The sequence below is a fragment of the Pteropus medius genome, unplaced genomic scaffold (genome assembly GCF_902729225.1).
Source record: "Pteropus medius unplaced genomic scaffold, Ma_sr-lr_union100, whole genome shotgun sequence".
In the NCBI taxonomy this organism is placed as follows: domain Eukaryota; kingdom Metazoa; phylum Chordata; class Mammalia; order Chiroptera; family Pteropodidae; genus Pteropus; species Pteropus medius.
In genome coordinates, this window is record NW_024351729.1 from 14749858 (window position 1) to 15025804 (window position 275947).

At 39.8% G+C, this 275947-nt stretch overlaps 3 protein-coding genes and 1 pseudogene across 7 annotated transcripts; 1 reads left to right on the plus strand and 3 right to left on the minus strand.

Moving 5' to 3' along the window:
* Positions 1–4367: 4367 nt before the first annotated feature.
* Positions 4368–11070, minus strand: FZD5 (frizzled class receptor 5). The gene is made up of 2 exons (XM_039844586.1): positions 10845–11070; positions 4368–10558 (listed from the first exon to the last, which is right to left on the minus strand). The coding sequence occupies exon 2, from the start codon at positions 10296–10298 to the stop codon at positions 8538–8540; it is 1761 nt and encodes a 586-aa protein (XP_039700520.1). The 5' UTR covers positions 10299–10558; positions 10845–11070; the 3' UTR covers positions 4368–8537.
* Positions 11071–54932: 43862 nt separating this feature from the next.
* On the minus strand, positions 54933–223726 carry PLEKHM3 (pleckstrin homology domain containing M3). 5 transcript variants are annotated; one of them, XM_039844590.1, is made up of 9 exons: positions 223570–223726; positions 196543–197425; positions 195168–195200; positions 178635–179570; positions 151623–151768; positions 141694–141887; positions 125852–125915; positions 84705–84862; positions 54933–61306 (listed from the first exon to the last, which is right to left on the minus strand). In XM_039844590.1, the coding sequence occupies exons 2-9, from the start codon at positions 197156–197158 to the stop codon at positions 61129–61131; spliced, it is 2325 nt and encodes a 774-aa protein (XP_039700524.1). In that variant the 5' UTR covers positions 197159–197425; positions 223570–223726; the 3' UTR covers positions 54933–61128. The 5 variants fall into 5 exon arrangements, with proteins under 5 accessions (XP_039700524.1, XP_039700525.1, XP_039700526.1 ...); XM_039844591.1 differs by lacking the exon at positions 223570–223726 and adding an exon at positions 201365–201551; XM_039844592.1 differs by lacking the exon at positions 195168–195200 and having other exon boundaries at positions 223570–223723.
* A 44626-nt stretch (positions 223727–268352) lies between these two features.
* On the minus strand, positions 268353–270710 carry LOC120587421 (gamma-crystallin E). Its single transcript, XM_039844151.1, has 3 exons — positions 270644–270710; positions 270304–270546; positions 268353–268625 (listed from the first exon to the last, which is right to left on the minus strand). The coding sequence occupies exons 1-3, from the start codon at positions 270650–270652 to the stop codon at positions 268353–268355; spliced, it is 525 nt and encodes a 174-aa protein (XP_039700085.1). The 5' UTR covers positions 270653–270710.
* Positions 270711–272005: 1295 nt separating this feature from the next.
* LOC120587886 (uncharacterized) lies at positions 272006–272124 on the plus strand (annotated as a pseudogene).
* The last annotated feature ends 3823 nt before the right edge of the window (positions 272125–275947 follow it).

Sequence of the window (275947 nt, forward strand, 5' to 3'; positions counted from 1 at the left end):
TAGACTCTAATAGTTGTGCTGTGTTTTCATGCACCTTATTTTACTACCTAAGGCCAAATCTTATGTTGTAAATTGCTGATTAGGATAAATGACCTGATATAGTTAAGGAGGAAAAAAAAAAAGTCACTAAGATAGTTTGCATCCCCATAGTAATATTGCTAGTAAGCAGAATGCTGACATATAAGTGGTTAAAGGTTAAAGAAAAAATTTGGAGAAGGGGCACTGGACATGACTCTTCTCAAGAACAAGTTTAAGTAGAATCACTAATCACTGCTTTTTCCCCTTTGGTTTTAATTCTAGAAGACAATATGGCCATTTTGATAAATGGGAAATTGAGTCAACTTGGGGTAAGAATAAACATTACTGAAAGCAAGTAGGTTCTCTGACATGGGGCATGGAAACTAGTTACTAGTAGGGTGGTAACTGGCAGTTTTCTCAGGGTTTTATACCTGGGAAAGATTCCTAAACTAATAACACTATAAAAAAAAAAATCTGACTACCAAAAATATCTGACTATGACTCAAATTTATTCTTACTTTTTTTCCTATTGGAATGCTGATCTCAATGAAATTTTAACTCTGGTCTGTTATAAACTGAACTTGTAAAAAGTCTTCATTACAAGGAAAAGACAAAGGTATGAAATAGGTTTGAACCAAATGAAATTATTTTTGTATGTCAAAAATGATTGCCTACCAGCAATTTCACATGATTCATCCTAAGATGACAACTTAGGGCCCAATTTTCCTGGTTAAAGAGAAATTTCTTCCATGCTGTATCAGATTCCAACTGGCCCTTGCACATTTACTCTTAATGTGTCCCGTATGCCCCCACACGTTGAAATCCAGCAGCACCGAATCCTGGTTTTATAACAGCTCATGGTTAATTTCTTGGTTTAGTTTTCCTATGTCTATAAATATACTATTCCTTGATTTTTTGTAAAAAGTGCCGAAGCCACTATTTACCGGAAAAGAATTCAGTCTGTATTCAGGTTGCGCAGTGTTTTTGGAAATGTTTAGCTACGGCATGTAGGTTAGCTAAAATCTTTCATCACCCAAGCCTTCCCTCTCACCACATCTAAAATGACTAGACTGTTCCCTCACCCAGACTCTGCATTCTTGAGTACAGAGCTACTCGGAAAAGCACTTGACAGCTGGCAGAGAAATCTCCCAGGTAAGTGTTAGTTTCAATGCAGAATCTGTAGCTTATACCCAGCATCTATCAACAAGTTAAGGATTAGATTACCTAAAGCCTTAGCCACTTACTGACCCAGTCCTGACACTGTGCCAGCAAGCAATACAAAAGATCTCAGAGCCCGTCAGCCTGTTCCCCCCAGTGCACAGGAGCTATCTGTTTGGTTTCTGAGGCAATTCTACTCAACTATTTTAAATGGGTTTGGCAGATAAGAGAACATGTAATGTGAAATGAATTTTAAGAATACCACTTTGTGGTCCAGGATCTCTCGGGTGCAGAAAGAACTAGGAAAGTGAAATAGTTAAGACATTAAGAGGAATCCAAAGTCACATGAAAAAAGTTTAACAATCTTTAAAAAAGAAACAAGTTAGATGTTTACTGTAACTGCTATGAAGGGAGCTAATTGATTTGATTAGAGAAATTCAGTGATAGCATCAGAACCTAAGGTCCTCAAGAAGATATCAATAGTATTTACTTCAAGACCTCAAACGAGTCTGCTAATATTTTCTTAAAACATCTATTCATCTTACCCTTCTCAAGTCTACTAACCTTTACTTTCAGCCCATCTCCCCCACTCTCTGAATGGTAGCCCTTTTATCTCCTCACTGTGGGAAATGACTTCCAAAAGCAGAGTTCGGTGTTTTGTCCACCTTCCACTGCTGTTTAGGGCTCTCCCTCAGCAAGGTCACCTCAGCCTTCACCTTCTGACCTGCTAGTGTCCACTGGGGCAATGCTTGATGTTGGTTATTACTATGACCCATTTTCAAAGTAGTATCACCAGGTTCCAAGAAATAAAGGTTTCATATGGCTCACAGGTTAACTGGCCCCTTATAATCTCTTTTAATCCCCTCTTTGAGCCCCGCCCCCACCATGTTCCCCAAAGCAGCTGTTCCCAACTTACTGCACTTGCTGCCTCCCCTGACCTGCCCACAGCCTAGATGTATCTCCTTAGTCTAGGCAGCACCCCCACATTCCAAACTCCAAAACTCATTCCATCTAGCATTAGGAATAGATCTCACTCCTTAAGGTGGCCCCTGTAATCTAACGGAGGGGATGCCATGCCAATTCTAAAATCAACCAGCTAGAGCCAGCCCCTCCACCATCTATGCCCTTCTGCTTCAAAAGTACATTCATCTCCCCAATGAGGGGATAGAACAATTCGACTTTGCTCGGTCCTTTACATGTCCTAGTGTTTCTCAAGATGTCCCCAGACTACCTGCCTCTCATCAGTTGAAACTGCCTATGGAAAATGAAGCTTCTCTAAATGTAATGTAGAATCTTGGATTGGATCCTGGAACAGATAAAGAACAGTGGTGGGAAACCTGGTGAGATCCAAATGAAGTCTGGAGTTAACAATAATGTCCCAAGGTTGACTTGTTAAGTTTTGAAAAATGTACTATGATAATATGTTAACATTAGGGAAACATGGGTAAGAAAGGGGTAAACGGGAACTCTGAATTATCTTTGCAACTTTTTGTAAACCTAACAAGAAAAAAAAAATAGCAAGCGGCAGTTTCTCGGGCCTCAGACCTACTGAATCTCAGTTCCTGGAGCTGAAGCCTAGGACTCTGCATTTTAATAGCCCCAAATGAATCTTATACAGACTAAAATTTGAAAACCTAGTCTTTCCATTCCTTTTCCATTCCATGCCTGAACAGCTGCTTCCTCCATGCTTTACCTTAACCTTGCCGTAATTCTTTAGAGCCCCTGAACCCTAAGATATACTATTAATACCCCCCTTTTACAGATGAGACAACTGAAGTACTAATAGCTTAAGTAATATGTCCAGAATCACACAGCCATTACATGGTGGACCTGGGGTTTGAATCCCCAGTCAGTCTAGCTCCCAAGTCTATGCACATAACCATTCTACTGCCTCTCAATCATGTTTCCGTCTGTGACAAACTAGAGTTCTTTAATTAAATCACTAAAAGAAGCATCATTACCAATAATACTCAGGGCCCACCTTCTAAGTCCCAACAGTCCCTTTGCTTTAGCCTGTGACCTTCCCCTTTCCTCTCTTTTCCTTTGGTGGGAAATGAGCAATGAGAAAGCACTGGGAAGATGTGCCAACTAGAGTCCCGTACAGGTAAGATATAGATGCTCTTCTATTAGGATCCAGTTCAACTCCTATATTCTCCATTCTTCTCCCAACTGCCCTGACTTATGAACCCGTCTAATCATGTTCCTAGCACTCGCTCTGACGCTGAATCACACTCTCATATTGTAATTCCCCTCTTGCTGGTTTTATCTCATCTCCCCCCGAACAAGGTGGTAAGCTCCTAAATTACCTTCTCCCATATACTTACGTCTCAGAGCACTGCTGGAGAATGGACATACCAAGCACTAGGTGAGGTGGTAGTTGGTAAACTGGCAGCTAGTCTGCATTTTGCCGAAGCAGTAGCCAGTAAGAAAGTACTCCAATGACAGTATCTCAGGTTTACTAAGCATCTTTCCAGATTATCAGGGAAATGCCAACTCTACATCAATTTATATCCTCTTATTTGGGCTTCCTGATTGGTATTTATAGCTTAGTATCAAGTTGTAGATCTAACTGGTGAATGAGAAACAGTTTGGGAGTTCCTGCTCCCCAACCAGACACACAGAACAACAGCACCAACATCTACCCAGACAGGTGCAGTACAGAGTATAAAACATAACACAGTTTCAGGCTATGCCTCTGTTTTTATGTGTGCCCCCCCTTCATTTCTTCAAGTGAATCATGAAACAGTAACAGGACCAGCAAGAGAAACCTATGAAGTATATTCAAATAAAGCAAGTTTTCATTAGTTGTTTCTGGTGACTGGAATTTGCTTGATTTTCTTATTAATAAAAACATTACCATTTCTATATTAAGTACATCTGAGAAATTTGATTATGAAGTTAGAATCCACATATCTCCTCAGATACTCTTAAAAGGCAGTGTCTCCATAAAAGTATGAGGAGAAAAAGACTTGTACAGCATCTTTTTATTTTCTTTACCATTGCTTTAATGCACTTTAAAATTTATCTACATTAATTGGGAACAAAGAAACAAAAATAGACATTTCTTTGTTTTTCATAAATAACTACTCTCCATATTTGATAAAAATCTCAAACCATTTTACCTCCCGCAAATATAATACATACAAAATTTTTCTGATATAAGGTCAGCAAATTAAGTATCATGAGACTAACATAACCACATACACAGCTGTTCTACTGACTTCCAGGAACGAAACAAAAAAACTTCTCAAGATGCTCTGGGTTTCCATTTGTTAGTGCTATGGATTCAGAATTATAATCATCTGCCAGTAATAATTTATAGATTCAAGTTGATTGTCTACAAATAAAATATCGCTGGCTCAGGTTCGTGAGTTCTGCATTTGACATGACAGTGAAGATACTGCATGGGATAGGCACTATACATATATGGAAATCATAAAAAGTGTTAAATGCCCTGGACTCCAACTACTGACTCGGTATGTGCCTCATTTGGCTCAGTAATAAATTCACCTGCACCAAACCCGTATCAAAAGTCACTAAAATCTCTCATATATATAATATATATTATGTATATACACATCCACAACACATACATACTATACATACACTTTGTAACATTAAGTAATATTGTTTTAAAATGATGTACCACAGACATTATCCCGGTTGAAATAAATCCTGTAATTGTCATCAAGCTGCTAGAAGCTTTGAGTTCCGAGTCGGGTTACTTAGTGACTTACCTCCCGTCTACCCCTCACCCTGCTTTAATGTCATGGTAGCTTTTTCTTTCAGAACCACCCTCCCCAACTCAGGTGTATTTCTTTCCCAGAATCACTTGATTGGACTTTGGAGGCAAGAAAGGGCATGCAGAGGGAGCAGGCAATTCTCAGCCACTGTACCTCACACCTGCCTAGATTTGTGATGTGCTCTGTCCTGTCTGCCACATTCGGTGTTAGAAAGCAGTTATTCAAAGCTTTGTCCCTCCTGCCCCCCTTGGTCTTTCTATAGAGCACAAAAGTGAAAGAAGCCTCTTTAGCAGGGGTAGCAGTTCATTAAAATATACAACTACATTTCCTAGCTCTGGGGGTCCCATTCTGTACTTGAGAGTGCAGGTCACGAATGCTGTTATTAAGGTTCGGTGTGGGATCCATGAGGTTTTCTCCCGGCAGCCGATGTCAGGATCAGTGCAGCCCTGGCCCAGGAGGAAACAGCCTAATGAATACCAACTTGGAAACAGTGCTGTCGGCACGTTATTTAAGCTTGTACATGCACACAATTATAGGGTAACACACACACCGCGCACACACACACACACACACACACACACACACAGGCCGTCATTAGAAGTGGTCATGTGAAAATATGACAAAGGTCTGCAAGGATAAACCAATAAGGCACCAAGAACAATTATTTTCAGCCAATTTGGACAACTTCAAAATGTGGAGGGAATATAAATAAAAAGACTTCCTAAAATCATGTTGACTGATTCACTGAGAGGTCACATTAGTTCCTTTAGACAATCTTCTAAATATCCACCCCTAATCTATGGAGTAAGACATTGCTTAAAATTGAACTGTGAAAGGAACAGCCCGGAAGCTGCACATGCGAGACTAAACTGAGCCCTAAATCCTCTCCAACTTCACAAAGCTGGCTGTGAAGAGGTTGCTCAACCACCCACCACCTTTCATTTTACAACTATTTTCACGTGTACGTACTGTTTGTATAATAAAAATGCAAATCAGGGGGGACAGAGTATGTGGGATGGAAACAGGGGGTGACCATGAATAGCTCTGGCTTCTCTCCCTTGGGCAGGGGGTGGGGTGATGGTTATATGACTAGGGAAGCAGGTGGGCATTATCCTTGAGGAAAGGGAGAGAGAGCAGGGGTGAGAACAGAGACTGAAAACAAAGAAGCAGCTCTGAAAGTAGACCCCCCAAAACATCACCTATGTTGCCTCTCCTTTGCTTAGTATTCTTTGTGTTAACTGTCTTCATCTGAATTGGTCTTTTTTAGGTTTGGCATGTGGCCAGAATGAAAAAATAATTATTTAAAATGAAGAATTAAGTCACTTTCATCCATTCATCCCACAACTTTTAGATACACTGTGTACCACGAAGAAAAAGATGGCACGGGGACAATCCAAATTAGGCACAATGACTAAAGGAAGAACACTCTATGTACGTTTGGAATGAGGGAAGAGGTCAAGGTGATCAGAAAAAGTCCTCATTTGAAAAATAGGAGAGGAACTGGCCCTCAGACAGGGGAATTATTTCAAGGTTCTAAGAAGAATCTTCTTAGTAACTAGAGGAATCAGATGTGTAAAAAGTTCTCTAGGCTATGTATACTAGGTTTGTCACACGCACTGAAATTTTAATTTTGATTCAGGGGATACATGTGTAAGAGCAGTGCATTTTTATAAATGTGAACAGTTTTTGAGAGTCCTTAAAACTATACTAAGCTTCTTCCCACAGCAAAATATTTAAATGCATTATGGGAGCTATACGTGTGTTTACTTAATACTCGTGAAGTAAAAATTGACCTGGGCTTAAATCTTTCTTTTCCAACTTTGGTATAAATGAAGCATAAATGCCTAGACATGTTTTCCTAGGGAGGCGTTCTCAAATTTTAATTGCTTTTGCCATTTTAGCTTCCTAAATTTAGTCCTACTCAACCCTGGTCATTGGTATTTTGCTGGCCATAGCACTGTCACCCTCTTCCCCAGTAATGGCTTCACACTCTTCATGAATGGTTAAACAGATTAGGAAAGCAAACAGAATTTTCTAATAGTAAAGAAACCTCTGTGTGTGTGTCTCTGTGTGTGTGTGTGTGTGTGTGTGTGTGTGTATTTATCAATATATAGGCTTTCATATATGAATGCTTAAACAGATTAGAAAAGCAAACAGAATTTTCTAACAGCAACATGTGTGTACGTGTGCGAGCCCACTCATCAATATACAGGCTTTCTCAGAAAAAGAGGAAAAGAAAAATACACGGAGGTGAGGCTGGAAGAAACAGCTTTCCTCCAACGACAGCAGTTAACAGATCCATATTTTAAAAGCTTATGCAAATGTGTTCTGGGTCTTATTTTGTTTTCAGAGGCCTCAGAAAGCAATGTCTTGCCGCTTTTGGAATATCTGGCTACACACTCGTCCAAAGTCCAGGGACACTTATTTTCCCTCATTGCTGCCAATGTTTGTTCACAGGTAGCCAACCAGCCTCCCTCCGCCCCCGCCCCCCTTCCAGCTCCTCATTCAAGGGTGGGTGTGGCTTCTAATCACAGCTCTCCAGAAGAGGAGGAATAAGAAAAGCAAAAAGACTGTTTAACATGATAAAGGAGGTGGGATGGGGGTGGAGCAGGTAAATGTTGGAAATTTACTTAATTACTGGAGGTATATTCAGTTTAGTCCTTAATCTACAAAGCAAGCCCCTTTAGCAAGTATCACTAAGTACTTCCAGAAGGAGTGGGTTTACTTTTACCAAAATTATAAGTTGTTTTGTAAAAAAAAAAAAAATGGGTTCACTAAAGCTTAAGTACCACTCACTCCTCTAGCACAGAGCTCCCACCTTATTAGTCTAGATTTCAATATTAACCAATTTTCATCATTTAGGTTCTCGCTATTCCAAACATTTAAACTTGGACCCTATAATGCAGTCTCTAACTTATTCAAAACGCTGGCACTGTTAAGAGTGATTACCAAAAGCTCGCTAAACAAAGCTAAAATGAACACAAAATCACTAAACACTCCCCAATCTGGTCACTTTTGGGAGGCCCTAACCACATTATGCTCCCCACTCCTTGGTATGACTAGGAGTTTCCCCTCACTTAGCACTACAAGCAGGGACAGGGAGCTCACCTTAAAACATTTTGGACAAGTTAAGCCATGGAAGGAGAAACAAGCTGAAAAAGCACACCCATCAACTTCCCAGTCATAGCAACCCAAACTTTCACTGTTCACATTTTTTTTTAAAGACACAAGTATAGGAAATATATTTTTCCAATTGAGACCACACAGTTCAAAGAAACCTGAACCAAGTGGAACTTCATTATAATGCCAACCTTAGGATTGTAAAGCCCCCAAAGCAAAGGTCAATTTTGTTGCCAAAATGCAACAAAGTTAAAAATTAAGAAAAATACATATAAATTAAAAACAGGGTTTCCCTAAAGAAGACAGTAAGAAACGCAAAATAGGATACACGTGAGACAGCTAGCAACTCCCCAGAAAGGGCCCTTTTCCCCACTCTCCAAGTTGCCCCAGGAGGGGGCATCAGCACCATGAAGGTAAACGGAAGTGACCTTGGCAGAGCTACCAAACAAAACAACCCCCCCTCCCTCACTCGTGGCCCCGTCCCTCTGCTGCGGCCTCCTACACGTGCGACAAGGACACCTGCTTGTGGTAAGCGGCTGCAGCAGGGCCCGGCGGCCCAGTCCTGCCCGTGAGCGCTGCGCTCGCCTCGGCATAGTCCCCAGCAGCCGTGGCACCACCGCTCTTATGGCCTCGTCGCCGGCGGCAGCAGCAGCGGCTGGTGAAGCGCCGCCACGACTCCACAGTCTTGCCGGACCAAATCCAGACGCCCGACGTGATGCCTACCACGAGGCACATGAAGTACTTGAGCATGAGCACCCAGTACTCGGGCTTGGCGCGCGGCTGGCCGGCGTCGGGGCCCGGGCACGCGCAGGTGAGCGCAGCCTCCCAGCTCTCGCGATAGTGCTGCTCGTACAGGTAGCAGGCCACCACGATGCTGGCCGGCACCGTGTAGAGCAGCGTGAAGATGCCGATGCGGATCATGAGCTTCTCCAGCTTGTCTGTCTTGGTGCCGCCCTGCTTTATGACGCTACGGATGCGGAAGAGCGACACGAAGCCTGCCAGGAGGAAGAGTGTGCCCACTAGCAGGTAGAGCACCAGAGGACCCAGCACAAAGCCGCGCAGTGAGTTCAGGTTCTGGTTGCCCACGTAGCAGATGCCAGCCACTGGATCCCCATCCACGGAGCTCAGTGCCAGCGCGGTGATGGACTTGACACTGGGGATGAGCCATGCAGCCAAGTGGAAGTACTGCGCATAGCCGGCGATGGCCTCATTGCCCCACTTCATGCCAGCTGCCAAGAACCAGGTGAGCGACAGGATGACCCACCAGATGGAGCTGGCCATGCCGAAAAAGTAGACCAGTAGGAAGACAACAGTGCACAGCGCAGGGCCCGTGGTCTCGTAGTGAATGTGGCTGTGCTCTCGGCTACAGGCGACGCTGGCATGGCCCACGACCAGGCGCACCAGGAAGCCCAGCGATACGCACAAGTAGCAGGCTGAAAGGAAGATGATGGGGCGCTCGGGGTAGCGGAAACGTTCCATGTCTATTAGGAAGGTGGCCACAGTGGTGGAGGTGGAGATGAAGCACAGCACAGACCACAGGCCGATCCAGAAGGTGGCGAACGTGCGCTCGTCGGGGCTGAAGGAGGGCTGGTAGCAGGGAACCGCGCAGTTGGGTACCTGGCCCGTCCGCACCTTGTTGTAGAGCGGGTGCGACTCCTTCAGGATGGGCACGAAGGGTTCGCGGCACTTGCACACCGACGGCCCTCCAGCGGCGCACTCGCCCCCTGAGGATGGCCCCCCTGGTGGGCCTGGGAGGGTAGCCTTGGTAGGGAAGGGCCTCGGGGGCGCCGTGGTGGCCTCGCTGCGGTTGTAATCCATGCACAGGACCTCGGCGTCGCGGCCCAGTACTGGGAGGCGGTCACAGCTCATGCGCTCCGGCCAGGCGAAGCCATACTGGCGCATGAGCGGCGAGCAGCCGGCCTTGGCGCGCTCGCACACGGAGCGGCAAGGAGGCAGAGGCTTGTGATAGTCGGGCAGGCAGATGGGCGTGTACATGGAGCACAGGAAGAAGCGCAGGTCCGGAGAGCAGTGGATCTCCACCAGTGGCCAGAACTGGTGCACCTCCAAGCCCGCCTCGTCCTGCGTGTCGTGGTTGAACTGGTTGGGCATGTGCGTCAGGTTGTAGCCGATGCCGCGGCACATGGGTACCGTGATTTCCTGGCACACTGGGGCCTTGGAGGCGGCCGCCGCCCGGCCCGCCAGCTGCGCCAGGAGCAGCAGCAGCAGCGAGGGCGGCGCAGACGGGTCAGACCGAGCCATAGCCCCCTCCCTCCCCTCGCCTCCCGCGGCCCACGCGGGGCCGACGCAGGCAGGGGAAACCGGGGCCGGGGCTTCCCTCTCCGCCGACTTCTGTGTGGCGCCGGAGCTGGCAACCTGTTGGTTTCTTTTTCTCTTCAAGAAATCCACCCAAAGCTAAACTGTTTCGGGAAGGCGCTGCTTCCCTCCGCAGGCAGCGCTCAGCTCTTCGCCGGATAGGACTGGGGAGAAGCAGTTAGGGCTCCGATTCCAGGGAAAGTACTCTTTAAAAAAGAAGATGGGGAAGAAGAAAAATTGCAACCACTCTCAATTAGAGGGGCGTCAACGGCTCAGTCCCTGCAAGCGGTCTCCAAACCTAACCTCTCTCGCTTCTCTCCTCTCCACCTCCAGAAACCAAACTACAGACTCCACGCCCCGCCCCGCCTCCCTTTCCGCTGGGCCCTCCAGGTTGGACCCCGGAGTCAGAGCGCACAGTGCCCCCCTCCCTCCCATAAAAGGATAGAGGGCCAGGGAGAAGAACTGGGAGAAGGGGAAGGCGCGGGATCTCACCTACGCGGATCCCCAGAGAAGCAGATAGTCCGCAGCCAGCCTGGGTCCTCCGTCCCTGGGATACTCTACTCAGAAACGCGACTCAGAGCCAAGCTGGCACCGGGAAAGTTTGGCGATAAGCTGGGTATCCGAGGCGGCGGCACATGGCAGCAGGTGGGGGCGTCTCAGAGAGGGAGTCGCCCCCTGAACACGGTCGCCGCAGGTCGGTCACTCGCCTTCTCCTCCTCCGGGGCCCCCCGCATGATCCGGGCGGGGCAGGGCAGGGGCAGGCCGTGCGTTTCACCGGGGTCCAAGAGCCAGACGAAGAGCGAGCGCGCCTGCAGCACCTAGGCGAGAGGAAGGCAGTATGCGGCGGCCGGAGGACCCAGCAGTCTCACAGTACGGTGAACAGCCGGCGCTGGCCCCGCCGGGACTGCATGGTGCGCGCCCGCCGCCGCGTCCCGCCCGCCGCTCGCCTCCTCCCCTGCAGGGGGCTCCTCGCTCCAGCGGACTCCTGGGGGCGGGGGCGGCGCTCTTGGGACGCGCCTGGCTCAGCTCCTCCCCCGCGCGCTCGCACCCTTTCGCCCACCTCCAGCTGGCACTGAGCGGCCCTCCGCGGCGGTGGCGACGGCGGAGGAGTCACGGCCGCAGGCTGACTGGCCTCTCCTGCTCCGCCCGGTCACCTGCTTCTAAAGCCCGCCGGGAGGCTCCGCCCCGGGCCCGCCCCCTCGCGCTGGGGCTCGGTTGGTGGGCTGCCCCGCCACGCTCTCCACGCGTCCCCGCCCACTGCCCCACGGGCTTGGCCTCTCCTCCCCGCGCCCTCCGGCCCCGCCCAGAGCGGGCAGCCGAGGAATGTGGGCCAATCGCGGACCGAAAAGCGACGGGGGCGGGGAGAATGGTAATCACCTTCTTGAGACCCGGGGCGGGAAACCCTAGCTAGAAATCTCAAGTTCTCTGCTGGCGCCCGCGGGTACGGGGCTCACTTTCCTGTAATGTTTTAGCTTATGAACCTTTGATTCTAGGTCCCCAGTTCTCTTCTCTGCTGCTAAGCATCCTTACAGAGTCCAGCGCTTGTTTAAAAAAACTGCTCAAAGAATCATTCTTAGCCGTGGCACCTGTCTCCGCTCTGCTGTGCTGGTACCAGGAGAGCTCAAGTAGGGAGAAGAGCGAATGCTTATAGAGCCCCTACTGTGTGCCTGACAGCGCGTGAATCGTTTACATCTTAATACAAGATCTCAGATATTTGCAACAATATTATGAGGTAGGTACACTTTACAGGTGAAGAAACAGAGGTTTATAAACTTGACCAACGTAACCGAGCTAATAACAGACCTAGACCTTCTTGTTCCCTGGGGTATTCCGAGCGCCTGACACACAGTAGGCTTTCAAATGGTAAACCCAGAATTCGAACCTAAGTAATTGGGCCGTGGCATCTGCAATTTTAACCACTCCCAACATGTATGTCCCCGCTTCAACCTTTACTTTTGCATGTCGTAACAAAATTTTATGGTTGTGACAAGAAAGTGATTTTCTGTCTTTGGCAGACTCGAGAAATATTAGTCCTTTATCAGTCGATGTTTAAAATGCCAGGCAGTTCCCCGCAGAGAGAAGCAATGCTAGTTCCCGGCTCTGTAATGGGCAGTGCGCCGGGCCCCCTGGGGGCTGCCGGCTGCTTAGCCGTGCACCCCCACGATTCCCGGGGCCAGAAGTCGGGGCTCACTGAGCAGCCGCCGCCTGCGGGAAGCCCTGCTGAGCGCTTTAACTGCAGGGACACACAGTGGCGCTCCCAGATGGGTTTTTATGCTGCACGTTTTAAATGTCCTAAAAATTCCTCTTTTCTACGTGTTCTAATTAGGTTAGAGGACTGAGGTGTATAGCATACTTGAAATTCATTCACACTCTTACAAAGAGGGTTCGCATTGTTTCTCGCCCCTCCATGCCTGCCTTCTGGAAAGAAGGCGAAAAAAGGCTGGAGGGTCAGGGGACTTGGAGGACTCAGGACTGAACCCATGGAGTGAGATAGGCCGCGGTTATTGCCGTTATTATGTCCTGGATCCCATTTGTACAGATAGGGAGACTAAATGACAAAACAGCCCTCTCCCTCTCCCTTGTCAACAAGGTTTTGTGGGAAATAATGAAGAATATGTGTATTAATCCTAACCTCAGAGTTAAAAGGAATAATAATAGCTTCACAAACATCAGAACTATTAATAATTATGTTTTAATTGTACATTATTACATCTTTCATTCCCTGGAATTCTACAGGTGTTCATATTTTATCTCTTGTTTTTTTGGAAATACTTGGCACTCTGGGTGGGCACACTTCCCAGGGTTGAAAGTAGTGGCAGTTGAAAAGCCATGGAATAGAAGTCAAAAAGAAAGGGAAATCCTCAGTGGAAAGTATGTGCAGATCGTGAACATGCCAGGGGAGGGCTGTCTCATTCTGTGCCCTTTATGTGACGGGTATATTATTGGGGATGGACAAGTGTTGGCTAATAATAAAAATTATTTGAAGTTGGAGAATGTTAATCACTCCCGCTGGAATTTAGTCAAAATACTTGTGTTATTACACCTGGTTCTGACTCAGACAACATTATCTGCTGGTCTGTAAACCTCTCTCTTAATCAATAACGAAATATTATTTTTGCTTAGAGATCTCTAATAATAGTAATAACAGCAGAAAACTTTGCCAAAAGAGACTTATTTTGCATTGTATAGCTTTTTGTATCATTCGAATTTTTGCTTTTTTACATATAGTACTTCAAATTTAAAGGCAGTTTAAAATATGCTGACTGTTTAACATGTATTAGGCAGGGTACTAAATAATTCATTTACATTATTAGTTCATTTAATCTTCAAAACAATCATATAAAACTGGCACCATAATGATTCATTCGATGTTACTTTTTAGTCATTGGATAGAAGAGAAATCAAAATTTTTTCGTGAGTCATAATTTATTATTCAACAAACTAAAAAACACCAAATTATTTTTAAGATGCATTTTTAAGCACCTAAAACATTGCCAAACATTGTAGTGTATCAATTTACTCATATAGCCTTCCATGTAGCCATCTATCCATCTATTCATCCAATAAACAGCAAATTTCTGAGTTGAAGACACTACTGCTATATTAAGCATGTTTATTCAAAGCCAAACTCATGAAAATCGGCTTACATTATTGTCCCAGGTGTGTTTATTAATTGATGAAAATACAGACAATAATGCTAACCATTCCATCTAGTAAGCACGTGACATTCCAAAAGTTTCGAAGTATTGGTTTTAGATTCTGTCACTGGAGATTAGTTATAGCATTTTAAATCTCACTAGACTTGTGTTGATTATGCATGGATTATTGTGCTGAGGCACTTGAGAGTCCAATGCTATAGGAATGAATGGACAGTAGTCTTTGTATTCTCTTTAAGATCTTGATAATCAAGCCTACACTAGTATGCTGCACATAGATGCCTTCAATAAATAGTCATGAAATAAATGGATGAATGAATGACAACTGAGATTAACTTTTTAAACTTTAGCAGCTGGCATTGGATCCTTGAATACAGCTTACCTTACCTTATGAGCTATATCTGAGGTTGACCATACTCTGTTAAATGCAGCATGAGTCCAAACCTCATCTCTGCTTTTATTAGCTGTGCCACCTTTGACAAGTCACCTAACAGCTCCAGGTCCTCTTTCTTTGTCTATAAAATGGAGTTACAAATAGTTATCAACCTCATAGAGTTGTACTGAGGGGTAAATGAATTTACATGGTAAAGGGCTTAGAGCCATGTCTAGCACTTAGTAGGTCTATATGAGTCTTAGTTATTATTATTAATTTCTACTATGGTTCATTCTATTTTTCTGTTTTTCCAATCTTGTATATTTACTTTTGTATATTACTTTAATAAAAAAAACTGTTACTTTTTTTTAGATGTACTTTATGTCCAAGCACACTCCCAGCTGTCGCCAGCTATCTCTAGCATTTAGATATTAACTCAATTTGATGCTAAGCAGGGATCATTTCACTTGCCCCCGATCAAAATGCATACACCTGACATCAGCAACCAGCCTACGAGTGTGCACAGTGCTGGCACAGGATAGACACCCACGAGCCAACATGAATCCCTCACAGGTATTTCCAGACTAGCTCCTTACATGTCCTAGAGCATCTCTGATTACTCCTCATTGAATCAGACACCTCTAGACAAGAAATCAAGACACTAACCAGAGGATTAACATGATGAGTCATTTGTCCAGGTTCGTAATGAGAATGTCTTGTTCACATTAGAAGTGGAATCATTCAACTATAATCTTTAGTCCTCTCTCTTCCCCCACTGTGACAGAGATTATAGAAAAGTAAAAGCTTCTTTCTTTTCCCCCAGAGCTAATGGAAGTACTCATCTTTCCCACAATGAGCAGTAGCTCTCAGCTGCACATTACAGTCACCTAGGGAGCTTTAAGAAACACTAGTGTTTCTGATCGAGGGACCCAGATATTGTTTTTGGTTTTGTTTGGTTGGTTGGTTTTGGTGCTGCTTTGATTTTAACTCTCTGGGTGATTCTGATTTTCAGCTAGTGTCGAGAAACACTGACATAGATGGTTTTGTTATTTCCTCAGTACAAGCTGCAAACTTAGGCCTGGCTGGATCTTCTCTGCAAAAAGCGTTAATCACATCAGTATGCAAAATGGAACATCTCAGGAGAAGATATTAGGGAAGCGCCTTCCTGTCTAATTCCATGGGAGTTGAGAGTGAAGGAAAAATTATGTAAAGCAATAGAATTGTGGTATACTGATGATACAGCTAACAACAGTGATGGCCATGATAACAGTAGTTGATGGGAATGGAGCATTTCCAATATGCACGCACTGTGCTAGGCGTGTTGAATATATACTCTCTTTTACCCCCAAGAATCTCGTAAGTTTGGTGTTATTATCCCCATTTTACAGATGAAGAGACTGAGGTTCAGACAAGTTAAGTAACTTGTTACCCAAGGTTATGCACCTTCTGACTTGGGTTTTCCTGACTCTAAAACCTATGCTCGTTGTAGTCCCAACACTAGAGGGTAAATCTTGAGATAAACAACTTCCTTTGTTCCTTAGCATCCCTTTCCTGAAGACCAGGTTGAATCATCAATTCTAGAGTGGCCTCTTGTGTGGGGAAGCTAACGTGTAGGAAAGCTGAGGGCTCTGGATTCATCTAGAATCCAATATAAGTCTAGAGCCAATTTGTTCTTTGGCCTTTGCAGAACAGGCATGAGGTGGGAGACACCCCTTAGGCCAGATTTCTGGACCTTCCTGTTACCTTGGCAGAGGAAGCTTTGGTTCAGTAAATATTGATGTTGTGCATACTGTGAGCCAAGCACTGGTGCCAGGGGTGCAAACATGATGAGGCATGGACTTAACAGGCAAGGCATGGTGGGAGTACAGAGGAGGCACCTAGCCCAACCTAGTGTCAGGGAAGACTCAAGCTGTGTTTGGAAGGCTGAATATGAGTTAGGTGATCTATCACTCAGGGTTTAATATAGGAAGCAGAAACCACTCTAGGTATTTCAAGCAGAGAAAGATTTAATACTGAGAATCAAGCAGGGCTTATAAAATTGTTAGAAGGGCTGGCCCCCCAGAAGTCATGAGCCTATGCCTGGACTGTTGAGTTCAAGGGCCTTTGCAGAGCAGGCATGAGGTGGGACATCCCTTAGGCCAGATTTTAGAACAAAGGAGCTTTGTTTCAGAAGTCAGGATGGGGCTGCCGCTGCAACGGCTCTTCGTATCTACGAAACTGGTGACTAGACACTGAGACAGGACACTGAGGCCCAAAACGTTAAATGTCTGTTGAAATTACTTCTCAAACCTTGCTTGCCAGCAGCAACCACAGCAGAATGATGCCTTCTCTTTGCATCAGCCTGCCAAATCTCACAGGATTGCAACCGGTTGAATGAACTTATTTCAGATCCAGACCCTAGCTGCAAGGGAGTCGGACAAATGTAGTTTTGCAGTTTCCAATCTCTCCAACTAGATTACTAGAAGAAAAGATTTGAGGTCTGCAGAGGCAATCCTCAGTATCCACTACAGGTGAGAAAACTGAGGACTTCCTAGACAGAGGAATCAGCACAAGTAAAAGATAAAAGGTCCCAAAAGAATACAGTACAAGTGACGGACAGCTGGGCATGAGTAGGCTATCAGGGAGTAACAGAAATATCTGGATCAAGGTTTTTACCTAAATGTATACTCTGTCTAATCAATGTATTTTTTTAAATTAATTAGATTCATATACAGACTCTACACATCACATTTTTTCATTGATATAGTACTGGATTTATTCAACAAATAATGCAGAAGGAGAAAGGAAAGGAACAAAATCCAAAAACAACAACAACAACAACAAAAAACCACACGCAAAAGAAAATAGACAAAAGTGCTAGGTGGTATTCATCCACAAAGAAAACAGAAGAAACCTTAGCCTTCTTCAAGCTAATGTTGTGAACTGTTGATTACTTACCCAAGAGTCATATCCCCTTTCTCCTTCTGCACGGAAACCCTGGTTTTCTGTTTTGTTTGTTTTGTTTGTTTGCAAATCTACCATTTTCTGCAAAGCCACGGGCTTCAGGTGAGGCAGGAGTTCCAGTCCAAATCCCAAGAAATAACATGTGACTGCTCCATCTGATCGTATTGCTCCCCTTCTTATCAATATTTAGGTCACACATGTGCACAGGACACAGTTCTGGACAATAAGGGAGTGGGCCAATGTGAGGTAAGTCTTATGGGAAAGATCTTATTTGAAAGGAGAAACAGTTTTCTTTCCTACTGGGTATTGTTTTGTCTGCATGTGATGCCAACCACCGTGGGTGCCATCTTGCAACCACAAAAGACCTAAGCTGACACCGAGGAAGGATGGCATTGAGGCTGCCTGACCTGCCTGCCTCCAGACTTCTTCTTATTTGATACAATACACTGCTTATTTTTAAACCAGTTGAGTCAATGTTTTCTGTCACTTGCAACCAAAAACATCATAACTACTGTGCAATCTGTGCACTTAAGATGAAGATATGCCCACTTAAACTTAGCTAATGAAAGTCTCTGGAGGAGATTTAAAGACAAAAATTTATTCCTCCCTTTTCACCAGGAAAACTTATTCATCCTCTAAATTGTTTAAGACCCACTTAAATGTCACTTCTCGTCAAACTGAGTTATTTGTTACTACCTGTACTCCAACAGTTCTTCCACCACTCCTCTTCACTCATCCACTCTTTCAACAAATATTTATTGGGTACCAATTGTGAGTTTGCTAATATTTTAGACACAGGGAACTAGATGCATGGAGATTCCAGTCTAGTGGGAAGACAGAAAATAAATTTAAAAAATTGTAATGTGATGACTCTTATCAAAGGAAAAAGAAAGAATTCTTAGGGAAGCATTTAAAAAGCGGGGAGATAACTACCTTGAAACATGTTTTATTGTTATGTGATTATTTGTTTTTTCCACTAGATCGTGTGCGTGTGCAGTCTCGCATTCCCCCACCCCTTCCTCCGGATATTGTATTTTACAAAGATGGCTGCAAAAACTCCTCTCACTTCCCTTGTTCTGCAGCATGACCTTGTCATTCCCCATGGAGGAAAGAAAGTAGGATGTCCTAAGTCCCTTCCCCTTGAATCTCAATGAGCTTGTGATGGTTTTGATGCTATGGTATTCCACAGAGATGTCACAAAAGGCCATGTGATGCTATGGGACTTTTACAGAGATGTCACAAAAGGCCATGCAGCTTCCATCTGAGTCTTTTGGAACACATGTTTTCTTGAAATGTTCCTTCCAAACTGCTGATCCACAGCATCTATGAGCACAATAAAATGCCTGTTGGTTTACATGGGTTTGGAGTGGTTTGTTACACGGTAGCATTGACTAGAACACCCCCAAATCTGACTTCCTGTAAAATCTTAGATGACCAAGTAGAAAATTTTCTTTCTTTTTATCTGACCCAGTTGGTGATCAACTTACGCATTGAAGCTTCAGAACTTTCATCCATCTTACTTTCATCCTATTGAGTCTTGCTGTTGATGATATGCATGTGAAATGTCTAATCTTTTAAAACACAAATCTTCACCATTGATCTTAATATCCTGCTGCAGTGAGTTCCCCAGGTCAATTGTGTGTAGTGGGGAAAAAAGTACCTCCTTTTATCCATTTTAAACATGGTTCCTTTTCATCTCATCTTGTCCTCTTGTTCTTCCCCAAGTAAAGTGATTTCCATTTTGTGGGTACCTAGACACAGAGAACTGAATTGAAACAATAATCTTCCTTTGAGCTGGTTACCCAGAAGGCCCCGGGCTTGCTGGGACATGGAGCAGTGGATTTTACCTGGTGACTTAAAGGTGGTGGAACACTGTATTCTAATTAGTCATAAGTTCGGTTCCAAACTTTTAAAAGAAATCATCTCTAAACTCTGTAAGAGGCAATGGGTATCTTCTTGTGGTGCTGGTAAATGGAGCACAGTATAGTGGGAAAACATTGGCTAGTTCATGGACAATCTGGATTCAAGTCTCATCTTGTGAGCCAGCTGTGTGCCCTTGGGCACAACACTTAACTTCTCTGGACTTCATTTTCCTCAACTATAGAATAAGAAGCTTTGACCAAGAGGTCCTGTGGTACCCTTTTGCCTTGAACATTCTATAAATTCTGTGTATTTGCCAGTCATTTTCAAATATCTACTATATAAATTCATGGGAAGAAATAGTTTGTATTCTAAAGCAGGGGTCCCCGATCCCTAGGCTGCAGACCAGTACTGGTCCATGGCCTACTAGGAACCGGGCCACACAGCAGGAGGTCAATGAATGTCAGGCAGATGAGTGAAACTTCATCTGTATTTGCAGCCACTTCCCAGCGCTAGCATCACCGCTTCAGCTCTACCTCAGATCATCAGGCATTAGATTCTCATAAGAGCACCAGTCCCTGGTGCCAAAAAGGTTGGGGACCACTGTTCTAAAGAGTGTCTTTAGCTCAAAAGTGGGTCTGGAGAGAAAACCTTTCCCCTAACAAAAAAAATCCTCTAGTTTTTAGAAAACAAATGTTATCTTGTTCCAAAAACAGAACCCAAACTAGGCATTAATTACCCCAAATATATTCCTGCTACAACTGTTAAGTGACAGTTCTTGCAGCCCTAGTCCTTGCTGTTTGGGGGTGCATTCCTAGTTCTCCCTTCAGTCTTGCTTCCATGCACGAGCCTATCAATTCCCACAGATTTATTGCCGAACATTGGTGCTGGGACAGCTTCATGCCAAGTGATGAGAATTGGTGGGGTGACAGCTTCTGCTGCATGGCCACCATGAGGAGGAAAAAGTATTGTCCCAGTGAGTAATGCAGTAGGAACTATTCAGATGGATCTCAGTCTGAGATGCCTTCCCAACCCTTTTTCCCCATGCAGAAGAAAAATGCAGTCACTATTTGGGGTTTAGGGAAAGCATTCACCCTCACTCAGCCTGGACTCATTACATTTATTTTCTGGTCTACTAAATATTTCTCCAACAGTTGTGATTCTTAGAACTTCGTGGACTCTTAACTCACTTCTTAAGCATTGCATACTATTTTCTCCTACTGAATTTTTATTTTCCAATCTCAAGTGAGAGACATGCTTCCCATGTCTGATTTTAAAATTCACTACAGAATCACAACTATTGAAGACCTATCATGCATTGGAAGGATGGATTCCTTTTCACTGGTGGGTTGACAAATTGTCAATAGCAACAAGTAGCATGACAAGGTCCTGTTCAAAAGAACTTATTTGCAAGGCTAAGAAAACCCTTGAAGTCCATATAATTCATGGAGGATATAAAATCTTAGACAAAATTTTAGGCAATAAGTGGGAGACTAGCAGCAGTGAAAGTAATAAAATAGTATATCTGGTGCCTAGAAGAGCTTTTCTGAAAATATGTATTCTAAAGAAGAACCCTCCCCCTATCATATATAATCACACATATATATTTCCTCCTCCTCATAATTACAAGAACGTTTTGATATTTTTGTTCAGGCTTTCAGGAAAGGCTTGAAAACGTCACAGCAACACTTATAACAAATAATACTCTCAGTTGTACCAATAGGAAAACTAAAGATCAAATCGTTATTTGGTTATTATTTGGTTATTTGGTGAAAACAAGATTAAACATGTCACCAGTGTGGTTTGTTTCTTAGAGTGGTGCTAACCTCACTAGGCTGCCTTCGTATGCTTAGTGAAGAAGAATCTTGGTTGTAGCTACAAAGTGGAACCCAGTATACCAAACACCACACCTGTTCCCCCTTCTGCTGTTTTTACTCACACTCTAGCTAGGGGAAGACTTTGAAGCCCTGTTGGCTTCAAAACCCTTCTGCCTATACTGGCTGTGCTGTATCATTGCTTGTTGCCCAAAGGCATTCTGAAAAGATAGTTTACTGCTTAAGTGCTTCATGAACTGGTCAAGCAATGAGTTACATTTCTTTTTTTTTTTAATTCATAAACTTGGTTTTTTAGAACAGTTTTAGGTTTTCAGAAAATGAAGCAGGTAGTACAGAGGGTTCCCATACATCCCCTCCTTCTCTCACTCACAGTTTCCCCTACTATTAACCTATTACATTAATGTAGTACATTTGTTATAATGGATGATATATATTATAATATATTAACATAAATATATTATCATTAATAAAAGTCTATAGTTTACATTCAGATTCACTCTTTCTGTTGTACAGTTCTATGGGTTTGGACAAATACTGTCATGTATCCACTATTACTATGTCATACAGAGTAGTTTAACTGCCCTAAAAATCTCCTGTGCTTTGCTTAATCATCCCTTTCCCAACTCCCACTCCACCCCCTGGCAATCACTGATCTTTTTATTGTATAGCTGTGCCTTTTCCAGAATGTTCTATAGTTGAAATGATACAACTATGTAGTCTTTCAGACTGGCTTCTTTCACTTAGCAATGTGCAATTAAGTTTCTTTCGTGTCTTTTTTGGCTTGATAGCACATTTCTTTCTTTCTTTCTTTTTTTAATATACTTTATTTTTTTGGTAGTACAGTTTTAAGTACATAGCAGAAAATACAGAATTCCCATGTGCCGCCTGCCCCCACACATGCACAGCCTTCCCTATTATCAGCATCCCACATCTGAATGGCACATTTGTTACAATAAATGAACCTATACTGATACATCATTATCACTCAAAGACTATAACTTACATTAGGATTCACTCTTGGTATTGCATATTCTATGGGTTTTGACAAATGTATAAGGACATGTATCCATCATTATAGTATCATATGGAAGTTTCACTGTCCTAAAAATCCTCTGTGCTCCACCTATTCATCCTTTCTTCCCCTCAATCCCTGGGAACCACTGATCTTTTTACTGTCTCTATAGTTTTGCCTTTTTCCAGAATGTCATATAATTGGAATTAGACAGTAGGTAGATTTTTTCGGATTGGTTTCTTGCACTCAGTAATACACATTTTATGGTTCCTCCAAGTCTTTTCATGGCTTGATAGCTCATTTCTTTTTAGCAATAAATGATGTTCCATTGTCTGTATATACCACAGTTTATTTATTCATTCACCTGCTGAAGGACATCTTGGCTGCTTTCAAGTTTTGGCAATTATAAATGAAACTGCTATAAACATTAGTGGGCAGGTTTTTGTGTGGATTTAAGTTTTCAGCTCCTTTGGGTAAATACCAAGGAGTGTGATTGCTGGATTGCATAGTAAGAGTATGTTTAGTTTTGTAAGAAACTGCCAGACTGTCTTCCAAAGTGGTGGTACCATTTAGCATCCCCACCAGCAGTGAATGAGAGTTCCTATTGCTCCGCATCCTTGCCAATATTTGGCGTTGTCAGTGTCTGGATTTTGGCCATTCTAAGAGACCTGCAGTGAGATCTTTTTTATTGCTGAGTTGTAAGAGTTCTTTCTATATCTGGATATAGGCTTTTATCAGTTATGTATTTTACAAATATTTTCTCCAACTCTGCGGCTTGTCTTATTCTCTAACACTGTCTTTCACGGAGTAAACATTTAATTTTAATGAAGTCCAACTCACCAATTTTTATACCATGCATCATGTTTTTGGTGTTGTATCTAAACAGGTGTTTAAATGTCTGGGAAACAAGCCTTGAAGAGATCACTGAACTCCAGAAAGCAGCTTGGAAAATCCTGGGGAAATGTCATGAGGGGTATTTTTAGCATTCGAAGGGGGCTGCTGGTTCTGTGTCAGCCCAAACCATGAGCACCAAATACCTCCAGACCTTTCCCATCTGTCCATCACTGCCCTTGTACTGACCGTGCCATTGCTTACATCTTTCAGCGTGGACTCCACCAGTTTGAACTTTGTGAGAAGAAAAGGTTTAGATTTAGTTTTTGGATGTGTCATTGCTCCTTAATCCTCGATAATTTATTTATTAAATAAGTGACTTTTCTGAGACTAGCAAAATATTCAAGTCTAACAAAATTATTCAACCAATCCAATCTTTCTAACACAGAAGCAGAAATAAACAACTCTAGTTTGCTTTTTAAAGATGATAAGTTATACACACACACACACACACACACGCACGCACATGTATACATACATATATATACATATATATATATTTAAAAGTTCTTTGACTATAACATAAGAAATTTCAAATCGACAATGACATTTGTAAGAAAGAGTAAAACAAAAACAAGTTTAACTGTTTCTGGAAATGTAGGTGATAGCAATTCCCCAGGTACCCTTGTTATACTATAGACTCAGCTCTTTTTTATAAAGCAAGTTTTGTAATTGTCACTTACAGGATTTACCTTCTTGATCTCATACTGCCATGGCTGGCTTGTTTGTAACTATATCGTAGAAGGTCTGACAGCCCATATTATGCTAAAGTTATTTTTTAATCTACCTCATTGTGGGCTCTTTTAAGGCAGGGATCAATGGTTTTTACTACTCAATCCAGAATCTTCTATGTAGCAAGACTCAATAAGTTGTTGAGTTAATGTGTACAATCTGCATTCAATAACTGTTACTGAGCGCTCAACTATAGTTTTGAGGAGCCACATTTATAAAAAGAATATAGGGAAATGAAGAGGGTTCAGGGAAACCATCCAAAATTCCCAAAATGCTGAAGTATAGGACAACGGAGGAAAAAGAGCATATTTATGATTTTGAAGCGTATGAAGGAATTACATTGAGCAGGATTGTTCTTCATCTTCCCAAAGATTAAGAGAAGAGGGAAATGTAGGTACAATTGAAGAAATAAAATAAAGATTTGGGAAGCACATAAGGAAGAACTTTTTGACTTTAGGATTCTTGGAATCTTAGCAGAGGTAAGTAGAATTTGCAGACAAAAGAAACTTTGGTTTTCTCTTAAAGGATGCAAAGCTAGGTTGACTTAGCTAAGCTCTACCAAAGAGAAAACACTCAAATGCTGAAGATAGTGGCAGCCAGCCACATGGTGGCCAGTTTCCCATCCACTTTCCCTTGGGTCAAATTAATGTGTAACGAGGAAGCCATTGATAGCAAGAGAAACTCAGATCAGTGCCTCTTATTGGTTCAGTGCAAGAGAGTGAGTGGCAGGGGCAATCACAGTGAAAGTGTTAAAATACTACGTAGCCTCTCTGTTGGAAATCAGAGGCAAAGAGAAAATGCCTTTTTTTTTTTTTTATGGAGAGCAAGGCATCCTCTTGCAAATTTGCAACATCTTATAATAACAGCTCATTTATGGAGCCCTTGTTATATGGGAAGGGACTTCCACCCGAAGAGGTAAGGCAGAGTCCTCGTGTGAGCGCCAATTAAGAGATAAGGAAGTAGCAGATCTGTGAGGTTACCTCCATGGCTAGCCAAAAGTCTTAGCCAGTGAGTGAGTGAGCCAAACATTGAACCCAGATTTCTATCCAAGTCCACAGCTCTTGCCTCCACAATCCTGCCCAATGATCTTTGGACTTGAGACCTGTCTAAACAAATCCCAGGTCAATCCAATGACACCTGGCTGCCCCAAGGGGCTTTCTGCAATTGTCTTGAATGCCCATTCCAAGATCTGGGCCCACTGAGGCCAGAAGAACCTGTGCAGCTGTTTTCAACCTTGGCTGCACATTGCAATCACCTGGGAAGCTTTACAAAAATGTTGCCACTAGGGTCCCACCCCTAAAGATTTTTATTTAATTAGTTTTCAGTGCAATTTCAACACAGATTTGTGTTTAACTTTTTATTGAAGTGTATTATACATGTAGAAGCATGCACGTGGCTGTAAGTCTACATTGCAATGAACTTTCACAAACTGAAGGTACTTGTGTAACCACCACTCAGCTCAGGAATCAGAATGTCATGAGCACCCCAGAAGCACCATTATGCTCTCTTCTAGTCTCTGCTCCTCCCCAGCTCACCCCACCGCCCAACCACTATCCTGACTCTTGAGAGCATACATAGTTTGGGCATAGAGATTTTTTAAGCTTCCCAAATGATTCTAATGTGTATCCACCATTGAGAACAATTATCTTACCGACTGCAGGTATGCAAGTAGGGTGAACGACAGCAAATGCATAGATATAGGTAAACCAATAAGAATAAACCCAAGCCGTATTTATGCCTCATCCCTGGCTGCCGTCTCCTACGTTGCCTATGTATGTCTTATTTCACAATAGCAGTCAACAGGAAGAAAGTTTTTTTTAAAACAACAACAAGATATTTTATTTATAAACAACTTTTCTCAGCATTCACCTTATCAACCTGCCATCCTGAGGGTTGCCAAAATCACATTTGCAGATAATAAATAAACTTATGGAGTGCTGTCTATGTACTGAGTCCCTTACTAAATGCTTTATCCATATCTCATTCAATTCTTATAACACCCAATAATAATAGTATCTCTTATTTCCCCACTTTACAGATGAGGAACCCTACGCATAAAGAGATGAAATAACTTGCCCGAGGGCACACAGTTTGCAACTGGCAAAGTTAACCTGCAAAGATTCTTCTTGCTGCCCCTCCACTATGGTTTTTAAGTATCTATGTCAACGGACCTCTGCTATTAAATACCTGGACAAAGATTAATGCCACACCGATTTCAATGTACAGTAGAATGAGCTGGGAGGGTAGTAGAGAAGAATCACAGAATTACCTATGTGTGCTAGAATGGGCTTTGGTGATCATGTAGTTTTACTTCCTTCTTTCATAGATGAGGAAACGGGCCAAGAAAAAAATTTAGATGCCTTAACAAGCTGAATGAGAGAAAATTAAAGTCCAAACCCTGGGAGAGGTAAAGCCTTCCTTGGGCAGGATGGGGACTTGACCTCTAACCCTCAGAGGTACAGGTTTGTGGCTTTATTAGTACAACTTGTGACGAGTGATGCTACTATTATTATTTAACATTCATAGCATACTCGCACGTGCATATTGTTATTTGTATAATTATAAGAGTCTCTACAGTGAACTTTTAATTTAAACAAAGTAGAGAACTGATCGTCATAAAGCCATCTGAACTGGAAACTGGATCCTCTCAGGTTTCCCTGAATTTGTTCGGTTGTTTGGATTTCGTGTCATATGTGATCAGCCTCCTAGCATATTTATTCTGGCAACGGAAGGGGTGGGGTGTGAGAGAGATCTCTTGGAGACGTTTTCATCGAAAACTTGGTGTTACACGTGTAAGTCTTATTTCTCAGCACTTTCAGAGAGCAAAGCAAATCTCAGAAAATGTGATGCTTATTGCTTTTCCGTTTTTCCGCTCTAAGATGACTTCGGAGTTTTTTGGTATTGTTCGTTTTTTCCCGTTTTTAGATCTCTCCCCGACCTCTCATCACCGCCGGTGTCTATCTATCCTTCCAGTCTTCTACATCCTTTGTTCAGTTCCCTAGTTGTTTGGTATGAAACTCCCTTCAAGCCAGAGTGTTGGGTATGTTGCTCTCTAAATTTTTTTTTTTTTCAGAGTAATTTTCCCAATATAAATTATACCCTCAATTACTTTTCTCTCGCTGGAGCAGTGAATCACATTCTAAGAAGCCGTTAGGGCGGAGACAGCTGGATACAGAGCCGGGGGAGGTTGAGCCAGTGCCGGCTTGTCACCCTCGTTCTCTGTTCACCCTGCTGCAGCAGCCGAGTGCAGCCTTGTGCTGAAGTTACCAGCAACGAAGGGTCTTCAGTGCCCATTCCTCTACACCATGTGCTCTGGACACCGATGTGAAGGAGAGACTGTGCTTTAAAGTGCTGGCCTGTGCTTGGAGGCAAGAAGAAAAATTAGCTTAATCTAAGTTGGCTTGATATTCGAAAACTAGGTAGATTGCATAAGTGCCCCCAGTCTTCATCTCTCCCTGTATTACTTCCCTCTGCCATGTGACTTTACAGTTTTCTGATCAACAGATAAACCACTGATTGTGACCACGTCGCCTACTTTGGCCAACAAAGTTAGCAGATGTGATACAAGCGGAGGCTTGGAAGCGTGCTTGCATCACTGGACTCGTTCTCTTGCATCTTTACTATTTCTACAAGAAGAGCACGCCTGGGCTGGCCCACTTGTTCCAGGATGGGAATGAGAAATATGTGGGGCAGAGCTGCCCCAAGGAAGCTGCCCCAGACCAGACCAGCCCAGCTCAGCCTAGAACAGAACCGTCCAGCTGACCCAGAGATGCATGAACACACCTAGCCAAGAGCCGCAGGTCTGCTAGCCAACCTTCACATGAGCTGCAGGTGCAGTGTCTGGAGTGGGAAGTGATTGTTGTTTTATGCCTCTGAATTTTGAGGTGGTTTGCTCCCTAGCAATTGCAATGAGGTCATGCCCTCTGAAACTATTATGATGCCTAGATGAACAACTATAAACAAAAGCACTTTGCAAATGTAAAACTGTGGGGAGTAAGCATAAGGGATTGGACCATTGAACAAGCTCTGAACCTGGAACCTAAAGACCTGAGTTCAAGTCCCCAATCACCCTATAAACTTGTGCAGGTGATTTAAATTTTCTGGGTCTTATAAAATCACAGAGCTGGCTTGCTGACTCAAAACCATGAGGGCTTGAGAGGATGTTAGAAAATTAATATGGGTCCTAGGACTTCATTGGTAGAGAATTAAGAAAAGAGATGGGGATGGCAGGAGAGAGGTCAGAGAATATTTTATCTGAGTATAAATAAAATGTGATACCCATAAAAGAGGTACGTGGAGTGAGAAATTGGGTGATTTTGAAGAATATGTTTGATCTAAGGCTGAGAGGTAGACTTGGAGGCCACATATAAAATAAAGTCTCCTTTCTTTAGAGACCTGAAAGTATGGGATACGTGAATAAGGGAGGAGAAAAGCCTTGAAAACGGCTTATAGAAGGCACCTTTCTGAGATCTCTTCGCTTGGAATAAAGCAAAGTTGGGGACAATTATAAAGTCTCTGGTCAGATGAAGAGCTAGTAGTTCAAACTGGCAGTTCGATATATTTGTAAGAACTCTCCCTTGGCAATCTTTAACTGTTCTTGATTGTGTATTACTTGACTTTAGACAAGTCATCTATCGTATGGACAAGTAGATGAAATATGTTTCATTCATTCATTATGTCTTGAACAGGCTACGTTCCTGGAACTGCTCTAGACCCTGGGGATGAAACAGTAATCAGACGTGGTTTCTGAGCTGGCTACCTACTCAGGCAGGGGGATTTTTCATACATTGTCATTCATGTCAAAATATATACTACTAGATCCTTTTTCAGAGGCAAAGATTATAGCTCAGGGAGGTTAAGTGGCTTGTCCAAAGTCACACAGCTTGTAAGAGAAAGTTAAAAAATAATGCCTTTTGGTGCTAGAGTCTGTCTTGTTTCTACTGAACTATGCTGTATCCTCTTGTTCATCGTTTGATTTTATTTACAAAAATGTAATTTTTGTACTGTTTTTAGGAGTACAGTAGAGTTAGGTGCTTAACTTTTTGTTGTTGTTCCATAGAGAAGCATGTGATTTATAAATCAAAGGATCAAGTTCTCAGTTTCTAGGACTTTGGAAGTAGGTTTCTCTATTGAATAAGGACAAAGCTTATATGTACAAAAATAAGGTAATGTGTTAATCAAGTATGGTCTTCTCAATGGAATACTTTGAAAACATTAAATATAATCACTATTAGACTTTATAGGTGAGAGTGAAGTTGTCACAGCTCCTCGAGGATGGCAATCTGAAAATATAATTCAAAACTACAAATGAACATGCCTTTTGTTCTAACAATTTTAGCTTAAGGAACTTATCCTACAGAAATATTCTAAATATTCTACAATTGTACAAAATTATTCAGAGCAGCATTCCCCCTGCTCCCAGCAATTTATTAGTAATAACCTAACTGGCCATCAATAAGGAACAGCTAAATAAGTTATGATACTTCCTTAGGATGGAATAACATGCAGCCGTGAAGAAGGAAGGGGAGACAAAGGAAGAGGAACAGGAGGAGATTCCTTATGTGTTCACCAGGATGTCTTTTTAAGAGACGATGGTATGATAATGCCCATGGGAGAAGGACAGATGGAGTCTCTGGGACTCTAGAAAAAAATCACCATACTTCTTGGGTCAGAAGTAGGGAGTTTCCTCTTAATCTGTGCCGACATTTGTTGACTATGCATTATATGGAAGGTGCTCAGGTACATTTTATAGAATGTATAAAATGAGGAGTTTCCTCTCGCCTACTACAATCTAGTTGAGGTTGTACCTGATCTTTACATATAAAGATAACAATCAAACCCATCACATTATCAGGGAGTGAATGTGGAATCAACCTTATGTTGGGATGAGGAAAAAGTTGGAGCTTGAGGGGATCAGAAGTCTTCAGAAGAATTTCACTTGGGTTAGGGAAGGATTTGGGTAGAATGAAGGGCTTGTGGGAGCCAGGCAGAACCTGCCAGGCAGGACGCTCTCTCGGCAGAGCCAGAATCTAGAATGAGCAAGGTGAATTGTGGGCAAAGAGAACTACTTTGTCTGGAGACGGGGAGACGAGCTTAGAGAGCAGCTCAGTGATAAGAGCAGAGTGGTAGGTTGGGGCAATGCCGAGGAGGACCTGGGACGCCAAGATAAAGATCTGGAATTTTGTTCAGGTATTTGAACCAGGGGCAACATGCACAAAACAGTCATTAGGGGAATGTAATCTGGCCACCCCATGCCAAGCGGTTAGTAGCAGAGGAGGTCTGAAGTTAGGAGACTCTTGGAGACCTGAACAGGAGTCTGGGAGCAAGGAGAAGAGGCCCGAGCTAGGTCGGTAGCTGAAAAAGTAGAAGAGAGGCAGACACGAAGGTGTTATTCTTTGACTTTTTGACATTTTGACATTTCCCTGACAAGTCATAATTACTGTAATAGTTATTATCTTGGGTTTCACAGGTGTATAACACTATTGATTGTGCAAGTACATGAGGGTCAAAGACACCTTTGTTTGGTTGTGTCTGTGGTTGTTTGTCTGCAGACTGTTACAGGTTGAAAACTGGTATAAAACTTGTCTTCCCAGAGCTGCACCTAACATGCTGTTGTGTCCACGGAGAAATCATAAATGTAAACCCACTTCCAGAAAGCAAAGACTAAAGGTAAAAGTGGCTCTTAAAAGTTATTCTTCTAGCATCGATCAGAACTTTAATTGTTGCTTTCATTTAAAAAGGGGGTTACCAAAATAATAAATACGGGTTGTTTTAAACCTGTTATAAAAGTAAGTAGATTATGAGTGCCACCACATAGAGAGATCTATGCTCTATTAAGTGATAAGAGCAAGTCTCCTAACAATATCATCATGTACCGTTTCTGCTAAAAGCGTTACATATGTTTTAGGTACGAAGTCTGAGAGGCCACCCTCCAGCTGGGGCACAGGGATGTGGAGAAGGAGGGTGCAAATGGGAAAGTTACTTTTTGCTTCTGAATTTTTATAATATTTTATGAGCTAGTTAATGCTTATCAAGAAGAAATTCTTAAAGGCATTTAATGTATTCCAGAGAAGGATTGTCCCCACAGAACTTTCCTCAGCTCAAGCTTTTTATGGGAAAATAGACAAAAATGCTAGTTAGGGAAATAGAAGGAAAGAGAGGCAGGGAGAGTGGTAGGAAAAGTCTTCCTTGATTCGACAGGCTTCTCAGGCTGTAGAACCTAGTATGGCTAAGAGCTGAGACTTGTCTCATTGGGCAGGATACTCATGTCTCTAGGCTTCAGTTTCCTAACGTGTAACATGAAGATATTGTGATAAAATGAAATAAGGTCTATAAATCATGACTTTGCACACGGTGACCAACACTTAGTAGGCCTTCAGTAATTACTGGCTATGATTATTATTGTCTATCTGATATTCTAAACTTCTAACAATTTACCTTGTACTTTTCCTTGGTCCTCTAATTATTTACTTGCTTGATCCCCTATTACAATGTGCACCCCTTAAGGCAGAATTATAAGTTCGTTCAATGGCTGATAAAAACAATACATTCTTATCCCCATGAAAAAGAAAAAAAATCTGCCTTCATCTCGACCCCTCAAGATAACCATTGTCGATGGTGGTTTCTATAGATCCCTCTAGAACAGGAGTTGGGGCTACATGAAGGCAGGGCATTTACTATCCTGCCCTTTATAAAAACAGGCTTTAGCTCATTTTGGCTGGCTCCTGTTCTAGAACAGCACATGCTGTTTAATAGAAATATATGTGAACCACATGCGTAACTTTGCATTTTCTCGTAGCCATACTAAAAAAAAAAAAGTTTTATAAAAGGGAAATCAATTTCAATAATGTTTTCTTTAACCTGATATATCCAAAATGTCATTTTGGAAGACATATGTAATCAAAATATATAATTATTGAAATATTTTACATTCTCATTTTCATGCTAAGTCTTCAAAATTTGCCATGAATTTCATGCTTACAGTACATCTCAGTTTGGACTAGCCACATTTCAAGTGTTCAGTAGTGGCTGGTGGCTACCATGTCGAACAGCTTAGCTGTAGAATCTAGATAGTCTTTGTATGCATATAGTTACATAAATGTTTTAAAACAAAAGTAGTACAATACACATGCTTTTTTCACTAAATAATCTTTCTTGGAGATATTTCCCTATCCTCCCATAAAGATCAGCCCTTTTCTGGACAGCGATAGTATTCTATCTATTGTTTAGATGTATTATTATCTATTTTATTAGTTTCCTATTGGTGGGCATTTGTATTGTTCCTAATTTTGAATTGTTATTTAAAATAGTTAAGGGATTGTCCTTTTACATATAAGTCTTTGCACCTGTGGGGGTCTATATTTAGAATAAATTCTTGGGAGTTGAATTGCTGAGTCAAAGGCTGTGAAGACATTTAACTTTTTAATAACGATTGTCAAGCTGGAGAGCTGCAATTCTATCTTGTTTTTCTTTGTATCTCTAGCATGTTTGCTTTCAGTGGATAATTGTTAAATGAATAGATAGATAAAAATCTCTCACCATTGAGAGAGAGAGGGAGAGGGAGAAATAATATGGAATTAAGTAGGAACAGTTAACCGTGTACTGAGATACAAGTTGAAACACCGTGGGTTGGTATAGTGAAAGGTGTTTGTTTAATGTTCAGTTAAACGACTCTGAGCTCAGCCCTCTTTCAATTCCTATCCATCTCAGAAAGTCTCCGGGCCTTGGGTCTCAGGTTGCGGCATTTTGTGTTAAACTGGGATATTTTCTCTGCCTTTGAAGGCCAGCTGAGAGCCCAAGTCTTCCCTGTGGCGGTCAGGACAGAGTTTCCAGTTAAGAGTAGGGGGTGATGGTGGGGTGGTTAAAGGTGCTGCTTCCTCCCAGGGGGAACCCCCGCTCTTCAGGGGTCAGACAGGCTCCGGGATTCTGGAGTCCCCTCCGTGGGGTGTCTCTGACACCAAACCTGCTGCCCTTTTGGAATGAGAGGATACGTCCTCCTTCAGTCACACGGCCTGTCACCATCATGCCAAAGGGTCCGTTCTCCAATGGCCAAGTACACAGATAGAAAATCTGACTATAAGAACCTGAATTGATCTCCAGATCGTCCCTGTCCCTCCTCCTGCTGAGAATTCTCCTCTGGCCTGTCTCACAAACTGGCAGCCGCGGCCACACTCGCAGCCCTGCTTTCCCCTTGCAGGCCACAGCCTGAGCCTCTCAGCAGGCTCCCACCCACCAGCCGCCCTCACTCGCTCTTCCCCATCTCTTCCAAACCTGCCAGCCTCCACCACTGACTTGATCCTCAAGCCTGCTCTTCCTCTAGCCCCCTGCCCCAGGCGGGGCCTGGCTTTTTCTTTCCCTGGGGTGCTTGGGCAGAGTGCTTGGCACGTAGTCGACACTTAATAGATGTTAGTTGAGTCAAAGGACAAAATAATCACCAGGCTTTTTAGTTTGCCATCCAAACTTCCATATTGAATAACTCCCTGGACAAGTATTGATCAAGTGCCAACTACATGCCAGGCACCGTGTCAGGTAAACAGGATAGACAGAGTTCCTATGTTCATGGAGCTCATGATCCCAGATCCTTTTCTGATCATATCTAATTCGTCCTGGCTCCCCAAACACTCGTGGATCATTCTGTACTTTTATTCACTCATATATTTATTTGAGTACCTATCATGTGCCAGCATTATGCTATACATATAGTCTCTAATTTAGTCCTCACAAGAGGACTAAAGGAAGATGTTCCTAGTTCCATGTTACACATTGGGAAAGTAGGATTAAGTAACTCGCTCAAAGCCACACGTGCGCAGGAGTGACTGGGGCCAGGATTCTCGCATCGGCAGGCCTCGCTCAGTGTCTACACCCTCGCATCACGTCCTGACAAGGAAACATTTGACCCTTCAGGAATGAAGGAAGACATTCTAGACCAGGTAAACACCTAGAGCCCAGTGCGAAGTGTGCGTGTGTGTGTGTGCGTGCGTGCGCTCGCGCGCGCGCGCGCGCACGTGTGTGTGTGTGTGGTTGAGAGGCTGTTCCATTTGGCTGGGGAACTAATAAGTAGGATAGTGAGAGAGAAGATTGGGAAAGATTGGAAGCAGCTGATTGCAGAGTTTCTTGAACTGCTTTTCTCTATTATCCCTAAACCTTTGTCTTCAGTACCTCTTACTGTAACTTCTGTTTTAGCCATTTTACATGTGTATCTGAATGGAAGCTCCCTGAAGTCCCTGGGTGTGAAGTGACTCATCCAGGCCACTGTGGCTCATGATGAGCTAGGACTCGAACCTAAAGAACCTGGGCTTACGTTCCCGGTTACACTGATGTTTACGTTTTGAAATAAAAGTCAGTGGTGCTGTTGCTCCGCGGGTGCTGTAACTTGCGCGGGGACTCTGCAGCCTTCAAAAAGGAGCAGCAACGGCTTTACAATTCAGGCCTTTGCTTTATATTCAAGCCCAGAGTCTGCACTTCCCTCCCGCTCCTACGCTTCTCCCAGCTGCCAAACAATCTCCCTCCCAAGGCCGCGCCTTCGGGAGCAAGGAAAGAAAAACAGGAGTAAGTCATTTCGATAAAATAAGAGCTAATAGATCCAGGCAAAATTATTGTAATCAGAACCACAGACACTCTGCTGGCCAGGAGGGGAAAATTCCGTAAAATAATAACGCTCACATTCTCCTTTTTCTCCCCACTTTGAGTGGTGTACTTTTCTGCCCTGACGATATTTAAAATCTTGCCAGAGGCAGGAACACAGAGGGAAAATATTCCTGCCTATAAACAAGAGGAAAGTTTCATGGAAGGGACGTAGAATTTTGAGACTTATATTGGAATTGGCAGCAGGAAAATCTAACGCTCTGGAAATAATGATTCCAGCATTAGGTCACTTGGGCAATGCGGCCATCCTGCGTGGCTTCAAAAATGTTGCCTCAGCGTCTTTCCTCCTCAACTTGAGGCCACAAGAAGGATGGTTCATTCATTTATTCAATATTCAAAGGGTTCTTACTATTTACAGGGAATTTGAAGAGATGTAAACTGAAAACACAGCTCTCCGGACCCCTGGGAGGTCGCTGTGCAGTAGAGACAACAATGTACACGCAGGAGCCACCGTGGGGCTACACAGGTGGCGACTGGTGACTCCCAGGGACCCTCTCAAGGCCTCTGCTGTGCTGCTGTCTGCCGGAGTCTAGGGAAGAAGTCTCGCTGGCAAAGCTCCCCTCTACAAGTGCCGAAAGTCATCCCGTGCCTTCCAGATCTTTCACGTGGCAAGGTACTCCCACCAGCACCCTAGTCCACCCCGCCAGAGAATTTAGATATTACCAGCACGTTAAGTCTGGGCCTGGATCCTCTGCCCTGTGGGACTGTGAAGGAAGGAAGAACAGGTGTAGAAGACAAGAAATTGACCTTGGTAAACTGCGAGCTGGAGACTACACAGGGCAAACTTTCTGGGTCTAGATTAGTCACTTATTCATTATTCCCTAGCCACATCCAGAAAGCCATCTTTTCCTTGCTTATGCTCAATGATGGGGATACTGAGCGTGTTTTCTTGCCTCAAAGTCAAGATGAGAGATCTGATAATGACCCACCCACATTCTTGGTGTGTCCACCTGCAAACATCTGCCCCTATCTTCCACCTCCCTACCATTATAGGCATACCTTGGACACAGTGCCGGCGTGGTTCCAAACCACAATAAAGCAAATATCGCAACAGAGCCACACATCTTTTGGTTTCCTGATGTATAAAAAAGTTATGGTTACACTATACTGTAGCATATTAAGTGTACAATAGCATTATATCTAAACAAACAATGTTTAGATATAAAACTAACTTAATTAAGAATATTTGATTGCTAAAAAATAACCATCATCCGAGTCTGTTGGAAAAATGGCGTGGATAGACATGCTCTACACAGCGTTCCCATAAACCTTCAAACTATAAAAAAACAGTATCTGCAAGGCGCAGTAAAGCAAGGTATGCTAATATTGCTCCTCTTTTCCAGATGAGGAATCTGGACCCTGAGGGGTCGATTTACCCAAAGACAGAGAGCCAGTTTGCGGAGAAGCCTGGGCTGGCTGGGGTCACCCAAATTATGGTCCCTGCCATCTTCTGCTCTAAAATGCTGCCTCCTCCTTGATCCAGCTTTAATTTTTTCCCTTCTAGTTCTCTTTGCCTCAATTTCATCCTGGCAGTGGATCATGAAGCCCTCAGTAAGAATGTAGAAAACAGTTAACTTTAATCCTTCAATTCCACTTCTAGATATTTATCTGAGAGAAAACATATGTCCTCAAAAAAGGCTTGGACATGATTTTTTTTTTTCCATCTTTATTCATAATATTTGAAAACGAATAACAGCCCAGGCGTCTATTGACAGATGACTACACAAACTGGTAAGTCCGTGCAACAGAATATTCCTCATCGATAAAAAGGAACAAATTACGGATAAAGGTGACAACATGGATGAATCTCACTGATGTTATGCTGAGTGAAAGAAGCCAGACACAAGAGTACGTACTGTATGGTTTCGCTTATACGAAGTTCTAGAACAGGCAAAACTAGAAATCAGATTAGTGTTTGCTTGCAGGGGCTGCAAGGATGAGGGGTGGAAAGGTTGCAGGGGAGGAGAGAATTAAGTGGGATGGGGCATGAGGGAACATTTTGGGGTGATGAAAATGTTCCCTATCTTGATAGGGGTGGGGATTACAGGGTATACGCATTTGTTAGAACCGCTCAATCTGTATACTTAACATCTGTCCTCTTCGGTATTGGAAGTTATATCTAAATTTTAAAAATAGAAAAAAAAAAAAGGGTAGTATACGACTACTGCAAAACTTTATACAGAAGTAATGAAGTGAGGAAAAAATTACTTTCCCGCATTCAAATTTCACATCTCTGTGCTAACTGCTATTTATTTCATGCAATAACCTTCCAGAGACTCTTTCTGGGCATATACTTTCACATAAATGGGCTCATGCTGTCCACGCTGTCCACTGGGCTGGAACCTGTCCCATGATGACACATAGAGCTAAGAGAAGGCTTTCCATGAGATAAGCAACCTGATTGAAAGGGCCATTTCCGAGTGTCAACCATTTTCTATTTTCGTGTTGAATATTGTTTTTCCACGTTAGACTGCTCAGAAAGATTTTGTGGATGCTACTAAGAGGTAAAAGAATGTTCTGGTGACATACTTTCTAATTGGTTTTTCTTTTAAGGGAGCCATACCCTCTACCTACCTCATCCCAGATTTCTTCTCATTCCTGCTTCTCTTCTTGACACATAAAGTGATGCTGTTTAATCCCCAGTTGTCTTTTTTCCATTCCAACTGTGAAAAACACCTTCGTGGGCTTGAGCCCTCCTGAGGTGTGTGGAGAAAGTGCTGACCTCTCATAGGCTAGATGAATAGTTCCCCAGAATGAGGACCCCATCTTAAAGTGTAAACACTCCAAGACATTCTCTATAATACTCGTAATATCTATTAATGAGAAAATACATGAAAAGGAAAAGCTACTCTTAATGAAATGTAATGTCTTTAATTGGATTTGTATTTTATTAACTAGGACAGTATCTACATGCATTAAAATATTATGAAAATAATAACAGCAACTACTATTTATTGTGTACACATTATATGCCAAGTATTTTGCTAAGGGGTCTACACATATTATCTATGATTTGCCCCACAACCCTACAGGGTACAAACCTTTATTATCCCCATTGTATAGATGAGGAAACTGAGGCTCCAAGAGGTTAAGTGACTTGCCCAAGCTCACACAGGTGGGAAGCGATGGCCTGAGAATTCAAAGTCTGACAGTTGTGAAAGATTTAATGCCACTTGATCCTGCCTCTCTTATTCTGTGGACAATATTTGGCATGCCTATGAATTCTCCAGTCCCTAGCTTAAACTCAGGGCCTCCTAGGAATCTGAGACCACCAGGAGGGAGTCACAGGCTCTTTGGGGAACGAGCATAGGTGCTAACAGTCTAGAGATGAGCTTCAACTTGATCACCAGCACAGGACCCTCCTGCATCCAGCCTCATTCTTATAGCATCTCTCAGCCCCCTGAGCTCCTGGTGCTTCAGTTTGCCTCTGTCTTGTCTGGCTTGTTCACACGTTCCCAGAGGCTGGAAGGGTTAACAGTTGAGAACCTGTTTGCAGACCATTAGAAACAATAATCACCTTGCCCAGCAACCTGATCTACCTCAAAAGAAGGGTCTTGATTTTAGCAAACAGTTTAAGTGGCCTCTGTGTAAAGTGGAGGGGTGGAGCAGGCCTGATTGCATTTCTCCCAGGCAGTTGGAATTTGTGTGGTAATCAAGCCAGGCCCAAGGGCCAATTCCTGGGCCTAGGGGTGCTGAGCTCACACCCGTCTGGCTGTTTCTTTCCCTGGAATCCTGAAACCAGCTTCCCCTGTAGGCGGAGATCTGATACATCCCCTACATCTCTGCTGTCCCTTCTCAGCCAAGGGGTGCTAGTAAAAATATTATGAAATGCTTGCTGTCCACTTCACCAAGTACATTCACCGAACCTTTACCATGTGCTCCAGTGCACAGTCTTCCTTCATCCTCAACACTCAGCATTATTGCTATTATGCCTCCCACTTCACAGGTGAGAAAGCTGAGACTCAGACCGCTGTGTGCAGAGGCCAGTGCCGATTGTAAAACTTCCAGGAATTTGGCAAGCCAGTGGTCGAACACGACCATTATTAAAACTTAAATTACATAAACTTATAATTAAACTATATTAGAAACAAAGGTAATAGATACTCAAAAGCCGTCACTTCCTAATGATTTAACGACTGTTCGCTAGTGTCTGTGCTTCAGAGGTTATTTATGTCGGTCGTGTCTGTGGGGTGAAAATGCTGTTTCATCCAGGTGCTACCGCACTTGTCTTCCCAGCTCTGCATCGTGTGGCATTATGTCGGCAGTCAGTCTGAAATCTGCTGTGGTGGGAGTATTTACACCACAGAAATTGACAAATGTGCAAATCAGGGGTTGTGTCCCCCCACTCCCCTCCACAAAGAGCTGGCTGTTAAACATTTGCCAGCACCCCTGTGCTGAGGAAGGTTAACTCACCTGACAAGGTCACAAGGCTGGTGGTGGAGCCAAGCCTGCCGCTGGGCTCTAGAGAGCTTGTCACTATGCTCTTCTACCTTTCAAAATAATAAAGATTCATCAGCAAGTTAATTGCAAGGAAATAAGAGAGTCGAAAGAGAGTTAAAGATTAAAAGAGACTTGAAGACATATTATGCAGTCGCAAAATATACACCTTATCTGGAATTTGTTTAAAATAAACAAACTAAAAAAATTACATTTATGAGACATTTGGACATTTAAGCACTTACTAGATATTTGATGATATTAATGAACCATCATTTTTTAGGCATGATAATAGTAGTATCTTTTAGATCACTATTTCAGATGAGAAGATATGATGACTGAGATTGGCTTTAATAACAATACCGGAAAGAAAACAAGTGGATATAGAGATCAGCGGCTCTCAGAGTGTGGTTGCCTGACCAGCAGCACCAGCATCACCTGGGAACTTGAAAATACAAATTCTCGTGTCCCAACTCAGACCTAAGGAATCAGAAGTTCTGAGGGAAGGACTCATCAATCTGTTTTAACAAGCCTTCCAGGTGAATCTCATATACACTCAAGTTTGAGAAACTAGAGGTTTAGGTGAAACAAGATTCACCATGCATCCATTGTCGAGGCTGAGTAATAAGTGCCTGGGTGTGGGGCTTCATAGGTATGTTTGAAATTCCCTATAACAAACAGTTAAAAAAAAATAATTATGCCCACTGGAAGAAAGGAGTATCGGTGTGGGTGGGGAGGGGTCATAGCTGGACAGCCTCTGGATCTAAAGCGAAATAAATGGATTTTTGAATGTCATTCACAAGTCTGGTATTGGTGCATGTGTCTTTATTGTTTCTTGAGTGAAAAATCCAGGCTAATGGCTGCATTAGCAAAACTTTAACAGGCAGCTCTTCCCCCTCCCCGCCAACTCCAACTCCTCAGGTTTCTCTGATTAACTTTATTCCTTCATTTGAGGCCCTAGTTTTAATAAGGTTTGATCCTGGAACCTCAAATCTCTGGGAGAAGCAACTATTTTAATTTTCAACTTCTAGTGAGACTTTAAAATAACCACCCACTAGACCTGCTTTATCAGCTTCAGACGTGACACAATTAATTAACTTTACGAAGCCTCTTGCCACACAAGCTGCTTAACTTCTAGCCCATTGTAGTTCTGGTTTACTTAGCAGATATGGCCTAAGAGCCTGTAACTGTTTACCTCCCTCTGGAGGGGCCGTCCTGGGCAGACGAATTCATTAGTTGGTGTTTGTAGAGCGGCAGGAAACCAAAAACCCAGTGGGTAAGTTTTTATTTTTATTTATTTTTTTTTTGTTTAAAAGGCACTGAAAAAGGGACCCTTTGTCTTGGCCTGAACTCATATCCAAGTTTTGTTCTGTCCTGTGGTTGTCAGTTTGCTTCCCTCTACGTGCCCCAGCCTCTTTTCTCTTGCCCATTTTTTCTCTCTCATTTCTGCTGTTCCTCCCAACTGGAAAACTCTTTGGATTTTGGCCTGGAGGATGGAAAAGGTCTGTCTGCCCGTGAGATGGGATATTTAAGGATTTTTAGTCTTTTTAGTTTAAATGCCAAACTCTTTGAAGACCTCTGCTTTCCTAGTGTTCTCTCACCCTCTTCAAGAGGCTGTCTTTCCTTTTTTCCTTTCTTCCTCAATTACCTCCCCTCTCTTCTCTCTTAAAAACAGTCCTGTTGAGACCTTGTCAAGAAATGGCAAGGACATTTTTTCTAGAAACTGTACTTTCCAAAACTCTGGAGAAGGGAGAAGAAAAGTTATCATTCTCTTGTAGAGAAAGAAGGGAAAGCAGAGTAGGGAAGGGGCATTTTGTGGGTTTTGGGGCAGAGGACATTTGAACTGTCTCATCTTTTTCAAGCAGTACTCCTAGAACAGGATTTCTTAAGTGCCCTGTGGCCCGCAGATTTGGGGGCCACACTCCAACCCAAACGAATCCAATTTCTGGGGATTGGACTCTAGGATTCTGTGTTTTTAACACGCTCCGCAGATCATTTGGATGCCCACTGAGGTTTGAGAACCATGGGTCTAGTGGGTAAGGCCCCAGGGTCCTATTTACCAAATGCCTCCCACACGCCAGGTACTGCGCAAGGAGGAGAAATAGCTCTGACTTTGGTTTTTGAAAGGCCTAACTTCAGGTATCCTTTTAAGGAAATAAGACTTTATTACTTTATATTAATGGTATTTATTGGGTGTTTAGTGTATACCAGATGTTTTAGAACCCTTACCCTGCCCCTCCCTCACCTAAATCTATATTCTTGTTATACCGTGTTGCAGATGAGGAAACTGAGGCTTGGAAAGGTTAAACAGTTTGCCTACATCACAACAGTAAAACGTGGTGTCATGGTACTTCTGGCTCGAGGCTGAGCTGTTGCCTCTCAGCCTCTCACAGTCGGGCTGTGGTGGTCATGTTTTCCACACCGAAACCTGAAACTCATGATCTTACAGGTATGCTTTTATTTTGACAGACAGAGATTCACAGTATTTGCAATCTGATTGGTTTCTTTATTCCCTGGGCCTGTATTAGCCTGTTTTTCACTTTAGGATGTTTTCAAAGTCAGATACGGCAGCCTTGGGCCTAGTTTGCCCGCCCCACTGGACAGGAGACCCCAGGCTTCCTCCTGGTTTTTTATGGATCTATTTTTAAATTATTCAACAATAAAGGTAAATCAGAAGTATTAATTTACCCCTCATTCTCCTCCTCAGAAGTGGCTTTTGTGACCAGTTTGGGTGTTTTCTTGGAGACATTTCTTTACGCTTTTACATATACAATTTTTTTTCTTAACATAAAAAATTATTTTATTAATCAACCTTTTTCACATAATGATATATCTTAGACCTCTTTCTGTGTCTACCTTGGCTTTTTTCCCTTGCATTTTTAAGAGTAAAGGCTTACTGAAGACGTTCATTGATGAAAGGGGAAAGAAGAAGAATATTTCTTAAGCATAACTAAACATAAAAGAAGAATGATAGTTTGATAGTTATTTTGGAGTCCAAGTTTGGAAATACTTTTTTTTTTTTATTGTGGTAACATAACATAAACTTAAGCATTTTAACTATTGTTAAGTATATAGTTCAGTGAGATTAAGTACATTATTATGCAACCATCGCCACCATTCATTTCCAGAACTTTTTCATTTTCATTTTCCCCAACTGAACTCTGCACCCATTAAACACCAACTCCCCATTCCTTCCTCCCGCAGCCCCTGGCAACCACTATTCTACTTTCTGTCTCTATGAATTTCACTCCTCTAGCTATTTCATATACATGGAATCATATAGTATTTGTCCTCTTATGTCTGGCTTATTTCAGTTAGCATAATGTCTTCAGAGTTCATTCACATTGTACCATGTATCAGAATTTCTTTCTTTTTAAAGGATGAATAATAGTTTATTGTATGTATATGTCACATTTTGTTTATCTGTTCATCTGTTGATAGATACTCGAGTTGTTTCCACCTTTTGACTTTTGCGAATAATGCTGCTATGAACATGGGTGTCCACATCTGAGTCCTGCTTTCAGTTCTTTTGATATATACTCAGGAGTGGAATTGCTGGATCATATGGTAATTCTATGTTAACGTGTTCTTTTTAACTACATAATATTCCATTGTACCTTTCATGTGTTTATTGGCAATTTAAGTTCTTTTTTCTGTGAATTGCTCATTGTCAGGTATGATTTTTAATGGGATCTGAGACAGTCTTTATATAGTCTAGACAGTCTTTCTTTTATGTACAGGGCCAATTATACACATTTAAAGTAAGTTTCTACATCATTTCAGATCCTAGTGCCCGTCATGATCTTTTTGATTATTTAAAGAATATTTATTGATGAGAATTTTTATTATAAAAATAGAGCACACACCCAAGTAGCCACCTGTGTGCAGCACAGTGCCTGCCTCATGGTGCTTCATAAACGTTTACTGACGAACTTTTGGACAGCATGTTGTTTCATCAGTGTTTCCTTTCTAGGACTTGCTGGGATGGGTTGAATCCAGAAACTAATTAAATTCTTCATGATACTTCATAGCACAATTTTCCCTAAGTTTAACCTGTTCTACCAGTCTCAGAGAAAAAAAAAAAAATTACGCCAAATTGCTATGAAAATAATAGATAATTTAAGTTTCTGCTATTTGAAAAGCACTATAGTGAAACTGTACTGCAACAGGCTTCGTCAAAATGAAAATAGTTAGTAATTAAATAACCTGTAGATTAGAAAAGAAAAGCGTGTAAAAGAAACTGATTCTTAACTCAGTCTTCCTACTTCCTACTTCATCTCCAGGAAAGAAAACATCAATACTAAGCCTACCACTTATTGGCTTAATATGTACCAAATAATTTGCTGAATGTTGTACATCTGTTCTTTAATCTTATTTAATCTTCATAATTATCCTGCAAGGCAACCGTTCTCATCCCCATTTCACAGATGTAGAGGGCCTAGGAAGGCTGAATCACTTGCTGAAGGTCACACAGCTCATGGTAAATAGTAGAGTTGTCCCTTTGGTGGCAGGCGCTGAAATCTTGACGATTATCGTATTCTTTATCTGCGGCATCAGGGTTACTTGGTTACTAACAGAAACCAAAGCGCAGGTGACTCTGCCTGTGTACCTAGTGGGAGAGAAACAGGAAGGAGGTCGTGTGATTTTGCTCTGTGCCCCATGTTTGGGTGTGGGGACACAGGTTGTAGTGACTGTGTGTCCTTGAACCTTAGAGTTCCATGGCTTCGCTGGCCAAGTCCCTCCTCCTCCCAGGATTGCTTCTCTGAGGTGCTGCCCGTTCCTGAGTCTGGAGGAGCGATGGCTCCAGTTTGTCCTCCTTGGGAGATGGCTCTGCTCATCTCAGTGATGCTGCCTCCTGACTGTAGCCCACAGGGATCTGTGGGAGTTTGTAACTCACGGCTGAATATCGACTTCTGTTAGTTCTTGTATTGCTCCTTGTTCCTTGTGTCACCAGACAAATAGTGACGCCTCTGGGGCCAAAGGTCTGGGTTACGTTTTTTGTATACAACTCTTAAATACAAGCTCTAGACCCAAATACTGACTGATAAAGTATATTTATAGCACACAACCATTTCAGAGTGTCTGTAACCTTAGAGTTGGCTGAGAATAATTAGTGTGAACAACTGCTCTTACAGAGGAGAAGAAGAGTTAAGAGGGACCCTTCAAAGTGAATTTTATGATTCTGGAAAGAATGCTGCGTACATGTTTTTAAACGTAATCAGCAGAACCTGAAGAAAAAACACCCCAGTTTCAGCTATCATTTCCCTTGTTCTCATCCTAACTTCTCAGTCTTAGATGTAGCTGATTTTCTAGAATTTCCTGCTATCGGGGCCTGTGAAATCAAGGAGTGCCCCTAGGGAACCTGGAGGCGGTGACAGGGTGGTGGCCGTGGGGGCGGTGAAGGTGAGGAAGACACCCACATTTTACTTGAGGGCCTGAAAATTAATTTGTCCTTTTGATGATAATTTAAAATAGCATTTGGAATTATAATTTAAATCCTAAAGGGTTTTTTTTTTCCTCATTTCTGCAAGTTTGTGAATCATTTTAAGTACAAAGGGGCCGAGGGGCTCCCACTTCTATGATTTGCATGCGGTGTCCTGATTCTCGGCGTCTAGATTTGTTGCGATTTCTACTCACCTAGCTGCTCTCATCTTTGAAATCGTCCCCAGATGATCCATTGTCACCTGTATCAGTTACAGAAGTCCTCACTGAAAGAAACAATGCACCTTGAAAACAGGATCTTCTGCCTCTCTCTCTGCTTTCCTCGGTGTCTTTAACAACCCAGTGTCTGGGTGACCCTCCACTGGTGTCCTGTCCAAATGGTCCTGGCCTCGAAGGCCCTGTGGAGAGCTGTAAGTAACGTTGATAGGAGTCCTTCATCAACGCGGAGGAAAGGAATGTAGGCCGTTCTTATCGCCCTTGTCACCATAATAGAAACACTTGACTCCAACAGGTATTTCCCTCCCAGGTGTGGAAGACTTTCTTTCTTTTTTTTTTTTCCTCATTTCACAGGCGTCTAGATTTGTTGCGACCAAGTATGTCTATACCAGGGAGCCCCAAACTGTGGTTGTTAGCAGAATGTGTAGAGAGAGATTGTTGGTTTCAATCAAGGAAGACAGAAAAGACTGTTTTCTTCTTCACTGAAAATCTTTCTCCTCAGGAGGTGCTCAAAGGCTTGTGATTTGCACAGAAGTCTTTCTGAAGCAGCAAAAGGCTTGTGAGCAGACTTGCTCCCTGGCCCATGGCAGGGATCGGTAATCATGGAAGGCTGAGCTGTCCCTTTGGGAGCTTCTGGCCACATGGGGCTATGTAAATTTAAATTAATTAAAATAAAATTAAATTAAATATTCAGTTACTCAGTTGCATTAGCTACGTTTCTAGTGCTCATTAGCACATGTGGCCAGCAGCTTCTGTACAGGATACTTCTTTCACTGCAGGAAATTCTATTGAACAGTGTTACTTTAAGGCTCACCAGTTAACAGAAACCACTTTACTGGTTCTAGACAGCGGTGACCTGCACCATGGCCCTAAGGGACCGAGTTGAGGCTAGAGTGAGGATATAGAGTTACAATAAATCTGCACACATAGCATGGGTATGGTCATTAGAGTGAAAATGTAATGAGACTTTCAATAAACATTTATTTCTTAAATATAGCACTTGATTCAATGTTACTCAGACAAGCCTTAGAAATCTGGTACTGTGCAAGACAATTTTTGCTGTGCTGGAGTTTATAACCTATAAGTTGAGGCAGGAAATAAATAATAAGCGGTGATAAGTTGAACATTAGACATTTGCAAAGGAGCGATACATTATTTGGACAGGAAAGATTCTCAGAGAAGGGGATGTGTAAGCAAAGTTTTGATGGATGATGAGAATCTTAGCAAATAGACAAGTATAACGCTCAAAATAGAAGGAATTACGAAATGCTTTGGAAAACTGAGAAGTTTGGAGTTAGAGGAATGTGAAATGGCAGGAGGGAGAAAGGCAGGACCAGTCACCACATTTTGGGGTCCCATGACATCAAGCATGGGGCCCTGTGCAAACGCACAGCTTGCATGCCCACAAGGCCATCCTGGCGAGGAAGTTGAGAGAAAGATAGGACCGTGTTATCAAGGGCTTTTCGGTCACACTTTGGAGTTTGGACTGTGTCTTGAAGGAGACTGAGAGACATGAGAGATTTTTAAGCTGGGGTGAGGCAAGATCAAGCTTTCATTTGGCAAAGACCATGTTACCAGCAGCACTGAAGGGCTTGGCAGGAAGGCTGGGTACGAAGCGACTGAAATGGCTTGGTGAGAGAGGACCAATGAGGACAGAGGTGACAGTGGGACAGAGAGGACAGAGGACAGGAGAGTAGGTGGTGAACAGGACACTGATTGGACAGTGCACGTGGGGTGAGGGCTGGATGTGAACTCTGGGACTCACAGTCTTCAGGCTCAAAGTCTCACTTGCTACGCCGGCCGGGCTGTCCCCCACTGAGATCTCTGCTGCGTCCTTCTTTGCAGGTTGTGGAGTCTTTGGGTTCCCATCACCCCTCCTCGAGCAAAAGGCTGAGGGTGGAGGGAAGGAGGGAGGTGCTGACCCCTTGCCAAGAACCTTCCAGGACCTACCTTACTGTTTTCCTGACCCGACTCTGGAATCAAGTCAGTCCCCTCCTCTCCTCGGGTCTTAGGAACACGGCCCCAGAGGAAGTCAGTCATCATAGTTTCAATATGCCGCCCTCGATCTGCATTTCCTGACTTGGGTATTTGTGACATTCCATAGGCCATTTTCAGAGGGTTTCATTTTTCATTTCCTGACTGAATCAGGACGTGCCCTTCTTTTGGGGGGTGGTGTTGGGGTATGGGAGCCAGTGTGTGACGAGGCATTCACCAAGAGCACGGAGCAATCCCACAGCGCAGCTGGGAGAGAGAAAATAAAAAAGGACCACCACGAGGGCACCTCCTGTGGCCCTCCTGAAGCAGACAGCAGGGAAGGACGCCAGTGTGTGTTCGGTGCCAGCACTGGGGGTGCCCGGAGTACCTCCTCTTCATAGGATGTCTCTTCCAAGGACATCTCCTTATGAAGGGGAGCACAGTGACAGCCCCCTCCCCTTTACACACCAACACAGGAACACTGTGCGCCTCACCCAAGTCTAGAGACTTGCCCATTGTCACTGGCTGATGGGATGTGGATTAGAACTCCAGTCTTCACATTCCTGGACCCCACCCTACCCCCATTCCCAGATTCCTTTGCTTATACTTCACAGTGAGACAGTCCTGAGTGAATTCTGACTCTCTTGTGTCTGAAATGGGGCAATTTTATTTAAACATTGCATGAAATTATGTCTCCATTAACTTATTTCTTAAAAAAAAAAAAGGAGTCTCATCTGAGCCAGAGAGGAAGGGAAAGGAGAGGCATGTTTAATGTATTTGAAGGGAAATAAAAAACACAAGTAACAAAGTGAAGTAGGTACGAGCTATGAACTGGCTGTACCTGGCTATGTTGTTACAAGAAAAATTTTAAAGGCAGCAGCACATGAATATCCTTGTTTGGTGGCAAGCCTGACTTGGGGAGCCTTTGCACTTTCTTGAAACTGGAGAGAGTGGTGGGGGCCAGGCGGGAGGAGAAAGAGAATGAACTTGGACATCCAGGAGACCAGCCTAACTTCAGGGTGGCTTCTTTGCCCAGAGCACTTTCCTATGCTGAGAGCTCGAACAAGCAGGGAACTTATCCTGGTCGGTCGTATTAGGGGTCAGTGAGGAGGAAGAGGGAGGAAAAACACCAGCCCAAGAGCTAGCTGACAGATGCTCTGAATGAATACCAGTTCAGAAGCCAAGGCTTTTTCAGGTCTGTCTCATGTTTAAACTGGAATATTAATTTTACAAGCAGAAAAAGTTCTCCTGGACATAAAAGTTTTGCTGACAGAAAAAATCCACAACCCGTGGGCTCTGGATGAAAGGGCTGGGCCTCTAGGGGCATCTTCCGGGCTGCAAAAAGGGCTAGGCTGCTCGAAAGGTACTTGAAACAAACAAAACAGTGACTCTAAAACGCACCCATATGTCACGTCCTTACAGAAAAATACCCTCTGTAATTAGTTACAAGCTTTAGAGAATAAAATCCAATTTACCTGTCAAAGAAAAAGGCTGAACGCCCCCCATCCCAGACTCTTGGGGGGTGGGGGATGTGGCTGGCAGGCTCCTTCCCTCCCCACCTTTCTCCTCCCATCTCCTTTATGTGCGAAGACTGGAAAAAAAAATAGAGAAGTTGGAAAAATCCTCTAAAGACACACAGTGTTCCAAGCACAATCAGACCACTAATTACTGTTAAGCTCGAGCCCCTTTTTGTGTTCTGAGGGGGGCGTCAGTATGTAGCAACCACTTGGGCCTTTTCATGAATTCGGGCGAACTCCTGAATAGCAGATTTTTTTTCTCTTCTTTTCAACATTTGCCGCCTGCCTTTCTTTTCCTTCATCTTTATCTTCACCTTCTCTTTCTTTCTTTCTTTCTTTCTTTCTTTTTTTTTTTTTTGCATGTGCTTTTTTTCTTTCTCTCTCCTTTTATTTCCCCCCTTTTTTCTTCTCTGATAGCATTTTTCTTCTGGTGTAGTGTTTTAAGTCTCTAAATGAAACTTGACTGCCCCCACGGCCGGCTGGAGAAGCACAAAGGCCTCCCATTCCACTGGCTACAGTAACGCCATTGTGTGTCCTAACAATGCACTAATTGGTGGTGACAATTGTGGAGTTGGGAGGAAGAGGGAGGCCTGCTCTTTTCCAATCAACGGGCCACGGAAATAAAAGGAGAGGAGGAGGAGGAGGATGGGAGGCCCAGGTTCCTGATGGAGAGAGGGGGATAGATCCACAGAGGGGGTGCAGTAGTGGGATGTGTGCTGGGCTTTCTAAATTAATAAAAACGAAGGAAAAATCATTATTTTGGGGAAAAAATATGAACTCTGCTGCAGAGAACTTCAGGGTCCTGGAGGGGGAGATGGGAGGGAGCTAAGGTGAGGTGTGGGTGAGCGCCCCTCCAGGACCCAACATTCTGTGTTTCTGCAAACGATGGGAAAGTCAGAGAGGCCGGCAGCAGAGGCTCTGAAGGAAACTCCCATCAAGATGGCTGAAAGGCAGGTGCTGAGTTGGTCCATGATGAATCCCCGTTTCAACCACATTTCTCTATGAGGAGGGAGGAAGCCAGAAAAAGGCTTAGCCACTTGTGTGGTGTATTGGCCCTTCAGAAGGTCCAGGAGCCACAGAAGGTGATTCTGACCTTTAAAATAGTCTTAAAGCGAACCTGGGCAGGATGGTGAACATGAACAACATGGTAGCCAGATAATGCTGCCGGGGCTTTTAGGGCCACTGGGGAATCCCCAAGACCCTCCAGAACATCACCTGGAAATGCAGGGGCCTCAGAGCCACCTGGATCCAGTCTGTACTCCTCTTTACAGGGAATGACCCACCTTCCCAGATCAATTTCAAATATGTCTGCTCCCCAGAAGCTTTTCCTGGCCAAGTGGGAGTGACCCACACCCTCCTCAGGCTCTCCCTCTGCGCCCTGAAAATAACAAGACCTGATGGCTACTCCTTTCCTTCTGCGGGCCAGGCCTGGTACTAAGGGCCTTGTACACGTTATTTTACTAAAACCTCACAACAGCCCCATAACCTGATCAGTATTATTATCTCCACAGAGAGGGCAAATGGGGAAATTGAGGTCTCTTAACTTCTCTAAAAGATTAACTTGCCCAAGATCACCCAGCATGAGGGTGGGGGTGGGGTGGGGGTGTAGGGTGGGGAGCCAGGAATCTAACAGGGCTGGTTAACGTGGCCCTATTTGCTTCCCCGCTCTCTTCTGCCTGTTCTTTCTGCATTCCTGCGGGGCGGGAGCTGTGCTTTGGTCATCTTTGCATCTCTAGCACCTTACAGAGTATTTAGTATACCGGAGGCCTCCAAACCCCGTGTGCAGACTGAAGGGGGAGGCAGGGAGGGCTGCATTATTGGCAGTCGTCTTCTAGGTCCTTGTGGGCCCCAGACTGCAGCCAGCATCCGAATCTCCTGGGGTGGGGAGGGAGGAGGAGTTTTTAAAACAGATCCCTGGTCCTTCCCCACCAGGTTCAGGTGGTACCCGAGAATGTGCCTTTCTAACACATGTCCAGCTGATGCTGCTGGTCCAGGGACCACAGCTGAGAAGGGCTGCACTAGCATAATGTTCACCTGGCAGCAAGGAGCTCCACCCCTTCCATTGTCTCTGTCTTTTTGTGGCCTGAGATCAGAAGTTGTATTTGGGAGAAATTAAAGTTGAAAAGTTCTGACCATAATGATAGATAATTGTTAGGCTCCCGCCTGCATTAAATAACAATCTTAGTCAAACGGTCATTTATATCTGATTTAAAAAAACCCAAAATACACAGATGATCAGCAGTATGCCCAACTAACCACACTGCAAACAATGACATTTTCTAGATAATACCTGGTCAGTCTTTTATTTGGGAGAGCTCATGGAGAGCTCTTCTCTCTCGCAGATTTTTGTGCCTTTTAATTTTAATTCATGACTATCTTAGAGTTTAAGGTGAAATAACCCAAAGAAAGAACTGAATGAAGAGCACTTGAATTCTAAAGTCTTTTTGGTGAGGGCATCTCGAGGGCATAGGTGAGGAACATCTCAGGGCGTAGGCTCAGGAACCTGGTGCCAGGGAACTGACTTTGCACCCTGAGGGCAACTGCTGTTTCTGAAAATAAAGCCTTCTCTCTACTCAGGTCTCTAAGAACTGAACGTGTTTCTATGAGCAAGTCATTTTAGTCAGGCAGGTGTTCACCCTTGGATAGGTCACTATTATCAGGCTAGGGATGCAGCCGGCTCCTGAAGAAGAAAGTACCTCTTCACAGTTAAACTTTCCTCTTAGCCTTGGTACAGCTTTCTGAATACGGAGGCCAGAAACGTGCACCCCGGCTGGGCTCACACTTGGATGTTCACACTGCAGTGTCTGTTGGGCGCATAGGTCGGGATGAGATTGCAAATGTATAGCAATGGGGGAGAAATTGTCGTGAGAAAGTGCATGGGAAAGTTATCGTGTCAGAAGCCAACTCTCAAAGAGAGAAGCCATTTGTTGCACAGTTGATAGAATTTAAGCAATAAAACCAGGTCTTTGGAGGAACAGAGTTCAGGGTAGTTTTGAGGGAGCAGGAACTAATGGACAATGCTGCCCAGACATTGCACTCCAACGTGTGTGCTCCCCTCAAGATCCAAATTCCCGCTGGCCTAGCTTGGGCTGTGGGTCCCAAGAGGAAGAAGACTTTGATTGACAGCCCCCAGGAATACCTGGAATGAGGGGTACTATCCTCTGAAGGAAAAGGGAGACATCTGTACCGTAAGCGGGGAAGAGAAGCTGGGGAGGCACCATATGGCCCTTTACAATTTACCAAGCCTCATATTCTTATTTTTATTTTACAAAAGCCTCACTATTTGAACAAACAAACAAAAAGGCTATTTTTAAGACAATCAGGTAAATGTGATTTGGAACTGAGCATTAGATGATAACAAGGAATTCTTGTTAACTTTGTTAGGTAGGTAATGGCATTATGACTACGTAGAAAAAAATAAGATCTTTTTTAGATGCGTGCTAAAGCATGAGGGCATAAAATGTTATTATGTCTGGGATTTACTTTGTGATTTTTTTTTAAAATTGGAAAAAAAAAATGAGTAACAAGAGTAGGTGGAACCAACCAGGAAAAAATCTAATAATCCTCATTAGAAACACCCTGTGGTGGGCCATATGAGCTGCCCGGGTGCCGGGGGGACTGGTTCGGAGGCAATCTGGGCAGGGCTGACTATCTGTCGGACCACATGTTGACACATGTTCACTACAGGCACTGGCACTTGGCAAGGCCTATGAGCCGGTGCCTGCCCTCTGCCTTGCCCCTCTTACCTGGTGTGGAATTGAGTGTGCATGAGTGGGATTTACCTCCTGAGACGTCTGTTGTCAGGCATCTCCTCTGGGCACTGGGACTACTGATGGCTGCTTCTTAGGCAGAGTGAGAAAGCCATTTGGGGAGATTGACCCAGTTTAGAATTCAAATTTACTTCTCTGCCTGTGCAATTGGAATTTATTTCCTCTGCAAAAGGCTTGAATTGCAGAGCAAAATACCTCCGGCTGGGCTTGGGCATGTGTGCGGTGATCCTAATGGAGAAGGCTTCTGGTTTATTTTCATAACAGCGTGCACCTTGTGGTGTCCTCAGAACCTGACATTATTAAGAGCATGTCATCACAATACAGCATGGAAGCTAAGGCAATTTGGATGTCCTCGGGCCCAAAATTAATATGTGCTTTGTATAGTCTTGTAATTTGGATGGCAATTTTCCATAACACAGTGAGAGATGTTCCTTTCTATGTTTGAGATAATTTAGCCCAATATTCATTTGAAAAAATTACTGTGCTAATAGCAGCTCTTCAGCTTCAGAACAACAGACCATCCTGGGAGAACATGGAAGTCGCTGAAAGTGATTCTCATATCAGTCTGTCTGGGAGTGTCTGGACAAAAGCTGGAGGAATTTTCCGCAGACCAACAGCTGCCTGAGGTTGTATGGCAGGATCCAAAATATCATATGAACTCTAGCTAATTTGATTAAAACCAATAGCTCTTAGTGGAGGAATATGAAATAAAGGTGGAGAAGTAGTGAATTTCCCTATTGTCCAGGTAAATTGCAAGTCAGTTCACATAAATCGAAATTTCTGTATGCTCAGCTATGGGAACAATTTGTTCTTCCTGCTAGACTTCCCTGCCCAGGGTATGAAGAAATGGATACAAATAGGAGAGAAGTAACTATATCTTGGGTGTGTTTTGCCTCCGGCTTCCTGGGTACTATGTACCAGGGGCCTTTGTTCTAGTGGGGGAGGAATCTTTTACCCCGATCAGCACCCAATACAATAATAAAAATAAATTTAAAACATTTTTTTTCCTAATCAGCAATGTAGTTTCTAATGATGCTGCTTTAGAACACCTTGTAGGTAGACCCAAGTTCATTTCTTGTTGCTTTCCTGTCCTTACGACTACTAGCTTCTTATGGTGATTTTGAATAAATTCTTCACTGCTGTGGGTGTTCCCATACATGGTAAGCATTGTAGGCATGGAGGAGATCGCATCCTTTCTAAGACTCTGAACCCTCTGAAAAAGTGTTCCATCGATGAGAACACATGTCATCATTACGGTTACTGACTTTTTAAAGGGAGCTGAGGGTGAGAACTGCCCTATATTCCCATTCACCTATAACTGGCAGGTGAAGTTGAAAATCATCAGTTCAATAGGTGCCTGGGTTTGGAATGACTGGTTCGTTTTAAAGTCTAGTTCTTTTACTGAACCAAGGCAAATCTGGACACAGCTCAAAATTTCCTGAATTTCACAGGCCTTTCTGGGCAAGAAGCACCTAGTGATTTTCCATTTTAAATACCACTCTCCAGAGTGATGAGGTTCATGTTCATTGATTGGGCCTGAACTAGGAGCGGACTCTCATATGCATGCATTTGAGGACGACTGCAGCATAACCAGGAGGAATTAAAAAAAAGAGAGAGTACAAGGCTTCCTTTGTAGGCCAGCTTAGTCACCTGTGGCCAGGAGCTGGCCACTTCCATTCACCAGGCTGTCTGGCAGTGGTATATGTTGGATAAATAGACACTAACCACACCCTAGAAGAAAATAAAGGGTAAGGTTTTATGGAAACGATTGCAGTCCATGAACAGCAAGTTCCAAAGTACTGTTCTGAGTCTGCTGGGAAGAAGGGAGGCAACAGCTGTTAGCTGGAGGGCAACCAGAGCCATTCAGTCCCTCCACATCCTTTGACATCCTTCCCACTGTGGGCCACCAGTTTGCCAAGCAAATGTTTATTTCAGGGCAACTTGCTTCATTTAGTCTAGTGGTTCTTAACTTTCAGAACGCATGGGAATCACCCAGAGAGCTTTTAAGAAATACAAATACTCAGGCCCCATTCAGAGAGATTCTGATTCAATTGTCTGTGATGGGGTCCTGACATTTTGCTTTTGTTTTTGTGTTTCTAATGTGGGAACCACTGATTCAAGCCACCATCTTGAGCCACCATCAAAGGATAGGTGGCGGATTGGGGAATAATTAAGGGAGATTCAAATCACCATCTCCTGAGGGTGTGGAGAGATGAGCGTGAGGGTGTCTCTTTCTTGCCTTCTGAAAGCATCTTTGCATATCTTCTCTTTGATAATGTCAAAAATTCCTGGAGTTATCCAGCCACTCCAATTTACTACAACTGGGGCGAGTCTGTCCTGTGATTTGGATGAATCCGGGCTCTGACTACATTGTGTGTCTAGTTTGGTTCAGTGAAACATTAACTCATTGCTTTTTACCATGGATTGTGGCAGGTTTCTTGTGAGGATGAAGTCCAGTTGTTCTTGGGCAGCTTGGGCGTGAGCCCCAGTTGGTTTCCGGAAGGTGGGGGAGGGGAGGCTAGGCATGAACTTGTTTAGGTGTGTCTTGGGGAGCGAGGCTCAGGGTTCACCTTCACCTTTGGTAAATGTTTAACCAGAAGCACCTTTTCTAGTATTTTCAATGCCTTTCTTTGAGAAAGTGAGTTCAAATGGTGCTTTTGAAAGGTTCCACATGGACATTCGTTGCACCCCATGACCTTTGTGATGGAAGGGTGAGGGCCAGCCCAGGCAAGGAAGTACGGATATTTCCAATCATTTCTCAACTCCCTGACGGCTATTTCTCATTTAAACACCTAATTTTGACTTTTCACTCTTTGTTCCCAAAATAAGGTCTGCAGGAATGACCAGCACCCTTGCTTAGTGGCCTCCTGCCTGGCATTTGTCCATCTAATTTGGAAAGCACAGAGGCGAGATGAAACCAGGGCAAGAAGGCTTGGTAGGAGGACATTCTGTGCATCGGCTTTGGCAGGTTTCTCTCAGAACTAAAAGAAATCATGCCCTGATTTGGCAAATAAAGCCCATAACACTACATCTGCGTTAAAAGAACGTTATGCTATATTTTTCATAAACTATAGGTAGGGCCGAGAATATTGTAGGTTGACGAATTTAGAAAAACACAAAATCTATCTGTAAAACTAACATTAAAAAGGTATTTTAAAGTCCTAGTAGCTCACATTCAATAAAGCTCAAAATTTGAATGAACCTCCACGGCTGTTCTCGCAGGGGCTTTTACCGCTCCTGCAAAAACAGTGTTTTACTGAAGTTATGAGAAGGGAAGGTACTTTCTGCATTGTTTATTGAGGGAGAGATAACTTTACACATTAGGAACTGGTGCACTTAAATTACAGGACAGATGACCATAAAAACTAGGGGTCTTGTCAACAACACAACTTCATTTTATATTATTACAGTTACTGATATTTAAACAATGATGTAAACAAAAATAGCACTAAGTTATGCCAAACAGAAACATCGCATAGATAAGTTAGCACGTTAGCTATTCCTAATAGCTCAACACAGAGTGATAGAATAGCCCAAACTCCAAATTTTAGTTCTTTTGTGCATGAGCAGGAATAAGGGAAAAGGACACTGATCTGACCCCAGAACGAAGAACAGTCGTGCAGAGAGGTATTCTGCGTCGTGACGTTCAATACTTTTCATTTGCGACCTAAGCATTTTCCCTCTTTTTACTGTTCCTTGAAGACAGATTTCTTTTTTTCTTAAATTTCCTATAGTCGGCTCCTGGCCATTCACAATAAAATTCGAATAGGTGGCCAATATCAGAGCCTAGGCCTCCAGCAGTGGAAGTCTAATTTAATAGCTCAGTGGACTACCTACACCACACACAAACATTTTTATTATAATTTATCCAAGAGGTTTCCCACTTCCCACTTCGAAAACAGGTGACAAAATAAAAAGAAAATCTCTATACAGTAAAGGAAAAAGGAATTCTTAAGTTTGTGTAATTTCTTCACCTGAAAGAGGCTAAGTTTACTGACTTTACAGATTCAAAGCTGGATAACTGGTTTAATTTCTCTACCCATTAGCCTTGATGACATCATGACATTCCCCTGAGTTTGGTTAATGAAAGTAAGCAAGCAAGCAAACAAAAAGAGTGATTTAAAAAAACAGCATAAAACAAAGTTAAAACAGTTTGTGGTTTGTATCTCTTGTATTTCCTGGTAAAAGTGTCAATGGAGCTAAGAAGCCAATGTTTCTACCATTCTACTTTAACAATGTGTTTCCCACAGGAATCCTTTTACTCATGAGGTTAAGGCACCAGGTTAAACGAAGGTGAAAGGTCTGACATACGTATGGCATATGCAGGCTCCGCATGATCTGTATAAAGAGTAGCCAGCAGGGAAGAAGCCAAGTGATCCATGTTTAGGCGAAGGGTCCTGCAGGCTTCGAGTGGGTCAGATGGACTAGACTAGAAGCACTAGGCAGTACTATAAGGCACTCCTACGAGGAGAAGAAACAAATGGGGTGGTGCACATGGAGAAGGAGCCACAGGCCCCAGGTGTCCACCAGCCGGGTTACTAGCCATGAGGCCTGGATCTGGGCCAGGGCTCAGGACTAGGGGCCAGGAAGGTCCAGGGATGGGGAGGGAGGCTGGTCTGCAGCTCTACAGCCAGTAGGAGAGAAGCTTCACTGTGCCAAGAGTTGCTATAGGCGCCTGAATCTTCCACCTGAGAAGACTGGCCTCACTCCAGACCTTTCTGACAAGATGGCTTCTCTTTCCACACAGAGGAACTAAAGCAGAACAGCAGCTGTCTCTTCAATCAGGTTAGCGGGAGCTTAACAATGCCTTCCATCACCCCAGAGGCCACTTTATGAGGAAAGTGCCACATAACGTGATCAGTTGGAACCCATTTTAAATAAAATCCCTGACAACTACAGGTGTGCTTAGGATGGTATTCTACACATTTGACTTTTACCTAGAGTTTAACAATGACCTGGATGTTACCTGCTAAGGTAAAAATCTCACTAAAACACACTAAACTCCACTAAAATCCTCTAAAGAAAAACTATCAAGTTAGAGATTTTTGAATACAGTGGAATTAGAATTATCTACCAATAAGAAGGCTGCTAGATACTGGGACTTAACTGTCAAAACACTATCCCACGTGATAAAAGTCAACATTTGTCCATTTAGATTAACTGAGCAGGGCTTATTCACCCATCTCGGGGTTCCACCTAGAGCAGTCAGTTCTGCTAGACTCAGGGTGAGAAGAATGGTACAAGGCACACAACACACGAAGCTCCCAATGCCCGCTGTCAACAAGTACCAAGAAAAGACAAGCAGAGTACCTCCGACTCCGTTCCTGTCAGGGAGGGAGGTGTTCGTTTCTTTCAGTCTTGCCCCACACTCTCTACTTTTCCACATTATCTTAGAGTAAGAAAAATATTGAGACAGAAGACTCACGAAATAAAGAGGAAAATGGCATGCATCTCCCTTTACCGGGAGAAGTAAAAATATGAAATAAATTAATCTTTGTGTCGACTCCAGGCAAATCAGGAGGTGAAGATTTACTTCATAATCCAGTTATTTCAATAAAGTGTGACAGCTCGGTGGAGATGAATAATTCTGCCCCAAACATAGGAACGGCAGCATCGGCTTTACCCTAAATCAGGAGCAGAATGCATCTCGGCTTCCTCAGATGATGCTCTCTTTGCAGAAAGTGTTCAGTGTGGCATCACACTGTCCCCCCCCCCAACCCCCAACAGTAATTTGCATATGGCCTTTTCTAGGCAATGGGCAAAGAACAAACCCATAGTGTTGGAACCCAAGCCTTTTCGAAGAGGTGCGGGGAGAAATTATCCAGTGCCAGAAGTCAGTGTGTACACACACAGAGGCAAAATGGAGGCCAGACCCCATCCTAGGGAACACCCTCCATCTTAGCAAAGGCGACCTGCGACAGGTACAGTGATACGAACACCTTGGTTCTCACTGTAGCCGGAAGGAAATCACAGCACAGTCTCTTTGCAGGAGTCTGAAGGATACCGCTCAAGAGGTTGGAAGCCACAAATCCCAAGTGCTAGCAATATTCCATTTTTGGTGGAGGCCTCGTCTAGAACAATCAAAGAGAGATTACCCTCTCAGCTAATCAAATATTAAAGCTCCTAAAAAGATTAGCTTTTAGCACTACAGACACAAAAATCGTTATGCTACAGTCCCCTGAAAAGGCAGTGAAGCAAAGGTGGAAGATGAGCATGTACAGGGTTTTCATATAAAGAGGCTTTCAAATTTGGGAAAAAGCAGCCCTGGAAAGAACACGACTCGCATTCCAGTTGACTGCGTTTTAAGTGTTCTGTGGCCTTCCTACAGTGGTACAAACTGAGATCTATTTTAGGAACTGGCTTCCTTACTGCAGGGTTAGGTGCCAACATTTCGCCAGGGCTGGGCTGTCTCACGCACGGGTTTCTGGCACTGCGAGGAGGGAGTTCCTCAAGCCATATACCAGGGAATGGGCCTTTCGAGTGAAAAGAGGTCCCCTGAGCTGGCTGCCAGCTCTAGGAGATTAATTGGACATTTTCTCATGTGCTTTATATATAAGATACTTAATATGGGATGAAAAACAGAACATGAGGGAAAGCAGGTATTAGCTGGGACTTACGGTGGTGGTAAAAAAAATCCACAGATTTGCTTTTGTCTCAACAGTTTCTAAGCAGTGGAACAATTACCTAACTGTGCACCAAATAATTTGTTAGGGTTGAAAACAGTAAGGGCGTTCATGTGCTCTAAGGCATTCTGGGCTGAAAACAGCAATTTTGAATGTTCATGGCAGACCCAGCTCCGAAGCCAGCTCTGCTCTGTCCTATCAGATTTTGGTGGTGGTGGCAGAGAGTGTCATGTAGGTTTGCAGCCGGCACCAACCAGGCTGTCAGGGATGCACAGAAAGGAGAGAAAACAGAAGCCGCTGGGATACAGTTTCGGTTCTGGGTAGCTGATGATGATGGCACATCTATTTTTTTTCCATTTGAAAATAAGCAAAAAACGATGTGAGTAGAAAGTTCTCCTTAGAAGTTCACAGGGACTGCCAATGTTTAGCAGGGCCCTCTACATGGACACTGGTGACAACAAAGGCCTTTAGAACAGGGATCAGAATTTTACCCTGACTCTCGGCAGGTCTGACCCTGGGTGCCCGTGCAGTGAGACAGGAAATTTTGTACACAGCAGACATGCTAGGAGGGGAGGACATGGCCTTGCACTCAGGTCTCCAAATGCAGTGTGCCGGGGATGGCCTCACTGACAGTTGGAATAACACGTACATTAATTATAGCGAAGGCAGAAGCAAGCTGCAGTGACAGGGAGTGGGAGGTGAGGGAAAAGGCACTTTGCCATTGGAGCACATCTGTTTTATAATAAGCAGGTCTATAATTCTCTTGTGAAAGATCTTGTTCTGCTATCTTCGAGGCTGAAAAATATAAATACTGTATTTCACTAAGGGGAGGAGGAAAGAGGAGATGATCGAATTTGTTTGCCTGTTTGCCAAGTGCTTGTTTGAGATTTTCCACTCTTTTTCTTTTGTGTACAACATTCTCTATAACTGAGCAGGGAGGGGAGGTGTGTGTGTGTGTGGGGGGGCGGGTAGCTTGTCAATCTGTTTTTCCAAGAGTAAAGGCACCGTAAAGCGTCTTGTGAATGGGGTCTTGGACTCTTAAGTAGTTTTCATGCCTTGGTTACAGCTACTGTATAATCAGAACATGAATGCATGCTCGGTGCTGAACCAGTAAATGGAAATGTGTGGTCTGGGGCCAAAGGAACTGGCAGGGGTTGAGAGGTGAAACGCTTATACCTAACAGTCTGCAAAAAAAGTCAGTCTAAAATGTCACGTCTCTAAACGGACAGAAGGATCACGAATGGTGTCTGGAGGGAGCAAGGCATCGGGGAAAAGAGCAGCAGGGCTGAATGTACCACGGAGTCTGTGAGCCACGGATTCTCCAGATCCAAATAGCAGCGAAAGTACTAAACCACGAAGGCTTTGGAGACATCTGCTCAGTGGAAACACACTGAATCTTCTCGTACAGTCTACTGAGTATTGTTTCAATATAAACTAACTTTTCTGTTCTAGAAAGAGTTAAGGTGGAAGGAATGGGAGCCATGACTTTTGGTGCCACCTTACCTGCTATTTCCATCATAGCGATCTCTTAAAAGGGCACTGCAGTGGGAACATACTACCCTGCCATATGGCTAAGCAATTTGTTTTATTTCTTATTCCTATGATATTATTTTAGCACTTTTTGTTTTACTTTAAGGTGGCAATTATATATGTGTCTATATGTTTATTTAAATAATATTAGATTTAATTCGTTAATTGTATTTGTAAGTTTGTTACTTTCCTAATAGCCTAACGTTGGTATTTTGATTTTTTAAAATGATTAAAAAAACATGAAAGTAGAAGTGGTTAAATTGACAAAAGTCAAAATGAAAGTACAATGAAGAACAATGAGAAATAAAGTATTTAAAGTGAATAGGCAGGAGTTGCCTACACGAGATTCTGTGAAAAGAAATGAAGACCATCTCTTGGAATGTATGCACGGCATATCTACCAGTCTGCAAACCCATGTATTTAAAACAATCCTAGGAAATTTCCTCAGGCCAGCACCATTAAAAAAATCACAAATATTACCCATGAAAACCCTGGCACACTGCTCATAAGAGAGCCACGTTTACGACCTGGCAAATATGGTGGGGTGTTGCATCATTAGGCGGAATTGGGAGTTGTACCAGCAGACAGAGTGAAAACATGCAGAAGTTGGTGGCAGAGGTCCTTCTTAAGAAAAAAACTTTTCTGAGATTAACTTCAAAATCGGAATTAGCTCTCCCGGTAAATCAGGGTGCCTGCTTTCTGTCAGAGGCAGCTTGCTCTCCTGATTTCCAAGCCATTTGGCTCAGTTTAGGGGATCCCACCTTTGCAGAAGAAATTGAGGTGAGAGAGCCAGGGACACTGGGTCCTGGAAGGATCCAAAAGTCATTCCTGTATTTTGAAGATTTTCTTATGAAACAGACGGTGATGGGTGCTTGCCTCAGTTACCTCATCCTCTGTGAAGGCTAAAAATAAATAACACAAAAATAACCCAAAGTATTGTTGTTCTGTTGGAAGTGCTTCCTCCTGTGTCCTGTGTAATAAAGTGGCTCCTGAGAGCCAAAAAAAGGAAAAAGTCTGAACCGTAAAGTAATTATGTGTAAACCACGTTTTGCTTGGGAGCAAGCAGCTGAAATTCATGGCTAAGTGTAATTCAGCTACTGGTAGTTTTTTGAGCCACAGAGGCTCCATGGACCTTTGAGACATTGACTTACAGGGAACATACGTACAGGTAGGTGTGTGTACATGTATATAAATATATATCTATATCTAGCTGAAGATGAGACATACTCTTCTTCCAAAGGAGTCTAACTGGCTAGTTAGGAAGCCACTGGGGCTGATGGATCATTGAGAGGTCAATCCTGGGCCTTGGGCCCCGGCTGAGTCAGGTGTTCTGGTAGGAAAGCTCAAACATGTTGCAAGCCTCCTCCAGGCTCTCGTCCACGTTCAGCCTCCGCCAGAAAGACTTCTGCTTCTTTTGCAGCTCTCGGCGGACACACCTCGGGCAGGGGACAGACTTTTCTTTGCACTCAGAATGGAAAACGGCTCCACAACTTTCACACCTGTAAAAGCCAGGGATATGATGAGCAAGGTTGAAATGAGCAAGACCAAACGTCTGAAGTCCAGCGGCCTCTGTATAGCTCTGGACGCGACATTTTATTTCGGCGGCCCTGCCGCTGGGAAGAGAAATGACTCATAGAAATGAGCTCTTCGCTTTTCCAATTGTTCAAGGGTGAATTTCAGTTGAAAAATTTCCCTTTTTTTTTTCCTGATTAGAACTAGCTGGGGAAGAGGCTTTTGGCTTACCGGTGGAATGGAGCCAGCAGTCAACTAGCAACTCCGTGATCTTGGTGACTACGGACAGAGCTCTAGAAGCTCTGTGTTAGTTTCCTCTCCATGGAGAAAGAAGGGCATTAGTAACTGGAGGGTGAAGTGACAGCAAGTGAGAGTGAAGGGTCTCCCCAACTGAAAATGCTCGGAATACCAGCGACAACCCAGCGTTACGGCTATGAAAACTCAGCTTTCCACCTCAGTTAACATGAGCTAAGTGGTTCCATTAACTCCCTGCCTTTATCTGACAGTACGGAAAGGTAAATGACACATTTTCATTTGCTGATGCTCTCCTGTGGCCTATTGTTCTTCTGAGTTTTTAAAAAATTAGAACCCCTCTCCCACTCTTTAAAGTTTACCTTTATAAAATAAGTGGGAACAGTAAGGCATAAGAGAATGAGGAAGATTTTATATATATATTAAACAACACACAGATATCATAATTTATAAGAGGAGACATTCCAGGTGGATGACTCGTTTGTAGTTTGGCTTGGTGGAAGCCTGTACAGGAGTCTAAACAGCCTGTTTTTACTGCAAAGTCTTTAATAATGAGTAACTGACAAGCACGACTGTAGCTGCTTCAGTGGGTGGCTTGCCAATGTGGATTACTTTCTCATCCTTCCACATACGAGCGACAAGCAACTATTACCTCGTCCCTGGAGTCCAAGGAATTGGGCCCAGGTGATTTTGTTCAACCAGCAACGTCCAGGGAAGGGCCAGCACCAGACCTAGTACAAAGGGTACTTTTTTGTAGCTATGGCTACAAGGGATCCAGTCCTCAGGGCGCAGCTTTACGTTTCCTTTGCTTTTCCTATAGTATCCTGAGTTTTGCTTCTGGGTCTAGGATGGTCTTTGGAGCATCATTCCCTAGCCTGCCACTGACTTATCCCCGGTACCATTCAGGATTCAGAAGGTTTGGTGAAAGGAGGACCTTCCCACCCACCTAGTACCCAGGAAGGAAAGCAGTGACTTGGAGGGAGAGAAGCTGGGAAGGCGCATGGCTGAATCTTTCAGCTGAGAGATGGAGACAGACGCTTCACCACACCCAGCAGTCTCTACCCCCAGCTCAGCTCTCTGGGCGGAGTAAAACATGATGCTTAGGAGGGCAAGCAAAGAGTGAGATGGCTGACTTCACATCCCACCTTTCAACCAGTTTCTGACTAATATGACTGTTATGAACTGACCTGTGTCCCCCACTTCCCCAATTCCCATGTCGAAGCCCTAACATTGTATTTGCAGACAGGATCTTTAGGAAGTAATTAAGGTTAAAGGAAGTCATAAAGGTGGGCCCTGATCTGATAGGATTAGTGTCCTTATAGAAGGGACAACTGAGAGTTCAGAGGAAAGGACTACAGCAAGGTGGCCATCTGTAAGCCGGGAAGAGAGCTCTCACCAGAAACCAAGCCCTGCTGGACCTGGATCTGGGACTTCCAGACTCCAGAACCATGAGAAGTAAATACCTGTTGTTGAGCCGCCCAGTCTGTGGTATTTTGCATGACGGCCTGTGCTGACTAAGGCAATGACCTTGCACAAGTTACTTCACCTCTCCGAGCTTCAGTTTCCATGACCACGTACCTCACAGAGGTCTTGTGAGGCTCAAATGAGATAGCAAATAAAGTATTTAGCACAGTTTCTGGCACATAGTAAGTTTTTAATAATACGGCTAAGACCACTCCTTCCCACGCAAGCAGCTGCCTGCTGCCTTTCTGTGAGTCTTCGTTTCAACCTGACTTCACCTATGACACCACAGTGACCTGAGGACTTCTCGACCAACCTCCTGATTTCATAGATAAGAAAACTGAGATTCCAAGAGGGCTGGTGATTATTTCCTGAGGACAGTGAGCTGAAGACAGAGTTGACTAGAACCCAGGACTTCTGGCAGCCCGGCCAAGGCTCTTGCCGAGACTTGGGCATCTGAGAGGGGGCAGTGCGCCCACTGGGCAGGGAAGTGCGGGGCATTGAGTCAGGGTGCTTATGTTCGAATCAGAAATCTTTCTTTGAGTGATCTTGGGCAAGGTATTTCCTTTCTTGGTGCTCTGGTTTCCCCATTTGTAAAAGACTGCTCACAGTGACCTCCTTGCTACTGGAGTCTGGGAGAATAAAGCGGCTAATGTATGAGGGAGGGCTGTTCAAATGGCAATGCTCTTAGGAGCAGCTGAGTATGACACCACCTCTCATGGCGACTCTAGCACCTATCTTCTTGACACTGCGCTCTACTGGCCAGGGCACTTGACGTGCTGGGTCATCTCTAGCATCTCTGCCTCCAGCCCCTCTCGCCTTCCACTGGGGATGAAGGTCAGGCAGGCAGAGCTTTGCCTAGTGCCTCTCTTGTCTGGGCCGGCTCCTCCCCAGTGACAGTGGCTTTGTCCCCACTGGGTCATACCTCTGTAACCTCCTATCACTGAAGTGACACTAATGGTAGCTTTATCAAATAAATTTCCTCCTTCCTGCCCCCTTTGCCCTGCTGAGTTAGCCAGTGATTTATACACCTAGGGATGTTGCCTTAGGGCAGTGATTGATAAGGAGAAAACTGCTGGGTTCCTTCAGTGCCACTCCCTTATCTCTGCTGATACCAGCCCCCCACCCCCACCCTGTGGTAGAGGCTGAGTCTTATCAAATATTTCTGGTGCAACAAATACCCACGGGGTGATGGAGGGACCAAGTACACCTGCTCTTTCTAGCCAAAGGTCAGTAACTGAAAAAAAAAGTCTGAGATAAAAAATTAATGATTTCAAAATAGAACCGAGTCCTATTTTCTAACAATTTGTAACCCAGCAGGCATCTTTTGAACTATATAATGGCTGGACTGATCAATGACCTTCCTAAATTCAGAGACTCTATTGTTAATTTTCTCCCTGATTTTCTTCTTGAAAAGAAAAGAATAAGGGCAGGAAAACAAAGGAGGAAGAGAAACTGTTCTCTTACATAAATTTTACAGAGCTCTGTAATAAAAATGTAATTTACAGGAAAAATAAAGTATTTCATTAAAAAATGCAATATAGAGAATAAGGTTTATTAAAAAAGACCTTTTACTTAAAAAGTCACTGGCTCCTTAGGATTTACTGAATGTCCTGACTATTTTTAAAATATGATTTGACAAACATAACTTTTTAGGAACATGTCTTTTATATAAGGCAAATCTACTAGTGTAATCATCTGTGCAGAAAATTGCAACAGATAATGAAAGAGAAATGGCTTTCGGTGTTCCTGAGTGATGAATCAAAGAAAAGCCAGCACTTCGTTTCTGAGTCATCCAGTCCCAGCCATTAGCAGTCTCCTTGCTTTTGGTCGTTGCTGCACAGCACGGAGAATAAGGAACTGTGTCCTCTCTCTCCAGTGTCACAGAGAATGTGACTGCAGGGAGACGTATTGGCTGTGGTCCCAGTGGTTCTCAACTGGGAAGACCCTTCTCCTGGAGGCGGCGGGGGGACATCTGGACATTTGGCGGTGCCGGGAGACATTGTTGGTTGTCACAAACGGGGTGGGGAGGGGATGGAGGAGAGGTGTTACTAGCCTCCAGTGGGTAGAGGCCAGAACCACTGATCTAATCTACCTGGAGAAGGCAACACAGGGTACCCAGGGTAAACAGTGCTGCCTCAGGCTTATATGCATGCTAACCAATAAGGGCCAGCATAATATACTTATTTATTTATATTACTTTCACAAATATATATTTTAATACATCATTTGATCAAAATAGCTGAAACTCACTAGCATTAACTATCGTGGTTTCTAAAAATAATTTAGAACATCATTTAAGAGTCAATACCTATGACATAATTCTGTGCATTGCTCAGTAACTCTTCACTTTCTATCGACCCACTCTGATTTTTCAACCTTCCCCAAGAGCCATCTTGAAGACTGGCCCTCAGTCGCATTTATTTACTCTTTGGCCCAGAACCTCTGGGCTGTTTCTTTGTGGCATCTTTCGCTTCTTCATGCCCTGTCTAGGCCACCTAGCAAATCAAAACCAAACACTTTTGTATTTGCTTCCTAAAATAAATCGCTTTTATGTAACTGAAGCAGTTAAGCTTCAGCAACTACTGCATTGAAAACAAGATCAGAAAATATCGAGGCCACTTACTGCAGAGAGGAGAGCTGGGCTAGAGTGAGGAACTCCAGATTCTTGGCCCAGGTTGACCCTAGTGTCACTGGGATCTTGGGTAAGTTACTTCATCTCTGGCCCTCATTCTCCACATAAGTAAAAGAGAAGGTTGGATTAGATGGCATCTAAGGTTCCTTCCAACTTGTAGATTTTGTGCAGGAGGGAAAAAGGCTGCTCTGGGTTTTACCCTCCTTTTTCCAAATTTCCTTGCTAGCGCCTCTTGGGAAAGCCTCAAACTGACAAGCTGGGATTGGATGAGATGAGCCTTAATGCGAAAAGCATCACTTTAAATTTTATTTACTTGCGTTGATTAATCAAAAGCTATGAAACAATTTATATGATTAGTACGTGTAGGTCTGAGAATCAGGAATTTGGCCAAAAGGAGCTGACTCTGCCCCTACGTCATAAAATCAACTGGATATTAAGGATTGCTCTCTAAGCCCCCTACTACCCTCATCAGCACCCCCTCTCTTCAAGGGAACAAAAAAGAACCGTTAAATGTCATAGGGCTTTTGTTTGGGTTGCGGGGTGGGGAAGCTGGCTAGAGGTAGCAGTCGTTTACCACCCTACATGGAAGTATTTCTGTGATTTAACCACTGGAATGAGCCCTGGATGCACCATAGGATGTGGGATGAGAAAGGAAGAACTTGAGTTCTGCTTTGGTGGAAGCTCTATTGGGTAAATGCCATTAATCATTCATGTGCGCCCTGGCAAACTGGTCTCCTTTCTCGGGATAGGGGCAGGGGAACGTTTCTACCATTTGGGGGCAACACAGATCTCATCCTATATCTTAGTAAAGGCATCATGAAACGAGACTCTATACATCTTATGAACAGTCTTTGACCTAAAAATTAGCTTACCTTCTGACCTATGGCAAGCAAGTGAGAAGTTTATAACCCAGAAATCTAAGTCAATTGCCAAGAGATCAAACAGGCACAATATTCTTATTAGAGCTATCAAAACCAAGAAAACCGACCTGCTACAACGAACAGAACTAAATATGTGCAGGGGAAAAAGGTTTGCTTCTCAAATATTATGGCAAAGAAGCAAGAATTCCTGGCTGCAGACAGTTTCCTGTTCTGGAATGCTGATGATGTGAGACCAATTAGAGACAGGCTCGATGGCTTTGTCTGTGTCCCTCCAGATCCTAGCTGCGCACATGGAGGTCACAGGAAACTGCTAAAGGCCCCTGCCCCAAGTTGAGGTCACTGCAATACTTCTGCTCTTGATGTTGATGCTGAGTCCTTCTCCTGCTGCATTTTTATTTTTGGCTCAGGCAATGACCTCAGATATTTCACTAGGATTCAAATTCAGGTTTGAGTTTGGCTGGATCTCTGACAAGTGAAAAGACAGGCCCACAGCTTCGGCTGATTTCTACACGGCGGAGCCCACAAGGAATAGGGTAGGGTGAAGAAATAAGTGCACATTATTAGACATGAGAGTGTGGTTTGGTGTATAGCTACTATGTAAGGCACCCCATAGGACCACTAGCTATTATTGGTTTTTCCAAGAAACCAAGATGATTATTTAAATCTCTTGGCTAAGGGAGGTTGTTATTGGGGCCTGGTATTTGAATGTTTTGGGATGATGTTTTCTTCTGTTACCGTGTAAGTCAATGAACATAAGTAAACAACTTAAAATTTGCTTAAGTAGGAAATCAGCCAACATCACATATGGTGGCATATGCCTGCATGTGTGCATATGTGCTGTGTATGTACTTACATACGTATGCATGCTGTTTGGAAGAATACACAGAACGTGTTACTAAATATTCTAAGGTAAAATGAATTCAATATGATTTAAACAAACAATATGATCCAACAGATTCATACTATTGGAGGGAATAGTAGCATTCAAATAAAGAAAGGTTAACACCCAATTTCAGTAAGAAACTGATTATGGTAGGTGTTGATGGCTGAGGACAGTCCAAGTTTCACAGCTGCCCTGGAGCACCCACCACCTCCAGCCAAGCTTTGTGCCAGAATGACCAGAAATTCATGCTATCCATACTTTCTAGATGCCCCTCTATTCTGCAGCAGGAGAAGCAGGGCAGATGGGGAAATGCTGGATTCCAGAACTATCGTGGCTCCTTGTAGAGCAAGAGATGGACTACAGTTAGGCCTATCTCATTTGGGATTGTTTATGGTATTCTTTTTTCTTTTTTTCTTTTTTCTTTTCGGCTGAGGATAGGGAGGTGGGGGCTAAAAAGGTATCCGTATGGTTTAACTGGAATTGTATGAGACTGGAAGAGATCCAGCTCCTTTGGCCAAATGTCTGGCAGATTAAGGCGTATATGTGCTAGCTTGTAAAGCTATTCCAATGGTTCTGAATGGTAAATGCAACTACAGTAAGATCAGAATTAGACATTTAAATTAGGCAGCATCTGTATGGCCCTTTGCCCCTGTTTTTACATAAATTATCTTTAGAATAGTTCTCTGAGCTAGGTACTATTTGTTTTTTCTATTTTTAATAAGTCAGTAAGTAGATAAAATGAAATGAAATAATAAAATAACTGGTGGCCTATCTGGTCCCAGAACTGGTAGTGAGTAATCAATTTTGGACTTGATTTCAGTCTTCTGACTTTCAATCTGGCCCTTTTCTCCGGTTACTAGCCACATGCTACTTTAAGTTATTCAAAACATCCCCCAAATACCTGCTAAGACTCAAATCTGGGAAGAACAATTGGTATGTCCTGCAATGATCTTTTTATTTACTTCTTAATCCCCAGAGTTAATTAAGGAAGGCTTTTCCCCTGATTGCACCCCACAAAGCATTTGGCTTTCACAGGTCTTGCACTTTTAGTTTGTAAACCAGGCTCAGCTAATACCTTTGACAAAAGCTTTACTTAAAATCTTGGCTTTGAAATAGAATGTAAACAAGGGTTAATTAATTCATTTGTTAATTTTGCTACCCTACTGGAGACAGTAACTCCCTGTTAGCTTTTGTGCAAATAATTAATAAATGCTTCTTGCTGATTTGTGGATGGTGATAGAACTCCATAATATTCTATGTAGCTGTATAAACCATAAGAGGTATGACCTGAATTGAAATAGTTTTGGGGGATAGGGAAAAACTGATATTTCTGACACTTTTCAGTTTTTTTTTTAATGGTTCACCTGGCAGGTAATATGATTCTTAACTAACAAATGTCCATCTCTTTTTGGAGTTACTTTAGGAAAATCTTATTTGAGAAATTAAAGGAACTGCAGGAGGATTTTAAAATTTTCTACAGTTTCTAGAAAAAGCTAGAATATATTATAATTGTAGCCATAGAGAACCACAAATAAGAGCAATGGCTTTCTGTAAGAATTTCTAAGGTAGATCAAAACACCTAAGAGCCCAAGAGATGTTTAGAAATGTCTTTCTACATTCAAAACAAAGAAAGTGAATATAAGACTATTATTAGGCTAATGCAGATTAAAAAACAATAATCTTGAATATCTTGGCTTATATATGGATTCCATTGATTACTAGTCTACCTTTTTTTATGTAAAACTGAAAAATGTAACTGCCAAGTTTTTAAGTGAGCTTCTTTAAAAGAAAATTATTTATAAGAATGGTAGGTATCTATGATTCTGAATAGGATTTACTTTTATTTAACATATTACATTTCAGTTCCTCAAAGTACTAAGATGATGGAGTAAGATACAAAATAAAAAACTTTTTCAAGCATGGGTACATTAGAAAAATGCAAACAAACTCAGAAGGTAAACCGAATCTAATTTTATGAGCAGCATGATTAGTTGCTTAGGAATAAGTTAGTGTTGTAAATTTAGAAGGAGAAAGGCATTTAAATAAAAGGCATTTGTCTCCTCTCACCAATACGATTCTCTTAACAAGACGGTATTACATAATTTTCTAATATTCAACGTGTTCTAAGCCAGTGGCTCTCTAAGTGTGGTCCCTGGACTAGCCAAACCAGCATCAATAGGGAATTTTTTAGAAATGTAAATTATTGGGTCCCAATCCAGACTTGCTGAATCATAAACTCTAGGGTGGGGCCCAGCAATCTGTGTTTTAACAAGCCCTCCAGAGACTTTCATGAACATAAAAGTTTGAAAATAATTTTTCTAGGCCAATCGTTTATTTCCAAAGACAGCAGGGCTAATATTAGACAGAGCTGTTCTAAATATTTAAAACAAAAATCTGGACTTTGCAAAATGAAATTCGGAAGTGATATTAACTAATATTTTCATGTAGGGCTTTACATTTCATATTTATTATTTTCTCAAAGCTCGTAGGTGAATCTCATTTAATTACAAGTAACATGTAGTAGTTCACATATTTATTGGTCATTTGCATGATTTTTCAATAAATTAGTTTATGTCCTTGCCTGTTTCCTATTGACTTTTACTTACTGACTTTTAAAGATTTTTTTATATTCAGGAAATTATATTTTGTCACATGTGTTGAAAATATTTCTTCTGTTTACATTTGTCTATACCTATAGAATTTTAAGCATTTAACATTTTTTATGTTTTTAAAAACATTTTGCTTCCATGGCTTCTGGGTTTGTGTCTAACTTAGACCTTCCCCACTTTAAGATTATAAAAATATTCATCCATCTTTTCTTCTAGTACTTTATGGATTTATTTTTTTTTAAATCAAAATATTTGATCCATCTGGAATTTATGTAAGGAGCATGGTGAAATCTGTGCATTACTTTTTCCAGCATTACTTTTCTTTTACAAATGGCTCTCTAGTTCCCAGTTCCTTTTATGGAATGATCCATATTTTGTTTTACTAATTTTGCTGTACCACCTTTGTCATGTGCTAAATGCCCATATTTCTTGAATCTGTTTCTATGCTTTCTGAAATTGTGTTCCGTCGGTCTGTCTGTTCCTATGCCAGCACTACATTGTGTACTTTATAATACATTTTTATATCTGGTAAAAAGTTTCCTTTCGTATAAACAACTTCAGAGGTCAAATTCTATATTGAATATAATAGGAAAGTTTACCGCTACCCATCTTTATGTTAAATGAAAAAAATTTGTAATGTATATAATCAATCAGCTAATTAAAATTTTATATTATAACTTTATTTATAAGGTGTATTTAAAATGAGATGTACTTGTATAAACATCTCAGGTGGTCAAGGACTAATCTTGGCTTTAGATATTTGACTTTTCGAGCATCTTAGTTTTTTTTTCATCTTTACATAGTGCTAAAGGTACTGTACAAACTTGGTAGGTTAAACTAATAGTCTGTTTATATGTTTATAAAATTAGGAAACATGATTCAATTGTTCAATAATGTATAAACATTTAGTGATTAAAGTTACCCTACTTTGCATGAACTAAGTGTTTATTATCTTGGAAAAATAAAGCAATGATGCTTAAAATGTGGTATATATTAACCAGATTTTAAGGGAGAATGGGAAAAGACGACGTGAATGACAATGCATGTTTTAGCAACCCCTTTCATTTAGTGAGAACATCCTTTGGAACTTTTGCTTCCACTCTGAATATTAGTAAAAGTTGGATGGAATTGATAATCACAGTAATAAAAATAGTTATGCTACATACACAAGCAGTAAACAGACATGTAAGACACCTGGAAGTCACAGAAAATTTTCTTTCTTTCAGCATTATGTATAGTTATAAGATGGGAATATAAGTGTAAAAAGCTGGATGGTAGTATATATCACAAAGGAAACTCCAAGGCATTAACACATCTGGTTAGCAATGTGTGGTGCTAACTAATAACTAAGCCTTTTCTCTTTCATTGTCTCTAGGTGGTGACCTAGGCAAGAGCTCTGGACCCCTCAGTGAGAAAAACTGAGGCAAGAAATTTTCAGGTGGAGCGAGGCGTGGAGAAGAAGGGTTAAGTATTGTTCTTAGGTACTTTCTAAGTATTAAGGTTACTCTGATTAGGTCTTTCTCTTTTAAATAGTTTACCTTAAGTATGCTCTCAGAGAAGCCAGAGAAAGGGAAAAGGCGTCTTTCTTCTTGCTGCTTTGACATTCACGTGATTTCTGTTCCTAAATCCCTGGGCTAGTGCCTCTTTCAGGCATTGCGTGAAAACTATCCCTCCTCAGGCTACCTCAGGCCTCACTTCCCCCACCAATCCACCCTCTCCTGCTCTTCCACTCATCTTCTCGACTACTGCCAATGAAATCTTGTCTCTTTTCATTTTCGATTATGAAATTTTCTTCATCATTGATGTAAGCTGCTTCCTGGCTAAGCCTCTTAATTTAAATTTTCTTTCTCTTTGTCATCGAGGATTCTTTTTCTAGGAAAAAAGTGTTAACGCCCCTCTTAGAGAAAGGCTTTAAGATCCTTCAACCTCTCAAATCTCAGTGCCAAGCTAGATCTCTCAGTATAAGTTAAATCGGTTCAAGTTAGTGGCTTCCAATGTTTCCAGTGCAGACTTGGGAACCATCAACCACCAAGAGAGAAGTAGCTGAGCTTGTCAAGGGTAGGTAGTGAGTCTTTTGCCCTCTTAGGATGGTTTGTGGGTCCCTGGAATTTCAGGCTAGTGCTCTGACAAGAGAATGAGGCAGAAAGGGTATTGCACTGGGATTCGACAGCCCAAATCTTCCACTAGCTATGGCTGCGGAGTTAGGTGGGGATGCTGGCCTTGATGCGGGGGAGGAGGGTTAAGGGGTGGAGGCGTGGGTGTTGTAGGGGATGACAGTGATAGGAGGAAGATTATTAAATTCCCCCTGACTCTATAATTCAGTCCGAATGGCAGCTTGTTTACAGAATGTGAACATCTATGTGCTGGGCCTTTATCTCTATTTTAAGTGTTTTGAAGGCATCTAGAACTGAACAGATGATTATTAACGGTAGCCATAGATAGCATATGCAGATGTTTCCTGATGCAGCATCGAGTGGTTTCATCGGGTGTTTTAATATTCAAAATACTTAAGGGGTTTAGTAAAGATATGATAACGTTCATTAGATTCTAAAATAAAACCAAAAAGGATTTTTAAAAAACAACTTTAACAAGATATTACTATTTGTATTCCCATGATTGGTTGGATGAAAAAAGCCTCAGAATATCATAAACATAAGCTGACAAAACCAAGATACTATTGTACCTTTTGTAATTCTAAAGCATAAAACAGTTCATTTCAGAACATACTGCTCAGTCTGAAAGTCAACATTTTTTGTATGGAAAGGTAAACAGTCCTTCTCTTCCCTATCGTGTATCTAGGTTACTTATTTACAGTCCCATAGGGAAGGGAAAAGCACACAATGAAAAATGACCCAAAAGATGTTCTGAAAATTAAATTATCTGAGTAGCTTAACAAAGCTCATATTTCTGACATTAAACTCTCTGTTGGGCCAGTAAAACACATCTGTCCCTATAATATCGAGCTATCACTCCATAAAGTCACATATTATGGTAATGTCTACATTAGAGTAGACAATTTCCCTGGAATTGGTTTAAAAGCTATTTAAAATAAAATATGTTAAGTACAGATTTGAAAAACTAAAAAAAGGGAAAACTCTTCATTTATTCATAAATTATTTATCGATTATTTACTGTACACTGTTTTAGATGCAGAATATGGAGCAAAACAGAAGAAGCCCATTTCCTTATTCCAGTTCCTTATGTTATTTCAAAATGGTGGACTGAATCACAATTTGAATTTATATCTTAATCCCTTTGGGTAAATTCTAGCAAAATCAGTCAACTTTACTGAAAATACCATGATAAACTATCAAAAAGACTGATACAAAATGCTAAGCTATGAAGCTAAAGTAAAGCTCTCACTTCTTTTGTCAATAAGAGCTTAAAACAGTGCCATATGCCTGGTATGTAGATAGGAGGTGGGTGGCTTGTCAAAGGTCCACATAGCAAATTATTGGCAGTTAGGAATGTCATGTAGACTTTTTTATTCCTAGGCCAGTGATCTTTCTGTGGACGAGCCTGCTTCTACTTATTAAATGGATCTTAAAGATTTTAGAGCCGATTAAACTTTTTTCCCTCTGTAAAAGTATCCATTAATAAAAGTTTATAGATTAAATGTAACTATTTTCCTGAATCCAATATGATGTGACAAAAAAGCTGGATAAATATGTATACAATCTCAATTTTATGAAAAAATACGTATGCACATATATGTTGGAGAAATTTTCTTCATACTTTTATGTGCTTTTCATATTCTATAATGAATATCAATTAATTTTACAGTTAAAAAGTTAAAATACGAGTTAAACATTGATGAACATTTCCCCCTCCAATCGACAAAAAATTAGGTTGTCTAAAATGTTTAGAGATTAGATGATTAAAACATTATTAACCAGACACCCAACTAGAAGCTTGGTAAGAAATATGTCTAAGTGGAGATGACAGCCACCTATTCAAATGACCAAATGGCTTCCAAAAACAATGGTGGTCGTACCAGCTAGTATTGTGTTTATAAATGCACAGTATTTATCAAGAGGTTTAATGGCATAAGGGGTCAGGTCAGCCCTAAGAGTTTCACGAAAGTCTTGTCTGTGTTAGATGTGCTGAGACATTTTGACATGTGAATATAGAAGCCACCAGGCCAAGGTGAAATGTTATTTACCAAGTTACTCTTTGACCAAAATTTAAAAGCCAAAGAAACTAGCACTGTGCTGGAGTATTTTTTCCCATTTTAATTTTTATTATTATTATTTTTTGACATTCAATATTATTTTATATTAGTTTCAGATATATAGAATAGTAGTTAGACATTTATATGATTTATGAAGTGATCCCTCTGATTAGTCTAGTACCCACCTAGCACTATGCACAGTTATTACAATTATTATCGACTATATTTCCTATGCTTTACTTCACACCTTGTGACTATTTTGTAACTACCAATTTGTATTTCTTAATCCCTTTACCTTTTTCACCCAGCCCTCCAAACTGCCTCCTATGGGGCAATCATCGGTTCGTTCTCCGTATCTATGAGTCTGTTTCCGATTTATTTATTTTGTGCTTGAGTTTTTATCAAGGAAAACCTTCATCAACACAAACACATTTAAGAGCAGGCAGTCAGTCATACAGCCTAAGATTAGAATTCCATCTGGGTAAGTCACCACCCTTGCTTCAGCCACTCACAAAATCTGTGAGCTCTCTGGGCTTCAGGTTTTCTGTCCCCAAAATGTCTAGATGCTCTCCACGGTGTCTTGTGTCTCTGCTAGTTTACGATTCTAGAACACAGGCAGGAAGGAGTCTTGTCCTCCACCATCAGTGTTAGAAGACCATGGAGAAAGTTTGTCAAAATGCTCCTCTTTAATAACAGAGAGGAAAGAACAAGCAGATAGAAACTAATGGCTCTTCCACAAAGGTACCTATGAAGAGGAGCCCAACTTTCCTCTAGCTGTTTTGAGGATCCCATACCTCATTACAACACTGAGTGGCTGCTTCCCAAGAAAAGCCACAGAAAAGGAAATATCATTAAAAAAGTGTATATGCATTGGGGGAAGCTGTTCCCTCCCTTAAGCCAAACCTAGCCAAGGCTGTTGTTCTCTATTGTTGGACAGGATGTAACAGGATTGCCAAGCGCTGCCTACAAACCTGCTAATTAGGTGCACTGACAGTGTTTGTTTTGGAACCATTCCCTAACAAAGGAATGTGTCAGGCTGATTAGTGAGAAAAGGGTATGTAATGTATGTGTATTCTAGTCCAGATGAGGGCATAATCCAGGTATTTGGTCTGTTTGTGCAAGGACTCACAAAAAACTGAAGGCTGAACAAATAGGAAGCCCAAGACCAGCTTCTGGGCAGTGCCTCTCTCTCTTCCTCTGGAGTTGTGTTATACTTCCCCCACCCCCACCAAAAAAAACTCCTGCCTAAACACGAAACTCTCTTTCAAAAAATGACAAATTATAATTGGATCCTCAGAAAAATGCAAGAGCACTTGTAAGGTAGCTGACAAAACTGGGGGTTGATGATTTTCTAGGCACATTAATAGGTGACAACTTTGGGCAAAGCCATCTCTACATTTACTTTCCATAGACACATCAAAGGACATTAGGGCAACAGAAGACAGCTTTTAAGGGATTGTTCAAGTTGTGCTGATAAGCTGTGCATCTTAGCATCCTCTATGGGAAGAAGTAATTCTATATTTTATTATAAATCAGTTTCTCTTTTTAAACAAATCTTTATAAGGGTTGACTACAATTAGCTATTGGAAGCTTCATGAAGCTTAAAGAAGGGTGGAAGGTACCAAGGCGAAAAAACAAAGTCCATGCCCTAACAAGTTTAGGCCCTCAGGGGCAGAGTGGTATGGATTACGATGAAATGCAAAATGACAAAGACCAATTGAAAAGGTCAAGTGTGTTGGGAGGAGTCTCCAAGTTCTTCAGTACAAATTGGACATTTCTGGAGTTTGGCCAGATGGATGAAAACAATGGGCTTGACTAAGTTCTATGGGAGGCCTTCTTTCTCTGTAAGCTAACCTTACAAAATAGATTTTAAAAATAAAAAAGAGGATAAGCCCTGTTAGAAACTCACTCGCTGTGAACTCTTCCATGAGGCCAATGTTTGTTCTCACTAGATAGATGTAGGAAATGTTCTTGAAATGCGTGCAGATCAGATTTGGTGTCAGAGAATGTTAACTCAAGTGGTAAGAGTTTGGTGTTGATGAGTTCAAGGACTCGTGTGCAATCGTTATTTCTTGGAGTAGAGGAGGGAGTGGTCAACTACTATACACAAAGAAAAACTGGCAAGTAATGCTCAGTCTGCTTCTCCAAACCCCAGTGGTTTAAACACATAACCCTCTTAGGAGAGTAAACACTGAGCTGCAGATGCCCTCCTAACACAGGAAGAACACCTCCTTGGGTGTTGAATATTGTGGACCTGGACAGGCTGATGCTCATGCCAGAGAAATACTGTAAATAGTAGATCAGTTGCTTCAACCTTGTATATAAAGCTGTAGTGTTACTTCAGACTTTTACTATGCTCCTCTATCTTTGCAAGCATTTCCCCCCAGTTTTATTGAGATAAAAATGACATATAACATTGCATTAGTATCGGATATACAACATGATGATTTGATATATGTATATATTGCAAAATGATTACCACAATAAGTTTAGTTAACATCCATCACCTCATGCAGTTAGAAATTACTTTTTAATGATAAGTACTTTTAAGATCTACTCCCTTAGCAACTTTCAAATACATGGTACAGTGTTATCTTTAGTCACTATGCTATACGTTATATCCCCAGAACTTACTTATCTTACAACTGGAAGTTTGTATCTTTTGACCAACTACACCCATTTTACCCATCCTTCTACCCCCCACCTCTGGCAACCACCAATCTGTTCTCTGTATCTGAGTTTGAGAGATCATACAGATCTGTCTTTCTCTGTCTGATTTACTTTGCTTAGTGAACGTATGTTAAATTTTCTTAATTAATCAGTTTATTTAAAAAACTCTGTCAGTGTTTGTAATGACTATTCATAATATACTTGGGAGAGCAGAACCAAAAAATAAATATTTATGGAATGCCTACTATATGAAATACACCAAATTCAGTGTTAGGTATAATCTTCTTTTAGTATATCCACAACTAAATACAGCCAGAAATGGCATAGGAGTCATGAAGTTTTGAAGTATGTTTTCCATATTGGAAAACCTGTGGGGATGATTTGTATGTTACATGAAAAAAATCAACAGAGCCAAATGGATCAGACAGAAAGGATGGAATTGATTTATGTTAGCTGGTATATTTTATAAGTCCCATGTTAAAATGCATTCTGAGTGTTTTTAGGATGAAATATTTATGTACTTGGGATCTGGAAGCATTTCAAGATTCAAGAGTGACATCTTCACAGAAATGTATGAAGCAGGATGGTCTCCTTAGCAGCATTATGTCTTTAGTAACAAGAGAAGATTAGTGATCTGTAAAGATGTCAAAAAGACAGCTGGACAGGAGGCAATTCAAGAATTTTTTTTTTTTTTTTAAATTAATCTAAGTCCTAGGTCATTTATATGAGTTTTTTTTTTTTTTTTTGCTTTTTATATTGTTTTCTCTTAACTCTTTGAGAAGTGTCTGTAGTCTAATCTTCTGATTCGAAATTCTGAAAAGTTAGAGAGAGACCTGATTTCTTATTTTGAATCAAGGAGGGGTACGTTTCCATTTCTATTTCTTTCTGGTGTGGAATTTTATCATAGTGTTAACAGAATGTTTCTCTCTCCTAAAGCTGGGCTGTCTCGTTTTAGTGCTCTCGGAAGTAAATGCTGGATTAGGCTTAAGTAAAGCAATTTTGTGACTCTGGATCTTCTCATTGTATTTAAAACCTTGAGATTTGGATTTTAGTGTTTTCCTATTTAAATTACACAGAGGTGTGTCTTTAATTTGTATCTGAGATGAAAGACTATCTCAAGGTAAAACTGAGAATGGAGGGGAGGGTGTAGGGTGCAACAAATGGGTTTGCCAAGTAAGCCTGATGAAGGCAGCTCCTGGTGTCCCACGGGCACCCCTTTGCCAACCTGACCCGCCCAGCGATGCGCACAGGTGGAAGCTCCGCTGTCATCTCCTTCCCTATCCCCTTTACAACAGCTCTCCCCACCCCAATCGAACTCTCGCTCAGGGCTCTAAGTGTAAGAACTATCACGGTGGCAAATAGAGGGAAAATTCAAAATAACAGTCTTAGGGGAAGTTTCTTTAGTGACAGAGGTGCACAATTTTTTCACATTTCTTTAAGGGGTACGCTGCAAAAATGGTTTGAAGACTACAGGTACAGAAGAAACTGATGTATGATGAAAAAAGCCTGGATTTTGGAGTTAGATATATTTGGGTTCAAGCTCTGGCCTTATCTCTTGGGCCAAGGTAACTGCCTTCTCTGAACCTGGGTTTCTTTGTTATTAAAATGAAGGCAACGACATTTCTTCAGAGGACTGGCATCCGAATTAAATGATAAGATATGTAAATTGCTAGTTTAGTACTAGTAAATGTTCCAGCCATTCCTTCTACAATCCCAGAACATTCTCTTGGTTTGCCAGAGATGGTATTATAAAAATTAGTACTAGGGCTATATTTTTAAATTACACATTCATGAAGTTTCCTCCTGCAGAAAAATTAATTTAATAAGGAAAAGAAAGTCTGAAGAATTGAACAATGTTTGATACATGGTCATCATCAAATAAGCATGTTAAAACTGAGTATATAATACTGAAATACATAAATCAGTGCCTTAGACTTCGATGTAGAGCTCTCTGATAGTTTTAGAAATTGAGGAACTTCTTTTCAGCTATAATGTACATCACTCCTATGAATAATACCCCTTCTTGGAGCTTCAGGTTCACACCTTCTACCTTGGCACAACTTTAGCACAACTGCCCACTGGCTCCACGAGCATCTCTCTTACTAGAGACTGTGAACTGTTTGTGAGCAAGGAGCATGCCATGTTCACTGTGTCTCCATAAACCTAGCCTGATGTACAAATGTAGAATATTCAATGTAGAACATTCAAATGTAGAATGAAAAAATGTGCTTGTGAAATGTTTTTTACTGAATTATGCTGTTCAATGATATTTGGATCTCAAAGAATATTAAGTATATTTCTGAGGACACGGAAGTGCTGAATTTAGCAAGATGGTCAAGGACATGTGGTAACAAATTCACTAAATACTTCATTTCTAGGATTTTTACATATAGACCTTTAAACATGTTTTATTACGGAAATTTCAACATACTCAGAAGTATGGTATAATAAATTGGTGTGTTCCCATCACCTAGCTTCAACAATGACCAATCTCTTTCATCTGTAGCTATCCCCTTTCTCCTACTATCAGATTATTTTGAAGAAAATTCCAGATATCATATTACTTCATCCATAAAAATTTCAGTTGCATATAGATTTAAAAATTTACCCCCCCATTCAGATTTAATTTTATTTAACACATTTGTTCAGTGCATCTTTAAATCTGCAACTCTATTTCTGATTAAAGTTTTCTTTTACTAGTTCTTTTTATTAGTGTTTCTTTTTGTCCTTCCCCATAGATTTGTATAAACCACTCCCAGTGTTTAATTGGAAACTGAATATCAAGAGATAGCTCAAAGAGTTCCTCCTGGAATTATCCTCCTGGAATTCCAGGAAGGCTGGTCAGGGCTCCTTTGGACTAAGATATTTGTGCAAACTTAGAGAAATGTAACTGACTGAGGGAGAAACAAAGGATTGTAAATAGCTACGTATTCTTTCCTACTGGGTAAAAGCCCCTATCAGCCCACAGACATGCTAATGTGGTAATTTTGAGCTATCCTAGAGGAGTGTCTTCTTTCTAGCTGTGATGCAGAATCACCTGGGGAAGCTCCGGAGGTATAGATTCTCAGGGTTAAAAAAACCTAGCAAGTCTCACCAGAGATTCTGATGTGCAGTCAGAGGGATACACTTTTGCCCCAATCCAGGGATGAGTCCTGGGACTGAGGGCTTTAGAAAAGTCAGTGCAATCCAGTGCCCTGATCTTGGTTTCTAATATTCTCCAATAAAAGGAACCAAGGCTCCTTGAAGAAAAAGCTGCTTCTAGGATCAGGGCAGGAAAAATTAGAGCCTGGCATATCTGTTAGTGCCAGAAAGTAAGGAAATGTTCAAAAACAAAACCTCAATCTTAATTGGGGTATGTCAAAGGGACACGGGAGCCAAATGAAAGAGTTGACTGGCTGAAGCTAGAACAGTTTGAATAACCAAATAAAACAGTCTTGGATTATAACCCAAAGTATAAACTTAATATGCACAAGTCCGTACTGATGTGAATAATTAAAAAATAAATGCGGAAGAAGAGACAAATCTCTCATGTAGAAGAATTCCAAAGAATTTCATACAAACTCCTCTCTCAGTGGGGGTGGAACATAACCCTCACTCCTTACGTGCGGGCTGCACACAGTCACTTCCTCCAAAGAGAACAGCACGGAAAGGGGGTGGGGGTGGGAGGAAGAAGAGTAACTAAGTGGTCTTCCTCCCCAAACCTGTAAAACCTAGTGGAATCATAAGAAAAACATCGCATATATTCCAATAGAGAAATTCTACAAAATACTCCTCAAAACTATCAAGGTCATAAAAACAAAGTCTAAGAAACTGTCACAGTCAAGAGGAGCTTAGAGAGATGTGACAACTAAATGTAATGTGGTATCCTGGAACGGAAAAAGGGCAATAGGTAAAAATTAAGGAAATCTAAAAAACTATGGACTTTAGCTCATTAATTGTAATGAATGTACCACACTAATGTAAGATGTCAATAGGGGAAACTGGGTGTGGGATACATGGGAATTCTCTGTACTGTCTTTGCAATAAATCTACTATTTTTTCTGTAAATCTAAAATTGTTCTAATAAAGTTTATTAAAATTGTTCTGCTTCGAACTTTGAGTCAACTGTTCAGTTGGATAAATTGTTTTATTTCAGAAGACTATTTTTTGGGACAGTTTTGGATTTATAGAAAAACTGAGCAGATAGTACAGAGTTTCCATATTACCACCCACCTATCCTAGTTTTCCCTGTTATTGACATCTTGCATAGTGCATTACGTTTGTTGCAATTAATAAACCAATATTGATACATTTTTATTAACTAATATTGATTGACATGTTTTTATTAACTAAAGTCCATTGTTTAATATCCGTTCTGTGTTGTACAGTTTTGACAAATGAGTTTTGACAAATGTATAATGTCATGTATATGCTATTATAGAATCATACAGAATAATTTCACTGCCCTAAAAATCTCTTCACCTATTCATCCCTCCTTACTCCCTCCTGAGTCACTGGTAATCACTGATTTTTTTACTGTATTCATTGTCTTTTTCAGAATATCATATAGTTAGAATCATATACTATAGCCTTTTCAGGTTGCCTTCTTTCACTTAGTAATGTGCATTTAAGGTTCCTCCACATCATTTTGTGGCTTGAGAGCTCATTTCTCTTATTGCTAAATAATATGCCATTGTGTGAACATACAGTTGCCCCCTGAAAACATGTGTCATTTCAAACCCATGTTGTTCAAAGGCCAACTCCGTGGTTGGAAATCTGCTAAGTGGAAGACTGACTGTAGTTATACTCAGATTTTCGACTGTGTGAGAGGTCAGAGCTCCTAACCCGTGTTGTTCAAGGGTTAACTGTATCACGGTTTATTTGTCCATCCACCTATTGAAGAACATCTTAGTTGTTTCCAGTTTGGGGTGATTATGAATTAAGTTGTAATAAATATCTATATACAGATTTTTGAATGGACGTAAGTTATCAACTGGTGTTATTTGGAAGTATATTGTTTACTCTCCAAATATTTTGGGACTTCCAGGTATCTTTCTGTTATTGATTACTAGTTCAATTTCATTATGGTCTGAGAACATTCTTTGCATGACTTCTATTATTTTAAATTTGTTCAGATGTGGTTTATGGCCCACAGAATGTCCTCTCTCTTGGTAAACATTCCATTTAGCTTGAAGGAATGTGTATTCTGTTGTTGTTGGATAAACCACATGAATTGACAAAGATGTCAGTTGGATCCAGTTGATTGGTAATGCTTTTCACTTTATATGCTTACTGATTTTCTGCCTGATGGTTCTTTTGGTTAGTGACAGAGAGGTATTGAAGTCTCTAACTATAATAGTGGGGATGTGTATATATATTTCTTCTTGCAGTTCTATCATTTTTTGCCTTGTGTGTTTTGATTCTCTGTTCATACACATTCAAGACTGTTATGTCCTTTTGGAGAACTGAACCCTTTATCATCATGTAATGCCCTTCTATATCCTTGTGTGAAGGATTGGTATTCTTTTTTTAAATATTCAACAAAGTTCACTGATAAAGTCATCTGGCTTCTTTATGAGAAGATTTAAAAATTACTAATTCAATTTCTTTACCTGTCATAGCTCTATTTATAGTTCTATTTCTTTTTGAGTCACTTTTGGTAATTTGTCTTTTTAGAAATTTATACATTTCATCTAAGTTGTACAACTTATTGGTATGAAGTTGTTATATAATATCTCTTTAGATTCTTTTAATTGCTGTACCCTTTTTCATTACTGATTTTGGCAATGTGTGTTTTCTCTCTTAATTTCTTGGTCAGTCTACCTAAAGGGTTGTCAATTTTGCTGATCCTTTCAAAGAGCCAACTTTCGTTTCACTGATCTATTGTTTTTGTTTTCCATTTCATTGATGTCTGTTCTAATCTTTATTCTTTCCTTCCTTTTGCTTACTTCGGAGTTAGTTTGCTATTTATTCTCTAGGGTGAAATTTGAGGTTATTGATTTGAGAACTTCTTTCTTTTTTCCTCATATGTGCTTGTAGCTATACATTTCACTTTAAGTACTACTTTAGCTGCATTCCATACATTTTAAATTTTGTATTTCATTTTCATTTATTTCAAAATATTTGAAAATTTCTCTTGTGATTGATATCTTCTTTAACCCATTAGTTTTTAGAGTGTACTGTTTCACTTCCAAATAGTTTGGGGTTTCTCAGATTTTTTTTTTTTTTTACTGGGGATCATAACTCCATGTGTTAGAGAACATACTTGGTATGGTTTCAATCTTTAAAATTTATTGAGACTTGGTTTGTGGCCCAGCAATAGTTTATTCATTTGGAAGCAATTTTAAATTTAATTTTTATTTTTTATTAAACATTTTTTTATTGAGATATAATTCACATACCATAAAACACACTCTTTTAAAGTATACACAAGACCATGTAACTATCACCATAATCTAACTGAAGAACATTTTCACCACCCCTAAAAAAGTTCATACCCACTGGTAGACCCTTTCTCTTTCTCCAAAGCCCCAGGCAACCACTAATCAACTTTCTGTCTCTATGGGTTTGCCTGTTAAGGACATTTCATATAAATAGAACATAAAATATGTGGCCCTTTGCGTCTGGCTTCTTTCACTTAGCATAATGTTTTCAAGGTTAATCCACATGGTAGCATGTATCAGTACTTTATTCCTTTTTGGGCTGAATAATATCCCATTGTGTGGATATACCATGTTTTGTCTATCCATTCATCAGTTGATGGACATTTATGTTGTTTCTACCCTTTGGTTATTATGATGAATACTGCTGTTATGAACATATGTGTATAAGTTTTTATATGGTGTACATTTCTAAGTAGTATATAATCTCTAAGCTATGAGCTAAGTACCTGTCCACTCAGGAAACTGGAGGGTGAGGTGTGTGTGCTTTTGTCTATGTGCTTATGTGTCTTGTCTTTCTGTGTGTGGGGCCAACCAAAGCTCCTGGATGTTTACAAAGAGTCTTTGGGTTTAAGAAGAAGCCATAGGGCTGAGTCAACTCTTACTATCTTAATTCTACCCTATATGCTTCAGCTCTCCCTGGCTACATGCCTCACTTTCTGTTCTGAACCACAGTGTAAGTGAGCCCTGCAGGGCGGGAAATAAGCCATGACATTCATGTCCAAAGAAGCAGTATGGTATTTCTATTATGCTTTTCAGATGAAAAGAAAAGTAATATGTATCATATTGTGATTTAAGAAAAGCAATAGTAAAAACCCTGCTCTCATGTTAGTGGGGGGAAAAATCATCCATCAATCAATGGATGTGATGATGTCTGAATATTACTTTGGTTAGAAAAATAATCCCACATAAACTACCACTTTTCTCTCCTTTGGTCCTGAAACTTTCATCACTACACTGCAGTGCATCTGTGGACAAAAGCATGTGGTGAGCCAGACAGTTGTTCACCAGTGTCCTCTAGTTTTATTCCTAGTAATCGATCAAGTTTTGGCCTTTCTTTGAGACTACGATTTCCCATCGCCTATCATTTGGCACTAAAATGGTTGTGACGATTCTTCTTCTCCAGGCTTTATTCTAAAAATGAATCTGAACACTCTTTGTTACCTAATAAGGTAGAGCTAGGCAATGTTTCTTTGGAACTCTGTTATCTCATCCTGGATAAAGGTAGTGAGGTGAGTTGGAAATAAATATAGAAAACTAAAGGGTAAAAAATGTTCTCCGGGAATAAGGGAAATCTAATACAGGGTAAGAGATAGAGATACAGTCAAAGTCAGTCTGATCTGGCCAAATAAAATTGCATGTGACACATTCAGGTATACGTTTATAAGACAAGAGATTCTGTACCTGCTTGTTGAAATATCCTCAAAAGGGTAGAGGATCTCTCCATTGTTACAGATTTCACAGATGAACCCCTTCTGGCTACAAAGACTGCAGCTGTACACGTGTGAGGTGGCAAATTTAATGACCTTGCCCAAGAATGGAGCCAGCTTTCCCTCTATCACCTGCAGAAAGAGAAATGGGACAGGGAAGCAAATTCGTTGAGAACAGAAGTCTTGCAGATGAGGAGGACTGGAATTCCTTTCCTTTACACAACAGGAAAACCTCTAATTATAATTTCTCAGCAACTCTGAGAAAGAAAAGACATAGTGTTTTTGCTCCAAAAGAACTCTCTGGTTTAAACCACTGGAGGTTGGAAAATGAACATGTTGAAATGTCTTTTGTATTCTTCTTTCATTGTAGGGTGGTATAGGGGATTGAGGACCAACAAATGGGGAACCCCACTTCCAAGACCAACTTCACGGTAATGGTTTGGTATAATAGGAATGTGGCAGATTTCCCAAAATGGATTGAAAGCATACAGGGTAAATACTAATGTAGACTTTTATGCTGTAAATTCAATAATACCTTTTCTCTGATGAGTTAATAGGATAGTTTTTTCATTATCTTCCCCAAGAACATAAAACAAATGTAGAGAATTTTTGTTGTTGTTGTTGTTGACAAACATATTAATATAAAGAGGATGCAATTTGGCAATATTCTGAGGGCCATATCCAAACTGAAGATTTAAAAAAATCTCTTGATATTTTAAAAAATGGGCCAATAATTGGGAGATTTCACATAAAAATCCAGATTTTGGGGCTTCTTTTGAAAATCATTAGATCTAGCAAAACTAGGCTTGAATTCCAACATGATGATGATCCTGGCTGTGAGTAAGGGCTACTTGCTTTGGCTGAGGCACATGCTCTCCTGCTGACACTTGCCCCGACTAGTCCCTAATGTCTTGCATCTGCCTGCCTCCCACAGTTACTTCACCTTTTGGGCCTGCAAACACCCATGAGTTTGGAACCAATGGTTAGTCAGATTCCTCCCTCACTTAACTAATACTGCATGGGCCTCAAAGACTTCAGCAGTTCATACGCTAACAAGGTAAGTCTGCCTTTATTTGTCTCTCATTAATGCATATTCATTTCCATGCTGATTTTGATATAAGAAAAAAAAAGATTAAATTTAATTTGGAAATACCTAGAAATAATTGGAAATAGTTGGATACTTTCAAATGAATACACAGTTAAAATGACAATTTTACATAAAAATAACATCTTAGGGCAATGTAGTAAATCAAACCCAAAGAGAAATTACAATGCTATGGTGAATAAATTAGTAGAAACTGACATTACAAAAACAAAAGACTATAAGAAATGTATTAATGTTTTTTGCAAAAAAATGAAGCTATGCATAATACAGAGATAAAAATGAAAGTGGTTTTTAAACATCACAGAATAATCTCAGGATGTTTTAAAAATGAATATAATAGTAGTTAACTCTAGGGAAGAGAACATGTTGGAAAAGCAAGTCTTTCATTTTGTACACAGTTGTGTTTTTGCATTTTTAAAAACAATGTATATTACTTTGCATTAAGATGCAGAAATTGAACAGAAAAATCAAGTTTACTGCTTTGTATGAGTGGATTTTTTTCTTAATAGAGGGTAGAAATGATGTTGGCTGTTTTTTTGAGTCAAACAAGTATATTTTCCCCCATTATTTAACATACTTTCCTCTCTATTACCTTTAGAAAGCCATAGGTAGACCTCTTTCTATATTTATTTTCTCAGGACCATTAACTTCAATAAATCCCTGTAAAGTGTACTGCTAATACCAACACATGATACACACTTTCTAAGAAATAACCACTACCAAATCATATACCCAACCACCAGAAAACATTTTCCAATGTGTCATAGGGTTATTTCTAAATTGTGGTAACAATACTTCAGCTCTATTTGGTTTTGCTTACATTATTCTTTCCTAAACAACCAAGGTTAATGACACATTTAAAGATAGACACGAACAAACTATAGTCCATTTAAGGGAAAACATCAGGATATATAACAGTTCTGGAAACCAGGTGAGTAAGGGTTGTTTGACGAAACTGAGGATGACAAGAGAAGACCTTGAGGAAGACATGACAGTTATCATCTAGGATCTAAAAAAGAAGGAAGATTGGGCATCTTGTGCATAAAGCTTTTTCTCCATTTAGATGACTTCCTTGAGATAAGGGGTATGAACATTTTGAAGCCTTTCGAAATATTTCACCAAATTTACACTGCCAGCAATGTATACTTATTCCTATCTAGGGATTTAAATAAGCTGTTAAAAAATTAATTTGGGGATTGATATCTTTATAATATTTAGTCTCCCTATCAAAAAAAATCTGATCTATATCTCCATTTTATTAAATCTTCATTTATTACTGCTTAATAAAAATTTTTCTTCCATGTATATTTTTTCTTACCAGCTATTGCTTATATATTAAAATATGTGGATGTTGTGTACATCTTTATATAACTATATATTACTGCATTTTTAGGAATGCAAATCATTTTTAGGTGATTATTTTGGGTTTTCTGAAAGTAACAACCCAGTCTCTTCCTTTCTACTATTATACCTCTTGTCTATGTTTCATGTCTTATTGCATTGCCCAATGCCCCTAAAGCAATATAGTAATAATGGTGTTAGCGGACATTCTTGTTATTTCGAAGAAAGTCAAACTGGAAATTATAGGGTCTATAGTGAGTAGCCCATTTTCTCCATCAGAAACATATATTACTATTCACCACATTTTATTGATTCCCTTTCTTTGTGAATAACAGCTTTATTGAGATATAATTTACATACCATTTAATTCACCTGTTCGAAGCTTACAATTAAATGTTTTTTAGTTTATTCAGGGTCGTATACCATCACCACCATCAATTTTAGAACATTTCATCAACTCTTCCACAAAATCCCACACCCATTAACAATTACTTCCTTTTTCCTCTTGACCCAACCCCCAAGCCCTAATCAACTAATAATCTATTTTCTGTTTCCATAGATTTATCTGTTCTGAACATTTCATATAAATAGAATCATACAATAAGTGGTCTTTTGTGACCACTTTCATTTAGCATAATGTTTCCAAGGTTCATGCCGATTCTCTTTTAAACATCTCTAATATAAGTCTCTTTTTCCATCTTGCCTCGGGCTTTTATCACTTCTCTCTGGATTAATAAAATAATCTTCTAGTTTTACTTCTCAATGCCAGCCTTTTTCCTTTGATTCATCCAGCATATATACTATTCAGTTTTAGATGATCACTTTCATCATATATCATTTCTTTCCTCAAACCTCGGTGAATTCTTATTTTATCATTAATAAAAACTTTACTCATTCATTTTATAAAATTATATTGAGTTACTGTGTCCCAGATACTCGATACAAGAATGAAATGGACAAAACTGGAGCTTACATTTTGCCTGTTGTGCAAGTATCTCCATAAGCAGATTCCACACTATCTATCCAAACTCACTTTCCATTTCTTACCATGTATCTTCTGTTGGGAGCAAACTTTTCCTATATAGAATATGCTTGCTCTTGCTCTTGTGCCTTCTCCGATGTCATTTTCTCTATCTGAAGTTTCACGTATTTCCTTGACACTCATTTACATTTCGCCTAGGCTTCATGGCTCAGATCGATTCTGGCTTGGTCTGGAAAGCCATCTCTGGCTATTTCAGATGTTTGGATCTCTCGTGCTTCACATAATTCACTTTTACATCATGTAATACAGAACTTGATGCTGTTTTGTATTCTTTGCTATAGTTAAACATACGATTGTTTTGCTTATCCAACTATAGACTGAACATATAAAAATGATACTATCTATAAAATGGTGATTTTACCTAAACAATGACAATTTTATATGGAGTAACCTAAGAGAATGTAAATTGCTTGAAGACAAAGACTGAGTCTCATACTTAACTTATCTTAACTATCCCCTGTCTGCCAGGCACCTAAGTTCTTGTCGACTGACCAAGGATGCTTTCTTGTGTTTTTCCTTGGCTGCAGCTCTCATATCTTAGGGCCGTCTTTGGGTCACCAACATTTTCAATCATTCTGCTGTGTGATTTAGAGAGGAGCATAAAGAGTGCATGGACCTGGTGGCAGCTCAGCTCTTCAGGGACTCTTTTTGCTTCTTTATACTTGATTAATTGCTCTTCCTATTTGTCAGCTTAGGTTCATGGCCATGTTCCAAAAGGCTGAAGCTGCTGGAAGTTTTCTCGCCAGAAAAGTGAGGTAATAGTCTATAAGTGTATTTTAGAACTTACAAACATTTCTTCAATATTACAGAACTGAAAACTTTATACTTATAGTCTTCCAGGGGTAAAAATATATTTAGGAGGTTTAAATCTTATCTTTAAATACAACTACTAGCAGCATTGGGAACAGAATCTAGCTATTCTGGCTTCTGCTCTAGAGGTTTCATCACTACAAAGAAGTAGGTTCTAGGTATGACATCTGCTAGGGATCTTTTTAAAAATCAGATATATCTTCACTTTGGATAATTGCTTAAAAAGAAATCAAGTGTCCTCTCTCTCGCCATCTCCTCCTGCTCCCAAGAGGCTTGCAACTTTCTCTCCCACTTTCTTGGTGGGGACTTAAGGTTAGGGCCATATTCTACAAACATCAGGAACACGGCAGCCTTAAAGAGGACCCTGCTACCTTCAGGTTCCAAATGAGAATGAAGACTAGAAAAAAACTAACAGGATGCCAATGGACCTGGAAAATGACCATAGGCTGGGCAAAGTTAAATGGCCAACAAGCCGACAAGCTGGCCAACAAGTGCACAGCCCGAGGAAAGTCAGATATGAGAACTCTGCTATGTCAGCCCTAACTTGGAAGGCTTCCCCAGAGTGACAACAGTGCTCCACGGGGCCCTGCATGGGGAAAAGTCCAACGAACTGTGTATCCAGAGTTGATCCAGAAGATTCTACTGTCGCTGAGAGCAGGCCAGGACTGACCAGGACAAAGTAAACCACAAGAGGAGTTCCTTAATAATACTGGCCAAAGCTTGAAAAAAAAAAAAAAAAAAAATCTAACCACGGTACAGTTTTTGCTTCTTGACAACTTGGGTGTATTTTTCTGGTGCATCGTAGTTAGGGAGTCTCCCAGAGAGGCTGACACGACAGAGATTACAATATTTCCTCAGAACTGAGTTGTCTCTAGGTATTGAGAAGCAGTGGGATAGAGAAGAAAAAGCAAGGCTGGAAATGGCCTTTCTTATTCTTTTCTTACTTGCAATTAAATTAGTCACAGATTAATATAACTTTATAATGACCCATCAAAAGTCACAAGGTCATCAACCAGGTGGTCAAGTGGATAAGTGATAGCGAAGTAGGCCTCAAGACGAGGTTTAGTTATCCCTCTATTGATGTTCCCCAAATTGCCTGCCTACATGACCAAAACCATGACAAAGTAGTTAGCAGAAAGCATAGGGAGCTTTCCCCCATCTCCTCACTCCTCCGCACTCATCCTCCTTTCGCTTCTCCATGTACCAAATTGCCCCATCTCCTTGAGAAAAGGCAGATGTCCAAAACGAGGCGAAAGAGTTTGTTTCTATTTTCCATTAAATTTAATTTCTTGTACTAAGGAAGGTACTAGTCTGATTTATTTACTTGGAGAGTGTGCATATATGACTATTTCAGAGATATTTTACTGACCAGGTATTCAAAGCATACACATTTCCCTTTGTGACTTAAAATGGTGTGTCCTTTCATTGCATGGTAGGATAAGGACAAAATGCAACATCAAGCTGATATCTTTTTTTCTGATTTTGCTATTTTTTACTTTATGGTATCCCTACAAAATCCTTTCACTCTATCATTTCAGGTATTCTAGAACTCAAAGAGCCATCAAATATCACTTTCCATGGCCCAGCTAGTTGGCCAGTGGAACAAACATGCTTACCCCTATTGTGTGACAGCAGCCCATGAAAGCCGCCTGGTCAAACTTCCATTCAGGGACACACACATTTTTCCCCCTCTTCTATTCTGGTCAGGATGGTCAGCGCTGGAATTTGGGGACTATGGCTTTCTTGCAGACTAAGACAACAGACTTTATTTGATTTACTTTCTTGCAGACCAATCAAAAATTACAATTAAGTTAAAAAATAACCTAGTGCTGCCTTCTCCAAACCACAGTTTCAGGAACAGCTGCTTATTACTCATGTGTGGCACCAGGAAATTGCAGTGTCATGTTCAAGGTCTGCAGCCAATAGAGATCTGTGGGATTGGGAAAAGGGCACAAATGATTCTTTTATGTTCGTTACCTTCACTCCATTGGCACTGCCACAAAATTCAAAATCTTCAGGGGGAGAGGCACAGAGCACTAGTAACTTGGACAAGAAAAAAGAAAGAAAAAGCTCTTTCTTACTGAATTTCTTTATGCATTGGCTAATTTCTTTCCCCTGATTTGTCACGTTACCTTCCATTTGAATATAAGAATTCCTCAGCCATTGTACAGCATTTAGATTCTGGACAACTGTTGGGAATATTTTGATGAAGAGGTCTGCTGCACTTGACAAATGGCCCCTCCTCTAAAAGTCTAACCAAAAGACCCATTCATAGTAAACAAAGCCACCTGCCACTCACCAGTAACAAGCTAGCTTGATGAAATGGAAGAATCAAAATTGTTACACATTGTAAAATGATTTCCAATATAATTTAGTTTGCATTTGCTTGGCCAGAGGCCCATGAAAGGTGGCACTCACTATTTTCTCTCTGAGTGCCATTTCTCAGCAGTAATAGACGGGTACAGTGAAGTCTGAGAATCTAGACCAGGTGAGATCGTGGAGAGTTAGGAAAAGACAGCCTGTGGATTCTGCTCAAGTTTGAAAACCCTAACACAGTGAGAGTATTCTGAGTCTTCATTCAATTCTCAGTTTTACTGCTCTTAATCTTAAGTCCTTAAAAATAGAAAATAAAAGGCATGTCAGCATATTATTTTTCCTGAAAACAAACTAAAAATTTAGGGGACTTTCCTATTTCAAAAAGTTTGCTAAAACCCCATTTTCCCATAATTAACCTTTGAGTTCCTTATCACGGCTTAGTATTGGGATGTTTGTATATAAACAGAAAACCGTGTCTTCTCTAATTAGCTGCTCCTCGCCCCTCTACATCCATTACAGGATTGCTCTAACACAATGGATTTTTGGCTAATCAAGCCCTTCGCTGAGGGCAGATTACGATGTCACCAATAAGCTCTTATCTGATCTTCTCCAAAAGGTGACAATTTCTACTTAAGATTTTGGAAAGTATGTGATGATTTAATACAGGTTGATGTAACAGTAGATTTGTGAGTGGTCACCATCGTTCCTATCAAGTCACATTTTGCTTCCAGCTGGAAACTAAGTCTTACAGAATAAGAGAGAAAGGAATTTCAATTATCTTCAGTGGCTGAATGGCAAAGATGAACCCAAGAACATAAATTTCTTATTCAGAAAAATATATAAGATGGGGCCTAGTATATAAGATGGTTTTTCTGTACTATAGGAAGTGCCTCAGGGGGTGTGGCCTAGTCAAGACAAAACCTCATGGAACTTCAGAGGAAGCATTTACAAAGAATAAAAAGTACAATTATGTAGTCTAAATATTCTGAGTCCCCAAACAGACGACATAGTCTGATATAAGTATGTATGTATTATTTATGAGGGAAAACAATTACAATATTTTACATCGAGACAGTTCCAGAAAATTCTCATGGTGTGGTCAGCAGAATTTTAATTCTCTGTTGAGTTAGTTATATGCCTGAAATAAATTTGATTTAGGCCTCTACTATTCATTTTGGCCCTAGTTAGGACATTATTGACTCACTGCATAGTAAAAAAGGAAAGGCCCTAAGTCGTCTTTTAAACAGCTTTCTTACTTAATATATTACAAATCTGAGATCCAGAGAGGTAATGTGACCTGCTTAAGATCACCCAGCTGGTTAGTGACAGATCCTGAGTCCCATCTTAAACACTCTTTACCACTCTAAAAAAAGGAGTTTCTGAGGCACATGGGGTCAGATCGCAGCCTCAGGGTTTGGGTCAGCCTGAGAATTCTGAGGTGACAGGGTGCCTACTGACCTACCGTGTAAAAATGGAAGATTTCTGAGACTGACTCCATCCTTGCGTTGAAGCGAGGTGCATAGTGTAGATTGGTCCCAGTTTATATTCTCAGTTTTGATCCGAACTGGATCTGCCTTTGGCTTATAGAAAGATTTATTGTTCAACATATTTACTCCTTGTATAACAATTCTCTAAAATGGTCACATCTTATGTAAATTTCTGAATATGGAGTATGATTTTGAGTAACATCTACAACAAAGACCCCATGTTTAAAGGAAATAGAGAAATAGAGGGGAAATAAAAGCAACATTACCTGATCTTGTAAGGGAATGCCTCAGTAAGAGTTAGGAGAGACATAAAATGCAGAAAGCAAAGAAGAAAAGGAGAAATAGGGAAAAGATGGAAGCAAAAAAGAAAAAAAGGTTAAGAAATATAAGAGAAAGGCAATTCAGAAACTCACAGAACAAAAAAAAAAAAAAAAAGGATGAAGCTGACTGAGATTGAAATGGGAGTTAGAAACCTTGGTGTCTATTCCTACTTATGTCCCCCATTAAGCTGCGTGACCTTTTTTGTAAGTCACTTAACTTTCCAGGCCTCAGTTTCCTCATCTACAAAATAAAGTGATTATACCAAGTCATTCAAAACTAGATGATCAGTAGGGTTCACTCTCAGTTTGAAGATTCTACGATTTTGTGATTAACGAACAGAGGAAATGTCAAAAGACGCTTGCTGAATATCCCCAGGAATGTAGAAAGGGACTATCTGGTGTGACAGATAAAAGGTGAGTTTAGCCACACTAATTAGAAGATACCCAAGGAAATTTTCAAAAGAAGTGAAATAATGTCACCAGCTTTTTATTCCTCTGCTTGCTGAGGGCCATTCAGAGAGGGAATTAATGCTTTTTAGGAATCATCTCCTCACAGGTGTGCAACCAGATATCAGTTTTCCTGAAGATGCCTGGAAATCCCTCCCTTTCATCAATGCATTTAATTAGTTAATGTTTAGATAACACTTAGGGATGAAAAGTACAATAAAAATGTTCAACATTATTATTACTTAACAGCTTTTATGAGACCAGCAATGCCTAAGATTAAATGAGAAACCAAAATAAGTTCCTGTCTAGAACGTTGTGATCTAATAAATAGCTGGGTCACTGATGTGAGGAAAAACAAATCCTGCTTATAAACTGAAACAGGTGCTCCTTATTAGCTTGCAGGTCGTTGTGTTAAGATTGTCGGTAATTTTTATTCTATGCCTCAAGGTGTCAACAAGTAGTAAAGCACCACTCACTACACAGTACTGATAATGACTTCACACATCCTGTTTCTCTAGAATATTATCTGCTGAGTTTGTGATGTCTGTATGCTGGATATGGATTGAAGTACATATGGGAATTTAGTATACAATAAAAGTGGGGAAAATAAATTATTTAATAAATGATGTTGGGGCAACTGGTTAGCCATCAGGGTTAAAAATAAAGCTGAACCTCTAACTCATTTCATAAAAAATGTAACTCCAGATAAATGGAAGATTTAAATATAAAAAGAAAGCCATAAAAGTATTTTATGTATTAGAGAAAAATGATAGAAAATCATTTACGTGGGGTAAATATTTTATAATCCTAGAAACCACAAAAGTGATAAATCTGAATATATAAAATTTAAAAATTAGTCCAATACAAAATATCATTTACAAAGTCATACGAGAAAAAACTGGGGAAAAAATTTTCTATTTATATGAATAAGTGCCAATTTCCTTAATATAGCTCTTTCGAGTTAATAAAAGCCTACAATATAATTTGAATACAGGTTAATGAAATAAACAGGTAATTCAAAAAAACTACAAATGGCCAATAAGATATATAAAAAAAGGATGCTCAACCTTAAAATGGAAAAAAAATACAAATTAAAGTAACTGTGAAGTTATATTTTATTTTTCAGATTGGCAAGGATTAAAAATACTATTTATATAAAAAGTTAATGTGGATGCACTCTCAAGACACTGAATGGAAGTATAAATTGGTTCTACCTTTTTAGAAGCCAAGTGGCAACATTTACCAAACTACAAAGCATACATACACTACAGACACATTTACACATGTGCATGGGGAAATGTATGAGGGTGTTTACTGCAGTACTGGTTCTAATAGAGAAAAACTATGCAGTGGGAAATTATTCAGTCATAAAAAAGAAATCTTGCCATTTGTGACATGTATGATTCTTGAGGGCATGATGCTAAGTGGAATAAATCAGACTAAGAAAGACAAATACCATATGATCTCACTTATATGTGGAATCTAAACACACATACACACATACACATACATACACACACAAGCTTAGATTCAGAGAACAGACCAGTGGTTGTCAGAAGCAGGTGGAGTGGTGGGGGTGGAGTGAAATGGATGAGGGGGGTCAAAAGGTACAAACCTTAGCTATAAAATAGATGCCATGGGATATAAAGTACAGCATGGTGACTATAGTCAATATTGTATTACATATTTGAAAGTTGCTAAGAGATTTTAAGGTCTCATCATAAGAAAAAATTCTGGTAACTATATGAGGTGATAGATGTTAACTAGACATTGTGGTGATCATTTTGCAATATATACAAATATTGTAATATATATAAATATATACATCATTATGTTATAAACCTGAAACTAATATAATGTTATATGTCAATTATACCTTAATTAAAAAAATTTATCACATTCAAAGACGATAATTTCTTAAAACTTTAAAAAGGGATAGTAAGAGTGGAGAAGAAAGAAAAATTTTAAGAAAAATTTAGGTGGTAACATTGGAAGATGTCTGTGATTGTGTGGATGATGTTTGTAATAGAGTTAAACTCTATTTTGATGTTTGACTGTAAACAGCTTTGAAGCCTCATGCCTGCCTCTTCTTGTCCAACACCTGGGCAAGCTAGGAAGCCCAAGTGTTCCCCCTTTAGCACCTGAAGGAGATTCAAAGCACCCACTCTCCTGTCTACCTATGGAAATCTTCACGTAGGGCCAACCCCTAACCACAATAAAAGTCCCAAGCCAGTTTGCTTCCCTTGCTCTCTCTAGCCATTTTGACCTGCCTGAACTGCTCAGCTCATTCCAGAGACCTCAATTATGTAAGAAATAAAAACCTTTTTGTACCTTCAAAAAAATGATGTATTTTTGATGTTTAAATAATGAATATGAACTGCCACTTTTATAATACATGTTTAAATTGTTTAAAAAACCCAATAACAGCTCCACAAGCATAGCTTTAGAAGTATATGAATATAATTTGCACATGCATATATGTAAACATGAGTTAAAAAACCTTTTTTTTGTTTGTTTGTTTTGTGGCCTGTGTTTTCACTTGTCCTCAATAAAATGTTTATTTTCACAAAAAGTCTTGAAAATTGCCTATCAGTGAACCTGTTGTAACTGCATCAGACTCAGTGCTTGTATCCAAGGAGACCTCTTTATCTAATCGGAATGTTTCCTGACTTAGGGGTTTTTTAGGTTTTGGAAGGTAACATTGCCCCCTTCAATTAGAATGACTTATAAGATATGCAGGGTTTCGATAGCCATATCTAATGTCAGGCAATTTATGGTGGTTTTTGTTTATATAATTAACACTGAATTCTAGCCATTTAATCTTATCTCTTTAAATACCTAACTGGGAGTTAGTAAGTAAGCAATTAGAATGCATATTGTATTTTCTATGAATCTCACTTAAATGTTTTAAATGCCCTTTTTCACTTCTGCTGGACCAGGGCTTTTTCCTTCCTGCCCTATTAGAAATAAGCTACCCTTACCAGCTCCGTCCCGAGGCACAACATTTAATCTCCATCACCTGGTTGGTCTGGCAATTCTAATACTTTTAGGTTGTGTTTTGTAATCAGCAGGAGGAGAAACAATATTGGTATCAGATTTTTGAAGAATCCATTCCTCATCTATTCAGAGGTCACAATAATTTCACCACGCAGGGCACTGGGCAGAGGAAGTATGTTACTCAATCTGGATGTTTTTTTTCCCCCAGTCTGAATGTTTTTAACCACTTAGTTTGGTGTCAATCCAAGGAAAAGTCAATGAACTGACTGACTTGCCTTAGACTTGGCCTTAAAAAAGAAATGAAAACTGTGGTATTACAACAGGAGGACATGCAAAGATAATCAAAGATAAAAGTGTTTTGAATAATACGCCCACCTGTGACATGTTCAGAGGTTCAGTAAAATCTAAATGGGAAAGTGCCCAAAGAAAGAAATCTCAGGAAACAGTCAGCCTTCCAGAGGGCTGGGGACCAATTTGATCTTGACCAGTATCTGACAGCCTTCTCCATACCACCGTGATGGGCTGCCTTTCTCTGTTCTAGCATCTCTGTACCACCAGGCCAAAAGAAGAGAGAGACTTATCTAGATTCACTGGCTACTGCTCGTAGCTCTAGCAAAAGGAAAACTATCAACCAGGGCAGAATTCTGTATGAGTTGTAGAGGTTTCAATTTTCCTTAGGCTTCCAGTCTTTCAGAAGCATGATTAATTGAAAAAAGATTTTACTTAGTCTCTCACAATCCCTTTTTTTTTGTCGGAGGGTGGCGGGGGGGTGGGTTAAAAACAGTTCAGCTAATTGAAATTCCACGCAGTTGTAGAGTAGCTTATGAAAACTGGGAGAAGTTTCACTGGTTATCTCTTATTATATTTCCTTAAATTGAGGTATATGATACATAAGATACAGTGCACAGATCTTAAGTATACAACTCAATGAATTTTTAAACATGTATGTGAAACTACTATTATCCTATCTATTCTCTTGGTCTCCAGCCCCAACCACTCTAAGTCACTTTTATGCTACCACCAGAAGGATCTTATAAAATACAGATTTGGCCAAACAATAAGAATAATGACATTAGCTGTTGCACCACACCCACAGCAGTGATTGACTGTTTAATATGTTTCAGTTACTGCCCTAAGCCCTTTAATTCATCATCTCCTTTAAGATAATACAAGTCAAGCACTTAGAACATTGGTAGGAACACAGTGAGCGATAATAATAATCTATTATTATTATTATTTACAGGGGCCCTAAAAAGTCAGTATTTTTATTATTACCAATTTATAGGTGATAAAGCTAAGGCTTAGAAGGCTTAAGTCATTTGCCCAAGGTTGCTCAGCCTGAATGTGTAGAGTGGGGAGCTAGACTGCCAGAGCCTGGGTGCTAACCACTATGCTTTAGTGCCTTCTCAGAGCTGGTATCTCTTCAATGAAACCCTCTGCAGCCTCTTCAGCCCCTATAGGATAACGTCTCAAGTCCTTAGCATGCCCTCCCTGCCCTACAAGGTCTTCCCACAAGCTAAGTACAGACTGTCTTTTCATACTTCTTCTGGTTTTTATCTACCATCCATTCATATCTCCTGTTCTCATAATGTCTGTCTGCTCATCATTCTCAGAAAAAGTTTTATATTAATAACTACCAGTTATTGCTATCATCATGTATGAGTTCTGGTTGCTTTCTGTATGTATTTCCAATTCTTACTGCAACTATCTAAAATAAGTAGTATACTCATTTTACAGATAAGTACACTGAGACACAGAAAGATTTAAGGGACTTTCATGGTTAGAGAGGCAATATGCTTCAAAACAGGACTATGAACCCAGGCCATCCGATTTCAGTGCTTGGTCTCTTATTCCACCACAATTCCCCTCAGGTCACATGCTCTCCTACCTGCCTCAAATGTCACTTAGTTTCCAAGGCATTTTTGACTTGTGCACCAATTTGCTCCCTCTTGCTCTGCTGCCTTCCACAGGTATAAACAGATCACTAGTTAAGGAGGAATGGCTCTTGCTCCATTTCTATTCTAGGCCTTTCCAAGCACATTCAATTTTTGCATGAAAAAAGCTGAAACTGAATATTTCTGGAATATTCCTACTGCAGGCCTCAGAACCAAACATTTAAATTGCAACTTTGTCGGAAAAAAAAAAAAAGGCAAATCTTTGACCAGATGGGGTTATGGTCTAATGGCATGAACACAGAGGGCAAACGGAGAAGTTGCTGCCAGTTAACCACCACATGTACTTTAGCAGAACCTCTAGGGGATGAGTGATTCATGAGCTCCTGGGACATGTATAATTCCTGAAGGATGAGCTAGCCAGCTCTGCAAACATGAGGACAATGGAAGATGACTTCTGTGGGCAGTCAGAAAGGCCATACTGGGCAATTTTTGAACTGACTTGAAAAACATTTTATCATTGGAATAGTTAACATTCTTGTTGATTATGTAGAATAAAAAATACCAAAGCATTTGAACATTTGGTACATGTTCAGCTCCTTCTGTACCTCAAAAGTGAATATTAATGTGCAATCTGTAAAGTCTCACGACTTGACAGGAAGTGGCTGGCTCTGCAACTGCCTCCTGATAAGATTTGGCAGCATTTGATTGTGATCATTCAATCATACTTGTATTTAAGATGACAAAATAAGTTACTTAATTCTTTAGCTTACTATTTTTACATAATTTAAACTACATATGCATCTTTTCAAGTTCCAAGCTAAAAATATCTCATTGTTGAGAAAAAGTACAAAAATACAAGTTTGAATCAGTACAATTGTTAAAATAATTTAAAAAGTAAATTGGGTTGACAAGGTGATTCCAAAGTTGACCTGGAAGAATAAAAGGGCAGGCATAAGTAAGACAATTTTGTAAAGCAAGAATATGAGGCTGTATTTGTGCACCAGACATCAAAATAGATCATAGAATTCAAATAATTGGTATTGGTATTGGAATTGGTATTGAGGAAATACCAAGTGATTGCTCAGAAACAGACCCCAGGCCACACATGTAATTAGATTATGATGAATTTAAAATAAAAAATAAGCACAGAAAGGATGGCTTATTAAAAAGTGGAGCTGAAAGGATGCTTAACCATTCGAAGAAAAAAATCAAGCTATATCCTCACCTTATACCACAAAGGAAAATAAATCCTAGAAATTTATTATTAAAAGTATAAAGTAAACTATTAAAAAAAGATAAGAAAATATAAAATATCATTTATTTGAGCATGGGGGAAGGCTTTGAAAGTCTAAAAGCCACAGAAAAAAAAATCACGCAAGGGAAAAATGGACAGATCTGAACACAAGAGTTATAAACTTCTGTTTATCAGAAAACATATATAAAATCCAAGGGCAAACAAAACTAGGGAAAAAAAATCACACATAAAGGGTTGATAGCCTAATGTATAAGGGACTCATATAAACCAACTGAAAAGATAGCCTGCCCTCAAATGGGCAAAAGATCAAACAATTCATTAAAAAAATAAAAGTAGTAAAAAATATAAAAAATGTTTAGCCTCACAAATAAAAAATAGCCAAACAAGGAGAAATTTTCTGCCTCTAAAATTACTAAAACTGTATGTTTTTTAAATGACAATGGCTAGTGGTCCAATGATATGAGGGGAGAACTTGCTTCTACTGTCGGCAGGTATAGCTATAACAGATTGTACCCAGAGCTTTTAAAAAGTTCAAACTCTCTGACTATAGATGTTCCTCTTCTTAATTTATCTTCATCAGAAACTAAATAATTTTGTACAAAATGTATATCACCATTATAATACAAAGTTGAAAACCCCCTAAATGTCCAACAAAAAGGAGATGGTATTTAACTGCCCAATGAAATCTAATACGGGAATTCAAAATAGCTAGTGCTTCTGAAGATTATTTAACAAATTTTAAAAATGAAGATAAAAAATCAAATATTGTAAAGAAGGAGCAATGTTCTATACTTATATATGCATAGAAAAGAACTAGCTGATATGTATCTAAATGTTAACTATGGCGGTGGGTTATTGATAGCAGCAGCTAACATTAGCCTGGTATACGATCTCATTTAATCCTCACATCATCATCATAGATACACCGTTTTATCAATGTGGACAATGGGTGGTGGAGCTGGGAATGAAAATCGGTTGTACCAAGGGTTGGGATCTGAACTGCTCTGCCATGCTGCCTGATGATTATTTTCTCTTTAGTAATTGATGGTACTTCCCAAATTCTCTACAAATGAGTATATGTTTATAATCTGGAAGAAACCCCACAACTTTTAAAAAGTGTATTGGGGCCAAGAAGCTGTAGGGAGTTTTGTGTTCTATCCTGTGACAACCTGTGGTATGGGAGACTACCACCCCTTGGCTATGAGTGGTTCTTCAATGTCCCTTCCCTTTCTCCTATTCTCTCCAGTGTAAATCACGGAGTCACTCGGCTCGGTGAGGGAAGGAAGTTTTGGTGCGTAGTGGCACCATCCCGGAGCCAGTCTGGCCTGCTCATTTTCTTGCCTCTGCCTTCCTCTTTTCCCTTCCTCCCACCAACCCTTAGGCTGTTGAGCAGCCCCTGGGAATAAACCTGGTTCAAGGTTCTGGTTTAACAAAACAAAACAGGGCTTCCTGGGGTTAACTCCAGGCTGGCCTTTCACAGTTCTATGATTAAATTGCATTTTTCAGTGGTTCCGCCTTTAAACTCAAACCCTTTTAAAGAGAAATTTAAGGAGAGCAAAACATAGGAAACAGTGCCAAATGCCAATAACATATTTTAGTCGTTTGGGGGAATGGGCAGCTTTAGAAACCACAAATTCCCACTTATGCAAGGGCTACTTGAGATTTTTTTCTTTATTGCTTAGTGACAGAAGCCTGGCTTTAGACCATGGTCAGAGTTGTTCTCTCTTGTTTTTTCTTTCTCTCTCTGAAAACAGTTAATAAAGGTCTGAGTTATCACAATGAGAGGTGGCTAGTCCTACAGCTCTAATTAAATAACGAAAATCATTTTCTATTGATGATGTAGTTAGCTCAGACTAAAAGGCAGATCCAAGTCTATAACTTGGTACCTGTTATACCTGCTAAACAAGCTCAGTTATACTGAACCATGTGCTCTAAACCTGGGAGGCTCCACACATGTGACTTCACCACCAGTTGGCAAGGCTTTGGTACCATGTGCTCAGCTAGGTGTTCTGTCTCCTTTCTCTCAAAGAAAGTGACTGAAAGGGGAAGATAAGATGTAAGTTTTGTTTTGTGACTATACTTTCCAAAACTATGCTGGCACATACAAAATGGAAAGAATCCCAGAAAGCTTTCTTCTGTAGCCTGAGGTCCATTCTATCAGGGATTATGAACCTAAACATCAGAGTCTGATGATGAGCTTCCTTCCTCTTCTCAGCTAAATTAAGCTGTGGCCAAGCCAGTCCCAGGGCATGAACTAATAAACTGTACTACATTATCACCAAATAAATTGGAAATAAGGTGACAGTGAGCTCAAGTTTTCATAGCCACTACTGAAATTACTACCAAATGTGAACTAGTCCCACTTGAGGATAAGTAGATAGCAGTGGGGGAAAAAAAAAAAACCAAACTTCTTTATATATAGAGTACTGAGCATTTTGGTGGTAAGCATGTGTAGGGTGTACAGGACAACTATAGGCCAGGGAAATAGTCCTGGAATGAAACAGCTGACAGTCATCTGAGTTAGCAATCAACTAACATGGGTGCAAGAGATTAATTTTATTATGTAAAGGTTAAAGTTAACTGATTCAGTCAAAACTGCAAACAAAAAACCTAGAGAAAATAAGAACTATAGGAAATCTAGAAAAAGATGCAGATATCTTCAACAAAGTACTAATAAACTGAATCTAGTGAGCCATGTAAAGAATTCTACACTATGACAAATTGGGATTTACCCCAGGAATGCAAGGTTGGTTTAATATCTGAAAATCAAACAATGTGAAAGATCACACTAATAAAGTACAGAAACCACATGATCATCTCAATAGATGCAGGAAAAGCATCTATTGGATCTGACAAAATCCAATACCTTTCTGATAGAAACACTCAGTAAACTAGGAAAAGAAGGTAAGACTTTAAACTAGATATATGCTATTTATGGAAAACTCAGTTAATATCATCTTTAATGGTGAAAGACTAAATGTCCCCTCCACCCCAAGATCAGGAACAGACTAGATGTCTATTCTGACTGCAGCTATTCGACATTGTATTGGAGGTTCTAGCTAGGGAAATTAGGCAAACAAAGAAAAGCCCCGCCCAAAACAAACAAAAAAACTCCCTCCAAACTGGAAAAGAAGTAAATCATCTCTAGTCTCAGATGACAAGATCTGGTATACAGAAAAGCTAAAAACATTTTGCTGACATGAAAGTTAGCAAAAAAAACCTTTAAAATGTATCTTTGAACAAGACTTTGTAACTCTATGCTTGTGTGTTGCTTGTACTCTTAGAAAGTCTGAGTGACTAAAACCAGTTCAGAGTTATGGAAACCCTTATTAGGAACCCCATTCCAACTAAGCTAAAAAGGTAGTGTTACTGTTAAAGCATGTAATAAACTCCTCATTTTCAACATGAAGAGGTATATAAGTATTTTCTTTAATAGAAAACCTATTTCCCTTCACCTTTCTATGAAATATATTATACACTATTTGAGTACATATTGAAAATATGTTTAAAGAGTATCAATGAGTAGGATACCAAATAATTAGCCTGCCTGGTGTCCATATATTTCAGTCTGGCCTTGCTACTCCCCAGAAAACAAAAATGAAGTTAAACTAATAGGCCTGTTCCAGGTTCCCAATACTGAGTCATGAAAAATTCCATGTGGACATGCGGCTTAGAGTCAGATTAGAAACAAGCCATTGTCATTTGCTATTGACACTGAGGCCATTGGGTAGCTGATGTTGAGAACCTACGTGTCTCCCCACAAAGATCCTTTAAGGCACAAGGAAAGCCATGTAAGGGACAAGGCTACTCAGATGTCTCAGTAAAATAAAAGCTCCTTGCAAGCCAGTAATAGCTACTGAATCTACAGAGTGACCCATGTGCTTGAGAATGTCTTGGTCTGACAGCTCTCTGGTTTCTACTCTTTTGCTTAGAGCAGTGACTATGGCAGTGAGTGTGTTGCTTTGCATTTGCTGGCCTGGAACTTGCTAGATCTTCCTAGCTCACTCAGACATATCCTGACAAACCACCTTAAATCTTGCTGGAGTCTGAATTTTGCTTCTTGCTTGTGCTTTGGCCCTAGAGTTAACCCTTCCAAGTCCAGTCTCCTGCTCTGTCTTTTGTAAATCTTTCTGTATCTCTAAATGGCTTCTTTCTAGATCCAACTCTGAAATCTCAAGTAAAATAATGTGTTGATCAAAGCAATAAAGAACCAAAACATAATGACCTTTTAAATTTTTCTTAAATATGTCCAAGATTTTTAGCTTCTCTATTCTCCTAAGTCCCAGTAACAACAGTAGCAACATTAAAGAAAACAAAACACAAATTAAAAAAACCCAGTGACTATTTAAGTATTTCTAAATTGTGCTCTGAATCTTCCATATTGGAAGTGAAAATAAAATGAACATATCTCAGCAAGTGTACGTATGTGTTCCAATGGATTGGTGGCTCACAATAACTAGTTATTTCAGTGATACTTCATCTTTCAAAAATTATTTAATAATTAGCATTGTAGTCCTAATAGGAAAACTATAAACTTAGGGAATAGACACAGAAGAATTTCACAAGCAGGAACTCTTTAATAACTTCCCTGAAGAAAATGCTTGAATGCACTTTAGAAAGAAAGCCTGGCACGATGCCATATCACGCTTCCTGACATATTCAAGGCTGTGAGGCAACCGAGGGGCGTCATCCTATGAATACAGTGGCTGAGCAACGGATCAGTACAACTTTTAAAAAGTTTACAATTTTTAACTTTGCCAATAAGGAGACTAAAAACAAAACCTATCATCTATCACCATCATTTCTCAAGAAAGGAAGATTTTAACACCAAAAAAAGAGATAATAGTATGTTTTCAGAAAAAAATATTTTAAACTGAATGATGTGTAGTGTTATTGAAAATTCACCACATTATATTATTTTCTTTCTTCTGTATGAGCTGGTGAAAACTCCATCCCAGATGAGCCCTCAACCCCTGGAGGGAAGTTGGGAATGTTTTTGATATGAAAACAAGGAATCTTATTGTTTGCCAAAACCATTCTTTAAAGTGAATTTCAAAATAGAAGAATTAGGACAGTGTTTCCAAAACTTCAATCATGTGAAAACACCTTCGCAAACATCATAGCTGCATTCTACCTTTGTCATTTACTTAATTTAAATCGAGTCCTTTGTTTACTTAAGTTTATTTAAAAATGAAAGTCTTATATGAATATCCTAAATGAAAAGCCAGTATCTCTTGCCATAAAATCAAGATACCACAACTGTTGGAAGGCTCTGAGCCTGCAGCCAACTCTCCACAGAAAAGTAAGATTAGCAGGAATTAGGGGTTCAAGTCATACCAGCACCAGAAAGAAATTTTCTGTTTGATTTAACCTGAAGGGCAGAGAGAGAAGTGAAGAAAATAACTTTCTCATTTTATGAAATTAAATGTCATTCATGCCATGACCATGTACTGCCTAAAAGCATCTCTTATACAAACTATCACTTTGGTAGACAGTCATGGACACAGAGGTGTCCTTGCATAATAACTAAGAACATTGGCTAAATCAGCCTTCCTGAGGTGGAATTCTGAGACTTCTCCATGTACCAGCTGGTGACCTTTAGCAAATTATTGACCTCCTCTGCCTAAGGTTTTCTTTCATCTATGGAGTGGGGATAACAATAATACCCACGTCACAGGCTGGTTGTGAGGATCAAATGAGCAGAGACATGTAAAGCTCTTAGAACTTTAAGTGACACACATTAAGAGCTCAAAACTGATAGTTATTCTTACTATCCCACACTTTGAGGAACACCAAATGTGTAGGCCTATGTTAGACCGTACCAGGCACATCATTATACAATAACACATTTCTGGAAGGAACATAAAGGTATGGATAAGAATGACATTTCCTTTGCTAATTTGAATTAAAATGAATAACTTAGTACACATACGTGCAAGGCAATTTATTATTCATTTGGTTTGTTTCCTTCCATGCCCCATTTTCTTGGTCAAGAGCAAGTCTTAATGAGATATTTTTGCTTTTAAGGCAGAGTACATGATGCATTTGACACAAAAAGATCGCACCATAGAGAGTGACTTTCAGGATCTTAACTGCAAGTCACTCTTTAGGTAAACAAGGTCACCCAAATACATTAGACTTTGAACTGTGAAATCAATGTGCCCTCTATTTAGGGTAAACAATAGAATTAATGTCAGATTTAACCCTCAGAGTGGCTACACATGTTATGATTTAATTCATATTATGAAATACAGTAAGGGAAGACTCATCACTGAATCTTAGATATATAAGCTAACATCAAAAAGCAGTAGTTCTAGGGGGCTCCTGAAACGGATTAGTTGGTCCTGAACAAGAAAGACATATATTAACCTATCCTAAGCTGTTGCCTTTCATGTGTCTCATCCCTTTTGTCCCTGGAACTATATTTAGTACAGAGAGAACAACAGCGCTGCCAGGGCAGTCAAATAGAAAGAGAGGGCATTAATTTAGTATATCTTGGTCAAGGTTAGGTCAAGAGATAGTGGACAAGTACATATTTAGTTTATTAAACTACAAGATAAGGTCATATTAGAAACTTAAAGCAATTTCCACAGCCTGTATTGGGCCTGCCTTGACAGTGGCCTTGATCAGAACAATCTGGAGTTTTTCAGAATATCTGTCTTCTTCAGTCCTCGTCCATTCACTATAGGATGGTTTCTTCCATCTCTACAACATGCTTCTTGGTAATGTCTCTATTGCTTTCCCTTCCTCTCTGCTCAACTTTGGTGCTTCTTCCTCCAGTGTCCCAGGTTGAGCACTTTGGCTTTTCTTTCTTGCTGTCGTGATCTCCTATTTGTAATTTACCTCCCTTTTCTCTACAGAACTCATTGCCAGGCTTCTTCTGAGTAGGCCAAGTTATCGTCCTCATTTGCTTTGCTCTTTCAGGCAGGTCTATTCTGCGTCAAACATTAACTATTCTTTCTTAAAAATGTTACCTGTCCTTTCCTTCTTCTTTCTCCCACACTGTCAAGGACATTAAAGAAAAATTCCTTCACTGTACTCTTATTATGTCTATAAGCAATAGAATGTTCCAGATCCTGGAAGTGGAATTAGGTCATATCTCTTAATTTTCCTTTGCACCTTTTCCCTAGGACCTACTTCTTTTAGAAGGCTTAGCTTGAGTACTTTAAGAGACCAAAAAGAGCAGAATAAGGTCAGATGCAATAAAGTAAAAACTCCTTTCCCCTTCCTTTACGGAGTTTGCATCTGGCCCGGGTATCTAATCAAAAAGAGTCAGGGTTGGCGCTCAATCAGTCTTAACTACTAGCAGTGGCTGTAGCTTTTAGTGAGTTCTACACCCTACCTATAAGTGGCTTCTATGTTCTGGGATAAATTAACTCTTCTGGATCAGTCTGATTATTTTACAATGATCTGAATGGATCATTTATGAAAATAAAATAGTGTCCTAGAAATGTCACTTTACCACCAAAATAAGGAGCAAAATCTTTGTATACATTCATGGGGAATCTGCACTATGCCGGGCACTGTTCCAGGTGCTGGGGATATGAGTGAACAACTCATACAAGGCCCCGCTCTCCTGCAGCAATGACTTCCTGAGAGTATTGAAAGGCCACAGGAAATGATCGAAGTCACACTGGTCAAGGAAACAGGTTAAAACCATCCTACTGAGGAGGAGGGGACCAACTTGTTGGTGGATAGGCCACTACGTTAACCAATGCTCCACCTCCCTGAACTAGGACACGCATTTAAGAGGGGGCAGGAGGTTTAAAAAAATCCTAACCCAACCCAAAAGATAATGGGAATCATCTGTTCTGCTCTCATGTGCAAACCTATAATTTATGGAAAGATGGGAAGGAGAAAGTCCCTGAGGAGGCCAAGCCAAGTTTTGTGGTAAAAATTCAACTGTACTCCAAGCTCAGACTGGAAGAGGTGGGGGTGGAGAGAAGCAAGAAGCCACAGTAAAAATAACACGCCTTAAGGCAGCCAGCTCTCTCTCTCTGATGCCCGTTTCCAAAGCCATTCCTGGGCCAAGATGCCTTCCTCCCTTCTTCCTGCCACCCCCAGCCCTTCCCCATTCATAGGGTATCACTTTTTCCCCTATTTTTCATTCATTTTTAAAAGAATCCCAAACTGGCTGCAGTACTCGTAATACCTGCCACAGGGTAATTTCAGCAGTATAAATGATAGGGCATGCTAGGAAGCAGGTAGTTTGGATCAAGTGAGAAGTGTGTGTTTAATAGAATAAAATGGAGTTACTGGGAATTTCCAAATTATGGAAAGGAGACAATATCCTTAAATACATGACTGTATAATATATATTTGTATATATTTGTGCACACTTACATATAAAGTAATTTACTACTAAGAATATACTATAAGATCTGATAATAGAAAAGGCCATCATTAAATGTAATATTAGCAATATCACCCCACCCAACTGATTTTTGAGTTTAACTCTGTATCATGATGGGTCCATATTGTCTTTTTTGCTTCTTCTATTGGGTTATCGTCACTTAACTTTATAATGTGGCTTTAAAGGGTATGGTTACTAAATACAATGTATTTTTAAATTGTCAGTATCAGTGATTTTTGCCAAGCCATTTGAAAAAGCATTTTTACTACGCATTTTAATAACTTGCTAATGTACTTCAATACAATTTCAATATATATTTTATTAGTTTCCTAATCAGACATATAAGGTGAATTTTTATCCATATCAGAGATGGATAAATTGAGGCCATCTACACTAGAAAAGATTGGTGGTAGCGGTAGAAATAGGAAATGAAATAAATGTCGAATTGTCCAGGCAGGGGATCCCCTTTGTAGTATTTCAGAGTTTCTAATGTTAGTTAAGATGTTCTTGCTATTCATGGATAGCTTTAACTGCTAGTCAGAATAAAAGATATAGAGAAAAAAAGCACCTGTGGACATAGGGTGGATGATAAAGCCTCATTGCTCTGTCACAAGTCAGCCGAATGTTAATATGACTGAGGGACTTTCAACAGCAACACTCATATAGCATTATTCACTATGTGACAGATATTCTTCTAAGCACTTTACATATTTGTAACTCAATCTTACAACCTTGTGAGGTATGCACTCTATCCCCATTTTACAGATAAGGAAATTGAGGCATAACAAGTTTAAGTAACTTACTCAAGGTTGTAAGGGATGCAGCTAAGATGCAAACCCGGGCTGTCGGGCTCCAGACGCGCTGCCCTCAACCATTATGCTAAACTCCCTCAACATGCTGCAGCTAAACGGACCACAGTTATTTAGAGGTTTACTGAAAAGTCAGCTGTTTGAACTCAGGACCAAACAGTCCTAAACCAAAATCAAAAGATAAATGTTACTGAAGTCTTCAGTTCACAAATGCTCACTTATGCAATGACAGAGCTTGAATTAATGCATAGCCCCCTTTGAGTTCATTCTCATCCTTGTCTTCCTTTTCCTGTAACTGATACAGTCATTTACCTCATGCTGACTGGGCACTTCCTTTTGCCCAGGTACTGTTCTTAGTAGTGGGGACCAGATGGATGAGATAAAGGCTTGCATTCAAGGTTGAATCTTATACTTATGGATTATTTTTGAAGGCTCTTGGGGGCAGACCTAAGAACTAAGTAACTCAGGTAACATTTTATTTTGGGAATGAATAAAATCATCCACTTTCTGCTCCCAGCCTGGGAAGGGAGGGTGCCCTGTTCAGAGGACTTTGTCAGCATACTGCCCACCTAGAGTGTGTGTCTTGTCTTACACATACTTTGAATTCACGACATCACAGTGCATAGTACCTAGCACTTAACAAACACTTAAAAGGCTGTAAAATATAGCCTGTAAGTCAAGGAGTGCTGGTACTTTCCTGAGGTGCTCATGATAGATTTTTAGGGTATAGTTTTTATTGTGGTAAATATACATAAAATTTACCATTTTAAACATTTTTTTTGGTATATCTCATAATCACTTTTGGTTATACTTTGTTGATTACTTTTCTAAATACTATAGCTTCTCCACTTCTAACCATTTCATGGGTAGTGAAAGCGTAATTCTGACAATATGCCAGTTTTCCTAAGATCAGGCCTGGCCATATGAGCATCTCAGAAAGACCAGCTTTTCTCCTAGATTGTGACGACTTTGGTCTTTGTGTTACCCCTTCCCTCCCCACCTTTGATGGATTCAGAAGCTACTCAGAGGTCTGAAGTTTCTTTGCCTCCCTCATCCTAAGCAGCTGAATCAACTTCTCTCCACCCCTTTCATTATCCCATTCCATCCACCCCATTGCCATCAGTGGGGTGGAGACTCACAGTTTATAAGTGTGCTGAAGAAAACCCCAGAAGCAAGAAACTAGAATAACTTGCTCCTGCTAACAAAACAAACCAGAAAACACAGTAGGGGCCAAGACCTCACAGTAGCTGTGTTCCAAATCCTTCCTTATCCCAAGGAGACAGACTGCCTGCCTCTCTATTCTAAGCTCAGGCAATGTGGCTTAAGCAAACTCATAGAAGGAATTCAAGCCTCAAGATCCATTTTCAACTTTCCCCAGATATCCATGTGCCTTTTTATTCTTACTCCATCTTGCCCAGCCAAATGCAAAAGCCTGTGTAAAGACTATTACATGTCTCACTTTGAAAGGACTTGAATGTCCTTATGAACTAACTCCTGGCTGAAAATTCTGGACCCATAGACGGACAAAGCAGCTGCCAGTTGGAAAACAAAAAAAGAGTTGTTATCTCTATGTTAAATTAAACTCAGATCTGCTTAATATGTTGGCCAACTTATGCCACAGCTATTTTGGCCCTTTCCACCACCCCAAAGTCTTTTGTGGCCAAAACGTACCGCTGTGCTGCTGTTTGACACTGTGTGCCAGCAGGCTTCTGTGCCAAAGCCAAGTAACACCCTTCCTTCTTCGGGTTTTGGGGTAGCAGGGGAGGACTGCTAATTCCTTTTGTGACCACTGACTAAGAGCTGAGTGGCCAACAATTGGAAAATTATATACACACCTAAAATGTCAGCTGCATCAGAGATTTTTGCTCTTTCTCCTTCCAGTAGCTGAAGGGAACCTTTAGGCTGAAGGCAATTCTAGAAGAGTTGAGTTTTCTAACCACATTCTGTGGGAGGCATGCTAGCAGAACTAGAGGCATGCAGGATCCTGAGCAGCAAAGAATTATGTTTCATAAGTGCATATGCCAATGATTCAAACCAATGGAAAAGGGTGGGAATTAAAAATAGTCAGTTATGAACACACACACGTGCACACATGTGTATGCACACTCACGCACACATACAAATGAGAGAGAGAGGAGAGAGAGTTATACCGCAAAGGTCCTTTTTAGAATCAGACTAGCTATAAATACATAAACACACACTAACACAGGTCAGCCCTAGCTATGAATATAGAATGTGCTAACTCTAAACTTTTGAAAAACAAAACAAAAAGTAAATTCATAGTATCATAAATCCATATGTAATTAGCCTGCTTTCCTTTTTGGACTATAGATATATTCTATGTGTAATCTAGTTCTTTGTTCTAGAATTTTGTTGTTTTTGATGACTACAGGTCCTTGGGTTGGACAGAATAAAAATATTTTGACTGCCATAGCAGTGATTAAAACTGACCTGTAAAAAATTATGGCCTACTTGGGAGAACTCTGGACAGGAGGCTGGGCCTGATCCCATCTACGTGAGTCTCTTGGGCACTGGGATTTTTGCCATGTGTGGTGCTGGCACTCTGGGGCTAGCGATATGTGCATTTACATAGCTCCGTTCCCCCACTTTACCCTACAATTCCCTCCTTTTACTCAGGGGAAAGACATGATGGAGCAGCGGTCCCCAACCTTTTTGGCACCAGGGACCAGTGCTCCTATGAGAATCTAATGCCTGATAATCTGAGGTGGAGCTGAGGCAGTGATGCTAGCACTGTGGAGCGGCTGCAAATACAGATGAAGCTTCGCTTGCTAGCCCACCGCTCACCTGCTGTGCGGCTTGGTTCCTAACAGGCCATGGACTGGTACTGGTCCACGGCCCGGGGGGTTAGGGACCCCTGTGGTGGAGCCTCAGCAATGGTAGGGCTTAGCCTTGCTGCCAGGTGGATATTGGTAGCAGTTTGTCTCTAGATGTAGAGATATTAGTGCTGTAAGGAAACAGTACAAAGTAGTGGTTCAGAGCAGTGTCACTGGAGAAGGAAATCCTTCAACTGCTGGAGTAATTGTGCAGCTGGCCATGTTCATTATTCTTTAAGTCTAAAACATTTCACACAAAATTGAAGAAGCAAAACAAAAGAGGGTGTGTGTTAGAACATGACAGCTTGGTTTTAAACCCTAGCTCTTTCACTTTATCTAGATGACTTTGGGCAAGTTCATCTCATTTGTTAAAAGGTAGGTAATAGTAATATCTGTCTCAGAGGGCTGCTGTGAGGGTTACACAAGGTAATCCATGTTGATTTAGAATAGTCTGGCCTAAAGTTAAGCTTTCAATAATAAAAGTAACTAACATTTTGGAGGCATATAATAAAAAGTAGATATTGCTCATCTAATTATTTCATGCAACTTTCTCATTTTATAAAGACTTTAAGCAACAGATTATGTGACTTGGTAAAGGATAAACTGTTGTCGTCACCTGGGTTGTGTGGGTTTTCTAAATGTCCCCTCTCTCCTTGACTAAGTGATATGAAATGACAGTGAAATGAGCAGGCCCCTTGCCTCCAGTGAGATTGTGCCTTAACAACTCAGGGATGAAGCAAGCAGACTGAGAACCCTGGCCCTTTCTAGCTCCTTCTGCCTGCTAGATGATCAGTCTCTGCTCCGAGCAGGCAGAGAAAGCAGAAAAAGATGAAACTCAAATCCGTAGTTTTATTACCTGTGATTGCCTACACTACTTTCTCTCTGCACCCTTGACCTCTGTTCCAGCCAAGAATCCATTCACAGTACCCTCACCCTGATTTCCATTTTTTCTTCAGCTCTAAACCTTCCCTTGTAATGCCCCATCTTTTTATTGTCCCTTATGCACACCTGAGCTGCAATGGGCTCTCTGGTGTTAGCCTAACACAAACACAAACTCGCAGTTCACCAGATAACCTGATTGATGTAGCAAGCCCAGTAGATGGCATATTATCTGCTGCATGTTTTTATTGGCCAACTTGTGTGTGCATTATTCTAACTGCCACTGAACTATAAGAAGACAATTTATCTGTCTTTAAGGAATATTTAAAATAAACATATTCAACTTGTTTGTATTAGCTGTCCTTCATATCATTTCTGTGAAAATGCTTAAAGCTGCTATTTAATGACAACAAAATCAAATCATCAGTTGACCTTTGGCAGATGGAAACCTTGATATTTGTCACTTAGAACTGAAGGGGCTAAGATCTGGCTCTAGTCCTAGGTCTGGCTGCTTTATGCAAACCCCAGAAAGGAGATATAGGTAGAGTGATTTCCATAATTTAATTGCTTCTCAAGTATCATAAAATCATGGAACCAAGGTCCTAAAGCTGGAAGGGGCCATAAAAATTGCTTAGTTCAACCTTTTACCTCACAAATGGGGAAATTTAGGACCCAAGAAGTAAAGTAATGAAGGTGGTTTCTATCCAAATATGCCTGTCATTCTCTTCTTGGGAATAGATACAAAGCCAACGCCTGAAAAAAATGTGGTCCAAACTGGATGTACTGTATACAATTCTCATTTAAAGATGCCATATATCTTTAACACATGGGTTAACAGAATTGATAATAATCCCTATGAGGGTTAAGTTAAAATCCATTTAAAAAAAAAAAAGCGTAGAAGAGAAACTCCACTTTTATAAAGCTCTGAGAAGTGAGAGAGACGGGGGGATTTTCAGAGGGAAGCTGTGTTTCCACTCCTAAGACTTAATGGAACACATGCATTCAGGGAGATGCGTGGAATTTAAACACAATTCAACATCATAATTCTAAGAGTAAAGGCCCTTCCACCTCTGCGTTAAAGGAAGCTAGAAAGCCAATTACACTCACAGCAGGGCCTCTCCCCTACTGCAAGGGAGAATGTACTGCAAATTCTGTGTGTGCTTTACAAGCTAGTAAAACTATAATTGCGGGTGGGAAGGAACATGGGTTCTCTTTGTTTCAACCAACATTTCACTCTGGTAAGCTCCTCCTTTCTATAGCTGCACAAATAATGTGGGCTCAGTATTTTTTTTTTCAAGCACAAAAAATGTTTATGATTCTACAAAATTTATAGAAAGATTTTTTTTTTTTTTTAAAATAGAAAAAATATCTGTGCATAACCCACCAAAAGATTTTTTTTTTTTTGGTTAAAATAGAAAAAATATCTGTGCATAACCCACCAAAAGGGCATGCATTCTTTAAAAAGACAGGTGCCTACCTTTTTTGGGAAGCTAAAACCTACCTTTTGGTTCACACTTTGAAGGCCTCTTAGCAAGACCAAAAATAGGTGGTGAGGCTCAGAGGGCAGTATCTGACTGCTCTAGCATAGAGCTAGGACGTCTCATGGCCTGGGGCTGGGGGAAGGGGCTGGAGAGAGGGTTCTCCAAGTGCAGTTCCCCTGTGGGGCCACTGGAGAGGGCTGGTCTAGGATTATCCTGGAAGCTTTTCCTACCAAGGTGCTACTCCATGTGGTGACTGCACAGCTGCTGCCATAGCAGGATCCTATGACTTAGACATCCCTGCAGAATCTGAGGGGCAAAACTGAGGTGTAACAAACATTGCTTCTGTGGTAATGGCTGCCATCCACTGTTCACAGATGCGGAGTCTTGGAGATGCTGAGAAAGCTTTAGGGAGCCATTCATGGAAGGTCTATGTCTCATAGCAACACTAATACCGCCAGTACCTGTACCACTAGGAAAGCTCTTATCTCCTCAGCCCTCTGCGTCAAGCAGACTTCCAAGGGTCTTACACATATTATTAACTCCTCTAAGCCCCACAACAACCTTTTGGGGAAGGTACTATTATTCCCCGCTTCAGAGATGAAGTGCTTCTTGAGGTAAGAAAGAAAAATGACTTGCCCAAGGTCACCTAGTGAGTCTGGCATGAGCTGGCATTTGAGCATGAGCAGCCAGGCGCTAGGGCTCCAATGCGTAACTACTGTGCCATTCAGCCCCTCTGTGATGCCCAAGGTCAGGTATCATTACCCCTTTGGAGACCTTTGCTCCAAGCAGGAACTTCATCCCACGCTGGCCTCACGCTGGCCTGCTGGTCTCCTGACAGCCATCTTAATTTTGATTTCTATTTAATTTTCCACCTCACAAAGCAGTGCCAGAGAGAGGGAATCTGGTGATATCTTTTGAATATGATTTATTCATCGACAGTTCAAGGAAATAGAGGGTTTCCTTGCTGCCACCTGACCTTTGTCTTCAGCCTTCCTAATGTTTGCATTGCTGCCCTGACCTTGCAAAGTGACCTGGAATAGCTTGCTTGTTTCCTTGTGTGTGTCCACTTTCAGAGCACAGCTGTCAGCCTGTGCAAGTCTGTCAATTAGTATCTCAAGGGTTTGGGATGGGGTCTGCAGCCTTTTGAGGAACACAATCTAACACTAACCTCCAAATTCCTTCTCGTAATTGAGCATTCATTAGTTTGACGGAACAAAAGCAGGCATTCTCTATTATAAAGCAGAGGTCAAAACCAGTGGCTGTGTTTTGTTTGGCCTGCAGAGTGTTTAAATATTGAGAAATTTCACATAAAAATACGGATTTCCGGCTTCTCAGAAAACAAGAAGAGATGACAACTCTGGGGCTACTGAGTAACAGTTGTCCCCTTTAGAAGTGGGGACACGCTCTCTGGTTTCTTATCACGGCCTAAAGTCTCACCGTGGCCCTGCTTTGGGTGTGGGTGCCACTTGTCTGGTCTCTGCAGGGATCTGGGTCAACTAAACCCTGTTCTAAAGCCATCTTTCTTTCCTTTAAATGTGAAATGGATTGGTGAGGCTTCGCCTCCGATATGCCTGGCGTATCAGTACAGTTGTACTTTTTCTATCCTTTCCCCAGCACCTGACACAGTAAGTGGTACATAATAGACATTTATCACATTCTTCTTAAATGGCTGAATACATGAATGACTAGCTCTCAGGAAGAAAGTGAATTTGAGTGACAAAAAAATCCCGTTTAACAGCTACAGAGATCCAGGCTTATTAATGCCTCAGCAGCTTTCTGAATGACTGACGCTGCTCCTTATACGTTTCTTTATTTGTTGTGCTATAAAGATCTTCTCTGCTGTCACAAATGATTTTAAATCTTGTTTAACATTCCAGAAGCAATGTGTTGATGCTTTAATAGGATTTAGCCAGAAATTAAAATAAACAAACAATAATATGAAGAGCTGCCCCAGTCAGCCTTCTAATTTTTTCTCAGAAAGACGGGGTGAAATGTTGAAAAGCATCAAGTTCCAAATGTAGGTGGACTTGTAGGCCACCATCACAAACAGCCAATGGTAGTAGCTGACATACACGTCCTAATGCCATCTCAAGAGGCTCCCATACTTCCTGGTTCCATTTCTGGAGCATTATCAAGCGAATGAACTTGGTAAAACTGCTAGAAACCTCCTCGGCCCTCAACACCTACTTGACTAGATAGAGCCTTCTTATGATCCCGCTGGCCCCTGGAAGACCAACTGCAAATATGGTAGAATGGTTGCTGTGAGGCATCCTGGGGTAAAACCCCACTGGGCAGCACTAGGTTGAGCAGGATCATGGGCAGCCTCTACTATAAGTTCTTGGCATACAGGCAGAGTGCAGGATTTTGACTATAATTGGTAAGAATCACTAGTCTTTTTCTGAGAAAATGAGCCCTCTCAACTTCGGGATCACCATGGCTCTGGGCACATAGTGTGTGCTCAATAAATATTTGTTGAAAGAATAAATGAACAGAGAAAACACCCAGCCAGGGGTTTGGTGATAGAAAATTGGGTTCATGTTTCAAATGCACAGGAGGGATGGAAAGATGATAAATTCTACACTCTTTGTAGCTCTAGGCTGAAGACTCTTTCATAGACTCTTTATGACAGACTTTCATTTCTGAGGAAAGTGAAGTGATCCCATCATACTCATTCCATGAATGTTTGTGGAGACAATTTATCAAAATAATCTGGAAGCATGCAGACAGAACGTTTTTCAGAAATGTCAAAGTCAGCAGTGAAAAATCTCTCCTGCTTGTCGCCATGACAGAAACACTGTGGATTAGGTCATCGAGGGGTTTAAGGCTACCAAGGCCTGAACACCCCCTTCCCATCCCTTCCGCCTGGCTCACATCTATAGGTCCTCACATCTCAATTTAGAATCAGAGCTCCTAGGAAGCTTTTCCTGACAGCTAAGTTAGTAGATGTTCTGGTTACTGTAAAACAAACCACTCCAAAACCTAGCAGTGTAAGGCAATCATTTTATGATGCTCAGAGTCTGTGGGTCAGAAGTTCAGGCAGGACACAGGGATGGCTCGTCTCTGCTCCACGATATCTGTAGCCTCATCTGTAGCCTCCTAGAAAGGTAGGAATGGGAATCATTTCGTGGGTATTTAGCTTCACTCCCATGTCCAGTGGTTGATAATGGCTGTCTCACAGGACTCAGCCAGGCTGTCAGCTGAAAGACTACATATGACCTTTCCATGTGGTCTGTCTTCATGGGCTGCTTTGGGTTTCCTTACAACATGGTGGCTGGTTAACAAGAGTGAGCATCCCTGTAGAGCATGACGTTGAAGCTATATCATCTTGTATGACCTAGACTTGTAGGTCACCTAGCATCACTTCTAGGCCTACCCACATTCAGAGAAAGGGAACACAGACCCCACTCCTCAAAAGGAGAAATGTCAAAGTCGCAGTATAAAAAAGGCATGTGGGATGAAAGATATCATTGTGGCCATCTTTGCAAAATATAATCTGTCACACTCGGTTAGATGTTTCCTGAGTACCCTGTGTTCAACTTTAATGACTTAAAAAATGCTGATTTGCCCCTCTCATTAGACTGTGAGCTCCGTGAGGGAAGGGACTGTGACTTATTCAGCTTTGTGCCTCTGTTCCTAGTACAGTGCCTGGCCCAGTGAAGGCATCAACACATATCTGTTGAACTGAACTGAATAGAAAGGAAGAATGAGAAGGCTCTTGGGGCTCCCTTTCACGCTGGCTGTTGGTGGCATAAGGGAAGTTTGACCAGGGCAATAGAAGTGCGAGAGAAAAGCACCTAAATTCCTCTCTGGGGTCAAGGCTATGATCCGTGAGTGTATCACACACAAAGTGAAGCGTTTGCTTCCTTATGCCTCCCAGGCTGCATAAAGGAAATAACTACGAGAATCCTAACTAACTTCATATTTCTGTTTCCTTGAGCTTTTTTCCCCTTTATATCTCTGTACCATAAACATAAACATGGTAAGTATAAGATTACTCAAGAGGCTGCCCGTTTTTTATGCGTACATACTCGCTCATATAGTACAGCAGAAAGCACACTGGACGAGGAGTCGGAAAACCCTGGCTTCAGTCTCGGTTCCGTCACTTAGTAGAAGATGTGTAGCTCTGGCACCCAGCTAATTTTTTAACCTAGTTTTCTTGCCTAGAAAAGGGGTATAAAAAAGGCAAACCTGCCTATCTCACCTTGGAAATAATGTTTTTTAAATGGTAAAGCAAAATACAAACAAAATGCTATGATAGGATATGGTGATTTTAAAATATGTTCACTCATTCTTCGACATGCCTCTTTCAGAAGGTGGAGTCTAATTCTCTTTCTCATGAATGTGGGCCCGATGTGATTTATTTCAAAGGAACAGAACGTGGCAGAAGCAATGCTGTCTGCCTTCTCCGGCAAGGTCCTAAGAAGGATAGCTTCGTCTGGCTTTCCTTCTCCAGGTCACTCACAAGCGAGCCTCATGTCATGAAGACACTGAAGCAGCCTGGGAGTCCTCCCACCAACGACCAGCATCGACTTGCCAGCTGTGGGAGTCATCCACCTTGGAAGTCGAAGACTTCTTCAGATGACTGCAGTCCTGGCCAACACGTAGACCACGCCTCCTAACAGACTCCACACCCAAACTGCCCAATTAAACCGACCCCGAATTCCTGACCCACAGAAACCATGGGAGACAATGACGGTTGACTTTTGTTTTCAGTTACTAAGTTTTGAGATAATTTTTACAGAGCAACAGAGAACTAATACTAACTAACCAACGGTGTGACAGGCATTTCTGTTTCTCTGACCACATGATGGGTTAGTTTTGATCCAAATTCTTTCTTGCCTGCTCCGCTTGCCTGCTCCGAGTGACTAATAACTATGTGTGAGGTGGCAAGCTGTAGGATCAGGAAGGGTAGAGTCCAATTCCACCACTGGCTAGATCCAGATGGTTGGATGCCAAAGTGGAAGTGGGGACCAGGAAACTGGACCCTTAGAAAACTGACTTCAGTACTGATTAAACACCACTCAGTTCTGTGGCTGCATCCTCATCTATTACCATACTGTTTATACTTGAAGGGCTCAGGGTTGGCTTCTGAAATCCTTATCTCAAGTGAGTTCTTTCTTACCTGGGGGACGAGGCTCTCTGTCCATCACTCAACAACACATGGTCATCTTTCTGACCTGGTTTCCCAAAGAGTAATAACTCTGCCCTTAGCTGGCCACATTTTCTGCCACGGCCCCTACCTGCCTTTCCCAAATCCTTCACCATATCTGTGGACTAGTTGTGTGGACATAGTTGAGTGTGGTGGCTGGGTCTTCAGACAAAGTTTTCTTTGGGCAAAGACTAACCAGCTGGTGTAAAGAACAATCTGTATCACTACCTTCCTAATCACCTGCTTTAACTCACTCAACTAACTGGTTTTATCACCAAAACACCGAAAACCAGTAGTCATGATCAGCAGGACTCCAAAGACCGAAGGCTTCTGGGGAGCAGTCGGAGGACCCAGGCTCCAGCTCTGGCACTTCACAGTAGTATCACCCTGCCCCTCCCTCTCCCCCTAAGAGCTGAAAGACCCTGGGAGACTGAACATGAGGCATGAACTGTTCAGCACCTACTCAAGATACACCTGCTCTCCTGAGAAACAGTGACTTTCCATTTGCTCGGCTGCCAACTTGCCAATCCTTCAAAGAATAACATTCAATCCCTTCCCTTCACCCCTGAGACAGATCGCCAAGGGAAACACACATACATTCACTTTTTAAAGATCCACTTATTTAAAATGCATGTTTTTTCCATAAATAACTTCGGTCCTCTTTCCCAACTCATTAATTGGTTGGAACAACCCTGGCTAAAGTAGTTAACGGAGATTTAGTGATGTTTTAATGGAGGCCTCATTCCCGTCTCGCCCCAGGTTATGCTCAGGGGTTTTTGAAGGCAGTGACGGCAGCAGCGGACACAGGCGCTGGCCACAGAACAACACAGGCAAGCTGTCACGCTTTGTTTTTCTGCTTGTTAAATCCGAATGCTCCTAATTAGTTATCCTGCCCGCTAACGCCCGAGTAGACAATAGCTTGGGGATCAGGGGTGCTGAGAGGCTATGAATACAAGTTCCTTGGGCTCCTGAGGCTTGGGGACTGGTGACTTGGTTGTGGGTACTGAGGCGCCGGGTTCCTGTGGGCTGTGAATTCAAAGACATCAGCCCCAGTGTGAATAAAGGTCATCACCTGTTACTTCTTCGGTGAAAGGGCAGCTGTGCTGGGTGCCCACTTAGGCTCGGCCTTTGTCTGCTGACTCTGAATAGCGCCCACAGAGAACAACATTCTCTGATTCTGTGTTTGCCTGGTGGGGTAGGGCCATGCAGAATAACTTGCATAACTTCCTCAGAGAAGAATTCAGAAAAGCATGTTTCTAAAAAGTGGCCTTGAAATGCCTTAAACATTGCCTTTTGGTGATTATGCTCACTAGCTAGAAAATAGAAAATCTTCAAGGTAGGACCACCATTTGTATTATTTCTTCAGAGGCCAACTCTGACAAATGTTTACGTCACACAGATGACAACTCCTCAGCTCTGTGGGTATGGATGACTAGCGGAAAAGTAACTGATAAGTTAGCTAGCTGTTCAGGAGTGCTGTGTTTAGAAAGTGTGCAACATTGAACAACTCACCTATTATTCTGACATATAAAAAGCAGAAATGTAAAATTCAGAATTTGTTAAAACCAAATTCTAAATTTGGTTTTAGAATTCTGTGTATTGTTATTTTACAGATCAGTATTTCTAATATTTTGTTTAGGGGCTAACAGTAAAATAATTAGTTTAGTTTTCTTTGGGGAAGAAGAGCTACTGAGTTTAGGGTAGTGTATGTGTGTGTGTTTCATCCATCCACCCATTAATTCATCAAAAGTACATGTTCAGGGGCTTAATGTAAGTGTTTACTGTGTAATCATAAAACAAACAGTTCACACCATGCTAGGCAACTCTGGAAAGGTAGTATGCATTTGATTGACTACTCTCTCTCTTCATGGCTCATGAGTGCTATAGGGTCCCCCTCTCCAGCATTCTTCCCCACTTCGCATCTCTTTAATAAGTACTCCAAATTCCAGGCTTTTCCATCTTTTCTCATCATTAAACCTTATGTGTTGAAATCCCTTCTTTCAAATCTCATACTATGTTTTCAACTTATTGATAAGACAAATAAATTTGTGCCAAAATAATAATTTATTCTCCTCAGGTAATATATTTCATATTAACTAGAATCTAAGTTGCCTTAACCTGAAGGTACAGTCTAGTTTGGGAATTTAAAGCCTAGGGAAGGTGAACAATGGGAAATCAATTCGTCGGACTGTCCCACAAGAAGAGTGTGTGTGTTGCGGGGTGAGGTGGTGGGCGGTGGAGGGAACAGGTGGAGTGAGGAAGGGTACTCTAACCGGCTGCCTCACCCATGGGATCATCCAGTATCCTTTCTCATGAATCATGTACAAACAGAATCATTCAGTGCTTAACTTACATATGCCCCAAAGGTGAGTAACACCAGAAGAGTTAGTCATTAATATACATCTTAGGTTTTTGTCACAAGAGCACAGGTAGCCAAAATTTAGAAGTTAAATCTGACCTTTCCTTTCAGCAAGTCGAAGGAACTTTAGAAGACTTCTCCTATCACTTACACAGTCTGAGGAATGACATATTAAACCAGGGTTCTGATTTGCTCCTTACGAGCAACTACAATCTCTCAAACTTAACTTACATGTACTAATGTATTCCACTGGCAAAATGTAGAACTTTCTTCTCGGCGTTAAAACAGCCAGGGAGATGGTCTGTCACATACTTCACGGGAAAAGGTGACTCATGGTACTCTTCCTGCTGCCTCACTGGAGCTCCTCTTTTTATTGTATTCCTACCTTAAAGCATTTTGGGGATTGCCGAATAAAACAAAACACAAATTCTATTCTACTTCCCCTTCTTGAAGTATCAAATCAGGAAAAAGCTCTTAAAAATCAGTGCCTCAGTTTCCCCATTCAACACATGCATTCGTTCACATATGTTTGTTTAGTCATTGCCTGCCAAATCCTTTATAAGGAACAGCTCTATCCATTCCAAAAAACCATTGTGCATTCTCACCTCCTCAAAAAAAGTTTGTGTATAAGATTTTATTTTCTGTTAGATTTACATTCGAAGAGCACGAATTTAATAGGTTTTCTAGCAATATTTACTTTAGTGAACAGAAATTGATCTGAAGTTCCAAACTTAAGAAATGAGTAATTCAAGCCAGTACACGCTCAACTCCTAGAACTTGGAAAGCCTCTGCCCCCATCTTCTGCCCCATTCCTTGGCCCTGCCTAGGAGTTCCTGGCTTTTATCTTACGAGTTACGATCCTGCCAACTGATTACAGTCGGGTAGTGACTATGTGTTGTTCCAACTACTATCTTCACGATGCAACAGTTAAACACAGGGAGTGACTAAAACTGGCGAAACAAATAACTAGGGACTCAGCACCAGCATGAGCTATGAATTTCGCCAATAACTGGCACTCAGAAAAACTAGAGGGAATTCCCTTTGCTAAGCAGTGTCAGTCTGCACTATTGTTTTCCTCATGTCCAAGTGTACGATTGTAAGGAGAATGCATGTGAAGAGACCAGTAAATTAAAATAATGAGAAAGGGGAAAAGCCGTCCTGAATGTAACATCGAAAGTGTTAAGGTAGCCTGAAAGCTTCAGTTTAATTGCTGAATTGAATCTATCTTCTAAAACTTTAGGTATTGTTGCTTATAAAAATGACAACAGAGAAATAATTACAAGTATTTTGATATCAGAATTCTTTCAGCATCTTTATTTTAGGTATTAGTGTTTTGTGTACTATATTTTAAAATTATACTTAAATTGTAAATACCCCTTTATGATATTTATTAAATTCTGAATGTTTTCTTTTTTGAAGAGGAAGATATCTACATTTTGTTTTCAAATAAAGCTAATGGGAAAAATCAAATTCACTTAAATTTGTAGAAAGGAATCTACACCTTTAAGAAGGACAGTTATATCATCATTATCAGGAGCTATAACCTTATTGTCACTTGCTTTAGCTTATCTTCCTTCTCCCTGCACAATTTATAAACTGAAATGCATTTTTCTATAGTTTTTTTTTTTTGAGAGAAAGATCTGCTTTTATAGAGACCTTTATTTTAGAAGTGAGGAAAGAAATAAAATGAGGGAAGGTAAATTACTCTAAAACTCCTGAAGCTAACATTAAACAGGATGATGAAGCAGCCAGAGGCCAAAATGGTATAGGACAACATGGGCTGGCAGGTAGGCCAGTTATGTTGGGTTGCCTGCTACCACTGACACGCTGTTACAAAGCAGTAGCATTTTTCTTCTGCTGTGTTCCCTTCCCTTACATATTTATTTGCAAGAACAGATCAGATCCAGAAAAGATGCCTGAAATTTACCCCAAAACCAAGGGAAAATGGGAGTAGAGGTGCCCGTCAATACCGATAGCCCAGATACAGTCAGATCAAAAGCTAAATCCAATTTAACCCACCTCAGGCAGAAAAAAAGTAATTGAATTAAGCGTCTTCTAAATATGATAAGTTTGGGGATCATAAAGCCAGGCACGAAGCACCAGATTAGAGTAAATGGATGCTGGAGCTCCAGCCGCCCCGCCCACAGGGAGTTTGATGAGCTGCTGCTTTGCCTCTATCACTTTACTACTGAGGCTGAAAACTGATTAAGCTGCTTATGGGGCTCCAGGGGCTAATGGTCTGGCCCACCAAGATTTAAGTAAGCTGCTTGGTATGTGTGGTTTGATTATTACAAGGGAAAGAAAAGGAAAAAAAAAAAAGACAGGAGGATATAGAAAAACTTAAAAGAGTAGGCTTTATTATGTCAAATGGATATACTACTTTGACACTCTAAAATGAATATGGAGTTATTCTGATCCTTTCTCCTTATCTGGTATCAAAACTCATATTTGAAAGCCTTCCTCAAAGAGGACTCACTGTGGAGCCCACCCATTCTGTTTGAAACCGCCATTAGAGAATACAGCGGTGCCTTTAAACATTCTTCTCAAGTGATAGAGTCCGGGTCCTCAGACACTATGATCAGGTAGAGTCCTAGAAAATAAATGCATAATGGGTATTCTCATTGATGCTTCCCCTTGAACGCCACTGGGCAATCGTAATTAGATATAGATCCCTTTCCACCCCAGCCAGCAGATGGCTGCTGCTTGACCATGTAGTAATAGGCAGGCAGGACTGAAGGAATGGAGGGAGCTGATGTGTGCAAAGAGGTTTAAACTTGATGCACAAGTGGAAATTAAAACCCTAGTATTCTCTGACTTCTTTAGCTAAATGCTTTAAAACTATGTCTACCATTTAAAATAAAATTCCTACCTCTGGAGAACAAAGAAAATAAAAAAGTCTTAAGTTTAAATTGCTTTTTAAGATTTTTTTTTTTAATTCTTGTAAAATGACTGAAGGATCTAAACATAGTTTTTAAGCTGACCTCATATTTTCTGGGCAAAACAACCAGAGAAGAAAACAACTACAAATAAAAGAACAGAATCACAGCAGTTTGAGATGTTCTGAAAGTTGTCACAATTATTTTCTAAAAATTTTACTCTTGAAAGAATCAATAGATATGTTTTCATTTAGTGTCTAAAAGCTTCTTAGGCAGTGAGTTATTGTTCATTTAAATGATTAACCAAAGCTTAACATATTCAGAACTTCGGGTTGAACAGACAAAATGTCAGTTTTCTCCCTGGCTGCTAACCTGTCAATCATTAAAGGATATACACTCATAAAAGTGATTTTGACTCATATGCTCTGTTACATTTTATTAAAATTTAAAGTCATCCAACTGTTTGGCTTGAGCACAAAGGATTTAATATGTTCACTGACTTTTATATCTTTTTTTGCTCGTACAATTTTTTTTGCTGAGATATAATTCACATACCATAAAATTCACTCTTTTAAAGTATACAATTCAGTGGTTTTTAGTATATTCACAAAGCTGTGCAATGCATCACCACTGTCTAATTCCAGACACTTTCATCAGCCCCAAAGGAAACCCCAAACCATTAGCAGTTGGTCCTCATTCCCCTGCTCTCCCCAGGCCCTGGCAACCACTCATCGATTCTTCTGTTCCCATGGATTTGCCTGTTTGGGATACTTCATTCAAACAGATCATAAAACATGTATTCTTTTCTGTCTGGCCTCTTTCAGCATGATGTTTTCAAGGCGCATTCATGTTGTCGCATGTATCATTACTTTACTCCTTTTTATGGCCAAATAATATTCCCTGTGTAGATATACAACAGTTTTATCTGTTTATCAGTTGATGAATATTTTGGTTGTTTACACTCTTTGGTTATTGACTATTCATGTACAAGTTTTAAAGTGGACATATGTTTTTACTTCTCTTGATATATATCTAGGAGTGAAATTGCTGGGTCATATGGTAACTCTGTTTAATTCTTCGACAGACTGCCAAGCTGTTTTCCAAAGTGGTTAAACTACTTTACACTCCCACCAGCAACGTGTGAGAGCTCCAGTTTCTCTACATCCTTGCCAGCATTCTTTACTGTCTTGGAATACCTTTTCATGCTGGTTTTTTTTTTTTCCCCATTCTGAATAAAAATTAATTGATTATCAGGCTTTGTAAAGCAAACTACCCCAATGATGGCAGAATTCATGCCAAGACCATGATCAGCAAAGACTTCCTCAGGGAAAAAGCAGGAAAAAAAATGGCCCCTCTGAATGCTCACCTGCTGCAGGTCGGCAAGGGAGTACAAGTGGATCTGTTGAAGAAGGTATTCTCTGGGGAAAATTCTGAAAATGAAGACAAAAACACAAATGAATTGTGGTGCTGCCACAAAACACACCTTTTCTGATTAGTTTCAAAGTCTCGTTCGAGATCCCTTTCCTCTGCCTTCTCTCCTTTCCACATGTGCTCCTCCTCCCCACCCTCTGCGAAACCTGTGATGATACCTTTTCTCAGATCTTTTTCTTCCTAACACAGATACAAACTGGAAGTGAGAGTTTGATCTTTGATTTCTAATGCAATCCGAGGTGCTACAAGTACCATGTAGTGGTTCAGGCCTGAGGGCCAGAGCAATCAGGTTTCTTGTTCCAGCTGTGTCCCTAACAAGCTGTGTCATCTCAGGCAAGTCGCAAACTCCATTCGGCTTCAGCTTCTTCGCTATTGAATGAAGCTGACTGAACTCCATGTTTCCAAATATCTTTCCAGCTCTATTATTCTATGTCTAATTTAATAGATTTCAGAGTTGAAAAAAATCAATTGGAGTGGCAACCTGTGTGTCTTTTTTCTAGAGGCTCCCATGGGTTTCATTAGTAGGGACAGTGGTGCTGAATATCACATCAATGAATTTTTGATAAGTTTTTGAACCTAGGTACAAGTGGGAATAATGGAACAAAATATTTCAAATTGAGACTCCCTGACAAAGTCCAGTATCTTTGGCTGCTCTCAGTTCATAGCATCTGGATAAATGGCAGTGAGTGAACTTAAAAACCAAACAAACACTAGACTATTGATGAGCAGACATGTACCAAAGTGTAGATGATTAGAAAAGCACACACACACAAAACAAAACTCATGGTGGTAGCATTTTCTCTTTGTCTTATATGGTACTATGCAATTTTCTTGTATTCTAAATGAAAGAAACCACCAATTTATTCAATTTACATTTATGACTGTCTATTACGTGCCAAGCACCGTGCCAGGCTCTAGGAAGACAATTATGAATAAGATAGTCCTAGTATCTGAGTTCAAGAAGCATAAAAGTCAAGTGTGAGAAAGATATATAAACTGATAATTCCAATACAACGTGGTAACTGAAAAGAGGAGTAATGCACAGGTATTTATTTTGGGGATGGTCTAACACAGTGGATCCCAACTCTGGCTGTCTATTAAGAACACTTTGTTTCAGGCATCTACATGGGGGTCTTGGAACGTGTCCCCCATGGAAAAGGGGGGACTACTGTGTGTGTGCATTTGCAAGAAGCCTGGAGACCTAAACATGTGTAGAAAAGAAAATATAGGATACGGTCTTTCAGAGGGGCTGCAAGGATAGCAATGTATGATAATCTAACGCAGGGAGAGGATGTTCGAGCATGGCTGAATGGGAAGCATAATCTTTTTCAAAGGTGACTGCTTAATAATGAAATTCTTTAAATAAGGTAAAATAAAAGCAATGTGGCAGTAGAGCTGAGAAATGGAGACACACTGAACCAAGTAAATAGGCTGGAAAAACATTTCAAGATTAGCTTCTGCCTCTTCTGTTGGTTTGTACAAATATAGGTCAGCTAGAGAAAGAGGAAGAAGGTGACTGAAATGAACTGTAGTAGGGACAAATTCAGGGTAGCATATCTATCATATTTTGCTTCTTAAAGTTTTTTCTAATCTAAAATCTTAAAACTTCTATGACTGAGAATATACAAGATATAAGAATTATTTATAAACCAAATCATACTGGTGCTCACTTACTAGAGTACGGTAGCCAGTTAGTTATCCAGTCAACAAACACTTGAATGCCAAATATAAGCCAGGTGTTGTGCTAAATGCTGGAGATGGATTATGTCAATGAACACAGATGATGAGCAACAAAGAGAATATCCAGTTTTTTAATAAAAATTATTTTATAGTGATGTAATTGGCATCACTATATTAGTTATATTAGTTTTAGGTGAACAACATAGTGATTTGATATTTGTATACACTGTGAAATAATCACCACAATAAGTCTAGTTAACATCTGTTACCTTATAGAGTTACATATTTTTTTCCTTGTAACAAGAACTTTTACAACTTCTTAGCACCTTTCAAATATGTAATTCAGCATTATTAACTATAGTCACCATTCTGTACATGACATCCTCATGACTTATTTATTTCATAACTGAAAGTTTATACTTTTTAAGCTCCTCCCACCATCAATGTGTTCTAAGTTTGGTTTCTTTTATTTTTGTTTTTCATTTTGTTTTTAGATTCCATACATAACTGAGATCATAAAATATTTATCGTTCACAGTCTGACTTATTTCACTTATCATAATTCCCTCAAGTTCCATCTATATTGGCACAAATGGCAAGATCCCATTCTTTTTTATGGCTGAATAATATTCTATTGTATATATACACATCATATTTTCTTTATCAATTCATTCACTGATAAGACACGTAGGTTATGTCTATAACTTGGCTGTCATAAATAACACTGCAATGAACATGAGGGTGCATATGTCTTTTCAAGCTAGTTTTTTTTGTTTTCTTCAGATAAATACCCAGAAGTGGAATTAATGGATCACATGGTAGTTCTATTTTTAATTTTTTTAGGAACCACCATGCTGTTTTCTATAGTGTCTGCACCTTTTCTCTACATCCTCACCAACACCTGTCATTTCTTCTTGTTTTTTTGTTTGTTTGTTTTTTCGTTTTTTTGTTTTATAATAGCCATTCTAACAGGTGCAAAGTGATATCTGATTGTGGTTTTGATTTACATCTCCCTGATGATTAATGATGTTGAATATCTTTTTATGTATCTGTTGGCCATCCGTATGTCTTCTTTAGAAAAATGTCTATTTAGATCTTCTGCCCATTTTTTAATCAGATTGTTTTTTTGCTTTCGAGGTGTATGGATTCTTTATATATTTTGGATATTAACCCCTTATCACCTATATGATTTGCAAATATTTTCTCCCATTCAGTAGGTTGCCTTTTCATTTTGTTGATAGCTTCTTTGTTGTGCAGAAGCTTTCTAGTTTGATGTAGTCCCATTTGTTTATTTCTCCTTTTGTTGCTTTTGGTGTCATTAAAAGAATTATCACTAAGCCCTATGTCAAGAAGCTTATTGCCTGTATTTTCTTCTAGGAGCGCTATGGTTTCACGTTTTATGTTCAAGTCTTTAATCCATTTTGAGTTGTTTTTGTATATGGTGTAAGATAATGGTCCAGTTTCATTGTTTTGCATGTGGCTGTCCAGTTTTCCCAACACCATTTATTCAAGACTGTCTTTCCCCCATTGTATATTCTTGACTTTTTTGTTGTAAATTAATTTAGCATATTTGCATGGCTTTATTTCTAGGCTTTTCCTTACTAGGTTGGGTCCTTCTTCCTTCTAAACAGTTTATTCTTCTTAAAATAACTAACCAACTTTGGGCACACGCATCTCTAATATTCCTTCAACATTATTTGTACAGCTGAAGTTAGCTATGTATTTATTTAGTGTTTCTATGTGTGTAAATATATTTCACAAATGTTTATTTTCTCTTTCCATTTAGAAGAGATTCTAAGCCCCTCCAGCAGCACCTTATCTACTGTCTCCTATCACTCTTCAGTGTCTAAAACTATAATTTACATGAGGTCAGTCATAATAGACATAAAGAACTGGAAAATGCAATATATGCAGAAAAGATAAAGGAACAGAGCTTATTGTGTCTGGAGAAGATGCTGTGTCCAGATTTAGTGGTGGCCATAAAAAATACAGACTTTTAGAACAGATAATGTCAATCAGCTTTTCTTCTCCCTGGAGGACAGATATTGTAGCCTGAAAGCACTGAAGTAAAATATGAGAATAAATTTCCTGAGAGGGAAGATTGAGAGCTATTAAAATATGTCTCTTATAGTGATGCTTTTTAATGTAAGTGAAAGAAGAAAAAAACATCTTGGAGCTATTTAGAGGTAGAGACACAGTACTCTGCTTAGAGGAGGTAAGGGTTTCGAAGGCAGGGTCAGATGACTTAAGCCTTACTCCCGCTGTCAGTTTGTTCCTCTTTCCCATTGCCTTCGTCTTCAAGGCAGGCTGAATATCCAAGACATTCTCTAAATATCTTCTTCAGGCGGACCATCCACAGGGGATGTGCAAGGTAAATAAAGACATAAAAGCCAAGCCCAGAAAAGTGTTGGCAACTTCCCATCTGGGTAATGCCAAGGGCTTTTCCCTGCTGTGGCTTAGATGTGTAAGTTGGCTTGTCTGACAGGAGCTCTTTAGGAAAGGGATGTAACAAGCAGGGACTCTCAGGGGCCAGTCCTCAAACTCTGAGTAGTGGAAAGGGTTGTGGAGAACTTGCAGGACCAAGGCACGCTCAGGTAGCATTAAGCGGCCTTATGCAGTTCTGACTAGAAGACAGGGCTCTGTAGGGGATGCAGCCCTCAGGGACTGCTGGGGGAGCCGTTCCTATCTGGGAGGCAAAGCTTGGCATTCCCTTAAGAGAGTTATGTCTGCATTAATTTCACTATTAATGTATTCAATAAAGGATGGATGATTATTTGTATTGTTTGTCAGAAAACACTTGTGATTATATCTCCCATGAATTTAATGCAAATGAAGTCCAGCCTTATGACCTCTGACTTTCACTATGGTGAAAACCTAAAATCAGCAGTGGATGCTGGGGACATAACATGTGACAAACACTGTGCTAGGCCCTGGAGACTTGGAGTTTTTTACTATCAGAGAACATGTAGACCAGTGGGGTAAACAGGCAAGTAAGTCAACAGTGCCTTACTTGTCAACAGACAAGTAAGTCTCCACATTGTGTGCTGAGATCCACAGCTATGCACGCAGGGGTGAGGGAAGCCGGCAGAACACCTGGTCAGGAAAGGCCTCAGAACTGACATGGCAGTTAATCTGAAGAAGTGGAAGGATGGGCCTTCCAGGGGAAGGGAGCAGGGTGGGTAAGAGCAGAGAAGCCGAGCGAGAACAATGATCTCAGGACGGGCTGTCTGTGTAGGTGAAGGAGTGGTTCGTGTGTACCTGTCGGGGAGGGGAAAACTGCAGGGTATGAGCTTAGAGTGTTAGGATGTAGCCAGACATGAGCAGTCTTGAATGCTTTGCTCAGTGTCTACCCTAAAAGAGATGGGGTGCCACAGAAGTGCCTAAAGGAGGATAACGACATGGTTAGATTTGTGACTTTAAAAGATTACTGACAGCAGAAGGGGATAGGTGGAAGAGACTGAAGTGATAGATAATTTTGGGGTGGGGAACTAGATGACAAATGATGGGGCCTGAACAGAATTTAAATGATTGCCTGGGGCTGGAGAGAAATCTACAGAAAGATAGATTTCTGTGGCAGAATCCGCAGGTCATGATGATTCACAAGTGGAGGCCAGGAAGTATTTGAGGATTATTCAGTTTTCCAGTTAGGTCCAGTAGGTAGACGGTAGTTCCATTTACTGATATAGGGAACAAGAAAGAGGAGTTGTCTTTGGGATAAAAAGGGAGCTCAGTTGTCGGGGCAGAGGACTGGAACTGTCTGCGAAGTACCCAAGTGGAGTCATCCACGAGTCCAGGTAGGAGGTGTGTGTGCCCCCAGCCTACATGTGTTAGGTGAAGCCATGAGAATGAGTCATAGCCCAGGACAGCACATATAGGGAAACAAAAGACTAGTTGCTGGCAAAACTACTATTTAAGGAGTGGCTGCAGGAGGAAGTCTGGAAAGGAGCAGCTTGACAGGAGAAAGAGCAGAAAAGGCAGCATCAGGGAATTCAAGGAAGGAGATAATTTCAAGAAGGAAGAAGAGGGTCAACAACATTAATGGCAGTGGAGAGGTCAAACAATATGAAGGCCAGAAAAGTGCCTGCTGGATTTGGCAAATGGGAATTCATGAGTGACCTTGGACAGAATAGTTTCAGGGGAAGAAGAGGAAAGCCAGACTGCGGAGGGGTAAAGGACTGTGGATTACTCTTGTGAGAAGCTAACTTTAAAGGAGAGAAACTGGGCCATAGCTAAAGAAAGACGTAGGACTAAGAATTCTTTTCTTAAAGATGGGAGAGACTTATTTATATGCTAAAATGAAGAAACTAGTTAGAAGCAGGAGCTGCAGGTACAAAAGTCAGTATAACTGATGGAGCCTGGCCCTGGAAAGGCCTAAAAGAAATGGGATGTGGACCCAGCTGGAAGCTCTTTCAAACAGACATGTTTACGTGCGTGTGCATGCATGCGTGTGCGCGCACACACACACACATACAACCTGAATTTTCTTAATTGAAATGCTTCAAGTTTTTACTAAAATGTAAAAAGGTAATTACCAATTTCTCCAATGTTCCCTCCAAACTTCAACATATTAGGATGCAGAAGCTACAAACTGACTGAAGGTTATCTCTGATTTAGCGGTCCTTTGGTAAACAGGATCTTTACTGCAGGAGGGTGTTGCCTTTTGTTTTCCGATGAGCCTGCTGTGTTTTGGATTTTCTGTCCATTAAGTGACCTCCCTGCACTGCAGGTCTATTAATCATCAGGTCTGACAGCATTTCTCCGGTAGGCCAGCCACGAAGACAGCCCTGCTCATGCCAGTGCAAGTTCATCTGGTCGGTCCTGACACCAGAGCCAAAGGACAAACATGATAAGGGGAGTCAACTCCACACTTCACTCACCCATCAAGGGAAACCACATCACTGGCAGGTAGCACTATCAAGTTCTCTGATACCAAAGAACAGTGAAGGAACCTGCTAGAAAATCATGAAAATTGACCAGCACAATCATTTCTAGTGCCAACATTTTCTATTTTATCATCTTTAGATTTGCTTGACACACCAAGAAGGTAACTTAGGCTTCATTATAGATTGCTCTAATAAGAAAGGTTAGAAAAGATGAAAATTAAAAAGGAAAAAGATCATATATGATTCACAGCTCATATTATGCAGCTGGCACTTGAGGTTAAAAATGCAGAGATAATTGCCTATGAAATCAAAGGCAGGAATCTTTACAAAAAAGGTTGGGGGTCCTCATTCCGTTTTGTACCAGGACACAGAGTCAAATACATCAAGACTCATTTAACCTGACTAATTTCTGAGGACTTCAACTCAGCTCCCACCAAGCCCTGATGCTCAGGAGAGAAAAGAACCCAAGTCAAGCTCTGAAACAGGCAGATCCTTTGCAGGATTTTGATAGATTTAATAACATCACCATTTTCCTGAAGTTCAGTTCTTTGAGTTGCACAACTGGCATTTAAAAAACCAATGATAAAAATGAAAAAAAAAAAAGTTTGTAATGGAAATATCTCAGCACATGTAATATCCTTTAAAGATCTGTTTTTCTCATTCACATACACACAAAGTCAAAAGATAACAACCTCCCCCACCCCAAAAAATCTCCAATTTTGATTCTAAATCATAAGGGTCTATAGGAAGAATATGGATAGAGGTGCATAAGGAATAATTTTAAAAACCCATTTATTCATGTATTATTATGTGTTTCCAAGAATATGTATTCCAGGGTAGATAATTTGTACTGAATTGAGAAAGCCTCAATGTCTTTCCTTTGGAGGACATGCATACCCACACTGAAATCAGCAAAAAGCACTGTGAAGCATCACCGGGGAGATGCAATTTGGTGTTCTTGATATGAGCTACAAACTATTCCTGAAATAGTTACATTAGGCTGGATGTGGACAGGACTCATATATCTAGCTATGCTCCCAGCTAATGGAAAAACAATTTTAAATCAAAGGCAGATATTTCGATAGCAACCCATGTGGAAGAAACAAACTTCAATCATTTCTCTAGATAACCTCATTTTACTAATCTCATTGGCTGAAAAAAATGGTAAGATTGCATCAGATACTATATCTTGGCAGATAGTTATGGGAAATAAGCGTCTCTTTTACCTGCTCATTCAGAAATTATGCTTAAGTTTCTTAGCAACAGTCTCTCCCTGGAGTAGAAATAGTTGGGAAGTAATTTTGGTTGTGATTATTCTGGGGTCTGCTTATAAAAGTGACAGATTATAACACAGTTATTATAGATCTCAGTTCAAATTCTTAAATTTTTTAACAGTTCCAAGAATATAACACTTTTCTGCAATAAATTTATTTTTTGTTATCTCTTAAAAAACAATTTTAGATAATTTTTATATATATTTCATTTAAGCTCAGAATATTCCATTTAATCTCAGAATAAGGTAAAATCACTTTCTAACTTTCTGAAGGATTTCTCAGTAAATAAAATCTATGTGTATATTATCGTAAAATTAATATATAACTTGCCAGTTTCTTTTTCAAAGATTATTAACATGTTTAGTTTTGAATGACACTATCTTTTGCAGACAGTCTGTAGGTCCCTCTTAAAATGTGGCTATTGGTATATATATAATTTGCTGAATGAGCTCACTAGAAAAAAATAAAGAGGGAGGTGCTATTAGTTCAGGAGGTCCAATGACTTAAAACCTTAGTTCTAGAAGTCATCCAAGGGAAAAAGGATTCTTGAGGTAGAATAAGAATTTTACCTCAAAAACTATCAAAACAATATCATGTATTTTAGCAGTTTGAGTCCTCATAGCTTCATGCAGCTAATCTGTTGAGACTAAAGCCCCGACTACAGCTAATGACACTTTTACTTAGCTGACCTGAAATCTAGCCACAAAGTCTTGCTAAATTAAATCTTACAGAGAACATAAAGAGTAGTATTCATTTATTGAACTTAAAGAAGTGTTATCTACAATTGAAGTGCAACAATTGGTGGTCTTTAATAAGATTAATGATAATATTGTTGCTAAAATGAGCTTATTCTTTTAAAATTTAATATTAACCAGACTTCGTTGGCTAATAACTGCACAGATCTCAGATTTCAGTTATATCTGTCATATGTAGCTCAGAGACACAGCCAGTCCAACCTGTGTAGATTATGTTTTAAGAACTAGGCTGCCTCAAGAGATGTGTTCTTAAAAAGCTAGCCTCCTAAATAAACTAAGTGTATTTGATTCACAACAGCATGCAATCTTTTCTCTCTGTAAAGGAAAATCCCTCTTGTTAATATGTCTGACTTTTGCGGGGGGGTGGGGCAGGGAGGAGGGAGTCAGGGGAGGAGAGATGGTGTTGCTATGAAATGATCTCTCCCAATCTTTTGTTGGATACACTGAACAATATCCTCATTTACTTCTAAGATCGATGGTATGTAAGTATGCTCACACATCAAAACACCATTTCTGCTCAGTGACACATGATGCTTTAGACAGTTACTGGCATAAAAAGATACAATATACTAAGTGAAATGGTTGGGTTAAAAGTAGTAAGAACAGTATGAAAGTATTTTTATATGGAAAAAGTCTGGAAGGACATGCACCATACTGGTAGGATAATGAATGGGTAGTCTTCTTATTTTTGTTTTCTATGATGAACAATGTTTTTTGTTGTTGTTGTTTTTTAATTAATAAGAAAAAAATAAGTTTGACCAAATTAAGTGGATAGAATCTTGGTAATAGTACTTTATTCATTTAATTAACTTGTTTGACAAATATTTATTAGCCCCCACTATATGTCAGGTATGGTTCTAGGCTGTAGAGATACATCAGTGAGTAAAACAGATAAAAAGCCATGTCCTTTTGTAGCTTACATCTAGTGGGGAGAGCAGGGCCACTGCATATGGTTGTGTAGGTTGGGCAAAGTGCAAATGCCATATCTACATAAGATGGCCTAAGAGAGGGAGACGGACAAAATAAAATGCCATGTTATGTGGTAATATGCAGAGAAAGAAATAAACACAAGAAGTGTTTATTTAAATTGCAATTTGGTTGCAATTTAAACTTTTTAAAAATCTTTTTAGATGAACGTCACTTTTTAAAATTTATTTTTCAATTACAGATGACGTACAATATTATATTAGTTTCAGGTATACAAACAGTGATTAGATGTTTATATATCTTACATATTGATCACCCCTGAGTACCCATTTGATACTACACAGTTATTTCAATATTATTGACTATGATCCCTATACTGTACTTTACCTTCCTGTGACTATTCAATGGTTGTGATGTTAAATAAAGTGGTCAAGGATGCTTCATGCTTCATTAAGGTGACAGTTGTATAAAAGACATAAAGGAGGTAAAGAAGCAAGCTATGCAGTTATCTGGGGGAAAAAACAAGTATAGAAGCTCACCTAGGAGCCTGCTTTGTGTGCTCAACGTAAAGGCTGGTGTGACTAGAACAGAGTGAATGAGGGTGGAAGGTAGTGGGAGAAGAGGGCTTTTCCTTGGAGCCAGAGGTGAAGCTGTTAGATATAGTTTGGATCAGAGGTGACATGATTTAATCTACACGTTAACTTTAGCTGTAGTCTTAAGAACAGACTGAAAGGGAGATCAGTTACTACAATAATTCAGGATTAAGACAGTGACTTGGACCTGGGTAGTAGCAGTGGAAGTGGTGACGAGTGGATATATTTTGAAGGTGAAGTGGAAAGGATTTGCTGATTGGTTGGATGTGGAATATGAGAGAAAGGAGTTTGGTCTGAATCACTGGATGGGGAGTCTGCAGGAGGAACAGTCTGCAAGGGGAGTGGGGGCAGAAATAACAGGAGCTCGGTTTTGAACACATTGAGTTTGAGATGCTATTAGGTGTTCAAAAAAACCTTTTAACCTTTGATGTTAGCCTCCCTTCAGTGAACTCACTAGAAAGACAGGGGGTAATAAGAGTAAGAATAGAAAGAGAATCTTGGTAAATCGATGACATTTATGGGGAATCTTCTAAGAGCTTAGCTGCTAAATTTTGCTTGAAGGAAGAGGAAGCAATGAGATTCTGACAAGACACACACACACACACACACTCGTTTTTTCTGGTATTCACCAGGATAGGTAATGCTAACAAAAATGACAATCTTTATGATAGATATTTCTCATTATTCAGTAAAGCTGGTATTTCCCTGAGAACTGATGCTGGATATAATTATAATTTCAAATAAAATGTGAAACCAAAGGCAGGAAAAGGTGGTTTAGAAGGTAGAAAAATCACTTTTCATATTTTTGAGAGTCACGAGTTCTTAAGCTCTTAATTGTTTCAGAATGGTCTAAGCCAAGGACTAAACTTGACAAATAAGTAGGACCAAATGTACCCCTCAAACTGACACGGTTCTGCTCTAAGCAATTGGGAAAATAGGCTTAATTTGCCTATGGGCCTCAATAAGTGTTGGAGAGAAACCAGTTTTAAATTTATATTTTAAGAAACAAATTGTATTCATCAGACATCCCAAGTTCCCAAATCACATTTTGATGATAGAGAATGGGAAATGTTCAAGCATCCACATTAATTTATAGAATGTTTTTCCCTGGAATGGATGATTTCACTTCACTCAGAAGAGAAAATCTGACTTAAATTAGGATTTCCTAAATGCTAGTCCAAACAACAGGTATTGGTCTGGTGATGTTTTTAGCAGTCCAAGGTAAAAATGAGAAAAAAAAAGAAAAAAAGAATAGTAGAATAAATTTTAAATCTATTTGATTTTTAAAAGCTGTTTGATTTCTGAGCTATTTGCTTCTTTTTTTTTAGTGTTACTACGTTCTTTTATGAAATAATGGTGAGAAACAGGCACTAATGTTTTAAGTTTGTTTTTGCTAAATACATATATAAAAAAACTTTAGATATCTCCACATTTTTGTTTTAAATCTACAGATTTGTGAAATAGAAAAGTCTGGTAAACACTGACCTAGAGAAAATGAACTCTTAGCGCTAAGCCAGTTGTCACGCCTCGCTCTCTGAGGCTGACTGAGCCAGTAGTGAGCACGGGAGTGCCTGTGCCAGCAATCCCATCTTACCACTCACGGGACAGTACTATCTGCCACCTCCCTGCTGTCACACTCTCAGTAAAGGCTTCAGGAGAATTGAAAATGGTTGCTCTTAAGAGTCTGGAGACCTCTGGACGTCACCATCACCAAGGGCAAACATACTGGGGAAAGGAGCGGCAATCTGAACATTAGAAAACCTTGTTCTGAGCGTGGACTCTACTGCTTACCAGCTTTGTCACCTCAGGCAAGTCAGTTTTTTCTCTTTCTAAATACCATCTGTCATATCCATTTAAAAGGGCTGTCATAAAGAATAAATGATATATTTATGGGAAAGTACTTTTTAATTGATAAAATCATAATTATCTTACATGGACACAGGTACCATTATTTACATTCATAAATAAATGAAATAGGCTGGGTACAAGAAAAACAGGGCAGCAATTTATTACATACCAAACGGCAGCGGGTTTGGGGAGACAAAAGGAGCAGCAGACGCTATGGCAGAGTAGAGTCCAGTGTCTAAAGCTGACTGCTGCTCTCCAGGGATGAGGGAACCCTGTATAATCACAGCTTCTGATTTCCCAAGAGGCACCAGAGAGCTAGTTTCATTTTGTGTGTGCGTGAAAACCCCTGTTTATTTACACGCTAGCAATTATTTCAACGACTTTAAAATCTGGTGAGGGCCATCCCAGAAAGGCCAAATAAAACACGTCTGAGCCAAATTTGGCCCTGAGGTGCCCGTTTGTGACTTCTGGTTTACACATATACGCTGTTCCTGTGTTCAGCGAGGTTTCTACCAGTCTTCTTAGGGTCCTTCTCAAAGATTTCTATAATGGCTGCTGATCCAGATATGTCCTAATAGTGCTAAGATTTTCCACAGAGTTCTTCATGCACCGTCATGTGTGGACACCGTCATGTGTGCATAATTCTTCTTATGAAGAGTTAACTAGGCCTTGAACCAGTCCAGCAGGGTCACCATCTGGGAGTCCTCAGAAACAGTGAATTGTCAGCACTGTAAACATTTTAGATTTCATGGAAGGCACTGACTTTTTCTAAACTAATCACTTCTGCCAGTCAAATTTGCAGTTTGAGTTCAAGAACAAGGCGTTCATTTAACAACAATAACAAAAACAATGAAGAAGAAAATCCGACGGCCATCATAACGAAAGGCCTAAAAGCAAACTGTGACTTCCCTAATAAGGTGACGACCACAGTTGGCTCCCTGGCGGGCGAGCGCCAATACGATTAATCAGTCTGTTTTCAGTTTTCTCACGACAGCAATATTAACAGTTTGCTTTATTCTGTTTATATGGTGCTGACAAGTCTTCAGCATGTTGGGCCTACTTGCTGGAGATTAATGGCTACTCTTCTACTGAGGTAAAAACCAGGCAAGGAGAGCATGCCTTTTTCAACTAGATAAGAACAGGATTCTCTTTGCTCTTTTTTGTTCCTCTACTGCCTTTCAACTCCTCTATCTTTTAATTTCTACCAAGGACATGTAAGATTAGTTGTGTCCAGCAGGTTCGTCTCATTGTTTAATAAACTCTCCCACTTTTGTCTATCCCTGAGTGAAACAAAAGGAACCTTGGCTATTGCTTTCAGAGAAGCTTATTATCTCTAAAGGTGCTGCTGGCTAATTTTGTTTTTTGAAAGTCAGATTCCATGTAAAGGTGAATGATAGGTAAGAGACGGCCTCTGGTGACAAGTTATTAGCATATTAGGTGGGCAATGGTTCTCCTTTGTATCTATAGCTATTTTTGTAAGCACTAAAGAAGGCAGAATTGATACTAAGTATGGCCTAGCTACAAGAAGACATTCCAGAAAATCTCTTAGCCATCTTTCGCTAAATAGTCATATTTCAAAATAAAAAGATTTGAAATAACTCAAGAAGACCAGTCCCCCCAAACCTCCTCCACCACCCCGAATCTGTGTGAGTAATGCTTATTACTGATATACTTTGCTCTGTGCCAGGTTGGAAAGACATGGTAACCTCAAACATTATTTTAACAGCATGTAAGTATAGAGAAACTAAAATAACAACATTAATTATTTGTGTTTGAAGTACAAGATTTTTGAGAGAGTAGAGAATTCCATACTTCTATTTTAAAAATTTGACTCACTTAAAGGTTCGATTGGAGAGAGAAGAAACTGAAGTGAGGTAGACTAGATAGAAGCTTACTGCAATATCCTGAGACTCTGAAACAGGGTAGAGCACTGGAAGTGAAAAGGAGAGATTTGCGCTTTATCCCAGAAACAGAACCAACTAAATCTTTTTGACTGATTAGATTTGTTCTTCATTTGCTCATTCATTCAATAACTATTTTTGAGGGTTTCAGATGGGTCGGACACTGTGCTAAGTGACATACAGGGACATAAAAAAAGGAATTTGAAGATTACTCCTTCCTGAAAATTGGGCTACTAGCCATTGTTCAGTGTTCTAAAGTAACACTATAATAGTCATTTATCCATACTTCCTTCCTTCTATCCAATACTTACCAAACACCTACTTTGTGCCAGGCACTGTACTGCATAATGGTCATGAACAATTCCAGAGAAGAAAAATAAAGAGAAAGGAAAAAAGACTACTGTCTTCGTCCTCACAGCCATGGGAATGCCTTCTTTCTAGAACTTCTCCTCCTTTCCTGGTGGTCTGGCCATAAGGCGCAGTACATGGTGGTAAACCACCAGACTGCTGGAGCAGCATAGGTATTCTTAGCCATCCATATGAAGAGAAGATCTATTTAATTTCAAAGTGTATGTCCTGATTTGGCATGTTTAACCAAAGCAAAACATTAGAAAGGTATCTAACATGATTACCATGTGTAGATCTTAATATCATCTAAAAATACAGGCGCAAGAAAAACCAGCTTTGAGCAAAGCCAAAAGATACTGAAATTAATAGAACAAACATATTTTGAATGTTAAAAATCTCATATCGAATTTAGTTGGTAAATTAGTTTGTGACATTTAATTATACTGCCTTTCAGGGAAAGCCCTGATCTTTTAAAATTAAGATTTGCTTACTTTATAACAATAAATCCTGACCACTTACTAGTACTGCTTTCTGAAAAACTACTAGATAATAGAAAGACTATCACTGAGAAGTATTTTGCTTTATGGCAGCTGTCTTTTCTCTATTATTTTATGAGAGCTTACCTAGATATTATATATTCTTCAATATCTACATTTAGTTCTTTTTAAAATTTCTTCTTCAGATGCCTAGAGTTATATATATAATTTTTTTTGGATTTAATTGGATCTTGAATAGCAAACTATACCACTTTAATACTTTCTAAAGTTCTTATGCACTCAGGCTTACCTCCAAAATCCATGACTAATGTATGCTTTTGGTCACTTCTATTAAAACAAAAAAATTAAAAGGTATTTTTAGGGACTTACGAACACCATCAACAATTATTTCAAGTAGAAGCTAGTTCGTATATGCCAAGAGTGAGAATTTAAATGCCAATAAAATCTAACTGTAAAAGAAGGAATTTGATGAGAGCAGGCACATTTTCACTTCAGTTTTATTTTGAGGATCTGAGCCTGGTATGGACTTGTGTGTTCTATAAACTCTGAGATAACTAAGCTATAAAAAGTCAGCCTGCACCAATGGTAAATGAAAAGGCAGAATCCTGGGCCTGTGCATTTTAATACCAGCTCTACCACCTGCATCGCTGACCAAGTTTGTTTCTCTATGGAAAATAAAAGTTGGATAACCATCTACTTATTTCCCACTGAAAAATGTTTTTAAGTTACGAAATATTTCAAACATGCTTATTTTTACTGATGATAGATAGGAACCAAATTTGGGGAAAGTGTAAAACACCACAGAAATGATCAATGATCACTGCCACGATTATTATCTCAACCTTTAGGTAAGATAAGTCTTCACCGTCTTGGGAACTCGATCCATGCGTTAAAAGCCTGCAGTTATGCTGAGATATTATTTTCATTTTGCTTAGCTAACCTGATAAAGGACCTTGGAGGAAAAAGTCAAAGATGAGTCCAGAGGGAGAACCACAGAATTCGAGATGCTCTGCGTTGGAAAGTTCCTTGGAGATCATCTAATACTGGACCATTTGACATTTATGACTCTTACCTGCGGCGCAGATCCTCCGCCACCGCTGCCCGGCAGCTGAACAAATAGGCTCGCAGCGACCTGAGCCGCTGCCGCAGCCGCACCACGGCGGCCAGGGGCTCGGCGTGTCGGTACAGCATGGGGTTCTCCTGCTGAATGTCGATCAGGGGCTCTTCATACACGTACTCTAGAAACTCTTTGGCCTGCTTAGACACCTACGAAATAAACGCCCTCAGTCAGTTCCGGTGACTCATCCAGCTTTCCACACCTCAAACGAGGAACCGTGGCTTAAATATCAAAGTCATATTCTTTTCTGAACACAGCCAAATGAACAAGCCCATAATTTAACTAAATATAAATGTTGGCTTCCCTTTCTCTCTTCCAGAAACTCAACTGGTAAAAGTGACCTTGCCATTGAAAGGCATTAGTTAATTCTGTTTCTCGATTACATGATTCTACACATGTGATAAAATGACAGAAATATACAGACCCAGTATACCAATATGATTTTTTTTTTTTAATATTATACTACAGTTATTTAAGCTGTAACCAATGGAGGAAACTGGGTAAGAGATATACAGGCCACTCTGTACTATCTATGCAACTTTCCGGGAATCTGTATTTCAGGATTAAAAAAAAAAAAGAATTAAGACTGGTTTTAAAAACTACATATATATGTGCATATATATGTATGTGTATCCTGTAACACTTTTTATAAGTAGCCACTTTCAAAAAAATAAGTAAACCATGCACATATTATAAAATTCAAAAGGAATAAAAATATTTTTAAAAAGAGGAAAAAATATTATGCAAAATTTCAATGCATAAAAAACAGGCTCAAACATACTTTAGTGAACAGAAAGGAGTCGTTCTTATTAGAACAACTTTGAGCTTGGGCTGCCTCTGGCCAATATATTCGTCCAACTCTATATCTACCTCTGGGAGTAAACGATGAAACTATGAAAGTTGACTGTAAAATGTCATTGTCATCAGCAGAAACAATGCATTTGAGAGACAGGGGGAGTTGCCTGAATAATGCATAACATGTGGGTAATTTTTGGGAATCTTTATATACCAATTCACTGATACTGAGACACAGACTGGCTAGTGATACACGGAGTTGGCTCAGTTTCTATTTATGGAAGGTAAAACCTCTCTAGACTTTGGAGTAAGGCTGGAATTCAACATAAAAACAAAACAATTTTGCTTATTAAAAAAAAAAATTGAAAATCACTGTTTCACACTCTAGGCTAGAAGATTATTAATAAAATTAAGATACAGTCTCTACTTTCAAGGGACTCACTATTTAGTATAATAGACAAATATTTAAAACAAAAAATATATGTAGCACATAGCCTGTCAACAAATTCAAAAGAAGTATGGATGAGGTCCACTGGTAGCTTAGAGGAGGCAGAAAACACCTGTGCTTGAGGGAAGGGAGTTAGGAGCCAGGGCAGGCACAGCCAGCGACATTGGCTCGAGGTCTAGAAAGACAAATAGAAATTCACTTGGTGGGCAAGGATGGGACAGAGGAGAGTACGACAAATAGACACAGCCATGGAAACCCATCAATCTGTACATGTGATAACTAAATGTATGGGTACTGTATGTTGATTAAAAACATATTTATGAAATTCGATATCATTTTCTTTTATGGTAAAGCTCATACAAAAGTTTGTTCCTTATAGAAATGCAGAAATGTATCAGGGTTTTTTCTAATCAAAGTCTCAGTTTTTTCCCTTATTAGCAATTATTTTTGAGGTGTCTGTTGTTTTGTGTGATCCTTTGGGGTCCTAGAGTTAGAGGTAATAAAGTTTACAGTCTCTGCAAATTCAGCTCACAAAAAAGCACCTAGAATTAGTGAAAACCTTTGACTATTTTACCGGACTGGAAATAACAGGTGGCAGGGCTAAATCATGCCTCACTCTGAGGCACAAAGACACAGGTACATGCCAGACACTGGAGCGGGCATTAGGCATTCCGTGGAAAATAAAACAGGTGCAGCCCTGTCCTCATGTAGCTCACGGTTCAGTGGGGAAAGTCAGAACTGGGTTCAAGTATTTTATTTATCACGGTTAAATATATCATATTTGCTATATTTAAATATCTTAAATGAGGAAAAAATGGATGGTGTTATGGGAAATGAAGTACAATCCATTTGAAACTGTTGCTGAAAAATGATGTATTATACAATTCAATTAGTCTTTCTGGCTCTATTGAGCAGTGTTTATACTGAGTCAGGGCCCGGTAGAATTAGGTTAACAATGCTACCTTTTAGTAGGTGAACAGAAGGACAAAGGGCACTGGCCAGTCTCCCAGGCCTTAAAAGGCTTCTCTCTTCAGGTGGCACTTAAGCCCCAAAGGAAAAAAAAAAAAATCTTTTACAGAGACAGTAAAAGCAAGTAAGACAAATGGGACAGCAGCTACTGACATCATCAGCATTCATAAACTGAAATTACTAAAAACAAAAACGGAGCTAGTTTCAATAACGTCTAAGGCCTTGCTTTGCAAGGTTATGAACTAGTGTTAAGAATATGGAGCATACTGTGACCGCAGCTACCTGAATATGTGAACAAATCTCTGTCATGTTGAGCCGTGTTCGGCAGCAAGGCTGAGCGCATGCTTATTTTTGAGAATCAACCACTTACACTGGTGAGGAAATTTTTGAGAGAACTCAAAATTTGGCATGATAGGCTATTTTTGCAAAATAGAGTACCGTATCCCCACCGACTTCCTAAATTCTAAATGGTCCTCCACACTGGTATGAGGATTCCACTTCCAAACACAACCGTAATTGAAAAGCTTTTAAAAAATGTTTAAAAAATATATACTTAGGGAAGGAAGCCAATGACAGTCTTCAGTGGTAAGGTTTATGTAAGAGAAAGTTTGTTTCTTGTTAATATAAACATTACATGAGGTATATGTGAACATAGAATATATTCGACCTAAGAGCTAACAGCTACTGTCCTATTTCCTGCCAACCAAATTATGAAAAACATGAAAAGCCTGAGTGCTGTTTCTGATATATATGAAAACTCAGCTCGTAAGTACAGATGGATGAGCCCAATACTCTTTCTTTTTAAAAATGGTTTTGGTTGGTATTCTTTTCCATGATCCCACTCCATCCACATTTGAAACAAATTTTACAGGGTCAATAGTTCATTTACCTATTGACTTATTAGTATTTTACTAAATAATGTTTTATTTTAATTAATAATGTTAATATAAACTAAGTTCTTTCCATAGCTTTTTAACAGAATAGTTTAAGCTATAAGAGCTCAACTCCGTGACTGTGGCTTTGTTGCAGTTTGTGAACTGGTTCTCTTCACAGCACTGCAGTCATGATTTAAGAGAGCTAGGAAAGAGGAAGTCTAGGTGAGAATAGGTCTCTTCCCTGCCTCACGCTCATTAGGCATCGGAAAAAACAGTATCATCAGGCTAAAATTAGCTACAAATGAATAATAACCAAATCTGCTACATACACATATATATTTATAAATATATTTGTCATTTGATTGGAACATTAAGCATCACTGATGTAGATTTATGCTGGTGACAACTACCTCTAAAAAAGAATATTGTTCAGATTGACATAATTCTGAGAGAGAGGTTTTGGATGGGTATCCTAGTATGTTCCCCAACAAAAATAGCCCTGGGTAATAAAGCAATGGGGCAAAGGGAATGTTTAGCCATAGACAGCAGCTTGCAGGTGATGTGGTGGTGGCAGTGAGGACTTCAGTTTTTGTTAGGGGAGGAAAAAGTATCAGAATAAAACAGATGAGAACATATCTTAGAATAACAAGGACTGGTACAGGTAATCTAGTTTAGTTTTTCTCAACCTGTGCTCCAAGGAATACTTATCCTACAGAAAAGATGTTCTGAGGTCCAACAACAAATATGCCACATGCCACATTCTTCTCTTGGTGATTCCAAGTGCAGCATGTTAACCTATCAAAGCTCTGGGACATCTTGTACGAGAAGAGAAAACTTGCTTACACCAGCCATTTCCCAGACCTATTTGCCTACAGACATGGCAGCTGTTTAACGCTGTGCAGGCTGTATGTGATGAAATCCAGCCTGCACTGCCCTCCCAACCCCCCACACACGCTCATCAACCAGAGGAAGGGCATCGTTCTCTAACTTCCTTCATCTTCTTGCCAAGCTGTGAGCTCCCAGGGCTGCACTCTCCTGGAGGGGCCCTGTTCCAATTATAAAGCTGGCCTAGCCGTAGTCCTCCTGTAGAATTTTGAGTAACACCTATTAACATGCACAGATTTGTTAATGCTCCATGGAACACACTTTGAGAAATGCTGAACTAATCCATTACCTATATTTAATAGAAAATTCAGTCCTGAGAGCATAAATGATTTCTCTGAGGTTATTTTGTGGCAGAATTAGAACCAAAACTCAGATCTCTGGATACTCTGCTCTATGCTCTTTTAGCATTGCTTACATTCACCATTCTTTTTATTGTTTAATAACTCTACCATAAACTATCTGCTCTTAACTCTTTAAAAGAGGTGATCCCTGTCCCTATTCTGTCCTTCTCTACTCCCAAGTCAAATAGAAAGCAAGGAGGCTACCCTATAATGTAATTAGCACACTGGCCTGTAGGTTACCATTTGATTTTAACTCTAAAACAAAAACCAAAGTCCACTAACACTTCATTTATCTAGAAGTCACTTATTTGTGTATTTGTTTACTGTCCTTTCTTCCTTACGAGGTAGAGACTATGTCCCAATAGTGAACACAGTAATTGTTCAACAAATACTTGCTGTAGAAATGAATGAGTGCTTTACAACACACTTATAACACCTTGGTTATTTGTTTCTAAGTTTACAACATATTTAGAGGTAATAAGTAGAAAAGGGGAAAAACAGCTAGAGGCATCACAGTGACAGCTGACATCCTGGTAGTAAGGGAAGAAAGGTGCCTGCAAGATGTAAGATAATAGTATACAACACCAGTTGAGGACAATTTGCAACATCCATCAAACTCAGAAATATACACACCTACATCTAGGAAGTTATCTATAGTCTCATGAATGAAAGAACTTATATTAAAAATGATGTGTAAAGTTATTCACTGAATCTGTCTATAATAGCAAAAGACTGGAAAAACCTTAATGTCCATCAAAAAAAAGGATAGGCTGGATAAATTGGTGTGTGTGTGTATGTGTGTGTAAAATTCATGATAGAATATAGTGGCTATTTAAAAGGGAAAAAAAGCCCAAGGAAGAGTTTTATGATCTAAATAAAAAGTTCTCGAGAGCAGCATGCATCCTATATCACCTTTTTTTTTTTTGACACCATGAGATGAACTTTATTTTAAAGCTCATAAAAGGTTTCACAATATCAGTTACAAACAGAATCCACATCTCTTCCATTTTACACCTTCTCATGACAAATGCACTGTATAACACAGAAGTACCTATTGTTACTTCTGTGTAAAAAAACACATGTATGGAAAATTACCACTGGAAGGATATATAAGAAAGGAGTAATTTGGTGCCTGTGGGAAGGAAAACAGAGTGGATGAGAGAAAGAGGTGGGAGGGAGATTGTCTATGTATATGTATGCCTTTTGTACTTTTTGGATCTTGAAATTTGTAAAAGTATATTATAATCAGAAAAGAATAAAAGTATAGCAGCACACAGCAATTTCTTTATGGAATAGCCTCCCATACCACATTAAACCACACTGAAGTTATCTACCACAGGACAGATTTTAGTCTGAGGCATTTAAAAAGGTTAATTGCTAGTATATATTTTCTTAAACAGAATATATGGAGCTAGGTCACAGTTAAAATTTATAAAATAAAAATATAATCACATTACTAAAAAGTTGGAGAATAAAAATTGAGAAACAACAAAGAATTATCATCCATAATCTTATCACAGTCAAATAACCACTTATTGCTTTGGTATAAGGTTTCTCCTTCCAGTATTTTTTCCCAACTCTAACTTGAAAAATCATGGCAAAAGTCTTAATGAAATCAATCTCAACCATAATACTTCTTTGTCCTGTTAAAAGAGGCACTGCGGACTAACAGTTCTCACAATCTCCAAATGACTCCGAACAAGTGGTTTTTCCCATCAACAGCTACTCTCCAGCCTCAGCAAGGTCAATAGAGCTTGCCTTGAATGTCTTTGAATGTCTCTCAAGATATAGAGATAGGAAATGGTTTATGTAACATGGAAAATCCCTAGCTGAATGGAATGTGAATATTCAGGCTAGGATAGAAAAATATTTTTAAAAAGCACAATGGAAGGGAACTACTTAGGAAGAGTTGAGGCAGACTTTGAGTTCCTTACCACCTCTTTGTCATGCATGGTATTTTTGAATGAAGGGCAGGGGGGACGCGGCTGGGAGGGTAGGGGGTTATCTTCAAAGAGAATTTCATTAGAAAATGGCTATAGAATTTGAGGATAGGGTTTAACTGCTGGGTAATCCTGGAGCTCAATTCAATTTGCAATCCTGGAAAATAGATGAAATCCTGCTTTAAAAATAATTAGGATTATTATTACTCCAGAGAGCAGACAAGAAAACAGCTTAAGATGACATATTTCATCCTGCTTTGCAAAACCATTTTTTTCTCTTTTAAATGGATAGTCAAGCCAGTCACGTACTTGCTATTAGGGAGAGCAGGCAGATATAACAGAACGATGTCTGGTTTTGGAAAATGATAGGTCTGAATTGATTCTCACAATTAGGAACATTAAGTTAAATCCTGCATCTGAGCAAAGACAGACAGTCACTGCACTAAATGGAATATCATTACTTAAAACCAGTAAGAGATGATCCAGATAAAATTGACCAGCTCTGTTCTTCCTTTAAAATCTTCCCTGGTCCACTGAGATCCTGGGAAGAAATGGTCTGACAAAGGAGATTTCCCCCAGGTGCAACATGGATAAAGTGAGGGTACCTGATAGCTTCAGTTAGTTAGTTACCTATTCTCTCGAAATCAAACCTTGTTATTTGAATGACCACCATGGCAAAATGTCGGCTTTATAGAAAAATTGCAAGTGTCAGTGATGGCTAAATTGATGGTCTGAGTGACCTTTACAGTTCCTGAAAACAGACCTGGATTTCCTCTTCCATTTCACATCTTCTTAACCCATGCCTGATTTTTCCATTTTCTTCATTCAGTGACTCCTTTTCTGCTTTAGCTCCACTGAATGGCATGTATTCTACTGGCAGGTGCCACCGGCCTAAGCCCTCAATGATCACGAACTAGGACTGCCTCATTCACTTGCTCTCTACACACTTCTCTTAGCTGTCAAAGCCTTGCTCCAAGGAGATTAATCTAACTGTCTAAACCAAATTCAACCAGTGTACTTTCCCTCTAAATAAGTTTTTATCTAATACACACATGGCAAATATATTTATAGCCTATATTCAGGTGTCAAGTACAAAATGCAGAGGAGAGAATGATAACTCTGTCTCATGGAGGGGAAGGAAAGAATCAGGAGAGGAAATGAGATTTAAACTGGATTTAGGATTTGCCTGGAAAATGAGGGCAAGTGGAAGACAAGAGGTGTGAAATAGCATGGCAGGACTGGGGAACAGGAAGGAATGTGATCTTACTGAAGAGACTCTGGCTGTTATATAAATGTGAGGGGGTGGGGAGGTAGTGGAAGCAGGGACTAGAAAGGCAGGAACTAGAGATCACAGAAAGCCTCGATGTCAAACTAAGAGATTTGTTTTATCTTATATGCAATCATGGTAAAAGCTAGCATTAATTGAGCACCTGTGCGCCACACGCTGCACTACGTGCTTTCTGTGACTCATTCATTTAAGCAAACAGCAACCTTATGAAGTAAGTTCTATTATTATTATCTCCATTCCAAATGTGAAGAAACTGAGACTAAGGAGGGTATGAAATTTATCCAAGGTGAGAAGAGGACTTTTTTGTGGTATTGTTGGGGAAAATTAGAACTTCTCTGAAATATTATTGGGGCAAGACTTGAAGGTAGGAAACGTAGTTAGGAAGCTGCTGAATTCTTTCACGTAGTGATGCTGCGGTCTGAGGTAGTGTGGTGGGGCTGCAGGCACAGTGGAAATCATGACCTCGAGCTAAAATTCCGCAGCTGATTTCTGCTAACTGATTAGGCAAGGCAGGTGTGGCAGAGGGAAGAGCCCAGCATGTCTCCCAGCATGCTGGGAGACCACATTGCAGTGGTGACCGGTAGAGCCATCTGTACTTGGGGGGACATTTGGTGAGTATGATAAAGTCAGGCCCACAGGACAGGCGTCATTCTTTCACTCAGTATACATTCCTGCTCACCTAAACTGTGTGCCAGGAACTGTGCTAAGAGAGGTGCCCTGTGCCCAGGGAGCTCACCCTTAGAAGACAGAAAAGCAGCTGGCTGTTATGTAAATATGAGGATAATAAAAATTATAACAACTTCCATTCTTTAAGTGCTTATCACAGTCATTTGAAGAGTGCTTTTCTTATCCCAATTTATGCAACTCTTTTAGGTAAAGATATGAATTATAATAAGAACAAATGCTTACGTGGCCCATACCACGTGCTAGGCACTGTTCTAAACATGTCACGTGCATTAACCCATTTAACCAGCAGTAACCATATGGGTTGTTACTGTCCTCATTTTCCAGATGAGGAAACTGAAACACAGAGAGACTAAATAACTTAGCCAGGTTAGACAGCTAATAAAAGACAAAGCTACAACTTAAACCTAGGCAGTCTGGGCTCATTTTACATATTAAGAAACAGGCTCAGGGAAGTTCAGTAATCTGCCCCAACAAATCAAGCTCCTAATTAGAGGTAGAGGTAGGAGTTAGACAAATGCCTGTTTAACAACAAGCTCCTATTATTAACCCCTAAAAAGTGCAATTCTAGAGACCCACACACGACATGGTGGTGGCACGGAGAGAGCCAGCAATGTAACAAATGAGAAAGGTAAAGGAACATCAGAGAAGATTTTGCCAAGGAGGACACACTTTTATCAGCTCTGGGAGAATGAGCAGGGATTCCGCAGATGGGTAAAAATATCTGGAGCAGACATGAAAGGGTGCTCTCTAAGCAAGAGAAAGGGCTCTTCTTGCTCCCAAGACAGAAAAGGAAGCAGAAAGGATAGGTACAAATATAGATAGATTTATAGGTATTCATATTCATATTTCATAGCTTCTATTTCTCCTTGAAGTAGGAGACAAGGTCATATGCTGAGAAGGACTGGAATAAAGCATCTTGAAGACCGTGAAGATACGGATAGTTATTGGGTAGAACGGGAGACACAGCTGCCCCAGGGTGTAAACCCATTGACCACTCACAATTTTCATGTTCATTTTAGACTTCAAAGATTACAGGCAGGTGACAGCTATAGGACCCTTCTCTGCCTACCTTCCTCCCAGGTGATATAGTTACAATGAAAGCAGATCTCAAAAATCAATTAGCAAGGAGATATAAAAACAGTCATACAGCCGGTTTTTGTACACAGCACCCTGCAGAGAAGTTTTGTTCAAGTTACATGTGACAATATTCTGGCAGAAGGATCAGACTAGCTCTCGTCAGATCAGGTCACAGAATTCTGTTAGGTAGCAGGACACAGAACCATAAAAGAACCCAAAGCCTAGAGTAGCACTCCAGTGGTAATGCTGTACGATGCAGCTAACCAATTCACACATCTCAAGAAAACTAGGTTGAAAACTAAAGTTGAGATGTCCATTAGGCAATTAATTCCATAAATCTCACTTTCAGTAGTAAAACTGGAGGTGGAGAGAAAAGTGGGAATCATATGAGTCCTGGTAGCTAAAACCATAGAAGGAGGGAGATAACGTAACAGAGGAGAAAGTGGGAAAAGATCTTGTAGCTTTTATGAGACTACCTAACCAAGTTTGCTTCAAATTCTTATGTCATCATCTTTATAATCCACTGACAACATTGGATCCGAATTACTATTACGAAGTGAACTTAGTTTTTGTACCTACCTTATATTTCGAAGTATCCCAGTTGTGGACTATGCGTGCCGGGATGAGAAAACTGTCATCCACATGGCAGCTGCTGCAGTAATACCACCCACTGTAATTGCACACCTTGGCTTTCCCATTGGAAAGGCCTATGGATCGCTGGCATCCTGTTCAAAGCAAAAGAAAAAGTCTATGATTATTGTACTTTCAAAAGCAAAGAACAAAGATATATAACCCTCAAGTTAAACAAAATTCCACAACAGGAAAGAAATTGCAGAGACTCCATGTATCGATATGTCCCCTCCTTCCTAGCCTGATTGCTTCAACCCCTTTGCCTCCTGGGGGATCCCTGAAATGGGCCCCCTGTTTCTGATCTCCTCTGATCCCCTATTCTCTGCATGCAGCTGCCAGAGAATAGGTTGTCTCTCTACAACCCTACTTTTCTCTCTTTGCTTCCCTCCTCAGAAACTCTATTTCCACGAGGCACTTTGCTGGGGCTTCTCATATCTTATATAACCCACATATCCCTATGAGGGAGATATTATCAGCTCTATTTTATAGATGAATAAACCAAGGTTTTAGCCAGGTTAAGTATTTTGTCTTGAGGTCACCCAGCCAATAGGAGGAGAAGTTTGGACTTGGCTCTAAGCTTGTCTGATTCTACAAATGATCCTAGAAACTGATACGTAGCCTTCCTTTGCTTACAAAATTAATGAAAGGAATTTGTCCTTCAATTGGCCCCCGTCTCACCTTTCCAACCACTTATTTCTACAGTCTCCAATGGGAATATAACCTCTTCAGAGAACTCTCCTCGCTGTTCCCCAAATAAACACAGTGCGCTCACTCCACCCTCCATATCTTGTTGTATATTATTTCTCCTTACATAACACGCTCTTCTCTCTCTACTTTGCCAAATCCTGCCCAATACTCAAGGCCACTGGTTGCCTGCAAATGATTGCTAAGGCCCTTTTCATGTCAAAAGAAGTCCATGATTCTGTGAGCACTGTCCTGGTACTCTCAGGGGACCTGGTAATTATCGTGGCCTTGCCACAAAGAAGCCATTAGTTTTCCTTAGAGAGGAGGAACTACCTTCTACTGATGAGTAGAGAAATTCTGTCACAATCAACCCAAAGGACGAAATCCAAAACAAGTAATCACAATTATAAAAACAGCATAATTTTTCTGACATTTTTGATCAATAGCTTTTATTTTAGAAATCCTTCCATATGGCGCATTTCATGATTGGGTACTAAGAACTGTATTTATCAAAGAAATCTCACATTAAGCCTATTTTACGATGTGGGCACAAAATGAATTACTACTACTACTATAACGATGACGACTACTACTATTAGTAGTATATTAAAGATATACTAATACTATTAGCAATAACATTAGAGTGATCAGTGTTGCACCCCATTTTCATTCGAAGGAGCTAAAACATACTTATTTAACAAATCGCCAACCTAAGAAGATACTGATTCACATGAACTGCATGAGTAAAAGTCTCACAAAACTCACAGAACTTTCATTTTCATCACAAAATGGCATCCGTAATCAGTTTCACAGTGCATCCTTCAGAAAGAGAATTAGATCCTATTGTTTTTAAGTACCAGAGATATTAAAAGACAGAAAGTAAAAGGATATTATTGAATGTCAACTGTAATTGAAAAATTAAAAAAAAAAAAAGACAAAGTAAATGTATTGGTATTATGCTTTAAGAGCTCAACATTCTTCCTTCCTAAAACAGCTATTTCTTCACTATTGAGTAGCAACAAAGTCCTAACAAGCTCCTGTTTTTCAGATTGCTCAAGGAATGTGATATGTGTAAAAGATAAGGAAGAACCAAAGACACACATTGCTTCTGTTGGACGCAGGAGGAGCTGTCACCATCGCAAGGCCATGAACACTGGAACGCCAACTGCTGCACTCACTGACTACACTGTCCATCTGGCATTTAGCACATGTCTCCGTAAACTGTTATGCCTTTTTATGTGCTTGTATAGGCAGAACCACACTATAAACCTCTCAGATCTATTTTGTATCCTTAGCACTTAATACAGAGCTTTGCACATAACAGACCATCAATAAATGTTTATGTTGAAAGGATGATAAACAGAATATTATTTGGCACACATACACCCACATGCATATAAAGAGATTTTAATTTCTCATAGTTATTCTAGAATTGATCCTCCTAACCTGGTCATCAGCCTCTTGCAACAGCCTACTTTTGATAATTTCTCTGAGAAAATATGTTGCCTGTTCTAAAAATTATACATTACACATGTGTTCATCTACATGGACTATGGAACAAAGTTGAATGGAACTTGACATATTACAGACACTGGGATATTGCTGTTTCCAAAAATTAGACAGTCAAAATGACTTAACACTGAAATGACACTGAGTAGAATTCTATCTTTCTTAATAATTGAGAAAGTAATCTTGATCTTGTAGAAATTCGAGATCATCATTATAGTTGAAACTCTCGCCAAAGAATATTGCAGAAATAAATTTAGGTTATTTTACATTTTTGGTTGTTTGAAATTTGGATATGATAAACATCAGTAAGGATTTGCTAGATATTTCTATATGCTTTAGAAAGTACTATTGGGCTTATCAGTCTATACTTTTTAATGAGTTTATTGTAATTTTCTAGATGCAACATACATAGCCAATACTGAAATACACAAATGTGCATTTTAAGAAAGCACATAGCCTAAAAATGTGGATATCAACCAGGCATACAGGTCCAAAGCCTAACATGCTGGGGGTTCAATTACATGAGCTAACTAAATGAGCTAAACACCCCTGCCACTTTACGTTGGTCTCCAAGCTCATAAAAGAGAGAAAGGTGAGAGAACACAGCTTAGTTTTATTCAGGTTTTAGTTTAGACTGAAGCAGCAGCACAAAAGCTGCCTCCAGTCCTTGAGTGTCTTTACTGCCTGTTTAGAACCATGCTCTCCAACGCTCGGTGCTGAAATCATCCCTAATGACAGAAGTAGATTTCAACCTATCTGTATGCTTAGGACTGTTTTGGATATGTGGTGTACAGATAGACACAAGTTTAGGGTCAAGAAGCCTTGTCTAGGGTACACTGTGAGCTTGATCCATCAACTCTCTAGGCTTGCTTTCTTCACTACAAAATTAAAAGTTAGCCTAAATCGGTGACTTGCCAAATTCAGTGAGCATAAGAACCTTTCTGGAGATGTTTATGGAAAACGTAGACCTCACCCCTGCCTTGAGATATTGATTCTGTAGATCTAGGGCAAGGCCCAGAAACCTGCATTTCTACCCAACTGCCCACCTCCCACCAGCAATGGTGGTGGGTAAAAGCTGAGGATTGCCTGCGATTTCTAGGTGACTTGCAAAGGTCCCTCCAAGCTCTAAAATGCTATTCCAGTGAAGTGCAGAGGGTGTATAGACCACTCGGTGAAGAGCTCATAATTTATCACATAGTTCACTTTCCAGGCTTCCAAAATCAACATTTCAGGTTCTTAGTCAATTTCAAAAAAAAAAAAAAAATTTACTATGTAGAAACAACCTGAGTTCATTTTATCTGTGTTTTTCCATAGCATTTAATGTCCCCACTGAGAAGAATCTTATTTGACTTAGAAAGAATGAAAACTTTTAATCTTCAAATCCAGTGTATTTGTCATTGAAAGAACATAGGATGGCCAAGAAAGAAGATCAGAAGACAGTTGGTGGCCTGATGTAGATTATTTTCTAAAAACAACACATACCATTTATTTGAAGAAGGAAACACCTGTTCTTTCAATTAATTGCAAGATTTGCAAGATTTCCTTCTCTAATATTACGCTACCAAATCATAGACTAAAAATGTCTGAAACAATTCCTTTTAAAGATACACAATTTGAAATTTCACTATCATTGTGAGGTTTTCAACAGGGAAAAAATGTGTTTTCTTAATAATTGCTGTTAGAACCGCACATTTTTTGGAGGGTGCCAAAGCTGGACTCTGACAAGCAACATTATGGGGAGAAAAATAGAGCTGTAAAGCAGAGACAAAAAATAATTAATTGAAATAACTAATTAGGGCTTATTTACATATTATATTTGTGTGTACTTTCAAATAAGACTTTTCAACAATGTTTCTAAATTAAAGAGCATTTGTAGTAGGGAACACTCCACATGTTGGATCAAAGCAAATACATTCTTCCTAGTCTCTTTTTGAAACTTTTCAGAGAGTGTATTCAATTCATAGGAACAAAAAACTATCTCACAAGGGAACCCACTGGCCTTTTTTTTTTTTATTGCTTCCCACCCCACTTCAAATCTTTAATGAACACAAGCTCTGAAGAGCTTAGCTTCCCCTCTGATACACTTTGGGAAATAAATGTAACCATTTAACCGAAATCCTATTTGCTGCATGTACAGTCCATTTCCCAAATGGCCTTTTAAGATACCCAAAAGAATCTGTTTCTGGGGATTGAAGCAGAAATTTTGGCTAATTCTCCACAAAGGCACAGTCTTTCTACTAACGAGTGTACCCAGTTAGCTCAACTGGCTGCAACGTGGTGTTATTGAAGCTGAAACCCGAGGAGGAGCCAACCACCTTCTCTCTACTTCAGGACTACCAACTCAGCCCGCCTGCCCCTGACCAGCAGTTAGAACATTCACGGGTGTGAGAGGGGTAACAAAGACTGTGGGTGGATCCAGGTGGATCTCTCTCACTAAAGAAAGAACACACAATCTTTTCTGAGTCAGCCATGCTACCCCTTTTACCTAATTTGGGAAGGTAAATCCAGTATTTTGTATTTGGAAGGTAGAAAAGCTCTAAGGAGAGAACAGGGCAAGCAAAAAGAAAGAAGGAGCATCTATAAAAGGGAGGAAACAAGATAAAAAGAGTGAGAAGACAAGTTTCCATTTGCTCTGTTAAAATAAAAAAAAAATGAAACTGGGAAGCTTCATACCTGTTTTCACCATATGCTTATAGGGGTAGGGAGAGAATGGTCACACGAGAGGAAAAGGGGCTGCCCTGTACCTCTCTCCTACCTCCATCCAGTGTTCTGGCATGCGACAGTGAGCTGTGGTAAGCACTGTGTAAAGTGTGGCTCAAAGGCCTGGACTTGGATCACATGCTTGAGAGACCAGAATTTCCAAAATGAAGAAAAACATAAGTGAGGATTCAGTAACTTGACATTTTACAAGAATTGGGGGGAAAAGTCATAAAGAACTTAGCTTTCTTAACTTGCAGGCTGGAACCAATGGCTCATTAAATGTGTAGTAGTTAAGTGTCAAACATACTTTTTTTAAAACTAGGTGTCACTTTGGGTATACCATCGAAAATTTTGTTTAATGAGCTGAGGATTAGCACAAAGTTGGGCACGGTGTCTAAACAAGGATTGTTGGACAGAGGGCAGAAGCAATTTTTGCAATGTAGTTTTTGTATCCTTTAAAGGATGTGGAGGCAAATCAACCTTGGTGCCCGGACTTGCATTACCCACTATAGGACGGGACAGAGCTGGGATGTGAGACTGACCACATGTGTGTTCTCAAGTTAACACCAGTGGAACTGAGGCGAAGGAACTCTACATAATGGTGATGGAAAGGGGCCGAGGGTGAGGGGCATTGAGAAACACCTACTTAGAAGTGAAGTGGTCCCTCCTTATCTGTGAAGGATATGTTCCAAGACCCCCAGTGGATGCCTGAAACTGTAGAGTATCAGACTCCCCCTCCCCACCCTCTCTCTCTCTCTCTACACACACACACACACACACACACACACTGCGAGTTTTTTCCTATACATACATACCTATAATAAAATTTAATTTATAAATTAGGCACAGTAAGAGACTATCAACAATAGCTAAAAAGAAAATGGAACAACTATAATGATAAGAGTTATTTGAACACAAGCACTGTGATACCATGACAGTTGATCTGATAATAGAGAAAGCTACAAGTGACTAACCAGCAGGGAGAGTATGCAGCGAGGATACACTGGACAAAGGGATGATCCACGTCCTTGGCAGGACAGAGCAGGATGGCGTGAAATTTCATCACGTTACACAGAATGGCGCATAATTTCAAACTTGTGAATTGCTTATTTCTCAATTATTTTCTGACCAAAGTTGACCATGAATAACTAAAACACCGGAAAGTGAAACTGTGGATAAGGGGAGACTACTGTAAGTGACCTAAAACTTTTCCCATCTTAAGCATCCAGGTTACTCTGTCTGTGAGACAAGGCGGTGACCCACAAAATAGAAGGCATGTACTTAGTCATAAAATCAGTTAAGTCATGAAATATTTGGGTGGAGAATCAGGCACATGAAAACAAACACCTTTGAGTATGCATTTTCTCTGTTATAAGGCATAGAGTACCTACGAGCACCTCAAATGAAACTAAAGGAACAAAAAGGGAAATCAAGAAAAATCAATTGTGCACTGCCCGGACTGCTGATGTGACTAGTACGGCAGGCACAGTGCTGGTAGTTCCTTTGTTTAGTTTATGGGCTCACTTGAGACTTCGACATCTCAAAACAATTTTCTTCATAACATTTTAAGTCTCTTCCCAGGGGATGAAAACTTCATGTTTGGGAGGGAATACACATACAGGCACACCTTGGAGATATTGCAGGTTTAGTTCCAGACAACCACAATAAATCAAGTATTGTAATGAAGCAAGTAGTAAGTAATCATTTTGCTGATGGAAGGTCTTGCAACCATTTTTGTTAAAAACACAACATCTATGAAGTGCAACAAAGCAAAGTGCAATCTGGAAACGTACTGACTGGTTCTTTCCAAAGCTATACTGATTTTCATATCTGTTCATCAGAAAACAATTTTTTCTGGTGGACTTCATTTTATGTTGGTCTATAAATGGCCTTTATACTGGTGAGAGATTGTAAAAAGAAATTGTCACTTACTGTTGGCCAAAACTTTGACTCAAAAAGTTGGGCTGCACAGCGAAAGGGCTGACACATGTTAAAAAGCGTTAGTAACACTCGGAAGGAAACTGTTCCTATCGCGGCTGACACACGTGGGATAACTTAAGCTGGCACCTGTAGAATGAATTGTAGCTGTTGCTAGGACAGCTAAGTCTTTAAGAATATAAGAGAAGTAAATAACTCCTCTTGGACAAAATGGATGTACCTAACTAAAAGATTTTCCTTTCAACATAGCAAAATGGCAAATGTAATACTTGTAAAGTAGGAGCACTGCCCCTGGGCACAACGAATGTTCAGAACACATTATACCTGGAGAGATAAGGACAGACAGACATAGGAGACTGAGGCTAAGACCTGCAGACATCAACTGTCCAAGACAGAGGCCATCTAAGGAGTAGAATCATGTGTTACTTGATTATACTTGCAGAGTAAGGCAACCGAAGAAAGATACTTTTAAACATCCAATGTGGGAGGTGTGGCGAAACATGGCAGAGTGGGAGATGTCTTCAGATCTCTCCCCTAGAAATAACAATAAACTGAACATCTAAAACTCAATAAAAAACACCCGAACTGCACACCAGCACATCTGAGCGTGGGATCTGCGCATGGGAGCTACCACAGGTGAAGTCTTCAAAAGATCATAGACTCAATTTAATAATACTATTAACTATTACAACCGCTAAAGTGAGAAGTTAACCTCTTCATTGAATACCCATAAAAGCTTGTTATTAAAGTAAAAATAAATAAATAAATAAATAAACAGACAACCGATGTGAATAGTAATTGGTTTAAAATTTAGAAGAATTCTATAAGTCTTGATGAAATTTTTCCCCTTGACTTCGATTAAATTTTTTTGCAATGAATATTTAAACGGGTATGTCAGTACTGTTGAATTCTACACCTGAAACTTACAGGATTTCATTAACCAATGTCACCATAATAAAAGTAAATTAATTAATTAAAAAAATAGTCACCGAGATGTAAAGTACAGCTTAGGGAATATAGCCAATAATACTGTAATAACCAGGTACGGTGCACCAGGTGGGTACTGGACTTATCAGGAGGAATCACTTCATAAATTATGTAAATGTCTAACCTTTATGCTGCATATAAAATATAGAATAATATAAAATGAAATAAAAATAAATAAAAATAAACAGGTAAGTCAGCTTTGATTTGTATGTCATATTACCAGTGCTAAAGGTACTATATTTAAGTAAGAAATGAAGTGAAAATCACATGTCATGTAATTACTGCTGACTGAAAATATAAGGCAGTGTGCCAGTGGACTCCCAAATCTGCCTCTTGTTTCAGCAGTGTTTAGAAGGAACAGACCTGGGGACTCCCCGCTTCTTCCAGCCTCCAATCACCCTTCAACCTCCTTTCCGATCACAACCTCCAAAACCATCTTCTTGACCATCCTGTGTCGGGGAGCAGTCAACACAGATTTCTGTGGTTAGCATCTTACTGCCGACCAATCATGAGCTCCCAGATTCGTCCACCTCCAAGGTGGAGGCCACCATCAACCACCTGGTCAATGTGTATCTGCGGGCCTCCTTCACCTATCTCTCTCTGGGTTTCTATTTCCACTGTGATGATATGGCTCTGGAGAACCTGGGACACTTTTTTTGGTGAGTTGGCCAAGGAGAGGCGGGAGAGCACCCAGCTTCTTGTAAAAATGCAAAACCAGCACGGCAGCCATGTCCTCTTTCAAGATGCGCAGAAGCCATCCCAAGGTAAGTGGGGTTACGCCATGGACGTCATGAAGCTGCCATGGCCCTAGAGAAAAACCTGAGCTGGGCCCTTTGGGATGTATGTGCCCTGGGCTCTGCAATACAGACCTCCATCTCTATGACTTCCTGGAGAGTCCCTTCCTAAATGAAGCGGTGAAACTTATCAAGAAAACAGGTAGCCATCTGACTACCTGCACAGGCTGGGCGAGTATCTCTTGAAAAGGCTCACTCTTAAGTGGGACTAGGAGCCTCTAGAGCACAGTGGACTTTGAGGGGCCCCTCTGCAGCCACCAGGCAGTTTTTTTTAACCACTCTGGTGCCTTCTCCTAATCTGTGAACCAAATGGAAACAATAAAGCTTTTCGCAGTAGCAAAAAATAAATAAATAAATAAAAAGAAAAGAAAATATAAAGACTTTCTACTCTTGCTAAACTCTATACTGTTTGTTTAGTCTCATGGAATGTTGAGATTATAAATCTTATTAAATAAATTAATAAATACCAAGTAGACTCCAACTCAAGTTGAGAAGTGTCAAGATTTATTGGCCTTTCAGGCAAACAATGACTGAGAGCCTAAAGTCAATATTTAGTCAAAATTTATCTTGAAAGGCAATAAATCTTGATTTTTGCTAAGGCAAGTAAGTAAATATGTGCTCCGCTCTAGAGATTCTGACTGCTTTTCTATCTACTAAATAGCTACCCTTCATTATAACCATAATGATCTGTGACAGATTTTCACTTCCAAAGAAATGATTTGCTGAGTTACTTTTAATTTTTTTTTTTTTAACAGTAAGATGCTTCAGTACTAGCATTTATAGTAGGGTAGGTTTAATAATAAAATAAGATAAATTCAGCATCTGGTATATTTAGATCAGTCTACATTAAATATCTTCTTATACTTGTTTTCTTCTTAAACTTTCTCATTAACTTTTGTCCCTGTTTGCTCTTTCCCCCAAAACTTTGAAAAAAATGGCAAGCAATTTAAAATGGAAATATTTAATAAATAGGCAAATGGATAAACCAATACTTACATAGTGCTTACCATAGAGCTTACAACATGCCAGACACTTTCTTCCTTATGCCAACCTGCGTGCACACACACACACACACACACACACACACACACAAGCCACACACACATTTAATTCTCTTATCAATTCTATGAGGTAGGTATTATCTTCATTTTACAAATGAAGAAACTGAGGCAGGTAAAGTAATTCTGTCCACGGTTGTACATCTAATAAAAAAGGAAGATCCTAAATGAAGTGGCTGATGTGGCACTTTATGAGCAACATCAGTGAACTACGTAGGTGAATTTCCTCGTAGCCATCTCCTTGTGGAAGATATTCCGAAAATTATCTCCTTACGGATGACAATATGACAAGCACAGAAAATATGAATCAATTATACAACAGTATGTAATTTAGTTCATCAGTGAATACAGCCTAGGACCTCACAAGCATTAACATCATCTCTAAATATAAAGGATGGGGTAGGGGGCAAAAATACAAATCTATAAGGTAGAAAGCATAAGCTAAGAGACGAGGGAAAGAGGAAGTGATCACTCTAACTGTGGAGACTGAGGACGACTCTGTAGACACCGAAGCATGTGAGCTGGGCCCTAAAAAAAGGTTTGGCAAAGGAAGTTTCAAGTCAGAAAAATGGGAACATATTTGGAAAACACTAAATATTCTAGTTGCCTGAAGCTCGCTATAGCTAGAGGGATGTTGAGAAAAGAGCTTGGAATGATAAACTGGGGCTAGTGTTAACATAAGATTGCTGAATGCTCATAGGGAAGCGTCTTTACTAAACAATAAGATACCCGGACAGCTCCAGTGGTTTGAGGCAGAACAGCTATCCGAATTTTAGAAAGATTAACTGGCAAGAGAACACTGGAAGGGGAGAGAACCAGCTGACACGTTACCGCATCAGTCTGAGCTTGAGTAGGCAGTGGGCTTGGGAGCAGAAAGGGGAAAAATGAAAGAGATACTCTGGAGATAAAATGCAAATGATTTGGTAGCAAGGGGATAGTCAAAGATGCCCATGATGTTTCGACCCTGTGACTATTTACATGAGAAATCTATCTGGCAGAAGGGGCAGGTGTTTTGGAGGAAAAGATGCTGTTTTTTGAAGTATTAAATTAAAAAATAGAGTTAAAAAAATTTGACCTAGAAGATCCGAGTACTGTCCTTAATCACTTCTCTGCAAGCGATGGTAAACCATCTATGATAGGGAGGAGAAAAAGCCCTTTCACCAGCTCTACTTTCTCATTGAAAGAAAACGATTCATGCTGCTAGGTTAGTTTAGAGGTGCCATCAAAGGGAGGCCTTGTCCACACTGTGCCACCACCTACTAGACTATCTGAGGGTAACACCTGCACCAAGCTTGGGGCTCCTTCCTTTACAAATTAATCCTTCTGGTGAAACATATGCCTACCAATAACTCTTACTTGAAAAACAACTGTGGAAACAGAAGAGGCTGAAATAAGCTGATCATTTTAGACACGAAAGCTGCCGGTGGTCAAAAAAATGCTTCTGTGTCACAGCTTATCTCTATCAGTTCTCTTTTCAACATGGGAGTACCAGGATTCCTCACGTAGTACCCCTGAAATCCAAGGCAAGGAAGGAAGGTCGACATCAGCAGCCTTGTAACAAGGCAAGTGCAAGGCCGGGCTGCTTGGAACTTATACACTGAAAGCTTTGGGGAAGACATCTTACCAAAGAAACTTGCTGAAATGTTCCTCTGAATCATATTAGAGCCTCAGGCAAAAGAAAAAATCAGTCATACTGGTCTTAACTCTATTTAACATTTTATATTTTTTCTTTGTGAATTTTTGGTATTTCATTTTAAATCAATCATGTTACATTAAAATATTATTTATCTTGATGATTAAGGTTTTTTTGGGCATTCCCTTGAATTTTGTGCCTAAAGTTCGTACCTCAGTTATCTCACCCTAGTCCCTCCTCTGAACCCTTTTTCCTCACAGAGAATCCACTGTCTGTCTCAATTATGTCCTTTCTGCCGATTTTACCTGGCATTTAACATTATATTAAACCACCACTAATTCTTTTTGTGATTCCCCAGTTTCATCTCTTCCTTCAAAAGGTCAATAACCTCTTACTGGCTTAGAATTTCAGATTATCTTTTTGGTATACTTGAAAAGCAACCTGCCTTTCTTGTCTGTTTCTGGAACTTGTGTTTCCTTTTAGCATGTGGTGCATGGAAGTCTCTACATACATACGTACATCAGCCTCGTCCAGTCTATAGCTTCAGTCGCATACACTGTCCCATCTGGGTCCCCTCTCCCTCTCCTTCACGTCACTCCTCACTCTTAATGCCTGTTTCTCTTTCCTTATATTTTGCGAGTCTCATCTCTTTGAACTTTACAGTATCTTTAAAACACAACCATTCCTTTTCTTTGCTAAAAACCTCTGAAAAAACCGTAACAGCATCTCTTAGAGTAATTTCTACTAGAGCTATTTTAGTAATGACAACAATTTGATAAAATTAAAGTCCTGAGAGTGGATCTGAGTAGTACTGGAAATAGTCTCAAAGTGAAAAAAACCACTTTCATCAGCTTCCTTCAAATCCATGAATTTCTTCATTTTCACCTCAAATCAAATTCTTTATGTTCTAGAAGATGTAGGGACTGCTTTGGTCTACTTCATTCCTTTATTCTTTCCCCCTATGTCTTCTTTGGCCTGCTTTCCACGCTTTTCTGTCTCTCTAAAAACACAGGTTTGTGACTACCTCCAAAGCTAATCTTTCAACCATATGTTTAGTATTTGAAGATAGGCTACTTGTACCAGGGTATTTCAAGTTGGTAGGTGGGAAACTCCCACTTCAGGGTCCTCATATTGCCATTGGAAAGGAATTTCCTAGAGTAATATTCTTAGCTTCTCTCCCCACTGCTTCTCCAGCCTTCCTCATAGATGGAGAAGTGAGTTTAGAAGAAGGCCCCCTGGCATGCTCAGCTGTGGCAGGGTGGCATAGCCTTAGGAGCCCTGGCTGTGACCACGTGAATAAGCCTATCAAATTTAAGGGCCCATTATGTAATAATACATATGATGTATAAGCAATGCATGTGGATATTGTGATCTCCATCTTCCTGAGCCCTGGAATGAAGACTATGATTTTTAACCCTGTAAAGCCCCTAAAAGAATGATGGCTCAGGCAGACAGCATCCAATAACAGGAGTGGGGAGGAAAGGGGACAGCTATCAGGCAATCAGAACATGCCTGTGGGTGAGTGAAGGACATTGGATGAGGATCATATAGGGAAGTTGGGCTCGTGGGGCTGCCAGGACACTCTTCACATTATGGGGCACCTTTCACTCAATTAAAATTCCTTATCCTACCATGGATGAGAAACATCATTTTCGTAAAGGTTTCCCATCCATTGTCAAGCCACAATTAGACTTCCGTTCATTTAAGAGATCCCTTGGGGAATCTCTTAAATTTTCTGGGGGGGAAAATGCAGTGATGTACAATATTACTAAATTAAGATTTGACACTTTTGGTTTGGTTGATATTTTTGTAACATTTGAATTGTACATAGTCAAGGCAGCTTTATCTTCCCTCAAGTTATAGTGTCAAAGATGCTGACCCACAAGATGGAAAAGGCTGGCTCGAGGCTATATAATAAATGAGAAGCAGAGCTATAAACAAAAAAATCAAGCTCTTATGCTCCCAATTCATTACTTATCCCACTGAGTCTAGATGCTTCCCAGCCACCAAATCATGTGTATCTATTATTTCGTCTGGTCTCTAAAAGTCTGGGAGCTGAGAAGAGCATCTTTATTGGTAAAGATGGAGAAAGACACCAAGACTTTCAAACTAAGTCTATCTTCTGTGTCAAAGGAACAGGCCTGGTGATTTGAAGGGGAAGTGATTCTCAGCAAGGCTTTTGGTTCAGCCCCATGATTTACTTTACTGGAAAAAAATTAGCAAGACATAACCCTTGGTACATTGGTTCATACTTGGTTAGAATATGCTTTTCAGCATGGTGACTATAGTAAACGATATTATATTGTATACCTAAAAGTTTCTTAGGTGTTAACTAACCTCTTTGTGGTATCATTTTGAAGTATATATGTATATCAAATCATCGCGCTGTACACCTTAAATGTACACAGTGTTATATGTTAATTATATCTCAATAAAGCTGGGATAAAAGATGATTAAGTTCTGGGGATCTAATGTACAGCATGGTGACTATAGTTAACAACTGTATTGTATACTTGAAAGTTGATAAGAGAATAGACCTTAAATGTTCCCACGAAAACAAAAAGTGTTTACTATGTGAGGTGACGGATGTCTTAGCTAACCTTAATATGGCAATCGTACACATATATACACATATCAAATATATACACATATATACACATATCAAATCATCACAATATACACCTTAAACTTACACAGTGTTATTTGTCAATTACGTCTCAAAGCTGGGGAGAAATAAAAGAATGTGATTTTCAGTTTTTTGGAAATTGATACAAGCCTAAATGTCTTTGGTTTTAGAATCCCAATTCCCTTCTATATAGCAGGGGTTCCCAACCCCTGCACCGTGGACCGGCACAGGTCTGTGGCCTCTTATGAACCAGGCCACACAGCAGGAAGTGAGCGGCTGGGGAGTGAGCAAAGCTTCATTTGTATTTGCAGCCGCTCTCCAGTGCTAGCATCACCACCTCAGCTCCACTTCAGATCATCAGGCATTAGATTCTCATAAGAGCACGGGTCCCTGGTGCCAAAAAAGTTAGAGACCACTGTAGCACACACTAAATTATTTTCAGTGAAAGCTAATAAAATGAATTTTGCACGTGTATAATATTCTTTAAAAAAGGAAACATTATTTTAAGTCAAGATTTGAGAGTGGTATCTGGGTTAGAGAATGGGGATCACAAAGTCACTGGTTGTGTACATCCTCCCACCACCTCATCTGGGGCTCTGGGAGGGCTGTAACCAGGCAGGGCAGCCCAGAGTTAGCCAGTTTCTTGGATGCTTCTGAAGCTGCTTGGTCCCAGGAAGACACCACCAGAAATCTCTCCTCAGGTGGGTGCACGAGGGAACAAGGTGAGTAGGCTGAGGCTTCCTCATGCTCTGGGAACAACCACTCATCCTTTCATCTAGCTACCATTTTTGCTATGAAAATGACCTGCTTAATGCCCTGTTGTGTTGTATAATATAGAACTGTCTGGTCTTTCTCTCTGGTTCCTGGCAGGGAGCTTCTAAACCTTTGGAATTTCCTGAGTGATACAAGTGTCCTCATTATTCATGGGCCTCTTGGATCACAACTGAGTTTCTGCTAATGAGATGACTCATGGTGGACCACTAAGTAGCTTCAGGATTGGGGGTGGTAACCAGAAGGACCAACCACATGATTAGAGGGTTGAGACTTTTAGTAAGTCTGACCTCTGGGAAGGGAATGGGGGCTGGAGAATAAGTTCAATCACAAGGTCAATGACTCAATCAAGCATGCCTATATAAAAATTCTGGATGCTGAAACTCTGTGAAACTTCTTGGTTGATGAACACATCGATGCGCTGGGAGGGTGACATGCCCTGATTCCACAGGGAGAGGGCACAGAATCCTGCATTTGGAGCCCTCCCTGACTTTGCCTTCTGAGCCTCTTCATTTGGCTCTTATTGGTTTGTATCTTTTCTAATAAAACTATAATTGTGAGCATAGTACCTTCCTGGGTTTTAAGTCATTCTAGCAAATTACCGACCTGAGGGAATCACCAAATTTGTAGCCAGAGTACAGGTGGCCTGGGGATCCCTGGAACTTGTAGCTGGCATCTGCAGTGGAGGGCAGTCTTGTGGAGGATCAAGCCCTTAACACATGGGGTTTGCACTAACTGTGGGTAGTTAATGCCAGGGCTGAACTGCAGTACACCAATTGGAACTGAAACACAATATGTGCGAATGAGGGAAATTCTGAAGGTACAGTGCCCAGAGCAGGGGTTTGCACTCTGTGTTTGAGGAATCCTTGTCCTGCAAACACAGAGTCAAGTAAGTTTGGAAATGCTGCATACTTATCCCTCCTACCAGTATAATAAAGGCTCTAAAAGTAGTCAAAATTACGTAGTCAAAAATTTAAATAAATAAAAAAGTCCCTGGACACCTTCGCAATCATAACTGATTTGCCAAAAGGGTAAGTTTTTAGTCTATCATTTATTAATATTTTAAACAATCTAGATGATTGGGTAGAGAACATGTTAATTATATCTGCAGATGACTCCAACCTAGGATTCCTAGAAAAGATGGTGCGAGGGAGGGTTCAAAATAGAAGATGATTAGAAATATTTAATGTGCTAGGTATAGAGCTAGGGAGACAGATGAAGAAGACAACATAACCCTTTCCAATATGGCATTTGCAGTTAAGTGGAGGAAACAGACATTAAATAAACGATTACACAAATGACAATATAATCTCAATTATGACAAGTACTAGAGTAAGAGGTACTAATCCAGCATTACAGCAGAGGGAACTAAATAGGCCCTAAGTCAGCCTAGGGGATTGGTTGGAGAAGGTGTTTCTGAGAAAGTGATATTTAAGTAGTGACTTGAAGAATGAGTTGGGGGTAGTGGAGAGGGTGGCAATATTCCAGGAAGAGGCAACTGCACAAGAGAAGGCTCTGAGGTGCTTGGGAAGGAAGTGGTGCATTTGAGGAACAGAGTGAAGTCGGTGTGGCTGGAACTCAGTGTGTGGGAGAGAGTGACCAGAAGGCAAGAGTTGAAAGTGAGGAGGTGGGCAAGAGCCAAATCATGTGAAGGTCACCCTAGGGATGCTGGTCTTCATGCCAAAAGGAGTGGGAAGCCACTGAAGAACTATAAAGAAAGATCTATCTATCAGGGCCAATCTGAGTTTTAATAAGATCACACTTGTTGCAATTAAGACGAGGTTTGGAAAAAGTGAGAATAGAAGCAGAAAGACTGGTTAGAAGGCCACTGTAGTTTTTGAGGGGAAAGATGGCCCAACTGGCAGCAAAGGAAGTGAAATACTACATATGCTTATCAAGTATAAAATAAAAACTAGGCATAACATTAGGATGTATTAAAAAAGAAGTCAGAATATGAGTAAAGGTCTTGAACTAATCTCTTCTTTTGTTTGTATTCACCACTGGGTAGAACCCTATAAGGACATCATTGTAGCTTCCAGAGTGTAAGAAAGACATGGAAACCTGGAGATTATCAGCAGATTGATGCCTCAGTGGTTAAAATATTGCACATATGTAGGAGAAACAGTTGAAGGAAATGTGCTTATATAACCCAGAGAAAAATGAAGTATGGCTTGATTCATTCACTAAGAACGTTCTATAGGCTAGGCTGGTGGTTTTTCAAACTTTGACTGCAATCAAATCAACTTTAAAGTATGTTAAAATCTCCAGGCCAGATAGCAGAGATCCTGACTTCAACAGGGAAGAGTCCAGCCATCACTCCCCATATCACCCTCAGGATGCTAATGCAAGTGGTGTTCCAACCACATTGAGAGATGCTGGCATCCTGCCCTCAAAAAAGTTAGACACAAGTCATGGGCCCATGACAGGGGTCCAGGACAGTGGAAGTGGGGTCCCGCAGGAGGAATGCTCAATCCTATCTGGGGAATTAGAATAGGGTGGGGGTAAGGTAGTCAAGGAAGGCTTGGAAAGAAGTCTTTCCGGGTATAAAGGATTTTTCACACCAGAAGTCTTTAATAAAGTAAAGTACAAAACTATACCTAGAACATTGCCAGTCAGCCCTGATCAGGGCTCATTACTTTGCAGGCCTGCTCCATTTTTCATCTGAAACACATAAAGGAGTTTAATGCTCTTTGTTCTTTATTAATGTTATTTAATTAAAACATTTTCTATGTTAACATATTTCAAGGTATAAAGACCAGCATACAGTTATATTTTCTACTGCTAAAATTAACTTTTAGTTTACCCCAACACCTCAATTTCTGGGACTGTATGTGGCCCATGTTTGTTGAATGAATGACTAGATGAAAATATGAACTCAAGAAATAAATTGGTATTACTATGTTTTAGATTTCCTTATTTAGAGATATATTTTAAAATGGCAAGTTTTTACTTAAATATGTCTCTGCTTTTAGGCCGTATAATAGATTTTAGAAAACCTCTCAAATAGCTCTTACTCTTAGATGAGCCCATGAAAACCTTAGTTTTTCAAGGAACTTAGCTAGAAATTAAGAAGAATATTGACCTACCCTGAAGCAGGATACCCCAGGTCTATCCTAAAACCACACCTACATCAATTTCTCTCATAATGAAAGGTCGATTAAGAGAAACTTTTAACTCAACTGTAGAGTCCAATAGTACATTAACACTTCCTTTAGAAGTTTGGCTGGAAATGAACACATGATGAGAACAATGTCAACCATAAAGGAAGCTACAAAAAGGGACAAGAACTTTCCAGACCAAAGTATAGCAACAAAGACTGGGAGAAATGAACAGCTTAACAGCTTAAAAAAAAAAAAAAGATAGCACAGCTATGGCCTATGAAGTTCAGGAAGGTCTATCAAAAGATCTAAATCTTCTGAAATTCAAAATGATTTTATTCTTCTGAAACATATCAAAGACCAACATGTGACTTCTATGATGAGAACACCAGGAATAAATCAAAAAAGCAAATTTATATCCTATAAAATCAAACGGCCTACATATATAAGTGATCAAATCTCTCTGAATTTTAGAATGTGAAATAGTTCAAAACCCAAATTATAAAACCTTCTTCTTCTTCCATAGTCATTTACTAGTTCAGTGTGTATTCATATTTTAATACACATTTATTTTTATTTAAAATTATTTCCTGGACCTAGAAAGTTAAGACTGCAAAAAAGGGTAAAAAGCAATTTATCTAATAGCAATTTATCTAAAGAGCCAGGAAAAAGATTCCCATCTCTTGTCTTCTCACTCAAGCAATATTTCTGTGGGTTTAAAATCTCTTACCCAAAGGAAAGAAGTATTACTCATTAAATGAGGTTTAAATGGAGGACCACATTAACTTAATTTTCTCTAATCTTCTATAGACATTCAAAGAATCACAGAATGAGAGATAAAAGGGACCATGTAGTGCAAGGCTGGTCCTTCTAAATTATTCCAGACAGAGGGAAGTGTTGGAAGGAAACTCAAAGACCGTCAAGTTCAACTGTGTGCTATAATCACTTATTTAATTGTCTGGCTTCCAATTTTCAATTTCTGTGAGGATGGGTAATGGGATTATCTTGTTCACTATATATCAGGCACAGTGCTTAGGACCTAGTCTGTCTTCAATAAATATTTGAAGATGGGCTGAATTAATAAATCTCTTCATCTTACAGATGAGAACATTGTAGCTCAAATAAGTTAAGTTACTTGACTTGAGTTCAAAATTCTAGTTCTTCCAGTTTCATGAGCCAGGGCTGTTGACACTACTTATTTTCACCCAGGGCCATTGAATCTTCTTAAATAAGGGAAATCCAGTCCATTCTGGATGTTTCTGTTACCTTGGTCCAATGGATTTACACAAAATAAGCCTATTTTCTCTTCTTGGTGGCAGCCTTCGAATATACAGACAACACTGTGTCCCTCCTTAGTCTAGGTCACATTTGCATGGCATGGTATTTAGTACCCTCAGTATCCTATCAGATGTCAATAGATGTGGTTGTTTGCTCTTCAAGAGCAGCATCCATAGCCGAAATCTCCAGGTGTGGCCAGGAGAATATGATCTCTTCTTTCTAGACCAGTTTTATGCATGCTTTCGATGTGGCCACAGCAGCACAGATTCTGGCTTCCCTGCTGCCTCAGTTAATTTTCTGACTAGAAGTACAGGACTATATTTATTCCTACTAAGTCATATCTTGCTTGGCCCATTCCTCTAGCTGTGTTTCAGAACCTGGATTCAGCCTATTAGTTGTCCAATCTAGCTTTGTGAGAGCTACAAATTTGATAAGGATGCCTATGATATCTTTATCAAGGTAATTATTGTCCTATCTGGGCAAATAACAAAAATAGCTAATCCTTACATAGCACTTACTATGTGCCCAGCACAGTTCCAAGCTCTTTTAACTAATTTTATTGTCACTACAAACTTATGAGGTAGATGTGATTACTTCCCCATATCCGAGATTAAAAAATAGAGATACAGAGAGATTAAGTAATTTACCCAGGGTCATACAGTTAATGAATAGCACATCTGGAAACCTAGCCAGTCTGATTCCAGAGTGCTTGATCTTAATTACTAAATTATGCTGCTTCTCATTATCATCATGTATTTTTACTGACAATCTGCTAGGCTGAAAGGGATCCATTAGTCAACGATCCTTGGGTAAAGCTGCCAATCATTCACAAAATGACATAACTGTAATTTCTGATAACTCAGGTTTCTGTTTTGAGGGTTTTGCCAAATGCTTTTCTGAACATTAAGTGCTATATAGCATGGACCTGACCTGTCTTGTAATCCCTTGCTTTCTTTTGTGCATCCTCAACCAGACTATAAAGTCCTGGGGTCCAGACCATATCTATGTTTCTGTTATATCTTCCATAGCACCTACTATATGAGCACACAATAGAAAGTCAAGTTTTATCCTTCATAGATGGGTAGTAAAAGCCAAAGAGATTTTCCTTGAGTTTAATTCTGTAGGAAATAGAAGGATGAAGTTTAAAAAGGGGAAGTGGAGAGAGATACTCCTTTAGCGCTTCAGCTTTCAAATTCTTTACAACAGGGATTCTCTGACATAAGCAGAGACAGGATGCATTGGTCTCTAAGCCAGTGGCTATGATGGCTTAACCCCTTATTTCCTAGTCTCATTCTCCGGGTCACTCCTTTCAAGCCTCCAGACCCTCTTGGAGGGAATTCTATAAATCTTTGAAGAGCACAGCCTGCACCTCACCCTACTTGCATGTCCCAAGGTGCCTGGCAGAGCATGCGTGTGGCATCTATGAGGGGTTTAATAAATGTTTGTTGAAATGAACCATCCACCAGACTCCACTTAAGGATTTTATTATCAGCAACCCCTCCATGGTCATATTCAAGGTTGGGGAAACAAAACTTAGCCCTTTAGGACATACATACACACAAACTAGATTTCTCCTCTGGAAAGCAACAATCCAACACACTAAAAAACAAAATGACTTAGACAACACAAGGTAAGAAGGGAACACTGGGCTAAACAATTCTCATTTATCTAAGCTGTTGATATGTTTTGGGAGCATATCTAAGTTCTCTTTCATTGTCTTCTTCTCTTCCAATTGGCTACCTGCCTATTCCTTAACTCATATTTTCTTCACCTTACTACCACTCCTAGCAAGGGAGACAAATTTAAAAACAGTAGTAAAGAAATGACCTAGAGATATCAAGAAAAGTTCATTTCTTTTTATTTCTGTCTCTTGTTTCCTTAGGAGATCTAGCACTTTGGCTACTAGAGGATCCCCTGATTTTTTACACGGAAATCAAACAAATTTTGGCTATATTAGACCTTTTTTGTTTTCAAGAGCATAATATATAACTTCCTTCCTTGGCACTTAAAAACCTACAGATTTTTCTTTACTTAGACTCACATGCATAATCAGCTCTCACATTCAATTTCTCTTTTTCTTAAGAATTGCTATTCTGCATGATTTACTCTGAGGCCAATAAGTAACTAACTATGCCCAACTCAGAAATATTACTTCCAGACAGGCAGCTATTTAATGAATAATTAACCACTCTATACTTTCTATCAGGGATGCTTGTATTACCAGGGTAAAGGTATCCTTTATGTCTAAACAATGTCATAAAACAGGCCTTTGCCAGAAAGACGCCCTCATTTATCACATGAAATGCCATGTGGTATTAACAAGGTCGATACTGTTTGTTTAATATATTTTGCTTTCATAGGGGCTTGAAATGATTTGTTTTTGCAGCTGTAACAGAGTTAAATTAGGGCTTTAGCTTCGGTTTAGCTAGTTGGGCATATATAACCAGGGGCTATTAATTATCTTGCCTGGAGGGCTTTGTCATCTTCCCACATCTTACAGCATCTTCGGGGTACTGTTACACCACAAGCAGCCAGATTCAGTCCTCAAATAATCAATGCCCATGTCTCAGGTACTGAGGAGAGACTAAATAATTAAAATTTCTATTTCTAACTCCAAAACAACCCCCCCACACACACACGTAAATGTTATTAGTGCAGATTTTTAAAAAGTTGAATAAGGATTTTGAGAAAAATCTTAGTTCAAAGATTAGTTTCAGACATCCATTCCCACAAATGAGAAACTAAAGAAAAACACTTTTCTGACCTTAAAGCACCAATAATCAGCCCCCTTCCCCTTTCTCCTCACATTGCTGTTCTGCCTTAAGTAGAGCAGGGGAGAGGAGGAAGTTTGCTCCAAAGATAAACTTGTCAAAAGCCTGCACTACAATACTAATTCCTCTCTACCTGTTTGTGAATGTTAGCTGGGAGCAAGCGTTGAAAAGCTTTGGGGGGCAGCGGGGGGAGCAAAGGGGAGAAGGGAAAAAAGAGGAGAGGGGTTTACAAAAAAACTAGAGGACAATTCAAACAAAAATAAAATCTCTCTCTCTCCCCCACTCCCCAACACACAGAGGGGAAAAAAATGCTCCCCCCAGCTCAGGTCCTAACAACATACTTCTGTATCAGAGGTTCATTGTCAATCAATTAGCCGAGGCAGCAGGGGTCTGTGAGGTGGGGGCACCCAGGGAAACAATGCGCAGCCCTGTTGTATTACTATTTAATCACTTTTGCTAAATAAATAGAGCAGCCCCGAGGTGCTGTCATGTCAAGGGAATTTATAACAAAAAAAAAAAACCTTCATTTTTCATTGGTCATTCCTTTTTTCCCTTCAGGACAAGAGAGGGTTATTACTGTAGCCTTAAGTTCCATCTTTGTGTTTCTTGCCTTTGATTCCCACTCGGACCCTGCCACTTTCTGGCACTAATTTGTCAGGCTGAACAAAGAGAGGATTTGTACCTCCTGTAAGGTCTCAATTAGGAATGGCTTCTGCTGTATTATGTGCCATTCAGAGAGGACACAATGCCGGTAATTACAGGAATTTGCACTAAATGGCTGAAGAATTCACAGAACCCCCCACCACCCCCACCTTGGGTTTACTCCTCCCAAGGGCTGGGGGGAAAAAAGGAAAGCAAAAAGCTCTTAATGCCAGAGAGATGTAATTACCAACAGCAGTCCCAAGAGGTTAAACAGCAGCCAAAGGAGTAAAACCATAAAAACTGACAGTATGAAAATGGTAGAGGGGATCCCTTTGGCTCACTGTTTTTCTTGCTGTCTCTTCTGTTAACATTTTCAATGTCAGTTCAGAATCAGGAACGTTGTCCCACAGTGGGCCATCCAATTCCACTGCCAGATTACAAAGCAGTAACAAAAGGAATGCTTTAAAAGGTGAGCTTTGCATGTCTTGTTGCAACTATAAACAAGGCCCTGGACCCTTTTATTATAGTACTGTACTCAATTGCTAGGTTTCTTGATCTCAGGGAAATTACAGGAAAAATATCTGTGTGTACTAGTGCCAAAAAAACCATGTTATCTACTGAGAGGAAATAGGTATGTACATATGTCTAATGCCTGAAGAAAACAGAGCTGCTGCCTTATAATCTTATTTATACAGCATTTGGTGAAAAACCTAACTTAAAACCACTTACAGGTACATTCTTACCTCACAAGTATTTTAATAAGTTGCACAATCACTTGTTTTAGCATTAATATTTTAATACCATAGATTCCCCAATGCAAACATAATTTTTGAATTCCAATCAGTAATTTCATTAAAGAAGCATATCTCATTTTCTGCTACAGAGGTGTTTCTGGAAAGCTGTACTAAAGCACCACCAAATGAACTGTTCTTAACTACTTTAGTCACATGCTCCTCTGCTCAGGAACCTTCTGTGGCTTTAGGGTTAGACATTAAGTTTGATTTTATCAAACTGTCCTTTTTCTGTAGGTCAGAAATGACCAAATATCTGCAATTTCATATAGTTCCACTTGGCACCACCTCTAATGGTTCTCTAATCCCATGTATGTGCCTCACCTCTACAGCTTCGTCGCAGTTGCCATTTGGCAGTCATAACGTGATTATCTGATTAATGTCTGTTTTCCCTGGTGAACTGCAAGCTCCACGAGAGCAGGTATCATGTCTGCTTTCTTGGGGCACTGACTTGTCCAGGTGTACCCAATTTTCAGGCACATGGTTAGAAACTCAGGACACAATAAATGGTAGAATGAATGGAAAAACTTAATTTTCAAAGGCATGATTCGGGAAGAAGAAACAGCAAGTGTAAAGGCCCCGGAGGCAGCAATGACCAAGGTAGGTTCCAGAATAGCAAGAACACCATCTTGGCTGAGGCTTCCCAAGCATAAGACAGCCATGAGGCTGGAGAATAAGCCATGGAACAAACTACACATAATCAAATACAACTACAAAAAGTTCAAGCACATGTTAAGAACTATACAGTTATACATAAGCATGGTATTTTCAAAACCATAATCTCAGGCATTTTTGGATGGTCGTGGTCCATTTTCTCTGAAGGGGCTCTTTAAGCTTCAAAGAAAGATACAGAAAATTCTTCACCTACAGAAAGAATTTAGTGCAATAAAGCTAACTGCACTATTTTGTAGATTTAAAAGCCAACATTTGTGGCTCCACTGAATAGCAACTGAATGACATCATTAATAAAGAGCTACTCAGTGCAATCTCTCACTTTTAAAGTTTATTCATCAAAAAACTTAAAGGGGGACTAAGTGGACATAAAAACTTACAGTCTAAAGAGGCTCACTAAAACCATAAAATATTGTGAATTAGCTTCTCCTTAAAATAAAAGATAAAGCCAAGACTCAACCAAAAACAATTTACTGGACTTTTTGGCCTTCTAGAAGGTAAACATGCTACGCAACCAGCTTTTTCACCAAATGTGTTTTTTATGAGGATGCAAAGTTAGGGGACACAAGTACTAAACGAAGATGCAGCTGGTTTAGGTTAACTGTGTTTGTGAGAAACACAGATCAATTTTTTAAAGTTCCATCTGCTATAATAATCTTTGATATAATAAACAGCCTCCCAAGTAATTTAAAAAACATTCAGGTTTTGCTTAACAAGTTCTTCTGCCTTTTTCTTTTGAGACTCTGCCCCCTACAGGAGATAAAGTAGTCCTGCCTATGGCAGGAAACCAGCATTCCTCGTGAACCTGGTAAACCACACGTATCACAAAACAATTGACGTAGCAGTTTCCGATATAAGAGGGAGCATTGAAATGAAATTAAAATTTTCAACTTTGGAATTGGCCATACTACACAAATTAGGTGTGACTTCTCCCCGCCCCAAATTAAAAACTGACCAGTGCCTCATTAACTCCAAACTAAAGCATGAAAGTACAAGCCGAGCAGAGCAAATGAGTTTTAGACTACATTGCCCCTGTCTCCTGGATGCCCTGTTACCACACGTCCCTAACTTATTCTCCAACCAGCCAAATTTAGTGAGCACCAGATTTAGGCAACAAAGGAAGGCAACTCTAACACATGGAACCGAAAGCAGCTGCCCGAAAGTTCTATCCCTGTCTATTATGTAATCCTCTTCCTATTCTTTTCTACTCAGCTTCCTTCTCCCTGCCTCTTCTACTCATTCACCTTTCTCTATCTTTTTCCTGTTTTCATTTCTCCAACTGCCAGATGCAGGGGGCCTGCTGAATGGTACCCACTACTTGTATTTCTCCTTCCTCTGTCTGAGTGCTAGGAAGGCTCCTACTGCAGTACAGAACGGTGCAAACTCCATCTGGAAGCAAACTTATGAGAGGACGGTGAATTAGGTGACAATTAGGTGACAATCTTTGTGTAACACCTGAGGTTTTTCTTCCTCTTTTACTAGAAAGTTTCCCAATTCAGCTACTCCAGTCTCTACCATGAGAACTAAGCTGAGCTGTTATCTCTGATTCCAATAACACAGGAGATGTGTTGATAATATCAACAATCTAAATAATTCCAGAATGCCCACAGAGCAAGCACTCAATAAATTATTGTTGAATGCCCGAACTTGGAGACATTCTTTTCTATCTAGTGAGGGTTCTTTTCTTTCTAGTTTACTGCTTTGGGGAAGGTGAGAGGAATGGGGAGTAGAGGAGAGAACCAGTAATAGAGTTTTAAGAAAACAACAGATAAACTTTGAAATATACTTTATCTGCTAGTATAATACTGAAATGTCAATTATTTCTAAATATCTGCACTAAAACCAGTGTCTCCTTATTTCAAAACCATTTTCCAAAAGTAGCTGGCTGACTTAAGACAAGGCCTTTCTTGCCTGCAGATGCACCCACATCCCCTAGTGTGGCTTCTTTGCCAGCTTGGTGCTTCTGGTCTCCTCCCCCCCCTCCCCCCGCCCGCAGGTTTCTGCTTCACAGTCACTGAGGCCCTCCAAGCAAAGCATGAGTAATTCCCTTGCTCCTCCCCGCCCCCACCCTTAGGTAAATTATTTTTTAACTAACCTAAATTCAAAATGGGGAGGGGAGGGGGGTTCAGTGTGCCACCACTATTTGGCTTTGGATGCAAGAACAAGCACAAAATTTTAAATTTGGTCTTAGTTGATTGTGAGCTGCTTGTATATTTTTAAACAATACACTTAAATCTGAAATACTTGCATTAAAATCTTCCAAATCAGGCTTCCAATTAAAGCTGCCTTTGTGGTAAATTTCTTGTCCCAAATAGTGGGGTTTAGTGAAAGGGAAATAATTTGATTTTGTTTATAGTAGATATACTGGATGGGGAGTGGGGGGAGAAGCAATAATAGGGTTTTAAGAAATAACAAATGATTGGCCTTGAACTCCACTTTGTGTCTCACCCTTTCATAGCAGTTCCAGAAGCCCCAGGCTTCCCCAGAATGAGGCATAGGCCCATCGTGACTCAGAGGTCATCTGCTTAATCATCTTAGCCACCTCCACATTTCTGTCAAGGCTGACTTTTTAGATTCTACCTCAATAGGACTGGAGAAGGTCATGATCAATGACAGTTACCGTGGACATTTTCCTTGCCTAAGGATGTTAGCAGTCAGCTTTGGGCCTGAATGTCTCTTATGAGACAATCTGTGACATCCGCATTCACACTGACCTTTAAGAAGGCAGAGGAAACAATCAGAGCAGATTCAGGAAGCCTAGAGTCTGGACTGGTAATGCTTCTGCCAAATCATTTTGATTCAGTGGGGTCTACCATCTCTGTTTCTACTTACTTCACCAGCATGGCATGAAGATAAACAGATGTTTTAACATAGCAAACTCCTTGAAGGAGCGATGCTTTTTAAACAAGGAGCTGTGACTGGCCTATTGAGGGGATTTTTAAAGTGAATTCCGATTGTGGGATTCAGATTGTTCTTTGATGAGCGTTAGACTGAAAATTTGCTTCATACCTGCACATTTGAAACTCTGAGCAGTGAGTCCTCGTTCCAAAGACAAAGTTGTCAGAATGCTGAGGAAGCTGGTGGTCACGGACTGGCGTTTGTTCTTCCTGAGTTCGTGCCCACCCACCTGATCCTTGGGCTTGTTCCTCAGTGTGACTTGCAGGTTTTGCTCTGAACTCCTCGCCACGTTGGCCGCTGTTTTCAGAGCCTCCATCCACTCCTGAGCCTTCTGTCGGGTCTCTGAACGGAGGCGAAGGACATCTTGGGGGAAAATAACTTGAAAGCAAGAGTCACAGCCGTCCAGGTTGTCCATCTGGACAGCCAGACACACGTCCACATTGTAGCTTAGCAGGGGGTCCTCATCTAGCTTGCCGGGATGAAAGGCCATAAGGTAGGCCCTGCTCAGCACAAACGTAAATGCCTTCCAGTTGTTCTGGACAGTTAGCCTGTAGAGCGTCCCTGACTTGAGTATATTTTGGTACTGTTTGGGGCTGTCCAAGACAGGGGACGGTGCGAGCAGCTCGCTAGATTTCTTCTGTAAACAATGATTCTGTGTACAGTCAACATGATAACCAAGCCCTGGTGAGTTTGCCAGCTCATCCTGCTGTCCCATGTAACCAGGCACAGCGGCGTGCACGCCTTCCCAGAGCTTCTGCCCCCAGTCCAAGGCCTCCCATGGGGACTCTGCCTTTAGCTGCAGCTGAGTGTTGTCATACAGAACAGTATCTACCAGCCTGGCCTCAAGGTTGCCCAGAACAGATATGCTCTGGAAATGCGAAAGCTGGTACGTGGCATAGAGGTTTTGATTCCCGCTGCTGTCGAGGCTGTAGAAGTATAAATTGTAGGGTGAGAGTTCTGCATAACAGCTTTGCCAGCAACTGTCATGGTCCTTCCTAATCTCCAGGTAACCCTTCTTCAGAATGTTTGGGAACGCCTGCTTGTGTTCTAGAAGGAAAGAAACAAAAACAATGAAGCTATGTATTAATTCATTAAAATGCACAAATCGAATGAGATGAAAAGACAGGTGCAAGAAACCAAACAGATCAGGGGTTGACATCCGTCTGGTTTAAACTACACACAGTGTTAGTAGTAAAATTCCAAGATAGTATCTACTTGACAAGATGTAATTGGGGAAAATCTCAGGTCTAAAAAACTTAACCAGGGTAGGATTACGAGTACAAGAGTAAGTATTGGGGAGGGAAGCAATGTCAATGTGACATGCAGAGGTCTGTGAAAAACAGAAATATTAGAACAACTGTGACTATGCCTCATGGGCCTATGAAACTGCTCTTTGCTAGGATATCTTGTTTTCTAAGTAAGGTTCTTACAGAGCACCAAACGCACAAGACAGAAAGTTCCTCCTGCCACTTGACCTAACTCTCAGCTAATACTACTCATTTTTTCTTTAGGGTGGTGAAGCCAAGAAGGATCAATAAAAACGACAGAGCAGGAAGTGTGCTGCTCGCAGACTCCGTTTTCTCAGACACCCAAATTAGACTTCAAGGCCCATTGATGAGCCTCCTGTTTTATAACCAGTTCTCTAGACTTCACTCAACAAGCTCACTTTTTAGGTCTCTGCTTAGATAGAGCCTGAGCCTGAGTGTGCTGTTCCCTTCGCTTGCCGTGCTCCTTCCCACCGCTTCCACCAGCTTCCACACACTTCATCCTTTCCTCGGCTAGCCCCTCTACCAGAAAGGGGGTTTGTCCTAACTGCCCCCCACCAACTTCTACCCCCTTGCCCGCATACACATATCCCTGGGTCGGAATCAGGTATCCCTACTATATTATTCCTCTTTGATGGGCTCTTATCAAGCTGTATTATAATCACTTATTTAAATATCAAAACAAATAAAATACATTTTGAAGTTTTTGTTTGTTCGTTTTTTTTGTTTGTTTGTTTTTTAAGTCTGTCCTTCCTACTGCTCCCCTGAGCACAGGGATGAGGTCTGTCTTTTCATCGTTATATCACAGCACGTAATGCAATGTCTGGTACATGTTGAATCAGAAATACAGCTTCTAGCACAATGCTCAGCGTATAGTACGTATAATGCTTACCCTTCCCCTCCATTTTATCTGCTTATACCATCTTTGATCAATGACTAGCTACAATATATACGAGTTTAGCATTTCAATAAAAAGGGATATCACTTGAGAGATTTCTTGATACTATTATTGGGCATGAAAACGACAACCATGTAAGAGGAAACAGTCCTCCCTGGTAGAGATTTTCATTTCGGAGATGCTTCTCGGTCTCTTTGTGCTGACACACATTGGAGACAGTCATAAGCTAATTGAGTCATCCCCTAAAGGAGATAAATCATACTCCCAAAGGGTATGATTTCTGATCTTGGCTGAAGAAAAAAAGGGTAACACAGACCTAGATCTTAAAATAGCAAACCAAAAGAGAAAAGGAGAGAAATGAGGCAGAGGAAAGCCAATTTTACCTGCTTTACATTTCTAGTCCTGACATTCATTAGTATTTCTGTGGTAACTCAAAAGCCATTAATTTCTTGCAACCCACACTAATCCCTTTGTAGAAAGAGATAATGGATGCCTATTCTCAGGTTATCTTTCTTTTCTGATAATGTAATAAGGGAGGCAGTGCTGTTAGAGACACTGCTGCCGCCTTTCCCCCTCTCATTTCCATCACGCTCCAATGATAGTTCAACCTTTCGCACAATAAGACTTGTAACCGTGCATCCCTCCATCCCCATCCCTTCCATGACCCAGCGGCTCAGCTATGTGTCCCTGAGTAAAAAAAAACACCTCTCTTGCTTTTAGCTAGAAATTTTCCTCTCCTTTTCTTTCCTCCCTGAGAGCTTTTTACAACAGCTACCATGAATTAAAAATTCTACCTTAATTGGGTCCAGGTTTTAGCAGCAAACCTGACTAAAACCTCACTATAAAACCTAGGGTGGTAGATAAGAGGGAGTCGTGAAAATTTCCTCACCTTCTTGATGCAGAATAAGGGTAAAAAAAAAAAATTGTTGTGTTTCAATATTTTCCCCCACCTCAGCTCAGCCCTCTCTAAGTAGGTATGTTAAAGTGAGACAGAAACGAGGCGTGTTTGTCTTGGAAATGGACCATATTCGTAGACTGCACTTCGTGTAATTCTTGAAAAAGAAGAATCAAGACAAAGAAAGCAAATGTGATCAGAAAACTGTTCTCTGAGGTGCATATTCCCCTCCAGAGGGTTTGTTTATGTCAGATCTTAGTACTATTTGGCGAGTGATATATTAATTATCTTTGTAGGGAACTAGAGAACTACCATTTCTCTTTAATCTCTGACAACTGCTACTTTCCACTGGATCTGAAGTTTATTTTTAACATTTTTTCTATTGACAAATCAGAAGTTATAATTTAAATCTAAGCTTTCATTAATTTATAACTTTTGTTTCCCCAGACCATATCAATTCATTTAATTAACCCATACACATTATTGTGAAGTGTTCACTTTTACAAATTAATATAATATCTGTCTTAACCGATATCATAAGTGATTCACATGGGACCACTGACAAAGATTATCATGATTTCCTCAATCAAATAGAGAAAGATGATCAAAATGAATCACTGTGCCTATAAATTTCATACTGAAACCACAAGACAGTAATTCCTCATGAAAAAGAAAAAAGAAAAAAACACAGAAGTCTTTGTTTCCCCATCGCTTTTCACTTTGGCCTGCTTGAAGACCTAGTTCAGTTCTTCCTCAATGAAGATCCTTTTTCCCTCTCTTCTTCATCCCATTGTACCCTGTGCAGTGGTTTAAGGACAATAACTGTTACTAACTAAAGAGGAAGAAAGGCATTTTCTCCATCGTGTACCTGATTCACTTCCGTACTGCTCACACACCAAAGAGTTCCTCTTTTTGCCATTATTTCCTCTATTTGTTCTCAAAAAAGCTTCCATTCTTATAGTCACCACCTTAATCAAGGTCTTAAATGGGCTCCAACTTCTAGTCTTCCTGCCGGCCATGTCACACACTATTACCAGATAAACCTTTTTGGGTCACTCATAGCCCTTTCCATGCCCCTCCTTAGGCCAAAATCCTTCACAAGTTTCCTAGTGCTACACAGTAAAGTCAAACCCCTTAGCTTGGCCTTATAACATTTTGTTATGAAAAATTTCAAATACACTCAGAAGCATGTAGAAGAGTAAAATGAACATCCCTGTGGAATCATCCCTCAACTTCAAAAACCATCGTTTCTGCTATTGTTTCATCTCTCCCATCCCACTCCAACTCGTGCTTTTTACTGTTGTTGTTTTGCTGGAATATTTGAAAGCAAATTGCAGATATTTTATCATTTCTACCATAAATACTTCAGGATGTACCTCTAACAAATAAGAACTTAAAAAATATATATATATATTAGTCATATATATATATGACTATTTTCACTCTCAACATGAATAATTCCTTATCTAATACCCAGTCTGTATCTAATTTTCCCAGATTGTCTCAAAAAAATTTTAATACAGATGGTTTATTCAAATTAAGTTCACACATTGATTTGGCTTTTAAGTCTCATTAAATCTGTAACAGTTTCCTCTTCTTCCTTTTTTTCATGCCATGTATTTATTAAAGTTCCTATAGAACTTCTCACATTCTGGATTTAGTAGATTGTATACTCATGGAATTATTTAAATGTTCCTCCGTTGCCTGTGTTTTCTGTCAATTGTTATTTAGAGCTTGAGGTTCAGTTAGATTTTTTTTTTTGTAAGACTATGTCACAGGTAGTTGTCCTACTTCTAAGGATATCAAGATTGATTAGCAGAGTCAGAGGATGTAGCCTAGTCCTCCATTTTAAGTTTCCCGAGGGACCCTTCTTCACTCCCCCATAATCCAGCCAGGTGACCTGATGTTTCTATTACTCACCAACCTTCATGCATTTTCTCAGTGTTCCACCTGCCAGGAATTCTTCACCTCTGCTTGTCCGTATTTTCCTTAGCATGGGAGCTAGTATAAGATCTCACCTATCTCCTGGAAGCCTTTCTTCATCCCCTCTATTTGAACTCACTGTCCTACTCTGAACCTCCATGGCTCTATGGCTACACCATTCTCATGACTCTTATTTTAGATACTGTTTCATTTTTATCACATATGTTTTAAATTATACAATAAATTGTTCAAAAAAATGAGTGGGAAATGTAAAAAGCAAAAAGTTTCTGCCTCCACACCCCAGCACCCATATCCTCCTGTCCAGACTGTGTACCATTTAATATGAAGCCTTTAGACATTGTATGTAATAATATAAACAATAATTGTGTTCATATATATTAGCATACATAATTATTGAACTGTTATGTGCTTTCATTTTGGTTACTTTATGCAATTTTGTCTTTTTAAAAACTGCCCATGTCCCAGATCACAGTAAATGAAACATTAAGGTAATCTAGTTTACCAAGAAAATTTGAACTGCCTGAGTCAGCACATAAATGAAGTCACAAGAATAGGAGTCCGAAGATGAAGAGAGGCAATAGAATGAAAGACAAAGAGCAACATTTTAATGTTTCTAAAGAACTCAAAAGCCCATGTGGTACCAACATTCCAAATCAAAACTATCTAGGCAAATTTAAAGTAAACATTTAAATTCTTATAACAAATTAATAAAGTGAAAGGAAGCCAAAGTGGAGAGAGAATGGAGTACTCGTGATACTACAATATCACATTTTGTCTTAAACAGGCCCAAAAGGATTGCCTCTGGAAGTTTAGCAGATATATTACATTTCTTTTGCCCCTCATCATCTTTTCAGTTTCCCTATAGGTTATCCAGACAAAACTTAGCTATAAGGATAGATGATTTTAAGATCTGAAAGCCTAGGAAACAGGATTTACAACTCTTAAATGGGCTTAAAAATAAGGGAGCAAAGCAATTTGATACACATTTACTGGATACCAACTATGTGCAAAGCAGGGCACTAAGCTTTGTTAGAGACATAAAGATGACAAGTTCTCAAGGCGCTTACAATTTGGTTTTGGGAAAGGATTCTATTATGAGACTTTTAGATTAATATAAATTAGCTCAAGATAAAGGAGAAACCACCGTGTCACTTTAGAACAGACACTCCTACAATTTGGTTCTTCTTCATGAATGGCCAGTGCCAGTTACCTACACTCAACTGTTATTGTCTCTTGACTTCTAGATCCCATTCGCAGCTTCCCAGACTACAGTGACACTTGATTCAATCTCACCTCACAGCTCTGGACCAGGTGCCACCTGACACCACACTGACAGCCTAGAGCATGAGAGAATGTGACTACACTTCCTCAGAGACACAGAGCTCCCTGAGAACTTCCAACTACCTGCTAGCCCCACTTTCTCCTCTGAGACTGCACACTTCTCTGGGGTTAGTTACAACCTCTAGGCTTCAGGACTCAGCTCTAGTCCTTGATGCCAATTCCAGAGGGACTCCTGGACTTCATTTCTTGCAGACTGACCAGCTCCACCCACCCTTGGCCTAGAGTAACAGCCCGATCCGGCACTGTCTGAAGCAGAGACAGAAGGCAACTTTCATTGATTGCTGACTTCCTGGCACCCTGTACTGAGAAAGATGCTAAGACTTCATCCAAACTCAGCAGGGGACAAGCACTGTGATGTCACTGAAGTGGGAAAAGATGTGTGTTATGCATTTGCCATCTGGTTTTAGGCTCTTTATCAACACAAGTCCTTACTCTCCTTGACTTCAGAGACCTAATTCTCTCTTCCACAACAAGTAACATCCTAGACCTCTTAGACTTTTTTTTTTATCAAAAAGTACTTACCAACTTCCAATGTGGTACTCCTTCATTCTTTACACAGCCATCCTTCTCACTCCTCCATCTCACCTACCTTCTACTCCATCCTTTTAAGGGCCTTTAATAATGAAACCTTTCCACCTAATGCCTTCCAGTCTATTCTTTGTTTCACTGGACTCCTTCCTCCTCTAGATTCTGTGGTCAATAGTTAAAACTTGTTTTCTCGTACTTAGATTCAATCAACAACTCTGGATCACTACCACCATCTATCGATATTGTCTATTCAGCTGATTCAGTGTCTGGTGAGGACAAGCCGCCTGGTTCAGAGACAGCTGTGTTTTCATTGTAACCTCACATGGTGAAAAGGGATAGGAAGCTCTGTGGGGTCTCTTTTACGAAAGCGCTAACACCATTCACGAGGGCCCCACCCTCATGACTTAAGCATCTCCCAGAGGCCCCACCTCCTCAGACTATCACTTGAGGCATTAGGAGTTTAACATGTGAATTTGGGGGGGACACAAACATTCAGACCATAGCCCCGGTAAATGATTCATGTTGTTCGACTTCCACATTATCTTTAATCCTGACAATTCATTCTTTTATTCATTTCAATGGATCTCAACATTTCAATGGATCCCCACACATTTCAATGGATCTCAAACAATGGATCCCAGAACAATGTTCCACACCTTCGGTATTCTCCCCAAATACCTAACTCCACTGTCTCTCTGTGCACTGTACGGACCGTGTTTACATCTGCTGTACTTGGCTTCCCTTCAACATTCCAGTAACTGATGTCCTGCACAAGTGCTCTGGAGCACAGTGGTTAAGGCCACAGGTGCTGAAGCTAATCGGCCTAAGTTTAAATCATAATTCTGCCCTGACTGGTTTATGTGACCATGGGCAAATTACTTTACTCACCTGAGTCTCAGTTTTACCATCTTCAAAATGGGGCTATAATAATATCACCTACCTCATTGTACTGTTGTGAGAAAGAAATGAGTAAGCTCTTAGAACAATGCCTGATACGTTATAAGAATTCAACAGATGTTTCCTGTTTTAGTCTTCTAGTTTCAAAAGAAGGATCTTCTTGCTTCCTTGTTAAAGCTTACCCTTCCACCTCTACGCTGTACCTAATTCCTTCCCATTTCTTCGGACTCTCTTCCTCTGTAACATTTTAGATTATCCCTTTATTAATCTCTTTTCCTCTTTTCTTCCAACATCCTAAGGCTTGTTGTGTCTATTAAAAAATTATTCACTTGATATACCTCTCCTATGGCTCAGTCTGTCTCCTTCCTTCAGATTCCAAAGTGTTACAATGCCTCTACTTCCTGTTCCACGCAAACTGGCCTCTGATTATTGCTCTGACCTCAGCTCACATCAGTTCACATCCCTTTTCTCATTCTAGGCACAATCCTCTTATGTTCTTTGAACAACCTAAGCAATTCTAGCCTTGAGGCCTCTGAAGTTGCTATATCCTCCATTTGGAATTTCTCCTCCCGCCTCTAGCTCCATTGCCTTATTTGTCTCCCTCAGTTTTTCACCTCAGAAATGTCATCCTCAGTGAGGTCATCCCTTCCCACCTTAAAGAGCTCCCTCTCAGTTTATCTCTATCTTACCATCTTGCTTTATTTCTTTCAAAGAACTATCTCCTTCTCCTTGGGGTTGGGGGGTCCTGGATGTCTTTCTCATCTCCACCCAGTGGCTGGCTCCATAAATATTTGTTAAATGTATGTACAAAGAACTACTCTAGAATCCGTGCCAATATCAAATGAATCAGACACAGATCCTGTCAAGAGAGTCTATAGCTCAGTTAGAGCCCTTCTTTTTCTTTTCACAAGTTCCATTTTCTCTTTTGCCACAGTCACCCTAATTTGAGTCCTCCTCATCTCAAATCATGATGACTGGCAGAGACTCCTAATTGTTTCCATTCCTTCCTTTCTTTTTAATTACCAATCCTTTCCATGTACTGTTTGGGCCTGAGAGGACCCAATAAATAGCATCCCTGTCCTTCATCTAAATTTTAAACCAATTGAGACTGGCAGAGGGTAGATATGGAAACCCAAATATCAGCCAGTTGGAGGATGTGGCTTTGGTGTCCTCCTAACAAATTAAACCCTAAGATTATATAGACTTACCTCTGAGTCACAAGCAGCTCTGATCACCACAGGCTTCCCCTCCTGGGGGACTCCCCATGAAAGGCTGATGAATGGAGGAGTTAAGTCTGGAGGAGCAGACCAGAATTAGGGCTTCTTGTGAGAGAGGCTGAGTTATAAACGCCTCGTTCCTCTCCTAAACCTACCCATAAGTCGCTCCTCCCCAGGGGTGGAGTGTGCAAAGGAGGGAGAGAGGCCAATAGTGTTAGCCTAATTGATGTCCCTTTACATGGACACAAAAGCTACAGGAAAAGAGGTCCCTGCTACCTGCCCCCTGCCCCCACTACCCTTCAACCCTGCCAACTTCCAGACTTCTTGTAAATTACTCTTTTAATCTTGACTTTCAAGTAATTTTCAAGTGCTCCTTGCCAAACATATCACATTAAGTCTAATTGTCTGGCTTTGAAGGTCCTCCATAACCTCAGCCCACTACTATACTCTTCCAAAATGCTTAGCCTCCTGGCCATCCCCCACACATGCTGTTTTCATCTCCCCCGTGGCTTTGTGCTCAACCCTCAAAGCTCAGCTGAAACATCCTTTACTCAATAAAGACTTCTCTGACATTCTTGATCACAATCATCTCTCTTTTATGTTCCTAGTTAACAACACACAGTATTCTAAGTCTACCTGTATTATGTTATAGTATTCAATTGTGTTTAAGCCAGGAACTAAAGGAAAAACTAACTTTAGGTCTTTGTTTTCTTCATTAGAGTAATATGAGACAAGTGAAGTTAACAGGATCCACACTGATGATGACACTGACACAAATGTCTATAGCAAAGAACATGAAGAGAATGATGCTACAAGAACCAAAGAGGGACTGTGTCTTGTATATGGTAGAATGAATTAGGTTCAAGTGATGTCTGTTCTATGAGCTACTTTGGAGACCTTTCTTTGTGAGTAAAAGAAAATATCCCATTTGTTCTCCTGTCATAATAAACCTAGAGAAAAAGACATTATCTGTGTAGGTTCTAGTAGAAACAGACTTATAATATACCTGGCCACATGTTAGCTAGACACATCAACTTAGGGATCTTTTCCATCTAAGTTCTTTGCTATGCACTGCAGTGATAGAACATAAGTTAAGACAGTACTGGTCAATTTCACTTCTTGAGTATAAACCTGACTAGGGAATCACACACCCAACTCCTTAAATGCAGAGGCTTTCTGCCTTCTGTGACAAGGGTAATCTTTCATATTTATTGAGCTTTTTGACCCAGAAAATTCTAAATATCATCTCTCAAACTATGCTCTGCTCTGCCATGGTAAGCTTCCTGATCTATAGACATTAAGTATAAAAGAATCTCCTGTACTTAGGCCAGATTTTAAGATAAATGCCATTTCATTCTACATCTTGGGTAACATACAGAATCATAGACACTTAGAGCCAGAAGAGACTAGAAATTTCTTTAGCCCAGCCCCATCAGAGACAGAGCCTGTCAGCTGCCGACCCCATTGGCTAGTTCTCCTCTCCTTCTTTAACAACAGAACCTTAATTGTGTTCAGGTATGGTGGCATATGCTTATAGGAGATGGACTCTCCTCAGCCCCATGGGAAGAATCGTGATTTGTTTAATCCAATCACAGTAATTCTATTTTCTTATGTCAGAGATTGCTTTAGGGGTGGGCATATGGCCCAGTTCTGGCTACTGAGGGGTGCTATTAGAGGCCTCTGGGAAAGAGACCCAGAGGAGATACCCTGTTTTCCCTTCTTGACTTTGGCTGTTGATATATAAGAAAATGATCCTTTAGACTGTGGCAGCCATCTTGTACCCATGAGAGGAGAAAAGAAACATCGCCAGTACACTGAGGACAGCAGAGCAAAAAGATAAAAAGTCCCTGGATCCTTGATGACCCTGGGACCACCTACATCTGGATTCCTTAAGTGTTTATTGAACACTGTGCTTGACATTCACTAAGTGTTCAACAGCCATCTGTTAGATAGATGAAAAAATAAGATGATAAATGGCCTTACTATTTATGCCACTTTCAGTTGAGTATGTTATTACTTGCTTCTGAAAACAGTTTAACTGAATTAACAGATTTGGAAAGAGATTCCAGGAAGCAAAATGACTTGGCCAAGGTTATACCATAAAGTGTACATGTTCAGAGTGGAACGCCAACCTCCAGATTTTCAATCTGGATCAAACCGTATTTTATTTGTGGTGGAAGGAATGAGTCCTAAACTTCCTCAGTCTTGAGAGACAGTATTATTCAGTGATTTCATGTGGCCTCAAATATCCAGTCTGGCTTAGTATACTGGCCCCACCATATTCTAGCTGTATGGCCTCGGGTGAGGTTAACTTCTCTAAGTTTCAGCTTCCTCATTTGTAAAATTAGAACAATATCATCTAGCATATTAAACTATTATAAATATTAAATAAGGTAATCAATGAACACGTCTTAGCACAGGATTAGGCATAAAATTAACTCTCATTAAATAATAACTGATAGTATTAATAACAACAAACTTCATTCAACTGACTCAAGCTATAGGTAAGTAAAACAAAAAGGCATTTTTCATTTTGGAAAAAAAAAAAAAAAAGACAGTACTGTCCTAATTGTCCAAGCACCAATACATAAAATTCAACCAAACACCTTGCATATGCTCATACTTGGTACAATACAAAATTTTCTAAGACATGGTTCACATCATCAAAAAACTTCCAACCTAGTGTGGGAGATGGATGTATAGCAATTACTTATAATGTAAAGCAGAATAAAATGTGCTGTGGAAACATAAGGTGAAAGAAAAAAATATTTTAATTGAGAAGAATATGGAAAGGTCTCAGAAAGGATGTGGCATTTGAATTGGTTCTTGAAAGATAATGGAGGATTCTGAAAAGTAAAAAAGGCAGGGAAGGTATTCTGAGATGAAGAGACAGCACGAGCAAAGGCCCGGGAGCTTGAAAGCACATGGCACATTAAAAAATGGTACATAGATGGGCTGAAGAAAGGTGTGGGCAATAAGGTTAGGAAGATCTCTATAACTGGTTTTGTAAAAAATGGAAAGCTATGACTCATTTTTGAGAACAGAGTACTATGAAAAGATTTGTTTTAAGAAGGTAACTTTAGCAATTTGTCAAATTAGTAACTATAGTTCTTCTTAGCCAAGAAAGATAAAATACATTAACAGAGCAACCACAAAAAAAGTCAGACACTTCATTTTCAGAGTTCCCATATAGAAATGTGAGGAATCGGAATGCGGGCTGTCGATGAGGCATGTCGGGTTTCCGAATAGCTGCCACGGGCCAACATTCAATAATGTAACCAATGGAAACTACACAACCATATAAAATCAACTTTCTGTGACCTATTTTAGCAACTTCTTTGTACTGACTAATCTTGCTGAAGGGTGAATCATAAATTCAGCAAGAGACCATGTCCTGGTGACCTCACTTGTTCTAAGCCTGCAGGAATATTTCCACCTCTACCGGCTCCAATGCTTTTGAGAAACATCATAATTGAAAAAGCAGTCATTTTAGTATAAGTCCCAAATTTGGCTTTTTTTTTTCAAGTGAAAGATGGGGAAAAAGGGAATCGAAACAGAGTAACATAAAACTCAGGATAAAGAAACCATACTGCCATGGTTATTCTAGCCCTAAAGAAAATCTCTGCTTGAGACCTTCTCCTAAAGTACTTAGAACAAGAAAATACAGACATAGGAATGGTACCGGGTCACCAGAGAGTGAAACCAACGGAAACAAAGGCCCAGCTGACCACTGCCCTTGCCACGCACATGAAAATGCAAACAGTCAGGGAGGGAAAGTCAGTGGGCTTCTGGCAGTCTGTTGAGTTTCGGAGCTCCATAACTAATGTAAAGCATTTCTTTTTAAAATTTTGATTTTTAAAAGTACAATAGCAGTTCATCCATAAGTAGAGTTACACCGAAATATTTCTGTGTACTTTGTACACAGAAATCTGTGTTAAATAATTTAATAGAGCATTCCTATATTTCCATCGTGACCTTCCATTACCAATCTAACTATAGTAATTAGCTCCCACACAACCATGAGTCTGGGTCAGTTCAAATACATCTATCTTAGAATGATGTAATTTTAGAGTTGGGAAGGCTCGTAGAGATAATTTAATCTGCTTCACTAGGTTTATAAACCGAAAGCAACAGAGAAGTGCTTTTTTCAAACCTGCAGGTGAGTAAGGAGCGGAGCTGGTATAAGACACTTTTGAATCCTAGCTGAGTGTTCTTTCCATTGAGCTTCACCTTCCTCTACCATGTGTACACACTTACAGGTATAAGTGTGTTTGTGTGTGTGTGTGTGTGTGTGTAACTTATTTTTCATATCAATAACGTATCTAGTGTCCACATGTTCATATGACTTTTTATGTTCTTACTTTAATATATGTTTATACTTGAACTGTAATTCTATGATGTTAAAACCCTACCTTCTTTATCCTATGGGAAATTCTTGGTTAAATGAACAAGAAAATGACAGTGATGCAAAGAGGTAAAGGGTTAAGTATAGATAATAGTCAAGAACATGTTTGTATAGTACTAAGATTAGGGCTAGGACTAGAAATTTGCCATTCTGGTAGTGGGATCAGAGCCCTCCCTCAGGACTAGTTCCAGTCACATCTCCCTACAGCTGCCCAGGGGATGGCAGACCCTAGGATGGCGGTAAGGAAAGAAGCTGACCCTTAGGAGGCTTTGGTCGTCACCACCTACCTTGAGATTCTTTAGAAATCTTACCTTAGATCTATTCCTTCTTATCACTCTATGAACTAATCTTTTTGACATTACTATTCAATCCCCAGGTAACGCGATAGTGTTAACTAGGTTGGATTCAAGCCACACGCAATAAACCTAGTAGGACCCACTGGCAGTACCCTTCGCCCACTTAGCACAGGCAACATTCCATCTTAAGAAGTCTCTCCTAGGTCTGTCTCTGCCTGAGGAAATGCAATCTCTAGAATGTTGCCTTCAGGCTTCTAAGTAAGACTAAAAAAGGCAGACAAAGATAGGGCAAAACCCCAAGCCTTTTTTCATAATTACAAACCATCGGGGGTCAGTTCACTTAAGCTCTGCATACCTAACATTCATGAATGTGAAAGGTAAAGTTACTGTCTTCTTTTTGTGGATTCACTGATCTCCTGAAGAACTGTGGCCAGCTCTGCACTGTCCATGTATTTTAGTGGATATGTTAAATGCAGGAAACAATCCTTGCTTTTAGCTCCACTGCTTTGGTGTTATCTCAGTTTTTCCTAACCAGTAATCTGCTGAGGGATTAATTTTAGTTCAATGAACATTATCCAGGTCTGTTTCTTCAATACTACTTCCCACCCTCTACCCCCACAGAGACTGACTGTCAATAAGGCTTTAAAAGTGGAGGGGTTCTGGAGACTGAGAACTACTGGTTTTCAAAGTAAGGATGCAGTCTAGCTTAGTGATCAAGAACATGGACTCTAGAGGAAGACTGCATGGGTTCAAATTGAGGTGCCACAGTTTACTGGGGGACGAAAAGCATGTTAGTGCACATATTATGTTCAGAGTGCTGTGTCAGGTACTAAGGACAAAACCAATCCCTTCCTCAGTGACCATAAACCCTGGTGTGGAAGACAGTAAACAGCTGATCACAAATCGGTATGAGAGAGGGAATGAATGGCCCATTTCCCATTAACAAACCAGTTAACAGCTATGAAAAGGTACACTGCAGGAAGGCCAATTCAAGAAATATTTATTGCAAGACCATTTTATAATAGAGGCTATGCTAGGGAAAACTAGGAGTGACTGGTAGTGCCACCTTGATTCTCACTGATGAGTTTAAAACTCAATTAGTAATAGTAAAACTAATATTATTAAACATTTAAAACATTTATTAAGTGCATACTACATGCCAAACATGGTTCTAAGAAGCACTTTAGATGCTTTAACTCATTTAATGCTCACAAGAAATTGAGGTGAGTACTATCGTTTTTCCATACTTTATGACTAATAATAATAATAGTAATAAAGGCACAGAGATTAGAAACCTGCCCTGTTAAAGAGCTAATAAGTACTAAAACAAGAATTGAAACTCTAACAGTGTAGGTTCAAATTCAGTGTTTTCAACCAATACACTACCTCGTTTGGCCATGCCTTCTTCAGACAGGCCTGGCCATTAACAAAACAGTGTTATTACACCCAGCTACCAACTGCCCTCGTTATCTCAGAACCTGATTTGCTTTATACCCAAAGCAGCATTCATCCTCAGTAAGGCTCAAGAGCCCAGTTACTCAACACCAAATAAGGCAGAAGGTGCAGCAGTCCTATCTAATGTAGAAGACCCTTTGGCTTGTTGTTATAGAAGGAGAGAGAGGGGATAAGGGAAGCAAAAGGGTGGATGACAAAGAGAAAGACCATTCCTGGTAAGTCTTTAAGCTACTCAAGATGAGCTCAGAAAAGGAGCTAGGGGGAAAAAATCAAGTGAAGAAAACATAGGAAAAAAGCCCGTAGGTAAAAGAGTGATAGGGCCAGACACAAAATCAAGTTGATCTCATCAAGGAAACCCATTTGACTAAATTTTATTTCTTCTGAGAAGCCCCCAGCCTGTCATTAACACTTTTAATTTTTAAAACAGCAGGAGCAGGAGATGGGAGGATGATGGGTCACTTTTGGACACTTTGGATTAAATGTGCCTATGAGACATTCCAACAGACATGTTCACCAGGCAGCCGGATATGCAAGTCTGGAGCTCAAGGAAGAAGTCTGGCCTGACCTCAAATCTCCAGCTCTAGCCAAGAGACCACACCACCTCCCTCTGCTGTTGACATATTCCCTCAGGGGAAACAATAAGCCTTTCTTCAGTTTGGATCACTAATTTCAAAGGTTTTAAAGTAAACTTAACTCAAAGATCTTGGCTGATTTTGAATAGAATGCACCTGAATGTTGGCACACTCCCCGTAATGCTGTGAGAATTACAGTCGGCAGACCGGGTGACCAGCCATGTTTCTAGAACTCCTCTATGCCCCCAGCCCAAGAATGCATGACCAGTGAGCACTCACTGCTTGCCCCTGCCCCTCATCTGGTGAGCAATAAAAACATGATTTATTCTGTCTGTCTCCAGAGAATGCCAGAAAGAAAAAGCATCAGAAATCTGGCATATCGTTTGCCCAACTTTGCTAATTCCTACTGAGACGTGTATCCCATGGATGACCAAAAGGTGACTCAGTTATGTTATACCAATACATGTAAAGGCCATTTGTTACAGTTTATTTTTCAAAACACCATTCGGCACTTATATTTCAACATCATTTAATATTAAACTTTTTTTAAACTGAGAATTAAAAATAAAAATCATAATCATAAGACACTAAAGAGAGAACCTAAGGAAGATTTGGTTCTTGCATTTACAATCTGAACAAGATAGGAAAAATAATATTAGAAATATGACATCCTCTTAACTTTGGTTGTGCCAGAGATTTAGAATGGTTATGAAGGTGTAGTGATAAAACTCTATGCAAACTCTAAGAAACCAAAAAACAACAGTTTACTTGCTAATCAATGAGTACATCTGTCTGTACACGGGCTCTTGGCAGAGCTCTCATTCTGCCATGTACCAGGGTCACAGCAAGTTGTCTATCCCCTGATATCTAATCAGTTACCAAGTCCTGTGCTTTATAAAGTCCTTTTCTTTTTTCTCCCATGGTCACCAACCTTGAATAGATGTTATAGAGGGCTGGTGAAAGTCTAGGAGAGAAAATAAGGAATCAAAAGTCATAAATTTGAGTGTGTGAGGGGTATTTTAAAGAAATTGATTTGAACTGGATGTGAAAATAATGAAGCACCTCACAGACATGAATGCTGCATTTCCTTAACAGATATACTAAATTATATTCTTGCCTCAAGTTACACTTATAAACTAAATTTTATTAATTAAAATGTTAAATGTACCATGGAATACCAAGCAATGATAGAGACTCAAGTAACATTATAATAACAGTTAAGTACATCAAATAGTCTCCCTAGTTAATTGAGCAGAAGCCATCTAAATTAAGAGTTAAGCAGGGTGATTGAAGAATAATCAGTAATAAAAATGGATAGCCTGTATAAAAAGGGTTATCTTGAAAGAAAATGCTGAGGGAAACAGATGGTCTGTCGTGTCTCACAGAAGAGAAAGTTCATGTGTGAGAACATGAGTATACACATATGTATATGTATAAAGTATGAGGGGGAAAATATTCAAGGTGTACAGTGGGGTCCTAATGAACCTCTCCAACCTTCTCCTCTCACTACCCACAATGGGATCCTTTGCTCTCCTCACAGGGCTGACTTGCTCTCCTCTGCACCTCCCATCTCCTCACCTTTGTTCACATCATCATCCTGACCAGGTGTCCTCTACTGTGACTCTTTCTGTATTTTAGTGTCCTTCAAGATCCAGCTCAAATTCCATGACCTTTCACAAGCCCTTCCTGACAAGTCCAGCCCAGAGTGTCTCTTCCTTCCTCTATCCTCTTACACTCACTGTCCTTCATTCATTAGAAAATAATAATAATAATAATAATAATAATAATAATAATAATCCCAACAGTAGAGTAAAACGAATGTTCTCTCAGAAACATTTCAGTTGACCATCTATTTTCTCTCACTACTAGGTGACTTCCTGAGTCTTTGTGAAGGTCTTATCCCCTCAGCTAAGTGAGTTCTTTAAGGAAGGGACTGTGTCTTCACACATCCTTAAATTCTTCAGAGCACGAGGCTACATATCACGTGTCATCCGATGAACACCTACTGATGTGAATAAGCAGTATCATACAACGTTCAAAAGAAAAATACTACATTAATTATGAGAATATTGATTCTAACATACAAGATTAGAAACGAAGGATTAACCGTAGTTGTGTTTTCACTCAGTACCTCCTCTGGAGATAATAAGACTGTAGACTTAAGATAAGGTAAAGTGTGAAAGTAAATGTAAGTGGGTGCTTAAGCCAGACACTGATATTGGAGAATAAGATTCTCATGAGGTAAATGTAAAAGAGACAAAGGAAAACCAACAACAGTTCAATAGCAATCAGATAAAAAAACATACCGGTATTTCCTTGAGCATCTTCAACCTTATTTGGTGAGGAAAGAAAAGACGGCCTGGTGAAGTGAGGGCCCTGAAGAGATGGTTGTTGCTGCTGCTGCTGTTGCTGCTGCTGCAAAGGTGTGGTTTTGAGGATCACCCTCCAGTCCATCTGGGTAATATCTGACCTTGATCGAGCATGCCCTGGCTTAAAAGTAGAGGTCTCATCCAGTAAGTCATTCACAGAACGAGGTCTGTCCCTCCGACGCTGACAGATGTTGAAAAAATTAAAGGTTGACGCTTCCTTTTGTTCCATCCAGGAAAGATTATCTGGGGCTGTCCCTTTCTGGACCATAAACTGTTCTTTGGCAGGGAAGACATTTTGAGCTTTGGTTTCTAAGAGCCTGGTCGTACAGTGATCCCAAATCATGCCCTCCTTGCTCAGAGAGGCAACATTTCTGATAGCACCGTTGTCTGTTATGTTACTGAGTACCTCGTGCCCCACCAGTTCAGGGACTTCCTGAATCCCATAAACCTCTGCTTGCTGCACAGATTTTTCTAGCTTACTCTCAAAAGTATTAAAGAAATCCTCAGTAACTTCCAAGGCCGGGCTGATATCATCCACTTCCAAAGCTTCCATGTTGCAGGCTCTAGGAGGCCTAAGCCTCCTAAGCTGGTTCAGGAAAGGGCTTCATGAGCATTCATTCACCCAACAAAGAGAGGTGCTTCAGGCAACAGAGTTCTGGGAACAACTGGAAGGAAACTTCATTGGGCTGCCTGGAGCAGACAAAGCATGGAGGTGGCTGATGTCTTCCCAGTCGTTAAAAGCATTTGCTAGCTGATCATGGCCATTAACAATGGTATTGGGAGACAAATGCTCCTTTGAAATTATTCTCCAGTGAGATCTCTGTAAAGACAACAGAAAGTACTTGTCAAAGCAGTGCCACAGCAATACTTAATTTCCTGGAAGAAAATAAACAGGACAACATTGGCACACGGGTCATTGTATTCTGCAGTACATAAAATCTGCCAATTTCTTCCCCATCTCTGCATCTCTTCTATCCCAGTCATGCCCAAAGGTGGACAATATCCACACAGAAGTTCCACTGTCAAGAGTACACAGCATTACCTGCTTTGTATTAGAACTTACACAGTGCAGGGTGGAACTCCTGATAAGGGGAATTAAGGTCAATAGTTTTTACTCACACAGAGAAGCCTTTGAGAGCAGTTGTGAAAAGACTGCCCTGGCAAATCTCTGTGATATGCTGACCTAAAATAGTAAGCAAAAGAGACTAGGAACTCTGTGACTAGGTCTATATTAAAATCAGTCTGAAAGTCACAAATGCATGGGTCCTTTCACAAACCTCGAAAGTACTGATAATTTGTTTGACTTACAGGTGCACGAATGTGTTTGTGCCTCCTAGATTTAGATTATGTAATGCCTCATGATGACCCTGGACTTCAGAATTTGTCTAGTCATTCTGGAAAAAGGCTTCAGGCTCCAAACTCCCTAAGCTTTGAGGACTGGCCTAGAAGTACAGGTTCAGCCTCAGGGCTTGGCAGAAAATCCTAGCACTAGCCCACTCTCTCTGGGAAATGCTAGATCGCCAAACCCATGTCAAATTAGAGCAGACCTGGACAGTGATGCTGATCAATACGGTAGACACTAGCTATACAGGGCTATTTAAATTTAAATTCATTAAAATCAAATAAAGTTCCTCAGCCACACTTGCCACATTTCATGTATTCAACAGCCACATACACCTTTGTATCTTCACCAAAAACAAAAACAAAAAAAACAAAAACTAAACAATTTAGGCAAGGGCTTTTTTTCCCCTTGACTATTTACAAGTAGGTAAAACTAGGCCATTAGTAACACCTTTGCAAGCTGCTGCAAAGGTACATAGATATGCTTTCTTTTTAAAAACTGCATGGTTTTTATGGTTAATTAAAATCATTTTTAGCACTTAGATCATTAAACCAACAGCACTAATCTACAATTAAATCGACAGCACCAATCCACATTGCTTAATCTATGTAAATAAAATGAGTATATATGGTCCTTTATTTAGATGTATCAAGGTTTGTAGTTTCATAGGAACTCTGTGCTTAACTTCATGTAAATTAGCAACAGCTGTGACTTTGTCTACTTTTATATTTTGATATTATGTTAGTACTCACCAAGCAAGACACAGATTTATAGAGATAAAATTCGTTATAATATTTTTCTAGCTGCAAATGGAGTTTTGTTTTCTATGTCTCCAAGATGACTTGAGCCTCCTGAATTGTGCAATAGGGTCTCACTACCTCTGCAATTTTGAAACTTGGGATTTTTAAGTTTTATCTTATAGACCACAGCCTAAGAAAAAAGAAATACATAACAAATTTTGAAACTTTTTGTTCTTTCTTTACTATAATTTCAAATGGACATGATAGACAAAGTATAATTTTCCCATTTTATAGAAGAGGCACCAAGGTACAGAGCACTAAGTTACTCATCTAAGATTATGAATATTCCTTGCCTTACTCAGTGCTTAAAATTCAGTATCAAATTCTTTAATCATACTAGAGAGAGAGTAAATACATTCAAAGTGATTCTTTCTTTCTCTTTCTTCTTTCTTTCTTTCTTTCTTTCTTTCTTTCTTTCTTTCTTTCTTTCTTTCTTTCTTTCTTTCTTTCTTTTTCTTTCTCTCTCTTCTCTCTCTCTCTCTCTCTCTCATCAAAATATCTAAGAGTATACTCTTAGTTCTCTCTGCTTGGGTTAGAAACATGGAACCACTGATGGCCAGCACTGCTGACCTGTGCAATACTTCCATCTTACACATTCTAAAATGATAGTGAGAGAAGGAAGAGAGCTTTGAGAGCATCCTGTCAACCACAACCTTTCACACAAGGGGTCACTGAGGCCTAGGGAGAGTAAGCGGTCCCATGGACACTTTGGTATGCATTGCCTCATTTAATCCTCCTTAAAGGGCAGTAACAATTCAACTTCAGAACCATTTTAAAGCTGTTTCACAAGGCATTCTGGAAATCATTCATCTATCTATCCATTCATCATTTACTAAGGTCACTCCAGAATCAAGACACTAAAGATGGAAAGATGAATAAAATACAGTTCTCACCCTAAAGAGGCTTAGAGTGCTTAAGAAAATAAATCCAAAGAACTGCCTTGGTAGAGGGCAGAAATACATTTGGTAGGGGACAATTGTCAGTGGAGGTGAAGGAGATATTTAGAAAGTCTTCAAAAAGAGATGCCCTTGGAATTGAGCCTAGAACACTTAGAAAGTATTTGTCTGGATGGCTATAAAGAAATTAGAAAGAATGACTTTTTGATTAGCAAGAGACTTTCAAGTTTATTACATAAAATGACTTTCCATAGGCAGCATTGTGAGCAATACAGTCAAATAACAGAAAGCAATCTAGTGGATCAAGACTCACATCTAGGTTCAAATCCCAATTCTCTCATATTAGCCACGCCATTTGGGGTAAGAGTTCCCTGACCCACTCTCCCTCCCACCCCAAGTCCTCTAGGCTAATCTGTATTTCCTATTCTTGGAATTTTGATTTTCACTATTAGTGCTTTCTATTGCTTTGATTTGGAACTTGCACAGCTATTCCCTTCGATTTCTGATGTAAATATGCATTTACCCTTCTTAATCATATTCCCCCATCAAAAAACTTATTTTTTTCACTCCCTTGAATCTGGGCAAGACTTACGATGTTTGATCAACACAATGTGGGAGAAATGATGCTGTCCCCATTTGAGGTATGGCCCTTAACTGGCCTGGCAGCTTCCTCTTCTATCTCTTGGAGATCTAAACTGATATATAGAACATGCAGGCTACTCTGCTGGAGAGAGGCCACAGGTTAGAGCACAGAGGCACCAGACATGAGTGAAGAAGCCATCTTAGATGAGAGCCCAGTTGAGCTTTCCAATGATTCCAACTATGCTCAGTATTTAACTGCAACTCACAACAGATCCCAAGTGAAACTTTTCCAGCTGAGCCCAGTTAACCCGGAACCATGACAAATAATAAATTGCTTTAGGACACTAAGTTTGGGTGTAGTTTGTCACACTACCAATAATCAGAACTCATCACTTCCTCAGAGAAGCATTCTCTGATGTCCTAGACTAGACTAAATGTCTTTGTTTAGGTTTCCGTGGCACCTGCACTTCTATAAATTACATACATTACATGTGTAATTACAGTTTTGATGTCAAAATCCCCTTGGGCAGCAACTATCTATTTTGCGCACCCTTGGACCCCCAGAACACAGCTGCAGCTCAATAAATGTTGGTTGAATAAATGAATGAATTTTTTTTTTGAGTGGTCATCTTTAGAATCATTTGACATTATTTTCTTCTTCTCCTTTTTCCTTTGTTGTTAGTACCTCTGATTTACAGCCCTCTCGCCACATCATGATTATCTCTAGCAATAAACAATTAAGACAGCTGCTGCTTTAACAGTCCCCCAAATTATCGGCAGTGTAATAAATTAATTAACAGACCAATGTGAGGGATCCAGTCCTTTGCCTGTACTTGTACACTAAAAATAAAATAGCTAAAAAGAGTTATTGAGCATTGCAGCGATTTGTTCATTCCATAAATATTTTTGAAGCACCTACTGTGTTCCTGGTATTGGTGATAAAACAGTGAACAAAACAGCTATAAATCCTGCCCTCATAGAACTTATATTCTAGTAGAGCATTTACTATATGCCAGACACAACTCTAGATGCTTTCAGTGTCTTACTTCACTTGTTAAGGTATGATGAGGTATGGTGAAAGGCTGATACAGCTCTCCATGCCCAACATTGATTCGATCCACCCCATCCCGAATCCCAACCCTCTATGAAGTCTTTTCTGAAGACTTAATCCTTTTGGGCTTCTCCTTTCCCTGAATGTCTAAAGCATCACTAAACAAGTCAACTTTGTAAACTGTCTCTCCCCCACTCAATTAGACTATAAGCTTCTTGAGGGCAAGTTCCATGTCCATGTCTGTATCTCCCAAAAAGCCAGCAAGGTCTTCCTGCCTTGTCTTCCTCCACATCACTTCTCTGAACTCTTCAGAGTCTGTCCAATAAAACAGGAGTCAGTATACATTTTCTGTAAAGAGCCAGGTAATAAATAGTTTAGGTTTATGGGGCCATACAGTCACTTTTACAACTTATCAACTCTACAGCTATAGTGGGTAAAGCAACTATAGATAGATAATACAAAAATGAATGAGCCTGTCTGTGTTCTGATGAAATTTTATTTCCAAAACAGGCAGATAAACAAAATGTAGTATATTCATACAATGGACTATTATTCAGCCCTAAAAAGGAAGGAAATTCTGTCACATGCTACAACATGAATGAACCTTGGGGACATCCTGCTGAGTAAAATAAGCCAGTCATAAAAAGGCAAACTCTGCATAATTCAATGTTTATGAAGTATCTAAAGTAGTCATATTCATAGAAACAGAAAGTAGAATGGTGGTTACCAGGAGCTGGGGGGTGATGAGAGAGGAATTGTTCTTTAATGAGTATGGGGTTTCAGATTTGTAAGGTGAAAAAGTTCTGGAGATCTATTTCACAACATTATGAATATACTTAATTAACACTGCTGGTGTTAAAATGGTTAAGATGGCATATTTTATATGTGGTTCTTACCACAACTTAAAACAAACAAATGAAAAAAACAAGCAGAGGGCCAGGCTTTCCAGTGGGCTATAATTCACTAATTCCTGGCTTAGAAGATCTAAAGAGAGGAGGCAGAGGTCAGGAGTGACAACTTTGGAGCTCAGGAGGGAGGACAAAATGAATTGCAGCGCTGCCTATTACCAGTAATGGGACTTCAGTAAATTACTTAACCTTTCTAATCTCAGCTTTCTCATATGCAGCAAATTAACAATACCCCTCTCCTAGGATAGCTGAGAGAATTAAATAAGACAATACATGGCATGGTTCCTGGCACACAACGCATGAATAACAACAGCCGAAAATCCCCTACTTGTTCAATATCATCTTTCCTCTATGACCTCATACTTTCCCTTTGGGCTACCCTCCCTTCTACTGGCACACAGGCCTCCCTGCTGGTTCTCAAACTTGCAGACATGTTCTCACCTCAGGATCTTTGCATTGGCTGTTCCCCCAGATATTAACATGGCCAACTCTCTCTTTAAGTGACTGATCATGTCACCTTTTCAACAAGGTCTACCCTGAACCCCCTATTTAAAATTATAAACATATCTCTGCTCTGGATTTCTGATCCCCTTTACTCTGCTTTTTTCTTAATAAACTTTTAATTTTAATAAATATTTAATTTTAATAAACTTTTAATTTTAGTTTTAAATTTACAGAATTATTGCAAAAGAGTACACTGATTTCTCATATAATCTACACCCAGTTTCCTCCACGTGACACCTTGCATTAGTTTGGCACATTTTTCACAATTAATGAATCCAGAATATCACATGATACTTAGTTGTCATGTCTCTTTAGCTTCCTCTTGGCTGTGATGGTTTCTCAGACTTACTTGTTTTTGATGATCTTGACAGTTTTGAAAAATACTGATCAGGTATTTTATAGATTGTCCCTCAACTGGGATTTGTTTGATGTTTTTCTCATTATTAGACTAGGGCTATGTGTTTTGGGGAGGTAAAGTGCCATTCTCATCAGGGTAGATACTGTCAAGATGACTAATTACTATTCATCTTAACCTTGATCACCTAGCTGGACCACTTTTCCTTATGCATTTACTGCCTAATATATGTATGTGTTTCTAACATATCACTGAATTTCCTTATTATTTACTTATTGTTTATTTAGCATTTCTCCTCACTGAAATGTAAGCTTCTCAAGGGCAGGAATTTATGCTCACTAAGGAATTCTGTCCATTAAGTTATCGCAAGTGCATCGAATAGTGCCTGGCACACACACACACAGAAAAAGGCACTAAATAGAGAGGTACCAAATGAATGCATTGTTATTCCTTTGCATGACATTTGTGGCTCTTCATGACCTATCCACCTCTCGAATTTGTAGTTCCTGACCAACACTCACCCCATCGTTTTACTCCCCTATGCTTTGGTCCAAGTTAGAGAGTCTTCTGAGTTGCCCAGACTCTCATAGCACCCTAGGTTTATGATATGGGACCATCTCTCTCAATCCTGCACTACACTCAGAGCTACTCGACAGCAGGCATGGTGCCTTACTCCTGTACAATCTCTATGTCTTCATCCGTTGGGGCTCCATTTTCCAATCTTACTCATTTTGGAATTTTGTCTTTTCCCTAGGAAGTATAGCCCTCAAATTCACTACAATACATGGGTCTAACACCAAGTTTAGTTTCTATAAGTAAAAACCTCTTACTAGCTTGCCTCGTTTGGCTTTGCAATTCATTAATTAAAGAACAATAACATATTTCAATGGGTCAAAATATAAAGAGTACCTTCAGACAAAGTTAACTGAGTAAAATCATTGTGTGGGTGGAGTATGGTTTGCCTCAGCACAAAACTGGAAATCAGGAGCTAATTAGAACTGTGTTCTAAATCTGACTCAACCACACACGGGCTGGGTGGCCTCCAGCAAACCGTTTAACCTCTGGGTGCCTTACTCAGAATACTACCTGTATTCAATAAAGTTGCTAATATCAAATTGCTTTGCCTATAGATCATTCACCAGGTAGTTGTTCCAACATGCCTTTTTAAAAATTGTGAACTCTGTATAATTGTGAAGCATGCCAGTGGACCTTACCCATTCAACAATCATGTGCCCCTGGTCTCTCCCTGGAGAGATTCGTCAGCCCAACAAAGGCAACGTCAGCCATCAACTATTTATAATACACTATTTTCAGCCAAACTCAATGATCTATAAATATTTCATCTTCTTTTTGCATACAATACTCTTTCTGTATAAAAGAGTTATTTCCCCTATTTAATATTTTGAGAAACTGAGGTCCATAAGTTAGTGTGGTAATAAAAGCTCAACCCTAAGAATCCCACACATGCATCAAAGATAACAGGACGGAGAATCAGTGTATTGCTATTTTCTAACAAGGAAATCTGTTGTTTACATGCTCATTAGGCAAGGTTAATTAACAGGATGAATCGGCAGTCCTCCCACACAGAGATATAAGCAGATATGAGCAATAATACCAGCCCGGCCCACACAGAGATGCCATGTTCTCCCAAGCTGTCTGGTAAAAATACTGACTTCCTCCCACTTGACTAAATGTCTTATAATCAGAACTTAATGAGAGGGTGTCTGGGGTCATGTAGTTTTGAAAGCAGCTGGACAGTGAGGAAAAAATGCAATGCCAAGGACACCTAGGATAAACTGTGTCTGCCAATCTCTTTTCAAACATGAGAACCAAAAGGGATTACAAGGATGGTCAGCACATGTGGCTCTCACGTTTATCACTTTGGTTAAGGCTGCAGCTCACTGAGAATTTTCTAAGGCTTACATAATGTGAAGGATCCACCACAAGAGAATCTGACCCTAGTAAGATGACACTTCTGGACCATGAGTTTACAAGAGATTTTTATTTTTCATGGTGCTTTGTCATAAAGACAAAGTAAGCATATTGGTGAAGCACAGGCAAGCCACGAGTAGCAAATAAGGAAACAGTGCCAGTACAGACCTCATAAGAAGAGTTGAAGGGTCTTTCAGAGGAGGACAGCTAGAAACGCAGGTGGAATCAATTTTCATAGGCCTGGAGGGAACTTTAAATGGTTATATTGCATACAAGTTTCAATAAATGAGAAGCTTATGCCATGCAATACATAAGGAGTATGACATTAAAAAAATAATTTGTATAATATTTTTTCCAATTCTAAAAGTAATAAATACTTATAGAAACTCTAGAAAATACTGACAAGTATGAAAAAGAAAATAAAAATCAGTTGTGATCTCCTAATTCAGAGAAAATAAATCAATAGGCATGTTTTTGTTCATATTTAATTGGAATCAAATTATATACACAATTTGGGCACACTGTTTAAACATGCTCAAGATGTAAATACCAGTAAATACTAACCTTGGTAAAAAAAAAAAAAAAAAATGTCCCACAAGAAATAACAAATGTTGGAGAGGATGCAGAGAAAAAAGAACCCTTATACACTGCTAGTAGGACTACAAATTGGTACAATGACTATGGAAAACAGTATGGAGGTTCCTCAAAAAACTAAGAATTGATCTACTATATGATCCAGCAATCCTACTACTGGGTATTTACCCCAAAGACTTGAAAACCCATATCCAAAAAGATATTTGCACACCGATGTTCATAGTGGCATTATTCACAGTGGCCAGGACATGGAAGCAACCAAAATGTTCTATGACAGATGATTGGCTAAAGAAGCTGTGGTACATATATACAATGGAATATTACTCAGCCATAAGAAGAGATGAAATATTGCCAATTGCGACAACCTGGATGGACCTCGAGATAATCATGCTAAGAGAAATAAGCCAGACGGAAAAAGTTGAAAATCACATTACATCACTTATATGTGGGATATAAACCTAAAAGCAACAAATGAGCAGGACAAACAAACAGAGACTCATGGACATGGAATATAGACTAGTGGTTACCAGAGGACTATAGACTAATGGTTACTTGTGAGATAGGGGAGGAGGGGGAGGTAGATGGGGTAAAGGGGATCAAATATATGGTAGCTGAAGGAAACTGGACTTTGGGTGGTAAACACACAATAAAATATACAGATGTCAAATGATAATATACACCTGAAAATTATATAATTGCATTAACCAATGTTACCCAATAAACTTAATTAAAAATTTTTTTAAAATGTCCCAGAGCATGCTGTGACACTTATTCCTTACAACCCGGCACAATCGAACTTCTCTCCTATCTGCTATCCCAGGACCTACCCATTACACATGCACTACTGTTCTTCAAAGTCCTGACCCACCTTGATGCCATCAACCTGCCCTTCCTCAAACATTTCCTCCCTGCGTTTCAAAGGTATTACACTCTCCTAGTTTTCCTCTCATTTCTGCTCTCTTGTTCTCAGTCTCCATACCCTCCGAGACCTATCACTGCAGAACCCCAGGGGAATCTGAGCAAAAGCTGCCAAAACTTCTGCTAACACTGACAGGGACTGAAACAGGGTAGCGAGTATGATTAAATATCTATCAGAAAATAAAAAGGCATTTTTAAGGCTCTATATAGAGCAGGGATCCAAGAAACTTAGACAGCACCTAAAGAGAGATCCTAATATAATAAATCTTCTTTCTGGAATAAAAGCAGATTACATTTCCATTAATGTGCAGGCAGACAAATAGTCCATTAAATACCATGAACAACCAAGGTGACAAGGTATCTCAGAAAGAAAGAGAAAAATCTCTGGAAAATCAGCTTTCAGACATAGAAATATGCAACTTAAATGACAGAGAATTCGGGATGGTACTTCTGAAAAAATTCAGTGAGTTCTGAAAAGAGTCATATCACAATTTTCGGAATTGAAAAAACACCTAGATGAGCAGAGCAAGGAGACTGAAACCCTCAAAAAGAACAGGATAGATCTTCTGGAGATAAAAAAACACACTGCAAGAGTTGAAAAATGAAATAGCAAGCTTGGGAAATAGAGTTGACCAAATTGAAAAAGGTATCAATGATATCAAAGACAGAAATCTAGAAATAAATCAGAAGGAAGAAGAGAGAAACCAAAGAATGAAAAATAATGAAAGAGAAATTCAAGAACTAGCTGATACCATCAGGAGAAAAAACAAAAATAATGGGCATTTTTTTTTTTCAGGATCTCTACATTACTTCAGGACTGTTTTAATATTCATTGGCTCTGAACTTCCCCACTATCGAAGGTGAGGAAAAGGAGCAGGGACTAGAAAGTATTTTCACACAAATAGTTGACGAGAATTTCCCAAATCTAAGGAATGAGCTGGAGCTTGGAATTCAAGAAGTCAACAGAACACCCAATTATCTCAACGCAAAAAGGCCTTCACCAAGACACATTGTATTAAAATTATCAAAAATCAATGACAAAGACAGAATTCTCAGGGCAGCCAGGGAGAAGAAAATGGTAACTTATAAAGGAAAACCCATTAGATTATCCTCGGACATCTCAGTGCAAACCTTACAAGCCAGAAAGGAATGGAATCAAATATTTAAACTATTAAGTGAAAAGAACTACCAGCCTAGAATAATGTATCCAGCTAAGTTCTCCTTTAGATATAAAGGAGAAATTAAGACCTTTCCAGACATACAAAAATTGAGGGAATTCTCCACTACGAGGCCTGCACTACAGGAAATACTAAAAGGGTTCAGCTCGCCTAAAACAAAATGACAAAAAAAAAAAATTAGGAGTAAAGTGAGTATCAGGCAAATAGAAACAGAGGAGTGCAACCCTTATTAAGAACAGGGCATTATAAGCTTAAATAATAAGAAGAGAATTGCTATAGCAAGATAGTAATGAACGTTCAGCGTACATAGGGACAAACTGAGATAACAATGACTAACAAGGAGAGGATTCAAAGGTCCAAACTCACAAAGAGGAATGCAGATAAGGTATGTACAGAAGAAAATGGATGACTGTATGTGTGTGTGTGTGTATGTATGTATGTATGTGTGTGTGTGTGTATAGATATATATATATATATACATATATATATGTATATATATATATCTCCTCTACATATTCGTAATGGTAACTACACACCAAAGATTCAGAACTGAAGTATATAACATAAAACAAGAACCAGAGGGAAAACTCACAAAAGCCAACCAAAATAAAGGAAACAGAAACACAAGGACAAGGAAGCAATGGTAACAACGAGCTACTAGAAAGCAAAAGAAAATGGCTAGAAGAAGATCTCATATTTCATTAATCATCCTAAATGTAAATGGACTGAACTCACCAATTAAAAGGCACAGAGTTGCAGAATGGATAAAAAACAAAATCTAACATATGCTGCCTCCAAAAGACACATCTCAGCTCCAAAGACAAATATAGACTCAAAGTGAAAGAGTGGAAAATGATATTTCAAGCAAATGGCATTCAGAGAAAAGCATGAGTAGCAGTACTAATATCAGACGAAACAGACTTCAAATAAAAAAGGTAAAGAAAGATACTGAGAGACACTTCATAATGATAAAGGGAATCATGCACCAAGAACACACAACACTTATTAATATCTATGCTCCCAATCAGGGAGCCCCAGAAAATGTAAAGCAATTACTAACAGAACTAAAGGGAGAGACTAAAACACTATCCTAGTAGGGGACCTAAATACCCCACTGTCGGATATGGACAGATCATCCAAACAGAAAATGAATAAAGAAATAATATCCTTAAATGACACATTAGACCAACTGGACATAATTGACATTTACAGAGCCTTCCATCCCCAAACAGCTGCTTATACATTCTTCTCTAGTGCACATGGAACATTCTGAAGAATTGACCACATACTGGGACACAGAGATAGCCTCAACAAATATAAGAGGGTTGAAATCATACCAACCATATTCTCTGATCATAATGCTTTGAAACTAGAGATCAACTGCAAAAAGAAAGCAGGAAGAACCACAAATACATGGAGATTAAACAATATGCTACTGAAGAATAATTGGGTCAGAGAAGAAATAAAAAGAGAGATCAAGAGATTCATAGAAATGAATGACAATGATAGTACAACATAACAAAGCTTCGGGACACGGCAAAAGTGGTCATAAGAGGAAAGTTCATATAATTACAGGTCTATCTTCAAAAACAAGAACAAGCCCAAATAAACAACCTAATGCTTCATCTTAAAAAACTAGGAAAGGAAGAACAAATGAAGCCTAAAGTCAGCAGAAAGGAAGAAATAATCTAAATTAGAGCAGAAATAAATGAAATCGAAAACAAAAAAAGAAAAAGAAAAAATAAATGCAACAAAGAGCTAGTTCTTTGAGAAAGTTAATAAAATTGACAAACCCCTGGCTAGACTCACAAAAGAAAAAAAAGAAAGGACATAAATAAACAAAATCAGGGATGAAAGAGAAATAATTACAACAGACACTGCAGAAATACAAAGGATCATACAAGAATACTATGAAAGAGTATGTAACACCAAATTTAATAACCTAGAAGAAATAGACCAGTACTTAGAAAAATACAATCTTTCTAGACTGAATCAAGAAGATCTGGAAAATCTAAATAAACAGATCTGCAATATGGAAATTGAAACAATCATCAAAAACCTACCAAAAAGTAAAAGTCCAGGACCAGATGGCTTCACCAGCAAATTCTACCAAACATTCAAAAAATATTTAATACCTATTCTCCTCAAACTCTTCCCAAAAATCGAAGAGGAGGCAATACTTCCCAACTCATTTTATGAGGCCAGTATTACTCTGATACCAAAACCTGGTAAAGATAACACAAAAGAAGAAAACTACAGACCAATATCTCTCATGAACACAGATGCAAAAATAAGATACTAGCGAACCAAATACAGCAACATATTAAAAAGATTATACACATGATCAAGTGGGCTTCATCCCCGGGGCACAGGGATAGTTCAACATATGCAAATCAATTAATGTGATACACCACATTAACAAATTGAAAAATAAGAATCATATGATCATATCAAGAGATGCAGATAAAGCCTTTGACAAGAAACAGCATCCATTTATGATCAAAACACTTCACAAAATCCGTATAGAAGGAAAGTACCTTAACATAATAAAGGGCATATATGACAAACCCTCAGCCAACATTATACTTAATGTTGAAAAACTAAAAACCTTTCCTCTAAGATCAGGAACAAGGCAAGGCTGTCCACTGTTGCCACTGTCATTCAATATAACATTGGAGGTCCTAGGAAATGCAATCGGACAAGAGAAAGATATAAAAGGCATCCAAATAGGAAACGAAGAAGTCAAACTCACTATTTGTGGATGACATGATTCTCTATATAGAAAACCCTAAAGACTCCACAAGAACATTACTAGAAACAATAAGCAAATACAGTAAAGTCTCTGGATACAAAATCAACATTCAAAATTCCATAGCGTTCCTATACTCTAATAATGAAGTGTAATAAAAAGAAGTGGAAAAAATAATTCCTTTTGCAATTGCAACAAAAGAATAAAATATCTAGGAATAAATTTAACGAAACATGTGAAGGACTTATATAATGAAAACTACAAGATCCTATTAAAAGAAATCAAAGAAGATATAAAGAAATGGAAAGATATTCCATGTTCTTAGATTGGAAGAATCAACATAGTTAAAATGATCATACTACCTAAATAAAGCATTATACAGATTTAATGCAATCCCCATCAAAATCCCATCGGCATTTTTTAAAGAAATAGAACAAAAAAATAATCAGATTTGTATGGAAGCACAAAAGACCCCAAATTGCCAAAGCCATCCTGAGAAAAAAGAACGAGGCTGGAGGCATCACTCTGCCCCACTTCAAATTATACTACAAAGTGACAATAATCAAAACAGCATGATATTGGCAAAAAAGCAGACACACGGACCAGTGGAACAGAATCGAGAGTCCAGAAGTAAACCCATATTTATACGGGAAAATAATTTTTGATAAAAAAGCCAAAAACATACAGTAGAGAAACAATAAGATGTATTGAAGAAAACAGGAATGAAATTCAAGGACCTTGGACTTAAAAAGGATTTTATGAATTTGACCTCAAAAGCAAGGAAAGTAGAAGCTAAAATAAATGAATGGGACTACATCAAACTAAAAAGCTTCTGCTCAGCACAAGAAATCATCAACAAGGTAAAGAGACAACTATCCGAATGAAAAAATATATTTGCAAGCAACGCCTCCAATAAGGGCCTAATATCCAAAATATACAAAGAACTCATACAAGTGAATAACAACAACAAAAAAAACAAATGATCCAATCAAAAAATGGACAGAGGAACTGAACAGACACTTCTCCCTAGAGGACATACAAATGGCCAACAAATATTTGAAAAGATGCTCAACATCGTTAGCTAGTACGGAAATGCAAATCAAAACCACAATGAGATACAATCTCACACCTGTTGGAATAGCTATAATCAACAGGACAAGTAATAACAAATGTTGGAGACGATGTGGTGAAAAAGGAATCCTCGTACACTGTTGGTGGGACTGAAAATTGGTACAGCCACTGTGAGAAACAATATGGAGGTTCCTCAAAAAACTAAGAATTGATCTACCATATGATCCAGCAATCCCGCTACTGGGTATTTACCCCAAAGACTTGAAAACCCATATCCAAAAAGATATTTGCACACTGATGTTCATAGCAGCATTATTCACAGTGGCCAGGACATGGAAGCAACTGAAGTATCAGACGATAGATGATTGGCTAAAGAAGCTGTGGTACATATATATATATATACAATGGAATATTACTCAGTCATAAGAAGAGATGAAATATTGCCATTTGCAACAACCTGGATGGACCTCGAGATAATCATGCTAAGCAAAATAAGCCAGACAGAAAAAGTTGAAAATCACATGATATCACTATATGTTAGATATAAACCTAAACACAACGAATGAACAGGAGAAACAGACTCATAGACATGGACTATAGACTAGTGGTTACCAGAGGGTAGGGGATAGGGGAAGATGGGGGAGGTAGATGTGGTAAAGGGGGTCAAATATAGAGGGGTTGGGGGAGGGGCTGAAGTGGGTAAAGGGGATCAAATATATGGTAGTTGAAGGAAACTGGACTTTGGGTGGTAAACGCATAATAGAATATACAGATGTCAAATGATAATGTACACCTGAAAATTATATAATTGTATTAACCAATGTTACCCCAATAAACTTTATATATATATATATATATATATATATATATATATATATATATATACACACACACACACACACACACACACACACACACACACACATACATATATATATATATATATAGTTGCTGGACTTACAGCAACTCGAGATTAACGATTCTACCCTATTCCATTTTTATAACCCCCATGGGGCCTAGAACTATGGCCAGCAAACAATGGGCACTCAGTAAATATATGTTGAATAAAAAACTAAATAAAGAGTATGTTTGCTAAACACTGACACCTGTAACTATAAATACCACTCTGGTTTTCTGGCGAAAGTATATTTGAATTTACCATAAGCTGGTTGAAGTAAAATTTGACATGCTTTCCAAAATGTTATATTGACTTAAGCTCTAAAATTTTTTCTTGGTAGAGAAAGCTTCTAAGCTATTGAAACCAGTTTTAATATAATATGGCAAAGGTCAGGTAACAAAGACTTCACTTGGACCTTTTATAGAGACAAAAACACCTATGCAGCACTTGGGGATTATTTTGTGAACCATTCCAAATCAGTAGCTTGGCTGGTCTCATTTTCCGGTGACTTAGAGCTCATGCTCTTTGTAATACCAGCAAGGAGATGTTCCTTTGAAATACCTCCAAGTAATCAATTTAAAGCATTTTTCAGTACATCTCTGTGCTTATTTATTGTTTGCCACTTGCAATATCATGGAGACATTTGATGCTCCAAGATGTTTTCCCAGAAACCAAACTGAATATAAGAATGGCACTTGAAATTCCAGATTGCTTTTTATTGAAGGCAGTAATGCTATTATGCCTCTATGTCAACCACGAGATTGAAGAGCCAAGGCTTCTAATTGGGAAGACCATTTCAGAAAACCACCAGAGTTCCAATGTGTCCTGTTTTTAGAAGCAAAACAGACAGACACAAACTTCAGTTAAGTGTCTAAAAATGCAGACTCCATGTTTTCCATTTCTCTTTATTTCCATGGCAAGGAACAGTGATTAAAAAACAAACCAAAGAACCATTCAAATTATCTTCATCCTAGGACAGATGAAGAACATGAAAACTTCCATCATAAAAATCGCATGTTGCTAGAGTCAGCCTCTAACTGCAACAGAGAATAACTGACCAGTGCATGTAGGTGCCACCTGAGCCAAGCCAGCTGGCGTAGGTTGAAAATGCTACAGACTGCAACAACAAAGGTAATAACCACCTCCAAGAAGGTACACTGAGGCCCAGATATGTAAGCCACCCAAAGCACTAGAGAAGTAGCTTTAGATTTAAAGATGTCATCAGCTCATATAACTATTTAGAATCTTCTACTGGAGCCTGAGTAATGGTGGTGGTATTTTTGAACCCAATACAGTACTGCATTTCATCTAATTTTCTCACATAACTCCTCAAATTCAGTTAACCCGAGAAAAAAATCACTTGGCTTTACTGAGAATAATCATCTTTACAAGCATAGTTACCAGTATAGTTTATAAAGTGATTGATAAGCTTCTTGATAAATACATGTATTAATCTCAACAGAGAAAATAATAAAGTAGCAGGACTATTTTAAAGATGATGAAACACAGACCAAGATGACTCATCTATTGTCAGCGGAAGTCCCCATGGGGAAGAAAAAAAAGTTCCTGGAATCCTTGTCTAATTACTGAGTCCTGTGAACTACTCAAGTTCAACTACCTTTTAAGTCACCTTAAATCACTCAGGGGCCTTGGTGTTGGAGGACCATAAACAAGGCATAAGCAGGTCGAATCCAACCCATGAACTATACCCAGTTTTGAGTTTATTCAATGGGACAAAGATGTTACTAAGAAAAGAACAAAAATTTCTGATGTCATGAAAGGGTTCACGTCCTAGCACTGCCTTCTAAGCTGAATGACTTCCAGCAAGTCAGCCTGACTCAGGGCTTCTGGGAAATCCTGCCAATGCCTGCCCCCATCTACCTGAGAGAGTTGTGGAGCACAAATGTGGACAATGGATGTGAAAGTTCTTTGTAAAATCTAAAACAATTACTATTCTTATTAGAAGCTAGCTGATTCCCAACCATACAACCATTTATACTAAACAAGCATTTACCAGAGGATAGACCAAGTACCCAAACACAATGTTGGATGCTAGGGACACAAAAGGGTGTCTGTTCTTAAAGAGCTTAAGGGGAAACAAAACCAAACCAATTGTAAAAAGGTGTCTTAACAGAAGTTCACAAATGGTGTCATGAGAACATAAACACAGAATTATTATTAATCAAGGGACAATAGTCTTAAGTGACAGATCATAATTAAATGACATAATAACATGTATACAGAGATGACTTCCATTGAAAGAAACCAAAGACAAAGGAAACAAACATATGAACAAAACCAAATAAACCTGCTTTAGGAATGATTCTGCTTCTGGCGTGAAGCTATCAGCATATAGTAACAGCTTCAAAGGTCCCACCAAAGAGTGAGATTTAAGTGAACTAACTGCATAGCTGGAGGACAAGAGTGCAAAGGGCTCCTTCACAAGTGTCCAAGTCTTTCTGACCCACAGAAACACCAGGTCAGTAAAAGGCCTTTACTGGGTGGCTGGGATGTCACAGGAAATGAATAATTGCCTCACTTTCTGTTGACGTTATTTCCTTAGGTCAATGCAGCTGATTTGCAGAAGGGAGACTACTTATAACTTTAACCTTCAAAGCAACAACCAGCTTATGGGTTATCACATATTTACAAAACTGGTTCCTATGGGCATTTAGGGTAAATGTACATGAGAGGTAATTAACTGATTTTTTTCTGTATCTGCTACACTTGAACCTGCTAAAAAGTGAGCCCAGGTCTCTGTTAAATGGCACCTGGAGAGTACCAACCCGTGATAAGATCTAAGCAAAAGGTGTGTCACCTGTTATTTGAAAGGACAGACATATTCAGTGGTGACAGGCTGCATCCATGACCCCTCCCTCCCTTTTGGACTTAATCTGTGACAACAGCCTTGGCTACCAGGCAGCCTCTTAACAATTCTGTCAGAAAACAAAGGCAGACAAAACATTGTCTTTGACCCTCAAAGATAAGGACAAGGTAAGGCAAACAGCAAGATGAGTCTTTGTTATTTTATTATGTACAACATGAAGGCCAGAAAAATCTTAGATCATCATACAGGACAAAGGAAAAGTTTACAACATATGAAAGAGAAGAGCAGGAATTATATTTTTGTCTCCAAATCTGGGTTTAAATTTCCTTTGTGATGTATTATTAGTAGTACGAAATGAATTTTTACAAAACAAATCTGCAACATGTAAACATTCTGGAATGCTGGCCCATATTTAACTGCTTTGATCTGACATTAGGGTGATAGGCATCTGACGGCTGGGACTCAAACAGCTGCCCAGCAGCAGAGACTACTACTACTATAATAAACTCTTTGAAAATGTCCTGCAGAGGACTCCTTCAATGTGGATGAATACATGTTAAACGTGGAATGATGTATTTAACAAAATGTTAAAAAGAAAATAGAGTTCTTATAACTCATAAGCCAAGACCAAGATTAAAGAGCCATAGCTCATATTTATGGAGTACTTACTAAAGGGCAGTTATGTTAAGCCTTTTATCTGCATTATGTCCTTAAATTCCCACAACAACTCTATTAGAGAGCTGCTATTATTATCACCACTTCACAGATAAAATTGAGATTTAACAAAATGAAGTACCTTGTCCAAGGTAATATGGTCAGTAAATGGGTGAAAACAAAACTAAAATGCACCTGCGGTCCTGTGTGACAATTAACAACAAACTAATTACTTTAAGATAATATTGCTAAATTTTAACATGCAGATGCTTTGAATTTCAGTGTCAAACACCAACAACTTTAACAAATATTTATTTTTAAATCTTTCTGTTTGTTAATCCCACAATTTAGAAAGTCAATTGTTAAATATAATCTTTAGACCTAGAGAAATAGTTTATATTTAATTCACACACACACACACAAAAATCACCTCTGTAATACTTCTGTGTTATTTTAAGTTCTCTAAGGGAATGGTAGATGAGAGGTCCCTGAACAAGCAGAATAAAAGGCTGTTCTCGAACTAAATAGCTAACCTCAATTCTCTAGTGACCTTGGACACAATACTTGGAATGTCTACAAGGGTATAATAACTACAACTTCATTTAGGCCAAACAAGTGCTTTTGCAAATGTTTACACAGTCCTAATTGCCCAGACTTTTTACTGTTTCTCTAAGACATCATTTTCAATTTAGCCAATAAACAGGAACACTTGCAAAGGTGTTTGCCTTAAAAATAAATAAATTTTTTAAAAACCTGGAAATAAATATGTCAAAAGAATTAAAAGAAATATTTTCAAATTAGATATGACTACAGATAATTCAAACACATTTTAACTATTAAGGAATGTCCAAATAAATTGCCTCCTTCTAAATCCAACTTAACTTTTTTGTGTGGGGGTGACGAGGGGACAAATGTCAATGTAACTGGAGTTCAGATAAAATAAGTTGACCCACAACTTTCACTCTTATTTCTTAAGTGAACTAAAAGATGACATGCCCGGGGTTTCATGTGACCACGTGACAATGAAAAGATAAACACCATACCTAACCTTTCAGTGAAGGGCAATTACTTTTGGATCACAAGATCTGGAATTAGAAGAACTGCGTTTAAACCCTCCATATACTACTACCAGGTGTGTAATTCTGAGCAGGTCATTTGAACTTGAATTTCCATTACTTCAATATAGGTCCAATAAGGGTACCTGTCCCACCTTCTTTAAAGGTTGTTTTGGAGTGTAAATCAAATGACATAATGTAATGCTTTGTGAAGTCCAAAGCAGGGTACAGGATGCCAAAAGGAGTCATCTGTAAGGTACCGGGGAAAGGGTCACCACATTCTCTTTCATCTCCTCCCATTATAAACCAACAAACTGGTGGAGAGAGTGATGACAGCAATTAGTTTGGGAAGCTCTGAGATAAGGTTTTAACTTACTCAAGGGTTCCTCCTGCACTATTCAAGGCAGCTTGAGTTACCAGGCATCAGCTTTTCTGCTGGGCTCCGAGTGAAGGGATTCAGTAGTGAAAGATGCAGCATATTCAAAAGGAATATCTCTTCTCAAAGAAAAATAAATAAGCAAAACCTTCCCTTGTCTCCCAAGATCCTCTACAGGTAGGACACTTTTCCGTCCTCCCTTTTTCTTCCAAGTTCTTTAAAGAAATTTGTTCTTTATGTTTTCTGACCCCATCTCTCACCACTCATTCATTCTTTCCCCAGAAGCTATCTGGTTCTGCCTCAGCTGAAACTGCACAGGCCGAGATCACCAACAATTTCCTTGTTGCTAAACCCAGGAGACTTTTCACCCCTCAACTGACTGACCTCTCAGCAGTATTATATCTATTGAACACCCACTTTTTGCATGGCTCTCATGAATTTACCAACACAATCTCTTTGGTATCTCTCCTTTATTTCTGGGTGCTCCTTTCAGTCCCCTTTATGAGCTCCCCTTCCTATGCCCATATCATAAATGTAGGTATTCCTCCATTTTACCCCCAAAAACCTCTTATTTAGTTCTTCTTCTGCCTGAGTGATCTCCATTCCTGTGGCTTCTGGTATAATCCATGGTAGATGAGAAACAGACTGTTCTCCTGTGAATAGACTCACACATGCAACTGCCTTTTGGATGTCCTCTAACTTCTCATATACAAAACCCGAACTCTTCATCTTACCCTCAACCTGTCCCTGCTCCTGGCATTCTCCATATAGCGAAGGATATCATTTGCTCCAGAAAGATGAACATCATCCTTGACCCTCCTGACTTCCTCACCCACAAACACTCCAAATCAGCAAGTCATATTGATTCTGCTTCTACGAGGTCTGCCATCTATCCATTTTTCTCCTTCTTTATTGCTTACTTCAGACACCGCTACCCAGTCTTCCACTCTTTAGTCTTGCCTTCCACTAATCCATTTGCCACACTGCAGCGAGGTGGGCTTTCTAAAATTAAAACTTTCTTATCTTCTAGATAAACTATACACTCCTTAACATTGCCTGTAAGAGCTCACGGCCACTTACTTTCTTGGGCTTATTTCTTAACCTCCCTATCCACACCCCAGTCTCCAACTCACAGGCACACAGCTTGGCTAATTTTAATTCAGCCTTAAGGTCTCTGCTGAGGTATCACTTCTTCCCTACCTCTCACATCCGTTTTGGATGTCCCTACTATGTGCTCTTGTGGCACTCTGATTTTCTCAATTATAATACTTTTCATTCCGGGTAAAAATGGCCTGGTTACTTCTGTCTCCCCCACTAGACAATAAGCTTCATGAAGTCAAAAATTGTGCCTGTTTTTTCAAGACTGTATACATGGTTCCAAGTACAAGAGCTCTGTGCCACGGCACAAAACAAGTGCTCAAATCTTACTTGCTTAATTGATGAATCAATGAATCCCACCTAGTGGAAGAGAAATTGTTCTAGAAAAGTTAAAGTACTAATAAAAATGGATCATGAACACATGGGAGATCATTTAGCTAATTTCCTGGAGCATAAAAACTCCTAGTTACATTTCTGATGTTTTCTAACCTATAATACATGTTCCTTGTTCTGTGACTGAAAATCTATATTCATAATCACATTTGCAGACCTCAAGGTGAAGTGAACATTTAGCAACTTCCTAGTTAGATAAATGTCCAAAAGTAAACTGGATAAGGCTGAACAGGGCAGCTTTAGTTTGTACTGAATTATAAATTGGTTACACTAATCAAGATAACTGAACAAATAAATCTCTACCATACTCATAAATATGGCGTATAAGTGGGGTATTCAATTTGAAATACGTAACTCAAATTAAGTTAATGAGTATCTGAAAAACAAATAAAATGTTAATGAAAATAGCATGCCTGACATCTCAATGCAATGGCCTCTATATTTAGACTTTGGTCTTTGCTCTTAATTCATGCTGCTATCAAGATTAATTACACTCAAGGACCAAATAAAGTTCTTAGCTTATTGTCAGAATGAAGGTAAATTACGTGGGGTTTTGTTTTTTATTATTGTCTATCTGGTAATATCTACAGTAGCCAATGAAAAAGAACAAACATAATGCATGGAATTTACCACTGGTGGTCATTTTTATTACATTCTCACTCAGTAGTCAGTCCTGTGAATTATTTAGCATGTACCAGAAGCTTCAAGCTAGAATATAATTCAAAATCCACTCTAAAAGAAAAAGGAAAAAGAAAAAAGCAATTCCTTGGTAGATAACCCTCCACATAGTGTCTTTTAAGAGGTTAACGTACTCCATGAAGAAAATCGTCATTTAGCTAGCAGCCAATGGGGAAACAGATACTTTCTGTACTTTTCTATAGGTGTGGGACGATAAGGTAAAATGAAAATAGAAAAGAGAGCCAGTGAGGAAAATGAAGGAGCAGCAGTGGTCTGATGCTCTAGAAACTGTCTAGAGATAGGGTATCCTAAAAATATCTGCCCAAATGATGTAACCTTTTCTAGGTTTCTATTAAAATCAGGTCTTCTGAAACTAGTAATTGAAGTAGTAACCATCTACCTGCCTGCTTCTTAACAACTAGTTGTATGACTAGACTTTAAGTACTAGGCTACACAAATGATTAAACTGGAATAGAGTATATCAAGCATCTAAAATTATTCAGTAAATATTACTTTTGTATGTTTTCTTAATGTAGATGTTACTGGACTAGGCCCAGCTTGGTTTTCCTAGTCATAACATGAAAGGGTTTTTTTTTGTTTGTTTTGGTTTGGTTTGTTTTTTTGCAAATGGTTACATATCCATTATAGTTCTTTATTTTCCACTTGTATAATTAATGTAGGTCTATAACTCAAAGTCTAAAATTCATCAATCTATGAGAAAACAAAGATTTTTAATAAAAATTCAATCTTGCACCTTCTTTTTCCCACTATTTCATTATGATATTCAGCGATCCTTCTACCACAAAGCTTTCACTGATTACCCCATCGAGAAAAATTCATCCAACTTTATTTTCAAGCTTTCCAACAATATTTGTCATTTCATATCTCATAGTTTTTATTTTAAAAATCACTTTCTGCCACATATTTAAGTTACTTATGGATTTTTATGTTCTCCATTATTTGTCTGGACAATGTTTCAGATTCACTGTATTCCTCAGAAGGCAGAAACTTAACAGCTTTCAAAATAATGTTTGACTATTGCAATTATAAACAACTACCACATGTTTGTTGTTCACCGTTTTGAAAATACAGAGAAGTATAAAAAGGAAAATAAACAAGCCTATGCAGCCTCCCCAATGGGTGACCGTTTTGGCCCCTTTCCTAGTTAGGCAGATCTGTTTTTTAAACATAGTTGACAGCATACTGTAGATACAGTTTTCTATCCTATTTTTCTCCATTCCCCCAACACCTTTCCACAGTTAAAATTCTTCATAAATATCCTTTTAAATGTCTGTGTAACATCATATCTTTTAATGATACCATAATTAATTAAACTGTTCCCCTGTTAGCGGGCATTTAGACTATTCTCAATATACAACTTTTCTAATTAAAACCATTTAAGCATGTGTGAACATTAACTTTTAAAATATTTCTCATAAGTTCCTTTGGATTGATTGCTAGAAGTGGAATTACTGGATCAAAGGAAGGAGCCTTAGTAAGGTTTTACATCCATTCAGCCAACGAGCTTTTCAGAAACTTTGCATACCCCTCATGGCATCTGAGACTGTCTGCTCTACTGCACACTAACTCAAGTGGAGAGTCATAATTTTTAACAATCCACGTAAATTTGATAGCTGGAAAAATGGTATGTTGGTGTGGTTTCAGTTTCGTTTCTTTGATTAATGGTAAGAGAATGTATTTTCACATGTCTATTAGCCATTTCATTTTCTTCTATGGATAGTCTGTTCCTGTCTTTTGTCCATTTTTCTGCTAGAGTTTGTATTAGTTTTCTATCAGTAGGTAACACGTTTTCACAAACTTAGTAGCTTAAAACAATACCCCTTCACAATTCTAAAGGTCTCTCTGAGTGGGCTTGGTTGCATCCTCTGCCTAGGGTCTCTTAGACAAGGCTGAAAACAAGGTGTTGGCCACAGGGGGCTCTTAACTAAAGGCTCTGTTAAATAATCCAGTTATAAGCTCATTCAATTTGTTGGCAGACTCCAGTTCCCTTTAGCCCCAGGTCTAAGATTCCAGTGTCCATGCTGGGCCACCCTTAGCAACTCCAGGCCTCTAGCATTTTTCAAGGTTGTCCCCATTCCTTCTCAAGTGGATCTTCTATCTTCAAAACAGCAATGACATATTCAGTCCTTTTCAGGCTTCAAATCTCTCTGATTTCCCCAGCCAGAGAAAATGTTCCACTTTTATGGGCTCTTGTGATTAGTTTAAGCCAACCCTGATAATTTCCCCATCTTAAATTTAACTATGCCGTATAACAACATAATCAAGTGACTTTTCATCATATTTACAGGATTAGGATGTGCAATCTTGGTATAGAAGCATTTCTAGAATTGTGCCATAGTCTCTTAGGTGTTATTTCTTATAATTGTGCTCTTTATGATGTCTTAATTGCATGAATTTACCAAATAAATGAATCTTACTCCATGACTCCAATCTTACTCTGATGACTCCAGAAGTTGCATTTTCGCAATGGCAAAGGCAACAGTTGATAGGGCAGCTATGTGCTAATAAAGATTTTGAATACATAATTTTGCTAACATTAATACTTTTTAAAATTTTTAATTGTGAGAAAATACACGTTATATAAAATTTACCACCTTAACTATTTTTAAGTATGCAGTTCAGTACTGTTAAGTATATTCACACTGTTTTGCAACCAATCTCTAGAACTCTTGATTTTGCAAAACTGAAACTCTGTACCCATTTAACAACTCTCCATTTTGCTCCACCCTCCAATTCCTGGCAATTGCCACTTTACTTTCAACACCAGTATAATTTTATTTTATATATTAATAAACATACATATAGCAATTACTACATTCACTGTCAAAGTACTTTAAAAATATTAACTCATTTACTCCTCATAACAATCTTATGAGATTGGTACTTTTATTATCCTCTTTCAACAGATCAAGAAATATAGCAAGTAAAATGTCCAAGGTTGTACATTAGGAAGTGGCCAAGAAGGAATTCAAACCCAGTCTGGCTTTATAGTTCTTGCTATGAACCATTATATTGTGAAAATAATCATTGTAAAGACAAACTCTTCAGGCAAAATAGTATTTCCTTGATGTTCCCGATTTAAAAACACTTCTTACGTTCGATTTAACTGAATATTCTTCCACTAACTAAAAGTTAGACTATGTAACCAAGGTGATATATGTCTCCTGACCTTTTAGCCAAGTTATGGTTAGGGCGTGTTCATGAAGTTAATGAAACAAAACTGCCTTGTTATTTTATTTTAGGTACACCAATTTTAACTTACATGTGGTTATTTTATAATAAAATATCTTATGAATGAATACAAATCACAGTTTACCACGACTACTGAAATTAAAATATTAAAGACAAAAAAAAAAAAACAACCCACAAAAACAGGTGTTTCTTTTTTCCAAGGAGGAAAAACTTCCAAATAAGTTTACAACTCAATCTCATTTTAACCTGGTAAATTCGAACCTGCCCTGCTTTGCAAACTATAAATCTAGATCAGTTTTAATTTGTCATTCATTTGTATATCTCAGCAGTAACTTATTTTGTCTGTCGTTTGAGAAGTGAGTCTGAAATTTTCTTATCCTGACTTTTTAAGCTTAGTAATCCTCATAATAGACCAAATCATGCTAGTCATCAGTCACACAGTGTCATTTACTATCCATTAAAAATGAGCGGAGTCAACAGAAGGTACAATTCTTGTTTCTCCGGGAGCCTTAGCTCAATGTGAGTTAAAAGCTCTGCTGTGGTTTGTCTTCCAGGACCCAGGGGAAGAAGTAGGGAGGAAGGGAGCGGGGGTACTAAAAACAACGCGCACAGAACAAGATCTGCTTTTTCAACTGGGATCTGCTTTTTCAACTGGTTTCTACTTATATACCTGATTCATAAAAATAAGCGGACAAAATAACATGTAATCTCCCCTCACCCATTATTCACTGCATTGTAGTGCAGTCTCCAGAATGAAATAAAAACGAGAGCATGGAAGAAACAGCAAAATCACCGCTACCCCAGGGAGCTTCTCGGATATTTACAAGGCTGTCACCCCCACACCTTTCCCATAATGAAGAGCCAGGCAGCACAGAAACAGGCAGATGCTCACCTGGCCACCGCTGCTTCTTTCCCGTCACCTGCGGGGCCTGCAGTCTATTCCTGACTGGGGCTGGGTTTCAGGAACCCGCCCGCTTCACCATGACAGCCGGGAACCATCTCCGCCCCGCTTTCTGTTTACAAGCGCTTCTCGCGGTCCCACACTTAAATGCTTCCCCCCAGCAGCCCGGGAAGCGAGACCCACACACACAAGGTTCCAGTTCACGAAGATGTCTTCCTGCCCGAAGACCTTAGAGGCCAGGAGAGGCCTTCTGACCGCACCCACCTGGCCCCCTTATCTCTTTGTTTTCTTATACAGTTTTTATCACACACATTTGAAAACAATGGAGTGTGTCAAGGAGTCTCCTCATTGCTCCGCCCAACGCCCAAATGATGTTTGTAATTGGAAAATTTCATTTGGAACAATACCAGGGACCGGACCCATATTTTAGCAGCTCCCTTGTCTAAGAGAATTACTCAGAATAAGTTTTCTGAAAAATAGGAATATTAGAACCTGGAGATTGCTTCTTATTTCAACTTTGGAGTTGCCATGAAAATCAATTTCACCGCCCTTTCATGTTGCAGCCAGTAGGCTGAAAGGGAATGATTTTGAGGTGAGGTCTTCAACCTCCATTTGTATTACCAGCAGAACAGAACCACTGGCGGGTGACTTCGGTGCTCCTCAGTGAGAGACTCTACCTTTCCCCACAGTGACTTGGGCCAGTTTGCAAGAGGATATGGTGGTCTGGTTGGAAGACCTTACTTGACGTTTCCCACTTAACCATTTTCTCAATTTATGATTACACATTTATTTACCTCTTTTATTGGCTTCTCTAACCCCACTCCAACCTCATATATAAACCCTCTGAGGGTAGGATCTATTTCGGTTTCACTCACCACCACGTAATAGGCACAAAGCACAACGACCAATCTATATATGTTTGAATGAATTAATTAATGAAGAAATGGATGCAAAAAAAAAAAAGTCAAAGGAAGCCAGAGAAAGTATCCTTGATAGAAATCGAAAAATCTCACATTTCTCCCAGAAACCTCTGCCAGAGGAAACTGTTCCTTTTATGCATGTTCCTCTTTAAATGCACTCATCACACTATACCAAATTCATCTTTGTACTCATCAATCTTCCTAGACCAGTGATTTTCAAACTTTAGTACGTAACAGAATCTTCTAGAACAGTGCTTCTCAAATTTAATGTGTGTGGAGATATGTTAAATGCAGATTATGATTCAGAAGGTAAGCGGTGAGGCCTCTGCAGCTCTAATGAACTTCTAGGAGATACTACATTTTGAGTGTCAAGGCTCTTGGATGCTTGTTAAAAATGCAAATTCCTAAGTCATACGTACCACAGATTTTTATTCTGAAGGTCTACAATAGGCAAAGTAGTGAATTCTGTGATTTTAACAAGTGCCTTAAAGTGTTTCCAACAGAGGTGATGTTAAACAAAAATCTTTGAGACCAAACGTTATACTGAAAAAAAGGATTTATTGAGCCACATGCTAGATAAAGGACCAAGTCTTGGGGCCTGCAGTCTAAACTATCAGCAGCTGGGCTAGATGGAGAAGGCAAACATGTCCACCACCCCGGGGTTGACAGGGCTCTTGTATATGTGAGTTTGGGGAAGAAAGATATAATTTGTTTTGAAAGAATTTACATTGGCTATAGATAAGGGGAGCAGAGAAAGGTGAAGCAGAGGAAGTTCAGGAATAGATAAATAGTCCATAAGGAAGAAGTACTTGTTGTTTCTGGATTGGTGGTGGGCAACAGTCTGGAAAGTTATTGCTTAAGTAGGATGGGTGTGTCTGGTGGTCAGCTAGTCTTTCTAGATAATTGCTGAAACAGCTGCCTGGAAGTTGATTTACAGTTTCAACATATATTCAAGAATGTGGGTTGTGTTTTGTTAGTTTCAGCTCCAGGCTTCTAACTGATTAATTTGCCTTGTCTTTTCCTCCCACCCTCTAGTCTGCTGTAATTTAAATTAGGACATCCCAGAATTTTTTTCCTGTCAGTGATCAATGGACCACCCTTTGGGAAAAACTACACCAGTCTGTGATGTTTGAGGGCAGGGCAGGTCTCATGCTTTGATGTTGTTTTCCCACTGTGCATTAAACACAAGGTCTGGCACAAAAAAAAATGCATTAAAAAGCCACATTTGCAGAATGACTGAATTTACTATCACTAATACAGATCCTCAGCATATAACCAAGAGAGTGATACCAGGAAAAGGATAAAAAAGCAAAGGCTGACAATAATCTTAGCTTGGCAGTTGCTGGCTTATAGGCCTCCATCTGGTCAGCAGGGGACATTTTGCTCCTCTCAATTTAAAATATTTAAATTGATGTGTCCATTCAAAATGCTGTCTGCTAACAGTAGCCCTATCATCTTTTTTTTTTTTTAATAGATCTTATTTTGTAGAGCAGTTTTAGGTTCACAGCAAAACTGAGCAGAATGTAGAGTTCCCACGTACCCCCGGCCCCCTTACACGCACAAAGCCTCTCCCGCTATCGACACCCTGCACCACAGTGGTGCATTCGTTGGAATCGATGAACTCACATCGACATGTCAATATTACCCCAAATAGGGCCAACTATCTATTTATACCTCTTAGACCTCACAGTTATGCTACCAATTCAATCCCTGTTTGCTCAAGGTAGTTTGTGTTGTTTTCTGTCACTTAGGACTGAAGGCATCTTGACCCCAACATTCCACCTTTCCAGACTTAGCTCTCATGTACTCCTTTCGTCCCACTCTATACCCAGACTCACATTTTGTTTTATAGTTTGCTAATTTTTTCTCAGCTTTATTATGGTATAATTTATATATAATAAAATTCACCCATTTCATGTATACAGTTTGACTTTTAGCTGTTGTGTATAGTTGCGTTAGTGCTATTACGATCAAGATATAGAATATTTTCATCACCATAAAAATATTTATCATGCTTCCAACATGCCCCTTTGTAATCAGTTTCTTCCCACCAGTCCAAAGCAGCTACTGATCTGATTTTTATCACTAATTTTGTCCTTGTCTAAATTTTTATATAAATGGGATAATACAGTGTGTAGTTTTATCATGTATCTGGCATCTTTCACTTAGCCTAATGCTTTGGACATGTATCCATGTTGTTGGATATATATCAGTGGTGTGTTCCTTCTGCCACTGCAGGGTGCTTTTTTTTTATTTCTTCATAGTTGTATAGCTTGTTCATCTAGATCCTAGGCAATTTTTCCTTACTGCTGCTCCTTGTTTCCATCATAACTTTGATTTGGTCACCAAAGGAATGAACAGAGCCTCTAACATCTACGCCTTTTTTTTTCTGTCCTTCCAGACTCACATATTTTACCACTCCTGGATACTCTTTTTTTCCCATTATTCTGCTTTAGGCTCCCCATTATATCTCCTTCTGTATCATCCGAAGGGCGGGGACCTTGTCTAACTCATCTTCGCATGTTCCACAACATTTATCGTGGTTCCTAGTAAATGATCTTGATAAATGTGTGTCTAAACAAAATGAAATACCAAATGACATGTAAGGAGATATTATTATATCCTTTCATTAATTTTTTTCCTTTTAGCCTTCATTTACTAAAGTAATAGATAAGCCAGGATTCAATAAACAATGCTGTCTGCCAAGAAATAAAACAAAAGTCTCATCAAAAAATGTTTTAAACTTAATTAGAAAAATTTTGCAGCTTAACATTTGCAAACTAAGTATATACCTCACTCCATCTCCCCAAATATGCCCAAGTAAAGATGATTTGGATATCCATTGTGAACAACACAAATTGTCTTATTAGGTAAGTTAAAAACATTTGAGATGTAGAAAAGTCATAAATGGAGTCACTTGTCGAAAGTACAAATGAGCCTGCTATTCAGCTTGTAGGCACCCACAAGGCCATACCCATTGTTAAAATATTAAAACATTTCCATGCATGTTGGTACGTTGCTTCTGTCCTAAGCTTCCTATGTGTCCCAAGTCTCTTTCCAAGGAAACTCTGCTCTACCATCTTAAGATACAGTACCCAAAGAATTAATATCTGACTCTATTTTGCTAGGAGGGGATATATAGGACACTGCTCTTGCATTAGGACCAGGATTCTTTCTGATTAATTAACAGTCAGACCATACATATTTTTAAGTTTTTTGACTATCACTCCTATATCCAGGAGTGATAGTCAAAAAACTTAAAAGTGAAAAGCCTTTGGCAAAGCAAAATAGTCAATTATTTCCCACCCTACCACCACATACTATGTCTTTTTTAACCAGAAAGATTTATAACAAGTAGTAGAATCTTACAGAAAAACTTCTTTAATTGGGCAGTTTGAATGTGGTTCATTTTAGTCATTCAACAAGCATGTACTACAGGAATTTATTGTCCTCTAGGTAGGGAGTTCGTGGGTTCATGATGGCTCATATAATGGTTAATACTAACCAGGAGTCTCCATTAAAAGCATAACTATTGAGAGAATGGTCCTTATATAAAGTTAAAACCTTACACAAGGAAAAGTATCTCAGTCTTGACATGGGAGAGAAACTTTTAGTATGTTATATTCTCAACTTCCATCTGGGAAAAATCCTAGCATTCCTAATAAAATGCCTAAGCAATCTGCAAAGTTTAGATAAACTTTAACAGCATTGAGAGTGGTCACAGGTTGAGCTCCCAGGGAAGCAGACTTTAAGAGAGTTCAGCATGTAGGGGATGCCTTCAGGATCAGTGTGTGTATGGGAGGGATGGGAGCAGAATTGGGTAGAGAGAGAGGTACAGCTGTGAGGCCCAACAGTGAGCTCCGCCAAACTCCTGTTAAAAAACAAAAATCAGCTGAGTAAATGTTCTTATTGGCAAAGATCTTACTGGCTTTATTCAATAATTCAAGAATTGGGCAACGTCCCATCTAGCAAATAGAAAGGAGCTCTGTGGAGCTGTACAAAATGAAAGACTTTTAAAGGCAAAGGGAAAGGAGACAAGGAACTAACACTAGCAAAAAGTAGATTGCTTGTTGCAAGGTCACCTCCCTTTAGGGGAAGGCAGGGGTTTATCAGGCAGATTACATCACAGTGCTCACCAGGTAACTCCTGACTGATTTACGATTCCATTCCTATGAGAGCTGAAACTGTAATTCAGTCAAGTATTAAGTCTTGGCTTGGTGACATGGAGCTTAGCATAAGTGATTCCATTTCAGGCCTGTTGTCTTGTTTTTAACACCCATGGTGACCTCAGTGACACAGTGGCCCTTCAGAGGCTTCGGGGTAGTCCTGAATTGGGCCAAGAATAGTAGTATGCTGGCAAGCTGACTCTCAGAAAAAAAAACAATAAAAGTTCTGATTTGTTAGTATTTGCCCATTTCCATGGTCTAAATACCACAGCGTGCCTAATTTGAAGCTCTGGAGTCGCGTCACTGAACACAGAGTTGTAGATGTGCACAGCCAGGCCTCTAGAGTCTGCAAAAGCCTGCTCCAGCACAGCACTGACTGAGGCAGCCAAGCCTTTACACTCTTACATCCACCAGCCAATGGATGTGGGCCACTGGGAGGGGGTGTGGCCTTGGGCTCGCTGCAGTTGATACAATCTCCGAAGGAGCTGACCACTGAAGGTAATCTGCTGACAGCACTCCCAGAACCTGGGGCAATAAGACCTTTTTTAAAAAATTTTATTTATTTTAATTAGTTTCAAGTATACAGTACATTGGTTAGACATCTATATAGTTTGTAAAACGATCCCCCCAATTGTTCCCTCCCTCTCCTGACCCTCCACCTAGCCAATGTATTAATGCTTACTGCATTCCCTATGCCGTGCTCCCCTTCCTGTGGCCATCCATTAGCTACTTATCATCAACAAGTCCTTTTTTGATGGGGGATCTGGGCAGCCTGTCAGAGAGTCCATCACATTTGTTCTGGGAAACCAGTCACCTGCCCACTCAACTGTCAGTCAAGAGTCTAGTCATCTTTCACTTTTATATGGTAGAGCTAATATACAAACAGATGGAAAGATCTCCAGCTGTCACAAATAGTAAGTATCCAGAAAGTAATGAAGACAACAGAAACTTTAAAAGTTCAGAAAATTGAAGGGAAAATGAACCTGCACAGATAGGACTCTATAAAAAAAGCAAGGGTTTGAGCCTGCCTTGAAAGATAAGTAGAATTGAGGTAGAAAAACAGAGGAGTTTGAGCAGAAGGTGCATTGCCTTGTGATTAGAAGCCTGGCCCTAGCACTTACCAGTCCTCAGGCCTTGCACAAATTTTCTTTGTGCCTCAGTTTTCCCATGGATAAAATGGAGATGGTGATAATAATAATAATAATAATGTAATAATAATATTATCTACCTCAGAATATTGAAATAAGTTATTGCATAGAGCTAAAAGTGAAGATACTACGCTGCAGAGTAGTATTAATATATTATATACACATGTATACAATAAGCAGTGAGGACACACTGGCAGCTGGCTCAGTCCCCAGGAAAACAAGCCCTGGGGAAAAAGCCCATGTGGCCCACTGGACAGGCTCCTGGTTTGGGGGAGGGGAGGCAAGGAATTCTGAGATCCTTGCCCAGTCTAGAAGGAGGGGGCTTCAGGAAGCTACCTCCTTAGCTAAAGAGAAATGCAGTCGGGGGAGACCCTAAAGCCAAGCGCAGGTCAGCAGCCCAGTGGCCCGGGGCACTTCTTGGAGTTCTACAGGGGAATCAATTCTTTTAATGTGATTTTCCAGCTCTAGTACATATGGGATCGTGATAAAATAATTATGTCATAAGAGAGGCTTTGCTATATTAGAAAATGCCCTGGACTGGGGGTCAGGACCTCTGAATTATAATCCTAGCCACAAAGCCTAGGATCCTGAATTAGACTTATTATAGGGATTATTCCTCCCAGCATCAAGCACCATGATGGCCCACAGTAAGATCTAATGAATAATTTATACTTGTAATGCTGAAGACTATTGAGATTTCAGATTCAATTTGGTTTTCAAGAGTGATTTTTAAGAAGGTTTTTAAAAAAAATCCACCTCAAGTTCCAAGCCTGTCCCTAAGAGCTGGGTGCCTCATCTCTTACATTGTCTAAAAGTCTTCTCCTCCTCTCCCCACACAACCAAATAAACTTTACACTGGAATGGAGATTACTGATACAAAAGAGCCCGATGACCAAAATACTGGGTTTTCAGCTCCTGCAGGATGAGTCCTTATTTCATGCATGGTCACTAATTATTATGCAAATGCAAGTTGTTACATAGGTTGTCAATGGTGTACAGACAAGAAACCTACATCTTTCAGATAAGTGTTTGTAAGTTTATGCTTTTGAAAATAAATAACATCAGAAATTTAAATTAATTTAAATACAGAAAGAGCCCTATGCATCAGTGGTTCACAGTCATTAAAATGAAAGGCAGACCAAAGTTTAAGGGAGTGAGAAATGAATGGAACATCCTCTCAATCTTCCCAAGTAGAATATTTCCTTGCCTGTGGTGTCTTTCTAGAACCCAGAAGTGGAAAGTGGCTCTTTTTATCCTGTTGACTGCAGTGTTATCATTCTTCCCAGGAGGGAGAGAGGGGAGGAGGGAGAGAGAGACACAGACAGACAGACAGAATTGGGGGTGGCTTTGTGAGACTCACTGAGCTGCATACAACTCATTCCCCTGTATTTGTGTAACTGGAGTCATCCCACTTTATGCTAGCTTGTTTTCACAATCAGCTTGTTCAAAAACTGTCGAATCAGACCATTGTGGGATGCCTGAAAAAAGTCCTCCAAAGATGGTCAAGAGCAGGATTCAGCCAGATTTGATTTGCTATAGTGTTTCTGAATGTTGTTTTATACATTTTTATTACAAAGTCTCTCGTGATTGAACTTATAGTGTTGGAGAACTTGACCTTCCTAAATAAATTAAGGTTGACCTTTTCCTACCTTTTCTGTCCAGGACATGACTAGTCTTCAAATATAACTACATAGTCTAAATATCAGCACAAAAAATTTGCAAGCATCAGGAGAGCGGACCACAGAGAAAAATATTACAAGGATCTCAGCATTCCTATTAGTTTTGTCCCTTACTCTTTTTCTTCCACATTTATAAAGCTTTTCACATTTTTCAGCTCTGACCAGTAGACATGTATTGGGGTGACTTTATATTGTGTGCGTTACTGTGATATGGGACTTGAAGTTCTTACAGAGAAAGAATAAGTTTAAAATCACATCCTACAGAGAAATGCTTAGTAAATACGAATGTGAGGCACCATCTACAAGCATTTAAGGGGATTCCCTGCCATTTTCAGGAAGAGATTCACACCCAACAGATGACCCAATAGAAACAGTAGTGCCTTTGACTTGTGGGGGAGGAACAAAATTTCTTCTACCCTCAAGGTTCTTCTGGCTGGTCTAATAATCAAACAGACACAAGACAGATTAGCAAGAGAAAATAACCTAATTTAATTCATACATCTGTATGAGAACCCCGCATACATGAGAGAGTTAGAGACATCACATGTGTGAGAGGTTCAGAGCTAGAAAGAGGGATTGAAGTATACAGGTCATCCTGAGCTAGAGATGAGATAATATATCTTCGCGGCTTCAAAGGGTCATTGCAGGAAGATAAGAAGAACAGATGTTTACTAATTAGAAGTTTGCCTTGCCCTATAGATAAGTCAAAAGAGGTTATCACTGATCATTTCTTATTATGGGCAAGGCCTCTGATTCAAGTTCTAGGTAGTTAAAAGGAGAGGCTGAAGTTTCTCTTGACCCTGAAGCTAAAATTGCCTTTAGCCCAAAGTAATCTGCATACCACTGAGGCACATATTGGGGTGGCTCATTCTGAACCCCTACAAATTCCTGGGAGGTATGAGTTTATAAAGGAAAGGAGGAAAAGAGAGAGAAAGCAACTTTAAATCTGACCTGTATCATAAGCTGAACCCCTCAAAGACACACACACACACACACACACACTCATTGGCACACAGACACACACAGAGTTTGCTGTTCTTCAGCTAATGGGATTGGTACCGCTTAAAGCAGACTGCTTGGTCATTGTCTGCGACCACAGCAAGAGAAACATTATTTAAAGGCCATTCAGACCCTGAAAGAAGCGGCTGAGCAGAGAAAATTATCAGAGACTCTCCATTAACTAGGGCATCTCTGCTCTTTGTCTGAGTTGGTTTAATAAGGCCCACTAATGGGACCATGGGGGCGGGGCACACTAATGACTCTAAAAAAGCCCCTTCTTGGCTTCTTTATTTTGGGGGACTGTCTTTAGAAATTCTGACAGGAAAGCCAGAAGTTACCATACTGTAAAATGACCTTCACGAAAACTTGGTGTGAATCCCTGCTGCTTAGGACACAGATTTTCAAAATTAGGAAATATCTCTGTCTTTTTCACTCTTCTATTCCAAGCTGATTTCTCACCGCTTCCTCTTATCTGTCCTTGGCCCTTGGGTTTTTGGGAGTTCGCGATTGGAAACAGCATATCTTAGTGGTAGTAAGGCACAATGACACTCCTGAGCAATTTCTTGAGCTTAACTGCATCTACTCATTTTCCAGTGGTCTACTTCTCTAGAAAAATCTCCTGTCTCATTATTTGTTTTAGAATATAAAGCTAGAAGTCGACCACATACTTCCATTTCAAACTTAGGATGGCCACCTAAATTCAAACTGCTGTATTATAATTGGCCAAATTTATTTATTAACAAAAGCCTCAAACACCCACCTTTCCTGGAGGCTTGCATCTCATAAATAAGGGAGACACATGTGTTATTAGTTTGGGCTGGGAAATGGTCCAAGCTGTCCACTTCTCATTTCCCCTGTTCCAACCCTAGACCAAGCTTCCATCTTCTGTCTTCTGATGACTGCACTAGGCTCCTAGCTGGTCTCTTAGCAGCCCTATTGTCTTCCACCCACCCAATCCATTCTCTCTACAATGAGCCAGAGTAACTCTTTCAAAATAGAAATCTAATTAAACGTTTTAGTGGCTTCCTACTACCCACAAAAATTCTTAAAGTCACCTATGATTCCCACACGTGGTCTGGCCTTTTCTTCCTCTCTAGCAACATCTTGCATCATGCTTCTCCCAGCTGGACCAGCTGCTACTGGGGCTCTTTCCAGTGAATGAACACGTCGTGCTCCTTCCTGCCACAGGGCCTTTGCGCATCCTTTTGCTTGAAATACTCTTTGCCTTGGTATCCCCCACTCATCTTTCAGCTTTTTATCTCAGTAGTCAGATCTCAAGGAAAGCCTTTCTTTATTTCCCTTTCTGGGTTGACAACTTCTATTTTATGCATTTATAGCACCAGATGCTCCTTCTTCACAGCACTGCTGCAATTAAATTTATATTTGTTTGGTTTTACGTTAATAACTACCTTCTCACGAGACCATGTCATGATAATAACCATAAGCTCCATAAACCATAACTATGTCTGTTTCTGTGCATCATTATATTCTCATAGTCCAGGACGATGTCTGTGACCTGAATGCTTTGTAAATATTTGTCATGCTGTAGATAGTAATTCAAAGTACTGTGCCCCACTCCTTGCACATTTTCAATTTTTCAACTAAAGTTTGTTCCCTGAGAGTTTCCCATGACAATCATATTTGGAAACTACCTTTGTCCCATATTTTCCCTTACCAGCATAATATAGAGGATCAGGTCTTCTTTCCTATGGGATTAAAGACAAATTCCTAGTCATAGAGGTAGAATCAAAAACACGTTCTTATTCCCTAGTGAGTGGACATTTATTCAGTAACATAGATCCCTAAGGCGTAAATAAACATAAGCTTTAATGATGTCTCCTATCTTCTCAAGACCCAGTGGGAAAGAAAATGAGGTGTATAGCCTAAGAGGAGAGCCAAGGATTGAGATTCTCTGCACTTCAGACATACTGGCACAGAGATAGGTGGGTGAGATTATTCTAATTGTCTATGGTTCCTAAGAAAATGGGACTTTCTCTACTGATTGGAGAAAAAGAAGGTGCCTCAGCAGGTACAGAGAAACATCATAGCTTGGGTGTGCGCTCTGTTGCCTGCGGACTGTTCTGGAGAGGTGGCCATCAGGCCGGACCAGCTGAGTCTTACTGACTTGCATTGAGTGGGATCAGGCATTCATTCAGTGGGTCGACCATCTTGAAGTCAACTGCACACTTATATTTCACATTTAGTTATGACCATCTAAATTTAGACTGTTCTACTATAATCAAGTTGCGTCACTCAGCCTCAGGATTCCAGTAATTTAAGAACAGTCTGAAGATTAAAGCCTTATTGTAAAGTTGTGTTCTCTGAGAATCTGAGGCTCCATAAGGAATTGTCCTTCCGAGGCTGGTATGTATGTTGTCATTTAACCTATGTTAAGTCACATAGTCACACATGGATTCCAGATGCAATCAAGTTCAGAGCCAGGGACAGAAAGTTTTCTGGAGCTGGTACTAGTGGAAGAGACTCCTGCAAATTCTTACATAATATTTACTCCTGTCTAAGTTACTGGGAAAACCTGCAAACTTCCAAGCTTTGGTTAACATGTATCCTGTGAACATCTCCGGGGTCCCAAAGTTCAGAGGACACAGAAGAGTTAAAAAAAGGGTGACTAGCCACAGGAAACTAACAATCTAATGAAAGAGATTGGTGTTTTATAAAATGAATGAATGAAGCAATAGAATATAATGAGTCCTAATCTGTTGAGTTTTAGACTAGTGCCTCTAAAAATGTGATCCACAACCTGCAGCATTGATGTCACTTGGGAGTGTTGTTAGAAATGCAAACTTTGGGGCCCTACCTCGGTCCTCCTGAATTAGGATCTGAGGGTGGGGTAAAAAGAGCTGTAACAAGCTCTCCAGGGATCTGATACACACTGGAGTTCGAAAGGCATTACTACAAAAGTTGAGGAAAGTAGAAGTCCAAATGGTTTGAGAGCCGGGAAGAGTTTCAAGGAGACCCTTGTTTAGTCTGGGCCATTCTTGAAGGTCAGGTAGTAGAATTTAGACTAGTGAAAGGCTCAGGGGAAGGCATTCCAGGCAGAAGGAACAACAGGAGTAAGAGCATGGAGAGGAAAATGAACATGGCATGGAGGGGGACTGACTGGGAATGGTATAAAGGCATAGGCCAGATCTTGTAAGAAAGTGAGTTTTGGAAAACATGTTGCACATACAATATGCATATAGACACATACATATCTACATCTAGTTTTTTTCTCATTTTAAAGGTAATGTATTTTTTGTATAAAAGCATAAAATATTAGATAAGCATATAATATAGAAAAATGTAGAATATTTTCCCATCATCTCCTCACTAGGGGGATAAAAAAAGGTAACATCTTGATGTGTTTATTTTGGGGGGGCAATTTTTTTCTATGTATATAGTCTAACCCCCTTCCCTCACCAAAAAAAAAAAAAAAGAAACCAGAAAACAAACAAACAAAAACACCAAATAGAGGTCTCCTCTATCCACAGCTTGGCAAATCCTTTTGTTCACTTCACGATACATTCTCTACACCTGTGTCAGTCTTTCCCTGTTAGTCCTAAAGATCTGCCGTGTTCTTTTTAATGGCCTGATAGTATTTCACCGTGTAATGAGGTATGGCTTAATGAAGTGCCATTTCATATCACTGTTGGCTCTTACGCTGGGAAGAATCTGATGATAGGGAAGTTTTAGAATGTAGCTGTGAAGATGGCTGTGCAATGTGGAATGCTCAAACTTTGAGAAGATGAGCTGGAATGGAGGCCTGGATGCTCAAAGTGGGCTGCCATCTCTTGATAGTAAACTTATTCCTTTTATCTATATCCATCTCCATATCTATGCATATTTTTACCTATATCTTCATATGTGTATCTATCTGTATACGTATAACTGTATCTATAGGTATATATCTATATGTATATATTTATACATATATGTATATCTTTACCTATATCTCTATATATCTATCTATTTATAGATGCATATCTATCTATGTATGTATATCTATGTCTATGCCTGTATCTACTTAGCATTAAATCTCATATAAAAGCAAAATTTAAGACCTTGGCCCAGACTTTTCAAGAAGTGTTTTTTTAAGGGAGACCATTATCAGCTCCACAAGTTTGTCGTCAGTAAGTGGCTGTTTCTTCAGGTTGGTAAGGGAGACTTTTGGCCTCTGCCTGTCCCTTCCTCACAAGTTTGGAAGTCCCTATGATCAGCAACTTCATCATCCTTGGGGGTAGGATTCCAACATTTGAATTTACGGGGATACAAACATTCAGACCCCAGCATGGATCTTTCTCATGCTGTAGCACTAGAGCTATTAAAACATAGTGATTCTCAACCACAGGTTTCACCTCATGGGAAATTCAAGTATACCCCAAGTTTATCTATTTTAGGATCTTTTCAGCAATGAAAGAATTTAATAGCTAGCATGTAATCTCCAGGCAATTTACCTAAACAATATCCATTCTTTCCCACCAAAAGAACCCCAATTTTATTTGGGATGACAATGCACCTAGCTAAAATAAAAAGACTTTAATTCCCATTCTCTCTTGCAGTTAGGAATGACCAGATAACAAGTATGGTAAATGAGATGTAAGCAGAAATCTGGTGGATGAGGTTTCTAGAAAATCCACCATTTTCCTCATATAAAAGGACAGATTTGGCTTGGTATGAGCATTTGCCTTTGCTTTTCTTGCTTCTTCTTGCACAGCTATTTTGTGAGCTTAAGGGCAAAAGAGAGAAATGAAGGATATTAATGCAAAAAAAACCCAGAGGGAACGAGCATCTCTGATGGCAATATGGAGATACTCTACCAGCCCTGCAGTGTCTATTACACACAAACAAACATTCCCCTTCCTGAGACAGTCAATGAGAGCATAATCCTAACTAATTAAACCACAGTTCTTTCTTTAGAGGATAATTAGAAAAAGAGAGATCTAGGGTCTGGCAGTTTTATAGATAGATTTACCAGAATTATTAAAACCAGTGGTAGAACAAGGACAAGCAATGGAGCAATAGAGAAACCAACTAAAAGTGGTTTGCTCTTTACTGTCACCATGTGCCAGCAAATGTCAACAAAGTCAGTGATAAAATACTCCTCCCTGAGAGGTCTTTGGCCTGAATCCTAAACAATTGCCGAGGTACCCGAGTTTTAATAATATGCAGGTAAACTTTAACTTAGAACATTTTATTACTTATCCTTTAATTAACATTACATTCTACATGGACAGTAATTATAAGACCTCCCAGTTGTATACTGAGCTTTCAACACACAAGCACACGTAGGCTCATTTCAAAGGTTCAGGATTGCTCCAACTCACTTTAGGGGGCCAGTTTGTGCTTCCAACCCTGGTGATACTACAAATGCCTGTGCTTTAGCAGTAGATTTGAAATAAATAATAACCATGATTGCAAAGACAAAATATCATAACATGAGTTAACTTCAGTTCTGTCATGCTTTGTCACCATTTGGACTTTTGGTATTTAAAATATAAAATAGTGAAACAGTACAAACTGCAAGATGACATTTTTGATTGGCAAGTGCAAAATTTAGTTTATACAGGAAATATTTTACTGAATTTGAATATTATATTTAAAATAGAAATTTATTCTTGTTTTTAACTTGTCAATCTTTTGTAATTATTATCAAATTGTAATGTTATTATTCATTACTGTGACTGACCAATAAATATGTAGGTACAAGGGTATAAGGTTTTTTTTTTGTCAGAAAAAATCCCTACATCATTGCAATTAAAAAGCATTAATGCATATTTCTCTTTTTTGTAATATAATATTTTTGCATATACAAAATTTAATAAATGATTTTCACTGTCTACATTTCTTTTCTGGCCAATGTTATTACTTGTTTTATTAAATGATTATTACTAATATTAATTTCATGATATAGAGAATGGGATGTTGAAAAATAACCTATTCCGCCACTGGTTAAAAGGACCTCAATTTTAATTGATTTTAATACCATCGTTGTTTCATTCTATGACTTACCAATTCATAAGTTTGTTAGAGTCCATGTTAAGTAATTTTTTAAAAGGGTACATAGGCGGCATCCTTTCTGAGCAAATAGAAGACATCTTTATATTGCTTTTCTCTGAATAAAACATTGCTAAGTACTATTAGATTCAACCTCATTCCTTAGCATTCTGTGGGCATTCCTTCATTGTCATTAGGAATTTTGTGTGGCAGAGAAAGAAAAGCTTGTGACAAGTCTTATTTTTTTTTTATTTGTTTGTTTTAGGTATTTTTTTCTTTAAGGGAGAAAATGGACATGGTAGCATTTCCACCCCCTTAATCTTGTGGTTCAAAAAATTTGCCCAAATGCATCCGAGTGTGGGTTTTTCTTAACTGATTTCAGCTGGGATGTGGTTTAGCACTTTCAATCTAGTTAAACATCTGTAGTCATTCATTCATTATCTTATCTAGGACCAACTTTATAATGGTTCTGATCTTTTTTTCCTGACATAACTGCAGAACACAACACAGCCTGACTAGAAGTCATTCATCTCTCATTACGGCACAGGACGTCTTCCTGGGCGATTCTGGTTGTGTCCACCAGGGCTGTGTCACACATCCTCATCCTCACCCTCCAGTGGAGAATCACTCTATCACAGCTCTGGCGATTCTCTCTTTTCACTTGTTCCAAATTCCTCTTAAGAACAGTCGCCTCGTCCTTGTTTGCTCCCTATCCTTCGTTTGTGTCATCTGAACGTGTTCATCTCCTTGTCCTTTTCTCCGTATTTTGAGTTATTTAACTTGTTCCTCTACATCACTCTAGCATTGATTTTGTCGTGCCTCCAATATAGTTTTTTTTTTTAATTCCAGCATTCCGTTTTAACTTCCTTCCAATCTTTATCACATCGTTCTTCCTTAAAAAAAAACCTTGTTGCATTTTCAATTCATCCCAATGTCTTCTCATTTTATTTCCCTCTTTTAATAACTCATAAGCCTTCCCTTTTAAAAAATCTATCTTGGTCCTATTAAGGCTATTGGTTCCCTGATGTTTTTGTGGGCAAAAAAAGGGTTCTATGGAAAGTAACCTCAAAGGGTGATCTGATCATAATTTCCTAACTGGGCAGGTCATGCTGGGTAGTCATGCCCCAGGCATATAACTTCTTTAGTAAAAAGTTTTTCTTTGCCTTAAGTAAGTCCCATCCATTGTTTCTGTGCATCTAGGTTAACATGCCTTTGAAATAAACCACAACTACCCTCAAGAGGGCACATAATCTTAATTATCCTGTAGTCCAAACCCCGCCTTGCTTTCTCTCACCTCCAAATAATCTTCCCTACCTTCTCTCCTTAATTTCAAATGCAGAGAGAAACTGAAAACTATTATTATCGGAAGTATTTATCTCTGTCTGTTGAGCTCTTGCTTCCAGGTGTGTCTGCTGTTTGGCTCAAATAAATTTTTATAAAAATTCTCTACTGGTTTGGACATTTTTACATCATCGTTTTCTTCAGTATCCTACAGTGGGTCAGTTCCTGGGGCAAGCTCTTCTCTGGAGTCTCCTAGAAGTTGTTTCTTTTCTCCTAAACTGCAGAAATTCTTTCCTAGGCTGCCATGTTTGGTTCTTACTCATCCTTGAATAAGGTAAGGTATGTCCAGACAAGCTTTATCTATGCTCTTGAATCCATTCCCTGTCGAGTGGTATAATGCTGGAATCCTCTTCTCAGATACACCTGGAGAAGATGTCACACGCACAGCTCTCAGACCAGTTTCCAGGTTTTTGCTAGCTTTCCCTCTCTTGCAGTAACATCTGTCACTGGTGCCCACTCTGTGGCTATGCATCAAGCCCTTCCATCCCTTCCTTCTCCTAAGAACTAACACTACACCAACACCTATCATAACCACTCCCTTGCTTTTATTTCTATAGATTTATCATCTATAGGAGAATGCATTTCTAAACAATTTAATTAGTACTGACTTGTTAACTTCATTTACATGGAAGTTTATATTTTGGGGAGACTTGTTTCTCTCACTCAGTTTAGTGCATCAGTGCCCTCCAGTCAAACAGGCACAATCCCACAGTCGAGGAATTTGGGTTCCTTCTTACAGTGAAACAATGCACACCTGGGAACCAGGGGGCATCTCAGTCAGAGGCTGTTTAGATTTATTATAGGACTTGGGCTTGTGTTAGGTAATTTTGGGGAGACTTTAAAGCACTGTGGCTTTGCTCTGATTTGGATACCCCTGGTCAGGAAGTGGAGGTAATTCTGCAATGGGTTATTACACTAAATCTTACCTAGAGGGAAGGAAGACTAGACCAAGGCTAAAGCTATAACAGAGAAAGAAGCAGCAGTCACTCATATTAGTTAGATAAGAGGATATTTGGTCATTTTTGTGGTTTGGGCAATAATAGTCATATTTTGTCTGTGGTCAGATGTGATTACAGAGTAGTCTTGTTTTTGTCTTGATCTGTTGTGGTCACAGAATGGCCTTGTCCGATATTATATTGTGTGAAAGTATTTATGTTCGACAGAACTCCAAGGCCATCCTGTGAGTAGCCAACTGACAGTACCAGACCAGCTCCTGGATCTCAGAGGCTGCTTTCTCTCTTTCTCTAATGTTGACGTGATTCATCTGTATCATTATACGTAGTTATAGTTTATTCATTTTCACCACTCATAGTATTCTGTTTCGTACTCACCATAATATGTATGTTACAATACAACTATATTTTACTTCTTCACCCTACTATTGATGGACATTTGACGTGCTTGCAGTTCGGGGCTACCCCATCTCACTAGCTCACTGCTTCATTTTCTGATGCTTTAAACTTAGTGCAAGGCAGAGAAAACTGCAAGCTCCCGAATTCACGACTACAGTGTTTTTCCTCTTTGCTTCCCTTCCCTGCACTGCACTTGGGGGGACCACAACTTTCACCGTGCCACACACTTTCTGCTTCATTTATAACTAGAGACTCTTGAAAAGTTTAAAATGGAGATCGGAAGGAGCCAGTAAAGAGAGAGATTAAAGATGGGGGGGAAAGAAGAGGAGGTTGGGAGGAAGAAAGAGAAATCCGTTGAGTGAGGGGCCTGGTCAGGTGAGAGAGGATGTGGATGCACTGGCATTTCTTCCATTGCAGAGTAAACACAAAGATTTGCTTGTTGGATGAGCTTATGAGGAATTAATTGTAATTACTGCAGTGGGCTGGGGAAGCTCCAGGGGAAATTTTGGGGTGAAGTTGAATCTTGAAGGAAGACTGACAGAGACGGGCAGAGAGTAGGGGAGCTGGCTGCTCTAGGCTAAGGCAAACGTTTTGTACATCAAACAGAAATGCTAGTATGAAGGGTGAAATTGTGGGAGATAATGCTGGAAAGAGATGTTTTTCTTTCCTTTAAGACTTTAGGACTGTGCCTTAGAAAGTGTTTTTGTATGCCAAGATTATTCACCAACCAATAAATTCACCGAAATTTTGAACTACTAATATTGTAATTTTATTTTTTTACATTTTAAATCTTTGAATCTAAAAAAGAAAAAAAATCTCAATCTAAAATCAAAAATCTGGAAATTTTTTAGGTAAAAAGAGTATGGTAAAGAACCCATATTATTTTTCATTTCTAGCCAGTTTACTCATCACTATTTATAGATGAAAGTATCTTTCCTCTTCCATACCTCCCATATATATCTACCTTTTTCACACATTAAATTCACAAATTTGTTTAGGTTTATTTCTGATCATTGTATTCTTTTCTTGTCTACTCAGCTATTTATATCCTCCCTAGAATAACATATTTTGATTATTGTAACTTTATAATACATTTTAATATGTGGTTGTAGTAATTACTTCCTTATTACTCTTTTTTCAGAATTTTTCTAATCCCCATTTCCATTTCTTAATGAATTTTAGTGCTATTTTCTTAAATTAAAAAAAAAATCACCTTAGTATTTTACTTGGTTATGTGTCCAATCTATATATCAACTAAGGAAATTAATGTCTTTCTAATTGTGAATAGTCTCTCTTAGTGCTGTAAGCAAAGAGGAGAAATTGAAAGTGGAAGAAGAGGAAGAGGAAGATAAGAAAGTGACAATTTTCCTATAATTCACATTTTAAAAATAGAGTTTAAATTTCATTTTCCCTCCGAATAGCACAAAACTCTTTTAAAACATCACCTCAATCTCTAAAACATCCCAAGAGCGTGAAATCACTATTTATAATTTATAGACTGAAAGCTCAAGGCAAAATCTTGGCCAAGTTCTTTAATTTTTATATATCCATTTTTAAATGATTTCTTTCTTTTGAGTATTTATGAAGAACGAAGTATGAATCTTTTCTGCCTTTAGGCTTTTGGCAGCCTCTGCCAGAGTAAAATGAAATAATGGATGGGGTTAATAGAAAAGCTGTATAAATAGGAGCAATCTAATTGAAGGTGACTTTATTCTGATATGAACCACTTTATGTAAATTTTGACTCTTATCCCAACTTTGACTCTTCTCCCACTGTCAAAATTATTTCCAGATTATCCAAAGTGATAGATAATAAACAGAAAAATAAATTAGCACTCGTTTTTAGCTTCTCATACCTCTTAATTCTGAATAGTTTTCTTTAGAGAATCATAAAATTAAAGGTTATTTTCCTGCAATTTTTCTCCTCCTAAATATTTGGATAACACACTAGGGTGACTAAATGGATAGTTCGAATCTACTATGAAGACGGCAATCTGTAAAGAAAAGCTAAGAGAATAGGGCGTCCAAATGCACTTGGAGTACCTGGAAATTACACCTGGCAGCCAGCAACCTTTTGTGCTTCTTTGTTGTACTGTATTTTCTGGCAGTGGGCTTTCAAGGGTATCTTTATTTCGTTGATTACTAAATTAGTGTTGGATTTAATGAGAGAGATCTGTCCTTTTATTTGTGCCTTTTTCCTTCTTCTTACTTAATAATAAAAAAAAAAAAGGATCAGCATCACAAAAGCTTTGTACATTTCTAGTTTGCTTTTGATGATGTGACCATTTGCTCCCATCTATCTCCATGGTAATAAGCTTCCTCCACCCCCACTTTTCGAAGCCACAGATACTTAGGAAGCTTCAGGAATGGAGTAGTGTTGCATGTTAAAATAATGCAGAGAAACAAATTGGTCTCTGTAAATAGGCCCCATCTTCAAAGCATTCGAATATTCTTCAAAATGTGATCCATTTTTCTTTGCTTAAAGACAGGTGTATTTTAGATAAAATATTCAAAAGTGAAATTTTGCATCTCAAGAAATGTATCTCAAAAAGCGCCCATATTTCAAAACAAGACTAGGATAGGATTTTAAAACTGGAAAAGCCTCAGACTTCAGTCCAAGATTTTTTATTGTATTCTCAAGGAAATAGGCTTAACACAGTTCATTGCCTTGTGTCTAATCATAACTTGAGTTTGGGACTTAAGTCTCTCAGCAAGATATTCTTTCCTCTTTTACCAGTATTTCAATAACAATACTAATTATTCATTGTTAATATTATTAATTATTATTAATATTAATAGTAGTTTTTATTAGGAGTGATAAAAGAGTTAATGCACAGAAGATGTGCTATAAAATGCAAATAACTGTTATTTTGCCTATGTTATGAGACTTTTCACTGTAACTTCAAGTCCCAGAGTCTCCACTTGATCTAGGCACTGCCTGCCTCAAGCCTTTTATCCCAATTTCTCCTTTGCTTTCTCCTCCAGCTGCTTTGGCCTTCATGCTGCCCCTAGCTCTGCAGATGCTCCCAAGTGCACAGGAAGGTCTTCTCCATGGACCTTCGTGTGGTTTACTCATTCGTATTATTCAAGTCTCTGCCCAAATGCTTTCTTCCCAGGGGACAGAAGGTACCTCACCCTCTACCTTCTTGATTTGCCTTACTCTTCCTCAGAGCTCTTATCACTACTAGAAATTATGTTATATTTTAATATCTTAAATGTTTGTTTTCTGTCTCTGACTCTAGCAGGCAACCACCACAAGAAGGGATGTCGTCTTTCTTCTAGCTACTGCGATCTCAGCTCCAAGAGCAGTTCCTCACAAAAAGAAGGCACTCAATAAATATCTGTGGAATGAACATATGATCTCATCTTAATTCTTTTTCTATTAAAGAAACCATTTTGGGATTGATCAAGATACCTGGAGAATAATAAATAAGCATGTGACATATACAATAGCAAACAAATTGCATTTCTATGATCCATCACCATGGATATATGTAAGCATGTCATATGGATATTTGGATTATAGATTTCTGTGGCTCAGAGGGATCCTAACCCAACAGGTATACTGCTTTAAAAGCCAGATAAGACATACTCTTGTCACTTATGTAAGTGCTTGTGGTCCCCTTCGGGTGGTTATCCTCTTGAAGACAGAGACCACGGCTTGCTCATCTCCAGTAGTTTATGATAGCAACTTGCAAGTAGTAGGTCAAATGTAAATACTTGATGAGTTTAATGAAATTGATCCTTTTCGTGTCTGGCATGAATTTTTAGTTTTTGGTGTGTGTGTGTGTGTGTGTGTGTGTGTGTGTGTGTGTGACACATGTCAGTTTGCCCTAATTCAATGCATTATCATAATCCCAATAAAAATACCAACAAAGTTTTTTATGGAGTCAAACAAGTTGATACTAAGCTTATGTGAAAAAAAAAAAATAGGCAAGGACAGTCAGAAAAAAAAGTTAAGTTAAAAACTTTGAATGTGAACTAGTCTTACCAAATATAATATTCTATAAAGCCCTTGTAATTAAAACATTTATTCTTGGACAGAATGACTCAACATTACAAAGATGTCAGTTGTTTCTAAGTCCATTTATTTTCATAATCCTAATAAAAAGAACAAAAATTTATTTATGGAGCCAGACAGCTTATTAGTAAAGTTTATATGGGGAAAATGTGAAAAAAGAGTCAAGAAAACAATTGTAAAAATTGAGAGGGATTAACCCTATCAGATATTAAAATATACTGTAAAGCCTTTGTAAATAAAACAGTGTGGTACAGGTTCATACTTAAACAAATATACAAATGAAATATAATAAAAAACCCAGAAATAGAACCAAATACAGATGGAAATTTAGTATAACTGCATCTCAAACCTGCAGGACAAAGATGGAGTTTTTAATAAATGATGCTGGGACGAATGGTGCATTTAGAAAAAGATAAAATTAAATCCATACCTCACACCATAGTCAAGAATTAATTCAAAATGGTTAGGGATCTAAATGTGAGACACTAAATCATGCAAGTGCTAAGTAGACAACATGAGTGAATTCTTCTTTACTCTAGGTATGAGGAAAGGCTCAAAATCTAAAAGCAATAAAAGAATGTATTTAAATATATTTGACTACATAAAAAAATTTTTAAAAAATTTGGCATGGCTAAAACCTCATTTACACAATTAACAAATTAAGAGAAAATATTTGTAAGATATAGCACAGGTAAAGGGCTAATATCCTTAATATGTAATGAACTCTTAAAATGAAAGGTCATAGGCCCCAAAACCTGATGGGAAAATGAGAATAATACATTGATAGACAATTCTGGTAAGAAAATTTAATAAAGAGTTAGGATTAAGGAAACTAATAAAGGATGGTGCAGTACCCTAGAGCTAACAAGAGCCAGGAAGCCATCACTACCCTAGGTCTGATGAATGGAGAAGGCTGCCTGGGAAGCCACAAAGCCAAACCACAATGACTCAACTGGAGGGAGCCGGAGGAATAAATACAGTGACTCGATTCACCCCCCACTCCACTTCCTATCCCAGTTACTGACCTCCTGCTGGTATCACCTAGTGGTAGAGCTCCAGCAGATGCCTCCTGGGGCACAGAGCAGGTAAAAAAAAGGTGATGATATTATATGGAGAGATGAATGGAGACTATTCAGTGTACCAATTATTTCAGACTCAGTGTGCATCATATACAGAACTAAGACTCAGATGATCACAAGGCAATCCTCTGTAGAGGCCATTCCCCTTGGAGAATGTGGACTGGGCAGGAATTAGGGTATACCGGAATTTCTGATATCATGAAGTTTTACTATGTTATGTTAACCCTAGTTATAAAAGTATGGCAGGCAAAAGATAACTAGAGATTTTTGACACTACTTCTCATTGAGAAGAAGGATCTACTTCTCCTTCCCTTGATTTGGGCAGGTTCTGATGGTTTTGATTAATAAAATATTGTGGAAATGGCAGTTTTTAGGTTTGGCCTTAGGAGATTGGCAGCTTCGACTTCTGTCTCTTGGGACATTGATGGGAGCTGTGAACTGCCATATAGGAAGGCAAACCATACAGAGGCTGCCCAAGCCAGTCATGACGTGAAGAAACCCCATGGAGAGAGGGAGGGATGGAGAGGAAGAGATCTTGGCAGCCTCTAGATATAGTTCTCGCCTCCCAGACATTTAACTCATTGCAATTTAAGCACCCGGCATTCTGGATCAAAAATGGACTGTCTCTTGCCATACCCTGTCCAAATGTAGTAATAATAAGTTGTTGCTTGAAGCCTCTCAGTTTATTATGCAGCAATAGATAATAACTTGAACAGAAGTGGGTACTTGGAAGTGGGGTGCTGCCTTAACAAATAACTAAACCATGTGACATTGACTTTGGGACAGGGTGGCAGGGAGAAGCAGAAAAGGCTGCCAGGAGACTGTTGGTGAGGGTATGAAGGACAGTGAGGAAAATGTTACTGGAAGCTGGAAAACAGAGACCTCTTTTTATGTAGTGGCAGAAAAGTGTGGTAACACTGTCCCCTGCAGTGATGTGGAAAATAGAAAGGCTGCTTAATAACTCTGGGGTTGGCTGGAGACATGTCCAAGCAGAACATAGAAAGTGCCAACTGGCTTTTTCTAGTTGCTTATGATAAAATATGAGACCAGAGAGATGATCCATCGAAGAAACTGTTTAAGTTTTTAGCAGAATTGGGAGGACATACAAAGAAACTAGGATTTGCTGGGCTCTCGAATAAAACTGTTGCTCATCTTATCTCTCCCTTTGAAAGATTCCCTAGACGAGAAATGGCTTTAGGGCTGAGATCCAGTCCACAGTGGCTGCGAGATGCTTTGTCAGCAGAATTTTAGGGAGGCCTAGGGTGCTTCCAAGAATCCTAAGGGTGTTGTACCACATCAACCTCAGAGGAGGCCCAGGATCTCCAGTGTGTAGAACAGGCACATGCACATCTATTTCCTAGGACTTCTGGGCTGTTAAACAAAATAACAGCTATTCATTCTAAACATATGCGACTGTCTGCTCTGTGCCAGGCGCTGTACTGGTACTTGAGAATTCCCAAGAGATATTGTTCTCTGGGATTCTAGAACAAAAAATTGGAATTCTTAGGAATTTTTGGGAAGTCTCAAAATCATGTTATTCTGTATGTTTCCATAAAACCTTCTTTACATGTTTCTAAATAGTGACCAACCATAATAGAAAACAGTGAGCCATTTTTCTGTGATAGTTATACTAAAAGTCTCTGAAATTTCCGTGAAAAAAGTAAAAATAATAAATACATGGTTATTATTATGAACATATTTATTAGTACAAGATTATACTAAATTTCAATGACATGTAAAAATGATCTATACCTGATATAGACATTTGATAATAGAAGATAGAAAATATAACACAAAACAAATACAAAAGTGATTTTAAAAATAAAAAATAACATTTAAATTTTAAAAATTATCATTTTTAAAATAAAATTTAAAAACACATAAAGCATGAATTGCTCTACCTGATTATCTTGATCTTTGTTTTATGACAAATATTCCAGATGTAGAATATGCGTTCATTTTTTTTGTTGCTGTTGTTATTAGCTAACTTGTTGAGAGTGTGCCTGGACATGTGGATGAAAAAGAGGTTCTATAATAAATCTGACAAGTCCAGTGAACAAAAGTAACCTCACAAAGAGATCTGATCACAAATTCCTAACTGGGCAGGTCTTGGTTGGTAGTCACGCCCCAGGCATATTACTTCTTTAGCGAAAGATTATCTTTGCCATAAGCAAGCCCTGTCCATTGTTCTCATGCATCTAGGTTAACACACTTTTGAAATAACCACCCTCAAGAGAGCACGTAATCTTGTTAACTATCCTGTAATCCAACCCCTGCCTCAATTTGGCTGAAATAAACTCATAAAAATTCTCTACTGGTTTGGACGTTTATGTTGACAGAAGCATCTTCAGGTTGGTCATCAAATTACATGTTGTTTATTATAAACCGAGTTCCTTTTTTTTTTTAAAAAAAATGATTAGAATACTGTCTTCTTTCTTTGATTTTGAGTTTGCCCTTGAAGTTCACATTAGTTTTGCTGATTTGGATTTTGAATCCATTTTGGACTTCACAGTAAATACTCCACAACACTCATTCCTCTTCGCATTCCTTCTAATAAAGCAAATTTTCCATCACGAAGTTTTTCGATTAATGATTTTGCTTATTGCACTACTTCATTCTTGTTTGCCAAAGCAAAAAAGCTGTCTACCTCGTATAAACTACTAACATTGCTTAAATATTTAATGAAGGATATTAGATGTTTTTTCTACATTAAGCAATTAGATTCTAATTTCTTTCAAAAGCATACCGCTCAAAGTAGAACTCTGTTTTTGGTTTAAAAATTTGCATCATGGTTACTTAATGCTTCGATTTCTAATCTAACCAGTTTTAAGTAATGTGATATCTCTTGCAATTGCATAATATTCCTTTTTCTATAATTGTCCTAGCTTTAGTGGGCACAAAATCATTTTTACCAGTTTTAGGGTTTTTTAACATCTTTCTATCATTTTTCTGGAGTTTTAGAGTGTTCTGCAGTCCAAAATGACCTGTAAGACTTTTTTTCTATTCTTACTGAAAAAGGCAATTTCTCACTGGAGAATATTTATGCAGCTTTACAATTTTTCTTGTTCTAAAACTTGCCAGAAATACATCATCTTGCAGGTCATACTGACAGGTTCCAGCTACATCATCTGAATCTGAACTAACTGCTTTCATCTTTCTCACATTCAGAGTCTATACTGTATTTACTTTCTCCGCCAGTTGTTTCTGATGCTTCGTCTTTCAAGTTTTTCAATGAAACACTTCATTCCAGCAAAATGAAGTAGCATAACTACTGAAAACTTTCCAAATTTTTCTGTGCCATCACCAGTTGTTTATACTGGTGGATTCCTTCAAACCAGTATCAGCTTTGTGAAGATTGCTAACGTTATTTCTTGCAGAAAGGATAATAATATTTGCCTCTGATTTCTCAATGGATTCTTCTCTGGATTCAGAAAAATATCAATTTTTCAAGAAATTCTGGGAAGGAATTCCTGTATGAAAACACTCCACTCCAGCAGGGCTATCTAGTGGACAAGACAGACCAGCTCCCTGTTGCTCTGTAAGCAAATGGATGAGCTATTTCAGGTAGTGAAAAGGCACTAAAAAAAACTGGGCCATGTGCCCAGGCCTGGGTGTGGTGTATTTAGTTAGTACTGAGCTGTGGTGACATGTAATAGTAGAGCTACCAGTAGCCATGGCTTAAATAAGTAGTTTATTTCTCTCACACATAAAACATATCTGGAGTCTGGTATCACACGCTCTGCCCCGATCTCCCAGGGTCGTTAGCTTTCCAGGCTCCTCTCTGCCGTTTTTCCCATCCTCACAGAGTCCAAGATGCTTCCAGAAGCTGCAGTTATTACATCTGCATTCCGGACAGTAGGAGAGAGGATAACAGGATAAGGGCCTCTCTGCTTCCCTTTCGGGAGGCTTCTAGAAGTCCCATTCAACATTTCCACTTGCATCCCATTAACCAGAAACATGCACATCCAGCTGCTAGCAAAGCTGGGAAATATGAACTAGTATTTTGGCAGCAAAGTGTCTAGCTCAAGATCAGGGTTCTATTGGGAAGGGCAGGCAGGAGCGGGTAGTTTAGGAAGTTTTTTTTCTAGGAAGTGACAATTAATTTGGAACTTGAAGGACCAGAAACCTCTTGTGAGATGATGGGGGCAGAATATTTCATGGGAAACAGCAAATGCAAAATTAGGTGATGGAAATGCAAAATGTCTGGTGATTTCATGGAAATAAGATCAGTGAGACTGAAAAGGCAATGAGGAAGGAGGGAATGAGAACAGTCTGAGAATAATGGCTTGACCATACAGGCTTTTACGTGTCATTTTGAGAGCGTTGCTTTCATTTAAAAAAAAAAAAAATTAAATTAAAAAAATTAATTGCACTAGAAATTAGGTTTAAAGGAAAGGAGCGTCATGCCTTAAATGCTTACTAGAGTGCTTGGCTATAGTAGATGGTAAAGAGATCTACTCTTAAATACACCGGAAATGTTTTAGTTTTTATTCTGATTTCATCCTTGATCATTCAATAAGATGTGGAAAATCATTGATCTGTCTTTTGTCCATAGGCAACATGTAAAATTATATTTGCTCATTAGCTGCCTTAACGGGAAACATAATATCATGAGGCAGATCCACAGTGCAACACTTTTTGTAGGAGGTATGGGGTACAGCGGATATGAGGGACTTGGGCGGAGGTAGAGGATGGAGCTGGGGAGGGGTGTACTAATAAATCAGAAATAGTAATAGCGTATCCGTGACTTGTCAGTTCTTTCAGGATGTGTGGAAGTCAAGAGTCTTTCAATCATTCCTTTTCAACTTTTTACCTTTTTTCTTTTTAAGGTTATTAGGCATTTGGTACGAATCAGCATTATACTATTAGGCAAGACTATACAGCAACATTGACATGTAAATTGACACTTGAGTTTTAGTTTCTCTTGGGTATTTTGTGCTCCTCTAAAGTTAAACCTAAGCGAAAACTATGAGAACTTTCTGCTTCCAGTTGCTTGTCTGGTTGAGGAATTGTCACAAATGCCTGTCTGTGGTTGCCCTCTAGTGGACTAGTTACGCATAACATTTAAAAGCCACCTGACAACCGTCGGTTTCTAAAATCCTCACCTATCAACACCTACTCTCCAGTCAGGTCTCAGAGAGGCCTTTCCTAGCATTCCCCGTCTCTCCCCATCGTCTCTTTAATACTGATTTGTGTGATTACTTGATTGATATCCATCTCCTCTTCCTCTAACTTGATCGTACTCTGTGTAAGAGCAGAAACTCTGACACCATTCTTCAATAAACGTGTTAAGTGAATGAATAACTGAACAATAAAGGGCTCGAATGTCAAGAACCTTTCATACTTCAGTCCAGCTGACTACGACAAGTAGGAGAAAATATAAGTTCAAGGCATCTGTGCTCAAAATTTTCTTAAAGCAATTAATGCTACTTTAAAAATTTTAAAGTGTAACATATACCCAGGAAAGTAGACAAAATGTATGTAAGTGTACTGTTGAGTGATTTTTCACAAACTGATCATACCAAGTAACCAGTCCCCAGATCAAGAACTAGAACATGACCAGAAACCCAGACCTACCTGTGCCCCTTCCAGCCACTACCCCACCCCAAGGGTCACCATGTCCTGACTTTTAACAGCATAGAGTCATTTGGCCTGTTTCTATATTTTATAAAAATGGAACCATACAGCATATACCCTTTTATACCTGGCTTCTTTTGCAAATATTATGTTTGTTAGTTTCATTCATGTTGTTGTGTATATTACTTTTTAAAATTTTCCAAAATCCAAAAACTACATTTACATAAAAACTACAAAAGGCTTCTTAAATTATATCCTAAGCGATAGCACAGCAGTGTCTCCTAAATTGAGCACAATCTTCCATCTACTTGGGCAGCCAAAGAAACGAGATGTAAAGATGAGCACTAGGCTTTTTAGGCAACTAATTTCTATCAAGGTGTCATGGATTTTTAAAATTTAATGTTTCATTACAGTTGTCTCAGTGTTGGTTAACTAATTTTTGTCAGGACCATTATTGATCAAGCAAATAAATTCAACAGCCATTTGAGAAAAAAAAAAAAAGACTCAGAATCCTCCGCTCCTCCCCTCAATTAATTTTATTCTAAACTGTTTGACAATCTCTCTCCTAGTCCAAATGCTTGAAATTCTACCTTAATGCCTACCTCCTTCTCAGGGTCCCCTAAACTTTGTCTTTTTCCTAATTTTCTTCCTGTCTTTTGACCTGTATCCTTCTTCTTCGTGTGTGTGAGTGTGTGAGTGTGTGAGTGTGTGAGTGTGTGAGTGTGTGTGTGTTCCATTTCCTGCCTGAAGTGGATGGGAACTGAGGTGGGGAGTGTGAAGTCGAGTGTATGGAGGAACGAGGGGAAGAATTGAAAGGGATCCAAGATGGAAAAAATGGCAGCCAGAAATAACACACAGATGAAACACGTAGTCTCCTGAAACGTTCATCATCTGAAGGTAAACACAGATTAATTACGAAGAAAGGAATAAAAACCCACTAATTGGCAACTGTATTAAGAAAGAATAAAATAAATATGATTTTGCTTTTTTTTAAAAAAAAAGGCAGGCTAACTAAGCTTTTAATGAACTTCCATCCACACTTATTAAAATATTTGAATATGAATAGCTGCCCACTAGGGAGGAGTCCAGGAATGTGTCTGAAGTCGAATGGCTCTGTCAGCAGCAGCTTTATTACAGAATATCTCCCTGTGTTTACCTTACAGGAAAGTAGAACACTCTCTAGTTTAAATACTGGCTTCCTGAACATTATCAAATTTGCTTCTCACAAATATGAGGTAGGGCAGGAATTTCTGTTGGTGTTTTTGAGAGAAAAGGAAACTGAGGCTTAGAGAGCTGTGTAAAGACATGGAACTAACGAGAAGCACATTGGGTGGGATGTAACATACGGTCTGGTGACTATAGTTAATAATTCGGTAGTGTATATTTGAAAGTTGCCAAGAGAGTAGATCTTAAAAGTTATCATCACACACACACAAACTAACTGTGTGGTGATGAATGTTAACTAGTCTTACTGTGCTGATCATTTTCTGATGTCTACAAATATCGAATCGTTACGTTGTAGACCTAAAACTTATATAATGCTGTGTCAATTATATCTTAATAAAAATAAAATAAAAAACAAATTGGACATAAAAAAGACGTACATTGGAGACTTCAGTTCAAAGCTTCTGACCCCCAAATCTAAACCTCTTCATGCTACACCATCCTGCTGCTACTTACAAGCGAGAGCTTTGCAAAGTCTTAGTTTCAAACTTTGCTGAAGTTCAAAATCTGGTTTCCAAAATGAGATAACAGATTAAAGGACCACATTACATACATAGTCGTGGGGAGACTTGGCCATTCAAAGAGATGGGATTGTTTTGGAGATCACGCCAAGATTTGTCTTGAAGAGGTTGATAAGTTCATATGTTTTAGTCAATTTGTGGTAGAACAATTGTACAACTTTACACAGTAATTCCATCCCAGGGTCTAATCACTTTCATCAATAGGAAGTTCTTACCTAACCCTAAGTGCTTCTAGTAACATTTTTTTAAGCATTCTAATTTCCAAGGAAGAAGAGATCACGTTCTGCTTCAAAGTTGACAGGGTGCCGACCTGAGAAATCAAAGGTGCTATCAATAGACTCCACTCTCGGCTTCCATGTTCCTAGTGATGATAGAGCTGGCAGCTGGTTTATCTATTTACTCGTGGGGAGTTGGCACAAAACAAGATGTTAGTTTTCTTTGTATTTTGTGGTGGGTATCTCCTGGTGGTAGGCGTCTGGTTTTCTTCCTGCTTGGAATCCATTCCATTTTCTAGTAACCCTTTTTCCCTTGGGTGAACACCTCTTCCTTACCTCATGCCATGTGTCTTAGGTCTCACTGACTCTATTCCCCAACTCTAGGATTTAGTCCAGGCTTCATCTTAGCAATCTAGAGTATTCTATTTTACTGGCCACAGTGACTGGCTCAGGAAATGGGAAATTAGCTCAAGCTAAGCCAGTGAGACTCAATGCCAAGACTTTGTTAGAACTCGCCATTGGGACTCTGAGATGTAGGAAGCTGTAAGCCTGGAGCCTTGAGGTTCACCGTTTGGGAAGAGTCTGTGGAGAGTAAAGCCAGCACAGAGGAATGCAGAGCTGAGAAAGACAGGGGGCTCCAGAGAACGACTCTTGATGATCCTGTTTGAACCCCTTCATCCAGCCATGCCTGAAGCTTTCAGATTATGTGGAGAGATAAATTATTTTTGCTTAAACTTGTGTGAGTTAGTTTTCAATCGCTAGCCATTGGAAGAGTCCTCTTCAGAATTATCTGCATCTTGATCCCATGTAGGTTGATCTTACCTTTCCTATTTTGCTAGAAAACAGAAATAAAATACAAGTATAGGTCAAACCTACAGTTGCTGCTAATCTACTGGATGCTCTCTGAGCAAAGTTCGATCCACAACATTTCAGGGATTAAGCATAAAGAATTGAACATTTAGCTCTAGCAAGTGAAATATTTGCTCATTCAGGGTTCTTTAAGCAATCAACTTTGCCTTATTATTAAGTTTAGTTTAGGCTATTAAAAATGCCTGCAAAATTCCATTATTGTTGAAAATTAAGCTGGAAATCTTTTCTAAGTTAAAAACTTATTTGCAAGACTTCAAAAGAAGGGAGAAAAAGGATGAGGCTCATTGAACAATGTAATTAGCACGTATTCTTGGGAGAAAGGCTCAATGAATTTCATGTTCATATTTTCTGGTTTGTTTTCCAAAAAGATGGTAAATTGTTACATTATTTTCTAACTTTTCTTACTATTATGGGTATCAAAACTAGGGAAAGAGGGTTTTTTTAAAGGTTGTGGTGGTTGTTCGAGGTGCTTTGAATCTTTAAAAAAAGCAGCTCTAACTTATGAAAAGGAGAATAATGCATTGACTACACATTAACACAACTACACAATATACAGTGCGCGATAATGATAATTCAATAGATGTAAACAACAGAAGCTTACATATATATTAGGATTCATTATATGCTAGGCCCCATGCTAAATGCTTAACATGCACTATTTCATTTATTCCTCATAACAACCCTGCCAACCATCTTGTGTAATGAGGTTCACAGAAGCTAAATAACTTACCCCTTGTCTCCTGGTTGCTTAGTAAGAGAATCAGAATTCAAATCTAGGTCTGTCTGACTTCAGGGCTTAATTACCAAACAATACTCTTTGGAGTTTCAATCTTTCCTTTGTTCCTAATTGTGCGGAAATGTAACTGAGATTGTTTTGCTTGCCCTAGTTGATAATTTTTAAAAGTTTAAGCTCGTATTAAAAATCAGGGTGGTGGGTAGATAGTTAGCACCAGAACATATAATTCTAGATTTTCATAAAAAGATGGAAGATCTAGCTACCCTGGGCCCTCCTTTCCCCAGGACTGGAGGTAGGGATTATGTACAGCTGACCACTCTTGATGGCCCAAGTTCATGCATAGTTGGCCAATTCTCTGCAAATGCCCCTGTGGTATTTCCTGCCTGTGTCCCTCCTCCCAGTTGTCTGACCTTTGTCTTTAAGGAAACACAGGTCCAATTGCATCACACCTGCTGAATACCTTCCACAGTCCCCTGTTACCTGAAAGTACTTCATATCCTGCTCCACCCCTACCTTTCCAGCATCTTCGCTGGCCCTTTGCCTCTACCCACTCCTGATATCTTGTTTTCCAACTACACTGGGTTCCTCACTGTCTGCCTAATGCACCATGCCCGGCTGTGCCTCTTTGTGTTCATACCTTTCTCATGCTGTCTGGATGCTATCAACGTCCTTCTGCTCTTTCTCAATAGTTAAATTCTTACTCATAATTTAAAATCCATCTCCAATGTTACTTCCTCAGGAAATAACACCCCTTCCCCCAGGATTCTCCGTATTTACCTTGGAAGAGCCCACGTCTCCTGCGCCCTGGCAGCCCTGCCCCGTTAAACCACATGTTACCTCATCGAGTTAATTGTGGGTCTGACTCTCCTGAGACTCTGAGCTTCTTAAAGGGAAAAGCCTCACCTCATTTCCTTTTGCCCTCCCAGAACCTGCTTCAGGGATGGGCACAGAGTAAGGGCTCAATCAGAGAAAGTTCCTTCCCGCATCTCCTTAACGGCAAAGACCATCTCACCATCTCTGAACTTTCTCTGCTTATCTCAGCAGCACTGGGGCCTGGGACATAATAGGTGCTCAATTAACCTGTGTTGCCTTATTGATTGAATGAATGTGTAGCTGGCATAGTAGGGCTTCACTTATGTCTGAGCTCATATTGTCTTTGGCCTTCCTAGTACCCTTTATGGTCCCGCTGTGCTCAAGTGTCCCAGCTGCCGGACACTTATACCTATTGCCTGTACCTTCTGCTCTTCTAATCATAAGCCAACGACAAAGTCAGCTTGCCGAGATATTAGGAAGCTTGGTCAGCATAGGTTACAGCCAGTGTTCTCAGAAGCAATGGAGGTGAACAAAATCCCAGAATTCTCAGGGCATCGCACTCCTCTGCCCCCCAGCCTCCTAGCCCCCTAGTGGAAGTTACATTTTGCTTGACCGGCCACCCCTTGCCTGAGTTTCCTCCTGGGCCAGAAGCCTAGACTTGAGCAGCAGCCCAGCAGGTGTGGATTCTGGGCACCTGGCCAAGTTCTCCAAGTCCATCCTCACGGCTCCCATTATCCATTTTATTGACGCAGACTTAGGCGATGCTATGAAAGTTCTACTTCTTGAACACTGATGAGAACTCAGAACCCACTGGCATTTGTGTTTCTCTCTAATTTGGCAGTTCACACAGTAAACCCTCTGTTGGGGGCCCCCTTCTCCGCTGTCCTCCTAGGCGACTCCTGCCAGCTCTATGCTGCCTCCTCCTGCCAGGAACTCCCAACTGGCCTTCCAGGACGTGTCACCTTTTTCTTGGCTCCTCTCAGCTTCTAATCTCAAGTTGAAGTTTTCTCTTGCTTTCCTGTCTTCTAAAGACAGAATTTGGGCTTCCTAGTCCTTCAAGTAACTATCTAGATAAACGTGCCCTTCTATAAAAAACACAAACAAAAATGTCTATATGATTTTCATCTCGAGATAATGAATAATAATCATACGATTCCCACATCGGTTTTTCAGTCCTGGGCTGACACAGTTTCTTTCCTTTTTTAGAAAATTCAACAAGGAGACCACCCCCTCTCTAAGCCTCCGTGTCATGGAAGCCCCCGTTACACACCCGAGTCCCTTCCTCTACAGGGGTAAAGTGGCCCAGCTCCCCGCTTATTGAACGATGGTTGGTCGTGATGACATCCTGCACTGACTGCCCTTTTCCTATCTGGAGGAGCACAGAGAGACAGATTTCCTCTGTTTTCTCACAGAAACATTCAAAAGCCTCGTTAATGTCTCCGGGCGGAGAGCAACCTACTAGGATATTGCAACACTTTATTCTCTTCCCTTGCTTATCTGTACCAATGATCTTTTTGAGAAGACCCTGCCCATGGCTTATGGTATCTCAACCCTAGAAACATGAGTGAAGGTGGATCAAACCTGCTCCTCCCCAGATGAAGGCAGGATGGTTGTGGGAAGGCAAATTACTGCCAGTCTGGGCCTGCACATGTGTTGCAAGAATGTCCCGTGGAAGCAGGGACCTCTAGTCACACCTTTATCATCTTGCAGAAGTGACAACATCCAGTCTGATTTCAGGAGTGTTACAGACCCGAAATCTCCCCAAACCACTTCGTTTTTGTTTCAAAGATCCCTCCCTTCTACTTCCAGTCCTCTAGGTGGGGCACTTTCTCTCCCTCTCCCTCCGCCCCTTTCCTTCTCCTTGTGTATGACAAGTTACAATCTTCGAGTAAATTACCTCCAGGAACACCACGTCCAGGAAATAGTATACATGTTTCTGCCCACTGCTACCCTCATCTTCCTCTGTCAAGGTGTATCCTTATCCCGCACAGGGGCAGTATAACTTAATGGCGAGAGGATTCTGAAGTCAGAGAAATCTGGCTTCAGATCCTAGTTCTGCCCCGCCTCCTTGTATGTGGCACTGGATCACTAATTTAACTGTTCAGAACTTGCGTCCTTGTTAAATGCAGATACTACCAGGACCCACTGGAAGGGACTGAACAAGCAAATAGATTGTCACCATGCCCGATACACTGGAAACACTGTAAGTGTTGTCGATTATTATTATTGGCTGCATGGCAGAAAGGAACACTGTCGAAGCGGCAAGCCGACCAGCCTTTCAAAGCTGCTGTGCTTTCTTTCAGCAGCTGCTCAATCTTTGCTCACTGACGTGTGGGTTACAGGACACAGTGCCAACAAGTCGGCTTTCCATGTCTGGAAATGTCTTCCAGATGCTTAAAGAATGTCAATATTTTCCTATGTAATAAAATCTCAGTGGAAAATCATCTCAACAGCACCAATTAGGTTTTATCTCTAAAATTACAATAATGTGTATTAGACCTCATGGGGAATTTTTGTTTGCCTCTGAGCCAACAGAGATGTTAAAATGGATAGCACCAATGAGGAAGGGGGTAGGGAAGTGGCCCCTTCCCACTGTGTGACCATATTAAAAAGCTCCCTGTAGGGTGGCAGTTACAATGAACCCTCATTAGCCCAGGACAAGCTGAGATACAGCAGTTTAAATTGTTCCAGCTTTTGTCATTAGGCTCACCATCAGGCTGGCTCCTATGTCTCTCCCTGCCCTCTGCCCTTTTTCCCTCTAGCATTTTCTTACTTTCTGGTACCACAAGATGTTCCAGACTCATATTCTATTTTCCCTGCTCCTGCCCTGGAATTCACTACTTCGCCTAGCTCCCTGATTCCTTTTTTAACAGAATGGTGCTTAGATGTCAAGGAAAAACACACTATTGTTTTCCTTTACACTACATACAATACTCTGAACACTTCTATATTCTATGTTCAAATGTGTGGAACATTGGTAATTCTTACCAATGTTCTTCTCCTTTCTATACCTCGAACAATTCCGTGTCATCATCTAGGTGTCCTACAATTTAACTCGATTCTGGCACAATCTACCTGGAGATAGTCAGATCCCACAGGTTAAGGGCTTAGTCCTACAAGAATGCCTCCCACCACACTTGAGACGCCAGTCTGAACCAAGTCCAGATTTTCACCTGTGCTTCTGACCAACTGGCTATAGATCAGAGGTTCCCACAACCTCCTCCTCGGATTTGATTAATTTGCTAGAGAGGCTCATAAAATTTTTTTAAAAAGTTTATTTACTAGATTACAGGTTTATTATTATAAAAGGATTATTATAAAAGGATTTTAAAGAGGTTTTAGTTGTTTTCATTTATTCGTTTAAAGATTATAGATAGTGGTTCAAAAAAAAAAAAAGACATTTGCTCAAAGCTTTCAGTAATAAGACCATCACTATCAAACTAGTTTCTTTCATAAAAGGTGGCTACTCCTTTAAGTGTTTCTGAAAATTTCTTAGGACAGTCTAAGCATCCCAAAGAGTCTATAGTTATACATATTATTACGTATTACTTGTTGTCACTTAAAAATCTTGGACAGAACAGCTCAGGGGGAAAAGACGCATCAGGCAAGATATGGGGAAAGGGACTCTGAGTTTCCATACCCTCTCCCTCTATGCCATTCTCCCAGTACCTCCATGGCGTTCGCCAACCTGGAAGCTCTGCAAACCCCATCCCTTTGGGTTTTTATGGAGTACATAGGCATAGCTGGCTAAATCACTGGCCAGTGGTACTGAACTCAATCTCCACCCACTTTCTCTTCCCCAGAGGTGGGCAGTGGGGGTGGGGCTGCAAGTTCCAACCCTCTAATTTCAGGTCGGTTCCCCTGGCAATTAGCCCCCATCCTTAGAGCCTTTCCAGAGGTCACTCCGGTTCTCAGGACACAAAATGAGACAAACACAAAAGCAATAGCTTTCCTAGGAGGGAAAGGATCGATGACCAATGAGTACCTCAAAACCCAATTCACAAGAGTCACGATTCAGAGAACTAATTCTTACCAATGTTCTTCTCCTGGTAATCTGAGTTTGGAAAGGAAAAGTCAAAGTAAAATTATACTTGCTGTCTTCGTGGGCACTGCTGACAGAGATCCAGCAGAACTTTTGGCAAAAATTTTTTGCCATTTATTCCTTCATTGACTTCTGCCAGATTTCCGAGATCTCATCTGCAGACTTTGGAGTACTTGGGGTGGCCCATCTGGTCCCATTTGAGTTGTTGCCTTTTCTACTGGTAAGATTCTTTTGCAATCTAGAGATTTAGAGTCATTTTTCTCTTCCTGGTACAAATTTTTCTTATAAATGCAGATGTTCCTTATAAAAGGCAACTTGTATTCTGTTTTAAGAGTTTCTCCTGTGTCCGCTCTTTCCTAAAAATAATCAGCTCAAAATAATCCTTATGCCAAAGAGGCCTATTTTAGGATGACACATTCTGCTACCCTTCACCCACGCGCCAAAGACCACTGCTGTTGAACAAAGGTGAGTTTCTTGATACTTATTGGAAGCATGGGGACTGGGCACCATGGGGCACCCCAGTGAGAAGGTGTCAAGAGAGACTGTTCCAGGATTTGGTCTTGTGTTAGGTGCTTTGAGGTTGGTCATCAGATAGGATCGGTTCTATGACTGGGTATCTAAATATTATTATCTAAATATTGTCTATTATCTAGGAGGTGGGAGGAATGGAGTAGGGCTAACGTTGTTATTGGGAAAGAAGTAGCAGTCGCTCACTATGATCCGGAAGAGGGAGATGTTTGGTTATCTTTGCCATTTGCATGGTTCTCGTTCTTGCTTTCTGTGCCCAGACATGGTTACAGAGTGGTTTATTTTTGTCTTGCTCCATCATGGTTGCAGGGCGACCTCAACTGATGATAGCGTTCTGTAAATTGTTTACGAGTGCCAGGCCAGCTCCTCGCTGCGAGCTGTCAGGGCCTGCTTTTTCCACTCTCTTGACCCAAGTGCCCTGCAAGGGATCTCCGACCAGAGCGAGCAGGGGGCCGGGGGCAGACAGTGGTAGTGGTTCGTAGGGTACTTAGTCCTCCCAGTCCACAAGTGGTTAACAGGGGCTATATTCTTTCTAACTCTTGCTAGGTACCTTGAAAAATTACAGAACATCTACTCCCTTCCTTTAGTCTTGTCGTCCCCTCTGCCTAGAATATTTTTTCCTTACAGCCACTCCTTGTACTAAATTTCGCGGTGTAACTCCACAGTCATTTCTTTGCTGAACTGATTGTAAAAATATTGAAATGTTTCCATGCTATTTGGCAAATCACCTTTGCCCTTAATCTTGAGGTTCACCCAACTCACTCCCTTGGGATCCTAATTTAGCCTCAGGACCCTGAAGCTGGCATTCATTTTGCTACGTCTGTGCCTTTGCCTTACGGGTTCTTAAATATTTTACATACCACCTCCGGTATCTCTCTTTGCTCACAGCAATATGTTAAACTCTCATGGCACATATTTCTTTTTCCACTATAAATCAGTTTTGTGAATGCCTATCTCTCTTAGATACATAGGACTATGTCTCTATGATATTTATTTTCTGAAGTCTTACAACAATGCTTGGTATACAGAAGGCCTCAATCACTGTCAGTTATATATTGAGCCGAACTGGTCCCCTGACCTCCAGGCACTCGTGATCAAGGCAGTTTGGTTTGGAGAAAAAAATTATAAAGTTTAATTTAATTAATTAATTAAATATTTTTAATTACATAGTTCTTGTTTATTTATTGAAGAAAAAATAGCTAAATAATAACTTACGTCATCTTGAATCCCACATCTTAGAGATAAATACCAGTCACATTTTAGTGTTGATTTTTCAAGATTGTTTTTTACATGTGCACACAAAGAAAACTGGGATTACGCCTTACATGCCCTTTCGACAAGTGTTATTTTTCTTAAAATATTATAAGCAGCTTTAATGTTCTCGCCACAATAAGAACAACAAAATGGTAATGACATGAGGTAAAGAATGTGTTAACTAACCTTGTTGTGGTCAACATTTTGCAATATATTCTTGTATCAAATCATCACATCGTATACCTTAAATTGACACAATGGTATATATCAATTATATCTTAATAAAGCTGAGAAAAAAAGAAAAATGAACAAACAAAATTGTGTACTGTGAATCCTTGAATGGAGGTATATAATAGAGGTGATGGAAGAACAGAGAAACTTTAAATAAAGCCTGTTTAAATAAATATTAAAGAGGAAGAGTTGTGAAGAAAAAAGATTACAAAGTAGGCAGAAAAGTGAGCTGTGGAAACCATGGCAGAGTCTGAAACATGGGCAGTGGAGCGGTGGTTCGTGGAGAGCCTGATGGTGAGGCAGCTTAGAACGGACTAGTTTGATTTCCTGGAGAGGAAAGATGATGCTGTAAGACAAGACTTATCTTATTTTTCAAGCCAAGACCCTGAGAGGGTGAGGTGGGTGACCACAAAGGCCGAGTGAGAGGGAGAAGGTACATTTCAAAGCTGATGTCTCGTAGACCCTCACAGCGCTCTGGGATCTGGGCTGCTTTGCGGTGTCCCCCTTCCACCTAAGGCATATGGCGGAGGTTTTCAGGAATGCTTAACAAAGCCCACAGGGCATAAGAACATGAATTATGTTTGTGAGCTACATTAACAGTTTTCAATTCCCACCTTTGAGACCAGTGTAAGCTGGAAGTAAGAGAGTTCGGGCAGAAAGAAAAACATCACTTTGAGGATACTACTCAAAGCAGCCTCAAGATGCATAGCTTAGGTGTGTTTTGAATGAGCCAAGTTGTAATTTTCAAATGCAAGGATGGGCAGTAGAGGAGCGGCACGGCACACTGTTCATTATCTAAGTGAATACACTTAGTTGATTTGGGATATTTTAAGACCAGTGGGATAAGGATATCTTTATGTGTCTGTAGACACTGAGGAACACAGGAAGTCAGCCAACCAGATTTGGAATAGGTATCTTTTTTTTTCTCTCTCCTAAAGGATAGTAATGAAGATCTCTGTAAAAAAAAAAAAAAAATATATATATATATATATATATGTATATATATGTATGTATGTATATATGTATGTATAATGGTAAGAAAAAATGTAAAGGAAATAAAACAGTTGGTTAAGAAATCATAAGTAAATAGGAGTGGAGTTTGAAGATGAAGTGGAGGAAAGATTTGAACAAGAATGTGGGATCTATCTCACTCATGAACTCAGTTTCATAAATTAGAAGTGGATCTGTCAGATAGCAAGAGATGGAGAGAGAAGACAGTGGGCTCCGTTAACAGGCACAGTGCAAATGCTGGATTCCACGCTCCAAAGGGCCACACCTGCTCTGGTGAACACAGGATCAGTCGTCATGTCTTTCTTCACCTTCTTTTATGAAATGCTAACGGTGTGTCACAAAGTTCTCAAACACTGTTTTTAAAATAAGATTTACACGTGCTTAATAAGTGCTTTGACTAAATTATAAGGTTACTCTGAATACATTGCACAGCAGAGTTTATTTAAAAGGCGCAAAATAATCTCTTAACACGCATGATTTCAGAAGATTTTTACATCATACTTGCCCTCCTTCTTCTGAACACTGGGTGGAGCTCTTATCTAGATTAAGTAAAAGCCTTGTCTAAGAAGAAAAGGAAGCTACTTTAAAGAGTTTGCATTTATGGAATTTTTAACTATTTAGTATCTCTCTGGAACAAGTCTTCCAACTTTTAACTAAAAAAAAAAAAAGAATTACAGGAACTATAAATCAGTAATAAAGAAAGATGTGGAAAGCAGGGTAAAAAGAGAAAGAGCGAGGATTTGTGAATGGAAAGCTGTCTTGTTATTGGCTGATGGTGAGTTTAAGTATAGCTAGGTTCTAAAGACTTTGTATTCTAAAAATCTTGTCCCTAAGCACGGAAATGTATCCTTGGTCCTCAGGTGGTTCAGTTGGCCTAATCAACAAAAAATCCAGATTGGTAGGGGCCATTGCCCCCAGGTCTCCGTGACTTTCCCTGCAGGAGCTATTTGCCCAGGTCACCTGCACTCCCCCTGCCATGCCTGACTCTGCCACCTGAGAAGGGCACCTGCAATCCCATAGCTGCTCTGCCTGTACCTGGTGGTTAGTTTGATTATAAGAGAAGTTAGGAGTCCCTTCTTGGCCCTGGATCCAAATCTTGTTTCCCAATCAAATTTTATGGTTATTTTTTAAAAATTTTTATTTTTCAATTACAGTTGACATTCAATATTATTTTATGCTAGTTTCAGGTGTACAGGTAATCGAGCCTTATCATTATTAAAATATTGTGATGTTTGAATATCTAGAACAAACAAGCATAAGAGCATATGTAAGTCAATAAATTTTAAATCAGGAGAGAAGTTATTTGAAAATTATGTAATTTATTCAGAGCCTTTGTGAGTGCAGCTCGGGCATTAGCATTTTTAAAAACTCCATGGGTGGTTCGAATGTACAGCCAGACACGAGAACTCGTGATCTACACTTACTGGATTTAGGGGACAGTGGCACTCTGTTGCCCAGAGCTTCTCAAATTTGCATGTACATAAGAATCATCTGGGATCTTGTTAAAACACAGATTCTGATTCAGGAGGTCTGGGGGTGAGGCCTAAGGTTCTGCCATTTCCAGCAAACTCCCAGGGCAGCTCTGTGCTGCTGGTTTGCAGACCACACCTTGGAAAGAAAGTATATTTTCCAAATGGTGTACAGCATGACCCTTGCCAGGGGAGCTTGTTAACCCATGCAGATACACAGGGTGCTCCCTGAGATTTCTGATTCACCAGGTCTGGAAATCTGTCTGCTAATAAGTGCCTAGCTGACTCTCGTGGCCTGTGAGTTGGGGAAAGGTCTCTCTAACTTAACCTAAGTAGTTAATGGTGTACCAGGCCTCTGTCACATTACTAACCAAAGCTTCAAAGACCTTAATCTCTCTCTTATTAATTCTAACTATGAGTGCATGGGCATCATGGTATCTTTTAGTATTCATCATAAATTTCTAAATTTTCTTGATGAATTGGGAGATAGTGCTTTCTAGCATAATGGGCAAAAAATTCAAAGTGATATAAAACAATTTAGTTCCACTGCTCTCATTATGTTGGCACTGCTCCTGCCGACTTCAATGTTTCCAGACTAATCTGGTCTGAAGAATTAGTTTAAAAGTCATTACATTTTATTATTTTTTTAAACGAACTTTTGGAGTCATTTCTTACAGCAGTTAGCCCTCCCAGACCCATACATTCTTCTTCGCCTTGTGGTCTTAAAGCCAAGATGTCCTGGGGCTTCTCCACCTACACACACTCCCTCGGAGATCCTATCCAAACTTAGGACTTTTAATACTATTTACCCACTGATTATTTGCGAAAGCAGGTCTCCAGCCATGTCTTTCTCTTGAACTCCAGGCCAGTATAACCAGCTGCCTGGTGAACAACCCACTTGGATGTTCATTGTCATCTCAAACTTCTCTTGTCCAAAACAGGGTGCCTGGTTTTCCTTCCCGAAACTGCTCCCCCTGCAGCTCTCCCTGTTTGGGTTGAAGGCAGCTCCCCGCTTGCAGATGCTCAAACCAAACCTCTCTCTCATATTCACATTGAATCCAGCAAGAGTTTTTGTTGGCTCTGTCTTCAGAATATATTCAGGTTCTGACCACTACTCTTCTCCATAAATGCCACCATCCCCGCCTGAGCCACCATGCTCTCTTCTCTGAATGACTGCAGCAACCTCATAGCTGGTGTCTCTGTTTCCTTCCTCAACTCTTCCTCTCTTTTTATTTTAAAGTTTCTTCAAATAATCTTTTGCAGTTAATAGTCATGGAAACAACCCATTTACCAAAATAACGTATTTAATATTCCAATTAGTTTGTAGAGAAAAAAGATTGTTTTTAAAAGAAAACTGGAAGGACCCAGGCAAAAGTAACTAAGAAGTTATTGGAAGAGTTAAGAGGAAAGGTAATAAGAGGAGTGGCAGGGAAAAAGGAAAGGTTTTAAATAGCGGTGTTGATTCTTCTACAACCAGCTCTTCAGGTATATGGTCTGGGTGGCCGACCAGCTGCAGCTTCTCGGAGGAAGATGAGGTCGCATGGCTTGTGGAAGAAGCAGCAATGTCAATGTTCTGTACTGATGCTTCTCCTTTATTGACGTTTGCTTATATGGAGTGGATTAGGAATGGTTTTGCTTGCCTCTTTTATTCTTTTTGCTTTGGAGCTCAAGATCTAGATGCCACCTATGAGCCTTCCAATGACATCACTTCTGTCTCAGCCAAGGTCTGATCGGCAGTGCCATTTCCCTCCCAAGTCTGGCCTTAACGAGCTGTCTTCTCTTTTACTTCTCCATTTTGGACCCCCTAATACTTCAGCTAACTTGAATTACTTACTCATTGTTCCCCTCGTGTATGCCATGCTTTCTTTCCTATTGAACAAAATGAGTTCATGACATTTTCACCACTTCTATACCCATTTCTCTCATATTCACAGAACTTAATAATGATGATGATGATGATGATAATAATAATAATAATAACAACAATAATGGTAGACATTTGAGGGAGTACTTACTATGTACCAGGCACTGTGCTAAGTGATCGCAGGCATTATATCATTTTAACCTTACAATGTATGCAGGAGATGCCTTTATTATCTCTCCTGTACTGACCAGGTACACCCTGCTCAATGCTCTCAGATCCTCTTGGCAGCTCCAGGTGCTCACCTCTAGCTTCTATAAGCTTTGCTGCCAATGCTCACCCTGCAACTTTCTGAAGATTCACCCTCGCCAGTCGTTAAGGAGCTTTGGAATTTTCTGTCCCTCTTCCCCCATGATCCATGATAGAGGGGACTGGTGTGGGAATATCAGCCCCCAAATCCTTTGCCTCCAGGCAGGAGAGACTCTGAGACACAATCCATGCTGCAGAGTAGCCAGGATTAGACTGAGCTGGCTTCCTCCCCTTTGCTATCTTGCTTCCTTCCTCCCTCACCTTTCCTCCTGGGAGCACTTCTCCAATAAGTCACCTCCTCCCGAATCCTTGGTTCATGATGAATGTTTGAGGGAAACCCTACCTAAGGATCTTGCCTGGCTAATACAAGATACAGTTGAGATTCAAACTGAGTCTAACTCCAGTCATATTTTAGAGTTTACTCTCCTTGTTATATTGTCTGTCATGTCAGTGTGATGATTCTGTTTCAATTTCTTTTTCCTAGCACACCGTTAGAAGAACTTTGGAACAGTGTCTCTGGTACTTGTTTAGTTTTCTCATTGTGGTACTGGGAATGCTGGACGTTCTTTCCAGGGATGGGTGAAGTTGCAGCAGGGGCATCTCAGAATACACCAACAAGCATCTTCTTAGTCAACTTGCCCTCAGCCCTTTAGACATCCATGCCTCTACTCTTCTGCTGGGATAATTAAAGATTCTATTGGGTGTTCTGCTCCCCCACCCAACTGTTCTACTTATTGTTGTTTCCCATTACAGAGCTCAGTGTCTAAAAGTGGCAGTGCACAATCTTTTTGGATAGAATTCTGTAGTACACAAAACTAGATTTCCAAAGGTGGTTTCATATCTTTTTACATATGAAACCTAGGGGTGAGGTCTAGGAATCTGCATTTTAACAAGTGTCCCAGGTGATTCTGATGCAGGTGATCCTCAAACCATTACTGATATTCTAAAAAAACCAAAAAACAAAAAACACGCTAATTTATGAGATCTAAATAGTAAAAACCAAGGAATATTTATGTTATAAATACTTATTACACTGCATTTACTTTGTGCTTGATATCATTGTAAGAGAATTAAAAATAATAACTCATTTAGTCCACACCACAGCCTTATGAGATAAAGTGTCGCCACCTCACTTTTTACAGATCAGGAAACTGAAGCACAGAAGTGGTAAGTAACCTGCCCCATCATGTATAGCTAGGAAGTGGATGTGGACCCAGGCATTCCGGGTCCAGACGCAGTGCTGCCCCATACCACGCTTTCCACCGACATGTGTAAGAAAGGCCACATTAGTCCCAGCTTTGTTTTTGCCGAGCCCTTCCAAGGAGCCGGAAAGGAAAACAGGACTACATGACTGCATGAAACACACAGGAAATATTTTATTAGCTTCCAGACGGAGAAAAGTGTAGAGTAAAAATATTTCAATAGAAATCCATGGCTCTCCTCAAAGAGCCCACTCTGGCACTTGTGGCCCCCCAGTCGTGGTAGCGCCTGTAGTCCCCCGGCCTCAGCAGGTATTGCCGCCCCCGGTAATGGGGCATCTCGTACAGGATCCAGTAGCCCTCCAGCACGCTGAAGGAATGGATCTCACTGAAGTGGAAGCGGTCGTAAACCGAGGGGCAGTCCTCCGTCAACTCCACCATCTGGCCCCTGTAATCTTCCCTCTCGTAGAGTCTGATTCTGTGGGAGCTGGTCTGTGGATTCAGCAATCAGCAGACAAGAGAAAGTCAGGAAACCTAGCCTTTAGCAACCAATCGCGCTCAGCCCTGGGGGGGATGGGCATTTCTTTATCTTTTCTATATCAAAGGCGACAACTTAAAAAGACGGCCAACACCAAGGCTGCTGTGTACATTTGGGAAGGTCGAACGCTGCGATACTGAAGAGGGCGCCATTCACGTAGATCAAGATATTAACGGTGCTACACAGAGTTTTCTAAACCTAAATCCACACTAACCATCCATGCTGGCTCTATTTAGTACCATTCTTAAGTAGCAATTTTTATATATTTTTTGCTCTCTACTTCATAGGCTTATGGTAGACAGATGCTCCTTGGTTGACATAAAAATAACTAAATATTTAAATAAAAAAGAAAGGATCCTTGGAGAAAAGTTATTATTTTGAATCTCAACGTTAGGAGAAGCTAGGGGAAAAGTCGACTTGCTTTCCCCGCAAGTGAGGACACTACTTGGTGGCAACTCAAGAAGAGAGTCCAAACCAGGCAATCTCTAATCCCCTCCTTTCTGGTTTAAGCCCTGGTACTCTAAAATCTTGAGAAGTAAGAACCATCATAAAGATTAGGTTCATTTCTCAGCTCTAATATATGTTCCCACAAATTTGCTTTAGGTAATAAACAAAAATGGAAGTTCAAGATTGTGAAGGAGGCCTGTACAGAATCAAAAAAGTATAAAACCTTTAGAAAAATAGAAAGTTAGGTGGTTTGTCCTAAGCAGATCTTGCCATCTTTTTATGAATACTTGTTCTTTTATCTTCTTTCCCAACAGGTATCTATTGTCTCAACATCTTCCTTCTTCCACCATTAAATACTCTTTAAGAAAGGTTCTCTTTGGCAATTAATTCTCCGGTATTAAAAGACTGTTGATCAGGTATCTTCCATGGTTTGTAAAGGACTCACATATATATTTTCTAATTTGTTCACAGCAACCCAACACACATGGAGCACCACTATAAGCCTTTTCTCCTTTTATGAGAAACTAACGACAGAGCTTGAAGTCTGTAACTAGAAGAGTCAGAACTGGAAAGTGGACGGCCAGATTTTCAGGCTCCTAATGCCAGTCTGGGTCCTTTTCCCCAGGACTCTGTCATCGTCAAATCAGAGAATCCCTAACTGGCGGAGGGGAGGGGTGGTATTTGGGTATGAGCAGGCTTTGCAGGAGCTATTGGAATCACATGGTTGGTTTCCTGTTTTGCCTAATCTAAAGGCAGGACTTGAGAGACCCTTGCTGCTCATATTTTGGGTAGAGGGTGGTTTAACACATGCCGCCAGGTAAGCGCCTTTCATCCTCATCACAGCTCTAGGAATTAGCTGCTCTTATTAGCCCTACTTTACAGAGGAAAGGGAGAAATGGTCTGGAGTAACTAGCCTAAGGCCGCCTGAGAGTAAGGAGTTAATCTGTTACTTATTCATCACCTGTAACACAGACATTCCGAACTAATAAAACCTTTTCCCATTAGAGGTGAGTTTACTTTTAACAAAGTAAAATAAAAATTCCAATGAAAAGCCTTGCATTAATAAAGGAAAAGAGATTTTAGTTAGAACCAGAAAAAGAAGGCTACCGTCCCATATGGTGAATACTACATCTGGAGCACTGTGGTGACCGGAGGGCACAGAAAGAGCAGGGGAACTGGACTCACGTGGGGGATGAGGCGGCAGGAGCGGACCGAGTCGCTGAGACCCATCCACTGCTGGTAGTCGGGGTAGTCGCCGCGCCGCAGGAAGTACTGGCAGCCCGAGTAGTTGGGCTGCTCATAGAGCATCCAGCAGCCGCTGTCCACGCGCACCGAGTTGCAGCGGCTGAAGTAGGGCTGCAGGTTGGAGTGGTCACTGCTGCACTCGTAGTGGCGGCCCTGGAAGCCGCGGTCCTCGTAGAAGGTGATCTGCAAGGAAGGCAAGGAGACGCTCGGAGGCCTGACCCTGGCCCCCGCCCCCGCCCCCGTCGGCCGGGGCCCCTCCCGGCCTGGGCGCGGGGCTCACCTTCCCCATGGCTGGTCGACACGGATGAAGCGAGTTCAGTGGATGCGCCCGCAGGGCGGCGGGTCTATATACGAGGCCGGCTGCTGCGTTGGCAGGAACAACACAAAAGGGGCCCGCGGGGTGAGGGGATTTCCTCTCTTTTCTATATAATGACTGCGGGGGTGGGGTGGGGGACTTATTGTATGTTTCTTCGTAAACTCGCCAGAGCTTTCGAATTGATGACCCGGGTTAAAACTGTCACTTGGTGCCTCTCGGACCTTTAAATGGAACCTATTCAGGAAACTGGAACTGAAAAGGCGCTTAACCAAGTTAGTAATTGTAATCAAAAGTTTTATTTGTCTTTTTAAATTTCGAAATGATCTCTTTTTTGAGTGACATCGAAGGGCAGTGACGAGGTCCGAGGTCGGAAAGGGCTACAGCATGAGGCGTTTAGATCAGATTGCGTTTTCCTGGTGTGAATGTGGAATATGGGAACGAACGTGCCTCCCCGCTAGGCCTTTTAAAATAGGATGGGATTTTCCTCCAGGAGAACCTGTCTATGATCCTAACTGCCAATACGAGGGTGTAGCAGATATTACTAACTCTGGAGGAAGGATAGGGGGCTGGGGCGGAGCGGAGTTAAGCACCCCCACAGGAAGCCCTGTTCAGGCACCTGGCCTCAGCTCTGCTCCCTGGGACTGAGTGGAACCAGGACATCTCCAGGGGTATCTCCACAGCTTCAGATCTTGCCTCCCAAGCCACAGGCAAAGAAACCCTTTTGAGATTCATGAAGTGACTCACTGGTCATTATTACTCACACCATAACTATTTATTTAACTAATAATTTTCCAAACTAAGCACTATGCTAAGCTTAGTTAGTTCTAGCGGCTGAGCAAGTTAACATGCAAATATAATGGCTTTAAAATCCTACAATTCTGCCTTCTCTACCTTTCTCAACCCTGGTTGCTCTCTAGTTAAGGTTCTGCCTCCAGGGAGTCTTCTTTCCCCTAAAACCGCCTCCTACTACCCGGCTGCAGCTGCTGGAGCCCCACTCTCTAATTTAGAGCAGGTTTTCTCAGCCTCATATGAATTTTGGATTAGAAAATTCTCTGTTGTGGGAGGTTGTCCTGTGCATTTTAGGATGTTTAGTAGTATCCCTGGTCTCAACCCACCAGATACTAACGGCATTATTCTCAATGTCGTGACAACCGAAAATGTCTCCAGAGATTGTCAACTGTCCCCTTGGGGAGCAGAATCGACCCTGGTTGCATGCCACTACTTTAGAAGGAGCCAGTCCCCAACTAGATACAACCTTGATCTACTATGTCTTGTTCCTTAGTTTGGATTCTTGCTACCAAAGTCAAATGCTAAAAAGTTATTTTTGTCAATGGCCATGCTATCCTGAACAAGCCTGATCTCTTCTGATCTCCAAAGCTAAGCAGAATTGGGCTTGGTTAGTATTCGGATGGGAGACCACCTAGGAAGATCGGGAGCTGTAGGCATAAAAAAATAAGGGATTGTAAACTGACAAGGTCCTTGCAATCTGTGAGGTCAACTAAGTGTTGCCTTGTCTAAAGAAAATAAAATAAAAAGTTATTTTACCAGAATAAATTTCATTTGGTACACATGAATTTAATAAGCCTTATTCATGTTCTTCTTTTTAAAAATTCTAACTTTATAAAAAATTTGGAAACTACAGAGAAACAGAAAGGAGGAAAAAATTTAAACCACTGTATTGTATATAAAAAAGCACTGTTGATCTACATTAAAAAACCTCCTTTCAGTTCTGCAAAATGAAAAAGTTTCTAGAAAGCTGTTGTATAACGATGTGCATATAGTTAACACTAATGTACTCTGTGGTTAAAAATGGTTAAGACAGTAAATTTCATGTTACTTGTTTTTACCACAAAAAAGACACCACCCCTAAAAAAAACAAAAACAGCAACACTTTTAAATTTCACTTCTTGAGCTAATGCTTTCATCTCTAGATATTTGTCCAAAGAAAATAAATGTACATGTAAACATTATGCCCAGTGGTATTTTATCAGAACATTGTTTATAATATAAAAAATTAGGTAAAAATAAAATGTCAAAAATATGACATTAATTGTATAAATTGTAAAACATCTGTTTGATAAGATGGCATGCAGCTACCCAAAATTATGTTCTCAAAGAATTTATTTAAAGATATGAAAAATGCTCACCATATTTTTTTTTAAATCAAGTATATTATATACTGAAAACTACAAAACTGAAAGAAAGAGGTAAATAAGTGGAAATATATCTTGCATTCATGGATTAGAAGGCTTAATATTGTTCAGATATCAATACTACCCAAAGTGATCTACAGAGTCAATGCAATCCCTATCAAAATGCCAATGATGTTTTATGCAAGAAAGACCCATCCTAAAATTAATGTAGAATCTCAAGGGATGCTAAATACCCAAAACAATCTTGGTGGGAAAAAAAAGAACAAAGCTGGAGAACTCACACCTCTTGATTTCAAGACTCACTACAAAGTTACAGTAATCGAAACAGTGTGATACTGGAATAAAGAATAGAGAACCCAGAAACAAACCCTCACTTATATGTCAAATGGTTTTTGACAAGGTTTCAATGGAGAAAGGACAATCTTTTCAACGAATGATACATGGAAAGCTGGTTATCCACATGCAAAAGAATGAAGTGGGAGGCTTACCTTATATTATATACAAAAATTTCTAGATATTAAAAAAATAGGTATAGGTAATAGATAAATTGAACTTCATCAAAATAAAACCTCTGTACATCAAAGAAGACTATTAACAGGGTAAAAAAAGGCAACATATGAAATGAGATGAAATATTTGCAAACCGTATATTGGATAAGAGATTGATATTCAAAATATATAAAGAATTCTTACAACTCAGCAACAACCACAAAAACAAATTTAAAAACTCTATTAAAAATTTTGAATAGACAGTTTTCAAATGGCCAATAAGCACATGAAAAGATGCTCAATACCACTAATTATTCTGGAAATGCAATCAAAACTGTAATGAGATACTACTTCACACCATTAGGATGGCTATTATAAAAAAATTAGAAACAAAACAGAAAATAGCAAATGTTAGTGAGGATGTGGAGCAGTTGGAAACCTTGTGCATTGCTGGTGGGAATGTAAAATGGTACAATCACTGTGGAACACTGTATGATAGTTCCTCAAAAAATCAAACATCTAATTACCACGTGATCCAGCAATTCTACTTCTAAGCATAAACCTGAAAAAACTGAAAACAAAAACTCCAACAGATGTTTGTACACCAATGTTTATAGCAGCATTACTTATAATAGCCAAAAAGGTGAAAACAATCCAAATGCCAATTGAGAGATGAATGGATAAACATAATGTAGTATATGCACAGAACGGAAGATTATTCAGCCTTAGAAAGGAATGAGGTTTTGATAAATGTCACAACAGAGATAAACCTTGAAAACATTACGCTAAGTGAAATAAGCCAGACACACAAGGACAAATATTGTATAATTCCACCTATTTCAGATGTTTAGAATAGTGAGATGCATGAATACAGAAAGTAGAATAGTGGTTACCAGAGAATGGGGGAAGGTGAGAATTGTTGTTTAACGGGCACAGAGTTTGGGATGATGAAAAAGCTCTGGAGACGGGTAGTGCTGATGTTTGCACAACAAAGTGAATGTGCTGTATACCACTGCGTTGCACACTTAAAAACGGTTATAATGATAAATTTTATGTATGTGTGTCTTCACACAATTTAAAACATCTTTCATGAGCAATGAGGAAGAAAATCAATATTTTATCAATACCACTTCTTAATTTTGATAATTGTACTGTGGTTGTAAGAAAACATTAAAATAAAGTGTATTTTAGGGACTAAAAAGGAATTAAAAAGCATTTAATATTGATTTTAAATTTCTTATAGTACTCTTACTTTATAATGAGAATAAAAAGAATAATTAACATTTAAACATTTTTTTCTATTAGTATTTTTCCCTCCTTGGGCTTCCTCAGTCTTTTTCTCTTTATTCATTTCATTCTAATTTCCTTACATCTCAAAGCTTACACTCAGAAACCTGATAATATTTCAAGGTCCTCTTTAATCCTGGGAATTTGTGCTCTGGATACACTTGTGCTATAGGCAAAGATTGTTGTGTGCTTTCCTTCACCCAAGCTTCCTTGTATATTGCCCCAGTTGCAATTAGCAGCTATCCTATGGTTACCAGGGACACAAGATGCAGGCTGATGCAGATGCTAAATGTGAAGAGAGACAGAAAATCTTGGGGCCCTGGTGATGCTGTTTAGCTACTGAATCAACCATCCCTAAATCCGGTGCCTCCTAGGACTTCCTGCCATGTGAGCTAATAGATTTCCATACTGCTTGTCTGTTTGGTAGAGGCTTTCTGCCACTTCCACTCTAATGTATCTTAACTGATTTAAATTCTTTTTGGGCAACAATTAGAGTGAATTTTGATCAAACTTTGGAGGATGAACAGCTCACAAGGAAGAAGGTGGGGAAGAATGACCCAGGTGAGGAAAAGATGTGAGCGAAGGCACACATATAATGTTGCTTGGTGTGCTAGGACTCAAGTGAGGTGGGAGTAAAGGGCAACTGGGTCAAGTAACAGGAGATGAAGTAGACAGGCTGGGGCCAGGTTCTTAAAGGAAGTGGAATTTTCCCCTGTGGGCAGGGCAGAAACATGGAAGGTTTCATCAGGGAAATGGCATGACCAGATCAGTCTCTGAGCACGTAAATAGTCATCATTTTTCCTTTCTTAAACCTTAGCAATGAGAGCATAAGTAAGACAGAACAAGAGGTAAGAGAAGAATCAACATAAGTATTATAGTGTCCTGCTTCCCTATAACCTTATACATATAGTCTTCCAAAACACACACACACACACACAGTTTATGTAGATGATTATATAAATATATATAACTATGTGTGAGTGTGTGCATATATGCAGAGAGAGAACACAACTCTAAGTTATCTTACGTATTTAATTTAATTCTTGGTTGTTTGTTTGCAATGACCTCCCAGCAAGAATCTGTAAACCAGTGCTTTCATTACTTTGACAAGAATCTTCCTGATTTAACAATGGAAAAACTCTGATCTCTGAGCTGTGAGCTCTGGGTTCCAATGCCACCTCTAATATTAACTATTTGACATTAGAATCGGACTTTAGTTTTCCCTTACATAAAATGGGTTATCTAGGTTAGATGATCTCTATATCTAAAATATGTTAAACATCATATGACTTTGTTGTTCTGTAGTAGTTTTCTTTCTTCCTGCCCCTTTCCCTCCCTTC

Coding starts and splice junctions, on each gene's coding strand:
- FZD5 (XM_039844586.1), bottom strand. CDS start 10,298: ATGGCTCGGTCTGACCCGTCTGCGCCGCCCTCGCTGCTGCTGCTGCTC.
- PLEKHM3 (XM_039844590.1), bottom strand. CDS start 197,158: ATGGAAGCTTTGGAAGTGGATGATATCAGCCCGGCCTTGGAAGTTACT. Junction 141,888..151,622: donor GGGATACTTCGAAATATAAG/GTAGGTACAAAA, acceptor TTTATTTCGTAG/GTGTCTAAGCAGGCCAAAGA. Junction 61,307..84,704: donor GAGGATATTTCAACAAGCAG/GTACAGAATCTC, acceptor TGGCTTTTACAG/GTGTGAAAGTTGTGGAGCCG.
- LOC120587421 (XM_039844151.1), bottom strand. Junction 268,626..270,303: donor CCTGCCGCCTCATCCCCCAC/GTGAGTCCAGTT, acceptor CTGAATCCACAG/ACCAGCTCCCACAGAATCAG.